The sequence below is a fragment of the Leuresthes tenuis genome, unplaced genomic scaffold, assembly GCF_036924035.1.
Source record: "Leuresthes tenuis unplaced genomic scaffold, fLeuTen1.0.hap1 SCAF_14, whole genome shotgun sequence".
NCBI lineage: Eukaryota > Metazoa > Chordata > Actinopteri > Atheriniformes > Atherinopsidae > Leuresthes > Leuresthes tenuis.
Genome location: NW_027325368.1, coordinates 31,624,675 through 31,913,032, shown reverse-complemented (window position 1 = coordinate 31,913,032; position 288,358 = coordinate 31,624,675). Strand labels below are relative to the sequence as shown.

Here is a 288,358-nt window from a genome sequence, read left to right as displayed (position 1 = left end):
CTGGTTGCATGGTTTGGGCTTTTCTTTTAAAAGGGAGCAGAAGGTTTTTAAGTAAATCAACCAAATGTGATCCTCTCACAACCTGCCCCTGATAAACAAATTCTCCTCTGGTGGTCCAGCCATTTCTCTCAGATAATTTCCTCAAGATGTATTCACCATTTCTGCGATCGCGCTTTGGAAGGATTTTTAATACCTCACTCGCCGTTGCATCCAATTCTAGCTGATCGGGCTCGTGAACATGATCCGTCTCACGGGAATCTGATTCAGGTATTGGATCATTAAGACTGTTTCGCTGGAGAGTCACAGTCATCCGCGGCTCCTCCATCTGACCTTGCTTGATTAGGGTGAGGTATCTTTGCAGCAGGGCGTCGTATTTCTTAATTTTTTCATAAGAGGTCATTCCTGACTCGTCGAGTATCGCTCTCATTTTATTATCCAAATCATCCTCCGCCGTCTGTCTGATAGAAGTCTCTGGCTGACTCAAGTGTTTGAACTGATGAGGTGAGATGAGAAACATCTTTTGTGCCGTCCTGAGCGACATCTTATCTTCTAACGATTCCGGCCACTAGATCCCCAATTACGGGTGCAAGAGCCGTTAGGATGGGGAGAATAAACCCTCCTCCTTGACTTTTGAGAGCCAGCTGCTTACGTTTTAAACCGGTTCTCTTATCAGCCAGCAGTCTGATAACTTTCTTTTGCTTTTTCAAACTCCGATACTGGGGAGGGGATAGCTTAATGTTACCCTTTAAAATATTCAGAGCAATCTCACACAAAGCTTTAAGAAAGTCAGGTGAACAAGGGCCGAGAATGTCCTTACGTTTCTGAGGTGTGGCGTGGTACAGAGCTCGGAGTAACGGAGCATTCCTTTTTATACGGGCTGACATGATAAATTACTATGCTTTCGGAACATAGACAACTGGCCACTGACTAGGAAGTAAACCCGTTCTCAGTCTGTATTGTTCTGGGCATGAGTGGGTCAGGTCGACGATTAAATACCCGTGCGGCTCTCTGGTGGCGTCCTCAAAGCTCTCCAGAAAAATAGCTTTCTCTGAGGGGAAGATTTGACGGGCTAGTATATTCACCTGCAATCTATCTCTGGGATTCTTAAACAGCACCAGGTAGTTACTGTTCAGGCTGATGGTGCGACTGTATTTCCCTTGATGAAATACATTTTGAGTCAACATCATGACACTCATATTTCTGTGATGTCTGTACTGTGTGAAAATTTTTACCACTTCAGGATGGTCTGAAGCCTGAAAAATGACATCGTCCAGAATAACCAAGTGCTTACAATCAGGAGGGAACAGATTTTCATCTTCAAAAGAATGAGGCAATCCTTCCACAAATTTGATGTTTTTATTCAACCGCTGCAGTTCAGCATACAATGGTTGGAAAGAGGTATAAATCCAAACAATATTATCCGGTACAACATCCATCACATGGTTACACTTTTTTAAAACACTTTTAACAAAAAATGATTTTCCACATCCGCTGGGCCCCACAATCAGACATGAAAAAGGAGTCTTTAGTCTGGGGTCAAAATCAATCTCCTTCATATCAGAAAATTGCGGCATTTTTATTTATTTATTTATTTTTTTCCCCCTCTTAACCACCTTAATACCTTAATAACCGAAAGGCAGAGTTGTACCGTCAGGAAAAAGGCGTCTCTTGTCATACACCACCCGGAACTTTTTCTGGAATGTCACATTTTTTAACAGAAACCCCTTTTTATCTCTTCTGATGGTACGCTGAGGGGTCTCGATCACCGTTTCTCTGGGGTCAGCCAAGTATCCCTCCACTAACTCTTTGACGCTGTCAAAGTTGACCTTCTCGCTGCATTCATGCGTCTGAGTGATGCCTTTAACGCGCATCGATACTTTTTTCTGATTTCTGGTCTGGTAGGCGTAACTCTTGGGTCCTGCTGCAACAAATTCCTGAATTGTGTCACCCCCCAGCTCATCGGTCAAATGCCCCAGATAGTTTCCCAGTTTCAGAGGAGTCTCACCTTTTTTCACCACATAGATCAGACTGTCTGTGTCTATGTAGAGAATTTTGTCCTGCATTACTTCCAGACAGCTGTACAGTTTTAAACGTGCATATGCGGTGGTAAATGCTGCAATGAATACATTGTTTACCTTGTTGGGTGGAGCGATGCACCGTTTGTTGTAAGTCCACTGCAACATGCACATGTCAGGGTTTAGAAAGTGGAAGTAGGCTATCTTGTATTTACCCGAGAACATGAAATTAAAAAATTCATTCGGGTCTGTGACGATGGTGGTCTGATGGAGGTCGCTCCTCTGCGCAAATTTCCCCCAGAAACTGTTCAGACACAGTTTAGCCACCTGTCTCTTAGCAGGGTTCACCTCTATTTTGCTGGTATCCAACTGAATACCTTGATGGAGTTTGTAATCTCTGACGTACCTCTGCTTACTCTCCTCATCAATTGCGTCTGCGGGATATCCTGAAGCCTCTTGTTTACCCTTAAGAAATGTGTGTATGTAGTCTACAAAGATTGAGCTACTGGTCCTGTCAAAGTGCCACACCTCAGTGATTTTAGCAAGACGATAACCAAGCTTTAACGCCTTGCTAAACTCCACACTCACCCACACACCTGTTAGTGCTCTCTCCTCATCGCTGTGGCTGCATGCACCTGCCTGGTTATTCATTTCAGCACAGGTGCGACAGAGAGTGAATACAAGTTTTCCGTGAGATGACTTGTAAGGTAAAACTGGGAAAAACAGCCCACGCGGAGGATAAACAACAGCTCTTATGAAACCAAAGTAGCTGTCAGGGTCATCAAAATCTTTGCAGATGATTCTGGGATGGCCGAGAGGGTAAGGAAAGCTGCAATTTACATAGGGGTAAAGAGATGTAAAGTCAGCGTAGTGCACAGTTTCATCTACCCCCGCACTGTACCTCAACCTGAGTGCGCAGGTCCGACCACCGTACAGTGCCTGTCTTGGAGAGAGAGGTTCAGGGGCGTTAAAGCTCTTGAGAAATTCAATCACCTCCGGATGGGACTTTTTCATCTCAGTCCACTCGTGCTCCCACATGATATGCAGACGAAGACCGTACACTGACTGAAGCTCTCTCTCTCTCTCATGGGTCTCTGCATAGAACTTTTCAAACGGCTCCTTCCTCAGCGGACATGTGTCCTGAGGCTGATAGCAGATGGGGCAGCCGTGAAAGAAACAGCCGTAAAACTCAAAAGCTACCCTCACACCGTCAATTTCCGCATACCCATCTACGTGATAAGGACCGATTCCTTTTTCCCCTGTGTTTAACGCATGGCTAATCTCAATCCCTCTGCTAAACGCTAACCACTCCAGCCACTGGATGGATGCGTTTGAGAAGGTCTTACTCTGCTGACTGTAATCAACGGGTGAAGGTATGGCCAGGGTTTTAGGCTGCAGAAAGTTGGCGGTAAAAACCTTCATACAGGCCGACGCGATCGTGATGCATTTCAGGGGGTCCACGCGCGTCTCGTTAAAGAATTGCTCGCGGAATTTGACACACCCCTTGAACAGTATATCTACATCATTTTTGCAGTAAAGCATGCTCTGTTCACGAAAGTTAAAGGTGCCTTTACAAACTCCATCGTACCATCTGTAGAACTCTCCCTGCTCACTGGGGCTCATGAGTTCTACAGAGTAGTAACTCGGTGAAGGAAAAGGCCCCACATATTTCAAATTCTGCTCTGAAGAGAATCTGTGGGGAAAGAAACCTTTGGTATGATCACTGAAACCTAACGCTTTCGGCATCATACTCAGTTTCATAGCCAGGAAGGACAGACTATCGATGAATCTCAAACCATAATCACAGTCTGTAAAACAGAGAATTTTACTCCCCTGTGTGATGAGAGAGGGCTTCATACCTAGTTGCACCATGACGTTAAGGATTAGATAACTATCATAACCTCGTCCGTTGTGAGCAATAAACGTGTATCCACGGTAGCGTGGTCTCCTGAAACGGAGGAGGAATTTCTTGACACAATCCAACCCGTAGGCAGACCACTCGACACCTTTCAGCGTTTTTGCACAGACCAGAAAGGGGACATGCACATTGTTCTGACCGACTAAGGATTCAAAATCATAAAAGATCAGTTTTTCGTCAAGCCGTTCGTCGGTGCTGCTAGGCTGAATGTAACACTGATGTCCACCGAGAGTTGGTGTAGAACCGAGGGTCAGTTTCTCACCACAGATTGTACATTTTAAACCTTCACACGTGGGGGGTTTTTACCTTAGTCATCGCAACGCGATAAAATCTCTTACACGTCGGACACCTTTTAATCAGATCACAATGACTCACTTGCATTCTGGCTTGGGGTCTCTCACGAGGTTCTTTGTGTCTGTTGAAGCACGACGAGTTACGACAGCTTCTGTTGCAATCGCCACAAAATACAGGACTGAGCTCTTGATTTGTACATGACGAGTCGCAACACACAGGACAGTAACCAGGACAGTAGTGTGAGTGTGACTCATTGTAACCGGTGTAGCAGTGCTCGCAAATGTACCTCGACCCTATAAATCCTTTGAGGTTTTTTATTCCATAGTAATGGTTTTGGAGTAATAACAGAAAGAGAGGGCTTGATCGATCTCTGAAATCAGTCTCAAATTTACACAGAGCTCGATCACCCTTGGTTCTGTGAAACACCACAATTTTTCTGTTTAGGATTTTTTCGAATTTTCCAACATCACCGAAAGACACAGGCGTCTGATCAGTCAGCCCTGCCTGACGCTGCCACTCTCTCGCCTGGGCCGAAGCCTGACTATCGGTAAATTTAGAACCGGAGACGTGCGCGAGACTGATGGCGAAACAGAGCTGATTGTCACAGTTATCTGTAATGTACAAGTGACGTTTTTTCTTATGGATTAATTCGCATTCTAAGGTTTTTGAAGCCTTCCGTTTGGCGCCCCCTGTAGGGTTTCTTACTACCTGGAGGACTAACTCCATGTTAGTATCAGAGGCAATCTCTGCGTTCGATTGAGTTAACTCGTCTAAAAAGTCCAGAAAGGCTTTCAGGATTACATCAGACTCATTTGTGACAGAAACGGTAATGTGTTGAGAAATACTCTCACCTACTAATTCTAGCTGGACGACATCATTACATCTGGCGTGTGATCGCGCTGTTTCTGCCACTTCAATAAGATTGCTCATAACAACTGAAGTGAACTCAGCGATGTTGGGCATTCTATCAGGGCACGGACGCGGTATTGTGACGGGACGTCTTATTTCAAGACAATTGTAACGTTCACGCTCAATCGGTGGAGGTGTAGATCTCCGACTCGTTTCAGGGACGGCTACGTTCTCCTGATTCAACCCCCTGACACAAGGAGCTGGATTTGATGACTCATTTTGCAAACTCAGGGCGGGTGGCGGAGGCCCGTTTAAATTCACTATTGATGATTCTAATTCAGGGACGGCTACGTTCTCCTGATTCAACCCCCTACCATGCTGCAGAGTTTGCTCTGCTGCAGCTGGAGAAGGTAAAGAATTCAGATTTGATGAGGCTGTGTCTGATGCTGAAGATTGAGAAGCACTAATCGCTGAGGCTGTCTCTAGTGATGTGACACAAGGAGCTGGTTTTGATGGGACGATATTCGATGACTCATTTTGTAAACTCGGGCCGGGTGGCGGAGGCCCGTTTAAATTCAGGACTGATGATTCTAATTCATGTAACACATCAATTTGATCATTTTCATCTTCTTCAATATTCATAGGAGATGATTGATAATCGACATTAAGGAGCGCATACTCCAGTGGTGTAAAGTAATCCCACACATGAACCGGTATGGGTATGTTTTCCAAACTTCCCACAGCCTCGGATATTACAGCCGGCACAGCTCTGCCTGCTTGATTATCCATCTTTACACAGAATTGAGAATGGCTAAGAGGGGTTAAGATATCTACTTATATATATATATACACACATTTACTTCACTTCGAAATCACGGCCAAGTCACGGTTAATTCTCTGTATAAGAATCTCGCTACTTCTCATGAATGCCCGAGCTCTTGATCTTTCACGTCGGATGGTAGCGTTTCTTTTCCTCCACAGACGAGGGTCGGGTCGGCTTGGAGGATTTATCCGTTCTATTGACAGATCGGCCTCTGTGGATGAAGGAGAAATAACCATAAAAGTATTTTGAATATACCTGGTTCAGTGATTGTGAATTAAAAAAAAAAAAAATTAAAATTAAAAATGAAGAATTAAAAAATTAAAAATTAAAATTAAAATTAAAATTAAAATTAAAATTAAAATTAAAATTAAAATTAAAAAAAAATTAAAGAAATTACAAAATTTTTTTTTTTAAAAATTAATAGTAATTTAAAATAATAGTAATAATAATAATAATAATAATAAGAATAATAACAATAATAATAATAATAGGTTGTACCTTTCATTAGCCCTTCGACAAGCGACAGTCTGTTGCGCACTCTATTGCACCGCCGATTCTTCACCACGGACCTCACGGGAACTATAACATCAGATTCTGTCAAATTGAAACACAGTTTAATAGCGTAAAATAGATAAATAAAAAAAAAAACCTTGCTTAAGTATACACTATGTGAAATTTGCATAGATGTTACCATGTAATGCTCCCGTTGAATGCAGCACGGATAAGTGGACAGAGCAGTAATAATATATCAACCGGCTTGTTTTACAGGCACCAGACATGAGTTCTACTGAAAAAAGTCTGCGCTCTTTTAACCCCTCTCACCCTCACTCTCTCCCTATGCGTCACATCCGTGTTGATGACGTATGACGCTTACGCGCTCACGTGAGAAAACAAAAACAATGAGTGATGAGTTTTTTTTAAAAACTTACCCCGCTGATCAGGCTGTTTAGCGAGGGGTCCTTCCTCCCCGCGAGCAACGCTTGGCGCCTCTAATAGCTGCGCCGTTATGCAGCCTAGTAAACCGACAGCCCGTGCCCCTTCACCCGCAGCCGTGTCGGTATGGTAGCCGCTCACAGGCGACTCGGGTCGTTGGGTTTCTCGTGGGCTGTAAGGTACACTCGGTGGTGTGTGTAGAACAGATGTTTCCTGCCGTCCGTCCTCTGTACTAACACTCGGACACTCAGTTGAAAACTGATTGTGCTGTACAGGGAGCAGTCTTCGTCGTAGCCGGGATTTATTCAGGGAAAGTCCGTTTCCCCCTCCCGGTGCGTTTAAAGTCAATTCACCTTCGAACACGGCTGGGTTCTTCTTTTTTCGGCCTTGCTCCACACTGTTTAGTAAATCTGTAAACAATTACATCTGTTGTTATTTCATTGAAACATTTCACTTGTTAAAGGTTATTAAAGTTAAAGTAACATTACCATAATCGGCTTGCGTCAATATGAAATCATCCAAATCCTCTGCGTCCAACTCTGGAAATTAACACTCTGTCATGGTGTGGTAATATAATTATACACGCATTCATATGTTTATCATCAGATCTTTTTTACTCACCGTTGAATACTCCTAAGAGTGCCAAAGAACCGCCGGTTGGCTGTGTATGGATGTCAGCTCTTGTTTCCTAAAAAAGTTGTTTGTTGTTGTTTTGTTTTTTTTTTTTAAAGTTTTTTTTTTTTTTTTTTAAGTTTTAAGGAGACTTTTTGCGTACCTGTGTCCATGGTTCCTATCCTGTCGGTTGAGCCCCTGACGTAAATGCCTGAACCATTTTATATAGTCTTACACCCCCCTCCATAGAAATAAGGGAGTGTTTTAAAAATTTCTTGAAGTGCTAATTTCAACCCATTTGCTCTTCACACTTAGTTTACATCCACCCTACGGTTAGTAACAGATTGATTCTGTTTACTTGTGAAGTAAGACGTTGTCTCTTTCCCACACAGCATGGTGCATTCTAGTGAACATCATATATGTTCATTTGTTTACTTGCGAACTAAGACAACGACACAGACTGTTTACCACACTGTACTTTGCATTCTTATTGAACCCATTTGTTCCTACTGTTCAGTGCCACTGTATGATGCATTCTTGCGACCCCCTGCAGTTGACTCTCATAGTATGAGCTGATCAGTCAGAGCGAGAACTAGATGTAAACTTTATGGGCAACCTGTTCTATTAGTGAATTCTCTGTAGATTAGCCCATGATACCATATACAACATGTATGCAAACTAAGAGGGAAACCTTTTTTATGTAATTTAAACCTACCTCTATTTGCTATAAACAACCCATCCTCCGTTCAGTGTCACAGTATGGTGCAGCCAGAGACAACCAGATGTCTGTTAACACCCCCCCCACCCCCCCCCACCCAAATCCATGTAGTGCTAGCAACACCTGGTAAAAGGAGGACTTTCCGGCACCCTGAACCTTGCTCGTACGAGACTTAAAATGTTATCTCATTCCCACACAGCATGGTGCATCCTAGTGAACATCATATATGTTCATTTGTTTACTTGCGAACTAAGACAACGACACATACTGTTTACCACACTGTACTTTGCATTCTTATTGACCCCAGGCCATTTGCCCCTACAGCCCAGTATCACAGCATGATGCATTCTTGCGACCCCCTGCAGTTGACTCTCATAGTATGAGCTGATCAGTCAGAGCGAGAACTAGATGTAAACTTTATGGGCAACCTGTTCTATTAGTGAATTCTCTGTAGATTAGCCCATGATACCATATACAACATGTATGCAAACTAAGAGGGAAACCTTTTTTTTTTTTTTATGTAATTTAAACCTACCCCTATTTGCTATAAACAACCCATCCTCCCTGGGGTCGAACAATACCCCACCCCACACATCTAATTATTTTCCCATCTTTACCTTACAGGGACCGGTCTTTGAAGCTGTTAAAATGCTGACCGCTTCTACAACTTAACCTTTTCTATTAACCCTAACCCTTTCTCTTATTTAAACATTCAACTAATATATTTCTCACAACCTCCTGACTTTAGCTGTAATCATTCTTAACCCTAGCCATAAACACCCCCTTCCTTCCTTAGATCGCTTCAACAGATGGCTAATCTATGTCAAACGAAGGTCACACGTCAAAATAGCTTGATCGATCGATAAGAGGTCAAAAGTCATATCCCCAGATGTCAGCAAACGGATGTCAAACAAAGGTCACCTGTCATATTAATTTGATTGATCGATAAGAGGTCAGAGGTCACCTGTCAAAATGAGTTTGAGCAAAGGTGTCCTTTTATTTCTCTCACACAACCTGTCGGGAAGATCGCTCAGAGTTGTCTCCTCCAAAATGGTGCTCCAGCTATTTATGTTGTTTATGCTTGCTGATCACACAATGTTATGAGAAAGGGCACTTTTCTCACCATTCATTATTATGGGAAGGAACATTCATTGTTATGGGAAAAGGTGCTTTTCTCCCCATTCCTTGTTATGGGAAGGAACATTCAATGTTATGGGAAAAGGTGCTTCTCACCAGTTAATATTATGGGAAAGACTGCCAGAGTCAAAACACTTTTGCTTGAATCATAGAAGAGGAAAAGATGGAGGGACTCTTCTGTCATAGTATAACTATATAATTTTTCCAACACCTGAGTATGCAGCTGGCCACGTCCCGCCACATCAGATCTTCAGGTCCAGTCAGATATCTCTGAATGAACTGGAGCCTGAAGGTGGCTGTCCTACTAGCCAGGTGGACCAGGCCCTGACACAACACACACACTGCGGTACCCAATGAAACTTATCCCAAAAGAAATTAACCCTCTTTTCCTGGATCTCCGCAACGAGGCCTGATGGAGGGTCCAGGCAGGTTAACCTGTGCCATAATAAAGAGGCCACCAGGTTATTCAGGACCAGCACCCTGCCTCTAAAGGACATTTTTGAGTGGAGCCATCTCCACTTAGCCAGTTTGCTTTCTACTATTGCACTGATATTGTGCCAGTTTTTCTTCATGAAGTCATTGTTTCCTAGGTAAATGCCAAGGTACTTTAATCCTTCTTTCTTCCATGTTAGGCTTTGAGGGAGAACGGGGAGACCTTCACGCCACTCACCAACAGCCAGGGCCTCGCTCTTCCTCCAGTTCACCCTCGCAGCCGACACAACAGAAAATTTTTCAACGACAGAGTTTAAAATACTCACATCCTGTTGGTCCTTGATAAAAACAACAACATCATCAGCATAAGCAGATAAAACAACACTGCTGTTAAAACCAGGTAAAAACAGGCGTTGAACAGATGATCTTATCTTCTGCAGGAGGGGTTCCAGGGAGAGTGCGTAGAGCATCCCAGATGCGCCTTGCCGGGCGCCTCTATGCACCCTAAAAGGAGCACACAAGCCACCATTAAACTTCAGCACACTCTCATTGTCACTGTACAACACTTTGATCTTGGCTATAAGATCTGCGCTGAACCCAAACCCCTCCATGACCTTCCAGAGGAAGCTGTGTTAAACGCGGTTAAAAGCCTTTTCTTGATCTAATGAGATCAATCCAGTGTTTATGCCTAATGAACTGGAGACCTCCAAAACATCCCGAATGAGGTAGATATTATCTACCATAGACCTGCCGGGTACACAGTAAGTCTGGTCCCGGTGGAGAGTCTGCTCCATGGCTCTTCTCAGCCTGTTGGCTAAGACCTTGGACAATATTTTATAGTCCGTACAAAGGAGAGAGACAGGACGCCAGTTTTTTATGTCATGCAAGCAGCCGGTTTTTGGCAAGAGGGTGACGACAGCTCTCCGGCATGACAGTGGCAGTGACCCAGACACCAGGCTTTCCTCAAAGACATCTAGGATGTCGTTGGCCAAGATGTTCCAGAAAGCCTTGTAGAACTCTACAGTGAGGCCGTCGATGTCTGGAGCCCTTCGCCCCTGCATGCTCTGCAGCGCAGCGTGTAGCTCCTGTGGGGTCAGTGGCTTGTCGAGCTGTGAGTTGACCTCCTCAGACAGCTGAGGAAGTCCACCACAGACCTCCTCCATCAGCTCTTCGTCCTCCTTGTGCTCACTTCTGAACAGTGAGGTAAAGAACTCGACAGCTCTTTTCCTAATGAGACCCGGCTCTGTCAGCTCCTGTCCTGTCTCGGAGAGCAGAGAGTGGATTTGTCTCTTCTGCCCTCGTCTCTTCTCCAATGCAAAGAAGTAGCTCGATGGAGCATCCATCTCCCTGATGTCTTGGACCCGGGACTGGACCAGTGCACCCTGTAATTTAGTGTCCAGCAGGTCGGCCAAAGCCGTCTTTTTTGACTTGAGGATTTCAATATATCCTCGATCTCCTGTGGACTCGCTCTCACACTCGAGATCCACAATATCAGTTTCCAGATCTTTGATAGATCTGTGAATGTCACATGTGACATTGAGCGTGTGCTGTTGACATAGAAGTTTAATCTGAACCTTTCCATGGTTCCACCACTGCCTCAGACTGACAAATTCGCTTTTTCTCTGTCTAAAATCATTCCAGAAAAATCTTTAAACCTCCCTGAAAGATTTATCAACAGTTAAAACAGAGTTAAAATGCTAATATGCGCTTTTGGGTAAAATATTCCTAATAAAAGCGCTACATAAAACCAGAGAGTGATCAGTAAAACCAACCGGTAAAATCTTACACATCCTGACGACACTGACTCTGTGTTTAAAAGCATAGAAGCGATCAAGTCTGGCCGAGGAGATTCGGTTTTCGCTAACGTGGGACCATGTGTACTGTCTGCAGCCTGTGTGCATCCTTCTCCACACGTCCACCAGGCTATGGGAGGAGACCAGCTGCCTCAAGGCATGCTGGGATGCTGGATGAGGCTCTGCGTGGTTGCGATCTAAAATGTCATTATCAGTACAGTTAAAATCCCCGCCCATGAATAAAAAATCCTCCGAGCTGCAGCTGTTTAAAACATCTTTCAAGTCCTTTAGAGGCAGGGTGCTGGTCCTGAATAACCTGGTAGCCTCTTCATATCAGGAAGCGTTTCCTCTCTGTACCGTTGTTAGGAGCATAAATATTGATAAAAACCACGTTAAAACGCTCAAAATGGGCTTTGACTAAAAGGCACCTCCCCTCTAATCCTCGGGAGAACAGGAAGCCCACTCCTCCACCGAGGTTGGTATGATGGCTTAAAATCAGCTCTCCTTCCCGTTCTCTGCTCCACTCTGCCTCATTTCCAACATCACTGTGTGTTTCTTGTAAAAATAGAACATCAATGTGCTTCATCCTCGCTGTGTCAAACACCAGTGCCCTCTTCCTCTCTTCCCTGGCACCATTGATGTTCAGACTTCCTATTTTAAAAGCATCCATGATGACGAAGACAGAAATGTTAGAATACACAATGAACATAAACAGTGAAATAAATAGAAATAAAATCTGTGGTTTGTTTATCATTAAAGACCGAGTTGTTTCCTGCACCCGGTGTGCCTGCCATCCGTCCAGCCTTACCGCTGGCCATCACAATCACCACATTTTTTCTTTTGGTGCGCTTTTTTAGAGGAGCAGAACTCTCTCCAGCCTCACAGGCCTCCATATCCTCAGCCACTGCACCCCCCTCGCACAACTCATTTGCTTTTATTTCTATTTTATGTGTCTCCATTGCTTTACCTGTGTCACACTGGTCGCCTGCGACCTCGGACTCCTCACACAGTTCTCCTGTTACATTACCTGCCTCACCCAACTCACCTACATCCTCACCTGCCTCTTCCAACACACTTACTGCTTTATGTTCCCCACCCACTTCACAACCAACATTACCCATCTCACTTCCCTCAACCGTTTCACCCACCTCTGTGACTAATTCACCCGCTACTTCACCTACATTATCACCTGTCACCTCACCCGTTTCACACTCCCCATCTTTCCTCTCACCACTCACCTCAGGGCTCACTCCAGCTTGGTTCTGGATCTCCTCAATCTGCCGCTTCCCTGCGGTTCCTGCAGTTTCCCCCGCAGCACTGACCCCCCGTATCAGCATCGGCCGCGCCCGCGCACCGCACCGCCGCCCACCACCTCCCGGGAGCGGCCGGCCCAGTGGCCAGCCCAGCGGCCAGCCCAGCGGCCGGCTCAGCGGCGACAGCCGCCCGCTCGGCCGGAGCACCGCGGCTGGGACAGGCCCTGATCAGGTGTCCCTCCTCACCCAAAGCACTTGACAAAGGATGATGTCGCAAACAATATGTATTCAAAATCGTCCACACGGAAACGGTAGTCGAACACTTCTTCCTTACTATTGAGGATCATGTAGAGCTGCCTGCGGTGAGACACCACGTGTCTCAGCAGGGGAGACTTGCAGCCTGACAGGGTTACATGCTGCCATTCCGACATCTCGCCATTCCGACATGGGTCTCCAATTTTCGGAATGGCGACACTTAATTTTTTATCAAACGTCCCGTCATTCCAACACTTTTTTCCTCCTATGGTCGGAATGGCAGTATGTTTTTTTTTTTTTTAACATACCGCCATTCCGACAGTTCCTTTTAATAGCCTATGTTTTACCCAAAACATTTTGCACTAATGATATGCTGGCGCAAATACGCCCTAAAGTTTGGCGCACAAACTCTGCACATACAGAGGCCACAGCTTCGCAAACAAATTTTAATAATCTATTATCAAAATCCCCTGTAATTTCAAATATAAAAATACAGATATTAATGTAACTCTGGCGAGACTGAAACTGCTTAAGCAGAAATACAGTATCAGTGAGCTGTAACAGCAGCCAGCTGGAGCGGAGCTCTCCACAGAGCCCATGCGTCTTTTGCACGCTGTCATCATATGCAAAAGTAATAATTGCAATTACAGATATCACGGCTACTGCACAGGACACAGTTGCGAGCACTCTGCCTTGCCTTGCCAATAGGAGATGAGAGAAATGATAGCATAGAAGGTATAAAACACAACAAAATGCAGTAAAAACGTTTATTCATGTTATTCATGTGATTTATGAGTACTCGCTCCAATTATGGGAAGCGCGGATGGGCTTTGCGCATTTGGCACAAACACACAGCCGTTGCGCAAGGCTTTATACAGCCTGTTGATATCTTAAGGAGCTAACTGGTCACACCTGGGAGTAAATGTCATGTAGAGATTGTTTTTACATGACATTACAGCTGAACATATAGCTTTCATCCTCAAACCAACGTGGGAGAGCCCGAAGACGCATGTGCCAGACGTACATAGGCATGCGTAAAACCGATTTTGACCACTTCATGCTGTTTATTTGCTTTCTTTTAGTTAACTTTCGTTTCTTTTGGATTCTTGTGCGTGTTATGGAGCCGTTTCGGTCCATGTTTGTAAGCCTTTGAAGTTGAAACAAGTGGCATCGGAGTGTGTAATTGAAAACCACCACGGTCTGCTTCTCCTACTCCAGTTGCCGAGACTTTGTGTCTTTAATAACGCTTATTATCTGTAAACATGTTTTAAACATATAAATTTCATGAACAGAAAGAAGGGACTCACCTGTTGAGTAACGCACATTTCCTTATACGGAAAGCCTTGTCAGAATGGTGGGACGTTTGAATGTCGGAAAAGCGGGATGTCGGAATGGTGGGATGTGGGAATAGCGGGATGTCGGAATGGCGGGATTTCGGAATGGGTGTTGCCACCCACCTGACAGAACCTTCCTGATTGGTGACACTACCTTCCCGTGTCTTGATAGTTCTCTTATTAAAAACTCATCACTGATGAAAGGAGGGACATTCGACAGAGTCACCCTAGTTGCCGGCTGTGTTAGCGGCAGCACCGGCTCAAACATCCCATTTACAGTGATACCCGTCTCCACCAACCCGTTCACCTGCTCCACCTTCTCCACAAATAACACGACCGCCTTGTTCATGCAGACTTCACTGAGCTGTGCCCGATCACGTGCCCCATGGCCAGCGCCACCTCCTCCACGCTGCATGGAGAGCCGGCACCAACCCTGATGCCATGCTTCCGGGACAGCATGGAGAAGCCACTGGACGCCATTGTGGCCTCCCAGCAAGGCTGGGAAACACACCAAACAAAACAACAAAAAAAGCTAAATTAAACTTTCAACACACTGCAAAGTACTCAAAACCAACACAACTAATGAAACATTAAACAAATTAAGACAAAGATAGAGAAAAAAGGTAAGAAAATCACTTTTACTCCAAGTCTTTCTCTCAGCTCCACTTCCACACCTCTCACATGAAGAAGAAGAAGAAGAAGAATCAATGACTAAATAAATGTGAGAAGAACATGTAAGCAGTAACTGTTAAAAAGCCTTATAGCTGTGGGGACAAAGGACCTCCTGAACCTCTCAGTCCTGCAGCCTCTCACTGCAGCTGCTCCTCTGACCTGCCAGGATGCTGTGGAGAGGATGTTTATTGTTCACCAAAAAAGAAAAAAAAATGCAGCCGCTTTTATGAGAATTTCATTAACAGATTCAGCAGAAATAAATGTCACCTCATCAATGTACATGGATTCTTGAAAATAACATATTCTTGGACTGTTTATACCTTTTTATAATATTTGTGAATATGTGGCAAACATTTTCTGTCATTTAGCTGACCAGAGAACACCCTTGCCTAAATCTCTCAGTCATGATGCAGAGACCGAAACGCATATGGTGTGAGCAATAGTAAACATTCTGTAGCTTTGCTCAATATAATTCCATCTGACATCACTAATTAGTGATTTGAAAAGCTAAGTTAATTGATAAAAGGATACCTCCCTAAAAAAAAAAAGAAAATTGATAAATTACCATCACAGTCATCCATGGTTCACAGCATATAGGAGTGATAAGACCTGTCTGGCTGCAACTATAGTGACTATATTCTCCCATGTTCTCACGCCCAATAAGGTAACTGACCTTTCAGCTCCCTGAGGTCATGCTACAAACGGTTGATTTGCGCTGGCAATGGAAAAAAATTTAAAGAAATTAAAATTAAAAGAAATTTAATTTAAAAAATGCTTTTATTTTCCAAAAAGGGAAATTATATTGTTGCAGTAATTATTGATTTTTTAAATTTCTTTAAACAATCATAAGCTTTAATCATGCAGTGTTATTGCTACTGATAGTAAAGGTCTGCATTACAGCAGAGGTGAAAAAGTCTCACACTGATCACTGTTGTTTTAACACAATGTTATGAAAAGGATGGGCAGTGCTCTTTATATTGACTAACTTATGCAGCATTCTTTTTTTAACAACTAGCTCCAAGGGGCCCAGAGCAGTCCCCAGCACAGAGCCAGCCTTCTTTATCAGTTTGTTCAGCTTCTTTCAGTCTCTGGCTATGATGCTGCTGACCCAACAAGTGCTGAAAAGCAGATTGTTCTCTCCAACACAGACTTGTAGAAGATATTAACCATTTTGGGGCAGACATTGAAACACCTTAGCTTTCTCAAGAAGTACAGTCTGGTACATCCTTTGCTGATTAAGGCCTCAGTATTGCATTTCCAGTCCAGTCTGCTGTCCAGGTGAACCCCCAGGTATCTATGTTCTTCAACCACCTCCACCTCTTCACCTTGGATGGAGGCAGAATTTGGCTTACTCCTGGTTGATTTCTCAGCCTGTTCTCAGCCTCTCTTTCATCACTGATGCACCCAACAACTGCAGAGTCATCAGAGTATTTCTGGAGATGACAGGACTCTGAGTTGTACTGGAAGTCTGAGGTGTAACGAGTGAGAAGAAACAATGGGCCTCATGCAAGAACATTTTCGTATTCATATTCTAAATTTCTCTCACTTTTTTCGTAAGGTCTTGTACAAACACGCCACGTCAGATTCAACAAATGCTCTTAACTTCGGAAAAAGTGACCTGCGTAAATTATATGAAAATGGCTTAAAAAAACAAACAAAAAACGTCTCGCCATGGCCAGGCGCTCGATGACTGCAACTAAAGCTGTGCAATCAGTTGTTCAGTTGTTGCCTCATCATGATGGCACTTTGATGGTAGTCTCTCTTTGTCTTGTGCCTGAGTGTTTTGCTCTTTCATTCATCCAGGCCTGCCACCACAGCCACAGTAATCCTTGCCTTGCCTTTCTTGTTCATAGATCCATCCATCCATTTTCTATACCGTCAATCCGTCGGTCGGGTAGCGGGTGGGATGGAGCCTATCCCAGCAGTCTGTTCATAGATCATTTAGCCAATTGCCAATTTGCCTCCTTACGAGTGTTTTTTGTTTGTAAGTTGTCATAGATTAAGTCTACAGTTTTCATAGCCATTTTGATAGCCTCCTTTGAGAGTGATTTTCAGTGTGAGCTAGTCCTTTGAGCATGAATGATAAAGACTAGTATCAAAAGATACCAAAGAGATAAGATGGATAAGATTGAAGGAGAGAGCAGAGAGAACCAGAGAGAGCTTTAAGAATAATTAAATACCAATGCCTTTCACGTCTATTAGACAGAGATGTCCATTCAACTTTAGAGTACAGGTCACAGTGATGGGTGTTGTAGCTGTTGCCTGTAATAAATTGGTGGTCCTTTAAAGGTTTCCCCTTAACTGTGGTGCAGGTAAAAGATTGCACGCATTAGCTCATTAGTGCAGGAGGCCAAGCATAAAACAGTTAAATATAGGAAAGGCACAGATTATTTTAAACTAGGCTTTCCAGGTTCCATTGAGTCACTTAACCATCCCTTGACTTTGGTGAAAATAAACCACTTAATCTGTATGAACGCAAACACACTGCGAGTCCTCAACCAGTGGAACACTGAAGACTCTAAGTAAACCAGAAAAAAATGCAGAATAAATGCAAAACACAGATTCTATAAAACTTTCTAGTGGCACCTCGATAAGGAGGGCATGAGGGTCCAGAACCTTTGTAGGCTGGTTTTGTGCTACAACATTTATTATTTGAAAATCAAGCATTAAGCTATAATTGGATCTGTCTGATTATAGAATTGGAAATATTGTATATTTGTATAATATATATTATTGTATATTTGTATAATATATATTATTGTATAATAAAAGTATGTATAATATTGTTTCTCTCACTACGTTATTTAACCAATAACCTTTCATGTATTAATCCCTCAACAATTTTGCTCACTCTGTCTTTGGCTTCTGGTGTCCGTCTTTCTGCAAATGTCATAATTCGCTTCAAATATTTTCTCACTGGGTTTGCAGACTTTATCAAACCAACAATGGTGTCATTTTTGGACCAAAAAGGATTTGGAATGTGTGTTAGCATGTTCTCCAACTGGCATATTTCACCTGATTTTTTTTTAATGGCTTGCTCTGATTGCTTTGTCATATCAGTCACTACCTGTGGTTTTACTACCAGTGATGGACCACACCAACATTGTTGTGTCTTGTGGTTGATTAAAAAAAATATAAGGATTATCAGTCTGTTCCCACTTTACATTGGTCACTTCATCAGTGATGTCTTTAAAGCATTAAACTTTTATTAATTCAGTTTGAACTAACCTTCCTTTATACACCCTGGAGAGAGCACCAGGTCTTAATTTGTTTTAGTTTACAAACGGTATCTCTCCCCAAAGAATTGCAAAAGGTGCAATTAAACACCAAGGTTGGTATTTCGATAATAGTTCAGCCATACCCAAGTATTCACCAGGCCTCTTGCTCCACATTTTATGACCATCTTACTGATTTAGCTCACTTTATATATTTCTGTAAAGCATTTTGTAACTTTGTTAAGAGAAGTGCTATAGGAAAAATGCTTTACTACTATTTACTTTTTTATTACTATTATTATTATGAGCTCATAGTGTTTAAAATATGAACTAATGATTAATCATTACAAATCTGAAAATGAAGATTAATGTGTTAAACTATATTGTTGACTGCCCTCTGTGGATGGGTTGGGATTTGATGCTAAGCTACGTTAACTTAAAAGGCCTACATTCAGAGCTCAGCCTAAGCTAATGCTAAGAAACAACACTCCTCTCAGTACAATCGGTGTATCTTTATTAGATTTTGGTGGTTATTCAGCCCACACAGTCTGGTCAGACCAAGACACTCATCACATTTGAAAGCCTCTTCTACGTACATGTTTGCATATAGACACACAGGATACCCCCAGACATTAACATGTAAACTGAGCAATGACACCTACACTCGCTTGAAGACAAACCCCTGCAGCTTGCTGGCAACATTTAGCTTTGAGAGCTATCCCTCATCCATATCTACAACTTCCTCCTAGACACATCCTGTGGTTCACAATTGCGCCCAAGCTACCTGGGAATACGCATCCTTTGTTCAACCAAATTTGCCCTCAGGCACCAAGCCATTGTGCAGCAGCACCCAAACATGACATAGCAGTTTGAAAGTACAAAAACAAATTCCTCTTTGGCTGAACATTCTTCCTCCTCACACATTATTGGCTCATTCATACCCAACACATACCCACAACTCTCAAATAGACTAGAACAGTGGTTTTCAAAGTGTGGGGCGCACCTCCCCTGGGGGGCGCCAGAGCACTTCAGGGGAGGCGTGAAAGAACAAAACTTCAGAGAGGGCAAAAGAAACGAAAACATCTTAGCTAGCTAATTTATCTGAGGGGCATGGATCGATTTGTGGTACGCAAGGTGAGAGAAAAGAGTGAATCTGGAACAAGAAAACGGGGGAAGTGTTATAATTGGCTTTATTCTTAGACATTATAAATTCATATTCTGTATTTTACTAAATAGCCTATGTTCCTAGCTGGTACTTTTCCACTCTGCTCATACTGCACAATCGATGACCTTTAATGGTCCAAGACCTTAGAATGACATAAACAACTGGGTCAGACAAAACATCTCTATTAGGGCAGATAGGTCTGGTACATTAGATCCACGCCTAAAAACAGCACACACACACACATTGTTTATCACATCCAAAGAATACAACAAGGACAGCAGCTGGCCTGATCATGCCACTCAAAACTGGCCAATTATACTCTGACAAGTGTGAATACAACTTCTGTGAGATAAAGCTGAATATAAATATAACATGGTTCCGGATATCGGGGCTCGGCCTGACGGATTTCCTGCGGGAGCTCTGGCACTCCGAGTCCAGCGCTGCAATATACTTTACTTGTGACCACTAATAAATACTTATTTAATAAACGATTTCTCCAGCTTATTCTTGGGCTTCCAATGAAAAAATCGGGCTAACAATTGGTGCCGTGACCCGGATTGGCTGACTCTGAGACCGTGTCCGATCGAGGACTGGTTGGAGGGGACTCTTCTTCAGACAATTCAAGGCGCCTAAAACACAAGGTGAGCAGAAAACCTCTTGTATCAGGATATGTGAAATTTCTGCACATTGGTCATTCTAAACTAAATTGTCTGAATTAGGATGTCCTCCGATCACTAATCAAAAGCACAAAATTTGTGTCTACAGGTTTACTAGGTGGTCACATGTAAAGTATAAACACATAGTCTCACATAGGGAGAGTCATATGTGTCCTAGTTTAGTACAATTTGGCCAAATAAAAGACATAAATTAATATACCATAAATTCATCCTGTCTTCTAAACTGAATAGGAATTAGATGCCAATGGGCGGGGGTCTATTAGTCCGCTATCGCGGTGTGAGTAATCTCGGTATTACTGCACGACCGGCGATGTGAGTAATTTCTGTGCACAAGGGCGCTTGGACCTTTATCTGCAATCGGCGGTGGGTCTGTATTACGTCACAATAGACTGAGTGAGTAATTTCTGTGCACGAGGGCGCTTGGACCTTTATCTGCAATCGGTGGTGGGTCTGTATTACTTAACGTTTGGTGGTTGGACTGTAAAATCCGCGATCGGTGGTGTGTCTGTTTTTTTGTTGTTTTTTTTCTCTCTCCCTCTCCATAATTGGAGGTGTGTCTGTTTTGTTTTTTTCCGCAATCAGCGGTGGTTCTGCAGTTGTTGTGCATAGATGATATACTAAGGGTTTATCTCTGCATAAGGACACAGGGCTAAGTTTTATTATTTTTCATGAAAATGTGGGGTGGTTTCCTACTTGGTTGGTATTTTACTGTGTTAGTGGAAGTGTATCAAGCAGTCGAGACTGATCGAGAATTCCTACACTGACACAGATCTCAAGTGGTTCTGTAAAAGGGGGGCACTGGACTACAAATTAAAGGGGAATTTAGTTAGGGTGTTACAGAGATTGGTGAATTTAAACGAGTGAAGAGACTGGGAGAACCCCCAGCGATCAAGCGCACAGAGTAAAAGATTCTGTGTAGAAGCTTCTTGGTCGGGTCCAACACTCGGGCATTGCGCCATTCACCCATTCTGATTAACACGTGTGAAATACCTGAATATGTCACAAACCTTGGTTGATAAGTGGAAAACATGTAAACCCGGCTCATTGGGGTCGGTATTATTTGAAACGTTGATGAGATGGCAGAAAAAAAAAAAGTTCCAAGAGAAGACGAAAAAAGAGGGACAGATAGATTTATAAACTGGACGAGAGAAATGCAAGGGAAAGGAATGTTTGGAGGGCGTGAAAGTGCTCCACCGCAACTGAGTGATTTCTCTATGTTTTCAAAACAAGCAGCAGGCAGTAGGAATCAAGCAACAGCAAAGCTAAAGGAGGCAGGTTTATTCCAGAAAGCAATGGCAGATAAAGACGGAAAAAAAAGAACATTTCTTGCAGACTGTCAGCATTATTTTAGGAGAAGTTAAATTCTTTATTCAGACGCAGTCCACAACTAACACAGCATGTGCCAGACACAACGTCATCTTTTCCAGGGACACATCCTACTACACTAGAAGATAAGACACATCTTCCCAACATCACACATCCTCAATAACAGAAGCATGCCATTTAGCAAAAGAAAAAACTGACCATTTATACAGATTCAGCATAAACAGCTTAGGCTGTACATGTGGACATGTGTAATTGAAAAAAAAAAAGGTTAGATATCCTTAGCTTTGTTATAAATGCTCTCACCCTAAGATTATCTCATCCCAACCCTGCTTCCTTCTTCCCCCATTCAGCCCTGAGAGTGAGGACAGATTCTGATTGATCATGGGCCTGTACTTAAAGAGTACCAGAGTTACATATAGTTATTTAGTCGAAAAATTTACAATGATAATGGAAGTTTTTACTAGAGCATTTATCATCAATTCAATAATTAATTTATTTTTAAATAAATTTGAATGGGAGAAATACCAAATTGAATGGATAATCTGAAAACCGCTTTTCAATGCAAGTATCACAGTGAAGAGATAAGAAGCAATACAATGTCCAAAATAAATCCAAATGTGTAAAAAAAATCCAAAATAAATCCAGGAAGAACAGACTGTTTAAAACTAAACATTAGAACCAGTTTGTTGTTGAATTAAGATTTAACAGCTCTCTTAAAAAGTTAAAGTCAGACAAACAAACACAGCATTTAAATCTCTGATCCTTTAATTAAAAAAACTGCCTGAACAAAAGATGTTCTACAAATTGAGACTTTATGATTTCCACCTGAAGCAGGTCTGAGACCGGACAGTCAGACCATATGACATATTAGAAAATATCAGGATTTAACAGCAAGGTCAGATAGATAGGTGTCAGACAGTTTCTTACCATCTTAAAGCATTAAAGGTTAGCCTTTATTGTGTTAGAGATCACAGTAACAGGACTTAAAATTTAGCTGATCTAAATACTTCTCCTCTGCTTATTTTCACCAATTCTGAGTTAATATTCATCATCAGTATTTATATTTGATCTCATTAAACCATTTAACTATTTAACTGCAGCAGATCTATGAATCAATTGATCTGTTATCTTAACAGAGCAGCAAAGTGCTTTACAGAAAGGTTTAAAGTGAGTTAGATTATTAGAAAATTAACAAAAACCCAGCAATAAAAGGCACAACAAGAGTCAGATATCACCAATGAGTTTCTTGAAGAAGAAAACTCTAAAAGAAATTTAAAGACAACTGCGCTGCAGTAAGTCTGACTCATAACAAGTCAAGTCAAGGTTTGTTTTCATGGCACATTTAAAAACAGCCACAGCAACTAGAGAGCTATACAGCTGAACAATATATTAATACTATTAGCAAATTCTAACCCTGCAGATAAATATTAATCAATCTAACAATAAACATTGAATAAATTAGTGAAATAAAAACAAAAACAGTGTTTACAGTTAAAGACATGCCTCTATACCAGACATGTGTCACTGGAAAAGGAAAGGCTTTGTGACCTCAGCACCCCGGTTAAACACTTGAATCAATTACTCGAACTACATTATGCCATACTTGAACCAAAACAAGTTGCTATAGTCAAGTACAGAGGACATCAAAAGGGAGATGGGAGAGTAGCGAGAGGCAACAGTGCGGCAGATAAGGCAGCAAAAACAAAAGCAAAGTATACTGCATTTAACCAGATGTCTCAGAAAACATTGGAGGTAAAATCACAACGAGAATTATGTTTAGAAAACATTAAAGAACTTCACGAAGCAGCGGCACCATCTGAAAAGCAAGCATGGAACGGAAAAAAAAAAAGATTCCACAGGACGCTGCTGGAATCATGAAGGCAAAATAGTAGCTCCAACTGCACTACTAAATTTGCTATGTCAAGAAGCACACAGTAGAGCTCACTGTGCTAGCTCAAAAGTAAAAAAAGTGCTCATTTCACAACACTGGTGGCACCCCCACCTAAAAGACACAATAAAATATCTTGTGCAATCTTGTGAAATTTGCAAGCTGTTCAATCTCAAAGCAGGACTAGGTAGTTTCCCAGTACCTGATGCCCCTTGGAAACAGATAGTAATTGAGTTTACTGACATGGGAGCAGCGAACAGGACTGAAGGTAAACTACTTCTTCTAGTGTGTGTAGCTCCCTTTTCTAGATGGGTAGAAGCCACACCTACTAAAACCGAAAAAGGAAAAGAAGTCATTAAATGGCTTACAAGAGAAATTATTCCAAGATGTGGGGTACCAGAAGTGATAAGATCAGATAATGGTACTCACGTCTCCAATGAAGAACTAGGAGAAGTGGAAAAATTGTTTGGAATTACACATAAGCTCGGTGCAGTCTCTCACCCAGCTTTACAAGGACTAGTGAAAAGAGCAAATAGAACTATCAAAAAGGCCGAACAGAAGTCTGTGCAGACGCACAGTTAACCTGGGCTGAAGCTCTACGTATTGCGTTAGCCTAAGATTTACTCCAAATGCCACCATGAATGTTGTCATGTTGTCCCACATGAGGTCATGACAGGGAGGAAACACCCTGTCCATTTACAACTGCACCAACAGGCTCACCCCTTGTTGTACTACAGTATGGAAACTTGTGTGAATGTGAAACAACTGAATAACACGGTGATGAGGATATCTCAACAGGTTACAGAAATACTCGCCAAGGAACAGGACCAGGAAAGTGAACAAACTTAACTGGTCCTCTCCTCTATGGACAGGACGCAGAAGCTACAACACATTGTGTAAAGGTATGGTTGACCGAGAATAGACTGAGTAACTGGATCCACAAGGATCACTGTACTCAGGCTCAAGATCCTGCCGAAAGAACATTAACTGAGGTCCGGACTGACTTAGGAACCTCACCTACTGACAAAGACTAGACCACGGGGACTAAAACTCTATCAGAGACTGAACGGACCACTGACTATGAAACCAAAGGAAAACACTACTGTGGAGACTAGACTGTAGAACCGCAGTAGCAGAAACAATAATGGTTAGAATAACTAATTTTCACACCTCTCCGGTGTGCAAGTCAGACATTAAAAGCTCAAGTGACAAAGAACTACAACAATAATATGGACACACCCTCTCTTCCCACCACTTCACACCAGGTGACTAAAAGATCTCTGAAAAATGGCAACAATCCACTTCAATTACAATTTATTGAGAAACAAGATACAAGGTACAATCCGATCTGTCCTCAGTCATGACATGTTGGTCGAACGAAAAAGATATGAATGGGATGAATAAAATGTACTGTGAGAACAGTTTCATTCATGTGTTCTGGTTCATTCGAGAAATTACACAGGAGATGACCCAAGTTGTTTAATCTGGTGCAAGCAATCAATCAATCAATCAAACTTTTTTATAACACTTTACATACAAGAAAATGTAGCAATAAAACAAAGCAGTGAAACCCAAGGCCACATACAGACACACATACACACACACACACACGCACATCTATACGTACACATACACCCACATACATCCACACATACTGGAAGGAAGAAGTAAAGATTAAGTAAAACATAATAAACTGAGGCAGAGCTGCTCGAAGTAAGGTAAAGCACAGAGCTTTGAACTGCACGATTAAAGGCCTAATTCATGTCAAGAAAAAACAAGAAGGATCCTGAACAATTTAGCTAACATTCCAAAACTGCTACGAGGAAAAAAAAAATAAAAAAAAAATATTACAAAATAATATCCAGAATCTGGGCCCTTAGGTCAAAGCATGCATGCAAGATAACAGTGATCAATAACCAACCAAAGATCTGACGTCTGACAACACAAGCACGATGCTGTGGCACTGCTAAGGAAAAAGTTAGCAGCACAAGGCACATCTAAAAAATAAATAAATGAGGAATTAAGACAAATAGAAAAATAGAATAAACCTTTGTCTTTGATTCTAATTTGTATGGAAATATGTTATTGTATCATGTGATGTTATAAGAAACTCTGATGTCACACTGTTGGTACCACATGAAGTGTTTCTAATTCAAATGGAAAAAAAAACAAAAAACGAAAAATTAATGCTGATCCTGAACTGTCTGTGGATGGCTCAGCATCACGAAACACAGCCACTGGTAAGAATTAAATAGAATTTAGTATAAAGTAACAAGTGAGAATTAAGCAGATCATGCTGAAATTTTATCAAAAGCACTCTGAGTTGAATTAAGACGACAGACAATATTTATCCCAAAAAGGTTAATCAGTTACTCATTGAGAAGAAATGGCTGCTTTCTTGATGCTGTGCTGCTCCCAAAATGAAATCTAACCACAAACATTTCTGTCCTGCAGCAGCAACACAGGAGCAGAAACTGCAGAGGAAGAGTTCAGCAGAACTAACATACAGATGAGACTAAGTCTCATCGGGGGGTGGAGATACAACAATTAATCATAGTTTACTAACACTTCTCAAGTTTTTCCCAAAATTCTGTGTCTTTGTCTTTCTTTTGTCTTTTGTTCTATGTTGTCTTGTGTTTTGTCTTTGTCTTGCTGTTTTCTCTAAATGGTTTGAAGTTTTTTCCACAGAAAAAGTTGATGGTATTGGATTTCTCATTAATGCTGTACAGCAGGTTGGTGAGTATTTTGGTACTGTCCTAAAACATGGTTTCTATCAACTGGCCAGTTGTTTTGTTTTTCATTTGATTTATTTTATTTTATTTATTTTTTCGGTTTATTTATTTATTTGTTTTTGTTTGGGGTTCATATGAAAACTTAATTGGTCGACCAGTGAATACTGGGATTGAACCTGTTAAAAGGGAATTCCTGAATATAGAACATTGTGAAAATGACATGTTGCATTGTTGTGCTGCTCGGTTCTCTCTCCTGCTAACATTCATCCACAGCTTAAATTAACTGCATCGGCAGCAGAACCTCTATAGGACTCACAGCCAAGTGACTGACAAGACGTCAGTCAGAAATTCTGGGAGGCATGATCATCATGCCAAGATAATGGTTGAACAACCAGACAACCTTCAACCACTGTCAACAAAATAATCTGAATTATCTCCTGAACTGTCCCAAAGAAAAAGATTAGTTAGGGAAAACGGGTGGTAAAGACCCCTTTGTGGAAGTGAAGTGCTGGTAACCTCTCCTTCCTAGTTAGCTCAGACTGCTGAACTGAGGTTCAGCCAGAAGGACAACCAAACACCAAGCAGTGACTGGATTGGACCACAAGAGACTGAGCTGCACTACACCACTCTGCACAATGTTATCATAAAATTTTCACTCCAAAGAAATTGTCAGTTTTTACACTATCATTACTCATCTGTTCTCAACAGGGTCATATCTTCATATTCACATCATGTTTAAATGTCTGTACTGTATTGTTTTGTGTTTTGTGATGTTCCTCTTTAGTTTAATGATTTTAAGTAGACCAATTACTAATCATAGGAATTCATACATACGTCCATTGCCATTGGTGTGAATCGGCTGTTCGGAGCGGGACCTTAGGCACTGAAAGGTAATTAAGTGGTCGGTCGCCAAGGGGGAATGGGGCCATAGGAGAATTTTCCCGGATATCAGCCATCGGGTTTTTCGCTCCTATTCGCTGCAAACAGTGGACGATCCTGATGGTGATGTTAATTGCCTTAAGCACTTTTTGAGTTTCAATATTTTATGAATTGTTGCAGCTTAGTTAATTATTGTTGTGTTGTAATGGTACTTATGGGTGAGCAGGGTCTTGCCACTGCTTAAACCACATATAGTTTTGGGCCAAAATGAACTAAGATTCTACACAGAGATTGGGTTAGGGGCCACATACACACACTAATTTTAAGACATATGGAAACATTTATTAATTTATTCCTTGCATACACGTACAGGCGTGATACTTATAGCTTTTAAGAAATGTGCTCATTGCAGAGTTATGATCAGTTGAGTAATGAAGGTTGAAATATTCTGGGAAAGAGGTTCTGTTCCCAGCATCATGATAAACACTCCTGATACAGAAAGGTTTAGCTAACGCATTACAATTATTTTACACATGCATATGCAATGAAAACTTGCTTGCTGCTGATAATCGCAAAGAAGAACAGCTTACACATAACAGCTCACATAATGAAATTTTATCAAAAGGGGATAACAAGAATCTCCTGTCTGGTTGTGCTGCACCTCAAGGTAGTTGGCCACTTGCAGTTTGGGGACCTGCTAAGTTGGCTGCCGCTAACAGGTGTTACACAATACAGAATATAACATTCCTACCTCATTTGTTGACATGATTAAATCATGTCAAAAGGGGGAGTTGTTATAATTGGCTTTATTCTTAGACATTATAAATTCATATTCTGTATTTTACTAAATAACCTATGTTCCCAGCTGGTACTTTTCCACTCTGCTCATACTGCACAATCGATGACCTTAAATGGTCCAAGACCTTAGAATGACATAAACAACTGGGTCAGACAAAACATCTCTATTAGGGCAGATAGGTCTGGTACATTAGATCCGAGCCTAAAACAGCACTCACACATACACACACATTGTTTATCACATCCAAAGAACACAACAAGGACAGCAGCTGGCCTGATCATGCCACTCAAAACTGGCCAATTATACTGTGTGAATACAACCTCTGTGAGATAAAGCTGAATATAAATATGACATGTTTCCGGATAACGGGGCTCGGACTGACGGATTTCCTGCGGGAGCTCTGGCACTCCGAGTCCAGCGCTGCAATATACTTTACTTGTGACCACTAATAAATACTTTTTTAATAAACGATTTCTCCAGCTTGTTCTTGGGCTTCCAATGAAAAAATCGGGCTAACAGAAGTATGACAGTGATTATCTACAGTTTGGATTTTCATGGATTGGTACTGAAGATGTTCTACAGCCACAGTGTGTTATTTGCAAAGAGGTACTCACTAATGACAGCATGAGACCATGCAAACTCCGGCGCCACATTGAAACAAAGCACCCAACTTTGGCGACCAAACCACGGGAGTTTTTTGACAGGAAGCTAAGTGAATTGGAGTCACAAAAGAAAGCAATTGCGACATTAAGCACTGTCAATATCAGGGCAACCGAAGCATCATATCGGGTGGCGTTATGTATAGCAAAGGCAGGTAAACCCCACAACATTGGAGAGACCTTACTCCTCCAGATACTCCTAAAGATATGTGTGCGGCAATGATAGGAGAATCTGAGGCTGCCAAGCTAGATGCCATTCCTATGTCTGACAATATCATCCAGCGCCGCATCTCAGACATTATGCTGCAATGTTTGGTCTAACTCAGCATATGACTGAGACCCCCCACAGAAGAGGACTCTTGATGTTCTCATTTCAAAGGGTGTTGTTATCTCAAATGTGGATGTCGTTGATGTTGTTCTATCTGATCATTTTTGTGTTTTCTTCAACCTGTCTGTTACACCCAAACCAGCAGTTGGGTCTGCAGTTGTTCGGGGAAGACGTCTCATAAATGACAGAACAGGGACACAGTTTATGGAAATGATTAGGTTTGAAAGCACCCAATGTTCTAATGTTGATGATCTGTTGAACTCTTTCACATCAAGTCTCTTAAATGTTTTGGATACCATTGCTCCTGCAAGGATATAATGGCTAAAAGTAGGCAAAGGGCGCCATGGAGAAAAGAAGAGTTGGTCAGGGCACAGAAAAGGGAGTGCCGGAGAGCCGAACGGAAATGGCACAAGTCAAAACTCCAGATTCATTATGAGGTTTACAAAGAAAAGCTATATGTGTTCAACCAGACTTTGCCTAGAACGAGGGAGAGTTATTTTTCTGAAATCAAACTGTAGTAACAACTCTCGTGTCCTGTTTGCTACAGTAAACAGATTAACAAACCCTCCACTTTCACTGCCTTTAGAACTCATTTCTACATCTAAGTGTAATGAGTTTGCAATATTCTTTAATGACAAAGTTCAAGGCATTAAAAATGCAATAATTTCCACAACATAAATAACTACTCTGCAGCCAGCTAGACACCTAAAGCTGACACATTTCTCATCTGTTACTGACAAAACAGTCAAAGAGATCATCTGCAGTATGAGTTCATCGACATGCTGCCTTGATGAACTGTCCACTAGATTTCTAAAGTCTGTGCTGAGCAGTTTGTTACCACAACTTACTCATCTAGTTAACATCTCACTCTAGACTGGAACATTTCCAAAGGCCTTAAAAACTGCTGTCATTAAGCCTCTTCTAAAGAAGAGCAATCTTGATGCCACAGTACTGAACAACTACCAGTCTATATCAAACCTGCCATTCTTAGGCAAAGTCCAAGAAAAAGTTGTATACCAACAGCTTTCTGACTTTCTCCTGTCTAACAATGCTTTTGATACTTTCCAATCAGGCTTTAGCCCCCACCACAGCACTGAGACACCTCTGATCAAGGTGACAAACGATATCCGCCTGAACACAGATGCAGGCAAAGTCTGTGGTTAGAAGACTGGGTGGGAATCTCTGGTAGTGCTTTAAACTGGTTCAAGTCCTATCTCGAGGACAATAAATATTTTGTTGAAATTGGTAACTGTGTGTCAGACCAAATAGCTCTGACCTGTGGGGTTCCCCAGGGGTCCATCCTGGGACCCCTATTGTTCAATCTGTACATGATCCCGCTAGGCCAGCTATTACGCAGCTATAATGTGTCCTACCACAACTATGCAGATGACGCTCAGATCTACGTGTCACTGATGACAGGAGAACACGGGCCTGTAGATACATTGTGTCACTGCATCGAACAGATCAGTGTGTGGATCCAAAACAATTTTCTCCAGCTAAACTCAGACAAAACTGAAATCATTGTCTGTGGCCCATAGAAACAAAGAGAAAGGGTTATCAGTCAGACTCTAGGGGTAATATTGGACCTGAATTTTAACAGCGACATTAAATCAATATCATCAGCAGCTTTTTACCATCTAAAAAATATTGCCAGAATCAAAGGAATAGTGTCTAAACCAGACTTAGAAAGACTAATCCATGCGTTTGTCTCCAGCAGGTTAGACTACTGTAACGGCCTGCTCACTGGGCTCTAAACAGGCTATAAGACAGCTGCAGTACATCCAGAACGCTACTGCTCGAGGCCTGACTAGATCCAGGAAATATGACAATATTAGTCCAGGGCTCAGGTCTCTGCACTGGCTTCCTATAGCTCAGAGAATAGACTTTAAAACAGCTCTGCTCGTGTACAAGTCTCTTCATGGTCCAGTGCCTAAGTCTTTGACATGTTAGAGCCATATGAACCAACTGGGACTCTGAGAATCTCAGGGAGGGGTCTCCTGTTGATGCCCAGAGTCAGGACTAAACAAGGTGAGGCTGCGTTTCAGTTTTATGCTCCTAAAATCTGGAACAGTCTACCAGAAGATGTGAGACAAGCCTCAACTCTGACAATGTTTAAATCCAGGCTGAAAACAGTTCTATTTAGCTGTGAATATGACAACTGAAAGTATTTTATCTGTACTCTTTACTTTTAATTAATTAATTAATTATGGGTGCCAATGCCAAAGGCAGGGGACACATATTACTATTGCTCATACTTATTATTCTCCCGCTTCCGTCACGTTTTTCGGCGCGCTACTCGTCCCGCAGCGAAGGTCCGACTAAAATAAAAAACACATGGCTGCGTGCGCGCTGATGGGGAGAAGTGTGCTATTACTTTTCCCTCTCATTACTCGAGCGGAATAGCGGATAAATGGGAAAAAGCGGGCAAATTGTCAATGGGAAAATGAATGGAGAAGGCCTTAACTCCCCTTGGACGACTTGGAGGCCTCTGAACTCAGCCATACAAGGTCACACACACATCATTCAAAGTTTGTGTGTGACAGTAAAGACTCAGCTTTAACTGTGGTAAAGGGCTTGTTAATAGCTTATACGGCTTTGACACAACGACAGTTTACGTTTTAGGTGTCAAGAGGAGCTAATTTCCTGGCTTCACACTCTAACTCTCACTCTAAAAATCTTTAAAAAATGATTTTTCGAACAAATGCCTCTCACGTCCAAAATATCTGCCTGATCTGGATAAATTATACATCAAAACGTAGGTATTTTAGTTCTCTTTCACCCAATGTGACTGTCATTGAGCTGGCCCCCACAGATTTCTCAAAAATCACCTCTGAGCACAGAGAGGGAACATTAAATCCCATTATAAAACGGGCGAGCCCTGAAATCAGTCGGAAAAATCATTTTAAAACTGCCATAATAAAGGAGCCACGGGGGTTAGAAGAATAAAAATTACACCGCTGGCTTCCCCCGTCCCTTCTGGCGCTCACGGTGAAAGAATTATTCGGATACGACTTCTACTTTTCGAACAGCGACCGTTTGTTCCAGATTTTTGCCTCAAAATGAAAACCCCATGATTTTAAGGGGACAAGGTGAGGCGCAGATTTGTCAGTGGGCACGTGCAGCTGTTGCCCATAGCAACTAATTAGGAGGCCAGACTCAACGAGCCCCAAACTGTCCTATTTTAGAGGGCAGTAACTCAGCCATAAGGTATCACAGAGACATCATTCAAACTTTAAAATGTTCACAAGACATTCAGCTATTATCTGATTATACAGCTTTTTCAAATATTAAGCCAATTGTGAAATATGACAGTTTAAAAAAACATGAACATTTTTGCTCCTTCTTGATTTTTATGAATGAGAAGATTAGAGTGGCAGACTGATCATTTGAACTTTTTCTGATATTCAAACAAATTCCTCTAACTTTCATGCTGTTTAACTCAGACAAACAAATTATACGTTAAAATGTAGGTACACTTGTCCTCTTTCAGCTGATGTAACTACTAAATAGCTCACATTTACAGAACGCCAGAGACAGGTTCAACTGTGTTCAACTCGCTGCCGTTTAAATTTTTTTCACTCCATTGAAATAAAAACTACATTGCCGCGTTCCTCCAAGCCTTCTGCTTCTTACGGTCTTCAAATTATTTTCCTCGCTCTTCCAGTTTTCTCACAGGAGGTTATAGTATCCAAAAATGCAATTTCTGCAGGTTATACAGGGAGAGAGCTCGTTAAGCTGCAGCTGTTGACAAACATTGCTATCACTGATGACATCACTCTTCCACTCATTGCTGTATATTACACTGAAGCCATTTTAACTATTAATCACTTGATTTCTGATAAATTTCCACTAGATTCAGCTTTTTGAGCATGTTCAAAAAGCTGAACATGCTTTTCCATTAATCTGAACAGATTAACAGGTTCATGCCAGCTGCTGACGAGACAAATGCGCGCGATAGCGCGGACTAACTCATATGTTTCCATTACTCTCAACACATCAGTTGTGATAACAGCTTCATAGCTACTTTTCTGCCTTCTTAAAGCTCCAGCTCCTTTCAAAAAGACATTTCAGGCCTTTTGAAACTGCAGCAAATTACTTTTTACTAATATTTCAACTGCCCTTTTTTACTCAAAAATTTTTAACCTTTCAACTTCTTCAACTAAGACTTCTGCAGTTTTTTCCAAAATGTTTAAATGATTCCACTATTTTATTTTCATCTTCACTGCTTCAATCAGGATTTCAGCAACTTGCTTTCTGCTAAACTTTCACTATTTTTAGTTTTAGAAATGTCACACTTTAGAAATGTCAAGACTTCACTTATTACCTGCTTGAAATCCTTTTGTTGTTTTTAACCCTTCAGCTTTTCTTTGCTGACAGTTACTCCAGCCAACATGGCGGCCCTATTGTAAAAGCTTTATGCCAGCCTGTGTTCACTCATGTTTTCCATTATTCAGAACAGATTAACACGTTCATGCCAGGCCCTGATGAGACAAATGCGCGCAATAGCGCGCACTAACTCATATGTTTCCATTACTCTCAACACATCAGTTGTGATAACAGCTTCATGGCAGCCCCTGACAACACAAATGCGTGCAATAGCGCGCACTAACTCATAAATTTCTATTATTCAGAACAGATTAACAGGTTCATGCCAGCCCCTGATGAGACAAATGCGCGCAATAGCGCGCACTAACTAATAAATTTCTATTATTCAGAACAAATTGACAGGTTCATGCCAGCCCCTGATGAGACAAATGCGCGCAATAGCACGCACTAACTCAAAAATTTCCATTATTCAGAACAGATTAACAGGTTCATGCCAGCCCCTGATGAGACAAATGCGCGCAATAGCGCACTAACTCATAAATTTCCATTATTCAGAACAGATTAACAGGTTCATGCCAGCCCCTGATGAGACAAATGCGCGCGATAGCGCGCACTAACTCATGTTTTCCATTAATCTGAACAGATTAATAGGTTCATGCCAGCCCCTGAACTAACTCGTGTTTTTCATTAATCTGAATAGATTAATAGGTTCATGCCAGCCCCTGATGAGACAAATGCACGCGATAGCGCGCACTAACTCATGTTTTTCATTAATCTGAACAGATTAATAGGTTCATGCCAGCCCCTGATGAGACAAATGCACGCGATAGCGCGCACTAACTCATGTTTTTCATTAATCTGAACAGATTAATAGGTTCATGCCAGCCCCTGATGAGACAAATGCGCGCGACAGCGCGCACTAACTCATAAATTTCCATTATTCAGAACAGATTAACAGGTTCATGCCCGCCCCTGATTAGACAAATGCGCGCGATAGCGTGCACTAACTCATAAATTTCCATTACTCTCAACACATCAGTTGTGATAACAGCTTCATAGCTACTTTTCTGCCTTCTTAAAGCTCCAGCTCCTTTCAAAAATACATTTCAGGCCTTTTGAAACTGCAGCAAATTACTTTTTACTAATATTTCAACTGCCCTTTTTTACTCAAAAATTTTTAACCTTTCAACTTCTTCAACTAAGACTTCTGCAGTTTTTTCCAAAATGTTTAAATGATTCCACTATTTTATTTTCATCTTCACTGCTTCAATCAGGATTTCAGCAACTTGCTTTCTGCTAAACTTTCACTATTTTTAGTTTTAGAAATGTCACACTTTAGAAATGTCAAGACTTCACTTATTACCTGCTTGAAATCCTTTTGTTGTTTTTAACCCTTCAGCTTTTCTTTGCTGACAGTTACTCCAGCCAACATGGCGGCCCTATTGTAAAAGCTTTATGCCAGCCTGTGTTCACTCATGTTTTCCATTATTCAGAACAGATTAACACGTTCATGCCAGGCCCTGATGAGACAAATGCGTGCAATAGCGCGCACTAACTCATATGTTTCCATTACTCTCAACACATCAGTTGTGATAACAGCTTCATGGCAGCCCCTGACAACACAAATGCGTGCAATAGCGCGCACTAACTCATAAATTTCTATTATTCAGAACAGATTAACAGGTTCATGCCAGCCCCTGATGAGACAAATGCGCGCAATAGCGCGCACTAACTAATAAATTTCTATTATTCAGAACAAATTGACAGGTTCATGCCAGCCCCTGATGAGACAAATGCGCGCAATAGCACGCACTAACTCAAAAATTTCCATTATTCAGAACAGATTAACAGGTTCATGCCAGCCCCTGATGAGACAAATGCGCGCAATAGCGCACTAACTCATAAATTTCCATTATTCAGAACAGATTAACAGGTTCATGCCAGCCCCTGATGAGACAAATGCGCGCGATAGCGCGCACTAACTCATGTTTTCCATTAATCTGAACAGATTAATAGGTTCATGCCAGCCCCTGAACTAACTCGTGTTTTTCATTAATCTGAATAGATTAATAGGTTCATGCCAGCCCCTGATGAGACAAATGCACGCGATAGCGCGCACTAACTCATGTTTTTCATTAATCTGAACAGATTAATAGGTTCATGCCAGCCCCTGATGAGACAAATGCACGCGATAGCGCGCACTAACTCATGTTTTTCATTAATCTGAACAGATTAATAGGTTCATGCCAGCCCCTGATGAGACAAATGCGCGCGACAGCGCGCACTAACTCATAAATTTCCATTATTCAGAACAGATTAACAGGTTCATGCCCGCCCCTGATTAGACAAATGCGCGCGATAGCGTGCACTAACTCATAAATTTCCATTATTCAGAACAGATTAACAGGTTCATGCCAGCCCCTGATGAGACAAATGCGTGCAATAGCGCGCACTAACTCATATGTTTTCCATTAATCTGAACAGATTAACAGGTTCATGCCAGCTGCTGACGAGACAAATGCGCGAGATGGCGCGCACTAACTCATATGTTTCCATTACTCTCAACACATCAGTTGTGATAACAGCTTCATGGCAGCCCCTGACGACACAAATGCGTGCGATGGCGCGCATTCACTCATATGTTTTCCATTATTCTGAACAGATCAATCGGGCCTTATGTGTCTAAAGCAGATTTCACCAGAACAAGCCAGAATCTCATATTTCAGACTAGATTACGATCATATAATGGTTGACCTTTAATTTGACCTTCAACTCTCAGCACATTAACTCATATGTCTCTGTGTGGACGGGCAGCAGCTTGGCACCCATCAAAATTTCTTCAGAAATTTTCTAGTTATTATTTATTATCACATTATGTTTTATGGAATTATTTTATTTGCCTTCTGATCTTATGTAGCTGTCAAGCACTTTGAATGGCCTTGTGTACTAATTGTGCTCTACAAATAAACTTGCCTTGCCTTACAAAGATGCTCTCACATCTTCCAAATCCTCTTAATTTGCCAACCAAATCAGGTCTGGCGAAGCAAACTCAAGGACTCTGTTTTTCACTATTAACACCATTCTACAGCCTCCGGACTTTTTCACACCCCACATGTACTCTACTGAACATCGTAACACCCTCATGTCCTTCTTCAATGCTAAAATCGAAAATAGTCATTCCCAGCTGACCTCCACAAAACACTCAGTACCCAGCGTACTCTATCCAGCCTTCTGTCCTCCCCTCTTCTCTCCGTTCTCCATTTTTCAACTCCTGTTGCTGATATGTCAAGCATCATTCAAAAATCTAAATCATCAACCTGTCAGCTTGATCATTTACGTACCAACCTAGTTAAAGCCTCTCTTTCTTCCCTGTCCTCCGTAATAACCAAGATCATCCAATATCAACCATCCTCTTTCTTCTGGTGTTGTTCCTTCATCCTTCAAAACAGCAGCAATAACACCAATTCTCAAAAAACATGGTGCTGATTCCAGTGTCCTCAAAAACCTCAAAAACATCCCATTTTCAACCTTCCATTTCTCTCCAAAAGAGTAGTTGCAGCCCATGTCCATTCTCACCTCTCTGACAAAATCTGTTTGAAGAGTTCCGGCCTGGTTTCCGTCCCCTTCATAGCACTGAAACAGCTCTGGTAAAAATCAGAAATGACCTTCTTATTGCAGCTAATTTTTCACTATTATTATTATTATCCTCTTCATAATCTACCTCCTACCGCTTGGTCACATCTGCCGGAAATTTTGTATTCACTTTCATTGCTATGCAGATGACACCCAGCTCTATCTCTCCTCCAAGCCTCACTCCACTCTTCCACCCTCATCCCTCTATGGCTGCCTTACTGAAGTCAATTCCTGGTTGAGTCAATTCCTGAAGTCAATTCCTTAGAAAGCTGTGAGAGACAGCTTTCTAAGACTCAACAGCAATAAAACCGAGGTTCCATTTGTTGGCTCCAAGCACACTCTGGCAAGGTCCCCCAGCTTCTCCATAACAATCAACAACTCCACAGTCCCTCCCTCCCACAAAGTGAAGAGCCTGTGGTGTCATTCTTGACAGTACTCTATAATTTGAAGCTCACCAACAACCTCACTCGGTCAGCATATTTTCAACTGCGTAATATCCACCATCTCTGCTTGTCTCTCACACCCCATAGTACCGCCATCTTAGTCAATTCCCTTGTCACCTCCCGTCTTGACTTCTGCAATTCCCTCCTTTCTGGTCTACCATTCAAGCTTCTCCATAATCTCCAACTGGTACAGAATTCAGCTGCCCGGATCATCACCACAACCCCCTCCATAAATCACATCTTAATCCAAATGACAGCCTAAATATTAACTTTAATTCTATATTAGACTCTATTGGATTTTCTCAAAGTGTTCACAGACCTACTCACTGCCTTAATCATATCCTTGATCTTGTGCTGACTTGTGGCATTGAGAGTGAACAGTTAACAGTGTTCCCTCATAACCCTGTCTTGTCTGACCAACTTTTGAATTTACATTACTTGACTATACGGTTTCTGAGAAGAATTTTACATATAGAAGGTGTCTGTCAGAGAATGCTGTAACCAGATTTAAAGAGTTAATTTCATCATCCTTTTTTTTCACTGCCATGTGCAGATATGACAGAGGATGGCTACCTAAATTTTACTCCAGTAGAACTTGACTCTCTTGTTGACAGCACTATAGCTTCAATGCGTACAACACTGGACAATGATGCCCCTCTGAAAAGGAAGGTAATCAGTCAGAAGAGGTTGGTTCCTTGGTATAATCCACAGCTGCGTGCGTTAAAGCAGACTGCAAGAAAGCTGGAGAGACAGTGGCGTTCCTCTAATTTAGAAGAGTCTCAATTAGTCTGGAAAGATAGTTTAATAACGTATAAGAAAGACCTACGTAAAGCTAGAATTGCTTATTATTCATCATTGATAGAAGAGAATAAGAACAATCCCAGGTTTCTTTTCAGCACTGTTGCCAGGCTGACAAAGAGTCCGAGCTCTGTTGAGCCATGTATTCCTTTAACTCTCAGCAGTGATGATTTCATGAGATTCTTTATCAATAAAATTGTTTCGATCAGAGAGAAGATTGATGGACTTCCCACTACTATCACTGATGTATCATCAAGTAGAGCAGCTTTAGAAGTATATTTATAACCTGATTTGTATTTAGATGGCTTCTGCCCAGTTGATCTCTCTGAGCTAACAACAGCAATAGTCTCTTCCAAACCATCAACTTGTATGTTAGACCCAATCCCAACCAGACTGTTCAAGGAGGTTTTCCCCTTAATCAATACTTCCATATTGGATTTGATCAATCAGTCTTTGTTGACAGGATATGTACCTCAGACTTTTAAGGTTGCTGTAATTAAACCTTTACTTAAAAACCTACTCTTGGTTCAGAAGTGTTGGCTAATTATCGACCTATATCCAATCTCCCTTTTTTGTCTAAAGTTCTTGTAAAAATAGTTGCAGCTCAACTTTGTGATAATTTATATAGAAATAATCTGTTTGAAGAGTTTCAGTCAGGATTCAGAGTGCATCATAGCACAGAAACAGCACTAGTGAAAGTTACCAATGATCTCCTTTTAGCCTCTGATAGCGGACTTGTGTCTGTGCTTGTCCTGTTGGATCTCAGTGCTGCATTTGATACGATCGATCACAGCATTCTGTTACAGAGACTTGAACATGTTATTGGGATTAAAGGACCTGCATTAGGCTGGTTTAAGTTATATTTATCTGATATATTCCAGTTTGTTCTTGTAAATGAAGACTCTTCTTCACACACCAAAGTAAGTCATGGAGTTCCTCAGGGTTCTGTACTTGGACCCTTTTTCGATTCTTTTTACTTTGTACATGCTTCCATTAGGCAACATTATTAGACAGCATGGCATAAATTTCCATTGTTATGCTGATGATACTCAGCTGTACTTATCTATGAAACCAGGTGAAACCAATGGGTTGGTCAGACTACAAGCCTGTCTTAAAGACATAAAGACCTGGATGACTCATAACTGTCTGCTTTTAAATTCAGACAAAACTGAAGTTGTTCTCTTTGGAACTGAGCGCTTCAGGGAGAAATTGTCTAGTTATATAGTTACTCTAGATGGTATTTCCTTGGCTTCTAGTTCTACAGTGAGGAACCTTGGAGTTATTTTTGACAAGAATTTATCATTTGACTGCCTTCTTTCACCTTCGTAATATTGCTAAAATCAGGAACATCCTGTCTCAGGGTGATGCAAAAAAACTGCTCCATGCATCTGTTACTTCAAGATTGGACTACTGTAATTCCTTATTATTGGGCTGTCCCACATATTCTCTGAAAAGCCTCCAGCTGATCCAAAATGCTGCAGCCAGAGTTCTGATGAGAACTAACAGGAGAGATCATGTTTCTCCAGTTTTAGCTTCTCTTCATTGGCTCCCTGTTAAATTCAGAATTCTTAATTAAATTCTTTTCTGTCTTCTCAAACCCCAGCTGGTCGAGGCAGATGGCCACCCTTCCTGAGTCTGGTTCTGGCAGAAGTTTCTTCCTGTTCAAAGGCAGTCATTCCTTTCAAACTCTTTATCTAAATTATTTTCGGAGGCACACATTCACTGTAGATCGAATTTAAGCGGTTAGCTATTTCACTGCTACTTTTCCCTTTCAGTGGCTTAAGCCAGATATATCTACTGAAGATCTACTGTATCTGTTTGTGGCTTTGCCATACCATACTTTCCATTTATTCATATCCACAAGATCAATCTGTTGTCTGGTCTGTACTTCTTTGGCCTTGATTGGCTTCAGGAAGGGCTTGTTCAAAAATCTGGCCTGAAGGTGTTGGCAGCTGTGGCGTTTCCTGATGCCACTGCGGGTTCTTTCAGCAAGGATGCTCGAGATTGAGGACAGTTTGATATTTATTTATTTGTGTACAGACAATGTGGCCAAGTTTGTAGGCCTTCCCTCTCTCGGTTAGTGCTGCTGACTCCACTTCTCTTTGTCTCTGCTTCCCCTCTTCAGGTCCAGCATGCTACTGTGTTTTAAAAGAGAAGAGTGATTAGACAAATGGATGCCGGTTTATTAATCACTCACCTGGTCCTGCTCCCATAAGCTCTCTCCTGCAGCTGACCCTCCACAGTAGCATTTGGATGTATCTAGAACACCCTGAATCCTTTCCTCACTAATGCCTGTGTAGTGTTCATCAAGCCGCACCCTGAGTTTTCTTGCCCCAGAGCCTTTTGTTTCTTCTAAGCCTTTCATCACCAGTGTTGGGAGAGAGCCTTTCTGAACGACAGTCTTCCCATTGAAAAGGACAGTCAGGCCATCATCAATCCAAGGAAAACTTGCCTTTGTTCCTCCAAAACCTGATGATAGCATTGCGTTGTACTCTTGTTCAACTTGAAACTGGGACATTGAACTCTCCTTTCAACAGTTTCAGAATGACATCATTGCTCTCATCATCAATAGATTGTTGACCATAGCCCATGCACCTGGGCAAGAGGACCAGGAGCAAAATCAGCCTAAACCTCATTGCAATAATTCTGTGTAATGAATGTTTAATGTCAATGGATTTCATCTCTTCCTTGTGTCTTAATGCAAGTGTAACCCACATCAGGTTACAGAACTTGCTTTTGTGACACCCGACAACGGGTGGCGGGTGTGCTATGAAGAAAATCTTCAGCCTGTATTCGCGCTCTTTGGCTCGAGACATTGCCCGAGGGCACACAGTCATCCAATTGAGACCTACTGGATGAAAGCTGGAGAAAGCTGGAGAAAGCTGGAGAAAGCTGGAGAAAGCTGGAGAAAGAGAGTTAAGCCGCATGAATCGTCGAGCTTCTCAAGATATCCCTGATTGTTTTGTTTCTTTTGATAAGAGAGAGATCATCTGAACCTGACCCTGATGGTCAATGGCGAGCAAACTGCAGAAGCCAACAGTGAATGGGTCAAGAGCCTGGTGTGGCCAACCGTGGCATCTTTGGAACCATCATTATCACTCTCCTTCATTTGAGATACACATAAGATCACACTTTGTTTCCTTTAACTTTGGGCCCTTTAATGTGCACCTGTGTACTCAGGAAGCCGGCTTAGGTAGGTAAGGAATGTGAACGGTATATTATTTTGTATAATACATTTTTCAAATTTACCTGCTCTGCATTGTCTGTTCTCTGCTGACCTCTTATTATTTTAGGCTCCGTAGTTGTACCTAGAGTTTTCTGATGTTAGCACACCTTTAATTCTTAGCTGATTAAATCAGTTATCAGTGCACTTACCTGGAGAAACGGGTTACACAAACTTTTCAAAAACATTTTAGAAGCTGGCTTTGAATACAGACAAACAGTTGTATACAATTAATGGTAAGATTTATGCTGAACTTAAAGGTTGAATATGGAGAATTACCAGAATAACCGTAATCTCTTGTTTATTATGACAGATTAGACTACACAAATACACTCATCGTACAGGGAAATGATAATCCATGTCGGTCACATGAGGCATGAGGCAAGATGGCTGCACGGCACTAAGCGCTGTTAATATACCCCCTTTTATTTGCGTTTACTGGGACCCATACACCTAAATACTTTAAATTAAGGTATATAAAGGTTTAGTTTTAAGTTATGACCTCAAAGAAAGAGTCAGCGCCGACCAAGAAGCAGGAGTTGTCGAGCAAAAGACAAGCTAACGTTAGCAAGTCTCCAGAAGACATGGCCATGCTAATTAAGTGAACAATTGCGTCGGAGATGGAGTCCCTGCAGGAAACGGTAGCCTCCATGTTAAAAGTCTCACTTGAGCAAGCTTTAAGTCCAATTGAGAAACACCTGGCGGAGAACGGCACTATCTTCAGGTCTTTGAATGAGAAATTGGAGGAGCATGCTGAAAAGTTCAATAGAGTGTTTAATCGGTTGGGGTGGCAACACCCATTTCGAAATCCCGCCATTCCGACATCCCGCTATTCCGACATCCCACCATTCCGACATCCCACCATTCCGACATTCAAACGTCCCACCATTCCGACAAGGCTTTCCTTGAAATGTGCATTACTCAACAGGTGAGTCCTTTCTTTCTGTTCATGCAATTTATATGTTTAACACATGTTTACAGATGTTTACAGCAGACCGCGGTGGTTTTCAATCACACACTCCAATGCCACTTGTTTCAACTTCCGAAAATTTAATCCAGGAAAAAAAGGCTTACAAACATGGACCGAAACGGCTCCATAGCACGCACAAGAATCCAAAAGAAACGAAAGTTAACTAAAAGAAAGCAAATAAACAGCATGAAGTGGTCAAAATTGGTTTTACGCATGCCTATGTGCGTCTGGCACATGCGTCTTCGGGCTCTCCCACGTTGGTTTGTGGATGAAAGCTATATGTTCAGCTGTAATGTCATGTAAAAACAATCTCTACGTGACATTTACTCCCAGGTGTGACCAGTTAGGTCCTTAAGATATCAACAGGCTGTATAAAGCCTTGCGCAACGTCTGTGTGTTTGTGCCAAATGCGCAAAGCCCATCCGCGCTTCCCAAAATTGGAGCGAGTACTCATAAATCACGTGAGTAACATGAATAAATGTTTTTACTGCATTTTGTTGTGTTTTATACGTTCTATGCTGTCATTTCTGGTCATTTCAAGGCAGAGTGCTCGCAACTGTGTCCTGTGCAGTAGCCGTGATATCTGTAATTGCAATTATTACTTTTGCATATGAAGACAGCGTGCAAAAGACGCATGGGCTCTGTGGAGAGCTCTGCTCCAGCTGGCTGCTGTGACAGCTCACTGACACTGTATTTCTGCTTAAGCAGTTTCAGTCTCGCCAGAGTTACATTAATATCTGTATTTTTATATTTGAAATTTCAGGGGATTTTGATAATAGATTATTAAAGTTTGTTTGCGAGGCCTCTGTGGCCTCTGTATGTGCAGAGTTTGTGCGCCAAACTTTAGGCCGTATTTGACCCGGCATATCATTAATGCAAAATGTTTTGACTAAAAAATAGGCTATTAAAAGGAACTGTCGGAATGGCGGTATGTTTTTTTTTTTTTAACATACCGCCATTCCGACCATAGGAGGAAAAAAGTGTCGGAATGACGGGACGTTTGATAAAAAATGTGTCACCATTCTGACAATTGGAGGCCAATGTCGGAATGGCGAGATGTCGGAATGGCAGCATGTAACCAATCGGTTAGAAAGCATTCAAGCTAACGTGTGTCAAAGCGAAAAAGACAGTAGCGCCTGTCTCGCGGAGCTGACCAAGCTTCAAAAGAAAATTAATGAGTTGGAGGACAGATCCAGGAGCAACAATGTGAGACTGGTCAACTTACCTGCAGGCACCGAAGGTGAAAATCCACGGGGCTATCTTCAAAAGATGTTGCCAAAATGGATACCATCGATTAAAACCTGCCACAGTACCTTGGAGGTTGAAAAAGCCCACCGCATCTTCTCCAACAATACGTCGGGACCCCAAACCATGATCTTCAGACTTCTACATCATGCTGACCAGCAAGGGAGGCGATCCTGGAGGGAGCTAGGAAGGCTAACCCATCTCTCCTCAATGGTACCAAGCTGCGGTTCTTCGCTGACTTCAGTCTGGGGACGGTGCGGGAGTGTCAGGCATACAGGGAGACCCACGCCAAGCTACGACAAAAAGGAATAGACTCCCACCTCGTCTATCCAGCGACTCTGATGGTTGTCAAGAGGATGTGGTTTAACTCGGTGGAAGACGCGAGAGAGGCCCTGAATCTGTCGGTGCGGGACAGCGAGGAAGAAAACTAGGGATAACGTAAAGTTAGATGCTGGGGGGAAATGGGTGAGCAGTAACACTTAACGTAATAAAAACCGTGACTGAAAATATTACAACATTGATAAGTGTATGTACCATGGCTGTAACAAGTTCTTTCGTCATGAAAACCAAGGCACATTTGTAAGTTTATTTCCCGTCCATGTTGTTATTTTTTTAACTGCACCAAGGGCTAAACAGTAGAAGGACAATACTATGTATTGGTTTGATTTACATAACACTGTAAGGAAGATATAACGGAGAAGAAATGCCATCAGTGTTTAATTATTTAATTATTTATGGAATATCTTGTTTTGAAGACAAAGGACGTATTTAGTTTAGGTTCCAGGTTCCACCATCATTAAATTCAATTCAATTCAATTTTATTTATATAGCGCCAGATTACAACAATTGTCATCTCAAGGCACTTAAGTAATATAGTCCAATTCAAGCCAATTGGAATTCAATTCATTGTAATCATAATCCAATTTATTCATATAGAGCCAATTCAAAAAATTTATATCCTAGCTAAGGAAACCAACAGATTGCACCGAAAGTTGTCTTCAGTCCAATCTCCCGTCCTGAGCGTGCCTGAGGCAACTGTGGAAAGGAACGACTCCCCTTTAACAGGAAGAAACCTCTGGCAGAACCAGACTCAGGAAGGGTGGCCATTCACCTCGACCACCTGGGGTTTGAGAAGACAGAAAAGAGGGAAAAGAAGGGGGAAAAACACCATAACGCCATTCAAAGGATATCTGTTGGAACAGGGAAACATACGTTAATAACCACAATAATGTCACATGTACATAAAATCAATTGTGAAATTAAACAGGGGGAAAAAAGAGAGCAAAGTGAGGAAAGGTGTGACAGATGAGGTCCCCCAGCAGTCTAAGCCTATAGCAGCTTAACTATGGGATGTTTCAGGATTATCTGAGCCATCCCTAACTATAAGCTTTATCGAAAAGGAAAGTTTTAAGCCTAATCTTAAAAGTGGAAAGGGTGTCTGCTTCCCGGACATTTACTGGCAGCTTATTCCACAAGAGAGGGGCCTGATAACTGAAGGCTCTACCTCCCATTCTACTTTTAGAAACTCTGGGAACAACAAGTAAACCTGCAGTTTGGGAGCGAAGTGCTCTGTTAGGAAAATACCTTACAATTAAATCTTTAAGATATGATGGAGCTCGGTCATTAAGAACTTTATATGTAAGAAGAAGAATCTTAAATTCTATTCTGAATTTAACAGGGAGCCAATGAAGAGAAGCTAAAACTGGAGAAACATGATCTCTCCTGTTAGTTCTCATCAGAACTCTGGCTGCAGCATTTTGGATCAGCTGGAGGCTTTTCAGAGAATATGTGGGACAGCCCAATAATAAGGAATTACAGTAGTCCAATCTTGAAGTAACAAATGCATGAACTACTTTCTCTGCATCACCCTGAGACAGGATGTTCCTGATTTTAGCAATATTACGAAGGTGAAAGAAGGCAGTCCTAGAAACCAGTTTTATATGTGCGTCAAATGATAAATTCTGGTCAAAAATAACTCCAAGGTTCCTCACTGTAGAACTAGAAGCCAGGGAAATACCATCTAGAGTAACTATATAACTAGACAATTTCTCCCTGAAGCGCTCAGGTCCAAAGAGAACAACTTCAGTTTTGTCTGAATTTAAAAGCAGACAGTTCTGAGTCATCCAGGTCTTTATGTCTTTAAGACAGGCTTGTAGTCTGACCAACCTGTTGGTTTCATCTGGTTTCATAGATAAGTACAGCTGAGTATCATCAGCATAACAATGGAAATTTATGCCATGCTGTCTGATAATGTTACCTAATGGAAGCATGTATAAAGTAAAAAGAATCGGTCCAAGCACAGAACCCTGAGGAACTCCATGACATACGCCAACATGTGAGGAAGATTCTTCATTTACAAGAACAAACTGGAATCTATCAGATAAATATGACTTAAACCAGCCTAATGCAGTTCCTTTAATCCAAATAACATGTTCAAGTCTCTGTAACAGAATGCTGTGATCGATCGTATCAAATGCAGCACTGAGATCCAACAGGACAAGCACAGAAACAAGTCCGCTATCAGAGGCTAAGAGGAGATCATTGGTAACTTTCACCAGTGCTGTTTCTGTGCTATGATGCACTCTGAATCCTGACTGAAACTCTTCAAACAGATTATTTCTATGTAAATGATCACAAAGTTGAACTGCAACTATTTTTTCAAGAACTTTAGACAAAAAAGGGAGATTGGATATAGGTCGATAATTAGCCAACACTTCTGAATCAAGAGTAGGTTTTTTAAGTAAAGGTTTAATTACAACAACCTTAAAAGTCTGAGGTACATATCCTATCAACAAAGACCGATTGATCAAATCCAATATGGAAGTGTCAATTAAGGGGAAAACCTCCTTGAACAGTCTGGTTGGGATTGGGTCTAACATACAAGTTGATGGTTTAGAAGAGACTATTGCTGTTGTTAGCTCAGAAAGATCAACGGGACAGAAGCTGTCTAAATACAATTCAGGTTCGAAAGATACTTCTAAAGCTGCTCTACTTGATGATACATCAGTGATAATAATGGGAAGGATTCCATTAATCTTCTCTCTGATAGAAACAATTTTATTGATGAAGAATCTCATGAAATCATCACTGCTGAGAGTTAAAGGAATACATGGCTCAACAGAGCTCAGACTCTTTGTCAGCCTGGCAACAGTGCTGAAAAGAAACCTGGGATTATTCTTATTCTCTTCTATCAATAATGAATAATAAGCAGTTCTAGCTTTACGAAGTGCTTTCTTATACGTTATTAAACTATCTTTCCAGACTAATTGAGACTCTTCTAAATTAGATGAACGCCACTGTCTCTCCAGCTTTCTTGCAGTCTGCTTTAACGCACGCAGCTATGAATTATACCAAGGAGCCAACCTCTTCTGACTGATTACCTTCCTTTTCAGAGGGGCAACATTGTCCAGTGTTGTACGCATTGAAGCTATAGTGCTGTCAACAAGAGAGTCAAGTTCTACTGGAGTAAAATTTAGGTAGCCGTCCTCTGTCATATCAGCACATGGCAGTGAAGAAAAGGATGATGAAATCAACTCTTTAAATCTGGTTACAGCATTCTCTGACAGACACCTTCTATATGTAGAATTCTTCTCAGAAACCGTGTAGTCAAGTAATGTAAATTCAAAAGTTATTAAAAAATGGTCAGACAAGACAGGGTTATGAGGGAACACTGTTAACTGTTCACTCTCAATGCCATAAGTCAGCACAAGGTCAAGAGTATGATTAAAGCAGTGAGTAGGTCTGTGAACACTTTGAGAAAATCCAATAGAGTCTAATATAGAATTAAAGTTAATATTTAGGCTGTCATTTTCAACATCTACATGAATATCAAAGTCACCCACTACAATGACTTTATCTGTACTCAGCACTAACTGGGATAAAAACTCTGAGAATTCAGAGAGAAACTCAGAATAAGGGCCAGGTGGACGATACACAACAACAAACACAAGAGGTTTTTGTGATTTCCACTTTGGGTGGGAAAAACTGAGAATCAGAGATTCAAAAAGCTAAAACTAATCTTGGGTCTAGGACTGATTAGTAACCCTGATCTGAAGATAGCTGCCACTCCTCCTCCTCTACCTGTGGTTCGAGGAATGTGAACATTCAAATAGTCAGAGGGAGTTGATTCATTAATGCTAACATGATCCTCCTGCTGCAGCCAGGTTTCTGTAAGACTAAATATATCAATATGATGATCACAGATCAAATCATTCACTAACAGAGACTTCGAAGGGAGAGATCTAATATTCAGCAAACCACATTTAATAGTTTGATGTTTTTGTTCAGTTAAAGTTTTTGTTTTAAATTTTTTTTTTGCACAAGAGGATTTGCTCCTTTTGTGTTTTTTGATTGAGGGGGGGGCAGCATCAGGTGGGAAGCCGCAGAGAAGTGTGTAAGACTACAACTCTGCATCCTGGTCTCAACCCTGGGTTGTCATGTTTTTGGATGACTAATAAATTCGTCCATATTTCTAGAAATGAGAAGAGCTCCTTCCAAAGTGGGATGGATGCCGTCTCTCCTCATCAGACCAGGTTTTCTCCAGAAAGATCACCAGTGTAAAGAAAACATGATTGATAACAAGGATTCACAAGAGAGTTTTAACATAATGCCATTTAATGTCAGAGGCCTGAATTCTCCAAATAAGTGTACAAAGGTTTTAGATTATCTATGTAGACAGAAGGTGGATGTCGCACTTTTACAGGAAACGCACATTAGACTTGAGAACACTTCCAGGGTTCAAAACCACCTTTATAAATCTGTAGTGGCTTCCACTGACGGCACCCGTACTAAAGAAGTGATGATATTGATGAAACGCAACCTTAATCTAGCAGTCGAAAAGGTGGGCTCTGACAAGAACGGACGCTTAGCTTTTTGCTGTACATCTATTCAAGGCAAAGAAGTTGCGTTTGCCAGTGTGTATGCACCAACAATCTTTGAAGCTGAGTTTTCCCCCTCAATTACGTCACAACTATCAAAGCTGAACGATTATCAATTGTACATAAGCTCAGATATGAATGCTTTCATTGACGTGAATTTGGATAGGTCCAACTCAATTATGGTGGGCCCCCAAGACTCTGCATCCAAAGCCTTCATTTGTTTTGTAAAAGATTTAAACCTGGTGGATGTATGGAGGGCTCAGAACCCTTTTGTCAAAGACTACACATTTTTCTCCTTTTTCCCGCATCAACTATATGCTGATTTCATCTGGATTGCTGCCCTTTCTACACTCAGTACAATTTTTGCCCAGACTCCTGTCTGATCATAACCCCATTATTTCATCGTTTAAGTATGGGAACATTAAAAATAAAGCCTATGATGCCTATGATCAATTTGACCTTGAAAGTGATATAATAACCATTTATGATTAGATATGTGGGTCTATGTTTATGTCAGGTGTCATGTAATGTGTATGCAGGTGTTATGAATGCTTATGTATACTCTCTTTAAATGAAGTGTTACTGAAAGTTGTTTTGTTGGTTTGTGGTTGTTTTCAAGAGGTAGTGATTTGTTGGAAATCTGTGGAGTGAAGAGGTTAGTTTAGGGAAGAGTTACGTGGAATCTCCAGTGCTGCTCAGAAGCTTATCTGAGCTGGAATTCTGGTCTAGTCTATCACCCACTCAGTAGGACCAGGATGTTGCATGTCCCTGAGTGTTTGCACATATATGCATATGGCTGCATGTTACTCAAGGTCTGCAATTTAACCCAATAGTCATTCTGTTGTTTCAAATCCAGTTGTATATAACATTCTTAGAGTCTCAAGACAATATCCAGGCTAATAACACTGCAACAATATCATTTTCTTTTGGGGTCTGATAAATTATCATTCAGTTAAATTCAGGGTCTATGATATGGGTAACTTGCAAATGTGTAAAGGAAAGTGAAAGAAAAAAAAACTTGAAGCCAAAGGAATGACGACAGTGTACTTTATTAAATAAATTTTGGTAGTTTGTCTCATTAGATTCAAATAAAAATTTACAAAAATCTCATATATATATGTGTGTATATATATATATATACACACATATATATACATACATATACATATATATAAATATGTATGTATATAGAAAGTGTTATTTTATTATTTTTCAGTCTTAATATCTTTACATTAAAATGTACTTATTCCCCATTGAATGCATTTTAGTACTTCAGACTTTCATCACACAATGCAACTTACTGAAAGGACCAGTTTTTCATCTTAAACATTTTCATTTTTTAATCACCACATACACCACATGTATATTGTTTTAACTTTAGTATAATGTCATAGTTACAGCCATCATGTGGCATCAAACCTCTAGAGACACTCTTCACAGTCAGAACTCAAAGAGCGGAATGTTCTTTTTAAACATTTACACTTTGCATACATTTATTTACAAAAAAGCATTTTCGTAGATCAGATTACTATATGTGGTACTCCATGTTCAACCAACTTTTGACACAGACATCTGTACAGAATGATTCTACATGTGTAATTGGAATCCTCTCATTATTCACCTGCTGGTTGCTGTGCTGGCTCTAACACTTTTTTTTGTCCCATCTGAAACTGTTGTTGAACTGTCTTGACCACCCTAACTAAATACAGCTATTTTGTATGAGATGGCAGCTACAAATAATCTTCAAAGTTGTGTTAAACTCATATGTTTAAAGCCCTGATACATTTGTCATAGCTTTAAAGCATTAATGCTGGTAAACAGACACAGTTTGGGGCTAAGACACTCACAAGAAGCCTCTTCACAAATTACAGTGGTATAGAGAACACAAAAAGACAATACATTACTGCAGTGTACTAGCTCTCTCAGCAGGTTGATATGATTTTAAAATTTTTGTCAGTGCTCGCTCGCATGGTTGTCCTGTGGAAGGTATAGACTGTCAGTTCAAATTATTTCTCTTAGCTCAATGACAAAGTAGGTAGTTCAAAGACTTTCAAAATTATCAGTTTTCTGATCTCTTAAGCAGTCAAAACCTTTTAGCCCAAGTGAAAGATTGTGTTCATGACATCAAAAAAGAATCAATGCTAACTATTGTTGTTTCACTTTTCACTCATGCCAAGAACTTTTGGACTGGTTCTGAGGGCAGAGGCCTGCTCAATCTTCTTGCTTGAAAATGGAACAATCCCAGTGCAAGCGCAGTAACAACTGTTACTACAGAATAATATAAAAACAAAACCACACCAATTCACACATCCAAACACAGAACAAACCAGGGATAACCAGAGAAGCACATTTTGTTTTTCAGTACAGCCTCAAGCAATGTCTTGGGTGTGGGGTTGGAATAAATGACAAAAATATATTTGTTCTAAAGGCAAAAAAAGAAGTTTCTAAAAGTTATGACCAGAATAAAGAGGTCAGTTCATGTTTCATGTTCTAGTTCTGATACACATGCTGCTGTGAGAAAGATACCCACCCACAAGATGCCAGAGAACGAGAGCACAAGTTGGACTTCAAAGGAAGATCCTCTTCATGACTGCACCTCAACTAGCTTTTTTGTTCAACTAGAAATAAAATAAACTATTCCATTCAAACTGCTGCAGTGGCTTTTTTTTTTTAAATAAACAAAATAAAGCTGAGTTAATAGGATATGATCTAAGGGCTGCTTGGTCGCCATTTGTAACATACTGTAAGATTAATCAACCAAATATTTCCCTAAAGCTTCCACTGTTACTGAAATAAAAATGAATGAATCATATAGGCTCATGAAAACATGAAAATAACATTTGAAATAAACTTTCGAACATTGAAAAGTCTACATGTTGCAAATTCAAATAAAGAATCTCTGCAGTTTCAGTGTGTTGTATTTTCCGCAACTCAGAAAATCAGCATTCAGTTTGACATTCACTTCTAGTTTTGCTTTTGAGGACTGAATATTTTTAGTTTATTGAATTTTTGATTTCGGAAAACTTGTTTTTGTCAGTTTCAGCAAATCCTTCCAGAAACATTGTGCTGGGTCCAAAGTATTGCCTGTGTGACAAGCGAAGGTTAATCGCCAGTGAGAGTGGAGGGTGTTTTCTTCAACAGACAAACTGAGGTAGCTGTATGTGCAATACATATCAGTTCGTATCACGTTATTTCATGAGTAAGAAAAAGCTAAAATGTGTTTTAACAATGAAAATAAACTTACAAAAATTCCTTCATATGAGGCTGCATTTACACAGAGAACAGAGGAAATCTGCTCTCAGACTTTCAGGCTGTCGCTGATTCATTTTATAACTGAGGCGCAAACTAACAAGTCTACTGAGGTATTTCATAAATAGAGTCAACGCTCTTACCTATTTGATGAACTCTCTTCCAGATTTAAATTGACTTCTTTATTTTATAGATTCAGTGTTGGCAGATACATTTCTGATAGGGTAAGAACCTATGTTTTCGAACAGAGTAATAATTAGGAAAGATTCTTCTGAAGCGAGACCTTTTCCTGCTTGTAGTGCCTCATTTACAACATAAGCATAAGCATGAGTGTGGATTTGGAAAGCAGGATTTCTGAACAGGCAGATGACCCCTGCAGTGCTGTGTGAAGGCAGCCATGTAAAATCGGTGCCATTTTCCAACTTTTAACAGTTATGTGCCATCCGCAACATGGTCAACTATGAAACTAAACCACCAACAGTTCAGCATGTAACTTGTAAGGCTATGGAGTAAGGAGGAACAATTGTCTACAGATGTGCAGAAAAATAGGTTATTTTAAACCTCCAATCCTAGATTCGTCTTCAGCTCTGTCTTCTGTTAATTAAAGTGACGTCACTTCAGAAGATTTATCCACAGGAGCCTTTTTCAGAGAAACATCCCATGACCAAAAAACCCCACTGTATACTGTGTGCAGTCAGTGTGGTTTCCATTGAGTACCAGAGTCTCTAGTAAACGGCAAAAAAATTAGACAAAAGAGTAGTAGTAAAAACCTCTGAATCAGCTGTTCGACTACCAACAGCGCAGTATGGTAACACACAATGTGATGAGAACACACATTTAGATGCGTATTTACCGTCAGATGGTAGGAATAAAACTGACTTAGATACCGGGCATGAAAACTGTACACTGTTCTGAGACTTATGACTCCACACTTCCATGAACCACATTCAACTAAAAGAATAAGACATTGAATATTACTATGAGAGAAATGGCTCCCATATTTGCTGCGTTTCTTCTCTCTTGATGAATGCTCAGCACTGGAATTACTAAAATATTGTCCTCATGGTGTGTTATATTGTGCTATGTGTGTACTAATTTGTGTTCTGTTTGTATGTAAGTGGTCTGTGCTTTAAGTGCTACATATGTGAGTTAGCTTGATGCTATAAATTGGTATGGTACATCAAATGGAAACATCAGTGTTTAAACTGCAAGCTGTGTCTTTTATTTTAAATTTTTTTAAGATGAAAACAAATTGCTGAGACCAGCAACTGTGATTCTTTTAATAGGTTCAGTAACATCAGTTTCATTGACTTTTTTCACTGACGATTTGTCTGCATTGATCTTATTCTGATGTGGAGGTAAGGATAAGCACACTGTATTTTAGAAGTGTCAGCTTGGCCTCACAGTCATGTTACTGAATTGAATTCGACAAAGTTTATCAGGTAGATATTCAAAAAAGATAGACTAAAGCTTATGGGGTGAAGCATAAAAGCAGCCAATGTGAATCTGTTAAAAATCAAGGAATTAGGAAGGAAACATAATAGACTGTCTTTACGTTTTAGCTCCAGATGTGCATTAATGGGTGTATACTTTACATTTATGCAAACACTTTTGGTTCAGACAGTAGATTGTTAGATTTATTTGACATATATTTTGTCTTCACTGGTTATGTTTCTATGTGTTATGAATGTGTGTTATGTTTGCATTACTTTACACAATTGAAGTCACGATAGCAATTAAAACAAATTAAAGCAAAAATTATTTTCAAGTTTGTATGTTCAAGAAAATGATGGCCTCTTGGTAAAGGAAAAAAGGAATTCCAAAATATATCATAGTTTATGTAAAAGAATGTGGATCAGGAAAAACACAGTCAATTTGTTCGTAAGCACAAAAAAATGTATAATCCCAGATCACTTTTTTAAAAGAAAACACTTTTGAATAATCTGATAAAGTTTAGCTTTAAAGCGGATTAAAATACCTGTCGAGTACAAATCCCAAAAATATATTGTTAGGACAGCTGATCCTCTCTGTGTTCTGTGTATACTGGGCAACACATAAACTTTTTGAATTATTCAATTTTTCTACATGTCTTCAACCAAATCAGTAAGCAGTTCTAACAGCCTGCAACAGAATTTAGGGCTCTGGAATATCTTATGTAGCAGTGACTTCACCTGTTAAACCTAAGATCTCAGAAAATCCTTTTAAATCTTTTACATTACATGATTAATCTGTATGATACTGTGCTCCTTCTAAATTCTTTGAGTACAAAGTCACTCTCACCCCTTTGTTTAAGTCACGGTTCAGTTGAGGACCCATTCTTTCATTCCACCAGGCAGCATATTGTCACGTGATCTGTGATATTTCATCCAAATCTGTGAAATCATTTGGTCAAATTCCTCTTGGATCAAGTACAGCAGCCCTCTCTGTACGTTGCCTGTCTCACTCACACTGCGGCGTTCGGCGTCAGGCTGCTATGACAACAGCTGAGCACGAGCACTGGTCATGGCTGCTCCCACACCGTTGCAACCATATATGTTTGAGCCAAAGTCAGACCCTGAGAATGTGCTCTAATATAACACAACCTGCTGTGTAAATAATTTATTTCAGCATTGTTTGTACCTGCATGAACTAGCAGTTAGCATTAAGAAATCATCTGTCCTTTTCCCACGGATAGTCGGTATCGATCCCTTTTTTAGGAAAAGTTTTGCTGCCAGTCCTGCGTTGTACTGACCCAAATTGTGGAAGCAGTCCATGTCAAAATGTTTGGCACACAGATAGGTTTATACCGACCGTGGCCGGAACTTCGCTGTCAAATATAAACTGTACGCACCCCGAATTTATATATATTAATGTAGAAGAGCTGGAAAAGCGATTTTTGCATAATATGTCCCCTTTAAGTTAGAATCATAAGATCACTACCGGGTCCACCTTTTAATTAAATATTCTGGGGATTCATACTTGGAGAAATATAAATGTTATGAGAACCATTTTGTCTTAATGTGCCGATGTGTGATTAACGCAGGTAATTATTTAAGATAATTCAAGATGAGCAAATATGATGACATTTTCCTTTTCACTCTCTTTTCTGCTTGCCTATTTATTGCTTTTCACAATTATGTTGATGTTACAGAAATGTACAACATCAACACAAAAAGAGTATCCACCCCAGAATATTTCCAGTAAGAATTTTCTGTTGGTGCAGGAACTAGGAACTACCTGCTGCCTGTGCCCCTGGTCTGTTTGATGGCCACATCAGGCCCATGTGTTTGAAAGACAAGACAAATTCTTGTACATGTGAGTGGAGAATTGTGGATATCATTCTGGCCGGATACTACAGAAATTCTCCACAATTCTGTGGAAAAATTCTTACCAACGTAAAAAATAAAAACATTAAAAAGGGAGAGATCATCTGGCCACCAGTTACAGTACTGCTTCTTAGACTTGGCTTGTGTTAAAGATATATTTTGGATTAGATTCCATTCAGCTGCATTAGTTAGTATTTCAGAAGTTATCCGTCCAAGACTATGACGTGGTATGACAGTCGTGGATCAACCTTTAGTAGTTGCTCTTGTTTCTTCAACAAATCCAGTCGACAATATCAGCACCACATAAACTTGTGTTGTGAAGCTTTTTTGTTAAATATGGCATTGAGTTAAAAAAAGGTAAAAGTTGTTGCTGGGTTACTTAGATCACAAAAATTTTTTCCTTTTTCCAAGTAGGTGACTGGCATCAGTGTGTAGCATCAACAATTACTGACAACAAAGAACCAATTCAGGCCTTTTCACCACATCCTACTTAACTGCTTCACATGTTCTGAGGACAAGTACGCACACACATACATAAGGTTGTCAAAACAAACAAAGCACAAATTTACACTGACTTCAGTATCCTCTACATCATCTGTAAAAGAAAAAAAAAATGCTGTGCATCCTGATGCTTGGTTTAGGTAGGCTGAGATGGCTGCTGGCCTGTGCTTTTTCATCTTCTCCATCCTGATCCCCATCGTCAGTGACTTCTCTATCCACTGCTATCCATGGCCCCCTGTCCACTTTTCTAATTTCTTTTGCTCCATGTTCTCCTCCACAGGTAAGCAAAAATCAGTATCACTGTACAGCCAGGTTCACAAGGCTTCTCTGCAAACAGCTGAGATGAGCTGTGGCAGGGGATTTCTTTTCTTGGCATTCTTTGTATTTTACTTATTTAATTGAGGGAAAAAGACCACCCTCTCTGTCTTGCTCCCCTCTTTTCCATCCAGCCAGGTTTGGTTTAATCCAAACAGAACAACTGTACATAGATGCAACTTTGACCTCTGTATTCATGTAGTTCACTTTCTTCTCTTCTTGTTTTAGGGCAGATCAGGGCTATCCAAATACAATAAAAGGCTAGGGCCAGCGAAGAACTATCTGGACTACCCAGCCATCACTCAAGTGCTCCTCAGAGGCTGTAAAAGATGTTTCCCAGAAACCTTTTTTGGCACTAAGAAAATAGGAGTAATGAATGCTGTCCTGTAAATACTAATGAAAATATACACCTGGCTGTGGCTGCCACATTGTCATTGCTTCGCATTTGCATCACATTGGAGCAATCGTGTGTAGCTCAGTTATCATTTATTTCCATATTACTTAAAACTCATCTGGATGTTGTGACATGTTCTTATTTAACACAGAACCTATCAAAGTCTTAACCAAAAGCTTGCATCAGCGTTTTGATCCTACAGAGTGTTCAAACACTCATATTTCCCTGATGAGTGAAAGTAAGAATAACTGTAACAACCTCATAAGCAAGTCAAACGCATCCGATGACACCAACTGAACTCAAATGGCTCCTCTAACTCCTACAAAAAAGTCCTCCTGGGTGCAAACTGATGCCAGAGAATAGAACAATTAAGAGGGAAATTAAATGAAAATGTAAGTGTACGATCGCATAATTTCTAATCGTCACAATCCATGTTGCTTTTTGTGTCATAGCAGGATATTCCCCTGACGCTGAACCCTTGTTCTGATATCAAAGTGGAACTATAGTGTGGTCTCATATTCCAATCGCTCCTGCACCAAGGCATCATCTTTATACTGGAGACGAGGAGTCACAGAGCCGTCTATGGCCAAGATTGCTTTGCGTATACTGCGGTCAAGAACATGACGCTCCCAAGCTGGGTATCGGTTCCTACACAGGTCAATTTTGATAACAGTCTCTTCTAGGCGTGGAGCACGTGACGATGGTGTGGAGGGCACTGTGGGTCGGACCTGAAACACTGGCATGCAGCCATCCCGCTCAGAATATTTTCCCATGTCACGCTCTAGAGTTGTGGTGTTTCCTCGGTTGGAACGCAGTGAGTTGGTTGCGCCCTCAGAAGGTAGTGCGGAGAACTGAGCAGTCGGGTCCAGATCAAGTCCCTGGCCACTTGGCGAGCGTCCAAAACGAGGCCCATTGGGATGGAAAAAAGCATAGTACATGAGCATGAAAACCACACCAGTTAGAAAACTGCTGAAAATAACACACAGTGCCGGTACTGCAAAGGCGTCAGTGGTGTGAGGTGTTCGGTAAAGATACCACAGCGCACTGAGAGCAGAATTCTCCACCAAAATGACCAGGTAGTAGATGAAGAGGCGACACCTGCACAAACAGATGAGACATGTTGACAAGAAATTATCAGATGGCGTTTTCTACAAGAGTAGTCAATTCAGTAAATTTGTGTTTTTGTGGGGTTTTGTTGCATTCTGAATTTCGAATAAATTGCTCAAGTGTCAAATACTACCATTTAATTTTAGACACTTAAGGAGCTTTCCTTTAGTGCTAACACTAGATGAATTTCCATACAAAATGTAAAAAATACTGTAAAGACACTACAGCAAAATTTAAGTAATGTCATTCTTCAATAAAGTATTCCAGAGGGTCTTCACATTGTGAATAGATGTAAACCTGACAGATGAAACAATACATTTTTCTGTGGATTTAAAAATGTGGGCTGCAACTTTAGCCAAATTTTTTCGGCCTCTCCTTGTTTGCATTTTGAAAAAAAGTGTACAAAAATGTGCTATTAATGGTTTCTTTCTGCTGGAATAGATGTATTATTATGGCTGGTCACTCACAGCTCCAGGTTATCCCCAAAAACTTCCACCACTTTCATGTCTGAGTTCTCTGAGCTCCTCACTTCAATCTGCTCCACATCTTATCCACATTGCTGCTCTGTGATTTTAGTATCACACTTGACCTTGTGTGCTCTGTTGGCACCACCCCCACCCAACTCCAGTGTCTGGACCTGGCGGTTGGTGACCATCTGGCTGTCCAATTCTCTGTCCCTATCCCTCTCTCCTCATGGCGCAACAAACAGACCATCACATTCAGGAATACCAGGACAGTATGTGCACCTGCCCTTACCAACATCATTGCGTCCAACTTCACCCCTTATCCCCCCTACACTCCGGTGGACAGCTTGGTTGCACAGTACAACAGTGCTCTAGAATCTAACAGTCCTCAGCCTTAATGTCTTCGCCCCTCCCAAAACCCGGACTGTCTCCTTCTCCCGCCCCGCACCGTGGTTCACTGCTAAACTGCGCACCATGTAGGCTACTGGTCGTCGGCTGGAGAAACTTCAAGAGAATGTGCTTCACTGTCCACTGGCTTATAAGGCCCATGTAAGACTTTACAGAGTGGCTGTTTCCCAGACCAGGTCTCAGGACTATTCCATCCTAATCAACAACCAACAGCACCAACCAAAGAAACTGTTGTCCACCATCAACCAGCTTCTTCGCCCCCTCGACTCCCCTCATCCTCCAGGAGCCATGAATCTCAGCTCCAGTTCCGTTGAATTCTTTCAGGTCAAAGTGGATTCTATTCTACAACCTCGTTCCCCTGCATTACACAAAGCCCAGGCCCCTGTGTCACTGCTCCCCCTCCCTCAATGTTTAATCAGGTGTGTGCAGGTCTATTTACATTATTATAACAAGTGTAAGTAAGTGGTTCCAAACTCTGTGACAAGGCACACTATTTTGGCCTGGCCAATCCCAGGTGTGACATGAGATGTTGTGACAACCACATATAAAAATACAGCTACATAACTGATAGAAAAATACTAGTACAGTACATGATTGATTTCATAAGTGTCTGCCAAACATACAGTTTCACGAATAGGTTTTAACTCCCTCAAATGGAATTCAGTACTGTTAGTGCAGTTGTTGAATAGAGGGAATTTCAAACCATAGCACATCAAAGGCTCTGACTGACAAAGAGGAAGGAGTCCATGAGGGAAAAAATGATCACTTTCTTGAATGGAATAAGACACAACTAAACATCAGTGCAGATACCTAAAGAACCACCTAGAGAAAACGGGAGAAAAACATTCTGTGGACAGTAAATGAAAGCCACCTGTCTTATGGCTTGATTTGGACAGGTTAGGTCAACAGCCCTCAGCATGACAGTGTCATCGGTATAAAATCATCAGACATGTGACTGTACTTAGATTACACCTTGTTACAATCACATGTCAGCCGTCTCGATGATTGCAGACAGTTTGACAGGCTCGAAAACACAGACAACAAATCTAAAATGGCAAAGAGCTGTTGTACAATCGAGTAGCCTGTAAAATTGTATAAGATGTGCTATAGGAGTGTGTGAGTGAATGGGTGAATGACAAGTAGTGTAAAAGGACAGAGTGACTAGAACAGCTATATATAGGTACAGTCCATTTACCAAATGGCATTGAAACAGTGCTCCACTGGCATCAACTGTGCCAAAGACATCTAATTCTAACATCAAAACAGAGATGTATGTACCAGTTGTCCTGAGTGGACTACATTGAGGACTATTGATGGATTTAAGAACCATTTAATCAGGATCCCTTTACATTAAACCTCAACTTTTGAGGAAGGTGTGTGCGAAGATCTGTATGGACTGCAAGCACCCAACTGTCTCATGCCAGACTGTTGAACTGCTTCTAATCCAGGCTTAGTATGGCCCTTAGTATGCCTTGAGCACAGAGTTTGAAAACCACTGTAAATCATGTTTAAATATAAAAGTATATGATACAGTTTTTGTCTTTACAGCTCCTTGGTGGACCTGATGCAATATAACACTGTCCATGACAATATAATACTCTCTATATTTCTCCAATATAGTGTAATCCCTCACTTTGTGGATTTAAGTTTTCTTTGGTTAATGTAATATGGCTTGAGTTTGTGATTACTGGTAGAAGAATATTTCTTTTTTATTTGTATTTTTTTGCTTTGGATAAATTACTAAAAATTAACAAAACTTATACTAAATTCATCTGCATGATGTGAAAATGTAAAGTATTGGATTTTTCATAATACTTTTCACTGTACCAAATGTAATTCCCAAATCCCCTCCTTGTACATTTCAGATGCCATACAGATAAGTTTTCAAATCTGAAATATTCATCCATCCATTTTCTATACCCAGTTAATTCCAATTCAAGGTTGTGGGGGGTCTGGAGCCTATCCCAGCTGTCATTGGGCGAAAAGCGGGGTAAACCCTGGACAGGTTGCCAGTCCATCACAGGGCCACACAGTAACCATGCACACTCACACTCACTCCTAGGGTCAGTCAAACAAACATGCATGTTTTTGAATGGTGGGAGGAAGCCGGAGTACCCGGAGAGAACCCACGCATACACAGGGAGAACATGCAAAAGGCTTCAGCCAGGATTGAAACTTGCTGTAAGGCAATGGTGCTAACCACCACCATGCTGCCCAAATTTGAAGCATGAGAGTGATTTTAAGTGACAAATGTTACGTGCTGAGGTTAATCTTACACTAAGGAAAGTTGAGTGTTTTCACCTTGTCCGACCCTCCTTGACGTTAAACCAGGAAAATATGTAGATTATGCCCACCACCATGTCAAACACAATCTCCTCCCATTTGCTGATGCAGAAGTCTGTCTCACAGTGGACAATCCAGAAGGTCATGATGCACCAGTGTAAGACGATGAAGATGCCAAAGTACAGTTGGAACACAGAGGCAAACAGGGCAAAGGTGATGACTCTGGCTGCTATAGTGAAGAAGTGCCAGCAGAACTGAATGATGACTGCAAGATAGCTGATGGGCTTCTTGTCATCCCGGGACTCTCGCAAAGCCTTCTGGTAGGAAGCCAAAGCCCATGCCAGAGATACGAGAGAGGCTGCTGCTGTCATACCTGTAACAGACAGAGACACAGTGGGTTTAGGATTAGAGCCATATAATCAGCAGCAGAGACAAAAATGTATTTACGGGTGGTCAGGATGTCACTATCGCTTTCACTGGGGTACACAAAATAGCACATAGCTACAGGGTATGCTGTTGGGGAGATTTTTCTCATTCCATTTATACGTTCAGGCATGACTGCCTTGTGGACACCATGTTCACATAAACCTTAATTGATCGAATGAGATCAGAAGCATTTTCTGAAGTTAACTTTTCTGAATATCATGAGTAATACGCGTACTACAACAGATGCTGGCTAGAAAGATACGACAACAGCCAGAATCAGATTCGAAGATCAAAGTGAGCATCATGATGAATCACCACAGCGAAGATTACCACAGAACATCTGTTTGGTAAACATGCTCAGTACTTGCCATTGTGAAAATGTTTGTATGACTAACTGTGATTCTGAGTAGTTGTAGAAGCAACAAATGGATATGTTAAGTTGTCTTAGGTATAAATGTATTAACATGAAGTAGCTGCCTTTTCACTCAGTGTAACTATGATAATTGTATTAGAATCTATTTGTATGTACAGAGCCTACTCAGCGCAGACTTACGCTTTGGTTTGCTTCTTTGGTTTTCTTCTCTTCACTGGCTCCCTGTTAAATTCAGAATAGAATTTAAGATGCTTCTCCTCACATATAAAGCTCTTAATGACCGAGCTCCATCATATCTTAAAGATCTCATTGTAAGATATTTCCCTAACAGAGCACTTTGCTCCCAAACTGCAGGTTTACTTGTTGTTCCCAGAGTTTCTAAAAGTAGAATGGGAGGCAGAGCCTTCAGTTATCAGGCCCCTCTCTTGTGGAATAAGCTGCCAGTAAATGTCCGGGAAGCAGACACCCTTTCCACTTTTAAGATTAGGCTTAAAACTTTCCTTTTTGATAAAGCTTATAGTTAGGGATGGCTCAGGTAATCCTGAAACATCCCATAGTTAAGCTGCTATAGGCTTAGACTGCTGGGGGACCTCATCTTTCACACCTTTCCTCACTTTTCTCTCTTTTTCCCCCTGTTTAATTTCTCAATTGATTTTATGTACATGTGATATTATTGTGGTTATTAACTTGGGTTTCCCTGTTCCAACATCCTTTGAATCCTTTGAATGGCGTTATGGTGTTTTTCCCCCCTCTTTTCCCTCTTTTGTGTCTTCTCAAACCCCAGCTGGTCGAGGCGGATGGCCACCCTTCCTGAGTCTGGTTCTGCCAGAGTTTTCTTCCTGTTAAAAGGGAGTCGTTCCTTTCCACAGTCGCCTCAGGCACGCTCAGGACGGGAGATTGGACTGAAGACAAGTTTTGGTGCAATCTGTTGGTTTCCTTAGCTAGGAAATTGAATTGAATTAGATCAACTTATTTATTTATTCATTATTATTATTATTATTGGAGGATTTTTTACCAGCTGTTCTGCTTTTACAGCATCAGTTGTTTTGGTTACAGACCAGTCTGTTCAATTCAATTCAATTCAATTCAACTTTATTTATATAGCGCCAGATTACAACAATTGTCATCTCAAGGCACTTAAGTAATATAGTCCAATTCAAGCCAATTGGAATTCAATTCATTGTAATCATAATCCAATTAATTCATATAGAGCCAATTCAAAAATTAATATCCTAGCTAAGGAAACCAACAGATTGCACTGAAACTGGTCTTCAGTCCAATCTCCAGTCCTGAGCGTGCCTGTTGCGACTGTGGAAAGGAACGACTGTTGACCTACTGACTTGATAACCAGCACTGAGAATAATCAGCTCTACATAGCAGCCAGCAAAATGTCACTCAAAGGCTTTGTTTTACGCACTCCTATGATTGGTTAAACATGTTTGATTTTAGAATTCTTTTCCAAATAAAATAAGTTATTCAATAACAGACTCTCAAGAATTTGAGGAATGGAATCAATAGTTCTCACAAAAGATTAAGACAGAAGTTAAATGCTTTGATGTTTAAGTGAGAAAAATGATCAAGCCCAAGTTATGATTTGTAGGGATCATGACTTGATCTCTGATCAACTTGATCTTTGTGATCTCTGACCACAAAGTTGTCACAGCAGTGTTTGTGCATTTGTGTTACCTTGAACAGCTTGGAGCTTATGTGTTTGTATGATGATGCACAGCTGCAGCACCAGTTGAGGAGCGCTTTCCAGAAAGGTGGCCAGTAGATGCAACATGCTCACATCTGCAAACTCATACACCATCCTCCAGTAGTAACGCCAACGCTCTGTTTCAGCACTCTGACGACTTCGTACTCCCAGGTAGATGGTGAGAAAATACCTGGTAGAAACATGGGAAAAATATTATACTAGGGATCTCTCATTGAACTGAGTAGGGTAACACATCACAGCACAGTATATCAAATAGAACTGTGCACAGCACACTCTCCTTATACTCCTTTTTAAAATTTTGCAATCACCCAGGATGAGTCATCCAAATATTCACTGGCATAGATGATTACTGTTTCTAATGCTTTTCAAGGTAGATAATTTCAAACAACACAAGTGTCAATATAGTATAATCTGAAATTGTAATAATAAACCATAAACCATGACTTCATGTCATGACCTAGAATTACTTTCAAAGATCAGCTGGCCATAAGCCACTCTGTACACATATTCAATGACAACATAGATTGAAAAACTGCATTTAAAGGCAGTAAACAGCAAAATATTCTGTGGTCTGTTTAGAGAAGAACTGAACTATCTGGGGAGGAAAAACGAAAGGTCAGAGATCCTGGCAACAGCCTGAATTTAGGAAAACAGGAATACTGAAAATCCCAAGTGATCATTGTGGCTCAAGGAAGTCAGAGACACAGAAGAGCCGGGCAATCAGCCTTACTTTAGGAGAGCAGAAAACAAAGTAGCGCACTATGCAGACAGCCCAGATCAAAGATAACAGAAACACAGGAAACCTTTGACTGGTATCCAGGCAGCAGTATGACTGGAGCATAGGTGATCTCAGACAGACAGGCCAACAGCAGGGTGAGTGGAAGTCTGGCCTTCTCAGCAGATGACCTGGAGCAAGATAAGTGGAATTCAAGTAGATGACCTGATGACTGTTGTACTAAAGACATCGAGTCGATAGTTAGTGGGAAACTTCCCTCAGTGCCAGGGCAAAAGCAGCCTTATTACTGAATGTGCTAGTGCCGCTCTACCAGTTTGTATTAAAGATTTGTACAGCTCTTCCTCAAAGAGCATACCTGGTGGTTTCATGTTGCCCTGAACTATGAAGACACAGAGTAAAGACCAGAAACAGACCAGATGCAGATAAAAAAAAAGGCAAATCTATTAAACAAACCTTGGGGAAAGGGCAGGTTCAGGAAGAAGCTGGACGAACCGCTTCCAGAGATCAGTGAAGACTGGAAAAGCTTGAAAAATATCTCAGGCCCAGGTGCCCCATCAGTACCTCCGGATACTCAGCTCCCCTGCTCCAGCAGGTCCCTCATATCTCTTCAGGTGAGAAACCAGCTCAAAAGGATTAAGGCCAAGTGACGGCCTCAGTTCCTGGCTCCTTGAGACCTCCTCAAACCAGCTGAGTGGAATTGTTGGACATCTGTTTAGTCTGAGCATAAGGCTGGAAAACATTGTGGAATACATCCTGCTTGGTTCCCGTGCTTAAGACTCTGCACCCCAACAACCTGTGCAAAGCCACGGGAACATATTCTCAGCAGCGTGTGCTGAGAAAAAAAAGCTCTGCACTGCTCTTAACTCGCAACTAGGGCTGCAGGTATAATTTTTTGGGGGGGGATTTTTATCAACAATGCTGTAACAGACCATGTATACACTGCAGGTAGGTTGTACTGCAGTGTATGGGGCTGCAGGATGGCTGGAGGGTGGCGTTGTTGGAGGCTGTTGCCATGGTAACAATGGGGTCAAAGTAGCCAGCTGGGAGTAGCGGAGGACCTGTGGGGGTGTGTCCAGTGTGTGTTTGTGTATGTGTAGGGAGAGAGACATGACAGAGCTAATGTTGATAATGCTATATTCTGGTTTGATTCCGTGTTTTATTGTTTTGGCTACAACTTGTCGTGTCAAGTGTCACGTACACTACATGACCGTATGTGACACTTGACCTTACTTGTGGTCATGTGACTAGCATGGCACTAATTGTATAATTAACATTAAGCCAGTTTATAGTTATTCGTGTTTCCAGTTAACTTTTAGCATTTTTTTTTACTATTTTTTTTTCTTTATGTCATGTATTAATTTTTGGGTAAACACATTGTTGGGGTACTGCAGCACCCCCAGCACCTCTACTTCCCGCAGTACTGGGCCCGTGGCACTAACACTGCACCTCTGGAGCAGCTGATCCTTGCTCAACTGCACCCCCTGGAGAGCTTGTCCATGGATCTGCTGCAGCTTGCATACCAGCCTGCCATTAGAGTGGTTGATACATTCATTTTTCTCCCTTCAATGAGCTCTATCTCACCTGGAGATTCCTGGGAGCACTGTGAGGATCATGTTTTTTTTCTCCAGTGCTCCATCAGTGTTTCAATACCAACAGGCCAGCACTGCTGTGGGACTACCTGGAGCACATAGGAGTGGACCATCACCAAACATGCTGGATATGGACTACCACACACATCACCCACAGTAAGTGAGGACACAGGACTGTCAGCACTGCTGGTGGAGCAACATCACAGTAGCTGACAGGAACGGGTTGGACAATCTGAGAAAGCCCAGCCTTGGATGCCATGATTGTCGTTGATTGACAGCAACCCCCACCCCTGGCTGGAGAACAAAAAACAAAAGGAACATCAGCATTCCAAGGAAGCTCTTCAAACCTATGGATACCCAAACTGGGCCAAATCAGAAAAGACAAATGGACCAAGCTACACTGGTAGAGAAACTAAGAAGAACAGACACAAACATACTGTAATACTGTAAGCCATCTACGTTAAACTGGAAAAAACATCTTTTTTGGTGGCCTCAGGTATCACATCACCTTCACAGCACCTACAATGCAGCATTATCTCTCCTCTCCAGGCAGTTTCACAATCATTCACACCTTGGATCCTGTGTCCAAAACTCGCCCTTTCAGGCAGGTAGACAATTCAGAGGTGATAATGACTCTAACAACATGCACACAGGTCAGGGGGTTCAGTGACACATGAGACTGTAACGACCCTCTCTGCTTATAAACTGACACTCCCCACCATCTAGTTCAGAACGTCTTCAAGATCCAAGAAGAAGTCCAGTTGCCCTTATTCAAGCTGTTATGATTAACATGACCTGGATGACTGAGAATCTTCATCAACACAGTAATTAAACAGATGATGTAACTGTTGTCTGTCTTATTACTGGTGGAAATTAATCTGTATGCAGCAATGAGGCCCTGGTGCTGTTGGAGTGACATGAGTAGAACAACCTCAACAAAACAAAGGAATTGGTCATTTATTTTGTGGAGGCTGTAGTTCAGGGGGAAAAGCAGTCATGTGTCAGTTTGAAGGTTGGTGGTTCAATTCCTGGCTTCCTGAATCTAAATGTCAAAGTGTCTCTGGGGAAGATACTGAACCCCACTTTTCTCATACACACCTAGACATCTGTGAGAATGTGTGAATGTGGCTTGTAATGGAAGCCCAATGTGAGAAGTCAGCAAGACCAGGAAAAACTATATATACTATGACAACATATAAATTAAGATGATTTATCAATTTCAGAAGACAGATAATAGAAACTAGGCCACCCTTAATTAATGGATGCTGTGTTGAGATGGTCCCTACGTTTAAGTTTCTGATCCAAAACACACAGCAGTGCCTGCATTTCTAAACTGTTAGGGTTGAATTTTTACTGCTAAACTATTGAGAATTCATTTAATACAGAGTGGTGTGCTAGCTGCTCAACAGCACATCATTACCTGCTGCTTGCATTCTCTAGTTCTCTCCTTCTCTCAGTGCCTATGCAAACCCAGAAAAATAATACAGAATCCCTTTGATCTTGGTCACCAACTGTTAACCCTAGTGCCATCTTGATGACAGCGAAAGAGAGGACGCTAGCGTTGTTTTATCTGCCGCTTTTCCATCTGCTACAGCCACAATAGGTGATATAGTTTAACTTTAAGTACACTGTGCTGTTATTAATACAACCCTTCTACAAGACCTATAATTCTGTGGGTTCTATGTGCATCTTTGGATAACGATTGTCCATCAAGTTGCAGGCTGCAAAGGACGACAGCTACCAACTCGGCTAATCTGATCTCTGAACCCTGTCTTGATACCAGGCACAGCTCCCGGTGGGCTCCCTTCTTCGCGCATTGCCTTGGTGGCTAACAGCAAGCTTACTGCCTGTGGATCCGGTGTCGTGCCAAAAAGTGATCGCCTGCGGGAGCGCGCACAGCAGCCCGTTGAGTGGTAGCATAAAACCGTTTGCTTTTCTCTGGATTAAACGGTCATAATATGCAGATACATGCAACTGTATTATAATGTAGGCCGAAGTTGACTTGTAGTAAATTGTGGAGTTGTTGGAAGTAAAGGCCAGTGTGAGGTGTAATGTGAGGTGATAATCTGTCAATTTATTGAAATTTAGGTGATATATGTGTTCAAATACAATACAAATACAAGTCTAAACAGAGCTGAATTTGGCTGACTTCTAAAAGGTGTTAGTGGTAAAATGAAAAGCCGTTTGGGAGCCGAACAAGCAGGCTCTTCTTGGTGAGCTGAACCAAATTATTCGGCTCACTCAAAAGCGTTGAAATTCTCATCACTAATGTATATGGTTCTATCCATAGACATATAAAGAATAGACGCTGCATCAACCGCTGCTGCCTATTGGCGTTGACGAGCCGTGGGGCTGCCATCTTGGACCGGTCACCCGCTCCACTCAGCGTAATCTGTCTGGCAGGCGCAATGAAGTCTTAGCGCATTTAATCAATCATAACTCGCTGAATACAAAACTGATTTTCTGTTTTTTTTCTGCAAACATCATACATGTAGGCACGATACCGGACACATGATTCGGAGTAATATTCAATATTCATAGTAGGCTAAACAGTAATAGAATATTCTGGTATGTGATTTATTTATGATAGACACACGAAATATAATATAACACGCATACACATGTATATAAAAACACTACAATATGATAGAGAAGCAGAAGCAGATTGTGTACTCCTCAGCTATTTTAATAAGTTAAAAAAATGAAGAAATAATAAATTATACATCCATATATAAGATAAAACACAATCGAGAGAAGTTATATCAGAAAAATATAAATATATATATATATATACATATATCGGAAAAAATGAAAATCTATATCTATATCAAGATTGATTCAAATTGGCTTTATTGGCATGAATGGCATCAACCATTGTTGCCAAAAGCAAAACATACTGAAATACAATTCAATCATAATACAATTACATTGAATTATTTAATTGGATCCCGTGACCAATTAAACGGGGTTATCAACATTTGCACACAGTGACGATCAGGGGCTTGTCAGAAAGTTCTTAAGCTGTTGTTTAACCAGCAAAAAACAGCAAGTTACTAACTTTAGCCACCAACTATGATTCTGTGAAGACGGGATAGAAATTGGGGGCGCACATGCTCAATGTACGTCACGGGGAATAATATTAGGAGAATTACACGAATAAAGTTACTCACCAAGAAGCCACCCATTGCGCAAAGAACCAGTTTGTAGTCTGTTCCCAAAAATTCTGTTACTGAATTTATGAATCGTGCATTGAACCAGGCACCAGGCCACCCCCACAAAGCATCATATACGATCTGTACATTGATGGAATAAAAATATTTCCTGTTGATATACAAATTCATCATGTGATGGCGCTTTTATAGTACTGTGTGTGCAGTTGATAGCTCCGATGCCATGGCTCGGCTCAGGGTCGACTGGCACAGTCCCAATCGGTTGGCCAGCTCCCTCTGGAATGCGCCGGTTGCTTAAACCCCAGTGTGCACGTCACCTGTAGCACAAGCAGCGCATGGCTCCTCGCTGGGTTGCGCTCCAGCGCCAGCCGCAGCTCTGCACACAGTTCCAGGAGGATTGCCCTCAAAACGGCTGATGAGCCAGTTGTCATCATGTGCCAGCAAATTCTCTCAGTCTCTTAACACACGCTCTCTTCCAACTGCACCATTTACAATGTCTTCCAATACCGCTAAAGCAGCCATTGTTTTCAATGGAATGCACTGCAACACTTTGCACATGCTTTTATATCCACTCGTGTAATTGTAGACACATGGGTGTAATAATTGTTAATCAGTGATAATTGCTCATGTGTCTCAGATGTGCACATCACTCATTCTGAGGACAAATTGTGTTCACATTTATATATTGCAACAGTTTCCCAACATTACCTCAAAGTGTCGCCAAAGAATCAACAGCTGCGTACACCAGAAAAGTGTGTACGACAGCCCTGAAGTTGGCGTGAGGCACTGCACATTTTCACAGTCATTTCACTCTTGATACATCTGATCGTTGACGTGAAAAAGTGCGTACAACACTTTTTTGTGCGTACGCACCCTTTGTACGTGAGGCCCGAGATCTCTCTCTCTCTCTCTCTGAAAGAAATTAAAATCTATTTACAGTATATCAGAAAAATTTAAGACAGACAGATAGACGATAAGGAAACCCTACGAAAATGTAAATTTTCAAGTTAAACACAAGAACATGATGCCACCAAACCATATGTACACAAAGTTGCTCATGAAAGCTTAAAAGCGCTAAAAGACCTGAAAGAGGACTGTTTGCAGAGCTTCTTTCTCGTGCTTCCTTTCTGCAGGTCAACAGAGGTGAGTTTGGCAAAGTGGTGCAGCCTTACGACTCGCTTACAGTAAATCCCTCCCTCAGAGCAACTTCCTACTTCTTCCTCATGTCTTTGTCTTTGGGAAACCTTCAAAATAAAAACGGGGCATTCGAGAAAGTCAACACAAAAAGATTTTAAAAAGGAGGTAAATCTTATTTTCTTCCTTCTTCCTATTTTCTTCCTTCAAATTTCTTGAGGGTTAGGGTCAACAAAACTCCCATTTTGACGCATATCTGTTGATAATAAACCAAAGCTGTTGAAATTGCAAGTTAGCTTGTTTGCAAACTATGTTCTGTTGTCTGTATTTTTAAGTAAGTGGGGTGGGTACGAGAGTTATCTTACTTTTGTTAGGATGAAAGAATTACATATGAATAACATAGCCTGTGTCACTTGTGTAAAATTTGCTGATCAATGTTATATCAGCAATATTTGCACTATTTCTATAATAGCATTCTTGTGTCAGTTGTAATCTAAGCCTGCGTTATGGAATATATGATTCATCAAGTCTCAGTTGGCCTAATAGCTGGGTGATCACTGGCTACAAACATAGCCTAGCTTAACGTTTGTTGACTACGATTTTGGTGGTGAACATAAATGGAGTACAATAATATTCTATTTACAAAATACAACCAATAATAATGTTGAATCTAACTTGTGAAAAGTAATCCACCGACCCGTTTGTAATCGTCCGCCGATTTGCACAGGAATACAGTGCTCTGCCATCTTGAATACTCTGCTGTCTATGGGTAGGATGACCGGTCCAAGATGGCGGCCGTATTTCTCGCGCCCAAGCGGTCGATGCGGCGCTTTATAACGTCTATGGTTCTATCCCTCTGGTCAGCTGTGTGTCCAGTCCCATCATCTCATCGTCGTCATCAGAGCGCCGGCACTCTAGGGATTTGTAGTCCTTGACACACTGCAGCTGCTACAGTGCCACACAAGCAGCTAGAGAACAGATGCAGAGTGGATATCAGTCGGCTCTGGCAAAATTAAAAAACTCTGCAAACTCCCATTTTCCATGACAATATTTCTAATCTACCGACCACCTAAATCAAATTCAGCCTTCATTCCAGAGATGTGCAACCTCCTCTCAACATTCTGCACAACATCCTATAATATCTTAATTCTTGGAGATATGACCATACATGTGGATAAACCTTCTGGTGACCTTACTGCCGAATTTCTGCATGTCTTGTCTCTTCTAACCTCAGACAACACATTGATGTCCCCACACAAACCAAAGGCCACACCCTCGATCTAGTCATTACTGACTTTGCTACTGTAAACAACCTATGTGTGTATGATCTGGGGGTGTTTAGACCATAAAGTTATTTCCATGGAGTTTCCTTTTCCAACTCTCGTCATCAAACCCAAATGCTAAATACATGCCTGGCAGCGGACCTCCAGCATCTCCTCTCCATAAACACTTCTTCAGTTAACGAAACAGTAGATTTTTACAATAAAACCCTGGGCAGCATCCTGGATATCCATAAGCTTGTCAGAGTTAGGACAGTCACTTTTTGCGCCGCCGTTAAAGTTGTGTTTTAGGTTTATGGTTAAGATTTATAGTACCTCTGTTTTCCAAGAGAGCTTCTTTGTTTATGTCCACCTCAACAGGAGAGCGAGAGTTTATTTTGTTATATTTAATAGCCCTTTGCTTTCCTCCTAGAGTGGAGAGGTTTTGATTTGGATAATTTCACATAGCTGCACTCCTCTCCACCATAGTTATTGAGGAAAGTGATTCAGGTGTTTCACAGCCCTTTTGTTTGCTCTGTGTGGAGATCCTAAACCTTCCTGTTGTTAATAAACACTCTGCAACTGACCTTGCATCTGTGTCCTGAGGCCATGTCCTGTCCTGAGGCCTTAACAAAAAATTGACAACATCCGATCAGCCCTCTCTGGACCAGCTACACTGAGCCCACCTGCCGAGCCACAGTTCGGGATCTTCAGGCTGCTGTGCTCCTTTCCAGATCTCATCAGAAGATCGAGGACATTAAGGGGATGAAGCCCTCCACTTGTGCCCTCAACCCTTTTCCTACAGCTCTAGTAAAGGAGCACATCTCTACCATTTCTCCCCTCATCACGACAGTTATCAACCAGTCACTCCTGAATGGTCACATTCCACCTGCTCTAAAAACTGCCATAATGAGATTACTCCTCAAAAAAACCCACCCTGAGCCCCGAAGTCCTTGCAAATGTCAAGCCTGTATCCAACCTGCCATTCCTCTCCAAGGTCCTTGAGAAAGTTGTTGCTATCCACCTTCAGGACCACCTCAGACACAACAGCCTGTTTGAAACATTTCAGTCCAGTTTCCGTTCCACACACAGTACAGTAACGGCCCTCGTTAGAGTCACAAATGACCTGCTGATGTCAGTTGATTCGGGTTCACCTTCTCTCCTTGTCCTTCTTGACCTGTCTGCTGCATTCGACACCATTGATCACCACATTCTTCTCAATAGATTACAATCCACCGTTGGACTCTGTCATACTGCCCTAAATTGGTTTTCTTCCTACCTGTCCGGGAGAATTGAGTTTTGTTTCTGTGGGTGGCTCTAGGTTCAGGACTCACAACGTCACCTGTGGGGTCCCCCAGGGATCAGTGCTCGGCCGCATACTCTTCACCCTGTATCTGTGTGGCGCACTGGAACAGTGATTTCGTGTGTGTTATGGTTGGAGTGTGGAGATTGTTTGCTTTGTATGTGTTGCAGTTAATTCATATGGTGGTTATTGTTTCAGGGTTGAATGTTGTTTGCCTGAATTTCTGCGTATGTTGCTTATCCTTTTGAGGGGGGTACTGTCTCTTTAAGAGGACGAATAAAGTGGGTTGGTGTAAACACATGCTAAAAAAAATGCTTGTGTTGAACTGTGGACCGTTTTGATTGATTCAAAAGTTGCAAAAACGAAGATGGACGTGGTTTTTGGCTGTTCATTTTGAGGGTGCAACATAAATTTTGGTGTTTCTGCCCGGTTCAAGCAAGCGAAAAAAAAAGTATTTTTTTCTTACCAAAGGGAGGACAACGTGCTGTGCACGAGAGGCTAGCTTGTGAAGCTGACTGCAGCAACCAGCAACTTAATGAGAAGGTCTGCACGCAAGAAAAGTAAACAAACTTCTTCGAGCTGTGAGTACGTAAGAGATAAGTGAAAATGGACAGAGACTGGGAAGCATTACTGGCTGACATTGAAAAGAACTTTCTCACTCGCTGATCTCAGTTTATTAAGTGAAGAGTTAGGACTTCAGCCAAGTGAGGAGGTGAAATCATCATGCTGTTTACTGAGAAGACTAATCCTGTGTCACTTGGAGAGTGAAGAGGTGACAGGTTTAGAGGATTCAGGACTATCAGTGGTAAATGGTAAATGGACTTGTACTTGTATAGCGCTTTTCTAGTCTAGCTGACCACTCAAAGCGCTTCACTACATGCCGCATTCACCCCACTCACACACATTCATACAGCACGTCTTAGGATATAACTACGTGCTTTCTAAGCATTCACACACATTCATACCCCCAATGATACACTGGGGGAGCAACGTGGGGTTCAGTGTCTTGCCCAAGGACGCTTCGACATGTATCCTGGGGAAGCCAGAGTCCAACCACCGACCTTCCGATTGGTGGGTGACTGCTCTTCCTCCTGAGCTACAGCCGCCCAACAGTGTTGCTGGCAGCAAATGATTTTATCGACACCTTGAGGAAAGAGAATGATGATCCTGATAAATCGGTATGTCAAGAGGAGACAAGTGTGCAGCCAAAGACTGGGTTACCCCCTGCTGGTAAAAGATGGTACTACGCCTCCACTGGATTCATCACCTCAGAGACCAAGCAGCTTACTGGGCTCAGAAAGAGAGTCAGCGCAAGCCAGAAGCCAGATGAATCTGCATCCCATGTACAGAAAGGATTTCAGGATCGTTGGTCAAATTGGTGAAGTGGGACAAAAGGACAAACTGAACTTCACCAGCCTTGAAAGACAAATTGAACGAGGACTAAAAAAAAGACTACGATGAAGGTGAGATTGTGGAAGCAGTAATACAGTCGCTTACACCTGAAGTGAAATTAAAAAGTTACCTGGAGAGCAGACAAGAACTATCACTAAGCTCTTTAAGGCAAGTGCTAAAGACTCACTTCATAAAGAAAGACTCTTCCATCCGACTCTGTGTAGATTATCGACAGCTAAATGAAAAGACACACCCTGATCGTCATCCCATCCCAAGAATTCAGGAAATTTTAGAGAATCTTGGAGGAAATTCATGGTTCACTGAGCTTGATCAAGGTAAAGCATACCATCAGGGCTTTGTCAGCGAAGAGAGCCGAGCATGCACTGCCTTCATCACGCCTTGGGGATTGTATGAGTGGCTCAGGATTCCTTTTGGACTGACAAATGCCCCAGCTGCTATCCAGCGGTATATGGAAGGATGCCTTGGAGACCTGAGAGACGAGGTTTGTGTACCCTACTTTGATGACATATTGGTGTTCAGTAAGGATTTTGACCATCATGTGTATAATGTGAAGAATGTGCTACAGAGACAAAAAGCCTGTGGATTCAAACTCAGACCAAAGAAGTGTGATCTCTTTAAAAGAGAAGTGTGTTATGTTGGCCGTGTAATCTCAGAGGAAGGATATAGGATGAACCCAAAAGAGGCAGAGACTGTTCAGTCACTGAAGAAAACAAAACCAAAAACAGTCAAAGAAGTAAGATCCCTGGTTAGCTTCCTAGGCTACTACAGATCATTTATTGCTGACTTTTCAAGGATTGCTAAACCTCTTTATGAGTTATTGTCCCACCCAAAGACTGAGAAGAAATTGATGAAGAAGGGACGTTCCCCTCAATTGCCTCCATCTCAACCAGTTGAGTGGACAGCCCTACACCAGCAAGTATTGGAAAGACTAGTTGACACTCTGCCCGATCCCCCAATAATGGCATATCCTGATCTTGAGAAGCAATTTGTGCTACATGTTGATGCATCTGAGGAAGGTCTTGGGGCGGTATTGTATCAGCGTCAAGGTGGAGCACTGAGAGTGGTAGGATATGGATCAAGGACACTCACTCCAGCAGAGAAGAACTACAGGCTTCATTCAGAGAAGCTGGAATTCTTAGCTCTCAAGTGGGCTGTAACTGAGCGATTCCGAGACCCGAGACCGAGATCTTTTCCATGCCCCTCACTTCACAGTGTACAGCGATAATAACCCTCTGACATACGTTACGAAGACTGCAAAACTAAACGCTGTGGGACATCGTTGGGTGTCAGAGTTAGCTGATTTCCACTTCACTCTGAAATACAGGCCAGAATCCGTTAACCGCGATGCAGACTTCTTATCCCGCTACCCAGCAGAAATGGTCAAGCTGATGAAAGAATGCACAGAGGAGTGTAAACCAGATAATGTTGCAGCAGTTGGAGAAGGACTGCATGTTCTGAATACAGGTAACTCTGACTGGATTTCAGCCGTTACATGTAATGTGAAGGTGCTATCTGAACTCAACACTGTATGTGAAACTACAGTTCAAGCTATACCAGTAGAAAGTATTCAGGCATGTCAAAAAGAGGATGACGTAATCGTCAGAGTTATCACTCTAAAACATATGTGTCAAACTCACGGCCCGCGGGCCACACCCGGCCCGCCTTGTAATCATATCTGGCCCGCAAGATCATTTTACATTATCGTTATTCATGGCCCATCGATATGAAGCGCTGATAACACAATACTGCACAGAACTACAGATCCCATAATGCAACGTTTCAGCTGCCTTGCCGCGTACTTCTCGCGTCAATTAAGTCTAGCTATTACAAGATATCACGAAGATAGCCGTTAGCCGAAGATACCCCTCACGATGCCGAAGAGAAAAGTTGATTCTGAAAACAGAGCCTTTAATAACCGATGGGAAGCTGAGTATATGTTTAGTGACATTGCCGGTAAACCCGTGTGTCTCATTTGTGGAGCTAATGTGGCTGTAATTAAAGAATTCAATATAAGACGGCACTTTGAGACAAGACACAAGGATAACCTGAAAGACCTGGATTCAGAGCAGAAGAAACAGAAAACAGAAGAGTTAAAGAAGAATCTGGCATTCCAGCAGACGTTTTTTACCCGTGCAAAATCACAAAGTGAAGCTGCTGTGAAAGGAAGTTTTATCGTGGCAGAGGAGATAGCCAAATCAGCGCGCCCATTTACGGAGGGAGAATTTTTGAAGAGCTGCATGATCAAGGTGTTTGATGTGTTATGTCCAGACAAAAAGCAGATGCTGGCAAATATAAGTCTGAGTAGAAATACGGTTACTGATCGAATTTGTGAGATGGCCACTGATCTAAGAGCACAGTTGAGTGAAAGAAGCAAAGACTTTATTGCCTACTCTCTTGCTGTGGATGAAAGTACTGATATGACTGATACTGCACAACTGGCTATCTTCATCCGTGGAGTGGACTCCAATTTGCGCGTAACGGAGGAAGTAATGGACATTAAATCGATGCACGGGACAACGACTGGAAAAGACATTTTTGAAAATGTATGTCAAAGTGTAACCGACATGAAACTGCCCTGGGACAAACTTATTGGACTTACAACTGATGGAGCGCCGGCTATGTGCAGTGCAAAAAGTGGACTAGTGGGAAGGATGCGAGTGAAGATGCAGGAGGAGAACTGTACTGGTGAGTTAACAGCATATCACTGCATCATACACCAGGAAGCACTATGTGGCAAAGTCCTGAAGATGGACCATGTGATGAGCACTGTAACGCAAACCGTAAACTTTATCCGAGCTAAAGGGTTAAATCACCGGCAGTTTCGGTCCTTTATGCGGGAGATAGATTCAGAGTTTGCCGACATTCCTTATCATACAGAGGTGCGTTGGCTAAGTCGGGGGAAAGTTCTCAACAGGGTTTTTGAGCTCAGCAACGAAATCTGTCAGTTCATGGACAGTAAAGGAAAAGACTCCACCGTTTTGAGGGATGAAAAATGGAAGTGTGAGTTGGCGTTTCTGGCTGACATAACAGCTCATCTTAACGCCTTAAATCTGCAGCTCCAGGGACGTGGCCGCATGATTATTGACATGTATGACGCAGTGAAGGCATTTCAAGTGAAGCTGCTTTTATGGGAGACACAAATGCAACAGTGCAACTTGCCTCACTTTCCCTGTTGCCAAGTAATGTTGAACTTTGCCGACAAACTGAGCACACTACGCGCTGAGTTCGCACGGCGTTTTAGTGACTTTGAAGCACAAAAAAAGAGTTTTGAGTTGCTTCGCAACCCATTTGCCGTCAATGTTGAAACTGCACCTGCAGAGATTCAGATGGAACTGATTGAGCTGCAGTGTAATGGGACACTGAAGGCAAAGTACGACACTGCAGGACCCGCACAGTTCATTCACTCCATCCCTACATCAATGCCTCAGCTCCGTCTTCATGCGGCTCGAACCTTGTGCATGTTTGGGAGCACATATCTGTGTGAGAAGCTCTTCTCAGTGATGAAGATTAACAAAACAGCACACAGAAGTCGTCTCACTGATGAGCACCTGCTGTCCATCCTGAGAATCTCTACAACACAGGACTTTACACCAAACTTAAACGAACTTGTTGCCAAAAAAAGATGCCAGGTCAGATCAGAGCATATAATCAGATCAGAGTCATAAGAGCAAAGAAAACTGAATGATTTAAATTGTTATTGCTGAAAAGCACACATTTTATGTATATTTCCAGGTTTTGTAGCATGTTCATATTTCTAACTTGTATAATTTCGACAGGAGATATTTTTAAGGAGAGCAAAATCTTTTGGGATATTTAAGTTTATTTTTTTTTATATACATTGACATAGGAGCAAAGGAATTTGAATGTTATATTTAACAAGATATTTTTATGCAGAGAAAAAAATTAAATAGAAGTAATTTAAGGTTTAAGTTTGTTTCAGAATAATATTCCTGTCTGTTTTTATTCATATTTATGTTCCAAAAACATTTAGTTTTGGTGTGTTAAATAAATGTTTATCCTGTTCGGCCCGCGACCTAAAGTGTGTTTTGAATTTTGGCCCCTTGTACAATTGAGTTTGACATCCCTGCTCTAAAACAACAAAACGAACGCCTGAGATACAAAGACAAAATCAAAGAATCAGCAGCTGTGAAAGGCCTTTTGAGGGAGTGGCCACGTCTTCAGTTGGACAAGGATGGAATCCTGCGGCGAAAGACAACCTCACAAACCCAGCTGGTGGTTCCTGAAAAATTAAAGTCACTGATTTATCATCAGTTACATGAAGAAATGGGTCATTTAGGAGCTGATAGAATGATATATCTAGCCAGAGAGAGGTTCTTTTGGCCAAAAATGAGGGAGGAAATCGAACACTATGTGACAAAAGTGTGCCGTTGCTTGAAACAAAAGAAACCGAACAGAAAAACAAGGACACCTCTGCAAAGTATAACAACATCAGCACCTTTTGAAATGATAACCATTGATTATCTGCATTTGGAGAAAAGCAAGGGTCGAGTGGAATAGATTCTGGTAATAGTAGACCACTTTACAAAGTTTGCTCAAGCTTATGCTACACCAAACAAGTCTGGTAAGACATCCACACGTAAAATCTTTGATGACTTCATTCTGAGATTCGGTTTCCCTGCCAAAATTCACCACGACCAGGGAAGGGAGTTCGAGAATGAGTTGTTCAAGTTACAAAGCTACTGTCCTTCAGTAACGACTCTTAGTTGATCAATTTTGATACGTTCCTTCCAACGTCAATGGTAGGTGGTGCCCTAAAACAAGATTTTAAGAATTAATTTTATATCTAGAACGCTACGTTTTTAAAAAGCATTCACAAATAACTATTTAAAAAATCTTTCACTCAAGTAGTATTTTTTTCTTTACATTTATTTGGATATTTCACTTCGATTTGAACTTTTGTTTTGATTTTTAAAAACAAAAATACAGCACAAATAATGAAACATGAGGTATTAAATGATTTAAGAAATTAAATCATTTCCCATTTTAGAATTAATAAAACACTAGTAAATTCATCCATCCATATTCTATACCCGCTTAATCCGTCGGTCGGGTCGCAGGGGGCTGGAGCCTATCCCAGCGATCATCGGTCAAGAGGCGGGGTACACCCTCGACAGGTTAATTATTTAAATATCATATAGAATAAGGATACTAACTAAAATAAAACACAGTTTAATACAGACTTTAAATAGCACCATTTGTTAAATTTCAAAGCTCTTTTAAATCAGTAGGTGGCACTGCTGAACATCAATTTAATTTTTCTATACCAACAGTGGGTAGCGGGTGGGCTGGAGCCTATCCCAGCAGTCATCGGGCGAAAGGCGGGGTACACCCTGGACAGGTCGCCAGTCCATCGCAGGGCCACCTAGAGACAAACGAGACAAACAACCATGCACACTCATACGGACAATTTGGAGTCACCAATTAACCTGACATGCATGTTTTTGGATGGTGGGAGGAAGCTGGAGAACCTGGAGAGAACCCACGCATACACGGGGAGAACTCCACACAGAAAGGCCCCAGGCAGGGATTGAACCTGGAACCCTCTTGCTGTGAGGTGACAGTGCTAACCACCACACCACCGTGCAGCAAATTCTTAGTATTTAAGAAGCTTTACCCACTAGAAAAAAAAGAAAGAAACGGCTGGAAAGTTATGGTTATATGTAAACAAACTGCTGCAGGGTGACTGAATACTGTGTGTTGAGTGAGTAATGACTAATCATTAATAAACAAGTGGAGCAATTGGATATTCAACCCAATACAAGTTTCTGGTATAGAATACAAAGCGTAAATTAAACTGACTGAAGTGTGTGTGACAATTTCAAAATACTACAAAATAGAAAATCTCCAACAGTCTGAATACTTTAAAAAAATAGTCCAAATATTGTTTCATCACAAAAGAATTGATCGCAACTGGAACATTCTCTCATGGGTATACCCAATTTCAAGCAACCCAACTCTACCTGAGGCAAGAGTTATTTTAATGTGAGTTCATTATTACTTTCAGTCTGTCTGTAGGCTAAATTTCTATCTCTCTGTGTATTGTTCTTTTTTTGCTGCTGTGAAATATCATCAACATGTGGCACCCATTTTGCAGCAGGCTAATGGGCTGTGAAATTAAATTCCATTGTTGGTAAAGAATTTGAAAATTAAATCTGGACATGACGGCTGTTGCCTGTTCCAGGACAGATATCCCTGACAAAGCTCACACAGTGTGTGGTGACAGCCTTTCTGAGTCTACAGATACAGTTTGGATGGGTTAATCTTCCACTAAGAGGTTGTCGTCAAACAGTTCCTGAATGTGTCCCAGTTCTTATTGGGTGACTTGTATCCACTGAAAAGTCAAGTCAATAAACCCCTAACCATCAAAACTGACACTAGTACCACAACAATGCTCCATGGCATTTGCAGCACATGATCTCTGCCAACACTTCGGTTTTATCCCGCAACACAGAAATCTGGTTATTCTGGTTATAAAATGGATATTTCATTAAGCAGTTTGTTGTAATTCCATCACAAATCCTAGTGATATTTATAGGACTGGATCATTTGTCCAGACATTAGGCATGAAACCTCTGTTGCAAAAGGTAGGTTTGAGGGTAACTTCTAGCGATCTGTTGATGGCTTTTCTTTGGCATACTGTAGGCTTCTATAAGTGTTGCGTTGTGCTTCTCAAGGTAAGACAAAGAAAATCTATTCATACACTATAATTCAGCTGGTTCTTGTTTCTCAGTTTTACCCAACGTGTTACTTCCCTCCGTAATTCTACAACTCTGAATCCAAAAATCAGTCACAGGGTGATATGTTGAAGATTGTCTTAGTTTTCAAAACGTGCCCTCAAGAAAGAGGAAGTTAGCCAGCCTTTTTAGCACCTGTGACTTATAAAAGTTGCACAGGTAATTATATCAAATTATTGCATGACATTCATTTAGCTGACACTTTTGTCCAAAGTGACTTACACTTGGACTATGTAGTCATCAATATATTTTTGGGAATACCTTTGGGATAAGCTGCATGAAATGAAATGCCAAAAATGAAATGATCGTAAATATGAACTTAATTAAAGTGCAAGAGAGTAAAAGGTAAATTTGCACCAAAATATTAGTTATGTTGACCCTGAAAAACTGAAAAACTGACAACATGTTTCTGTTGACCACAAGCAGAGTAGTGGTAGATTTGTGAGCAACTTAGTACAACACAGAAAGTGCTTGTGAATAGTCCACTTTTTGTATAAAATGATTTTTAATATTTTCTAACAAACTGCTTGTCATTGCATAAAGCGCTCATTAACCCTTTCACATAAACACATAAAGCACTTTATAAGTGTAGTTCTTTTTATTCTCTCCAATCACACACTGTTGAGCACATATGGGGCAATGTAGGGTTAACACCAATATTACACATGTACACCTGTACAGGTGCACTCCTTCATCCTTCCATTTAAGTGTACAGATCAACTATCCTGAGTAAATGCCAGAACAGGATTCTTATCATATACACTTGGCTGTGGTTATGGAAATTCCTCCCCCTACCAAATATCTACTTCCTTAAATCTTGCTTTCAAAAGTCCAGACCAACTGACAAGAAATATAAACTAGCTCTACTTGACATTACATCACATCAGCCTTTGGTTTGAGGTTACACTATTAAAACTGGGACTCTCTGTTGAGAATCTCTGTTGACAATGTTTAAATCCAGGCTGAAAACAGTTTATTTAGCTGTGTATATGACAATATACAGTATATTTGAATCAGTACTCTTCCCTTGATTAATTAATGAACATTTGTATGTTTTGATGATTTTATTTGCCTTCTTGTGATTGTATGTAGCTGTAAAGCACTTTGAATTGCCTTGTGTACGAATAGTGCTCTACAAATAAACTTGCCTTGCCTAAAAGAAAGTTATAGGTCCCCAAACCTAAAACTAAATAGCTTATCATTCATATGCAGATACTGTTACTAGACGGTCCAGTTTATTTCATCTGTCATGGCGAGCTTTATTTGCTACTTACAGAAGGTAACAGCAATGATGTGTACATCTTTTAAGCAACTCATCTCCCTAAAAACTGTCTAATTCAACATTTTGTAGCCGTGACCTGGAAAAGGCGTGTATGGCTTTTTGAACCATGTGCCACAGAGACTGTTTTTCCAAAGGAAACACAATCACAGCCAGTTTGTGGCTGGGCTGTTCGTAGAGTGTGAAAGAGAGTGGGACAGAGGGAGAACACATAAAAAATATGCACTCTTATTTACAGTTTACTTATCTATGTATTTATTAATTTATCTATTTTTATATTCCTATATGTGTGTGTGAGTATTAATGTAGTTATTTGTTCGTTGGTCAAATTCAGGAGTGAGGGAGAAAAGAGTCTACTGTCCTGCATCAAAAGTTGTCTCTCTTAGGGTCAAACCTAACCACTAACCTTCTGAAGCTCGTCTACTCTTCTGACACCCACCTCATTCCCTGTTGGACAACACCTCTGGAAATCATTGCTTCAGGAGTCACATCTAAAGACCCAGGAAACCAGCTTGCAAATTATCCCTTGCTGGAAATAAAATTGAAACTAAGACTTTTCATTTAGTGTGTGGTGTTATTAGAGTCCAAGGTCACTGGTCATTACACAACATGCCTAAATATGATACCTAGCTACAACGCAAACCTCTTTGTTCACAATTCACAAAACATACTTTCTCTGTTACCATGGACATATTGTTTTATGTATTTGCTTCATATGTTGGTTTGATGGTGAGAAGAGCAGTTGTATACCGTATAAACTGAGAGAAACCAAGCAAAATGGCTTCATCAGACTCCCGCTGCAGGGAGATCTATTTTTGGCATATCATCAGTTTTTGCACAACACTGGTGGCTACAGCTAGGCTATCTGGCCGGCAGAAGGTCCTGACGTCTTGACAGGAAACGAAATGGACTCAATAGACATGCCTGCCCCTACTCGAAGCGATTCTTAGATCAATGGCTGGAATAGCCAATGTCTTCATAATAAAGCAAGTTGTTTATGGGTCACATTTGAAAAATTAGGACTCCTGAACCGTGTCCTCTGGTATTTTTAGTGGTACTCCGCAATGTCTCCAAACTGAATCCACTTCTGTTGTAGTTTAAGATATTTCAGTAGAATGTAGATGGCTAATGATTCTGATTTCATGCAATCACAGTCAGAAACAGAACATGTCACGTTTGCCATTTTAACAACAAGAGGAAAACACACAGACTCCCTTTTACTGTTTGCTTGTGTTAGCAACTCCTATATAAGTTGCAAGAGTTCTACCCAGCAAGTAGCTGCTATTAGTTGGCGCTGGTTCCGCCAAATAGTTTACCGAAAATATTCTCCACTGTCTGATCTTACTGTTATGAGGCTGAGGTTGGAACTGTACAGATCATCTGTCCAGTGAGAAGCATATACTGTCCTTATTTCTGAACCCTAGGGCCATTCAGGTTGGGGCCTGGTTAAACGTTTAGCTGACCACCTTAAAAAAAAAACATACCAACAAAAAAAGCCCCAAAGAAAGAGTTTTCATTGGAATAGTGTGTATCAAGGGAGAAATACTAATCCACAGAAAAAAGTTGTTTAGCAGCACTGTTTCCCTGAGGTACTAAGGTCTTACAGGATAATTAGACTATGACTTAGCCTGTGGTTTTTTTTTTTTTGTCTTTTTTTGCTGATGAAGGTTCCTGAGTGAATTAATTGACTTGGAAGTATCTGAATAGCAGCCATAATAAGAGCTCTTTAAATTCTTCAAATACAAAGGAAAGTTGACCAGGTGAGCAGCCTGTGACAGCAAGATCTTTCACTTTTGTGCCTTTTTGTTTCATTGTTAAATTACAAACTTTGATAATAAAGTAATATTTTATCAGAGTAAGTCATGGAGTTCCTCAGGGTTCTGTGCTTGAAACGATTCTTTTTACTTTGTACATGCTTCCATTAGGTAACATTATTAGACAGCATGGCATACATTTCCATTGTTATGCTGATGATACTCAGCTGTACTTATCTATGAAACCAGATGAAACCAATAGGTTGGTCAGACTACAAGCCTGTCTTAAAGACATAAAGACCTGGATGACTCAGAACTGTCTGCTTTTAAATTCAGACAAAACTGAAGTTGTTCTCTTTGGACCTGAGCGCTTCAGGGAGAAATTGTCTAGTTATATAGTTACTCTAGATGGTATTTCCTTGGCTTCTAGTTCTACAGTGAGGAACCTTGGAGTTATTTTTACCAGAATTTATCATTTGACGCACATATAAAACTGGTTTCCCTGACTGCCTTCTTTCACCTTTGTAATATTGCTAAATTCAGGAGCATCCTGTCTCAGGGTGATGCAGAAAAACTAGTTCATGCATTTGTTACTTCAAGATTGGACTACTGTAATTCCTTATTATTGGGCTGTCCCACATATTCTCTGAAAAGCCTCCAGCTGATCCAAAATGCTGCAGCCAGAGTTCTGATGAGAACTAACAGGAGAGATCATGTTTCTCCAGTTTTAGCTTCTCTTCATTGGCTCCCTGTTAAATTCAGAATAGAATTTAAGATTCTTCTCCTCACATATAAAGCTCTTAATGACCGAGCTCCATCATATCTTAAAGATGTCATTGTAAGATGATTTCCTAACAGAGCACTTCGCTCCCAAACTGCAGGTTTACTTGTTGTTCCCAGAGTTTCTAAAAGTAGAATGGGAGGTAGAGCCTTCAGTTATCAGGCCCCTCTCTTGTGGAATAAGCTGCCAGTAAATGTCCGGGAAGCAGACACCCTTTCCACTTTTAAGATTAGGCTTAAAACTTTCCTTTTTGATAAAGCTTACAGTTAGGGATGGCTCAGGTATTCAACTGAATTGAGTTAAATCTTCCATCGATCCATTTTCTATACCCACTTAATCTGTCAGGTTGCATGGGGGCTGGAGCCTATCCTAACAGTCATTGGGCAGGATGCAGGGTACACCCTGGACAGGTCACCAGTCCATGACAGGGCCACACAGAGACAAACAACCACACACACATACACTCCTAAGGACAATTTTGGAGACACCAATTAACCTAACATGCATGTTTTTGGACAGTGGGAGGAAGCCAGAGTACCTGGAGAGAACCCACACATACACAGGGAGAACATGCAAATTCCACACAGAAAGGCCCCAGCTGGGAGTTGAACCAGGAACCCTCTTGCTGGAACCCACCACACCACCATGCAGCCCATGTTAAATCTTATTTTGCCAATATGATATAGCACATGGTGTAACAATGTGATATGACTGCATTAGGCAAAGTATCTAAAGCACATTTTGGTGAATATTTATTGAACAGCTGGAGTTACAGTGCAGCAGACCAACATCATAGCTGAATGCATTATGGTCAGTCACGCCTGTCTCCTTTTTTCCCTTTTTCCCCTGTGTTTCCTGTCTTTCTGTCTTTGTTAGTTACTGTTTTTCCAAGGTGGTGATTCTTCATTCAACTGTGGCTCATTATCTCTCTGCTGCTTAAATACCCAGTCTCCTCCTGAGTCATCGCCAGTTTGTCACTTTGCCTTTGTTGTACTCAGTAGGTCTAACCTTAAGCCTGTTGCTCAGTTAAGTAATGTTTAGAAATGGTGTCCTCCACTCTTCACAGGATTGTAACCACTGAAGTCTGGTTTACTCACCTGAATGACTAGCAGCCAATCTATCTTCCTATGAATCCTGGACATGGAAATTAAACAACTCAACACTTCAGAAATCACTCTCAGAGGTGAAAAATGTCACTGCTGTTAGGAGAATTCTGTTCATTCACATCCTTTTTCACACCTCCCACCCCCAGGACTTTTTGAACAAAACCTATTTCTTCCCTCACGGGAAACAAAAATTTATAAGCATAGATTCATAAAGTAAAATTACACAGACATGTATTGCTTGTTTAAAAAATAAATAAATAAATGTGTGTTTATAAACAATTTATGCAACTTAGATATAAAATTAGAAATGTATTTACTACTTTGCTCCCAGTTTCCCATACTGTCTCTGTCTAATTTAAGTATCCCCAGCTATTCAATAAGAATTTAGGGATGAAGCTTTATTGGTTAGTTTTAAAAAATAATTAAAAATGGAAAAATGGAATGAATGGCTTTCCTGGAGAGATTTACAGATGATCTGGCACCAATGCTGACGTTTTCCCTATTCTATAGAAATGAGCCAATAACACGGCCACAGGTCATTATATCGGTGATCCATAAAGAAGAAAAAGACTTGTCATGTTGTGAGAGATACAGGCCTATAATTTTGCTGTGTAAGCAACATTAATCAGACAGTAGCATTAATAAAACCTAATAATTCTGTTAAGATCATAAAAGGGAACAGCTTTTTCTTTTTACATTGACATGGCAGTGACACACAGCCTCTTGTGTTACCACATTCATACTAATAAATTAATACTTAAAGTCCCACTACATGAAACACACTTTTGTGTGATTTTGTCATGAAATCACTGCATGTGCTCAGGAACACTTTCAGAAAGCATTGTCTGTAAACAGAGTATACTGTAAAATCCACAAATGCAGGTTAAAGCTCTATCATGCAGGGAAGAAGCCACATGTGAACATAATCCAGAAACGCTGCCGTCTCCTCTGGACAAAAGCTCTGTTCTGTGGTCAGACAAATTGTAATTTCAAATTCTTCTCGGATTTCTTGGATGCTGTTTCCTTCAGACTAAAGAGGAGAGGGACCATCAGCTTGTTATCAGCTCTCAGTTCAAAGCCTGCAACTCTGATGCAATGGAACTGGAAATCTGCACATCTGGAAAGGCTTCATCAATACTAAAAGGTATATACAGGTTTTAGAGCAACACATGATTGCATCCAGATAAAGACTTTTCAAGGAAGGCCTTGCATATTTCAGCAAGAACATGTCAAACCACATAGTACAACTATTACAGTAGCATGGGTTCAAAGTCCAGATGCTGGACTGGCCTGCCTGCGTAAAATACGTAAAAGGAGATCCGGGGTCTGGTCATATATTCAATTTTGTTGAGGAACCTTCCTGAGTGAAATGACCCGGAAGTATCTAAGCTGCAGCCAAGACAACAACTGCTTGAATTCTCAAAATGCAAGGGAAAGAGTTCCAATACCTTTATTTATTTTAATTTATTCAATTATCTTCTTTAGCATAGAATACACCATATCGTCCTTGAGAAGAGAGAAGATATTTCAGTCCAACATTTCTGTCCAGCCTCAACTGTTCTAGTAACGCTTGATCATTTTCATCCAGTCATATGAACTGTGACTCGTGTTTATTAATATGAGGACAGGCGGATGTTTGAGTAGCCCGTGTTTTTCTTTCCTTTTTCAGTGATGATCTTTGATAATAAAGTACTACTCTATATTATCTCTATTATGACATATGTGTCATGATCCTGCTTGGCTGTGGTGTTTGTTTGGTTTCTGGGTCTTAGGCTGGTTGAGCAGGTTATTCAGGAAGCCCGGGGTGGAGTCTGGTTCAGCTGCAGGACTAGCACCTGCTTTCCATCTGCGCTCATTAAGATGCATTCATAAGGATCTGCAGGAGCAACCAGTCTTCACTTCACTGTTCTCACTGATACAGTGGTAATTTGGCTGACTTCTGCACTCATTTCGTGGTGTGTATTTATCTTGTTCTCTTATGCTCCCAGTGTCTGATCCTCCTTGCTTGTTGCACTCTGGATTTCCACGCTAAATGATTTAGCTCTCCACTGTGAGACACCCGCCTGCTCGCCCCAGCATTGACTTAGTACCTTCTTCGCCACAGCCAGCACCCTCCCCTCCACTCTTGAAATGTTCTTGGACTCGGTTAGGAAAAACACTCATCTTCTTGGACAAATTACCTTCTCTTGGACTCATGCTAATCATTTCCCTCTTCTCCCAGTTACCTGTTCACCTGGATCCGCTCATTGCTGCACCAACCTCTGAATAAACTTGGTCTTTACTCAAAGTCGTGTCTGCTCTCGAGTTCGATTTGTGAGTCAGGCCGTCTTTTGCCGTGACAATATGACAAAGTTTTCATGTAACAATGTAATATTTTATTGGCTGAAGTATCTAAAGCATTTCTTGCAGGATATTCATTGCACATTTATAGCTTCAGAGCTGCAGACCCACATCATAGCTGAGTGTCATTGTGGACTGAAAATAACACAAAGGTGGCTGAAATGAAACTAAAACTTTAAAACTACAGACTAGCAACAAACACCATCCATAAATGTTATCACATCCAACTCACACCTCTATATCGTTACTATGGTTACCGTTAATCAGCGGTCTTCTTTGTTCTTAAGCCGAGCCATAGATACATCAGTGAACAACAGCGCCATCTACTGGATGGTGATTTGTGAATCACAAGCTATTTGTTTGTGAATTTGTGTGAATTTGCGGAAAGAATGTCTCAAAAAATACAAATGTGTGATTGGTGATCCACAAATGCAAAAAATGTATTTTCAGTTTCACACATGGCTTTTTGTTTTACAAACAGAATTTGAATTTTTTTGTTTTACAAAAAGAAAATGATATATTCACAAATACACATATTTGTAAAAACCAAGTTATAAAGATGAAATTTAAATTTGTGGACAGCAAAACACGTGTGCAACTCAAGGCATATTTGTAGATCACTCTCTGTGCATTTGCACTTATTTTTTAAACAAATTTAAGCCCATACAAGAGAGACACTGGTTCTGGAGAATGCTGCTTAGAGCAGTCTGCATTGTAAAGACTATCCATGAAGTTGGAGTTAAATAAAGATAAAGTATGTTCAACCGTCCATTCTGTACAGTTAGAAACAGAACAGAATGAAACATGGTGGCAGCTGTTGGCTACCACAGAACGTGAACAGTTAAGAAGATAACTGGCTCACAAAACAACAACGTACAACCCGTCGGCGAGATGGAAGGACTGAAACCTCCACCAGAACTGAGCCTGGACTTCAACAACCTAGTGAAGACAAGGAAGAGTGGGAAGAAGAAGTTTACGCCCTACATGAAGCTCGCCATGACAGAAGCAGAGGAGAAAACGAAAGACAAGCTGTTCTATCTTCTCGTGAGAGTGGGAGAGAGCTGTTTGAGACTTTGAAGTCCACTGATTCAACACCTAAGATAACAGTGAGTTCAATAATAGATCTTTTTTATTAACCCTGTACTCCAAAATTGAACGAGACTGAAGAGAGGTAAAGATTTTTTTTGTGTGGAACCAAGGAACAGAAGAGAATATCGACAAATATGTGACAGACTTGAGAGTCTTAGTCAGCACTTATAATTTTGGTGACTTTAAAGACATTAATTTGAGACCGTAAAGTGTGTGGCACAAATAGTGAGGCACTGATAGAGAGGTTGCTCAGGGAATAGAGCCTGACACTGGACAAATGCCTGAAGATATGCAGAGCCATGGAACTTTCAAAAGAGTACACAGTAAAATGCTGCAAGGACAAATGGTAGAAGATGCACATGCAGTGACACACACAACAAAGAAACATAAAGACAATGACATCTGCAGTGAGTTATGTGGCAAAAAACATAAGAAATGCAAACAAAAATGTCCAAAAATGTCTTTTCGCAAGAAAAGTAAGAAGTGTGGGAAACAAAACCACTTTGCCTCACAATGCAGCTCAAAAACCATGATTGGTCGGAAATATGAGTCTGTGCATTCAGTCTAGGAACAGAACAGTAAGATATATGAGGACATCTTTACCATCACAAAAGGAAATGGGGATGGTAGGACACTGAAGCAAGTGAAAGAAAGTCACAGCCAAACCCAACTGCTCTTGACGGGTATGTTATAAGACAAAAAACTGGTGAACGTCCAGATAGACTGTGGAGCGAATTGTAATATCCTCCCTGTGTATCACCTAAACCCTAACACAAAGCTGGAGCACACAGAAAAAGGGCTTCTCATGGACAACAAGTCTAGGATGTGTCCAACTGACACATAGGCATAGACTCGAAACATAAAATTGAATGCAGAAAAGTTCCAACTGCGACAGACAGTGGTATCCTACTTTGGAAGATTAGGAAAATACTAATACTTTTTGAGGGTCTGTTTGAGGAGGGCTGTTTTTTTATGTAATTGATATGTAGAAACAGAGAATATCTTTTTAATATGAATCTAAAAATGGGGCTTTAATTCTGAAATACACTAGATTGGGGTAACATTGTCTGAGTCTCTTTGAGGTCTGCTTTTAATCTGCAGTGAAATTGGTCTGTGGAAGCAGGGAATTTTCTCTCAACATGGAAAATGTAGGTCATATTAGACAGTTTATTGGTGCTTTAATTTTGACACTCGGGTCCTTGTTTTTTTAAGGAGCTTTACTCCTAATCTGAAATTCAGTTGGTCTGTGGAATCACAGAGATTTCTTTTAATATGAATGTAATATGACTGTATTACACTATATTCAGAATATAAGAAATATTAGACATTTACAGGATCTTATCATTTGAAGTACAAAACCAGATTTTATGAGGGATTCTAAGAGTTGGTATTCTCTGGTAGGAAAACCTCCACATGGCATTTCAGTTGCATTTAATTTTTGAATATATCACCAGATTGAGATGATATAGTTTGATTGACTCTGAGAATATTTACTCTGAAGTGAAATTGCTATGTGGAAACAACACTTCACATCTGATATTGGGAATTTGAACTGGTATATAAAATGTAAAAGGGAATTCATTTTGAAAATCAAACAAGGGCTGACTTGACCGCAGTGTATTAGTCGTGTGTTTCGTTAGCAAGTGATATTTAGGACTAGAGAATGACCGATTATTGGCCGGGCCAATTATCATCGCCGATTTTCAGCTTTTGATGCATATCGGCATTGGCCTTTTTTTAAAATCCGAGGCCGATAAGAGATCAATTTCAAACTTCGTTATTTGAATAACCATGTAGTCTCTACTCTGTCTCCAGCATTGTCCCACCCATAGCACCATCTGATTGGTTAGACACACAGCTAGGTAACAGCCAATCAGCAGTGAGAGCTGTGCACACTGCTCGCACACACGGCAGAGAGGAGAAACATTTTTGACGAGAGGAGAAACTACAGGGGCAAGGCAAGGCAAGGCAAGTTTATTTGTATAGCACAATTCAACAACAAGGTGATTCAAAGTGCTTTACAGAGACATTAAAACAGAAGAAATAAAAAGCATGATTTAAAATTTAAACAAAAGAAGGAAATAAGAACAATAGATAAAATCAGAAAAAATTATAAATATGAAAGATAAAATCAATAGTTAAAACATGATTCCGTTTTGAAACTCAAGCTTATTCAAATGCAGCTGAAAATAGGTGTGTCTTCAACCTGGACTTAAATACACTGAGTGTTTCAGCTGATCTGAGGCTTTCTGGGAGTTTGTTCCAGACATGTGGAGCATAGAAGCTGAATGCAGCTTCTCCAGGTCTGGTTCTGACTCTGGGAACTGATAAAAAACCGGATCCAGATGACCTGAGGGGCCTGGAAGGTTCATAGTGGGTCAGGAGGTCACTGATGTATTTTGGTCCCAGACCATTCAGAGCTTTATAGACCAGCATCAGAACTTTAAAGTCTATCCTCTGATGGACAGGCAGCCAGTGTAAAGACTTCAGAGCTGGACTGATGTGCTCCACTTTTTTGGTCTTAGTGAGGACTCGAGCAGCTGAGTTCTGGATGAGTTGCAGTTGTCTAACTGACTTTTAGGTAGACTTGTAAAGATGCTGTTACAATAATAGAGCCTACTAAAGATGAATGCATGGACTAGTTTTTCCAGGTCCTGCTGAGACATCAGATCTTTTAGCCTTGATATATTCTTAAGGTGATAGTAGGCTGACTTTGTTATTGCCTTAATGTGTTTGTCCAAATTTAGGTCTGAGTCCATCACTACACCCAGATTTCTGGCCTGGTTGGTAGTTTTTAGATTTATAGATTGAAGCTCTGTGGTGACTTTCAATCGTTTCTCTTTGGCTCCAAAGACAATTACCTCAGTTTTGTTTTTGTTTAGCTGGAGGAAGTTGTGGCACATCCAGTCATTAATCTCCTCAATGCATTTTCCAAGGGCCTGTATAGAGAATAAATATGTTTCCAAGGTAAGTTAAGGCAGTAAATTCTCCCGAAATTGTAATAAACATCCCAGCCCTCTACAACTCACAACTACTAGTAACGTTACTGTGAGCCCCATTATAATATATAAAGATAAGCGGCAGCTCTGCTCGCTCGCAGTCCCTCCAGACGGGCCGCTGAACGTGTCGATATGGAAATAGTTGGTGATAGTAGATGTATGTGAGTGTGTGTGTGTGTGTGTGTGAGAGAGAGAGAGAGAGAGAGACTAAACACCTAATGAACTCCATTCAGTCCAGTTTTATTGCAGGGAAGCACGTTGAGGGGATGGCTAGAGAATAGTGTGAGTCTCTATTGCTATTGTACTATTTTTTCAGCTATTGTGACATTAATCGTTAGAAATGTAGCAGCCTACTTTTGAATGACAGCGTCCCTGCTATCACATGTTAAAATATAACATTTACATAATAAAATCAACTACAGGCTTCCCAAATGCTGTAATAAATTAAGCATGATCAGTTGAGCATATGTCATCTTTGTTTTAAAATTCTAAGAAAAAAAACCTTTAACATGTTCTGTTATCTGAAAATCTGTTTAATACACATATGCTTAAAGGCATTTAAACTAATTTAAGTGTTGGAGTTTGTATTATGCAAAATCTTGATGCCAGTATATTACTTTTACTGTAAATGAATATCGCTCCAAATATCGGTTATCGGCCTCCTTAACTACTAATAATCGGTATCGGTCCTATCGGTCTATCTCTATTTAGGACTCAAAGTACTCTGGTGATAATCCAGTACACATTAGTGGTGGTAAACTCATTTTAGGGACTCAGGTTACTCTGAGTCACTTCACTTGAGTCACTGTTATTGACCACTACTATCAATAATGATAATAATCATCATCATCATAGCATGTGCATAAAATATGTCAACCACATAACGAACACCAGTATGTTTAACCACTTGTTTATTGCAGTGTTTAACTTATTACTTAGATTCACATACTGGAGTGAAGTCAGTTAACCAAATTATCTGAGTCCGCAGTGTTTCTGATGAGACCACAAACACGAGTCAGTGAACCGATTACTTGACTGAATACTCTGAGTCCATGATATTTCCAGTGAGTCCGCTGTCTTTCTGTAAGTCCGCTAACTCACCGTGCGCCAGCTTACCAGAGAACTCCATCCGGGTTAATGGAGACCTCGGACTCATGATTCCAGAGTCAGTACGAAGATTAGAATCATTAACATAGGTGATTCAGGAGCCGACCATCTCTAGTTCACATAGACAGTAACAGCAGATAACTTTGGTTTTGTCGAGAGAACCATCTGGCAGGGTTTTGAAAATGAACTTGCTATTCAAAAGATAATTTTCTTTATCCATTTTAGCTTGTCATCCACAAGATTAGGCTACATGAAAGTTTTCCCTCTTCAGTTTTTCCTCATAAACTAGGGATGATGTTATGCTTACTTGTATCTTTATCCTTCTTTTATCTGCACAGTCTTATGTGGGTGTTAGTATGCAGGCTGCATTGTCTTGGCGACTGGATATGCTGGCTTAGTACCGTATAGTTAGCTATGGTAGGCCAAACTTGTCAAAAGCTAAATAAAGACTCATCCAAATAATTATATTCAGGTGTTCCAGTCACTTCCATGGCCACAGGTGTATAAGCACCTAGGCATGCAGCCTACTTCTAAAAACATCTGTGAAATAATGGCTCGCTCTCAGAAGCTCAGTGAATTCCAGCGCGGTACTGTGATAGGCTGCTACCTGTGCAACAAGTCCAGTCGTGAAATTTCCTCACGACTAAATATTCCACAGTCAGCTGTCAGTGGTATTATAACAAAGTGGAAGCGATTGGGAATGACAGCAACTCAGCCAGGAAGTGGTAGGCCATGTAAAATGAAAGAGTGGGGTCAGAGGATGCTGAGACGTATAGTGCACAGAGGTCTCCAAGTTTCTGCGAAGTCAGTCGCTACAGACCTCCAAACTTGATTTATTCTTCAGATTAGCTCAAGAACAGTGCATAGAGAGCTTCATGGAATGGGTTTCCTTGGTAACTGTATCCAAGCCCTACATCACCAAGTGCAACGCAAAGCGTCGGATGCAGTGGTGTAAAGCACGCCGCCACTGGATTCTAGAGCAGTGGAGACGCGTTCTCTGGAGTGATGAATCGCGCTTCTCCATCTGGCAGTCTGATGAATGAGTCTAGGTTTGGCGGTTGTCAGGAGAACGGTACTTGTCTGACAGCATTGTGCCAAGTGTAAAGTTTTGTGGAGGGGGGATTATGGTGTGGGGTTGTTCTTCAGGAGCTGGGCTTGGCCCCTTAGTTCCGGTGAAAGGAACTCTGAATGCTTCAGCAAACCAAGAGATTTTGGACCATTTCATGCTTCCAACTTTGTGGAAACAATTTGGGGATGGCGCCTTCCTGTTCCAACATGACTCCGCACCAGTGCACAAAGCAAGGTCCATAAAGACATGGATGAGAAAGTTTGATGTGGAAAAACTTGACTGTCCTGCATAGAGTCCTGACCTCAACCCGATAGAACACCTTTGGAATGAATTAGAGCAGAGACTGTGAGCCAGGCCTTCTGTCCAACATCAGTGTCTGACCTCAAAAATGCACTGCTGGAAGAAAAAAAAAATTCCTAAAAACACACTGCTAAACCTTGTGGAAAACTTTCCCAGAAGAGTTGAAGCTGTTATAGCTGCAAAGGGTGGGCCGACGTCATATTAATTCCTATGGATTAAGAATGTAATGTCACTTATGTTCACATGCGTGTAAAAGCAGATGAGCGAATACTTTTGGCAATATAGTGTATCTATACTTTGACAAAATATCAATTTTGCAGCAATTAATCTGAGGCTTTAACAACCAAGTTAACCTAAATATCTACTTCTGTAAACTTTAGTGCGAGTCTAAAAAAACATCCTATGACGAAGCTTTTTGTCATGCTGGTTCGTGCGGCTGGCATAATTTCTGCTGGTAATGTGTAATCATGCTGGCAGGAAAGTTGTTTTCATGTGAGAATAGCTAACTGAGATTTCAAAAGTCCAAAAAAAGACCCCAAAATCCAGACAAGTTCAAGAGGAGATGTTATAGGTGTTGGAACAGAAGCAAAATTCCTCAGATTAGCCGAAAGTGATGAGCAACAATCCATCTTTGCTTGAAAAGACTAAGCCTTTGGAGGATGCTTTCGTAAAAACAGAAAGTATTTGTGTCTGCTGAAGAAAGGTAAAAGCAAATTAGGATATTATAGATTTAAGTTTTTGTTAGCATTTATAGCATGTTAGCAATTATAAAACCTACTACCTTTGCTGAAAATCCGTTTTGTATATGTTAATTATAATACCCAGGACTCTGATAATATGAAAAACTGGATAAGGTGTTTACATACAATATTCCAGGTGCACCAGGATTCAAAACCAAGATAAGATCTTATACAAACAAAATAAGATCTTTACACGTTCAATACATGAGCAAAAGACAACCAGGACCCATGCAAATATTAACAAACTCACTACTACAAATCTGAACAGTAACCTTTTCAATATATATATTTAAGGAAACATTCAGATTCAGTATGTGATATCAATTTGTAGTAGCTTGATTATCATGGCTTTGCTAACTTACTGATAGAAATCTTTGTGAGTTAACACATTGTAGACATGTTTCTGAATTATTTTTTATTTATTTATCTTTAATTTTTTTGTAGTAACAGGAACTTATTATGAAAAAGTTGACTAGGAAAGATCTAATATTACGGACTGCTGGATCGTTTCTACTTGAAAATTTTGAATGTAATGGAAGCTGTTGCACCGATAAGAATCAAGAGCACCTGAAGCAAACAGAAAACACCATGGAGAAACACCACAACGATCAAAAACCTGAAAAGAGAATGCAGGAAAGCTGAATGTAAGTGGAGGAAAACAAAGCTTCAGATTCACTATGAGCTGTACAAACAAAGTCTGTGTAGTTCTAACAATGAGCTGTGCAAGGCCAGAGAACTGCATTTATCTGAACTGATTAATAAGAATGCCAACAATTCTCCAACTCGGTTTGCTATGGTTGAAAAACTCACAAATCCTCCTAAACAGTTAAACCCAGACCTCCTCTCCACTGAGAAATGCAACAAATTTGCCAAGTTTTTTAGCCAAAAAATCAAAACAATTAGACAAAACATTCACGCCACACCAACAAGGAAACTAATCTGTGTCTAAAACCTAGAACTAACTCAGACGTTATGTCACAATTTAATATTGTTGATTTAAAAATCCTGTAGGAAACAGTTCGGCATCTAAAATCAACAACTTGCACTCTGGACATAATACCATCTTTTTAAAAACTGTTTTTACCTTAGTAGAAAGTGATCTCCTACAAATAGTTAACAGCTCACTGGCATCAGGCATTTTTCCCAAGTCACTAAAGACAGCTGCCATTAAGCCACTTCTAAAGGAGAGAACTCTAGATGCTTCTATGATTAACAACTACAGACCTGTCTCTAACCTCTCTTTTATATGCAAGATTATTGAAAAAGTTGTATTTAACCAGCTCAATGACTTTCTGAATGAAAGTGGAAGTCTCGAAAACTTTCAATCAGGCTTCCGACATCATCACAGCACTGAAACAGCTCTGGTCAAAGTGTTAAACGACATTAGGTTGAATACTGATTCTGGTTATGTTTCAATCCTGGTTCTGTTGGATCTCAGCGCTGCGTTTGATACTGTAGATCACAGAATCCCGTTGCACAGGCTGGAAAACTGGGTTGGACTTCAAAGCGGTCCTTAACTGGTTCAGGTCCTATTTAGAAGGTCGGAGTTATTTTGTTATAATTGGCAGCTATGAATCTGAGCGAGTGGCCATGACTTGTGGAGTCCCCCAGGGGTCACTTGTTGGACCTCTTCTGTTTAACTTGTATATGCTCCCTTTGGGTCAGATATTGCAGAACTTAACATTAATTATCACAGTTATGCAGACGATACACAACTTTATGTGTCTTTGTCACCAGACGACTGCAAACCAGCAGATGTACTGTGTCAGTGTCTGAAGGAAATAAACACCTGGATAAAAGAGAATTTTCTACAATTAAATGAAGACAAAACTGAGATTGTTCTGTTTGGTAGCAAAGAGAAGAGGGTCAGCATTGGTAAATATCTTGAGACTCGGGCCCTTACAATCACTGACCAGGTTTGTAACCTTGGAGTGTTGATAGACTCAGATCTGACTTTCAGCAGCCACATCAAAGCTGTCACCAAGGCAACTTTTTACCAACTCAGAAACATCAACAGAATTAAAGGTTTTCTCTCCCAAAAAGACCAGGAGAAACTCATCCATGCATTCATCTCCAGTAGACTCCATTACTGTAATGGTATTTTAGCTGGACTTCCCAAAAAGAGCATTAAACATCTGCAGCTCATCCAGAACGCTGCTGCTAGAGTTTTAACCAGGACTAAGAGATCTGAACACATCGCACCAGTTTTAAAATCTTTACACTGGCTTCCAGTCAGTCATAGAATAGATTTTAAAAGCCTACTGATGGTTTACAAATCCCAGAATGGTTTAGGCCCAAAATACATCCGTGATATGTTCAGAGAATATAAACCCAGCAGAGCTCTTAGATTCAAGGACTCAGGTCAGCTGGTCCAGTCCAGAGTCCAGACTAAACATGGAGAAGCAGCATTTAGCTGTTATGCTGCAAACAAGTGGAACAAACTGCCAGATGAGATTAAACTGTCACCAAATGTAGACATTTTTAAATCCAGGTTAAAAACATTTATTTTCTCGTGTGTCTATGCATGAAATCTGCACGGTATCTTTTTAATTTATCTAGACTGTTGCTTGTTTTTATTAATTTTAATTAATTTTTATTATTTTATTTATTTCTATTTATATTCTTTTACATATTTTTAATGCTTTTTCTGCTCCCTGCTGCAATGCTTTTATTTTATGGAAAGCACTTTGAATTGTTTTGTTCATGAAATGTTCTATACAAATAAATTTGACTTTGACTTTAATATGAATCTGCTTTCACAAGATTATCTTATTTTGTTTTCATGTGATATACTACTTACTACCTCTCTGCTGTATGGTGTCTCCATGAAGTTTAGGAGCACATTACTCTGAAGATGGCTGGGAGAGATGTAAGGTTTTGTTGAATAGTCTTTTTTCCTCATCAGAGGATAAATGTCAGCCTCTCCATTAAATATTGTGTGAAGAGTGCAGTTTGTGATGTCTCCACAACATGTTGCCAATGTGCAATGAAACAAGGCTACCAAATCCATATAATGGTGTGACCACTCAGATAAAAGTTGAATGAGGATGATGCAAAGATAAGATACATTTCCCTTACATCTTTCCAAAGAGCTCCTGCTCTGACAATAATATTGCACCAAACTTTCAATTATGTAGGGGTTACAATTTGTGGAGAATGATGTATGAGGACCCAAACGCAGACACAGAAGAAGACTGGAGGTTGAAAGAGCTCAAACTGATTCATTACTAACTACACAAGAGAGCACGGCTGAGCCAGAAATACATAAAAACTAAACTGGAGAAAACAAAAGCCAAAATGCTGACAAAACTTGAAAAGATAAAACTGACCAGAACTAGAATGAAACATGAAATGGAACTTTTTGTTCAGATTCAGTTCAAGTTCTTTAAGCCTGAGTGCACTTTGCTAAAGACGAAGCTGAGGACACGAGGCGTGGTGATCTATTAAGAAAAAGAATTTAAAGAGGGAAAAAGTAAAAGAGAAAAAATACATTCAATGATTTTAGTATTCCACAGAATGTAGCGATCAAGGTTTATGCAAATTGTGTGAAAAAACGTTGACAATGCTGGACAGTAATGAGTGACTTTTTTTACACGGTACACTTGTGCAAAGAAGAAATTACTAATTAAAAAAGATAAGAATAAAAAAACTTGAAAAGTAATTTGTGTATTCATCCCTATTGCTTTGAAGCTCTGATTTATTTCCTGGTATTACCATATACCTTCAGTGGTCACATTGTTAGATGAATTAAGTCTATCTGTATAGAATCTAAATATCAAATGATCTCAGCATATATACACCTGTTGTAAAAGACCCCAGGGTCTGCAGCACCACTGAGAATTCAGCACAATGAAGAGGTCTCCAAACAGGTCAGGAACAAAGTTGTGGTGAAGTAAAGATTCAAACTAGGTTATGAGAAAATAACCAAAACTCTAAATATCTCTCTGAACGCAACTAAACCATTATTAGAAAAAGAAAAAGATTAATGAATAATAATTATGCCATGACAACCTCAACCAAGGCCAGACTACCAAAATTCCCGAATCACACAAGAAGAGCATTTCCGAGTGCTTACTGGATGAAGAAGCTCTCCTGAAAATATTGTAATGTCTGTTTATAGGACCACTCCACTGTCATGGGAAAGTGGCCAAAGCATGCTACTACTACCACCACTACTACTACTCATACTACTCATACTACTACTACTACTACTACTACTACTACTAATAATAATAATAATAATAATAATAATAATAATAATAATAATAATAATAATTATAATGATAATAATAATAAATGTATATAAAACTGTTTCAGTCTTCCAGATAATTGAAACTGTGAAGGACGCTCACCCTTCATGATGACAATGACCTTTAGCATACTACTCAAACAGCAGGGATTCAAGAAGAAACATTCAAACGTTTGTTCGGAATGGCCTATCAAAGTCAAGACCCCTGACCTGATTTAGGGACTGCAGGATGCTGCACATTTCCCTTTTTTTTATCTTTTGTGAATCCCAATATGTAACTAGTGGCTAATATGGCTGTTGTCAAAGTAACCCTGTGAATCTTGAAAAAACGTTAATTGAAATACTTGTTTTTGGAAGTTGCTGCAAACAGCACGAGAGGGAAAACAATCCACAGCATCAGCAGCAATGACTGACACCCGGTGCCAGTTGTTTAAATAATATACTCGCACAAAATACACACTTTTTCCACTCAAAGGGCAATTTATAAAGAAAAAATATACAATGGGAAAATGCATAAGGAAATAATCTGAAATACACTTTAATGTTAAAATGTTCCCCTCAACCATTTTCTCTTTTCAGTATCGTCATTTTATTGCCTATATACTGATTATTAAGTAGCAGCAGCCAGCTTTTATTCTCAACTGTGACTACTGAATAAAACACATTTTGTGTCTCTCTGCCTCATGACTGGCTCAACCTCCACTTAATGCCGTTGCTTTCATTATAATACTTGACAGTAAAAGTTGTTGATTTAATATTGAGTCACAGTATGTTTGATCTCTGGTAAAGGTTCAACATTCTGTACTCTAACTTTTAGAACTTACTGGAAGTTAGTGAAATACAGCATCAATCCAACATCAACCCTAACAAACATCCCGTTTGTGATCAACATAGATTCAAAGACATTTGAGGGATGTTTTAATCTGATTTTGTTGTTTGGTATGTGTCATGTGTTATGGAGCAACACTGTTTGCAAATAGATGGGAGTGTCTGAAGCAATTCATGACCAAAGATGGGAGTAGAAATCGTGTTTGTGCAGGGCTTACGATTTACAAAGATTAGGATGAAAGATGAGATTGTTGTCGCATTGTTTAAGGCCTAGATCCGAGAAAAATCAGGCCTTTATGCATGTTGGTTGTGAAACTACATGCATTTCACGCATCTGGCAGTTCCTCTATGCATCTGTCCAGGCTGACATATCCGGTTTACATGGAAAGTAGGTTATTTATGTCAGTCTGGATAAACCATGTACACTGCTGGCTATGTGTGTTGACCCTGTGAAGGGGAGGCAAAATGGCAACTGTGGGAGCTGGCATCATCCTGAGACCACCATGGTGTGAGGAGCACCAACTGCTGTAAGAGCTGCCCTGAGCTGATTCGTTCATTAATCCCACACATAGAAATGCATTAGAACATATCTACACACAACTTCCTTTCCATCCTACCTCCATATCTGACCCAGCTGGAGTATGTGGATGACGGACTGGCCGAACCAGACAAAGAAGGTGTAGTAAGGCGATCGTTTCCTGCTCCGGCTGCACAGCACGGCACTGACAGTGCTGTTGGTTGTGGTGTTCTTGCTGGCGGTCGACGCCTGTCTTTGTGGCGTGGTCGATTGATGCTGAGCAGTAACATCACCGTGTGAGGCCGAGCCGCTCAACAGTTTATTCCCATCCATGTGAGAACAATCGACGCTAGATTCGGCTCCGTCCTCAACAGTGAAGTCGTGAACAAACCATCTGAAGCTAAAAAGCTGGACCGAAAACGAACCCAGCACCACGAAGAAGAGCGTCAGGCCGAACCACCAGTAGTCACGGCGGAGGTAGTAATCGACAGACAGCCACACGTCGGTGCCCACATCAGCCAAATACACAGCCACTGCGGCAACGATCCACAAACAGTCCCACACTGTGTACCTCTGCTGTTCCCTTCCCAGGCGAAGGCACGCCGAGTTGGAGCCTCCCCCGCCGCAGCACCGCGATTCTTCGTTGACGAAGTCCCCGTCCCCGGGGCAGGCAGAGTCGGTCGCTCCGCCCGGGTGGAGCCCCTGCACCGAGCCGGAGTGTTCGGAGTTCTGCAGGGGGGTGAAGGCCACGTCGCTCTTCTTTATCTTAAGGACCCCATCCGATTTAGCTGCCATTGTTATGATACAGAAAAAATTATGACACTATTTTCCTTCGATCATTCGTTCCAATTCTCTTTTACCCTTGTCACTGCCCGTCAACACCCTTCTGCGTGTCTCTTCTACTTCTCCTTTCTGGACAGGACTAGCTCCTCCACTCTGTCGTCTGGTCATTATACACGATGGAAACAAAAATTAGGACTGAAAGGAGACCCGTGCTTGCTCCGGCATAAAGGTCCATATCACCTTTTAATTGGAACAAATTTTGAGTTAAATGCAGCCTTCGGGAGGGTGTTTCCGATTTGCTTTCTTCATCCTACTTGCCTTGCCCTCACAGAGTCCAGATTCTGGGGCTGATGTTTGGAATGGTGAAGGGAACAGGAATGGTAGGAAAGGAGGAAGGTTGCAACCATCTGCTACTTCTATGGCTCACACTACAAACCATGACATCATACCACCCCCTACCCCCTCCTTTCCCCCTCTATCTTTTAACGGCTTGCAGGCCGTTTGACTCCTCAACAGTACCAATTAAAGACTGTCGTTAACATTACCTATCGAGGGTAAATAACCATCCCTGCCAACCATCCAGTAAGTAGCTCGTCATGTGAATCGGGACATTTAAGATCGCAAGTAGCCAGATTCTATAGGGCCATACTGGTTTTCAGCACCACAGACAGCTCCTGCTCATATTCTGCTTAAAGCCAAGACGGTTTCTTTTAATCACGTCACATAATTTTTGAGCATATTGTATATATTGCATAGCATAATGTCACTGCAGTGACGATTGTCCTAAAAAGATCATCGATGAGGGTTTTATTTAGATATATATATATTTATTAATGTTTTTTCTTTCTTTTTTTTTTTTTTACCAATAATAATTAAGGTCAGAAAATTCTATTTTAACCTGCATTGTGTGTCCAAATATAATTTAATTTCTGTCTAATTGAAAAAAAGGGGGATTTTTGTATTGGGTCAATCATTCAATCACACCAATAGAGATTGTCATGAAGACAGGGGTAGAAGAGATGTTCTGTAGTCCCCGGCCGCCACAAAGTACAGTTATTATGATCTAAATTAAATCTATGTCTAAGTAGTTCTCTTGAAAAGTAGAGACTATTAAATACTAAAATTAAGCTCTTTAACTTTCAGAGGTATGGGAAAGCCTAAAACCCTGATGCCTAGTGTTTTCAGAACAGGTTGGCTGAGAGTATAGGAAACTGAGTTTCTACTAAACTGTCGAGTATAGTACATAGAGTATATGTAAAGAGGCAGCCGATCATTTTGTTTGGTAAAGTTGCTTGAGAAATCATCACCATCCATCAGTAGAGGAAGGACATGAAGAGTAGTAACTACAGTAGGCAGCATGTTTTTAGCCATCAGACTGAAAGAATATGAAAAAGTCTTAATTATCTGGTTATATTGACGAAAATGAACAGAGCAATCTAGTGTATGAAAGATAGCTCAAATTATTGTATTCATTATATTCACTGAAATAGAAAAACATATTTCTGAAAAGAGCGCGCCAACAGTTCCAAAGAGGAACATCATATGGTGTTAAATTGTGTTTCATGTCAATATGACAGAACTTTATAAGAACTTTTAGATGGAGAAATCACACTGTTGGAAAAAATTATATTCCAACTTCACTGGGGACACAGTATGAGAAGCTTTAGTTATTTACCAGAAAATATCTTAACCATTGGATTTTTAAAGTTTTGTTAATTCAACCAAAGTCAATAGCCTATATACTGCCATCTTCATAATCTTTAATCAAGATAGCTTTTTATGATTATGTGTCATAATGACAAATAATCTTCTTTACAAATATAGTCAAAGTTTAGGTTTTGCTCTGTTAGAAATGGAAATAAGCTAAATAAGCATCTGGGAAGGCTTTCTAGTTTGGTTATATATATGGTTATATATATACATACATATATACATATACCTATACTGTAAGCAATTACTGTAAATTTACAGCCAATTTTCAACACTAAAATATTGTTTTCATGTTTAACATTTTAGTACTGTAGTTAGCAATGCATTGTTAGCTTCTTAACTTGGAGCAACAGCAGAGGCCATAAACAATATGCTACTGTTTAAATTATGGGACACTACAGTATTTTTGGGAAATTTTCCAGAAGAGACAGATAGGACGCACAATCTGTCTTTATCACCAACATTTTGGTCTTGCATCTAAACGGTACATTAATTAAAATCTTATTTTCTTTCTTTCTTTTATTTTAATTTTGTTTTTACCAACTTTTAATGATGTGTGTTTTACAATGAGTTAACAGAATTAAGATAGTTCGGTAAAAAAGACACTTGAATCCTCAAGGCTTATAGTTTTTTTTCCGTTTAAAACGGAAAATTGCTGTGACAATATTGACTTTCTGGAGTCTTTATAAATGCATTTAGTTTATTTCTCTGTCACGGTCATATATACTAACATTAGTTTTCCCAACTCTGTATATGATTTGTTAAACCGTTTTGCATAAGCTGTGGTTTTTCTTTCATAATCTTAAAATTGCTACTCAGTTAAGGTTAAACATTTCAGCGTTAAGACAGATACAATGGCACTAAAAAGCAGCCAGAAATGATCTTCCTGCTTGACATATTTTACTGTAATCAAGACTAATACTTTTTTGTGGATGTAAAGGAACTTACCATCAGGCAGTAACAATGTTCCCCGGTCAGATCTGTTGTCATAACTGTGCCGCAATAGTGGCATACGTAAAGCACATGAGGATTCATGAAAATACATCTAATTTAATTTTTAAGGGTGTTTTGCCAGATTGCAGTCAGACTGTCCAAAACTTTTCAACGTTTAAGTCTCACACTTACAGACATATCAAATGTGTAGTTAGGCCTACTTTGTCTGGTGTGGTTGATCTAACATGTCATGTTGATTTTTGCAGTGCAAGTGTCAGACCTTGACATAAAATGACGAAAACATAAAAATGTTACTGAGGAAAATCTGGTTGAGGGTTATCCTGGTGTTTCCTGCAAGAGTGAACAAGATCAGTCTGATATGCAGATTGATCCTCCGGGTGATGCAGGTGATGAACAAGAGATTTACCCAGAAATTGCTGATGAATCACAGTTTCTTAAAAATTTAGCCCTATTTTATTTGAAATTGCAAGCAAAGAGTTTGCTTTCATCCTTCATCACAATTACTGAAGATTTTCAGCAAATACATGATATAAGTATGTCACATTTGCTTTTCAAACTAAAAGAGAGGTTGATTGTAATTGGGATTTCAGAAGCTGACACAAACAATGTGATTAAAGTTATGAAAAATGAGGATCTCTTTTAGGACCGGCAACACTCAGCCACTGAAAACTAATCGGAAAAGAAAAACTGTTTTCAAGAACAGCTTCAACTGTTCAAGATCTGTCTGGGTCAGAATGAGGCAGGCAAAGAGTGTTTTGCCTAGTATGTTCCCATTAAACAAACAATTTATTGTCTGTTTCATTGTCAGTCAGTGCAGGAACAATATACTCCCGTATTGGTCCTAAGGATATTCTTAAGGAAATGTGGGATGGCAGAAATATGGGTGAGAATGTGCTTTTTCAGACTGAAAGCTCATCACTGAGCTTGATCCTGTATAAGGATTTTAGCATTTAAGGTGGTAAACTCACTGGGATTTGGAAAGTAAAAACACTGCACTGATCAAATGCAACTTGTTCTTCTCTGTAAATAACACGATTTTAAGTATTTTGGTCAAGACTTGGTAATGGGCACCCTCATCAATGATCAATGATTAAAGATCTTGAGCTCAATGGTGTTACCCTGCCTGATAGAAAGGTCTACAAGGGAACTTTGTGTGCCATTGCAGGTGACTACCTGGGCTCACATAGCATGGAAAACTTCAGCAGAATTTCACACATCTGCAGATACTGTGATATCATCAGAGAAGCATTCCATGCAAATCCTCTTATCCCAGGCACAGAAAGCACAATGCAGACACACAGAGCTCATGTTCAGAACAGTGAAGGACAGTCTACATTTAGTGGAGGTGTTAAATTGGACTCCGTGTTTAATACACTCAAATACTTCCATGCATGTCAGCCAGGGTTGCCTCCATGTCTTGGCCACAAAAAAGGTATTGTATCCTTTGATCTGGCACTGTCCATTAACCATCTTGTTAAGGTGGATAAAATGTTCAGCTATCTTGACTTGAATCGACAAATAAATCAGTTCCAGTGTCTTGGTAGGGATGCTAATGACAAACCGTGTGAGGTTAATTCAGAGGGTGGAAAACTCGCTGTGCAGAATTTTATGTTTATGCATTTGGCAGATGCTTTTATCCAAAGCGACTTACACTGGTAGGCGTATAGGGTAAGGGGCTCTTGCCTTAGGACCCCTACTGGAGGTAGTACCTTTCATGCAGGGGATTTGAACCCACATGAAAGATGGGAATCTTACCATTACACTAACCAAACAACGTCTTTTCTAGGTAATTCCAATTTTGGTCCCCTGAAGGTGCAGACCGTGACGCTAGATGACGTCTTTTTTCAGTCTTCCATACGTCTAGTATTGACGTTCCCAGAACCTTCAGATAAGGGCTAATTTTAGTCCAAATGAGGTTGCCGTGGACGTCTTTTCGAAGTAATGTTCAAACTAATTTTAGACATAGTTTTTAGAGGCCTACTGCTTCTAGGCTCTGTGCATTGCTAGGACCCCTGGATAAGGGGTTTGAATGTGGCGCTGAGCCAAACGAAGCTACAGGAAAATGAGCTGGTACAGTAAACAGGTCCTCCACCTTCTGGAACTACAGTTATACACAATAAGCTGTACAAATAAATCACCCCACAAATGTCTTTCCATCTTGAATTTTATTCACTGGCAAAAATATTTCAACAGCCAGTAAAACAAATGAAATTGAGGTAAAAAGAAAAAAATAGAAAAACTATCCTATCAGAGGTTAAATGCTCACACAGAGGCTGCCATGTTTTACTCATGCTGTATTGGGAGCAGAAATAACAGTTTCTGTTATAACATGTCGGCCATTTTGACTGTCGGCCATCTTGTGCCCTTTTAATGACAATCGGCTCAATGTATGTGTTTCCTTAATGTGTCTGTATGTAGGCTCCATGCGTGAGTGTGTTCAGAGAAGCAGAGGTCGTAGTATGCTTTTACTATCCTATCAGAGGTTAAATGCTCACACAGAGGCTGCCATGTTTTACTCAAGCTGTATTAGGAGCAGAAATAACAGTGGCTGTTATAACATGTCGGCCATTTTGACTGTCGGCCATCTTGACTGTCAGCCATCTTGTGTCCTTATGAGAATCAGCTGGGTCATTAGTTGATATGAAGACGGCTGCATATGTAAGAGGAATAAGGACACCACACATGGCTCGAAAAGACAGAAAGGCTCCAGAAAGCTTTGTGGAACAAACAGTATTTGTTTGAAAACTATAAGTCTAATCTGAAAGGACGGCAGAAGCCACTGGTGTAATTTTTATGCTGCTTCTATGTAGTAGTAGTAACCTTTATTTAACCAGGCAAAAATTGCTAAGAAAGTATCGGTATTTTTGTTATGGCAGTTTAAAAACACCCCTCACTTTGAGACAGAAGTTCATGAAGAAGCATGTGTTACAGCTGATGTGTCATTGTTCTGATGTTACAGATCTCTGATTACCAAAGCTTTGGATAGTCTCTTTTTAGATGAGGCTGTCTTATCTGAAAGGGACGGCAGAAGCCACTGGTGTCATTTTTATGCTGCTCCTATGTACAGTATATTTTTTGTATGGCAGTTTAAAAACACCTGTCATTTGAAACGGAAGAAGCGGAATAAGTGTGCACAACAGTAATTTGTGCGCCATGATGCCTTCGGCATTGACACCATATATGCTGCTGTCGTCTTAATTTTTTCAGCCCCTGTTGGGTTTGCTAATGGAATAATGAATGATGTTAGAGCTAATGTCTGTTTCTGAGTCTTTATATTGTGCCTTTTAGTGTCGGTCAAAGCTGAACCTGTCAGTTCTCTTGGTGGAGGTCTCTGTCATTGAAAGTTGATGTGACATAATAATCACACAGACCCAGTAAAACTGATGAAGCAGCTGTGTTTCATAGTGAGTTTGGCTCAGACACTTGAACTGGACTTTATGATACTGGTTCTATTAAATAACACAAACCACATCATGTTAATGTCTCTGAGACATTATAGTAAATCTATTTAAATTCATGACTGTAAATGATCAGAGAGACGGCTGATAATGAGCAGTACCCCCCCTCTGTGTTCTGTGGTTCGGCTAGATTCACTCTTTACACTGTGTCTTTTTTCAGACTGAGATACGAAACCTGATCGCTGCTTTGGCTGGTAAGTACAGAGTTACTGTAAAGTTAAACAGGCTGTAGATCACATAAGCCGACTGAGTTGATATGTTCTGTATTTAAAGATCATTGGACTCTGATCAGATGAACTTTGTTTGGGTTACATCATAGTTTGTGAGTGAATTTCCTCCTGAACAGACATTTAATGAACACAGAAATATTCTGTCCACACTTACTGAAGCTTTTAGGAAACATCTTCACTTTGTTGGTAGATTTTCTGTTGGATTCAGAAACTGTCACCTGGAAATACTGAATGGATGTGTGGACTGGTGATGATTAAACTGTGCATTGATGCATGTTTCACAGACAGTTTTAGTCCAAACTTTCCATTCGCACTGAAATATTTCAACTGTCTCAACGAGTCTCCCATGTCAGCAACAAGTATTTCCTCACATCTGGATACCCCCATTTTACTGTCCTGTTCCTGTGGGCGGTGTCAGTGATTGACAGATAAAGCAGCCAATCGCAGCAGCTCAGCACATGACGTTCACTGCAGGGCACCTGACAGAAGATGGGAATTTGTGCTGCTTCTAACTTTGTCTCATCAGTCATTTTCTCTGGAAATAAAGCTGAAATGACAGCACAGCTGTGCTCTTTACATGTTCTGGATGCTGATGGAACTGCTGAGTTAGAAAAGCCCACAACAACAGCAGCTCCATGTCCCAGTGACACACAATTTAAGCTGCAGTGTCATTACATGGTGTTTTATTGCCCCCCTGTTGGTGAACCTGCTGTGTCCTCAACTGGAAGAATTTAACTGACAACTCTCTTTTCCTCCTTTCTTTAGACTACCTGAACTCTGACCCCTGCTCCTGCTCCTGACTGGTGAGGACAAACAGTTAGTTCTTTGATGGATGTGTTCCTGATAGCTGCTCTGCTTCCTGTCAGTGTGCAGCTGTGTAACATCTGGCAGGCCTGTCCTTCTCAAACTGCATGAATGAAGTGAAACATTGATCATTAGCCAGAGAACAGATTTCACAGCTGATGTGTTACTGCTCTGATTTCCACCTGATCTCTGATCCCCAAAGCTTTGGATGGTCTCTGAGAGCACAACTGGGAAAGTTTCCATGTTTCTGATCATGAACACATTCAGCCTCTCTGAAGGGATCATCAACCGACAACATTTAACTACAACTCCACAAAAGTCTGGACCAAAGCTCATCCTGTACAGACAAGAGCAGAACCAATCAGCTGTGAAATCAGATGATGTGTGTGTTCAGAGTCTTCTGCTCAGATACTAACAAACTGTTTCTCCTCTCAGACCCAGAGAGAACAGGACCAGAACTCCTGCTTTGCTGGTGAGTAGATTTCTAGTCAGTGAGGTTCAGTCCATCACGTCACTGAGTGTAGGAGTGTTTCACATTTTAATCAGTGTATTTGTGGTTTATCACAACTGCTGAGTTGAATATAAATGTAGTAAAAACAGAGCTGTAAACACTGACTGAAGTCATGTTAGAGCCATGTGAGCTGAGCTGTTCTGCCTGTAAAGTGGATCAGAACAGGTCCCAGCAGCAGAGTCTGACAGTTTTAATGGAACATCACTAAAGGCAGACTCTAAAGGTTTTTCTGACAACAAGCTGTGATCAATCTGCTGAAGCTTCATCCTGGTTTATTAATCTATTCAATGAGTTCTTCATCACATCAATAAGCAGCTGTTTGACCCGCCCCTCTCAAACTATCTTTAGGGACTGAAAACATGACTCAGCAGAATAACAACCCAGGACTGGAGCTCTGATATGTTCTGTGGAGTCATTTTGATGTGATGATACTGTCAATCCCTTTAAGCTCTGTGATCGACCAAAAACATTTTTAAGGTCCAAAGTCCTCATTAAACATTCCTCTGAGCCAATCTGGTGTTTACTGTGGAGAGCATCTGGATTGTTCTGATGCAAAGACTGCAGCTGCTCTCTGTGGTGGTCTGTCAGGGTCCAGTTAGACTGTAATTTGTGCAGAACATGTTGTGCAGTGATCACAGTTCTGTACTGTTCTGCTTCATGTTGAACAAGTCAGATTGGGTCTGACATTCTTTTAATGAAGTCCACATTTCATGGTGTCAGCTGTTTTCACACATCTCAAAACTTCTATCAATGTTTTGGACTAAAAAGTAAAAAAGAAAAATGTACAAAGACTTGTGTGGATTGTGGATTTCCTACTGAAAGATGGCGTACGCTCAAACCAAAATGCCCTCCAACATACAAAAATATCAGGATGTGTGTGCACGCATCAATCTAAGCACATTTCTTTTGTACGTCCCAATCAACGTGGAATTGAGCGCACAAGTCGGAGTACCCGGCTCCTCCCTGTCCACGCCCCTATTTCAATATGCAAATAATATTTAATTGAGCCCTGCACCTGCGATTCCCGTCTCTGCACAATCAGAAAATAAAGAGAAAAGAATGAGTAAGATGGGGGAAAAAGAATAACTTCACGGAAAGGTGCTACTTTCTGAAGTGGAGGCGCAGAAATGTGCTCTTTGGCAGGCTGTCCTACGATATAAGCAGCAAAAGTAAGAGGAGTGGGTGGGAGAGTGTGAGCGAGGCCTTTAATGCTGTGGGGTCTGAGAAGTGCACACAAGCAGAGGTGAAAAAGAAGTGGTCCGATATTAAGGTGGATGTGAAGCGGAGACTGGCTGCCCACCACCGAAATGTGGCACATGCTCAATACACCTCACGGAGAATAATATTAGGACAATTACAAGCAGCGCATGGCTCCTCGCTGTGTTGCACTCCAACGGCTGATGAGCCAGTTGTCATCATGTCCCAGCAAATCCTCTCAGTCCCTGAAAACACGCTTTCTTCCAATTGTACCATTTACAATGTCTTCCAACACCGCTAAAGCAGCCATTGTTTTTAATGGTATGCACTGCAACACTTTGCGCATGCTTTTATATCCACTTGTGTAATTACAGACACATGGGTTCATGTAATTCTGTCCATGTGTCTCAAATGTGCACATCACTCAGTCTGAGGACAAATTGTGTTCACATTTATTTATCATAACACTTTCCCAACATCACCTCTAAGTGTTGCCTAAGAATCAACAGCTGTAGAAAAGTGCTTACGGCAGCCCTGAAGTTGGCATGAGACACCGCACATTTTCATAGTTATTTTGCTCTTGATGCATCTGATCGTTGACCTGAAAAAGAGCGTGCACCACTTTTTTGTGCATACGCTCCCTTAATACATGAGGCTCCTGGTCATTTGAAGACATGAATTGCAGCACAGTTTAGTGTGTTTTGATCTTTGCTTCATCAAAATGTGTCTAACTGTTATCTCTTTGTGTCTTCCAGGTGTCCTGCTGTCCACCACCTCTCCTCCTTCTCCTCTATCATTATTGGCTGCTCTATCTCTCCTGTCCCATCTCCAAACTCTACCTAATTTATTGGAATTCTGTCTCGTATCCATCTATCCCCCCTCTATCTGTTTTGAGACCTTTGAGAACTTGAGAACCGATTTTGAGAACTTGAGAACCTGATTTTGAGAACCTGATTTTAAGAACCTGATTTTTCAGAACCTGAGGTTGATTGGAACCTTGTCTTGCTGTTTTTGGAATCTGAGACTCTACTCTCACTGCTCTCTCTGTCCTGTCTACCTCTCTCATACATACTCTGATAAACTTTGAAATTGGAAAAAAAATTGGCACATTTTCATTCAAATTTGGCTAAAGTTTAAAATATTATTATACAAACTTGATTCTTAAAGATAAATCTTGATCTTGACAGATTTCTAGATAAAACCAAACAGTAACTTGTTTTGGAAAAACTATTTTGACACTAACTGACAAGTATTTGGCTAATTTTAGGTAGATCAATCAAAAGATTCTTGATCTTTGAATCTATAAATTCCTATCTGAAAACAGTGCTTCCAGAAATTTAAGTTAATTCTTGTTATAGACCCAAAGAAACACATTTAGTGAAGTGAAATAAAAGCACTGCATCTGTTCCTGTGCTGCTGGACTCACTTCAGGTTTGTTCATACAAGTGTTGAAATAAAACACATCTGTAAGGAGGATTGGAGTCTGTCTGCTGTCTGCTCTGAACTGACCAGACGTGGAATCCGGCTACCAGAAGCATCTGTCATCCTGCTGCTGCTGAGATCCTGATCTGCATCACAACGCTTCATATTTATAAGAGCTTTCAGAGATTTGAATTCAGCTTGTTGTCATTAAATCTGTCTGAAATAATAAATCCATCTGTGATTCAGAAGCTAATAATAGTGAGAGTAAGTCAACAGATTGTAGCTGATTGAACTACTGATCATTTATCTTTGGTTTGTTCATTCTGTAACACATTACTTTTGAGATACTGCTAACATTTTCATAACTTTCATACTTTTTGCAAAATAATAGTTCTAATTTGGAAGAAAATAAAGAACCACTGAACGTAATTCTAACCTGACATTTTAAAAATTGGAAAGAAGTGAAACAAGTTCAAACTTTTAATTGGATACTTTCTTATTCCATAATACAATTAGCTGAAGTTTTTGGTCTGTTGGAATCTTCAGATTAAAGTTTAACTTCTTCTCTGTGTCATAATAAACGTCTGTTATCGATAGACGTGTAAATCTGTTAACTGAAAAGAGCATTGATACTGATAAACTACACAAAGTTACATTTGAAATATCACAACTGTGAATAAAACCTGTGTGTTGGTGACGTCACTACAAATAAAGTTTTGAGGTTTTGAAGCAGCAATAATGCCAAAGAAGGGTCGGCGTTCTCAGGCTTGTAAGCTCAGGTGGCAGAAGGAGAAAGAATCTCAGAGTGAACAACCAGAACGTGTCCCAGTGTCACAGAAGTTATCTTATGCTGAGGTTGTAAAGAGAGATCGTCACAGTGATGGTGTGTTTGTTGGAGAGTCTTCTGATGGACAGCAGGTAAACAGCAGAGCTCAGAGTGCAGTTTCTGATGGGAACACTGTCATGAATGCTATCCAGCATGATAAAAAGCAACAGGTAAAGCAGAGTGTGCCTCAGGTGTCTTATGCTGACATGGTAAAGAGAGGACGTGATGCAGCTGGAGCGTCTCATCAACACAGTGTGAATGTGGAACCTCAGCCATCAGTGACACATGTCTGTGCCTCACGCAGTCAGGCTTCATTAAAATATGGAAAATACAGGAACAGTCAGTGTGTGACCAACAGTTTGGTGTTTCTGTCGTTTCTTCATGAGAATGAAAAGATTAGCAGAGCAGATCTTGACCTAGTTCTGGATAAAGGTGATGCTGTGTACAGACAGGCCAGAGAAAGGTTTCCTAACAGTGTCCATTTGGCATCTGATGAACTTCCAGATGAAGTTAGTGCACGCAGGTCAAAGTATCAGGTGGACTTCGCTCAGCTGTCGGTGTATGGAACATTTGGAGGTGGAGAGAGTCTTCTCAGCCTTGAACATGGACTGAGCTTTTTGTCATCAGATGTACAGTATGGGCTGCTGATCATGGCAGGGTTATGTGTCGCAGTTTTCAGATGCAGATCTGGTCAGTACGGATACTTTGACCCACACTCCAGGAACAAAGATGGACTGCCACTGTCACCCAGGCTGTTGAACTTTGGTACTGCTGTGATGCTGAAATTCACACATCTGAGAGACATGATTGACAGGATCAAGTTGTGCAATACAATTTTTGACATCCAGTCATCTTGTATGTATGAACTCAAGCCTCTGTCATTTCACAGTGTGAAAACATCCAACCAGAGAAATGCTGTTTCAGACACAGACTGCAGACACACAGCTGTTGATGCACCTCCTCTGTTACAGGAAGCTGTCAATGAATCACACAGACACACTGCCAGTGATCAGTCTGAGAACATTTCACCAGAAATGTCAGCTGACACAAATGTTGAACAAGTTGAAATGACAACGTTCCCATCACAGAATTTTCCTCAGAATGAGCCAAACTTATCTGCCTCAGTGATGCCCACTGTTCTTAATGATCTCTGTTGCAATGTTTTGGAGGAATTATCCACTGATATGACTTCTCCAGCATCTGTGAGACAAGAACAGAACACAGTTCCTTGTGCCCAAGTTGAACATGAAGCATGTGTTGAAATCATTTGCCCTCCAAATGATGCTTCTCACAGTGGATCAAATATCTGTCACAGTGATCTTCCAGATAATGGTTTGAAGGGAATCACATGTAATCTGTCCAAACTTAGTAAACAGCAGAGGAGAAAAATGAAAAGGAGAATGATGGCAAGAAAAAAACCTAGCCAGAGAAAAGAGAATCAAAAAAGGAGAGAAAGGGAAATGTATTCATCTAACGAAATGCAGAGAGAAAAGAAAAGATCACGCATCAGAATGTCATATCAACAGAATGCAGAATTCAGAGAGAAACAAAAGTCATACATCAAGAGATCTTACAGAGAAAAAGAAGGATTTTCACAAAGACAAAAGATGTACATAATAAACCGTTACAGACAGAGTGAAAGCTTTCGACAGAGGCAGAGAACTTATATTACTCAACGTTATGCGAATGACAGACTATACAGAATCAGACACAGACAGCTGATGAAAAAACTCATGAGAAACAGATACAGGAACAGTCAGTCATTCAGGATGATGCATAATGTGAGATGTGCTATGAGCATTAAAAGAAAATACAGACAAATGAAAAGAAACACTCAAACAGAGACCAGAGAAGCACAGAGTCTGCAACACGAGACAGTTGAGAGCAGATCAATGAAGCCATATCTGTGTTCAGAGCTAATATTAAGGCTGGTCCCACTTATGTCTGCACTGTGTGTCATAAGGCCTCGTTTCCCAACCAGGTACGAACCTGCACAAGGTCAAATTATGACAAAAATCCAAATGTGGTTTCACAGTGTCTGACAGGAAAGTATGTTCATGTTTGTGATGAAGCCTGCAGAAATGAACCATGCACAGTTCCTGATGAGAGAAGGAAAGAGTGGATTTGTCACACGTGCCACGCTCATCTAAAAAAAGGATGCATGCCAAACCTCGCAGTAGCTAATAAACTCCAGTTGTCTGAAATTCCCAGCGAACTGTCAGATCTGAATATTCTGGAAAGACATTTGATTGCTAAGTGCATACCGTTTGCTAAGATCATTCCTCTTCCAAGAGGCAGACAAAGACTGATCAGGGGAAATGTTGTGTGTGTGCCATCTGAGGTCCAAGAAACAGTCAATGCATTACCCAGACTGAGGAGTGAGTCTCAGGTGATGAGAGTGAAACTGAAAAGACGTTTGTCTTACAGAGGGCATCAGCTTTTTCAGACAGTAACCTGGTCTAAACTAGTCTCTGCATTACTGAAACTGAAGCAGGTTCATCCAGAGTATCAGGACGTTACTATCAGAGATGAAGCAGAACTCTGTGACCCAACACTTCCTGATGAGGATGATGATGAGGATAGTGATGTCAGCATGGGGCAGGATGACTATGATGATGCAGATTTGATGGAAATTGACATGTGTGAGAGAAATGCACTGTGTGAGGCAGAAAATGAACCTGAAAATGATCAGAACTGTGAATGTGAACAACCACAGCAGCAGAGAGATGATGGAGATGAAGGTGATCTGCCAAATGGAGGGTTTGCTTTAGAATCATGCCTTTAGCCTCTTGACATATCAGAAGAGATCCTCTGTTACAGTGATAACACTTATTGTGTGGCACCTGCCCAGAGAAATAGTCCAGTTAGCTTCTTCAGGACTCCAAATTTGGAATCCATGTCATTCCCTGTACAATTTCCTACGGGTGAGAACACTTTGGACCAAATGAGACACATTAAAGTCAGTCCAAGTGGGTATTTCAAGTCAAGGCTTTTTAATGTGGATGATCGTTTTGCCAGAGACCCAAACTACTTGTTCTTTGCAGAGTTTGTGATAGAGATACACTTGGCTAATAACAGTATGACGATACAGCTGAGAAAAGGTAAAACAATGACCAGAGATGGACGCATGATAACCTCGGGCATGTTACAAGACAAACGAGAGGTTGAGAGACTGGTGAGAAATAAAGATGCAGTCAGATTCATGCAGCCACTGAGAGGGACTCCAGTATACTGGGAGAAAACCACTAAAGATCTGTTTGCCATGATCAGACAGTTGGGAACTCCGACGTTCTTCTGCACATTTTCAGCTGCTGAGTTCAGATGGCCTGAAGTTATTGAAGCAATAAAGAGACAGCAAGGAGAACAGGTTGATTTTGAATCACTTGACTGGACTGTAAAGTGTGAGATTCTGCGATCCAACCCTGTCACCTGCATGCGTTTGTTTGATAAGCGTGTTGAGGCACTATTCAGAGATCTGCTGCTCTCAGATGCTCAGCCACTGGGGAAAGTGATTGACTTTTTCTACAGAGTTGAGTTTCAGCACAGAGGAAGTCCACATATTCATGCAATGCTTTGGGTTGATGGAGCACCTGAACTGGATGTTTGTGATGATCAGACTGTGTGTGATTTTGTAGACAGATACATCTCAGCACAACTGCCTGACCCAGAAACACAACCTGAACTGTTCCAGAAAGTCTCTGAAGTTCAGAAGCACAGTAAGAACCACACTAGGAGCTGCTTCAAGAGTGTGAACTCTGGTTGTCGGTTTGGTTTTCCAAAGCCACCCTGCACAAACACAATGATCACCAGACCCGGTGAGGATGATAACACTGGAACTGCAAAGAGCAAACTCAGACCTCTGCTGCAGCTGCTGAATCAACCTGAAATTGCTTCCTTGAGTCTAGAGCAGGTCCTCTCTCGATGCAACTTGACGCTGGCAGAGTATGAACGGTGCCTTCAGAGTATGAACAGAAAGACTGCAATCTACCTGAAGCGTGATCCCAAAGACTGCTGGATAAACGGGTACAACCCACATCTGCTTAAAGCCTGGGACAGTAACATCGATGTGTCCTTCATTCTGAATGCGTACTCGTGTATACAGTATCTGACCAAATACATCACAAAGAAGGAAAGTGGTCTGTCAGAGTACCTGAAAACTGTCATGGAGAATTCCAACATGGACAGAGTTAATGAGTGTGATGAGATGAGAGCTGTCATGCAGGCTTACTCAAAAAAGAGAGAGATCAGTGCTCAGGAGTGTGTGACTCGTGCATGTGGAATAAAGATGAAAAAGTGTTCACGCAGTGTTGTGTTCGTTCCTACTGATGACAATCCAGTGAAAATGAGCCGCCCCATGTCATTCTTGGAGGACACCCCGTCAGAGTCTTGTAATGTGTGGATGACGAGTTTCAGTGACAAATACAAAGCCAGACCTGAGACACCAGAGTATGAGGAGATGTGCTCGGCTGATTTTGCTGCTACCTGCAGGTTTGTCAGTGCAGACCACTCAAAGCGTGATGGTGTTTTACCACTTCTGAATGAGCTGGGATTTGTCCAAAGGAGGAAAAATGATAAGCCCTCTGTCATCAGATATTACCACTGTTCAAAGGAGAAACACCCTGAGCAATTTTATGCCAGATTACTGAGACTGTACCTTCCTCACCGATCTGAGTATGAAATACGAAGTGCCGATCTTCCGACCTACGAGTCTTTTTACAGCTCTGGCTGTGTCCAGCTACCAGGCTCAAACCGTCCTGAGAGTGTGAAAAGTATTGTCAAAGCAAACAGAGACAAATATGAGAAAAACACTGAGGAGATTGAGAATGCACTTGTAGAGTTTGAGGAGAGCAGAGACCATGTGATTGATGAATGGTGTAATCTTGCTCCTGAATCTGAAGTTGTGAGGTTGCAGTGTGATGATGAACTGCAGGAAAGAGAGCCAGACGATGAACAGGAAAATGTGCCCGACTATTGTCCTCAGTCTGATGCTGTAACAGAAATGAGAGCCACCAGAGAACCCCCCGCTATGGATCCAGCTGTGCTACGACAGATGTATCAGAACCTGAACCAGAAGCAGGCCTGTGTGTTCTATGCGATCAGAGACTGGTGCAATAAACTTGTGTGTGGCCTAAATCCAGAGCAGTTTTTCTTCTATGTTAACGGTGGTGCAGGAACAGGAAAGTCACACCTGATCAAATGCATTTACTCAGAGGCATCTAAGATACTGAGCAAACTGCAGCTCTACTCAGAGGAGTTTGACATATCAAACCCAACTGTTTTACTGTCTTCTTTCACTGGAACTGCAGCTTTCAACATCTGTGGCACAACACTTCACTCCCTCCTGAAGCTTCCACGCAGTCTGAAACCACCAATCCAAGGACTTGGTAACCAACTGGATGAACTCAGATCTGAACTGTTTCTAATCGACGAGATCTCGATGGTTTCAAAGCCTCTTTTTGCGTATGTAGACGCACGACTGAAACAGATCAAAGGCAATCAGAGAGCTTTTGGTGGAATGTCAGTTTTAGCTGTTGGAGATTTTTATCAGCTGCCACCTGTGCGACAGTCTAAACCGCTCTGTGTGCACGATCCAGCAGATATTGACCTGTGGCAGGAACATTTCCAGATGATCACTCTGACTGAGATCATGAGACAGAAAGATGATGTTGCCTTTGCAGACGTGCTGAACAGGATTCGGGTGAAACAAAAGGCAGATGAGCTGTCTCAGGCTGACAGAGATTTGTTGTCACAGGCCATCACTGAACCAGCTCGTTGTCCCACTGAGGTTCTGCACATTTTCCCCACAAATAAGTTGGTTGATGAACACAACTCAGCAACACTGACTTTGTTCCATTCCAATATTATAACGATAGATGCAGATGACTTCCAGAAAGATCCCCGAACAGGCAGAATGGCACGAAAAGACACGCCATGTAAGGGAGGTCGAAATGATTTAGCAGACACTCTGAAAGTTGCTGAAGGTGCTCGTGTCATGCTCACCAGAAACTTTGATGTTCAGAATGGTCTGGTTAACGGTGCTTTTGCCACACTGATGAGCGTAGTGACATCTGAGGATGATCAACACATCACTAAGCTGGGCCTGAGGATGGATAATCAGACCGGTGTAACAAGAGACCAGAGTGGAGCTCCAGAATCTGCCAGTCTGGTTTACATCGAGAGAGCAGAGGAGAAGCTGAAACAGAACGGAGTGGTACGTAGACAGTTTCCTGTCAGGCTGGCGTTCGCGTGCACTGTCCATAAAACCCAGGGCCTCACAACACGTGCAGCTGTGGTGTCACTGCAGAAAATCTTTGAAGCAGGTATGGCTTATGTAGCTCTCAGCAGAGTGACGTCTCTCAGTGGTCTTTATTTACTAGATTTGGATGAAAAGAAAATATACGCCAATCCTGAAGTGACTGCAGCGCTCGAGACCATGAGACAAGCCCATGTGGATCACATGATGCCTCTTCTTCAGGTGAGAGAAACAGTAAACAGACCCGACACTCTGACCCTTGTTCATCACAACACAGAGGGACTGCCATCTCACATCGGTGACATCAAGAGACATCATGAGCTGTGTCTAGCAGATGTTCTGTGTCTGACAGAGACTCACCTGCAAGTCTTCAGCTGGACGGCTACAACATGTTCAAACGCAACAGACACACGTCCTACACTAACTATCCTCAGATGGCCAGCAAAGGAGGTGGTGGAGTTGCTGTTTATGTGAGAAACCACATCCAGGTGCGTGAAAGACAGTATTTACATAATGTGACTGATCTTGAGTTTGTGGCTTTGAAGGTTGAGGCTCCATTCTGTGCAGTGATTGCAGCTGTGTACAGACCTCCTGACTACAGTCTGAGACCGTTCCTGGAAAACCTGGTAAGCCTTTTGGATGCACTTGAGGTGTTGGACTGTCACCCTGTTATTGTGTGTGGAGACTTCAATGAGAATGAGCTGCACGGGTCAACAAAGCCAATTCTAGAACTGTTTCAGTCTAAGGGATATGTACAGCTGATCACCTCTGCCACCACTGACAAGAACACACTGCTTGATCTCATTTTCATTTCCCAGCCACAGCGATGTCTCCAGTCAGGTGTCATGAGAACGTATTACAGCTATCACAACCCAGTGTTCTGTGTCCTGTCCACCAGTGAACCGTGAAGAGGTCGGTGAGTCTTAGAAATCATGGAAAATATAAGAAATTATCGTCTGAAGTTTGAATTTTTGGTGAAGAGGTAATAATGTTTTCTTTACAATGCTTTGATAAAGTCAAAATGTGTTTAAGATGATGCCTGCTGATGATTGCTGAGAATACTGAGTATTAACTTTGAACGACTCTCTGTATGTTATCTGAGTTTTAGGCTGACGGCTGAGGTATGTCTGTTCCTATTTAATGTATTTTGTATTTGTCTGAAGATAATCTGATTTTGGTGTCACACTAGTATCAGTTTGGTGTTTTCATTTTTTAACTGTTGGATGAAATTATGGGATTTAATTACTTTAATCAGAAAGACACATTTTACCCGATATTGAACATTTTTCAGACACTGATAGTTTTCCAGAAATAGATGTTTTTCCAGAATTGTATTTAGATAATTTACAGATATTAAATTAATAATAATAAAACTACATCTTATAATAATGTATAATATAGACTATAGTAATATAAATATAATATTATATAGACAGATGATATCAATAATATAATAACAAATAATACAGTATATAATCATATATACTCATATGCTATATCAATACTTATAATATAAATAGTATAAATTATACAAATAATAATAAAATAACACTGATAATATAATGTATAATATAGAATATCGTAATAATAAAATAATAGTATCTATTATACTATATACTATATAGTATATATATAGTATACTATAAGTAATATAATATATAACACAGTATATCATAATATTTATACATATAGAATAATATAAATACATTTATAGGAACTTCAACATGTTGTGGCCTGTGCATTTATCTGGGTGGGTTGGGTCAGGGTTGATAAATGCACAGGCCACAACTGTCTGAGCAGCTCTATAAAAGCTGCTACATTTACCAGAATATAGAAGAAACATCAGAAAGCATGAGCTCTACGTGCAGCACATGCTTTCTGATGTACCAACAACACCAGCTGATACCCCACTGGGGTGGAGGGCAAAGTGGGTTGGGGGTGGGGTGGGCGATCAAAGAACTATAACTATGTTTTATAACTAAAACTGTTTAGATGTTTAGCTTTATTTCTTCCACACAGGAGACATGTTCTCCTGTATCCTCCTTGACAACATCCTCCATGACAACATCCTCCAGCACCAACTCCAGCACAACAACACACACTTCAACATCATCTTCATGAACTGTCAGTCCAAACCAGAGCCATCACAGAGAAACTTCCACATCTTGCCATCCCAGTCTTTCTTCAAAGCAGAGGACAAAATGGCCCCTGTTAACCCTCACCCGACCACCTGGCTGACCCTGAGAAAAACCACACATCATGCTGCCTCAGACCACCAGCAACAGTGAACTCAGCACTGCTGCATCACACAGAGACATGTCCTCCTCCTGCCAGAGACCAGGGTTCTTCTCAGCTGACAGAAGGTAGAGTGGAGATCTTCCCTTTGGAAAGACAAAATATTAACTGAAATACTCTGAGTATGCTGTTTATTCGTTTGTTAATATCATGATTATGAATCTCTTCATTCATATTACAGACCACAGTATCTAATTCACAGTTCCCTTGTCTTTCTTCAGGCCTTCCTGTCCTGTGAATCCTTCATAGCTGAGACCCTCACAGATGAACAGAAAGTTATCATCAACACTTCTGAAACATCCACATGTTAAACCTCACTGACAGGAGATGGTTTGTGCTCTGCAGCAGTGTTCGAGGTATATACTTATCATGCATCATGTGACCTTTCACTTTGGTTTTTTAAAGACTAAAGTTCATGACAATATTTGTCTTGTGTTGTTTCCTCAGGATCAGTTCCACCTTCGTGGCTGCATGTCATCATCTTCCTCTCCAGCAGAGACAAACTGCTGTTGACTCTTTGGTTGGTGGTCTTTCCCCCGTCTTCACACACATCCATAAAGGAGGTGAAGGGGACCAAGGGCCTCCTCACGATGAAGGGCAAAATTATGCAAGTATGTTGATTCTGTTCATCACAGTAACACACTGATGCACTAACTTTGATCAACATTCCCAGTAATTACAACGTGTGCACTGATCTTCTGTAGTTTTATTGTTGAATCAAAGCAGAATTATAAATGTTTTACTAAATAAAAGCTGTCACTATGACATGTTTCATTCTAACCACATTAATAAGTGCTTTACTGTGTTATTTAGCTGCCATCTGTGAGGAGGATTTGCATCAGGAGAGAGGATTTCCCACTGCGTCAGCTAAAGCTGCAGCAGGTCCTCTGTGCAGCATCAGGCCTTCATAATGAGGCTCAAAGGTAAAAACACTCCTGGTTTCCTCTTGAAGGACTGTACCCATCTTTCCAGTGCTGCAGCGAACACTGAGCAGGTACATGGAGGCAGCAGTTCAGCAGCCAGTGAAAATGAAAAAGGTCACATGGTGAGAACACTTTACATCTTCACACTGACTCTGTTTATTTCATGTTTCAGAACAATGCATGAGTGTGTTTCTTCATATCTGGTCACTGTTCAGTAGAAGGTTTTACTCCTTCAGATGTCGTGTGCAAATGTACTCGTGAGCACACCAGAGAGAACTGATTCAGTCGTACTTGTAGCAGGAATAAGACAGGACTCACACACAGGTTGTGTTGAGTCATTATGGAGAGCAATGTGTAATATTTGGTCACCTGATTAGATTGTTGATGATGTTGCTATTTAAAAGTTGATCTTTTCTCAACTCTCCACCATATTCTAAACAAATAAAAAAATCTTCTCAATGTTAAACAACTGTAAAAATGAAAATGGATGAAAACATAAACTGTTGAAGTCTGACACATGATTGTGGGAATCCTGTCTTAGTGTGGGGTATCAGCTGGTATGATGCTATCAGAAAGGCTTCCCACATTGTGCAGTTAGACCAGGCGAATATAAACTCTTAATATATATATAGCTAATATAAATGTAAAGACATTGGTCATACATACAGACTTGAAAACTGAACCTCTTGGTGTTCACAGATGTTTTCAGAATGACCCCCAGATCACACAGGCCACATGTAAAGATGTGAGTGTTCCTGTGTTTGTCATTTTAGTAAAAAGGTGACTCAGATCTTTGTGCAACACTATAACATGATTAATGCACAGATTGAATCTGACTTTTAGTCAATCTGAGCTGGAGTTGGACACATGAACCAGTGTGAACATCAACCCTGGACTGAGCACCATGTGAAAAGCTTTTAGAGATACAGCTGAACAAAACTGTGAGTCATTGAGATTGTTGTATCTTTGTTTATCAGTGTTCAATGAAACACTGATAAAAACATTGTTTATCAGTGTATTTGGACAATAAGTAATAATGTAAATGATACAGGATATTGGTGACTTACACTGTTCAGCCCTGCCTTTCAATATGATCACAGAAACTAATAATGGGAATTTAGTTTTTTTACTAATTTATTTGTCTTCTTTGTGTTATTTGTTTTTTCTTATCTAATATATCCAACAGTTTTAGGGTGAGACGTAAAGAAATATTCTTGGAACATGTTCACATAGAACTACTTACAATCCAAATAATAACTTTTTATTTGATATATTTAAGTTTGTCCTTTTATATTTTCCACACGAAGAAGATCATTCCATTACTTTCACTGTTGGATACCAAACTTTACCAAATGACAGAGCTTATCCCCTCAACCCACAAACTTCTGTTGTTGTTGAAACTCACATGTTGTGTCATTCACCAAAGCTGCCGGTTTCACCATGTGTGTCTGTACATGTGAAGTTATCACTGACAGTAAGATACTGTGATCCATTCAGCAGTTTTCTAAATCCTGAATGAGTCATCTTACCTGTTTGAGTTTATACTTATGTATGTGACTGTTTTATTTTCATGGATATTTTCTATTTTTAATATCTGTTAAAGCAGAGCATGTTTAGTTCATGTTTCAGAACAGTGTATTAGTCTTCTTTTGTTCTCCCTCATGTTTTCCTGTATTTTGGTTATCACTGAGAGAATGACGTAGTTAAAGTAAATAAACTGACTTCTTCAGTGATCGCATATAAATGTACACATGAAGTAAGTGGATAGGATGGATTTAGTAATAATTATAGCAGGAATAAGACAGGACTCACACTCACGTTGTGTTGACTCATTATGGAGAGCATTCCTCACATTTGGGAATGCTCTCCATCATGGCTACCTGCATTGATGATCAGGTTATTATTTAATAAGTAAAATATTTTTCAATTGTCCATCGTATGGAAACAAATAATAGCAGAACAGATTATAGAACATTTTATTTGGCCATTCTAAAGACCCCCAAAAATTGCAAATGGATGAAGAAACACACTTTTGAAATGGAACACACAATTGAGTGAATCCTGTCTTAGTGTGGGGTATCAGCTGGTATTTTGCTTTGGGAATAATTTTTTATTATAATAAATGTTCATATTAGTAGTTTTGCAAGTTTTCTTTTTTGTAAAAAAGATTAACATAAGAATATACATTTGATTAATAATATCATTGTTGAAATATTATCACATGATAATGGACATTTAAAATCCATAACAGAACATGACAGAACCTTGTGTTTGTGAGGTTTTGTAATAACCCAAAAATATACCTTCTGATTAAAAAAATGGGCTGTATTGTTAATATTTTATTAAATTTTTTCTTATGCTTTAAAAAACAATTATTGTGTCGTCTTCATAAAAACTGAACAATTATTAATCTTACTGGATTTGTCCAGTTTAAGCATTTATTCCTTTCCTTCTAATATCAGAGTACATACCAATAGTCATATTGGCTTCTTTAAATATATATTTGTTTAACAGTTGAACTTCTTTACACTGTATTGTTCAATTCAATTCAATTCAGTTTTATTTATATAGCACCAGATTACAACAATCGTCATCTCAAGGCACTTAAATAATATAGTCCAATTCAAGCCAATTGGAATTCAATTCATTGTAATCATAATCCAATGAAATCCAATTAATTAATTGGATTAAAAAGGATTGTTCAGCACTGTTCTTTTTTACATGTTTTACAGTAGTTTGTTTTTCAATGCTAATTCAGCTCCACGTCCTTCCACATATTTTCCAGCTCTGAAAAGAGTTACAGCAACTACATTTCTGCAAATTTTTTGCTTTTCTCAACTTATTTAGAATCTTTTGGTTACTACATTTTATAAGGGTTGAAGATTAATTCAAAATATGAACAGAATTCCTCTCTCCCATCTCCTTCTTTAAACCTTCAACTTTTTCTGCAAGGACTTGCAACTTTTTTTCCGACATTCAATCAATTCTGCCTTTTTTCAAGTAAGTTCGTCATTCCAATGTTGTCCTTTCACCTTCAAATTCTTTCAACCCTGACTTCAGCAACTGGCTTTCTGCTAAATTTTCACTATTTTCAGCTTTTTTAGCATGGTCAGCTATCCCCATTCAGCTAATAAGCATTCTCACAGCTGTTTCGCAGGAACAGCTATTTTTCTAGTTGTGAGAATGCATGGCATTCTCACTATTGTTTTCCTGTTTCTCTTTATTGTGAGAATGCTTTAAGGCATTCTCACTATTGTTTTCCTGTTTCCCTTTATTATTATTATTCCGTACGTTTTTTAGCACTCAACTAGTTCTACAATCTTTGACCGATTTCAACAAATTTGGTATCAAAACGTTCAGCTCCTTCAGGAGATGATGGCTACTATTTTTCATGTTTATAACTTTTATACTTTTTAAACTATTTAACTTTTATTCAAATTTCCCCCTCATTCAAATGAATGGCAATTTCTTTCAACTCTTCAAAAACTTCCTCTTTCCAACCTAACTAGTTGAGCATACGTTCAGCTAGAGACACCATTCAAACTTTAAAATGTTCACAAGACATTCAGCTATTATCTGATTATACAGATTTTTCAAATATTCAGCCAATTTTGAAATATGACAGTTTAAAAAACATGAAAATTTTTGCTCCTTCCTGATTTTTATGAATGAGAAGATTAGAGTGGCAGACTGATCATTTTAACTTTTTCTCATATTCAAACAAATTACTCTAACTTTCATGCTGTTTAACTCAGACAAACACATTATACCTTAAAATGTAGGTACACTTGTCCTCTTTCAGCTGATGTAACTACTAAATAGCTCACATTTACAGAATTTCAGCTATGAGCCTTGAAGCGAGAGAAACCTTTCAATTTCTCTCACTAACTCCAATGTAAATTTGGTGGAACGCCAGAGACAGGTTCAACTGTGTTCAACCTGCTGCCGTTTAATTTTTTTTCACTCCATTGAAATAAAAACTACATTGCCGCGTTCCTCCAAGCCTTCTGCTTCTTACGGTCTTCAAATTATTTTCCTCGCTCTTCCAGTTTTCTCACAGGAGGTCATAGTATCCAAAATGCAATTTCTGCAGGTTATACAGGGAGAGAGCTGCAGCTGTTGACAAACATTGCTGTCACTGATGACATCACTCTTCCACTCCCTGCTGTATATTACACTGAAGCCATTTTAACTATTAATCACTTGATTTCTGATAAATTTCCACTAGATTCAGCTATTTGAGCATGTTCAACTAATCCCTTTCAGCTACTTTTCTGCCTTCTTAAAGCTCCAGCTCCTTTCAGAAAGACATTTCAGGCCTTTTGAAACTGCAGCAAATTACTTTTACTAATATTTCAACTGCACACTTTTGCAACTAACCTTTCAGCTTCTTCAACTAAGACTTCTGCAGTTTTTTCCAAAAGGTTTAAATCATTCCACTATTTTATTTTCATCTTCACTGCTTCAACCAGGATTTCAGCAACTTGCTTTCTGCTAAACTTTCACTATTTTTAGTTTTAGAAATGTCACACTTAAGAAATGTCAAGACTTTTCACTTATTACCTGCTTGAAATCCTTTTGTTGTTTTTAACCCTTCAGCTTTTCTTTGCTGACAGTTACTCCAGCCAACATGGCGGCCCTATTGTAAAAGCTTTATGCCAGCCTGTGTTCACTCATATTTTCCATTATTCAGAACAGATTAACAGGTTCATACCAGCCCCTGATGAGACAAATGCGCGCGATAGCTCGCACTAACTCAAAAATTTCCATTATTCAGAACAGATTAACAGGTTCATGCCAGCCCCTGATGAGACAAATGCGCGCGATAGCGCGCACTAACTCATGTTTTCCATTATTCTGAACAGATTAACAGGTTCATGCCAGCCCCTGATGAGACAAATGCGCGCGATAGCGTGCACTAACTCATATGTTTCCATTACTCTCAACACATCAGTTGTGATAACAGCTTCATGGCAGCCCCTGACGACACAAAAGCGCGATAGCGCGCATTCACTCATAAATTTCCATTATTCAGAACAGATTAACAGGTTCATGCCAGCCCCTGATGAGACAAATGCGCGCGATAGCGCGCACTAACTCATGTTTTCCATTAATCTGAACAGATTAACAGGTTCATGCCAGCCCCTGATGAGACAAATGCGCGCGATAGCGCGCACTAACTCATATGTTTCCATTACTCTCAACACATCAGTTGTGATAACAGCTTCATGGCAGCCCCTGACGACACAAATGCGCGATAGCGCGCATTCACTCATAAATTTCCATTATTCAGAACAGATTAACAGGTTCATGCCAGCCCCTGATGAGACAAATGCGCGCGATAGCGCGCACTAACTCATATGTTTCCATTACTCTCAACACATCAGTTGTGATAACAGCTTCATGGCAGCCCCTGACGACACAAATGCGCGATAGCGCGCATTCACTCATAAATTTCCATTATTCAGAACTTATTAACAGGTTCATGCCAGCCCCTGATGAGACAAATGCGCGCGATAGCTATCGCGCGCACTAACTCATGTTTTCCATTAATCTGAACAGATTAACAGGTTCGCCAGCCCCTGATGAGACAAATGCGCGCGATAGCGCGCACTAACTCATGTTTTCTATTAATCTGAACAGATTAACAGGTTCATGCCAGCTGCTGACGAGACAAATGAGTGTGATAGCGCGCATTCACTCATATGTTTTCCATTATTCTGAACAGATCAATCGGGCCTTATGTGTCTAAAGCAGGCAGATTTCACCAGAACAAGCCAGAATCTCATATTTCAGACTGGATTACGATCATATAATGGTTGACCTTCAATTTGACCTTCAACTCTCAGCACATTAACTCATATGTCTCTGTGTGGACGGGCAGCAGCTTGGCACCCATCAAAATTTCTTCAGAAATTTTCTAGTTTATTTTTTTGCCTTAATAATCACACTATTTATCGCCAACAATAGTAACACAAAGGGTTCCTTACCATAAATCCACTGGTAAGTTCAACAACAAAGAATCCAGTGAATCTGTCCACTGATTAAAAAATAACGATCCTGTCACCTTTCCTCCAGCCAGTGGCAGCCGGCCTCTATCAGAAACTCTGCTGAGAGGACTTCAGTTAGGAGTCCTGGAATCCCCCTTGCACGGTTTCAGCTCCAATCCTGGGTGGTAGAAAGGATTTTAGGATCTGGATCAAAGGACCATTATGTCAGAAAAATTCTCTCAAAATTAGGCTCAGAGTCGCTGGATACGATTAACACTAAACATTTATTTCTTGCAAGAAAGAGACAAGTCCGCACAACCTGTCAGGAAGCTGGCTCAGAGTTGTCTGCTAACAAAATGGTACTATTGCTATTTATATTGTTTATGCTTGCTGGCCACACAATATTATGGGAAACTAACATTACTAGCCATTCAATTTTATAGGAAAACGAGTTCAGACAGTCAAAAACAATTTTGCTTGCTACACAGTGTTATGAGAACCAAAAGATAGGAGGAAGCCTCCGCCATCACATGAACTATTATTCTTGCAGCTTTTATCATAATATAATTGTATGATTTTTTTAACAATGGCTATGATGAGATAGTTCAAACTTTTGAATCCACGTTCGCCAGTTTTCTGCCAGATTTCCCTCAAAGCTCAGACTATTTGGTGGCTTTAACTGCTCCATTTTTGTCTTCTGACACGATGTAATAATGTCTGGACTTATCGAAGCACACGGAGACCCCCTCTATGTAGATTGATTTGTCTTGTACCTTTTTATTAGCTCTTCTTTTTATGTTGTCTTTGTGACGCCCAGCAGGTTAACGACGTCACAGGACTCCACCTAGTGGTCGGAGTCTTAGACGCAACATACACGGCAACTTTGACGAATCATGTCTGAAATGCATCAGCAGCCATCTATCCCTGCCTACTATAGAGTCCACCACATGTTGAACACTATAGAATGAGTGAGTGAGTCATTCAGACAGCATGACAGTCACTTCTTGGTCTCAGTCCTAATGTACAAGGACATATTCAACATGCAGTTAATAAACATAGACTTTAAGTGTAGACTCTCAGATTTTATGTGACATTATTTACATGTAAAATGAATAAAATATTTGAGATTTTCAGCTTTTTATTGTGTAAAACCCTAATTTTTTCAGAGTTAGATTAAATCACTGATTAACTGAGTAATATAACTATAAACAATGTGCCAATTTCCAAATAAGAACATGGAAATGACAGTCAGAACTCTTGACCCCCGTGAATATGTGCCACCACGTCTGAACATGGCAGATCAACAACAGAGTTTACAAAGACCACAATAAACCATAAGATGGTGAGGTGGGTTAGAAATGACCCTCAGGGTTGAATGACCCCGAGAGAGCTTACATGCCTTACACACCTCCTCACCAGTCAGAGGTGATAAGAGCTGGAATGTTATCAAGAATATTACCACATTGTTACATTATGATTGATTTTCAAATCTCAAGATCTTTAGACTGGTTTTAGCTGACTTGCTTTCTCAGTTTCAAACACCAAATTCCAAAATACTTTTGTTTCGTGTGGTGGAAAAAAGATGATAGCAAAGCCTTGTGTATTAAATGAATGAATTTTCCTTTATTGTTTGACACATCAAACTTTTTGTCAACATCACATGCTCAAGTCTGCAGATATTTCATTTCGACAGTGACTCTCTAATCAAGTGAAACCACTCAGGCAGGAGCCCCCTCTCTACTTATAACATCACCAGAGGACGAGCTCACATGTGGTGATGCAAAAACCAAACATTACTTCTGTCACTCTCTATCTTTTTGATGAAGCCTTTTTCAAGCATGAGATATGTTACCTTAATAGCTTCATTAATCTGTCAAAGCGATGTCGTTCAGATACTGGTTACATTAAAATAACCTTTTTTCACAGTTTCATTCAGACATGCCTGTGAAAGTAGCCTAATTGAGAGAGTCACAATGCATGCATTGTTTATCATTTGCGCAACACTGAACTGTAGATCATATGAATTTTCTAACTATGGTCCTCACAGTCATAATTCTACCAAAACATGTCATATTGCCATTGAAGTCCATATCAGTGGAAGCATGCAGTGATTGTGGAAACATACTAGAAGTGACTGGAGGCTGCTGAAAATAAATAACCTTTTTAAGCTCAACTGAAGTCAGTGTATTGGAGGGTTTAATAATACTACTGTAACAGTGCAGTTGTTATCAACTTGACTAAAACAGGATCTTTTACTTCATCTGACGACACCACCATCTCTGTTGTTTGTCAGATGACAAGCTGCAGCACCATCTTTCTTTTCTCATAGTCTTTCTATAGTTACAGTTTTCCCAGAACAACATGCAGTGGATGGGACCAGTTGCAAATACTGGTGTAAAATAATAGTAAGTAAAAACTAAGTGAGTGCTGGAGCTTTAAATCATAGGGAAAACCATGCAGTGGTAAAGTTCAGTTAGCACTATTAGTTTATTCAACAACATGGCCTGTTGACCAAATGTCAAACTATCACCACCTCTGTCGTGCATGTCTGTTTGTTAACGTGACTGCTGCAGTATTGAAAATGACACATATGTTACTAGGTTCAACGTTGTCTGATTGCATTCAGAATGTGTCATCCTGGGATTTGAGGTCATCTATATCCACAGATGTGTTGTATGTGATTGCTGCTACTTGTGCTTGTTTTTCTTTGTTTATGTGTTTGTTTTTTCTCTGCTTGTCTGCTTTCAGGTGCTCCTGGAGGCGCTAAGGCTGGATTCCCAACAGAGGCCGTGGATTGTCGTCGGTTTTGTTTTTACAGGTATAGCAGTTTTGCTTCTTTGCTCTTCCTCTTTCCCTGTCCCCCGGTCCGGTTCGGCACTATTACATGTTAAATATTGTAACAAAAATAAATAAATAAGCAGTTGATGGGCATCAAGGGGAGCTTTACATTCATAAAACTTCCCTTGGCAAAGCAAATCTGTTTGGCATAAAAGGTATTCAGATTACAATTCTGCTGCCATAATGCTGGACAGGACAAGGGAAAAAAAAAAGAAAAAAAGATTGCATTCAGAAAATGTTCACCCCAAAATCCTTAGCTCCCAGGATGCTCATATTATGCTCATCAGACATATTAAACATGCATGTCTGAAAGGGGCTTAAGTTGTAAGTTGAAAGGTCAACATGACTGCAACTGCAGGAAACAGCAAGTAGAGCATTATTTATTTTTTACGTGGCACTTTGTCACCAAGTGGTACTTCATCCATCAGTTTCTGCAGAGAAAAAAAAGAATATGTTACAGTATTAAAATTAAATATTATGAATGAAATTAGAAGATTAGAAAATGTAGTGCGACTTTGGTTGGATGAATGCAAAACATATTTGCTGTGTGAAGACAGAAAGTTAAGATAAGGTATTAAAATCGTATTGGAACTTAATATAATTAAGTTAATGTAATTCAGAAACTTATATGATCATTCAGTAACACAGTCAACAACTGGGACCACAGCAGGAACTGTAACACACAACTAATGGAGGTAATTAGTAAAATGTAAATGATACTGGAAATTAGGTTTAAAATCATCATCATCATCATCATCTGCCGCTTATCCGGGGGTCGGGTCGCGGGGTCAGCAGCTTGAGCAGAGAAACCCAGACGTCTCTGTCCCCGGCCACTTCCTCCAGCTCTTCCGGGGGGACCCCAAGGCGTTCCCAGGCCAGCCGAGAGACATAGTCTCTCCAACGTGTCCTGGGTCTCCCCCGGGGTCTCCTCCCAGTGGGACGTGCCCGGAACACCTCCCCAGGGAGGCGCCCAGGGGGCATCCTAACCAGATGCCCGAGCCACCTCATCTGACTCCTCTCAATGCGGAGGAGCAGCGGTTCTACTCCGAGCCCCTCCCGGATGACTGAGCTTCTCACCCTATCTCTAAGGGAGAGCCCAGACACCCTGCGGAGGAAACCCATTTCGGCCGCTTGTATTCGCGATCCCGTTCTTTCGGTCTCTACCCACAACTCGTGACCATAGGTGAGGATGGGAATGTAGATTGACCAGTAAGTAGAGAGCTTCGCCTTCTGGCTCAGCTCCCTCTTCACAACGACGGGTCGGTGCAGAGCCCGCAACACTGCAGACGCCGCACCGATCCGCCCGTCAATCTCCCGCTCCATTCGTCCCTCACTCGTGAACAAGACCCCGAGATACTTGAACTCCTCCACTTGGGGAAGGATCTCATTCCCGACCCGGAGAGAGCATTCCACCCTTTTCCAGCTGAGAACCATAGTCTCGGATTTGGAGGTGCTGATTCTCATCCCAGCCGCTTCACACTCAGCTGCGAATCGCTCCAGTGAGAGCTGAAGGTCACGGCCTGACGACGCTAACAGAACCACATCATCTGCAAAAAGCAGAGACCCGATTCTGAGGTCGCCAAATCGGACACCCTCAACGCCCTGGCTCCGCCTAGAAATTCTGTCCATAAAAATTAGGAACAGAATCGGTGGCAAAGGGCACCCCTGACGAAGTCCAACTCTCACCGGAAACGTATCCGACTTACTGCCGGCAATGCGGACCAAACTCTGGCACCGGTCATACAGAGGTTTAAAATCATTTTTAGAAAAACACAATGCTATGGACTTACAAATAAAAAAAACAGTACTTTGTTTTAGAAGAGTCAAATTATCAGTCTGTAACAAACAAAACAATCAAGAAGCTACTAAAATTGGATTGAGATTGTGGTGGACAATCATCAAGGTTTTGAAGAAAATATTGAAGGATCTCGATCAGAGCTAACTTAAATGTTCAGTTAAATTAATTTGAATAAAATCAATAGTGAATTCATGTGAATGTTTCATAGGAAAGGTTGCTAAAGGTAAAGAAACCTCCACAACTTCCAGAGTGGTAGGTGCATCAGTAAGATTCCATTTAATTCAATTCAGTTTTATTTATAAAATGTCATCTCAAGGTACTTCAAAGATACAGTCTAATTCAAGCCAATTAGCGTCCAATTCATTGTAATCATAATCCAATCGAATCCAATTAATCATATTCAAAATGAGTCAAATAATAACAATAATGCCAAATGTACATAATGTCATATGAGAAATTAAACGCAGAAAAAAGGGAGCAAAGTCAGGTAAGGTGTGACATAAGTGATGGATGAAGTGCAACCTCCATCATGCCTAGTTTAATGTGTATAACCCTGCGAGGTCAGCATTATGCTCATGGGCAGCTTCCGTTGGCCAGGTCTAGGTTAAGCAAGTACCTAAAAAAAATAGTTTGAGTGCTGAATGACCAGGGGCCTCATGTACAAAGGGTGCGTACACACAAAAAAGTTGCATACACTCTTTTTCACGTCAGCGATCAGATGTATCAAGAGTGGGATGACCGTGGAAATGTGCGGTGCCTCAAGCCAACTTCAGGGCTGTCGTACACACTTTTCTACAGCTGTTGATTCTTTGGTGACGCTTAGAGGTGATGTTGGGAAACTGTTATAATAAATAAATGTGAACACAATTTCTCCTCAGACTAAGCGATGTGCACATCTGAGACACATAAACAATTAATACTGAAGAGCAATTAATACACCCATGTGTCTGCAATTACACGAATGGATATAAAAGCATGTGCAAAGTGTTGCAGTGCATACCATTAAAAACAATGGCTGCTTTAGCGGTATTGGAAGATTTTGCAAATGGTGCAATTCGAAGAGAGCGTGTGTTCAGATACAGAGAGGATTTGCTGGCACATTATGGCAACTGGCTCATCAGCCGTTTTGAGGGCAATCCTCCTGGAACTGTGTGCAGAGCTGCGGCCGGCGCTGGAGCGCAACACAGCGAGGGGCCATGCACTGCTTGTGCCACAGGTGATGACCACGTTGGGGTTCCTAGCAACCGGGGCATTCCAGAGGGACCTGGCCAACCGATTGGGAGTGTGCCAGTCGACCCTGAGCCGAGCCATGGCAGCCGAGGGGGACGTAATTATCTGCATCTCAGCAGGTATATCAAATCCCACAATGCAGTTAATAAAGCAAAATTTTCAGCGAGAGCCGGTTTTCCTAATGTAATCGGAGCTATCCACTGCACACACATTGCTATAAAAACGCCATCACATGATGAATTTGTATGTCAACAGGAAAAATTTTCATTCCATCAATGTACAGATCGTATGTGATGCACAAATGCTTTGTGGGGGTGGCCTGGTTCAACGCATGATTCACACATTCAGTAACAGAATTGTTGGGAACAGACTACAAGCTGGCACTGTGCGTGATGGGTGGCATCTTTGTGAGTAACTTTATTTGTGTAATTGTCCTAATATTATTCCCTGTGATGAAGTGGTCCCAGTAGAGTGCCTATGTAGAAATCCCTCCGTTAGCTCTCCTAAGTAGCCACATAACAGCAGCTATGAGCTAACAGAGCTATAGTACATGTTCGTTCATTAATTCGTCTTAAAGTATTGGTGAAATAAAGACAGATAATGCCTTATTTAGAGCCTGTATCGTCCCTGCCCTGTTCACTCCATTATATGGATATATACGCCGATCGCGACTTATCTAAATAGCTTCTGATGGACGCAGACTTTCGCCAAACTGTTCTCGGTGAGTAGATAAACGTATTTCATGCCAGAAATAAGGTCTAGGTTTAAAAATACCGGAGTTCCCCATTAATATCAGACCATTTCTTCTTCACATCTGCTTGTGCGCACTTCTCAGATTCCACAGCATTGACAGTCTCACACACGCTCTCCCACCCACTCCTCTTACGTTTGCTGCTTATGCCGGAGGACAGTGCCAAAAAGCACATTTTTGCAGGCCTCCACTTCAAAAAGTAGCACCTCCACCTCCCTTGCTGTGAAGTTCTTTTTTCCCATCTTACTCGTTTTTTCTTTATTTACTGATGCAGAGAGGGTAATCTCAGGTGCAGGGCTCATTTAAATAGAATTTGCACCAAGGACGAAATGAACATATATATTACTCAGACATGCTCAAAATCCATGCAAGTCTTTGTCCATGAGGCCCCAGGTTTGTCCATAAATAGATTGCTATCTTGCTTACCTGATATTATAGGCACATTCCAAAATGACAATATTAAGATTCTACATGCTGAAATTGTGAAAGACATGAGGCATTATTTTCTTATTATTATTTACTGGTCACCACAGAGTCCAGAAATTAACACCACTGAGCAGCATTGGGGTGTGCTGGAGAAGACTCTACACATTGGTTAACTCTTCCATCATCACTACAAGATTTTTCTAACAAATTTATGCCACTCTGGATGGAAATTAATGTTGTGACATCGCATGACAATATTTACAATATCACAGTGAATGTGTTCTCTTGGGGACCTTCCACTGAAATATTACTGGATAGTGTAGTGGTATCATTGCCACCTTCCGTGTGGGAGACCTGGGTTCAAATCCCCTGCATGAAAGGGGTCTTTAGGCAAGACGCTTTGGATAAAAGTGTCTGCTAAATGCATAAACATTACTGCCTCTTCATTTCTCAACTTGCTGGTAGAAGTATTTCTACACAACAAGATTTCTCTTGGGATAGACTCCTGCTCACCTCGACCCTGAGTTGTATTAAGACGTATAGATATCTGATGCACATTCATTTGTTTTGTGTTCCATCTGAACATTCTTGAGACATTTAATGAGATTCATTCTTCATCCTCTAGTAAACAGAATATCTGCAAACACCCAACAAAACTTTAGTTGATGAGAAACAGATGCAAACACACCTTGAGCAGCCTCTTGTAGTAGGTGACAGTTTCCTCTCCGTCCCTGTGGGCGTCATCCACCTTGTACCTCCTGCAGGCCAACAGCAGCTCATTAGAGCTGTAAAGAGGGGCAGGATCTATGGAGTGGCTGTTAATAAGGCTGACCAGGTACTCCCGGTAATGTTTCCTGGATGTCAGAAGATTACAACATAGGCTTGATTACAAGGCAGTGCATTGCAAGTAAGTTTTCAATTAAATTCTTATTCTGACTGTATAAGATTAGTTCATAATTTTACTTGTTTAGGAATATTCCACGCTGTATATACTTTATATGTCAATACAATCAGCATTATATAAATTTCTAAAACAACAATTCTAGTCAGAACCTTCCCTTCACTTTCACTTGCAGCTGCAGTGAGGTGACCCTCATGTTCACCGGGAGGACTCCAACACGGAGGTGTTCAGCTAGGGGCTTTAGAGTAACCCCACACCCGCCTGATGCCTCTCTCCATGAGCAACTCCAGAGTATAACAGAATCCATTCCCTCTCCAGGAATTAGGTTCGAGAGCCAATGCTGTGTGTGGAGGAGAGCCCAACTATATCTAGTTGGCACCGCTCCACCTCACAAATCAGCTCAGGGTCTTTCCCTGGCATTGAAATGACATTTCACATTCCTACAGCCAATTTGCAATACCGGGGATTGGCATTCCCAGGTCCCCACCTTCACCTGCCGCCCTGTTCACATTGCACCTGACCTCGAATTTCCTCCTCTGGAGTGATGGGCCTATGTGGAGGTGGCTTCCTGATTCTTCTTAAGGCTAAGCCCGACCGAGCTCCAGGAGCGAAGGCTCGGCCACCAGACTCCAGGGAGGTGCCCCAGTTTCTCTACTCTGGGCGAGATAACTAAATTCCTCTGGTACTGCTCTATCGAGGTCTTTGAATCCCTCATAGTCTGACACCAACCCAGAGACCCATTTGCCATGGGAAACCCTACCAGGGGCTAATGCCCCCAACATCACAGCTCTCAAGATCACGGGGATACTCAAACCCCTCCAACACATTAAGGTGAAGTCACAGCACTTGATAGAAGTGTGTGAAGATCTGGATAGTTGTCAGGTGCCCCTCCGCATTACTCATCGCTCTCCCTTCGCGCCGCCGCATTCACTTTTGCCACGCCTCTTCGCTCTCGTACATTGGAAAAGAATGGCAACTGGCCACTCCCGTCGCTGGCTTCGCATTCGGTCAGGTGGATCCCAGCCATTCACTTTCAATGGGGCGAAGATTGTACCGAGCTCGTACTTAGCGATTGAATCGTGTCATCTTTAATGCTTTTGCCCATGTCCCAGTGAGTGCCTGTTCTTCAGTCTGAGATGGGTGATGCAGACCGATGTGCAGTTTATAAGTTTATAAGTGTAAAAATGACTGACAATGTTGTCCTTAACCGTCGGACCATTTCCCGCTGACACAGGGATGTAATATATACACGACGTGTGCTGGCAGCAATAAACCAATCAGAGAACATTAGGTAATACGTACGCCTTATAATCAGGCGCGCCTTATGTATGGGTTAAGTACAGAAATGGACCCCATAATTGAGGGTGCGCTTTATAATCAGGTGAGCCTTATAGTGCGTAAAATACAGTAAATTAAAAAATACTTTATTCATCCCAAAGGAAAATTATATAAAGGCTGCCTCTCACACACAGTCGGCGCAGGTCTGAATTGGCATACAAGTCAGAGCTGATTTTGGAGTTTTGTGATGGCATGGTCAGCAAATGTAAAAGAAGCCCATCTTAGCTCAGACACAGTGGGAGAACACAAACTTGGACGACCTTACATTTCTGAGTAAATGTCAGGAATATCTTACTGGCGGAAAACTTTAGCTCAGTAAATGTATTTCGAGAGAGCAATGCTTAAGTTTGTCACATTTCTGCCCTTGATTTCAGCTTAAATACTTTCTCAGGTGTTTCAGTTCAAGTCAAAAAGCATAAACATACAACCTCCTTTCATCAATTACCAGAAATTGAAGCCTGCAACCCATCTAAACACTAAAAGTAGCCTATATGTGGCCTCATCTTTTTGTGATTGTCAGAGAAAATAGTGAACTGGTTTTTACGACCTTGCTTCAATATACAAAAAAGCTAGCTTACTCGCAGAGTGCAGCATGTCCAGGTTGGGTTTGCGCACCACAGGCTGAATCTGACTGCTGCCCTCCCTCATCCTTCTGCTCTATCACTCCACATAGACCTGAAAAAGTAGAGCAGAGAATAATCTAATGCGTGAGAGAAAAAGAGCTGTGAAAGAAAAGAAAAAAAAAACAAGGCACAAAAGTAAAATACTGCATGGTGAAAGGTAGGACCCAGATGCAGTTCTTTCAAATTCAAAAAGGGTTTATTCAAAAAAGGCTAAAGGCAAAAACAGAAAGCGCGTCTGAGCCGGATAATCAAAAATACTTAACTATGGAAAAACAATGAACAAAACAAGGCTATGAAAACAAGACTATGAATAAATACTTTGAACAAGACTATGAATAAATACTATGACTATGAGGCAAAACCAAAACTTTCCGTGGCATGACATGAAGGGTAGGTGAGGATTCTGCAATGAACATAAACCAACTGGGAGATATCTATATGGGTGATTAGTGAGTGAGTGCAGCTGAGGACAATGAAACAGGTGACATGAGTGAGACTAAGTGACAGGGGGAAAAACATGACCAGAAACCTGAAAACATGACAAAAGACCTGAAACAAGATTATCAAAACATAAACTGTGACAGTTACTTTGGAAATCTCAATCAGTTACTTCCCTTTGCAAACAACTCTCCGTTGGCATGGTAACTCATCAAATCAGATGTTAAGAGGTGTCAGAAAAATAGTATAACCCACTCAAGTAGCACAGCTTCCAAATCAGCATAGAAAAATCTATAAAAAAATCTGTTTAGCAAAAAAAAATAATCTCAAAAAATACAAAACACTGACAACATAATCAAAGCTGCTGCAACTTGCTGCCACTGTGGTGTGGGCATTCTAGAAATTTATGGGTCTAACTCAGGGATGTCTGAAGTCGGTCCTCGAGGGCCGCTGTCCTGCAGGTTTTAAATGTTTCCCTGCTTCAACACCTGATTCATCTGAATCAACACACATCTGAATCAACATCTGAATCAACACACCTGATTCAGATGAATCCTCGAGGACCGACTTTGGACATCCCTGGTCTAACTGGATGTTGCTGTGTAGGATACTGGATGGTAAAATCAGTGCTCCGTGGTAATAAGTTGAACAACAGCAATCTTTAGTGCACTTTATGGGGAAGATGTGCAGTATTAGTCAAAAACGGCATAGAGACATCTTAAATATCACAGCATATTTGATTGCCTGGTTTTTGTAAAAAGTCAAACAAAATTATGGTGGGAAATTTTGGTTAAAAGCTTCAGAAATATTTGAACTACAGCAAAATGAATGGTCAACAGAAGAAGTTTCACATTAAAATAGGAATATATACCACTGTAAAAAGCCATGCGTCGCATATCACCTGTATTTGAAATTCGCAAGAAGGAATAATATAAAAAAGACAAGTGTTTTTTTTAAATAATTTATGTAGGAGCGCTTCCTGGATTCATAGTGATGGTGTAACATAGACTTGAATGTTAAAAAATATCTTCAAGGCGCTCTTTTTCTAAGTTATTTAAAATGTCTTTGTTTTCATGGCATAGTCATAGTGACGCTAAAAGAAAAAGACAGTAACGGCATTGATTTTCACAGCTATGCTGACGATACACGGCTTTACATCGCCGTGTCTCCTGATGACCTAGAACCGGTTAACGTCCTTTTAAAATGTAATTTAGATATTAAGTCATGGATGGCAGTGAACTTCCTGCAGCTCAACCAGGGCAAGACTGACGTTTTAATTATTGGTCCTGAAGACAAAAGAGAGAATGTTTTACCAAAGTTACAAACTTTTAATGATTTTTTTAAAGATTTGTAAGAAATCTGGGTGTCATTTTTTACTTTAAGCTGGATCTTATTCCTCATATTTGAAATGTCAAAAATACCATCATTTTAAAAATATTGCCAGAGTCCGCTCAATTCTCTCTCTTGCCAGCACAGAGGTGCTGATGCATGCTTTTATTTCTGGTAGAATAGATTATTGTAATGCACTGCTCTCTGGTCTTCCCAAAAAGAGTACAATCAGTTTACAGTTACTCCAGAACTCAGTGGCATGTGTTTTGACAAGGACAAGAGGGCAGGAACACATAACACCAGCTTTAAGATCGCGGCATTGGCTCCCTGTGTGTTTCAGGATTGATTTTAAGGTTCTTTTAGTTGTTTATAAATGTCTTAATGGTCTTGGCCTTCTTATTTATCTGACCTGCTGTTACATTATGAGCCCTTGTGGACCCTGAGGTGGTACCAGCCTTTGTTGTTCCTACAGCCAGATTGAAAACTTATGGTGGGACCTCGTTCTCCTCGAGGTTCCGTCGTCTGTGGAACAGCCTGTGGAAAGCCTAGCCTTTTTATTTATTTATTTTATTTTTATTTATCTATTATCTATTATCTATTATCATTATTTTATTCATTTGAATTTTTGATTATTTTTAATCTTATTTTTTTTATTGATATTTTATACTTGATGCTTATATTTGGTCTTATTGTCCAACACTTTTAAACTCCAGAGTTTTCCTAATGGGGATCCTCCATCCCGGGGGTTCTTCCTGCTCCAAGGTCGTTGCCACAGTATTATTGTCTTTGTGACAAGGGGTCTTACACAGAAACCCTACAGCTATGGTGTGGACCCTGAACTGTCCTGATCTGGGGTTTACAGTGGCGGTGGCCTCTGTGGTCATGGGAGGGGGGGCTCCTGGCGAGGACGGATCCCCAAGCCAGATGTACACTTTCATACTTTTATTCAGTTGGAGGAACAGAAACTATAGATGAGCGAGTGTCACAGTTTAGTCATCCAATCATTAGTTAACTCCACTCACCTGTGCACACAGCTGCCTCTCATCACATGCAATCAGCCCAGCATATAGTCACCAGCTCCACACTCTATCCTTTGCCAGATTGTCTTTGCCATGCATGTCTTTCCAGCGTTCTCCTGACAGTTTTACCGGTACCGACCTCGCCTGTCCCTGATTCCCTGCTTCGTCTGCCTCCTGGTAATTCGACCCAGCCTTCTGTCCCTGACTAAGAACTTTGCCTCTCCTTTCCTGATTCCTGTTTGCCGGTTTCTAAACCGTTTGTCTGTCTGCCAGAGTTTCAGTAAAGCCTTGAACTTTTTACCACTGTCTTCTGACTCCTTTGTACTGCAATTGGGTCCATACACCACCCGTTACAGCGAGAGATTAGGACAGGGATGTCCAAAGTCAATCCTCGAGGGCCGCTGTCCTGCAGGTTTTAGATGTTTCCCTGCTTCAACACACGTGGACACATTTGGACATCCCTGGAGTAGGATGATCGGGAGTGCTTTTTAACATTTGTTAGGTCAGTTATTTGAGTGTGCAAAGACCTGGGTTAGGGTTCTTTTGAGATTTTGTGTCAACCCCCCGTTTGTTTTTTTTTCAGCTTCAGCTTGGACAATATATCAATGATATCCGTTTGGTGTGGTCAGGATCAGAAAATGAGTTACAGGCTTTTCATGCTTTTTTCTTAATGATGTGAATTTAAAAAAATCAAGCTGACTCTTTATTAAAGAATGAGCAACATTAATTTTTTTTAGATCTTACCAATTATACGGGTAGTCAGGGGAACTTCCATACATCTTTATATAGAAATCCAACAGACAGAAATACCACCCTTGGTGCGAGTAGCTTCCACCACAAGTGGTGAAAAAAAAAGTGGAAACGTACTCCACACAGGGAGAAGACATCTGAGACCAAGAGATGGGGTACGAGGCTGATATCGGACCAAGGACCAATCACGGAAAGCCAAGTCTAAACCACGGCTTCTCCTCAACTTTTGGACTGATAAAATTCACATCATGTTTGTATGGCAATATAAAAGTTTATTTTGCAAAAGAGTGGTACTCTTTTTCTTCTGATCAGACTGCCTGGCAGATGTCACGGTTTATGTTCTGTTTCATGTCTTGTCTCGTCGTTTCCTGTTTTATTTTGAAAGCACTAACTGTCTCCTCTCGTTTCAGGTATCTTGCCCTTCCTCCCGTGTTAAGTGTCTGATTGTCTTCCCTGATTCCCAAGTGTTTTCACCTGTTCCCCTTGGTCGCTCGTGTGTTCAAATAGTCTGCGTTTCCCTTGTCTTGTGCCAGTATGTTGTCTCTCCCCATGAGCATCATTACCAGCCATTTGTCTAGAACCTCGATCCACAGTTCCACGAGCCTGCAGTGAGTGATCCTCCTGCAGTGCTTTCTTGATTTGTAATTTATTCTTACCCATAGCTTTAGTTTATTTATTCTAAACGGTAAATTTCATAGCTTTGTTTCTTCCTCCGTTTGCAAGGAGTGATTTTTCGTTGTTACCATTCCTATTCGCTTCCGTTAAAGGAGAGCCTTTCGTTATCGTTAAAGTTCATAGAGTCTCTGTTCTGTAAAGAGTGCGTCTTTTGTTTTATTCCGCCTCATTTTGAGAGCGTGTCTTTGTTTTGTTAAGCGTTCATAGCTTTTTGTTTTCCTCCCAGTTTGGAGAGTTTTATGTTTGTAACTTTCATAGCTGTGCTCTTCCTCTACTGAGTAGAGCGCTTAGGTTTTTTCATAACCTTTTCTTTTGCGCTGCCAGGAGATCGCCCTGCATTGCTGTGCTCTCTGTGCTGCCTTTAAATAATAAAAACCCTCTTGGAACCCATACGACCCTGCATCTGTGTCCTGAGTCCCCTGGTAACTGACAGCAGAAAGAGGTCCACAGCGCTGTGTAACTTCAACCTTCAACCATTGAATAAATTCTGAGCTAGACTTGGAGTTTTTATTTCTTCTCTCAGAGAAACGAACACGACACTACCAAAAATAAATGGTCCTCAGTGGCCAAAAGACAGATTTGTATTTGTGCCAACATAAAGTACAGAGGCAGAAATTCTGAAAAAGATAATTAACAAAAACTGGGATATTCTACAGACTGACATAACACCGCGACAGTTTTTTTTTTCTGAATGACCGTTTATTAGCTTTAGAAGATTCCCTACTCTACAGGATAAATGAGTCCACAGTCACCGCCAAACAACCTACATACAACGGCTTGGTCCGAAACCCAAAAATATCCTACAGATGTAATCACTGTGCATATGTACTACAAACCAAAACATTTACAGATTTCAAAACTTTTGTCAAGTATAGACTAGAATGTCCAAGATGCCTACAAAAAAAAAAAGTGACTAAAATACGTCTACAGGATGGATTAGGCAATAATGTTAACTATCCTATTGCCAGACACTTCTTGGATCACCATAATAGTGATCCATCTAGATTGCAAGCCTTTGGGATTGATCATATCCCCACTCTATCAGAAAAGGTGACAGTCAAGGTCAATAAAAGGGAGGCTTTATGGGTTTTTAAGTTACAGGCCAGAACATATCCAGGCCTGAATGAGGAGTTAGATCTGACTTTTTAAAATCTTTTTGTAAAAAGTGATCACATTGGTTTGGTATCATATTGTTTTTTGTTATAAATTTATCGTAATTAGATGTTCCTTTTACTTTTTGACTAATGTTGGGTGTTGTGTTCACTCTTTCCACTCCTTCAGGGAGGTTCTATATATTTTGTTTATATGATGTCACTTTGGGTTTTGACGAAAACCGGAAGTGATTTTGTTAGGAAAATAAAACGACAAGAAACGGGAAAAAAAGGGGAACTTGTTCGCCGTCAGTAAAAGAAGCATACCAGCTACATAAAACTAAGGAATACGTTCACTTCCCTTCTGAGATATTGCCCAACGTGGTAAGTTCCTTTTGAACATTGTAAATATTCGGGTAAGCATACATAGGTTGTTTGGCAGATAAGCATTAAGCTACTGAAACATACCAGCAGTTTCTATGAGTTCTGTACATTAGCGGCTAGTTAGCGGTATGCTAGCACTTGTTTATTGCACCAAACAGATTGCACTGTGATGTGTTCAGAGTAAATTATGTGTGACTTATAATGTTGTAAAATGTGGGTTGAAGCAAACTCAATTTCTGCTGTGATATGCTCATGTTTACTGTGAAATTTTAAGTTGTATAGTTTAAAGGATGTGTTTATTGGAATGTTATAAAATACTATGTTAAATATTGTAAATTTATTTGTTTACAGTTTAACCGACTTGACCGTGTGTTTCACAAGGAAGTAAACAACAACAAAGACTGGTTTATGTTATTCGTAACAATGGGGGCTAAATGACCCCATCTTTTGCTGAATCAGTACATTTATTTCTTAAGTTTTCTTTGGGAGGAGTACTACTGATGGAAAATTCCATTACAGATGGAGAATTCCTATTGGTGGAATTCCAATCAGTTTGTTTGACTCCCTGAAGAAGGTTAGCAAGCCAAAACGCTTTGGTGTTTTAGAGCTCACTGTGACTATACCATAATAATAAAAAAGACATTTTAAATAATTTTTAGAAAGATAATTTTTCTGATATAAAAATCTGACTTAATTTAACACTCCCTAAATCCAATTTGTTGTTCAGTCTTTATGTTTTAATTCAGCGACTTTGTAATTTTAGTGCCCTCCATTCTTGTAGTGGATGGGTTCTAGATTTTATTATCAAATTATTTAGAGACAAAGTGCCCTTCGTGCAACCTTAAGAGGTAACATGTAAAGTCCTGTTTGCCAGTTTGATTTGATTTACAGAGACAAAGGGCTGCTTAAGCATTTGACTGGGTCTGCATCCTCTCTGGATTTGTGCATTAAAGCACATATAAATGTAAAATTAATAAAATGTTTCAAAAGTTCAAAGGGAAAAAAACTGTTATATTATATTTCAAACACAGGATCCTTATTTACGCAGGACAAGAATCTGTCTGCTATGATTTGACCTGACTGCAGAAGTCACCGACTCAACCTGACCTTACAAACCTGACAAAGTTTACTAATCTTAACCTTTTGTTTCTTAACAGGGTCTTACTTTGAAAGTTTGGTAATCCACTCACATGCTTCTTTGGTTTAAATCGAGGAGCGCATTACATGCTTTTGTAGCAGCATCACAAGATAAAGCATGTCTGCTGTGTCATCCGTGCCTAATTTAATCCTAACCCCAATGCCATCTCTGTCATAAAATGTATATGCACACATGTATTCTGATCACCAGTTCCCCATAAAAGGAAAGGGCTGATATTGAGATGAGTGTGGTCGAAAGAAACGTGTGCAGTCAGTCCTGGCTTACCTGTCTGCGTTCCGGGAGGTGGTTCAGTGTTGAAGTCTACTCCATTATTCTTTGAGTAACACAGAAAAGAAAAGTGCATGATTGATTGACTCACCCACGAATAATGATTTATTTTATTCATACATTTAAAAATTACAAAAACAGCAGGAAGTGTAAATGCTCTCATATTCTTTAGCCAAACATGACCAAACTAGTATATACAGAGCAGCAAGACATGCTGATGACTGTGACATTATCTTTGTCATTCAGTTTGTCATCAGTGCCTCAGACGACTCCACTGTTATGCTAATGCCAGCATCCAGACCACTGGTTAAAGTCACCAAACCAGTAAAGAAGCAGGTGTGGCCAGACAGGTCTTCTGAGGCATTCCAGGACTGTTTCTCCACCACTGAATATGTTCATACAGGCAGCCACCCACACCAACAACACAGACCTCCAGAATACCCATAGACCATCACTGCTTACATGAGGAAGTATTTGGACGATGTCACGGTCACCAGAACCATCACTGGTCAGGTCAATCAGAAACCATGGCTGGCAGGGGAGGTCCGCAGGCTCCTGAGGGCTCGGAACATTTCCTTCAGAGCTGGGAACAAGCCCAGCCCACCTCGCTGTCCTCAGGCCCTCAGGCCAACCTGACGAGGCATCCAAGAGGCCGAGATGCAGTACTCCAGGAGGATAGCAAACCATTTCAGAGACAGCAGAGACACCAGCAACCTGTGGCGGGGGATTCAGACTATAAGCCCACACTGCAGACTCGTGACAACTCCACCTCCCAGCTGAATGGGCAAACACACAAAAAACCTTCTGTTTCCAGTTTCTCCCCACATGCCTCAAAGCCACCATCATTATTGCGGTCCGGAAGAAGTCATCTCCCTCCTGCTTCAATGACTACCGCCCCGTAGCACTCATTCCCATCCTCATGAAGTCCTTCCAGCAGCTAGTCTTGCAGCACATCACGTCTGTCCTCCCCTCCTCCCTGGACCCATTCCAGTTTGCTTATCTGTCCAACCGCTCCACTGATGATGCCAGATCCACTGCCCTCCACTCAGCCCTCACAGACCTGGACATTAAGGACTCTTATGGTAGAATGTTGTTCAGCATTCAACATAATCACCCTCCTGCAGCACATTCACATACTGGACCAGCTGGGGCTCAACACTGTGCAACTGGATGCTGGGCTTCTTGACAGGGACACCACAGGTGTGTCCAACACTGCATCACTGGCCAGGAAAACCTAACAGCGCCTGTACTTTCTGCGGAAACTAAGAAGAACAAGAGCCCTGTCCCCCATCACATGCACCTTCTACAGAGGCACCGTCAAGAGCATCCTGTCCAGCTGCATCACTGTGTGGTACGTTGCCTGCACCATGTCCTGCCCGCAAGACCCTGAAGCGCACAGTGAGAGCAGCTGAGAAGATGAGAAGATCATTGGTGCCTCCAGAGGGTCCACTCTCTGTCACACACTGCACTGCACCAGCCACTTTTTAGCTTCAACTTCAAATGATGCAACATTCACTGTACCTCGGAGGTGGGAAGTTGAAACTCCTCTGCATTGCTTTGATATAAACATCAAATTTCATAGCTCACGTAACATGAGAAAGATTTGAGCTAATAGTGCTCTGCCAGTACTTTGTTTACTGTTTTACATCAAGGAAGTTTGAATTCTAACTGGTGTTCTCTAAATTTTCACCTGTCTAAAGATGAAAATTACATTTGTCACTGAATGTACCACTCGTACAGCATATTATTTATTTAGGCAACAGTTCTTAATGTAAGTCACTAAAAACTTAAACAGAACAAAGAGTTTTGCTAAAATTGGGGTCAGTAGCCCACCAGCATGGTCCAACTGCAGAAAAGGGAAATGTAAGTATTTGAGAATTAAATTGCAAGTCAAGCATTTGGTCAATTTGTGAGGTCTGAGCTCTCAGGCTATTGTAAGTTGTTTCATATTGTGATAACCTCGTCCAAGGGTCATCAAATACCACTGATCTCAAAGAGACAGACCCTGAAGATAAGAGGGGTGGGGTGGAATTAAGCGGGTCACTCCACGGCCATTCAGCAGTTTTTGTTCTGTTCATGATTCCAGGACTGAGTCCTCCAAATGAAACATTTTTCCTTTTTACTCCACTGGTGAGTATTTAAATTTTTGGCAAAATGCAGCTTCTTGTTTTCTGTTAGATTTCATATGATGCCTTTCTAGTTAAAGTGTAAACAATGTTATTTTTTCCTTTTGAATATGTACAGTGTCTGCTTCCATTCAGGGTTTAAAATGGAAGTGGAAGTCAAGTTTCTGCACCTGGGTATAGTTTCACAAGGACTAAAATTTATAAGACAAGCGCGTGCATGGCTTTATAAATCTGGTTCAGAAAATGCACAGGGATATTTTTGCCTACACAGATTCACGCATCTGGTCTAAGGTAGGTCAAATCAGGGTTTAATGTCCTGTTACAATGAAAAACTAAGTTCAGAAGAACAACATTAGAAATAATCTAAAGGCTGCTAAGGGTTAGAATGAGTTCCTCACTGCAGCTATTGAGTGCTGTACAGCACATGGGCAGACTATTAATGTCACAGAATACTGGACAAAGTCTGGAACTCTAGACTGATGCTCTGCTTGTTTTTCTGCATGTACTGGTGTCCTGAATACAGTAAGGGCTTAGGTAGAACAGTAAGCTGTTTCTAGATACCAGGGTCTTACAGGGAGTCCTTTCAGCACCGTCTATTTCACGCACAGAAACCAGGGGCAAAAGACAGTTCAGGGACTATTGTACACCCTCTAAAACAGTACTGGTAGGGAGGCAGTACCTCTGAGATTAACTTCAGCTAAACATTTCTGACTTGTCTAGTATTCCCAACATATTATCTCTACCTGTCTGTCTCACTTGCATTCTCAGGTCTAATTTCCATACTAGCAAATAAAGTTTAAGTTGTGCTCCAGGAATAGTTGTTACTGTTAGAAAAAGTAATGTGGACAGCATCAGCTGGCCAAGCAAACTTCAGAATGAATAATAAGAGAGATCCGAATGTGACAAGAGAGCAGTGATTTTAAATAAATACAATTCTAATCTCTTCTTGTTTCACAGTGGTTTAAAATTTTGGAAAATGTGTACCATTAACCTATTTTGTATTAATAGAGCTGAAACTCACTTTCTGGGGTGACTGCTTTGTAGACTAGAAGATTGTCAGGGAGGAGTGACACACTTCTGCAGACTTACTTTTTCCTTCTCTATGCTTTACTCCAGGCATCACAACCAAAACTGTCATCTCATACCTTACAACAAGGTGCTGTTGTCCGAAAAAGCACCCAAACTGTCATGTGAAAAGGAGATTAAACCCTCTTTCAATTCTAAGGCTTTATAAATCAGGACGTTATAAAGTGGTCCTTACCATGTCTTCAAATGATTAATAAGAACCATTGCAACACCTTGATTCTTTTCTTTTTCACACATTCTGCTGTAGATCTGCTGCTGTGTTTGGGATCTTTGTCCTGTTGATGAGCCAGTTTCAGCCCAGCTTTAGCTGTGGGACAGATGGCCTCACATTTGACTCTAGAATACTTTGGTATCCAGAGGAGTTCATGGTGGACTCAATGGCTGCAAGGTGCCCAGGTCCTGTGGCTGCAGAACCAGCCCAGATCATCAGCCCTCCACCACCGTGCTTGACAGCTGGTATGAGGTGTTTGTGCTGATATGCTGTGTTTGGTTTCCTCCAAACGTGCTGCTGTGCATTAGGACCAAACATCTCCACTTTGCTCTGGTCTGTCCAAAGGACATTGTTCCAGAAGTCTTCTGCTTTGTTCAGATGCAGCTTTGCAAACCTAAGCTGTGCTGCCATGTTCTTTTTAGAGAGAAGAGGCTTTCTCCTGCAGCCATCCTTGTTCAGTCTTTTTCTAACTGTGCTGTCATGACCTTTAACCTTTAAAATGCTAACTGAGGCCTGTAGAGTCTGAGATGTAGCTCTTGTTTTTTTTTTAATTTATCTTCTTATTTACAGGTTTCTGTAATTTTTAATCTTAATAGCTTGAATAAGGGCCATTTTTATTTTAAGTTGAGTTTATCATAAATAAATAATGACACTGTGTAATATGTCATGTGATGTTGTTCATCTAATGTTGTAATTATCGACTTTTAAGACTTAGTAAGGACCACATTATTTATGTTACCCTGACGCACAAAACATTAAAAGAGGTTGTAATGTATACAATCCCTACCTGTCATCTGGGGTAAACCTGAAAATGACAGCTTCACAGTACTTGCTGTGTTTAGCCGTATGGTCTCAACTTCCACTCCGTTTGCAGTCAGTGGGAACACACCCTATTGTGTCTTCCTAGTTGAAAGTAAGGAGCCTGCTCAGAAAAGTCTTTCAAAAGTTGGCAAAATGGCTAAATGATGTGAGGCTATGCAACAATGGTATCTTTACATCACTTGCAGAGCTGTTGCAATACCATTTGCAAAATGTGTGTGTGTGTTTTACAAATGGCAAATTCTTGATTTGCCTTTATTGAAGAAATGGAGGAAATCTGGACATTTTCTGTATACAACTGAACAATTGTTTTTTTCATGCAACAACCAGTAAATGCTTCACTCACTTGAACCATGATAATAAAAACTCCTATCTTAGAAATCTAACCAATGTTCATTTAACACTTTAAATTTTTTTCTTTAAAAAGATATACAGTACATGTAAATAGCGAGAAGCTCTTAAATCCTTCTATGTTCTTGTAATCCACTAAAAGGATCAGAAGTTGCATTCAAATTACACTTCCTAATCTTCAGAGAAGGGGACTTATTTTTGACTATGAGGCAATTCATGTTTGTAGAAAACATCAGGCACCTTGGATCCCACCTGCGCTGTCCATCTGATACCATAGACATTGTGTGGTATTTGTTATGGAAGCTCAATACATATCGACCTGCCTATTCTTAACTTTTTTTTTAGAAAAATGTACATGGCAATTTAGCTTTTTTGCATTGTTACTTTGCTAAATTGTTATTTTATAAAATAACTGCAGAACATATTCCTGTTTGGACTGATAGTGGAGTTAAAATCAGAAGTTGAAACTGGATGTTTGAATTTCAGTGTTTGTGAGAGTGCATTTCTGTGTACCTGCAGTAAAGCCTGCAGTCTGGACGGTTCCCAATCTCTCAGATAGAAGAGACAGTCTCTAGGGTGATGAGCATGAAGGCCAGACACACTACACTCGTCCACGGCACAGGTCTGTAGTGAAGTCAAGAAAAGGTGTAATATGTTGCGGTCCATCAAATGTAAATCAGCTCTGCAGAAACCTTTAGTCAGCCTTGAGAAATTTGTCAGAAGGAGTCTCCTCATTCTTGTCTGGCAACATTGTTAATCCAATAATTATTAAAAGTAATAATTAGACAAAAGGTATCTTTAATCATTTATGTTCATTTAAATTGGCAGACTGTGCACCAGCTTGTAGACTGTAACATGAACATCTTAGTTTTCCTAAAAGTCTTGAACAGTTTTTTAATGAATTGTGATTCATTATGAACAGCATTTCATTTGTCACTGATATTTTATGTTGCGAAACACAAAACACAGCATTTATCTCTAGTTTCTACAGTGAGATCATTGAGAACCAAGCAGTTATGGATGAAGGTAAGATTTAAGAATTTATGTAGTCAGTCTTGAAAAGAAAAAGCTTTGACAAGTGTCTGGTGGTGTCACATTTCAGGTTTACTCTTCACAAAATTAATCAATAACACAATACAAAATGAATTAATTAATACATATCTATATATATGTGTATGCACACACACATATATATAGATATGTGAGTATAACTTAAACAAGAAAAGTATATGAATCAGCTAACGAGGCAATTCAATTCACCATTTACTATTACTGAATGAAGATGCTAATTGAAGATAACCTGCGATTATAAATATATTTTGATTGTTAGACTGTCATGTAAACCATCATTTCATCTAATATAATACTATCTTCCATGAATAATCTGATAATGATACCATGAACAGGAAAATATCTGTGATACTTACAGTGTGAAAAGGGTTGTTACAGCCACTGCAGAACTGGTAGCGACACTGTGAGCAGCAAAAATGCATACATCCTCCTTTAGAAAGCGCATACTGGAAACGACAGTTAGGACAGGCTGGAGAGTTGGAGGGGAGAGGTGACATGTAAGATGGGAATGTGAGAAGAGAGAAAAAGTCAGTGTCAGCACTATAAGAATATGATTTTAAGAATATGTGTATGATCTTGATATGAAGTGTGTTAAAGATGATTTATTCCCTAAACTGCTGTACAAACCCCATTCCCAGAAGTTTACTTGTATAGTGGTTTTCCAGTCGAGCTGACCACATAAAGCGCTATAAAACCACATGCCACATTCACCCATTTACTCACCCACTCATACAGCACGTCTTAGTCAATACAGGCTACACAGTGTTTCTTCTATGCATTCACACACATTCTTACACCGATGGATGCATCGGTCGGCAACGTGGGGTTCAGTGTCTTCAGGACGCTTCGACATGTGGCCCGAGGAAGCCGGAGTCAAACCACCAACCTTCCGGTTGGCAGGCATCTATTCCTCTTGAGCTACAGCCGCCCATTGCAAAAAACAGTTTTCTTGTGACAAAAACTTAACACTGTAATTTGTTTTAATCTTTATTTAGCATAAGTCCAAATAAAAATTTTTTGCTAACTAACTTAATTGTATTTAAAAAAGATCTAATGAAACCAGGATTTGATACCAGCCATACACAAAGAGAGGTAAAGAGAAAAGTTTAAACACGAGTGAGACTAGTTTAGAAATTAGCTTGGAGTAGTTTATCTACTAATGAGAGTGTTCCGGAAGATTCTACAATCAGTGTAGTTGTTGGTGACAGAATAGGGTGTCAGGATTGGGTATAGAAGAAGCACCTGACAGATTTAATCTTTCCAATGAAGTCTGGATCGTGGCTCACTGTTTTGGGGCAAAGTCTGCCAGGTAATCTCCAAAAAAGTTTTTAAAAAAAAGTTAAAAAAAAAAAAAAAAGATTTCTTGATGAAAGGTTGCAAAAAAACCTTGATCTTTCAACACATACAGAGCGATGTTGTGAAAAGACAAAGGGAGTCTTGGGTAATCTCAGTGTGTAAGGGCAAAGGACAGGAACTTGACAGGGTGGCCTTGACCTTTGAGCTCTTAGGCAGCACTGTCCAAGACACCAGAGCGAACAGTTCTGTGTGGTGCCCCTGTTATAAATCTATAAAAGAGAATATGATGAAAGACACAGAGTTGATGAAAGTTTGGCATCTAGGGTGCGTATCTGCAAGCCCATTGAGGTTGGATGAAAAGGGTTCGCTAGCCAATCGTTGTGCAAGGCTTACACAGTCCTGGCCATCACAGCGGCTTCTAAGAAGAGAGCCATGAAAACCACCATGGAAGCTGCAGAAAAGGCCTCCAAATGGCTTTGGCTCAGGAGGAGTGAACTGTGGGCCAGTGCCACTGGGACACAAGCTGGGGTCTGACCAACTCTGGCTGGGACACCTGAGTAGGGGTGTATGATGCTGAAAGACCCCAACACCTGATGACCTCAGGTACATCGCTGAGGATGTTTCTCAGAATATCATAGGATGTATGAAAGACGCATTACTACGAGGAATAAGTAAAAAAAATAAAGTATTTAGGATGCATGACCAAGTAACGCATTTAGACTGTTTCTTATTAACATCTTTGAGTAGACTATTTTGCTAATATCCACAACAGCCTACGTATTGGCACATTCTTCAAAACAAGTGAAGGCTGGCTGAAGTATGTCCAACCAGGAGCCTCATGTATAAAACTTGCTCACGCATAGGTTATGTATGCCAGTTTCCAAGCACAGAGATGTATAAAAATGAATGTGGTGTGGGCAGGGAAGCAAAGTCTCAAGCAGTCATAAAAATGTGCAGATCATCCATAAACTTTTGTCTGGATTCTGTCAGTTGCTAGCACTGAATTACAAAGCACTGTTTCATTGTAGTTTCAATACAAGTCTTTTCAAGTCATTTTCAAGTCTCTAAAATAACAATCCAACTACTGTGCTGTCTTTGGGGAGGCTATTGCTATGTTACCAACAATGGCTATGTTCAGACCGCAGTTGCAAGTGACCTGAATCCGATTTTTTTTTCTCTCATATGTGCCCCATATCTGATTTTCTTTTGACAGTGTGAACTGCGCAAGTCGCATTGAATCTGACATTTTTGAATCAGAATCAGGCCATTTTTAAATGTGGTACTGAATCGGATACGCATCTAATTTTTTTTAATGCGACTGCAGTCTGAACAGCCAGCACTGTCAGCACCTGCACTGCTCCCGTCGATCGCCCCCCAGCACACTGGGGGAAACCCCACCACTGCCTGAAGCCTCGCAGCCCCTCCTGGAGACCATCTCCCTGGGGTAGTTTAATATAGTCAGGCATGAGGACCTGGTGCACAGCTGTTGCAGCGATAAGAATCAAGAGCACCTTGAGCAAACAGAAAACACCATGGAGAAACACCACAACGACACAAAAACCTGAAAACAGAATGCAGGAAAGCTGAATGTAAGTGGAGGGAAACAAAGCTTCAGATTCTCTATGAGCTGTATAAACTAAGTCTGCGTAGTTCTAACAATGAGCTGTGCAAGGCCAGAGAGCTGCATTTATCTGAACTGATTAATATGAATGCCAACAATTCTCCAACTCTGTTTGCTATGGTTGAAAAACTTTTCCAAAACAGTTAAACCCAGACCTCCTCTCCACTGAGAAATGCAACGAATTTGCCAACTTTTTTAGCCAAAAAAAAAAGAAATAATTAGACAAAACATTCACACCATACAGACAAACCAGAAAACTAATCTGTGTCTAAAACCTAGAAATAACTCTGACGTTATGTCACAATTTAATATTGTTGATTTAAAAATCCTGGAGGAAACAGTTCAGCATCTGAAATCAACAACTTGCACTCTGGACATAATACCATCTGCCTTTTTAAAAAGTGTTTTTACCTCAGTAGAAAATGATCTCCTACAAATAGTTAACAGCTCACTGGCATCAGGCATTTTTCCCAAGTCACTAAAGACAGCTGCCATTAAGCCACTCCTAAAGAAGAGAACTCTAGACGCCTCTGTGATGAACAACTACAGACCTGTCTCTAACCTCTCTTTTATATCCAAGATTATTGAGAAAGTTGTATTTAACCAACTCAATGACTTTCTGAATGAAAGTGGAAGTCTCGAAAACTTTCAATCAGGCTTCCGACGTCATCACAACACTGAAACAGCTCTGGTCAAAGTGTTAAACAACATTAGGTTGAATACTGATTCTGGTTATGTTTCAATCCTGGTTCTGTTGAATGTCAGCGCTGCGTTTGATACTGTAGATCACAGAATCCTGTTGCACAGGCTGGAAAACTGGGTTGGACTTTCTGGAACGGTCCTTAACTGGTTCAGGTCCTATTTAGAAGACCAGAGTTATTTTGTTACAATTGGCAGCTATGAATCTGAGCGAGTGGCCATGACTTGTGGAGTCCCCCAGGGGTCTATTCTTGGACCTCTTCTGTTTAACTTGTATATACTACCTTTGGATCAGATATTACAGAAAACATCAATCATCACAGTTATGCAGACGATACACAACTTTATGTCTCTGTCACCAGACGACTGCAGCCCAGCAGATGTACTGTGTCAGTGTCTGGAGGAAATAAACACCTGGATGATGGAGAATTTTCTACAATTAAATGAAGACAAAACTGAGATCATTCTGTTTGGTAGCAAAGACACGAGGGTCAGCAGTAAATATCTTGAGACTCAGGCCCTTACAATCACTGACCAGGTTCGTAACCTTGGAGTGTTGATAGACTCAGATCTGACTTTCAGCAGCCACATCAAAGCCGTCACCAAGGCAGCTTTTTACCGCCTCAGAAACATTAACAGAATTAAAGGTTTTCTCTTCCAAAAAGACCAGGTGAAACTCATCCATGCATTCATCTCCAGTAGACTCGATTACTGTTCGGCGAGCTCTCGCGCACCCTCCAGGACCCTGCTGAGGGTGTAGAGCTAGACCACTGTTCCACAGCCAGGACGAAAACCACACTGCACCTCCCAGCAGGACGAGGTAGTCTCCTGCAGGAGTACTCTCCAGTGCCTCCTCCAGGGATTCCAAAAAGGGTGGGTACTCTGACCTGCTGTTTGGTGCGTAAGTACAAACAACAGTCAGGACCCATCACCCCACCTGAAGGCGGAGGGAGGCTAACCTCTTGTCCACCAGGGTAAACCCCAACGTACAGGCACACAGCCGGGGGGCAATAAGTATGCCCACACCTGCTCTGCGCCTCTCAACACAGGCAACTCCAGAGTGAAAGAGAGTCCAACCCCTCTCGAGGGAACTGGTTCCAGAGCCCAAGCCGTATGTCTTCCTTAAATTATACAAAAAATGCAATAAAATACATACTACTCCAAGTAGGGTAGTTTAATAATTACTATGGAACAATAAAGCCATCAACTGGATAAACAAAAACATTTCACAATGCGGATTGGTGAGAAAAACTGCTATTCCAAAACTATGGGGCAGCTGTGGCTTAGGAGGAAGAGCAGTTGTCTGCCAATGAGAAGGTCTGCCTTTTGATTCCCGGTGTCGCTGGACAACATGTGGAAGTGTCCTTGGGCAAGACACTGATCCACACATTGCCTTTACTGCACTGATCTACTACATTGCCTCTATGTGATAGAGAAAAAAGCACCTTGTAGCCTGCAACACTGTATGGACTAAGACGCGCTGCATGATTGTGTGTGTGAATGGGTGAATGTGACCTTTGAGCTAGACTAGAAAAGTGCTGTACAGTCCACTTACAATAAAAGGCTACCATTAGGCATGCCAATTTTGTCTCTTCAGTTCTCAAATGTACTTAACTGACTGCTCCAACTATACAAAGGTCTTTTACTACTTACAATCTTCATTTCATTATATAGGGGCAATATTATTTAACATGGTTCCAAAATAGGATCTTATTATGTGCGGAAGCCTGCATTATGAGTCATTAGAAGCACATTTACAGCATAATACAGCACATAAATAAATAAAGACAGTTTTCAGACACATAAAGCCTTCCCAACACACATGGAAAAGAGAATAAAATATAGACACCACTTGAATTGGCTCTATATGAATTAATTGGATTATGATTACAATGAATTGAATTCCAATTGGCTTGAATTGGACTATAATACTTAAGTGCCTTGAGATGACAATTGTTATAATCTGGCGCTATATAAATAAAATTGAATTGAATTGAATTGAACTTCAATCCATTCACCTTAGTAGTACATTATTATTAAATGTCTTGCTGGTAAATTCTATAACTGTGACGATTTACGTTCTGTTCCATGTCTTGTCTCGTCATTTCCTGTTTTATTTTGAAAGCACTGACCTCCTCTCGTTTCAGGTATCTTGCCCTTCCTCCCGTGCCATGCGTCTCATTGTCTTCCCTGATTCTCAAGTGTTTCCACCTGTTCCCCTTGGTCCCTCATGTGTTCAAATAGTCTGAGTTTCCCTTGTCTCGTCGCCAGTATGTTGTCTCACTCCATGAGCCTCAGAACAAGCCATTCCATGTGCCATAGTGTCCAAGAGCCTGCAGTGAGCGTTTCTCCTGCAGTGCTATTTTGTTTGTAAGTTGTTCCATAGCCATAGTTTATTTATTGTCTAACGGTAAGTTTCACAGCCTTGTTTTTCCTCCATTTTCAAGGAGCGAATTTTGTTGTAACCTTCATAGCCACCTCCGATTAGCGGAGTGTTTTTGTGTTTTGATTTATTGAAAATATCTCGTGCCACCGTTAAAGGTGAGTCTTTAAGTTAAAGTTTTCATAGAGCCTCTGTTTTGGACGAGTGCGTCTTTTGTTTTACTCCGCCTCATTAGGAGAGCGTGTTTTTGTTTTGGTAACTATTCATAGCTTCACTTCTTCTCCACCATAGCTACGGAGGAGAGTGCTTAGGTTTCCATAGCCTTTTGTTTTGCGCTGCCGGGAGATCGCCCTGCAGTGCCCGGTGTGTGGTTATAAAATAAAACCCTTTTGGAATCCAAAGACCCTGCATCTGTGTCCTAAGTCCTCGACGTTCCTGACAATAACTAAGTATTCTTAGCTTGACAGCAAAACATGGCTGGACACAGCATTAATTTGATAACTAAAGGAAGAGCATTGTCCAAGTAAGCAGGTTTTATTTTTCAGCCTGCTAGCTTACAAGTCGATTGCTGGTGCCCTTAGCGCAAGCGCAATATACAGGTACTCAACAGCAGTAGAACAGACTGAGCTGTTCTGAGCTAGCTTCTATAATACCTGCACAACTTACCACTGTTTTGGTGTCTTTTTTGCTCTTCATATTTTTTCTTCTCTCTTTTGTCACTGCCAAACCGATCATTTTTCTTCATTTTGACAGATTTGTTTGTTTACAGATGCACCGGAGCTACTTGCTGCGAGATGTGAGGCCCCTTTAGAGAGTTCTGTGCTGGCTGAGCACTGTAATTGCTAACTCTTCACATTGTCACTGCTCTGTGGTGACTCAGAGTTGGTCAGCCCCCAGGGGCCTCCCTCTGGCCTGGGGCCCCAAGCATTTGCCTGTCTTACCTGTTGGCAAGTGGTGTCTCTGTGTGTCCTTATCCAACATACAAACACAGGTACAAACACATACATAAACTAAGCCGATATCACCGATGTCCTGTTCAAGCCTTGATGGTTGAAACTCACCGGAAGCTCCTTCCTGTGCAGGGTCTGGCTCCAGTTCAAACTGATAAACACTTTCTGTTAGAAAACCTTTTTCTACCCCCATGGCTAGCTCAGCTTTTACTATGCTAAGGAGAAGCAATACCAGGAAGGGGTGATGGGTTGAGTATCTGCTCACTTGCCCCTTGGTTTCAGAGATGGTTTAATCAATGAATGTGTGTGCATGCATGTGCATGTCAGGCTCACTAATGCCATTGTCTCTTAGGTATCCAGCCAGGCCCTGTCTTTGGTACTCTGGATCATTCTCCCTCTTCCATGACTGGTATTGTTCACAGGACAGGCCCGCGTGCTGCGGCTCCCACTGCACAAACAAACACACACTGTATGTACGACTGGCAACCACCTGATTGAAAATTTTTTTTTCGTCCAATAAATCAGGCAACCACCTGATTGAAAAAATGTTTTTCGTCCAATAAATTTCATTCGAGCATTATCAAAGCTCATCTTTTAGCTAATTCATGAGAAAAAAAAACACTTAAATCCAGAAAGTTAATTAGTTTGGGATTAACTGAACGTGCATTGCACAAAGACAGGATAGGGTGAATCTCAGTGTCCAAGCTGTGTGTTTACAAGATGTAGAAACCCTTATGTTTGTACATACAGTAAGTATCTTTTTGAGATTTTTTTTAAAACCATCTTTTCAGGTGCTACAGTACTCAAATATTAAACTTTGGAGGCATTTACATATAAACAACATTTTCATAGCCATAAACTTCTCATGCAGTAGAAAGCAATCCCCTGCAACAGTGATTACCTGAATCTGAATCAGGGAAAATACAGACCAACTAACATTCAGCTCAGTCAATTGATATCTTTCAAATATTAATCTACTTCATTCCAACACCAGAAAAAAATATGTGTAAAATGTTTATATAGCCATCAATGTAACTCTATTAACAGAAACTATATTAATGACTTGTGACATGTTGAACTGTTCTCAGCAGTATTGATTCTTGTGTGTAATCATTTTGGAGGATTTGTTTGTGATGCTCTTTAAGTGTATTATATAAACCTGAAATGATTTTGTGGCTTACACTTCCTAGCAACACAGAGAAACACTTCATACTCACAGGCTTTTTACACTGAGCACAGAAACTGTTTCGACACTGAAAACAGGTGACTTTCAGCTGGTCTCCGTCATAGATGAACCCATATGAGCACTGAGAGGAAGAGAGCAAAGAGAGGAGAAGGCAGACATCAAATAAAAACAGTAGACTTAAATATAAAATTAAAGCTGCAAGCAGCGATGATCGGGCCAGAGCACGTGCGCACTTCGGGGTAGGCGTTGGACGCCAGGCAACACGCATTACACAGCACAGCTGTCCTTCAAGTGTAGAGAAGGCTGTGAGAATCCCATGTATATGAAGACATCTTCATCAGGGTATACACGATATTCTTTACATAAGTACGAGGTCGTCAGCGTGGACGCGTGGATGACCTTGCAATGATGATATGGTTTTCAACCCACAAACGCCATGACACAATCTTTGCCGCCTGGCCACGGCCACACCCTTCAGACTTTGAGAAACGATTCTTACAGTTTACAGCTCAGGTCCTATAATAATATAAATAATAATAACGCGGTCAGATACAATAGCAACAATAACTGTTCATAATGAAAGCTTGTTATGATTGCTTAAAAAAAGAAGCAATTACTGCAAAAATGTAATTTGTCTTTGGAATGAATAAAGTTACAAAACAATAGTAATATCAGTAATGTGCATTTCCAGTTTTGCATTGATGAGCCTCAGCTGCACATGCTAATAAAACCCACAGATGTCAGCAGTAAATATCTTGTCCTTCTGACATTAAATCCTGAATGGCCCAAAATTTCATGAAATAATTTAAATGACAACAAGTTGTTGTCATTATGAGTTAATTCAAAATGTTGCAGCTAGATTTATTACCATGACAAAAAAGGCACAAACACAACGTCCTGTGCTTGCCTCCCTTCAGTGGCTAACTTTGACGAAACAAATTTGTCAACTGCTATGTGAGAGTTAGCACCTGATAAATGCAAAACTTTTTTTTTTCATTAGTGAAGTCAATATGTCGTTTTTAGCCTCATGCAAAAATAGCTTTTCCAGCTCTTCTACACTAATATTGTAGAAGATATTATAGAAATATTATATTTGAATTCAGGATGCGTACAACCCCCTCCATTGTTAAAAACAACAACCGCGTCTAGTCTGATGCAATGCATTCGATTCCGCTCCTCTTCCTACGTAGGAAGGAATCTGAACTCCAGCAGTGGCCAAAACCTAGTCTCCACCCACCACACCCTACAGGTTATAAAACTCAGGTGAGGCGCCTATATTTCATTCATCGCAGCGAAGAAAAACAGTTAACAGTATTGTGAATTTGAGAGCTAAGCATGTAAGTTGCTCTGTTGTTGGCTGCAGTGACCAGCACAAGACCCTGCATAAGACCCGAGCGTCAGAGGACCTACGACGGGAGTGGATAAAGTTCCACAATTTGGGTCAGTGCAGGACTGGCAGCAAAACTTTTCCTAAAAGAGGGATCGATACCGACCATCCGTGGGGAAAGGACAGACGATGTAAGTGTGCTTTGTTTCTTTTGTCCGATTACCACGAGCTAATGCTAACTGCTAGTTCATGCAGGTATAAACGAAGCTGAAATAAATGATTTACACAACAGGTTGTGTTATATTAGAGCACATTCTCAGGATCTGACTTTGACTCAAACATATATGGTTGCAACGGTGTGGGAGCAGCCATCGCCAGTGCTCGTGCTCAGCTGTTGTCATAGCAGCCTGACGCCGAACCCAAGGGCAGAGTGAGCATTAGCAGCTGCGGCATGAAAATCCAACCGCCTCAGAGCAGAGTGCTACAGAGTGTGTACAGATAAGGCTGCCGTTTTTGATCCCTGAGGAATTTGACAAAATAATTTCATAGACATGTCTTTAAGGTGCCTGGGACCTGTGTGAACTGGTGGAAAAGGGGTATAATTGTTCTCCTTTAAGTCCCAAAATTGATGTAGTTTTCTCCGAAAAGGATTCAAGGGTTCAAGGATTCTTTATTGTAATTTTGACACATAAAAACATGGGGTGAAACGAAATTGGTTACTCTGGTCCCGGCGTAAGCCTAAGGATATATATAATAAGCAAAATAAAATAAAATATCCAATACTAAAATCCCTAATTACTAACTGTAAATGAACTTATTTGTTTTCTTGATTTTTTAAAAATTTTATTTAAATTTGACTTATTTGTAGTCAAAATCCCTCATTGTGTACTCACATGACAGCACCAGAGGAACTTTGGGTCCTTGATTAGAGCCTGCTCAGTCAGCTTCTTGTGGAACAGCTCATAGACTTCTGGCTCAAGACACTCTCGCAGCTGCAGCATTAAACACAAAAACACATCTTAGAAATGAAATGGACCCAGGGCATACAAAAACATAGGTATGATATTTTGGTGAGGCGCTTCATTAAATATATACGTTCAAACTTGTTGACTTGTCATAGTTTTGCTGAGCAGAGTAGGACAAACTGGATGGTTGAACAATGCAAGTATTCACCCGGCAGCAAGGATCTACTACAAGATGCTAACAAGATACATTATGAAAAAGAGTTTCTAAAACTAGAATGGGAGGCAGAGCCTTCAGTTATCAGGCCCCTCTCTGTGGAACCAGCTGCCAGTTTGGCTTCAGGAAGCAGACACCCTCTCTACCTTTAAGATTAGTCTTAAAACTTTTCTTTTTGATAAAGCCTATTTATGTCACACCTCTCTTCCCTCTGCTCTCTTTACTCTCCATGTACATATGACATCATCGTTGTCATTAACTTGTGTTTCTCTCCCTCAGCAGGTATCTCTGGCCTGGTGTTACGGTGCTTGTTGTCCCCTCAACCCCCAGCTGGTTGAGGCAGATGGCCGCCCTTCCTGGTTCTGATGCAGGTTTCTTCCTGTTAAAAGTTTTTTCTCTCCACAGTCGCTTTGTGCACACTCAGGACGGGAGATTGGATCAAAAGCATATTTCAATGTGATCTGTTGGTTTCCTTAGCTAGGCTACTTTTTGATTAGGCTCTGTATGAATTGGACAGTTTAATTCAATTTATTAATTAAACTGAATTTACTTGAATGTTGGATGCAAATAGCAATGCTCGAAGTGAAAAAACAATAGTCCCATAAATGGTAAATAGACTATATATATAGCACTTTTCTAGTCTAGCTGACCACTCAAAGCGCTTTGACACAACACAGCACATCTTAGTCTGTACAGTTTTACAGGCTACACAGCGCTTTTTCTCTGTCACACACTTTTACACCGATGGACACATCGGTAGGCAACGTGGCGTTTGGTGTCAGTCTTGCCCGAGAGACTGGGGAAACTGGGAGTGGAATCACCAACCTCTCTACTAGCAGTCGATTGCTCTTCCTCCTGAGTTCCAGCCGCCTCATAATGTAGATGTATGGAAGTCATCAAATTTTTTGAGAAAATAATATTTGATGCCTGAGGAAGAGAGCATTTTGCCCCTCATCACTACTCCAAGTCTAATGCGTTTACTTACCTGGATATCCAGAGTGGAGAAGTAGCTGTTAAGGTGTTCGGGATCATTAATGTCAGGTTCCCAGCACACTGGACAAACCATGTCTCTGATGTGTTTGTCCCTTACAACAATGGTGAAGTGCTGCTGGAAACAACCACAACACACGGAACACTGGCAAGATGTCAGAGACTGCATCTGTCAAAGCATAGAGGGTGAGAGCGAGTCAGAAAGTATTTAAATATGCCCTTATGATGCAAAACTCACAAGTATATACCTTGTTGTGCGGGAAAACAGAGAGGCAGATAGGGCACTCCTTTGCCAACACTCTTTTGATAAACTCCCTGTCGTGAGACTCTCGTACAGCCTGCACTACATCCTCCAGTGAGTATGGTGCACTTTCCTCCATAAGCAACGACAGTGCCAGCTCACAGCGTCCCCAGCTCGGAAGATCATACACCGCTAGTAGCCTACGACATATCCGCTGTAAGAAAGACAGAGGAATTGCAAATAAAGTTCACATATCCTACCAGCAGTGCATGTCTTAAACATTCTATATCATCATGAAAAAAATACTTTATTAATCCTAAAGGGAATTTATAGATACTTCATCACTGTGTTGTGTGTGCACAGCCTACAATGTTGATTAACTTATAATCAGCCCCAGACTCTCCAGAGCTTCTTTAGTGGAGAGAACCATCTGTTTTGCAGCATCTCTTGGGGCAGCAGCATCAGAGCCAGAGACTAAAAGAAACTGAACAAACTGATATAGAAGGCTGGTTCTGTCCTAGGGGCTGCTCTGGAGCTCCTGGAGCATCCTCTACATAACACAGTGATCAAACAACAGAATGTGTTCAGACAGAGGCTTCCACAGCTTAACTAAAACAACGAATGATAAAGGAAGTAATTGCTGCCAGCAACAGCCATATGCAATGACTGCTCAATCACAAAAGACAAAGTATATGCACTGCAACACCATAATTTCCCTTTGGGATTAAAACAAATATTTTTTAATTCCATCCATCCATCCATCCATTATCTGGGGGTTGGGTTGCGGGGGCAGCAGCTTGAGCAGAGAAACCCAGACGTCCCTGTTTTTTAATTAATTTAATTATTTCATGATGATGATGACAGGTCAATGAGGAGACAGCTGGAGAGACTCCATCACCCTTTTTAGTTTTGGGTGTAAATGATGCTGTTATCTACCTCCACACACTCTCATCTTGAAGGTAATGGTGGCACCTAAAATGCCATTCAATCTCTTCTGCTGAGTGAGAGGCTACTCAAGAGACCAAGATCTCAAGGGTGTTAGCGGGTCTGCTATCTCCTGGGTTGCTGATTATATGTCAGATTAATGTCAGTTTGTGCACCCTGTCCAGTGTGGTGGTCAGTAACACAGGAGCACATCCTGTCTCCATTCTTGTTCACTCTACACCTCAGATTTTCAGTGCAACTATGAGTCATTCCCCCTGAAGATCTTTTCTGATGACCCTATGGTATTGGGTTTGTCAGAAATGGATACGAGTTGGAGAACAGAGAAGTGGTAGACAGCTGTACTGAGTGGTGTTGCAGAAATAATCTGCTCCTTAACGTCACCAAGACCAAGGAGATGATGGTCAACTTTAAGAGGACAAAATCTCTGACCAAGCTCATCAACATCATGGATGAAGAGGTTTAAGTTGAACAGCATCACAGGTACTTAGATGTAAACCTCAATGACAGACTAGATGGAAGGACCAGCACCAATGCTGTGTACAAGTGGCAGATTAGCAGACTATATTATGTTCGGAAGCTCAGATCCATCAGTATGTTCAATAGGATACTAGAGATCTACTGGTCTGTGGTGTTGAGTATCATGTACTCCAGTGTGACCTGCTGGGGAAGCAGCATCAGTAACAGCAGGCTCAATTAGCTAATTTCGCAAAGCAGGCTAACTAACTGGAAAGAACTTGGGACACATGGGTTTGAGGAAGAGAAGTTCACTGAACAAACTACTTTCCATCACAAACATTCCATCCATTTCGATGACATACCACAGGGACAGCAAAGTTCATTCTCCAACAGACTCATTCAGTTCTGCAGGCAGAAAGAACGCTTGAGGAAATCATTCCTGCTATTCAGCATAACATTATACAGAACCTCACTCCTGTGTAAAAGATGAACACACCACTGCTCTTCACATTTGTAAATACTGCTAATACAAATAGGTCGATTCTTTCTGCCATTTACTGCACAACCTCTTTTTGTACTACCGTCTGTTTTTACTTTACTTTACGTTATTTACGATTTTACCACAGATTTCTTTCAAAGTACAGCCATCTTTGTATAAGTTTTACCTTAGAGACAGCTATAGATAGTCCTTTTTTATTGTCTACATTATTTACTCTAATTTTGTACTTACTTTTGTTGTCTTTTGTTCTGATATTTAACTTTTTTGTTATATGCTGCTGTAACTAAACAATTTTACTGCAATGTTGCTATTAAATATCGATTGATCAATCCATCCATCTTATTGTTGCTGTAAATAAAAAACATTTAAAAAGAAAAACAATAAATATGTAATAAGCAAATACCAGATTTATATAACTATGATTGATGACGACTGAACTCTTCTTATGACCAAAGCTTGAGGCCAAAGCTCTTGTGGAAATTTCTAAATATATAATGCAACAGTCAGAAATGTACATTTAACACTCATCCAAGAAACATCACCTATTCTCAACTGTCCCCATGCAAGATAATGACTTTCATTAAACCATGTGTGGAACAGTGATGGTCATGTAAAGCTTTGCTTGAGTAAATCCAGTGTATTAGGGCACATGCGTAGGAAATGAAACGCAACTCCTAAAACATGGAAAATATGGTGAAAAGCAAAAAGAAGAACTTTAAACTAACCCAAAAGGCAAACCCAATGGGAGATATCACAAATTAATGCAGAATTTATGGTGTGACCTGTTTGTCTGGGTGATGAATATCTACAGGAGCCTCGGGCTTGTCACTCCAAATTCGCTTGTGAAAAGGCTCAAGGACAGGTCGCTGAAGTAGAGCCAGGGCCCCTCTTACCTCACCACCACTTTGCCTCAAAAGCTCATGACAATGAGTTTCGTCACTGAAGCCCAGTGCACACAGCTCCTTCACCTGAGAGAAGATGAAAAAAAATGGTGGTATCTCTCAACAAAAGCAAGACTTGTGGAATAATACTGATCATCTCAATACATTTGAACAACATGTCACCTTTGCCAGTCTGTCTCTCAAAGCTTGTCTGCCAGCTCTTTCAGTGTCACCCCCTGCAGTCAGCCAAGCCCGCTTGGCTTCTGCTCTGGATAGCTGGACTACAATTTGAGTTTCTGAAAAGTCTGCCTCTTTTCCAGGAGAAGATTCACATAATGTGTTCTGTGACAGATTACAATTGATCAACAACAGAAAAAAATGACTGACTGTGACAGTCAGAGAAACAGAGAGGTGATTTGTAAGGTTTAAACAGAATTTTATCTACACAAAGAGAGGGATACTAACAGCATGCTCTGTTAAGGTCTTGTTAGAAACAGACTGAAGGGAGGATGTTGCCACTGACATCCTGATTTGATCTAATAAAAGAGGGAGCTCTGTCTTTAACCACTTGCAGGACAGGACGCTGCTCTCTCCAGCCACTCTCATGCTTGTGTACACCTCTTCTGGACTCACTCCTTTCTTCTCCCCATCCTAACAAAGATATGAAGGATAAATCCACTCAAACTCAAAATCAAGTTTAAATACAGAAATCAAGTTATATCATGAAGGTAACTTGCTCTTATTAGCTGAATCAGCTTGAGCCCTTCTTCCTTAATCTGCTTCTGCCTGCAGGAGTCCAGGTCTTCAGGGGCTAGTTCCTTGGGTTTGATTGGCAGAGCAGGGACCCGTCTGACAGGTGAGGGAGGGTGAAGCTTTACAGGCAGGGGTGCAGGCTCTGGATGAGCCAGGTCACACATCTCACACATTGTAGCAGGAGAATAGTTCAGATATGTGCAAAACTGGCACACCCACTGGAATATAGACACACAAAGACAGAGAGTAAGAGAGAAAACACACTATACTTAAGTAAAAATTGTATCTTTGACACCTGGTCGCACATCATTAACAGAGTGTGTTCACCTGCATGGAAACCTTCATCCCCACAAGGACAGTAAGGTACTTCCCTAATAATAACACCAACCTGAAACAAAAATAATCTAAAAAGATTCCCAAAACATCAAGAAGGAAGCTTTCAGGGAAGAAGACAGGGAGTTATTGAGAAGTGTGCATAAACTGCTGAAAAAAAAGAGCTAGGTGGTGTACAGAAAAACACTGAAAAACAAAATTCAGAGAAAAACGCGAGAGATGAGTGGTCAGCGATGAAAAAGATTCCAGACTTTAAGTGAAATAGGATTAGACCAATAGAAGCCTGGAAAGAGCCAATGAGCTGAACATGTATTTCAATACATGTCTGTCTGAGGAGCCTCAGATAGGAAACAGACCTCTCACACCTCTACCAACCATTTTCTTCAGATTCACAGTTGGATTTTGTGTTAAATGTATTTTATTTATTTCTACAGGTTCTTTAAGGTTTTCAGTGATATCCCAAGCTGCAGTTTGATACCTCTTTCACGATCGTACTTGGTATAATAAGGAAGAAATCATTATTTAGGAAAATTACTAACTTTTCTATGGAGCCACATTGCTACTTAGTGGTCTGTAGTAGGGATGTACCAATCCAATATTTGGATCGGATATCGATAACGATCTCGAAGAAAATTCTAGATCGGGTATCTGTGACAATGCGCCGATCAATATCAGCCGATTTTTTTTTTTTTTTTCCCCTTGTCCTGTTCAGCATTGGCATTCATCCAAGGGCCTTCTGCCCCCTCTGGTGGTGAAAAAACTTGTGAAGCTGAGACTACATCTGATTTTTCCTTTTTTTGTTTTTGTTTTTACCATGCTAGAGAAGCTATTGTTTTGTTCAGATGCTTTTGTAATGGATGTTTAATTCCCATTTTCACTAAACTGTATAAAGAGCTGATTGCTATTTAGTTTGAAAGTCTACCAACCAAGCTAGTGAAGCTGTTGTTTTTTTCAGCTCCTTTATTATTTAATATTTTGTTTTACATTGGATTTTGAATCCCTAATTGCACTGACTGAACCAGTTACACTTGTTATATTTTTATGGTTAAGATTGTTTTACTGGTGCACAATTATAAAATAAATAAGCAATTCAGTACATTTATATCTGTTTATTTATGTTTATGTTTATGTATTTGGCAGATGTTTTTATCCAAAGCAACTTACAGGTAGGCAGATAGGGTAAGGGGGTCTTGCCTAAGGACCCCTACTGGAGGTAGTGCCTTTCATGCAGAGGATTATTTGTTTTTTAAAAAATAGGAAATAAATGTTTAAGACAAATCTGATGTTGCCTTGCACAAAAGAATGATTCCAGTCTTTCCCACACAATGAAACTTACCGTTTGTTACCATAATTTGTTACCATAGTTTTTCTGTATCGTATCGGATAGGTATTGGCCGATACTAAACCTCAGATATCGGTATCGGAGGTGAAAAAAGTGGATCGTGCATCCCTAGTGTCACGGCCGTGTGACTAGTGTCCCTAGTATCCTGGTCCTCAAACTTCCACCACGCCACAGCACACCACACAGCACCAGTTGTGATAGAAGGATTTTGCCAGAAAGGACCCGGCAGATTTAAAGGAGTTTCTGCAGTTGGTCGGAGCCCTTTGGACCTTCAAGCCGGACTTCAAGGAGAGAAAAACCAACCAAATATGACTAAAGGTATCAAGTGAACTCCTTGACTTTTTTATGAGAAGCCTAGTCACAGATACCTCACACATCTGGGAGGAGGCTGAGAGAGTCAACACGTGACTGAAGGCACGGGTTGCACAGGGCTGCACAGGTGGCTGACGGGGCCGCCTCTTCCCTCGTGCCTCCAGCCACGCCAATCCCTGCTCCAGAGGGGGCCCAGGGGCCCCACCCCTTCATTGCTGGAAGTCTGACCGTTCGTCAGACCGACTCCAGCTTCCACGTCGCTGGAGGTCTGGCTGCCCGCCAGACTCTCGGCGGCTCCAGGTCCCACGTCGTCTAGCCATCGCAGCTTCCAAGTCCCTTGTCGCAGGAGTTCTGGCCTTCCGCCAGACCGTCTCTGACACCTGCACCCTCATGGTCTGGCCAGTCACCAGAATACCGCCGGCAGTCTCCAGGTTCACCATCTCCAACCAGATCGTCGGCAGTTCCAGGCCCCTTCTCACGAGTTGCCACAGCCTCCACAGTCTCCAGTGCCACAGTCGCCACAGCCTCCACAGTCTCCAGGGCCACAGTTATAACAGTCTCCAGTGCCACAGTTGCCACAGTGTCCAGTGCCACAGTCGTCACAGTCTCCTGGTGCGCCAGTCCCTTCTCCGCAGGGGGCCCAGGGGGGCTGCCAGACCGTCTCCAATTCTGGGCCCCATGTTGTCGGATGACTGGTCGTCTACCAGATCGTCTCCGGTTCCAGGCCCCACGTCTCCGGATGTCTGGTCATCCGCCAGACCGTCTCCGGTTACGGGCCCCATGTCGTCGGATGACTGGTCGTCTGCCAGATCGTCTGCCAGATCGTCTCCGGTTCCAGGCCCCACGTCTCTGGATGTCTGGTCATCCGCCAGACCGTCACTGGTCATCTGGCCACCCGCCGGACCGTCTCCAGGTCCCTTGCTGCTGGTCGTCTGGCCATCCACCGGACCATCTTCGGCTCCGGGTCCCTCCTTCGAGCCCCCCCTTCCCACCAAGGCTTTGGGATGTCTGGGATCCATCCTTGGGGGGAAACATAGCAAAAAACAACATTGGTTGTTTTTTGCTATGTTTTCAGTTCTTACTTTTGTCATGTTTTACTTTGGTTTCCCTTGCCCTGTCACTCTTGATCATTAGTTCATTCAATTCTCCTGTGCTTTCCCCCTCAGCTGCACTCCATCACCAATTACCTCCCTTCAGTATTTAGTTTCCAGGTTCCCCCATGCACACTGTGAAATCCTCACCATCATTAATGTCACCGTCATTTACGTCAGGTTTTGCCTCATGGTTTTTTCACAGTCATAGTCACAGTCTGATTTTGTTTATGTTTTTGCTAAAAGTTTTCTCCACAGTTAAGTTTTTTGTATTCTGGCTCAGGCACGTCTTGTGTTCTTTATTTTAAATAAATCAAGTTTTTAGTTTAAAATATCTGCATCCGGGTCCTCAAACTTCCACCACGCCACACACCAACCTCACCAGTTGTGACAGTAACTTTACAGATATCCATCTGAATTAGAGAGGTATTCAAGATCCCGTAATCCATTTTATCTTAATTCAGAGTGTGTTGTTTATTTAATGCCTTCCTGTTTTATATATTTATTCCATGTCTTTACCGTTATAACTTAACAAGGTGTGGTGTTTTCAGAATCCTCTGAACAAATGTGTGTTAAGACAAAATAATTTTTTATCAAACTTTTAACGTGAGAATTGAAACTTCTACTTTACACGCTCAGGCAAATGCCATTACGATTTCAGGCATGTTATTGGCTGACAGTTGAGTTGAGAGAATTCACTGTTAAAAAGGATTCATGACTCCAAAGTAGTTAGCCTTTAACTGTAAATAGTGACTAAAATTAAGACCCAGCTTTAGCAATTCCGGTACATTTCTCCATTCTCTTGCTCCTTTCCCAAACCATAAGGTGTTCCCTATCCTGCCATACACAGTCCACAAATTTCTTCAGGGCGAGCAGGAAGGTATGTGAAAAAAGGATGGCGGGACGAGGGTAACAATGTACCATGACGATAAGAGATGAAAAAGTTGAACTGGCCAAGAAATAAGGACCAACTGGTTTGGCGGGGATTAGGCCTCTTGCGCATTGGATGTTGGAGAGGTTTTCATGAACAGTCCAAACTATGAAGGGTTGTTTTGCATCATCCAACCAATGCCTCCATTCTTCTAAGGCTAGTTTGATGGCTAGGAGCTCTCGATTTACCCACGTCATAATTCTGCTCAGCAGCTGACAACCATCGGGAGAAAAAGACGGGTGAAGCTTCCCGTCAGAGTCAGACCTTGGTGACAGAACGAAACACACCCCTGAGTCATAAGCATCCACCCCCAGAATGAATTGCAGCTCGGAGTTAGTCTGAGTCTGATGGGTGCTGAGGTGAATCTGTGCTTGAGCTGTTGGAAAGTCAGATCAGCCTTTAGGGTCCAGAGAAAGGAGGTTTTTGACAGAGGTTAGTTTGGTTAGGGGTGAAGCAATGATACTATAATTACGAATGAAACAGCGATAGAAGTTTGCAAAACCCTGAAATGTTTGGAGTTGCTTACAGTTGGTGGGAAAGGGCCACTCTGCTACAGCCTTGATCTTCTCTGGATCCGTCCTCACTTGCCCACCCTAGAAGATGTAGCCGAGAAAGGAGACAGATGGTACATGGAACTCGCATTTATCGGCCTTGACAGAGAGGCAGTTTTTCAAAAGGCTTTGAAGAACCCGAGCCCTCCAGTAATCCCGCCTCTACTAGTGGACTCTGTCTTTTGGTCGTACAGGGCAATCAACAACGAAATGACTACTAGCACCACAATAGATATACTCATTAATCCCAAAGCGATGAAGACATTCCTCGGGAGTGAGTTTTGCCCGACGCACCTGCATGGGCTTAGAGTATTCCCCTGTAGGTGGAGACTCAGGTACAGTGAATCCAGCGGAAGGAAGAGAGGTGCGAAAGATGAGAGATGGCTGGCAAGGAGGTGGTGGTTGTTGGGGGAGAGAGGTCCTCTCTATCCTACGCTCAGCTCGCCGGCTGTCGATTTGAATAGCTAGAGTGACTAAGTCCTCGAATGAGGATGACTCCTCTCTCTCGAAGGCTAACTGGTCCTTCATCTGTTTGTTGAGTGCATTCAGAAGAACTCCCTGGAGAGTGGTAGCCACAACGTTTCGGCTGCCAAGATGCGTAATTCTATAATGAATTCAGCCACTGATGGGCTGCCTTTTTTTAATTTCAGAAGCCTCTTACCAGCATTTACCTCATGAAGGGGATGTTCAAAAGTTCCTTCAAACTCCTCCTGAAAGGCTGAAAGGGATAATAGTCAATAGAATGTTAAAGGAAAAAAGCTAGTGCCCAGTCTAATAAGGCAATGACGTAAGTTCTTTTAGAAGAGTCAGGGTGAAAGAGTACGGGGAATGAGCGAAAGCTAGGGAGCACTGGAGCAGGAAACCTCTGCATTTACTGATATCTCAAGAGAAATGGTCCAGGGTGGGAAAGGAGGCATTGCGGAAAACTGGCTCGATCAAAACGCCATGGCTGGTTGGAGACAGAACAGGGAAACTCGCTGGTGACATGCCTGGAGAGGAAGCAGACAAATTTTTGTGAATACTCTGTAGTAGTTCAAAGACTTGGTTGAGACGTAGGTTATTTGAATCTTGTTGCTCATTCAGAAAACGTAAAGCCTTCTCATGCTTTCCGATCATGATTCCCTGTTTGGTCAAAGCTGACCGTAAAGCGTAGCTGAGTTCATCTCTCTGGCCAGATTGTGCTGTCACGACTAGGTGTCCAGTTGCCTCACAAAAACGGACCCAAGAGCAGACACAAGACTCAGGGAGAATCAGACTTAGAACAGAGTTTATTTACAAGTGGTGGGTGTTGAAAGGTGAAGGGAGGATCCATGTAAATGTGGAACTCTGAGAGAGGAGGGAGATGATTACTGAGGTTCCGAATAAGGAATTTGTCCAGACAATGAGTGGCTGTGGTGCAGAGGTTCTGAGTCAGCAGCGGGGCGAACAGGCAGGTATGTGGAACAGGCTGGCGGGAGGAGGGTAACAATAGATGCCAGTCCGGACATAGAAATCCAAGGCTTGGAGAGTGGACGAAGGAAACAGTGCTCAAGGAAACAAGGTAAGGTCAGAGCAAGGAGTTCAACTTGCAATACAACACAGTAGTCAGCTTAATTACCACTAGAGTGGTGAGACAATCTGGTGAAGACTGGTTGCTCCTGTAGCTCCTAAAAGAGTGTCCTGATGAGGAACAGGTGTGGAAGCAGGAGCAATCCAGAGTCCGCCCTGGGCTCCCAGGAAACCTGCACAGCCCCGCCTAAGACTCAGAAACCACAGCTAAACAACACAGCCAAGCATGATCGTGACAAGTATATCTAAAAAGTCTGGGTGGGAAAGGAACATAATTCGAAGAGAAAAAGTCTGTTGATGTATAGACATTCATTTAGCATAGACAGTAGAGGTTGGTGGCATCTCAGTATAAATTGACTTTAAACACACAAACAGAATAATTGTTAGGGTATTTGCTGCCAATAGGTAGTTATTGTGATAATGAAATTTCTTCTTCAATCTGACCTGTGTCTCCAGTGGTTCCAGGGTAAACTCAAAATTTCTATCATCGGAATGAAAATTTAATGTACAGTAAATAAAACTAAATTACCAAAAAGGACAGACACAACATAATTTTCACACTAGATTTCAAAATAAAAATGGTTCCAACTGACTGGTCATTAAAGGGGAAGTTTTTTTTTGTTTTTTTTTTAAAGTGTTGAGTACAGATAAAGTCATTGTAGTGGGTGACTTTAATATTCATGTAGATGTTGAAAATGACAGCCTAAATATTAACTTTAATTCTATATTAGACTCTATTGGATTTTCTCAGTGTTCACAGACCTACTCACTGCCCTAATCACACCCTTGACCTTGTGCTGACTTATGGCATTGAGAGTGAACAGTTAACAGTGTTCCCTCATAACCCTGTCTTGTCTGACCATTTTTAATAACTTTTGAATTTACATTACTTGACGATACAGCTTCTGAGAAGAATTTTACATATAGAAGGTGTCTATCAGAGAATGCTGTAACCAGATTTAAAGAGTTGATTTCATCATCCTTTTCTTCACTGCCATGTGCTGATATGACAGAGGACGGCTACCTAAATTTTACTCCAGTAAAACTTGACTCTCTTGTTGACAGCACTATAGCTTCAATGCGTACAACACTGGACAATGTTGCCCCTCTGAAAAGGAAGGTAATCAGTCAGAAGAGGTTGGCTCCTTGGTATAATTCACAGCTGCTTTAAAGCAGACTGCAAGAAAGCTGGAGAGACAGTGGCGTTCCTCTAATTTAGAAGAGTCTCAATTAGTCTGGAAAGATAGTTTAATAACGTATAAGAAAGCCCTTCGTAAAGCTAGAACTGCTTATTATTCATCATTGATAGAATAGAATAAGAACAATCCCAGGTTTCTTTTCAGCACTGTAGCCAGGCTGAAAAAGAGTCCGAGCTCTGTTGAGCCATGTATTCCTTTAACTCTCAGCAGTGATGATTTCATGAGATTCTTTACCAATAAAATTGTTTCTATGAGAGAGAAGATTAATGGAATCCTTCCCACTATCATCACTGATGTATCATCAAGTAGAGCAGCTTTAGAAGTATCTTTAGAACCTGATTTGTATTTAGACGGCTTCTGCCCAGTTGATCTCTCTGAGCTAACAACAGCAATAGTCTCTTCTAAACCATCAACTTGTATTTCAGACCCAATCCCAACAAGACTGTTCAAGGAGGTTTTCCCCTTAATTGACACTTCCATATTGGATTTGATAAATGTCTTTGTTGACAGGATATGTACCTCAGAGTTTTAAGGTTGCTGTAATTAAACCTTTACTTTAAAAATGTGCCACTGCAGAACAATTTATTTACTCTGTGATGGTCGGCTCTCTTCACATGGAGTTTGCTACTGCTAGTTTTGCGCAATATGGCAGAATATTTATCAGATTTTGACGACATGGATGACGACATGGACGACGACTTTGACGACGATGGACGTCCTTACCGTTTTGAGCCAGATTATACGGATGAGGAGCTCCTGGAAAGGAGAATGCAGAAGCAGAGAGAGGAGCAGCTGGCCAGAGCTTTAGTAAAGGAAGCCTGTGAAAGCTGACCTTCGTTCAAGTAGTCATTTTCTTTGAACAATTTGGAAATACGCAAACACAAACCATGTTACCAGCAGTGGCAAACTCTGTGTGAAGATAGCCGACTGTCACAGAGCGCGTCACAGGGGCGCGCGTCGATTACTTTATCCCAAGTGAACCGGGTGTAGAAAGCCCTCAATAACAACAACACGGGAGCTATGAGCTGACAGTGCAATAGTACGCATTCATTCACTCATTTGTCTTAAAGTATTGGTGAAATAAAGACAGATAATGGCTTATTTAGAGGCTGTATTGTCTATGCCCCGTTCACTCCTGGTATATGGATATACGCGGCTCTCGAGTGATCTAAATTACGACCGAAGGACGCTGACTTTCACCAAAATGTTACTGATGAGTAGATGAACGTACTTGAACGCCAGAAATAAGGTCCAGGTTTAAAAAAAAAAATAAATTTCCCTTTAAGGCTCACAGAAATCCTAGCAGTGCTTAGACTCTGGATTTAAGCACAGAAGAGCATTTACCAAATATGAATATGAAATTATGCATATGCTCTACTAACATAAGACCACGATGTCCACCTTTTACTTTACTTATTTTACTTATTCTTCATGTTAGCATTGTAATATGTCTTAATTTGTTCATTAAACTGACAATAACAGTTCATTACATGTTACAATATGCCACTCAAACTCAACTGACCTGGCTATCAGGGTCACCGGGCATGCCTAGGACAGGTGCTGGTGGTCTGGGTGGTGTGACTGGTGGATTGGATGGGGTCACAGGAGGGCGTGTGGCCAAACGAGGTCTTTCACACACCTCACACAGAACACTGCTGGCTGCATTCACCATGGTACAACTCTTACAGTGCCACTCTGAAAAGAACCCATTAACAAACACACACAACTATATCATTTTACTGACATTACTGAAATGATACCTCCTTCAGAATCATAATGTCACATTTTATTCAAAATAAATGATAAAGATGAACTCAATAAAAGTGTCCAACTTGGTCCAAGGGACCAATCTCTAAAACCTGTTGAATGGCTGAGGCTGTACTTCAGGGTAGAACAAAATAGAAAATGATGCATTGTATAATAGTAAAATTGTTAATTTACTGTAACTTACAATGAGTTTGTGCCATGGAAATGAAGAGCAGTAAAATACAGCAGGGGTAGTAAACAAAGGATAGATGCAATAGTTTACATTCATAAAAAGAAAGATAAGATTACCAAAGGACAACACAGACCAGTGGAAGGCTGACGTTCGTCCACTTTAGAGCTGTTAGATTCCAAGCGAGGGTGCTCACACTCCTCACACAGCACAGTGTGGTTAGAGTTCACCTTAGTGCAATAAAGGCAACTCCACATGGAGGAACTGAAACAGGGGATGAGGGAATGTTTTATTATTTGTATAGACAGCATATACATCGTCACACTGATTATATTCTTCTCATAAGAGCACTGAGAAGTAAACCAACATTTTGAATTCATGAGGCTAAACTGTGAACTGTTGAGTCTAATGACCCTAGCTGACAGAACAATTGTGCATTTGATTAGCAGTGTCTGGTTGCATATCAACATCTTAATTTCTGATCAATCTGTCTTTGTTGACAGGATATGGCCCTCAGACTTTTAAGGTTGCTGTAATTAAACCTTTACTTAAAAAACCTACTCTTGATTCAGAAGTATTGGCTAATTATCGACCTATATCCAATCTCCCTTTTTTTGTCTAAAAATCTTGAAAAAATAGTTGCAGTTCAACTTTGTGATCATTTACACAGAAATAATCTGTTTGAAGAGTTTCAGTCAGGATTCAGAGTGCATCATAGCACAGAAACGGCACTGGTGAAAGTTACCAATGATCTCCTTTTAGCCTCTGATAGTGGACTTGTGTCTGTGCTTGTCCTGTTGGATCTCAGTGCTGCATTTGATACGATCGATCACAGCATTCTGTTACAGAGACTTGAACATGTTATTGGGATTAAATGAACTGCATTAGGCTGGTTTAAGTCATATTTATCTGATAGATTTCAGTTTGTTCTTGTAAATGAAGAATCTTTCTCACCCACCAGAGTAAGTCATGCAGTTCCTCAGGGTTCTGTGCTTGGACAGATTCTTTTTACTTTATACATGCTTCCATTAGGTAACATTATTAGACAGCATGGCATAAATTTCCATTGCTATGCTGATGATACTCAGCTGTACTTATCTATGAAACCAGATGAAACCAATAGGTTGGTCAGACTACAAGCCTGTCTTAAAGACATAAAGACCTGGATGACTCAGAACTGTCTGCTTTTAAATTCAGACAAAACTGAAGTTGTTCTCTTTGGAACTGAGCGCTTCAGGGAGAAATTGTCTAGTTATATAGTTACTCTAGATGGTATTTCCTTGGCTTCTAGTTCTACAGTGAGGAACCTTGGAGTTATTTTTGACCAGAATTTATCATTTTACGCACATATAAAACTGGTTTCTAGTACTGCCTTCTTTCACCTTCATAATATTGCTAAAATCAGGAACATCCCGTCTCAGTGTGATGCAGAGAAACTAGTTCATGCATTTGTTACTTCAAGATTGGACTACTGTAATTCCTTATAATTGGGCTGTCCCACATATTCTCTGAAAAGCCTCCAGCTGATCCAAAATGCTGCAGCCAGAGTTCTGATGAGAACTAACAGGAGAGATCATGTTTCTCCAGTTTTAGCTTCTCTTCATTGGCTCCCTGTTAAATTCAGAATAGAATTTAAGATTCTTCTCCTCACATATAAAGCTCTTAATGACCAAGCTCCATCATATCTTAAAGATCTCATAGTTGAGAGACTGCTATAGGCCTAGCCTGCCGGGGGGCCTCTTATGTCACACCTGTCTTTACTTTGCTCTCTTTTTCCAACGTTTAATTTCTCAAATGATTTTATGTACATGTGACATTATTGTGGTAATTAACTTGTGTTTCCCTGTTCCAACAGGTATCCTTTGAATAGTGTTATGGTGTTTTTCCCCCCTCTTTTCCCCCTTTTCTGTATTCTCAAACCTCAGCTTGTCGAGGTGGATGGCCACCCTTTCTGAGTCTGGTTCTGCCAGAGGTTTCTTCCTGTTAAAAGGGAGTCGTTCCTTTCCACAGTCGCCACAGGCGCGCTCAGGACTGGAGATTGGACTGAAGACAAGTTTTGGTGCAATCTGTTGGTTTCCTTAGCTAGGATATTGTTTTTTGAATTGGCTCTATATGTATGAATTTGACTAATTTTGAAATGAATTATTATTATGATTATAATGAATTGAACTCTAATTGGCTTGAATTGGACTATATTATCTAAGTTTCTTGAGATGACACGTCTTGTAATTTGGTGCCATATAAATAAAACTGAACTGAATTTAATTGAATTTCTATGAATGTGAAGTGTGCTCAGAGACGCCCAGAAAGCGGGGAGACCCAAGAAACCTTTTTTTTCTTTGATCTGCTGGTAGTGGTTTCAAAACACAACAAAACCACCTAATTAAAATAATGAGAAAGGGTGTGGAAAAACATTCCAACCAAGGACCTTCCACCTTTGGAAGATTGTGGAGGCAGATTAACATCTGCTTGCCCGGCCAGAGCTGGGTTTGAATAAACAAAGACTCACCTTTTGGTACCAAAATCGGGAAGTAGAATGCGTACCAAGAAAGGATATTACCATTCTATCTAAAGAGTTGTAAATTAAAACGTGACACTTACCAAACAGACTTTCTGGGAAATAAGAAAAGTCTTCAGAAACAACTCCAGACGGATTAATGAAACTGTGACAAATATGCATCATAACTGCCTACAAGCTCTGAAACATGAAACGGACAGCCCAAGCTTCATTTTAAGACTTTTCACGACATCATACGTAAAACACCAGTAAAGTAATTATTCCGTCATGAGTCACAGCTGTCGTGTCATGGAACCACAGTGCCATCTACAGATCGGTGGTATTGAACCTTTGAATTAGAACCAGTCTGCATTTAAATACTCCTGTGAATAATCGTGTGACTGCAGCATTGATACAAATTAAATTTGTGTGTATTACAATAAACCAGAGATCCAACCGACGGAATAAAATTAAGTAAATTAAATGTGTGTATAATACAGCTCCACTTTAAACTGATACAACTTAAACTCACCGTAATCAATTGTCTTTTCTTATATGGATGCTATCAACTGTTTCCTGTTTACCTTGCTTATGTTTCATGCCTGTGTTATAAGTATTGTATTAATGTACTCTTTGAATGTGCGTTGGGATGCAGGGATAAGAGAAATTAATTTTTCTTTTATAAAAATTTAGGAATGAAGCCATTCCGTTATGCCCAAATCAAGTCATACATCTTACTGGTTGAAAGCTAAAAACGAAACTCCGCCCTCGCCAGTGAAAACCAAGTGCGTAGAGATTCAAAGTGGCTCTGGTCTTGTAATCTCTTGTAACCTCTCTTCTCTTTTGTGAATTTCTTTAGGATTAGACTTGTCTTTTTTTTTAACTCCGCCCTGACTTCGCTTATTTTCTTTTCTTCACTGTCTTTACACTTACTCACAAAGAAACTTAACATGAATTTGATTCAGAAAGAACGGATCGGAGCTTTGTGTTTTCGTTCATACTCAATTAAGTTTTCCCTTTTTTATATAAAGCTTAGTTCAAACGCAACTGTAGTTTGATTTTTGGTTATTTTGAGTCGACACTGGTCTGATACCACTCAGCTTCAAACTCCTGCAGCCAAAAGAGAAGCATTAAAGCGCCTATAACGCCAGCGGAACCGGCCAGGACCCAGAAATATCAGATTGAGGCTGCGCCGCTCTGACCACAGGATAGAACTCTCAAGGCTGACGACCTGGCAGACCTCGCTGTTGAATCTACTCAGAGTAAGGCTACAGGCCCCTTGTAAGTTACGTGCTGTGGTTGGTGCTAAGATAGGTGTCGATTTGATTTAACCAATATTTTACCCACCGTTTTAATAAGCTCTCTCAGTATTTAGTACGACACCCGTGTTAGAAGTGTTCAGACAAAAGTCCCATATCTCTCTAATCCCTGTCCTTTGCTAATAACCGAAACTGTGGTGTTAAGTCATTATCACTTTATGTCCTGAGCGAATATTAAGATTTCTGTTTTCTGTTAATGTTAAATAAATAACCATATATAATCACTAGCCGTGTTTCATGTTTCTTAAGTAATTCCGGTCAATTCAGATGAGAACACTCTCCTTCAGTAACGACTCCTAGTTGAGAAATTCTGATACATTCCTCCCAACGTGAATGAGGGGGGAGCTTTTAAAATCATTAATTCATTTTATATCTAGAACGCTACAAATGCTTTACTCTCATACTTAGTTTTTCCCACCCCGTTTCTGCATTTAGGCTTAGTTTTTTCTCTGTAAACAATGATACTGTATAATATGTATATGTATAATATGTCATATTTTATATATATATGATAGATAAAACCTTGGAACTGACAGAAGGTGTATTTTCTTTTTCACATACCTACATGTTAACATCAAACTACAGTTGCCACAGTTCAAGTCATTGAAACTAAATGGTTAATCAGAACACAAACAAACTTTTGAATCAGTTATTTGTGATGCTCAAACGGGCTTTGGAGACTGCAGTTGTAAAACAAGAGCTACTTTCTTGACAACATTCACAATTATGTTCACTAATCACCATGTAGTCCTGTGTGCTACCTGGCACTTAAAACCATAATTAACAGTGGTCTATTGATTGTTCTTGCTACCCGGTTGTTGTGCATATTGGGGGAGCAGGGGAACCTGACCCCAAGTTTTCAGCCCGAAAATCAGACCTTTTGTGCTGGAAATCCAGGGCATACTCAACTGGAGGCAGTCTGTCCTGACCTGTGAACAGTAGTGTTCATTTTAGCACAGACTCTAATGATGGAGGCATTCACTGTGGCATCAGCCCTTGTGCTCAGCCTTCATCAAGTGAAGACCAAAACTGCATAAGTGCACCAAGTAAGGTCACCAACAAGGTAAGAACTCTTCCACTGCCTGAGTTCCATGTACACTGTTTGCCCTCACTACTCTTTTAACTTATGTGCACTCACACTTCCTGTTATGTCCGCTACATGCAGAAAGGCCAGAAGGCAAATAAATCTAATCAACCTCCAGTCATTATAGCAAAGTTCACCAACAGACATCTAATTTTCTGGGGGGTTATGGAACTCCCAGTCTGCAATTAACAACGCTGACTTTGTTGCAGCTTATGCTAATCAATTATCTCATGAGCTTCTGACTCTCACTGAAATCTGAAAACGCTACAAAATCCAACCTGGTCATTCAACTAAACAAGCTGCATGGCAGGAACCTTTCCCAGAAATCTTGGTACCATAGGGAGCCCTTACCCCCAGCTCCCTCTGTTTCCAATGTAGATACCAGGGGCTAGAAGGAGTTCCAGGAGGAGAAATTTTAGACCCTGGTAGGGTGGTACCACTTTGGACACAACCAGCCTTTGGAGTGGGGCTGAGCATTTCTGATTGGTTGAGGACTCCATAGTTCATGTGTAGCAAAGTCAATACCTTGTTAATACTTCTATAAACACTTGTGCACTAGATTATTGAGAACAAATTACCTAATCACATAAGGAAATGTTGGACACAACCAGTTCAAATTATTGTAAAATACATAATTAAAACTATTCTTCCATAAAACCAGAAACCATGCTCCATAAGTCACCCGCAAAGAATGTAGTTGTAAATTGTAAAAGAGATGGATATCGGAATGTGTAGAAGGTTTTGACCGGAATGTGAATCTAACAATATTGTTAATCAAGTAGCCAAAGAGAATGATATCCTTCCCCAAGTGGAGGAGTTCAAGTATCTCGGGGTCTTGTTCATGAGTTAGGGACGAATGGAACGGGGGATTGACGGGCGGATCAGTGTGGCGTCCGCAGTGTTGTGGGCTCTGCACTGACCCGTCATTGTGAAGAAGGAGCTGAGTCAGAAGGCGAAGCTCTCTATTTACTGGTCAATCTATGTTCCTACCCTTACCTATGGTCACAAGCTGTGGGTAGTGACCGAAAGAACGAGATCACGAATACAAGCGGCAAATGGGTTTCCTCCGCAGGGTGTCTGGGCTCTCCCTTAGAGATAGGGTGAGAAGCTCAGTCATCCGGGAGGGGCTCGGAGTAGAGCCGCTGCTCCTCCGCATTAAGAGGAGCCAAATTAGGTGGCTCGGGCATCTGCTTAGGACGCCTCCCTGGTGAGGTGTTCCGGGCACGTCCCACTGGGAGGAGACCCTGGGGAAGACCCAGGTCACGTTGAAGAGACTATGTTTCTTGGCTGGCCTGGGAACGCCTCGGAAGAGCTGTAGGAAGTGGCCGGGGACAGGGAGGTCTGGGTTTCTCTGCTCAAGCTGCTGCCCCCGCGACCCGATCCCCGGAGAAGAGGCAGATAATGTATGGATGGATGGAAGTAGCCAAAGAGTGGAAAATAAAAATTTTGTGGACATATGATCTAAACGAAAGATTAACACAGTCCACTTGTCCAAGATAAAGTTAATTAACACCTAATACCTTGGGACACCGACTAATGACCTACACAAACTTGAGAAGAAAAGGTTTGTCCTCATTGAAGAATCTTTCTTTGAGGTGAAGCCTCTGTCACATGCCCAGGCTGGTGCAGCTGGAGTTCACTGGTAATCGAGCCAAGGAGTTATCGTCCCAATTTGCAGGCTACCTGCTAGTCACCTCCCTCTGGGCTTGATCTTGGTTTCATGTGTAAACATAGGCTGTCATCTCTCCTCTTTCCCATCTTATGCACCAGTTATATATATATGCATCCAATTATAAATGGAATCTAACTGAAGTCTAACTCTGCTTTCAGCCAATAGGAGACTCAGATTGACAGAAAAAACCCATCTAGCTTCCTATTCTCTCAGCTTGAAACACACAGTTTTGGATCATGCCATGATGAGTTCAGGGTCCATGCTATAGTAGTCCTACTACTGACAGCTGTTCTTATAACAAGCTGGGACCCAGTAGAAATCCTGTATTAGTCAGTAAAAGAAGGAATCGAAAACAGCCAACTTGCTGGGTGAATCTATCTTGACAGTACCACGTACAACTCAACAGAGACCAGTGTAAACTCCACAAAGCTAGCTTTACTTAATATTAGATCTCTGTCCAATAAGTCACTGTTAGTGAATGACTTCATAATTTCACACAATTTAGATTTTCTTTTTCTCACAGAAACATGGTTAACAGGAAACACAAGTGTGACCGTTCTTAATGAAACAGCACCCTCAAATGTTAGTTTTATGGATAAATGCTGAAATGGAAGAAAAGGGGTGGGGGGTGGGGGGTCTGCCTTATCTAAAGATACATTCCAGTGTAAAGAGATCTCATTTGGTGATTTCACTTCTTTTGAATATCTTGGTTTTATTTTAAAGGGTGTTCCTAAAATTCTGTTCTTAATCTTTTACAGATCTCCAGGATACTGTGCAAGATGAATTTTCTGAATTATTGTCTGTTATCTCAACTGATTTTAACCATTTTATCTTGACCAGGGATTTTAACATTCACATAGATAATATGATGGATGGTAAAGCCTAAGAATTTTCTTCTGTGCTGGACATGTTTGGTTTGTGGCAACATAGAACCGACCCACCTTCAAGGTCACACTCCAGACCAGGTAATTTCTAAAGGTGTTGATATTTCTTCTGTTGTGGTTATTGATTTGGCCTTATCTCAGAATCAGAATCAGAAGCATTTATTGTCAATCAAGCATTACGACATTACAGTGCACGCAAATTGAAATGGTGTTTATCCAACTCCAGTGTGTGAAGAAACATACAGGAGTTAGAACGGTCGCAGCCATCGAGGGCGCCACCGGTTGCCACCGGTTGGGGGACAAGAGGAGAGGAGAGGGGGAAAAAAACATAGCCACAGACTATACTCCATAGGGAGTACAATGTGGGGCCGGGAATAAAACATCAGCACATCAAGAACAGTAACATAGGTCACCATCCAATATAAAAACTCAACACATAAACAAACATTTGCTCGTTTCACACATAAAAAAAACACTGGACATACGAAGGCGTGGGATGGGGGTAGTTGCTATGTCTGGCTCTCAATCAATGTTACAGTTCACAAGATGTCATCGTGATACCACAGCAGGTTGCCATGGAGAAGTCCTTGATTGGGTCCCAGTCGGAGTCAACAATCACCAGGTGTCCAAGAAGAAGGGAGGGGGAGAAGTAGTTCAGAGCGTCTCACAGCAGTGATTTCAGGAGAGTTGTTTCAGCAGTGGCCTTGGCCGAGGCCGTTACCAGGAGAGCAGGAATGCAGATTAGATTATGATAATTGGTTAGGGCAAGTAGTCGTTTTCAATGGACACGACTCACTCTGTTTGTCCATTCTGGTCACAAAAACGATCCATACGACTTTGCAAAGCCATCAGCTTCTCCAAGATGTTTCCATATTGCGGTTAATGACCACAGTCTGAGAGCCAATAGCTCTGCCCACCGATTCAAACATGCCGAACAGCTTGGGGCCTGTGACTGCTGTCTCCGACTTCCGAATTTTGCGATTCATCAGGGCAATGCCTAATCCAATCAGCAGAAAGCCCGTTGTCATGGTTCCGAATATGTATAGATCCTCAACGTCTTCAACGGAAAGAATCGACAGGCACACAACTCTCCACTTCTCCCAGAAGTCCCTCGGGTACCCAGCGGCAAACATTCCGTTGGGACAGGCGGGTTGCCCTGGACCCAAGCTTCTTGTAGCAAAGATTTTGTCAATTGCGTTTAGAGACCAGCCGATCAATTCCATGATTTAGTTTGAAAGCAATGCAGAGAGAGGCACTGAAGTTGAGACAGGACCGGACAAGACAAGAGAAGCAGGAGAGATATGGGAGAGGGAAGAATCAGGAGAGAGTAGAAATGCGACCGCCTTCGTTGAGAGCCGGAAGAAGAAAAAAGAAAAATCTGACCATTTCTGTATTTTATTTGATTTATTGATCACTCAGAATGTTCAAACAACCAGCTTCTCAGTTAAGAAGAGATACAGTCATGAGAAAACAAGTGCTCAGTTTAGGGAGGCCATAGTTATGTTACCAACAATGAGCACACAGTCGGCCGACGGACTGCTGGATAATTTCAACGTAAAAATTTTGAATGTAATGGAAGCTGTTGCCTGTGATGGACTGGCGACCTGTCCAGGGTGTACCCCGCCTGATTAATAAGAATGCCAACAATTCTCCAACTTTGTTTGCTGTGGTTGAAAAACTCTCAAATCCTCCAAAACAGTTAAACCCGGACCTCCTATAGCTATCTATACAACACTGTTGGGACACGGAAAAGCAAAGGGCATGTAAAAGACATGAGCCCATCTTCCAGGGCTCCTCTCTCTGCGGGGAGAGGAATTTCCCTCAAGGAGTGCTTAAACACCAGAAGCACCCGAAAGGCTCGATCCGCTCGATCCGATCAAGTTATTTCTACATTTGTACAAAGTTTTGTTCACTAAGTTCATGAATGTTTTCGATGATGTTTAAGATCTTAAAAAACACAGCACAACACAGGGAGAAAGACGACACAAATAACGTGCAAATTAAATGACAGACAACCAAAATATTAAGATTATTTCATATAATATAAATGGAATCCTGAATCCAGTGAAAAGAAGTAAGATTCTGAGTTAACTGAATAAAGAAAAGGCACACATTGCATTGTTACAGGAAACGCACCTGAACTGAGAAACTGGGGAGGCTGGGTTTTTCAAAAGTGTTCTACTCATCATACAAATCTGGTCATAGAAGAGGTGTAGCCACCCTAATATCTCAAAGACTCCCCTTTGAGAAGACACTAGAGATTAAAGATAAAGAACGGAGAAAAATAGAGGGCACTGAAGTTTCGATACTGAACGTTTATATCCCCCCCGGCAGTAATATAGCGATCTATAGAAAAATGTTTGCCTTAATGTCAGAAGCATTAGGCATTCTTATTTGTGGAGGGGATTGGAACATTCGAATTAACTCAAGGCTCGACTCTTCTAAAATGTTTACACAAACCTCAACCCATAAAAGAATTAAGATTCTCATGTCAGAACTTGGGCTGATTGACCTATGGCGAGATGTTCACCCATCAGAACGAGACTACACTCATTATTCTAACCCACATGACGTGTACTCAAGAATTGATTACTTTTTCATTTATAAGAGGGACCGCCATAGAGTACAGCAGTGTGAGCATGGAAATATATTGACTTATCTGATCATGCCCCTATTCTGTTAACAATTCAAATAAACAACAGCCCAAGAAATACACTATGGAAACTAAACTCCAGTATCCTTAATGATCAGCAATTCAAAACACAAATAAAAAGAGAAATAGAACAGTTTTTACAAGAAAACAACAATAACGAAGTTACTTCAGAAATAGTATGGAATACACTTAAAGTTGTTTTCAGGGGGAAAATAATCTCATATTGTGCAAAAAAAAGAGAGAAAGACAAGAAAGTTTAGCAAAATCAACTAGAGAATTGGAGGAGCATGAAACAAAACACAAAAAGGACCCAAATCAGAATATTATGTTACAACTAAAAGAAACTAGGAAGGCGATAAATGCCTGGTACACCCAAGAAACGCAAAAAAAGATGTTCTTGACAAAACAAAAATACTATGAGATGGGCTCAAAGTTCGCAAAGCTGTTAGCAAGAAAACTACAAAAACAGAAAGCACTATTCACAAAATCAGGGATACAATTACAAAGGACATGGTATATAAAAGAGAGGAAATACAATCAGCCTTTCAAAAATATTATAAAGAACTATACTCCCAATCACAATTAGACAAAGAAAAAAATATTAGAACATTCTTGAACTCTCTTAACCTACCTATCTTAAACGAGGAGCAAAATAATGAATTAACGGCAGAAATAACAGAAGAAGAACTAGACAAAGCCATATTAAGGCTAAAAACCAACAAGTCACCCGGACCAGACGGATTCTCATCTGAATGGTACAAAGCCTTCAGGACCAATCTAAAACCACATCTCACCAACATGGAAGGAGGCCACTGTAACAGTCATACCCAAAGAGGGAAGAGATAAATTAGAATGCAGCTCGTTCAAACCAATCTCAATTCTCAATATCGATTAAAAACTATACATATCGATTCTCGCAAGACGAGTTGAAAAAGTTCTCCCCCAGCTCATCCATACAGATCAGACCGGATTTGTTCCACAGAGACAAACACACGACAATATAAGACGATCACTACATGTATTAAGGAACAAAGATTACAGACTCTGCTGGTCAGTTTGGATGCAGAGAAAGCTTTCGACTCAGTGAGCTGGGGGTTCTTATACCTGGTCCTCGAGAAACACCAATAGAGCTCCAAAAGAGATTTCAAATGGGACCAAAAAGCAATAAAATACCTGGGAATATTATGATAACCACAATTAAAAAAATAAACTATGACCCATTTATAAACTAATTAAAAGCAGATATTGCAAGATGGAACTCAAACCCATTCATGAGTTTAACACAAAGAATAGAATCAATTAAAATTAACATCCTTCCTAGGATTTTGTTTCTGTTTCAGGCTCTCCCCGTCAAAATTAAATCCCAACAATTTAATGAGTGGGACAAAATTTTATCAAGATTCATCTGGCAAGGGAAAAAACCGAGGGTAAGATTTAAAACGTTGCATCTCCCCAAAAAATAAGGAGGAACGGCAGTCACACATCTAAGACACTACTTTTACTCAACCCAGATCAAGCCATTATTAAATTCATGTAATCAGGAATATAATGCAGGATGGAAGGATATAGAAAAAACCTTAATTAAGGATTCCCCAATTCAAGCAGTGATAGGTAATAAGGAAATAAAACAAACAATAAGCAAACTAAAATACCTATGGCTGAAGTTCCAATTTAAAATCTGGAACACAATCAAAACAGATTATAAATTACTGGATAAATTATGGTTAATCAGATGGATTGCATATGACCCTGACTTCAAACCAAACCAATTAGACCTCAGATTTAAAACCTGGAAAAGCAAAGGGATCTCAACATTCTACTCACTTACAAATAAAGGAATACTAAAAGACTTCCAAATGCTAAGACGAGACTTTTCCTTAGAATAGCAGGACTTTGACAGATTCTTGCAACTCTGTAATTATTTTGATAAATGCAACAAAACACTTCCCGTAGACCTGGAAGATGCAATATTAAAAGAATTCTTGAGGTATGAATCGACTAAAGGCGCCATCTCAAGATTGTACAAAGGTGTCCTAACAAAAAAAACATACACCACAGAATATATAAAAAATAAATGGGAAAAAGAAGGACAACTTGAAATAACCAAAGAACAATGGCGATAACTATTGCGAAATTCTGTGGAGATGCACAAGTGCACACACGGAGGGAATTTGCGTGGAAGTGTTTGATAAGATTTTTCACGACTCCAAAGATGAAAATCCATTACACAGGGGAAGACCCCATATGCTGGAGAGGATGTGGAGGTTGAGATGCAAATCATTGGCATATATTTTGGAAATGCCCAGGATTGCAGAATTTCTGGTTAGAGGTTCACAAAACAATGGAGGAGATATTTCACATAAAAATACCCAACCAATTTGGAATCTTTATCTTAGGCAAATCAGATTTTATTACCGGAAACACTAATAGATATATTTTTATAATTATGGTAACTGTGGCTAAGAAAAATATAATTTACCTCATATGCCTTTTACCTCATTGTAGCTGTTATAAAGTACGGTTGCATCCCGAACCTCCTACAATGAGCGAATGGATGGATACGATTGACAACATATATCGAATGGAAAAAAATCACACACTCACTTAATCTACAGATGGACAGATTTAATATAATATGATCAAAATGGATCTCCTTGGTTGAAAAAAGATGACCTAACCCAAGGGACACAACAGACTGACCCTTATTAAACAATAAAACATTGGGGTTTGCCCACATCTGAGCACACAAAAAGAATTTAGGCCCACCACTGCAAGTTCAACCTCCCATATGTGCTGATATTCTCTAATCAACCTGTGTTTTTCTAATATACATCCCAGTTCTTATGTTTCTTTTGTTCTCTTGAAGTTAACTGTTACCCATCCGTTTTTATTACTATTATTATGTTTCCATTGCTGGTATTGTGGCATATCTTAACTAAATACTATATTGTTTAGGGAGTTAATAAATATGAGGAATAAAAGTATAGAAGAAAAAAGAGGGAAAAGGAAATAAGGCACTACAGAGTTAATAATAAAGTACTGGACATGTGGCTACCAGAAGTCAACTATTTTTGTTTTTGTCTTTCCGGTCTTAAAAGTAAGAAAAAGAAGGGGGTAGCAGAAACAAAAAAACTTTCCTCTCTTCAGTAAAGCTGAGTTTTATGTGGAGCAGTAAAATGGTTCTGTACTTTTGAAAGTGATAAATTGTTCTCTGAGATTCTGACAATACTCAGTACTCCACTATTAGACCTTGTTCTTTTGACAAACAGTTACTTTCTTTAACAAGTGTATTGGATGCTTCCAACGTGTACTGTACCTTGCAATGAATAAAAATTGTAAATAAAAAAATAAAAAAATAAATAAAATGAAATATCGACTGGGAGTCTTGCCACTCCAAATACTCTGACATTATGCAAGTGTTTCAGGTGCACCATCCACAGACCCCAAAGGAGCAGGATTTCCCACATGATGCCAAGAGCATCACAAAGCCACAGGTTACCACTAGTAAAAAAGAATCAAAACAAACATATGAACAAAATACAGGCAGGCGGTGGACACCGGGCACCATAGTGGCCAAGGCCGTGTCGTTCTGCTGTACTTTGAGCTGTGTGAGGAGATATGGGGTGGGTTGCCTGCTACACACGTCATCAACGCCGGCATTGAGACTGCTGACATGGAAGAAGAGTCGTCGTTGCAGTCGTCAACACAAATTTCTTCTTTGGCAATGGAGCTGCCTGTCGATTCAACCCAGTCGTCCAGCTCACCCGAAAGTATGCCTTCTGCGGTTATAAAGCAGCGCAGGGATTTGCTCCAGGTATGTTCATGATTTCAAGCTTAACAAGCAAACTATATGTTATTAATCAGTTTGTGGTTACTTTTTTTAAGGGTCAAGGTACTTGGTGAGCACTCTCCTCACTCTCTTTCCTTCTCCCTTTCAGAGTTGTGACACTCTGTAGGAGGCTGTGTGTCACCCTGTATTGTTCCAAACACGAACTGTTCATCCAAAGTCTCTTTACTGACCTCACAGAACAAAGCAGGCATAAATGACATGGGGCAGGTCATCCATGTTAATGTCCATGGGCCTTCTCAGTGCAGCAAATCTGGCCTTTAGGCAACCAAAAGCACACTCAATGACCATGCGCGCCCTACACAAACACAGTCCAAAGTACTGCTCTTGAGGTGTGGAGCCACCATTTGAGTACTTCTTCATCAAGTAAGGCAGCAGGGGGTAGGTAGGGTCACCAAGAAGAAAAACTGGTATTGCCAGTTTTTCGTCGTCTACAATCTGTTTTTTCAGAGCAGGAATCTTGCCTATCTTCAGGTACATGTTCATCTTGGAGTTAGCAAACCCCCATGCGTCGTGCACACTTCCAGGCCACTTTATGACAACGTCCATTAATCTGTATTTGTTATCACAGATGGCTTGCACATTAAGGGAATGCTTTCTTTTTTGGTTAATGTAAGCTGTGGAATTGGTGGGTGGCTGCTTAATGTCAATGTGGGTGCTGTCAACTGCTCCTAAACACTGTGGGATGCCAGGAGCACGGTGGAATCGACTCCCATTGCAATAGGAGGCACCCTGTTTCAACTAAAAGAAACCTTTGTTTATTGATGACAGAGACCACTTAAATAGTTACAGTTCTACTGTCTGCGAAAACAGAATATGAGAGTTAATTGTTTTCATCAACAACCTTGTTTCATCTGTGAGGGGTGCACCTTTTCCCACTCTTGGCCAGGTGGCCCAACGTTCAGAAGGTTCAGAGTCACCTCTCCGTAACCCTTGAGGTCCTTTTCAGGTTACCAGTTGCCTGCGTTTCCTCCGTCTTCTGTCTGTGCTCGACAGGGTTGTAACCATTCTATGACCAAACATTACTTTCATCGTGGTGGAGGGATTATCACCCCTTGCAGCAACATATGACCATCATTATTGTGATGGCTCAGACAATGAGTCAGACAGGCCAGGTTCGATCCCTTTTGGAACATCTGTAGCAGTTTTATCAATTTTATCCATTAGGAGGGCGTCGCAGTAGTCAAGGAGTTGGTTGCGTCCTTAAGCAGGGATTACAGAGAGTAGGATAATGCAGCAGGACTTCTGCATGTGGACACTCGGAGGGGCATGTAGGACTACTATATATTGGAGGTTCGGTAAGGATCTTGACCAGAGGAAATGGGTTGTGCCTGAGCGATTCCGCGAATTCACTGCTGTTGGCTGCCACTTTATAGGTAAAGAATGAGTCAAATTTGTCAGCTGGGAGATTGGTAGCTGGAGGAGGAGGTAAAGGCATGAGTAGACTTTTAAAGGTAGAGAATATTTTCTGGGAGTCAGTGGCACCGTGGATCTTGTCATTGTAAAAATCCTTTTTTGTAGCAGTGATGCTGCTTGAGAAGGAACACAGTAGCGACAGAAGGTTAATTTGGTCAGAAGGAGTTTTACTTCTGCGCCATCTCCTTTCAGCGGCTCCTAGGTCAGTGCGCATCGTCCATAGGGTATCGTTGAGTCATGGATGAGCTTGGGAGGATTGAGCGTGTTTGGTGGATACAAGACACAGGCTATCCTTCGTTATAGAGCAGAGAGACTCTAAGGGGGCTTGTAGGTGGAGTTAGCTAGAGCCGAGAAGTGGTTGCAGAGGTTGCAGTAGAAAGTGACCATAGAAGGAGGAACATTCAGTTGTGTTAAGTGTTATAGATGGCTTTATTATACACGTCTGTTCTCACATTTCATTGATTGTACCCAGCTGACACCGCCCACTGAGACACAGACAAAGGTATCACCTTGCATGTTTATGTTGTTTAAGTTTATGCATTTGGCAGACGCTTTTATCCAAAGCGACATACAGGTAGGCAGATAAGGTAAGGGGGTCTTGCCTAAGGACTCAAGTTAGTACCTGTCATGTAGGGGATTTGAACCCAGGTCTCCCACACGAAAGGTGGCATACCACTACATTATAGTAAATGGAGTAAAGTTCACTTTGGTATACATCAAGGATATATTGTTTGTGTTTATTTAGCATACATTTCTGTTTTTTGCTAGTTACAAAGATCAGTGCTCGGATTCATAGCCTTCTGGTCTGTGCTACTCAAGGTTAATATGACCCAGATTGACATGTGTATACCAAAAGCCTTTTGACACTGGTGCTAGAGTCTCGTTATTAGCTTCTGGCTAATCACAGTGGTACTCCATAGCTGATGATTTGCACTGGTAATTTTCTGTGGAAATGATTAATTGTCCTCAGACATTTATTAATAATCACTTATAACCACACTAGCTACAAGTTGTTCCCCAACAAACAGCTGTGTCCTTTGCATGTTTTCTTACAGAAACCTGGCTGCAGTAGGAGGATAATGTTAGCATTAATGAATCAACTCCCTCTAGCTATTTCGAATTTCACATTCCTCGAACCACAGGCAGCAGGAGGAGGAGAAGTAGCAATCTTCAAATCAGTCCGAGACCCAAGATATGTTTTTGCTCTTTTAAATCTCTGACTAAGTTTTTCTCACCTGACTGGTGGTAACTGGGATAGGCTCAGCTTCCCTGTAGCCCAAAATTGGATAAAAGCGGGTATTCTGTTATGGATTGATTTGAATTTGCCTTGGATATGCTGTATTCAAAGAAGCTCAGGTAACTCTTTGACTCAAAAAGTATACTTTGAGCACTGGTCAAGTTGAGAAAGTTTTCTTACTTCCATTCCTAGCTAAGATTATTAAAAGAGCAGTTTTCAAACAGGTATCAGACTTACTCTCAATAACCTCCTTGATCAATCAGCCCAGCAGGAAGACTAGCCACTCTACTAAGATGACTCTATTGTCTGTGACAGAGACCCGAGAGGCAGCTAGAGCTGCAGCACAATCCTCTGTTCTAAAAAATAGCTGGACCTCTTTGGAGCTTCTGACTCTTCTAAATCATGTCTTTCTATATTCTACAGTCTGTGGTCTCTGAGATGGGGGTCTCAAACATGGCACATTCTTGTTTGAATCACCCTTTCCTGACACACCAGACAGTCCCACGGCCTCAGCATGAATTTCAGCTTGCCTCTCTGGTATCCACATGGACGAAGGAACACCACCTTCAACTATACCTGTCAAAGACTGAGCTACTGGTCATCCCAGCCAAACATTTCATCCAATACAATTTCAACATGCTATCTCATCTTTAACTATCTTTCGAACATAGAAACCTGAAGAAACCTTGATGTTAGAATTTGACACAATCTATCCACAGGGTTCTTGTGCCACCTGAGGCTGCTGGTAGATATAAGATGCATGCTCCACACTACAGCTGACAACATGTGGGGATGAGCAAGGCCTTGACACTGCTTGAACCACACATTGTTTAGGGTCAGAATCTCTCTTTAGGCGATGGCGAAGATGTAGCAGTAATCTCAGGCACAGTGGTGCCGGACAGAGATTGGGTTTAGGCCACACACACACAGAATGATATCAGGAATTATAAAAGATCTCACAAACTAAGGTTATTGGCAACTTCCGTGCATGCTGCCATGCACATGTTTCTGTGTTGTTCTTGTTAATAAATTCACCATAAGAGGCTGCAAAGGTGAGTCCGACTACTCTTTTCTCCAACAAACAGAACATTTCTACAAGAAAATTGCTTAATTGGTCTGGCAGGGCTCAGAGAACTAGGCTTAGTAGAGGAGGTGGAGTTAATTTGACAGCTGGCGTTATTTTGAAATCAAAATCAGGATGGCTCATTACATTACCTTTCAAACAAAGGGGCATTAAACAAATACCAGGGTTGTGTTTTGGGGGAGGGTTTCACATAAAAGCAGGTTTCTTACTAGGTTTCTTACTGTAACTGAACATTGAATGTTGAGTCCTCACTTGCAAATTGCTTTAGATGAAAAATGTTTAATTACTATATGTAATTGTACACGTATTATAGTCTGACAACTGCAGCAGACTGACTATGTAAATTTGACATTAACCAATTTATGAGGGATGGTCTTGAGTCCTTGCTGATGGCAGCCTACTAGGTCCTAGATCCCTGCTGTTCTAATCATGTGTAGCAACTGTGCAATGAACTCATACTTGATATGGTCTGACAAGTAGTTAAAAATAAACATTAGCAAAAGAGAACTGGGATAAGTATCATCAGTTTAATATTGACAGAAGTAATGATCCTGACCTGTCACAGCTCCTCTTTCTGGATGATGATGACGATGTGACAGCTGTTCGATGATGGCTGGCCCTCTCAGGATAAGAGTGATAGAGTCTGTCACATTCTAAGCAAAGCCCCTGGAGACAGGTCAGGCAGTGGGCAGAGATACGGAATATTCCACAAATACTACAGTTCTCTAAAGGAGACAAAACAATATCACATTGTTTTCTACCAAAAATAGTCAAAATAATTGCAAAATAAACTGTTTTACAATACATGGCATGCAGTATACAAACCTAGTCAGAAAAAGTGGGGACATTATTAAGAATGCTTGGATTTACATTGACTTTCTATCTTTTGCAGATAGTATGGACCAAAGAGTTCAACATGCGAACAAGTTGTTGGCATGTTGAAATTAAAAATTCATCTCTTAGCTGGTGACAACCTTCTTAGGACATCCTCTGGGTACAGACACAGGAAACTCGCAGAAGGGATGACCATAAATTCACATTTCACATTTCAGGGACTTTTTCTCGTTGTAAACAATCTTGATGCAAACTTTAATTTCTTGTGATAACGGCTCATAATTACATCTAAAAAAAATACTGATCTGCTTTTGGTCTGAAACATGTTAAAGATTTCCAAAGAGCAATACTGCCATACACAGTGTAGGGGAGAAACAGTGTTCTGACTGGGATGGGTGCTGGCTCAGGGTTGAATCACTAAGTTCACACGTCTTAAGGCCATTAAGAGTATGAATGAGGATGAAGAAGAGACTGAGAGGTTGATATATTTCCTCTTCACTTTACTGGGTTACAGGTTTCAACTATACATAGGTATGTGGGTAGTTGTGTGTGTGTGTGGTTTCTTGTCATTGATACACACATTATTCAGAGAGGCTTGGGTCCCACACATCTGCAAATCACTTTATACCAATGCATATAACTTTTTCACTGTGTGATGTCACTCACAGTATAACCAACCTGGATTACGCTGCAAGATAAACACTCTAATGAACTAGCGACTTTGGGGCCTTTTCTACAGCCGCCCTCAAATGTATGCAATACTCATCAATAAAGGCAACAAAGTCTATGCTTTGGAAGAGGTTGTAGGAATGGAACTGTCCTCATCTTCTCCAGATGGAAGAGCAGGGAGAACAACCAGCCTGGCAACTGGTTGGGTGTAAACTCTTCCCCTCATCTTCACATCTGCGGATCGGATGTGTGTCCATCAGAGTCTTGACCACCCTCCCAATAGGCCATGAAGCTCTGGTGAGTTGAGGATCAGCGATCATCACCACTCAGTCTTGGACAATGTCGACTGGTGAAGCCTGTCACTTCTGACAAGCTTGGAGACTTGGCACATAGAGCCAGATGAAACGTGCCCAGAAGTGGTCAGCCAGAACCTGGGAATGCTTCCGTCAGCGACGACTGATGAGCTCATCCTCCAGATAGACGACCTGAGGGAGTGACCCATCAGGCCACCCCATCAGGAGAACATTCAGAGTCACTGGATCTGGGTCACTTGCATCTGAGGACACATAACCCAAGGGCTTGCTGTTTAGAATTCCTTCCACCTGGATGAGCACGGTGTACATTACTTCCTGTGTGACAGGTTAAGCTCCCACCATGACGTAAAGTGCACTCTTCACCGAACGAACTTCCCTCTCCCAAACCACTCCGAAGTGCGGGGCTGCTGGGGGATTAAAGTGGAAGGCGATTCTGTGGTGCAAGGATCTCCCGTAATACAGGAGAGAGCTGAGCGAAGGCATCCCGGAGTTCTCTCTCTCTTCCCTTGAAGTTCGTTCCCTGATCGGAGAGAACCGCTCTGCAGGTTTTCCTCTGCGGGCGATGAGCCGACGAAGAGGACTTCTGGAGGTCCAGGTGCACTGCCCTAGTGGTAAGGCATTTGAAGATGATTCCCCATCCCTTCTCTCATCGCCGGCCTACTTTAACATCAAGGGGTCCGAAGCACTCCATCCCCATGGAGTAGAAGGCAGGATTATATAGGCGCAAACAGGCCGCTGGAAAGTCTGCCATCTTTGGTATAACTGGTTTGGCTCTCCATCGCCGGCAGTCAACGCAACTGTATTGGTGTCGCCGAACAGCCTCACGCCCTCACAGGGCCCAGAAAGAATGACGAAGTTCAGCAAACACCCGCTCTGGGCTTAGGTGGTGAAGTTGACTGTCAAACTCTTGAATCAGGAGCTTAGTCGCTGGATGGTATGGGTCTAGGATGACTGGATGAAGAGTGGTTGGCTCCAGGTCTTCAGATCGACGGAGTCGTCCCCCTACACGAATAAGCTCTCCCCTCTCATTCAACTCAGGTGACAGAGTGAGAAGTCGGCTGCTCCTAAGGACTGGTTTCCCTGCTTACTGTAGGCTGTACTCCTGTGGGAAGCTATCCCTTTGAACTCTCTGACGGATCAACTGATCAGCTTGGCGATAATCTTCTGCTCTAAGATGTCCATCTGAGTTGGCCGACCCATGCAACTCTCGCGCTGTCACTTTCAGCAGCTCCTTCCAGGAACTGTGCTGGTTCAGATCTGTAGCAGCCTGACTTGGGAGAACGGCAGTGACCCCACAGAAGACTGATTTACGCAGTTCTGATGCATCTTGTGCTTCATCAACCGAAGGGTACTCTGGCCATTTGTTTGGACTTTGCAGGAGAAAAGAGGGCCCCTGACTCCATCTGTTTGGCTCCAGCAGCTCCCTCAGCTTTTTCCCACAGGACACGTCTTCAGCTGGGTTGTTCGCTGAATCAACATATTTCCAGACATGCCCATCGTTGAGCTCCTGAATCTCTGCCACACGAGTCCCGACAACGACTTTGAATCGGCAGGATTCAGACTTCAGCCAGGTTAGCACCATTGTCGAGTCGGACCATAGAACCAGCTGGTCGATGTTGATCTTTTCAAAACCTGTGTGAGTTGTGCCCCAGTAAGGGCAGCACAAAGTTCTAATCTGGGCATGGAGTGGGACCGCCTGGGGCAACTCTGGAGTGAGCCATCAAGAAGGAGAGGTGCACTCCACCATGTTTATCAGTGGACCTGAGGTAAGCCACTGATCCATAGGCTTCTTCAGACGCATCACAGAATATGTGTATCTCCCTCTGGAGACCACAGAGGTTCACCTCTTTAGGTAAATAGGATCTGGGCAGCACAACTTGGGGTAGGACTTGTAGCTCTTCCTCCCACGCTTTCCACTGCTGCAAGAGCTCCTGGGGAAGAAGTGGGTTGTCCCAGCTGCGATGCTTGTCCCAAAGGTGCCGGACCAATATCTTAGCCCGCGTTGGATAGGGGAAAATGAACCCTAAAGGGTCATACTGACTTGCCAGAACCTTGTAAATGTTGCGCTTCGTGGGAACACCATAATCCACTGGACGATGCTTGTAGCCAAGGACATCAGTGTGGAAAAGCCATCTTAACCCTAGAGTGGACTCTATCTTGTGCTGTGCTAGCCATAGCTTCACACTAGCTGATCAGCTCTCTTCCGGAAGGTGACTTATGACCTCTGGTTCATTGCTAGTCCATTGACGTAGTTCGAACCCAGCAGATGCTAAGAGGGTTCGCAACTTGTCAACAAGGTGCCTTTCCTCAGTGATGGTTGGGACACTCTGGAGGCAATTGTCTACGTAGAAACACCTCTCCACCGACCTCTTGGCTGCCTCATCTTCATCTGGCTGGCTGTTGTCGTTGGCATGATGCTGTAAGGCAAACGTGGCACAGCAGGGGCTACACATTGTTCCAAACGGTAGCACCTGCCACTCGTAGACTGTCGGAGGTTCACCTGCAGGAATCTGAGAATGGCACGGTCTGGGAGGAGGCGAACCTGGTGGAACATGCCTTTGATGTCTCCGCTGATGGCTACTGCATGTTCTCTGAAACGTAGCAGGACTCCCGAAAGGGATGCTCCCAACGTTGGCCCAGGCAGCAGGTAGTCATTAAGGCTCTGTCCTCGGTACTGATAGGAACAATTGAAGAGGAGTCGGTTCTTGCCAGGCCTCACAGCCTTCCCGAGGAGGTACTTCAGGGCCACACTTGATGACAGAGCCTGCCTTGATCAGTTTCTCCATCTCCACTTTGTAGGCTTTGTAGCCAGTTGCCGCTCCACACTACGTAAATTGGGCATGACCGCTTCTTTGGTTGCTTGCAGAGGTGGCATGTCCCTCTGGCGGAGCAGTGGGGTGGCGTAACGAAGTACGACGTCAACCCCTACTCTGGTGGTCTTGGTCTCCGGGTTGATTGCCTCATAATCTTGCTTTGAACGGGTGACTAGTTTCTCACTCCTGAATGGGATTGTATCGATTTGCCAGTCTCTCAGCGTGCTTCATCAGCTCGCTCACCTGGGTTGCTACTGTTGTCAATAGGCACTGCTGTGGTTGAGCAAGGTGACGGACTACACTAGCTGGTCCCTTCAGTGTCCAGCTTAGCCTTGTGCGGATGGCAGCAGGTACTCCTGGAGGTCCTAACCTGACAGGTTTGATGGGAGTGATAAGGTGGGGATGATCACTTCCAATGAGAGGCAAGGGCTTTACATTTATGAGCGTCTGGATAGGAAGACCAATGAGGTGCTCGTAATTCTTCCTGAGCTGTTTCATGGGGTAAGTATGGTTAGCCAGTCAAATGAGTGCTGTGGTGAATGTACCTGTAATCCTGTGTCTGGTCTTTGGCTTCGTAGGAGACCAAATGGAGAATGACACTGATGCCCCACGGAGAGTATGTATCCTCTGTCGAATCGTGCGTAGTGGTAAGTGTTGTAGGTGTTGAGTGTCCAATCGCCATAGTAAATACGGACCTTGACAACCTTCAGAAGGACACGGCTATTTTCCGTGGGTCGGTCTAGACAGACCATCTCTGTTGTGACTCTCATCCCACCTTCTGGAGTCGTTGTTGGTGCTCTCGGTGGCCTCATGTTGACTTCATGTAGCACCTGGAGGTGTTTACCTTGGCAGAGGCTACATGGTTTCTTCAAATTGCATTGTGCAGCTTGATGTGACCGCACATAACGCCAAAAACTCTTGTTGCTCTTTATCCACTCAGTTAACTGATCCTTGGTAAGCCTGGCTACAGCTGCACACTGACTGAGGTAGTGCTCCTCGTTATTGCAGAATGGACAGTAAGGCTTACTCTTGTTCCCCTTAGAGGTGTTGCCTGGGGCTTGAATCCCTGACCTCTTATCAGCGTCTTTCCCACCATGGAGAAGGGTAGTGGGGCGATTACCTTGTCGACCATCGGGTCTGGGGGTGGGCGTCTCCCTCGCCCCTCTCACTGCCAATTGTCCTTCAGAGTCCTGGCAGAGTCCAGGAGTCCAGGACTCATACTTCAACCACTGTGACAGATCAGGCAAGGTGTGAGTTTGTGTGCCCCGATGGAACATACAGCGGCAAAACTCTGCTCTCGATTCAGGTGGTAGCTTGCTCAGAAGGCGGGCCACGTGTGAACCACCCTGAAACTCTGCTTCTCCTTCAGAGCCTAATGTCCTCAACACTCCCACCAGCGACTGTACCTGGAGTGCGAACTTCTTAGATGTGGAAACATCTCCAAAAGAGAGCAAAGTGAGGAAAGGTGTGACAGATGAGGTCCCCCAGCAGTCTAAGCCTATAGCAGCTTAACTATGGGAAGTTTCAGGATCACGTGAGCCATCCCTAACTATAAGCTTCATCAAAAAGGAAAGTTTTAAGCCTAATCTTAAAAGTGGAAAGGGTGTCTGCTTCCCGGACATTTACTGGCAGCTTGTTCCACAAGAGAGGGGCCTGATAACTGAACGCTCTGCCTCCCATTCTACTTTTAGAGACTCTGGGAACAACAAGTAAACCTGCAGTTTGGGAGCGAAGTGCTCTGTTAGGAAAATACCTTACAATGAGATCTTTAAGATGATGGAGTCATTAAGAGCTTTATATGTAAGGAGTAGAATCTTAAATTCTATTCTGAATTTAACAGGGAGAATATGTGGGACAGCCCAATAATAAAGAATTACAGTAGTCCAGTCTTGAAGTAACAAATGCATGGACTAGTTTCTCTGTATCACTGTGTCTGAGAAGGGCATTGGAGAGTTGAGTTAAGCATCTGCTATTAACCGGGCTTCTTCTAGTTGCAGGTGATCAACCAACACTTGATACTTAAACAGTTTGGAAGCATCCGGTGGTAAAAGGTTCTCCAATGACAGCTTAAGACGAGCAAACTCACTCGGATCACACCTAGAGAAGTTGTGGATGGTGGGGCGTGGCCCGTACTAGCTGGTCTCTGGAACATGGGAGGAACATGGGAGACAATGGTTGTGGTTGCATCCTTGAACCACTAGGAGGCTGACCCCACCTGAACCAGGGGTGTGGATAGGTAACAGCATCATATGCTGACGACTGAGCTTGTGGCAGACTCCCACATGGCTGAATAATAGGAATAGTGACAGCCTCCACCTTAACATATGGCAGCTCTTCTGTTCTCCGACTACTGTGATGTGGCGGTGGTAGTAGGGGTGGGTCAGCAGGTAGCGTTCCTGTCATCACTGGATCTGGCCATGGTGGTGGTGGTGCAAGCCAGTTGTCCTCTTCCGCACCAGCAGGTTCAGCCAGTGGACATGGCTTGCTTGTATGGGGAGAGGATGGATATTGCAGGTTCTGAACGGCATCCGCTAACTGTCTCATGTCTGCTCGTAGTGCTCTGAGTTCAACTAAGTCTGATGACATGCGTCGCTGGGCCTGTTGAAGGAGATGTCTCTCCTGACAGATGTCCTCTAAATCTGTTCTGATATCCTCAGGTGGGTATCTGGGCTGTAGTACTGGATGCAGAAGAATAGAGCGTTCATGTAACTGTTCCCTAAGACTATTCTCCGGTGACAGCAGGGGGGGCTAGCTGGTTCTCCTGGTTGTGCTGTAGGCCTTCAGCGCCGTAAAACAAGCTCATGTCTTGAGGAGTAGCATCCCGCCTCTGCAAGCGGCTCGGTGTGAAGGAGTCGTAAGTAGGGGTGAAGGGGGTCAACCTGGCCCTGCCCTCCTGGTGAAGAGTCTCTACGTCCGCTCTATATCTCTGACTGATGTAGCCCAGCTGATCAACATCATAATCTGCATAGCGGGCAGGGGGCTGAATATGTCGTCTGGGGCGTGCACCACAAGCCTCATACTCTGACTGTTGATCCATGTAAACCCAGTGATCCGGCTCGAAGGACCATAAATGTAGGGGAGAAACGGTGTTCTGACTGGGATGGGTGCTGGCTTAGGGTTGAATCACTAAGTTCACACGGGGGTGCCAGCCAGAGCGCATCTTAAGGCCATTCAGAGTATGAAGAAGAGAGAGGTTGATATATTTCCTCTTCACTTTACTGGGTTACAGGTTTCAACTATACATGGGTATGTGGGTAGTTGTGTGTGTGTGTGTGTGTGTGTGGTTTCTTGTCATTCACGCACACATTATTCAGAAAGGTTTGGGTCCTACACATCTGCAACTCAACTTTTTCACTGTGTGATGTCACTCACGGTATAACCAACCTGGCTCACTCACAAGATCAACACTCTAATGAACTGGCGACTTTGGGGCCTTTTCTACACACAGGGATACCATAAAAGTATTTGCATTCATTCCTTGACACTGAAAGTATTGAATTTTATAACTTTTCTTCATTAAGTTTCCTTTGATCAGCAAATGCAGCATTAGATACAGCGGCACCTCTAAAACGAAGGATCATCCCATTCATAAGAGACACCTGAACACTACAAAGTCAAAGGTAAATCAAAGCATGTATCAGACATGTTACTTTAATGGACTCAGTACAATAAAAGGCCTTTTGTTAACTCTACTACACCATGTTGGACACGGCAGCTCAGTTGTCCATGGAGACAGAGGTTCTATCCAAAGCTAAATTCATCCTAACTGACAGATTTTTCACCCAATATTCAAGTGGTTTGTTTGCTACAAATACCAGATATTAATTTATGACACAGGATACTTGGTTAAAGTAATAAATACTACAACTTCACTTTTTCATACCCATCAAAGAAAGTGTGACTGTTTGTGAGAGTTTAAATAGAATTTTGTGCAGTAAATCTATGGTTTTGGTTTCTTTCCTCACCTGGATGCATTTTTGAGTGGGTGTGAAAGATCTCAATGGACTTGGTGGAGAGGGAGTGGTCATGGCTGCTCTCCCTGGAGGAGCAATGATGGAGAGGAAACACTAGCGACTTGGTCTGAGTGTCAAGATGACATGAAGTGAAGGAAGAATGGTAGACCCCAGCATCAGTGTTGAGACCCACATCCTAAAAAGAGACAAGAGTGGCTAAAAAGAATTAGTGGCACTACATGTTATTATAAACTTGAAAATAAAAGATGGTCCACTCTGGATAACAGAATATCAAAACAGTTAAATAGAAAAGATGACTTTGTCATCGAAAAAATTAAACATACTGTACATCTATTGTTGTAGACAGCTTGTTATAACTGGTGACCCCAGTAAAGTGTCAGGCAACTGAAGAAAAAAAATAAATCACGTATGGCTTGTTGCAAGTAGCGCAATGTTCCATGCCTGCTTGTGTAAAACTGTAAAACTTCTCCAGAGAATTTCACCACAACATAATCAGACAACGCTTGCCTCATGGCAGTGTGACAAAAACAACAGGAGTAGTACAGGGATTTAAAGTAAGCCTGGTCTTACATTTGATTTAATAATTGAAAGCTATCAGAACATTTAGACAACTGTAGTACCAAAATGAAGAAACAGACCAGGATGTGAAAAATAATTGCTACCATTCCATCAAATAGTAATTTATTCAGCATGGGTTTGCAAGGGCAAGAGTTTGAGCAGAAATCCCCCGCTCTATTTATCCTTGGTCACCTCTTCCCGTTCTTCTGGGGAACATTATCTCCTTTGGGTGGCACATGGAAGATATCCTGATCTTGGACCTTGCATCTGAAGAATGTGCAGCTTTCATACTGAAAGATGGTTTATTCATCACTCCTACATGTATGTATATCAAGAAATATCCGGACATATAAAACTGTGTGCACCCACAACCCTGCACACTTCTCTTTATAAATCTCAATGAACATGGATGGACAAACCAGCAACTTTACCTTTTTTGCATAGTCATTTTACACAAATGACTATGCAAAGGACTATACTTATATACTTATGTACACACTCACCGACCAGATACTGTAGGCTGAGAAGATAAACCTGGACTTGATAGCCATTGTCCTGAGTGGCTTGAAAAAAAGGTAACCTCAGCCACAAACTTCCCAAACATAGACATTATTATTAAATATCCGACCGGGGAGGGGAGCGGTTTGGATCACTGTTCTACAACAATCAACAGGGCTTATCATGCTGTACCCTAGGCTGCACTGGGTCATTCTGACCACGTCATGATTCACCTGATTCCTATATACAGGCAGAAACTAAAACTGTGTAAACCTGTAGTGAGGGCATTGAAGCCGTGGAACAGTGAAGTCACAGAGGACCTACAGGCATGTGTGGACTGCACTGACTAGGATGTGTTTGTCTAGAATAGAATAGAATAGAATAGAAGTACTTTATTCATCCCACACATGGAAATTGCTTTACAGTTGCAGCATTTATGCCCGATTGAAATAGACATGAAAGCACAAAGCACCTACAAAATGTACAATTCAACCTTTAAGATTATAATTACAAATTAGATTCAAGTAAAAATATCATCTATATACAACAAAATGTGCACTTGTGCAGTATTAAAGTGTACCATTAGCAGTTATTGAACATATGTATAAATGAGCAGTATGTTTAACAGAAAATATATCTAAAGTGCATATAGAGAACAATGACCAGTGCATTCAGCTGTTATTAAACATTGTGAGGTATGTGGCATGAATGATTTCCTCTGTCTGTCCCTTCAACAGTGGAGCTAAAGCAGCCTATGTGAGAAGGTGCTCCACTGTCTGAGCACGGTGTGATGGAGATGGTGCTGATTATTATTCATAATGGACAACAGCTTATTCAGTGTCCTCCTCTTCACCATGGTCTCAAAAGACTCCAGCCTGAGACCAAGTGCAGAGCCAGGTTTCTTAATGATTTTGTCCAGTCTGTTAGTGTCGCTGGCTCTGATGCTGCTGCCCCAACACACAGCAGCAAAGAAAATGGCACCGGCAACAACACTCTGATAGAATATCTCCAACATCTTGCTGCACACGTTGAAGGATCTCATCTTCCTCAGGAAATAGAGTCAGGTCATCCCCTTCTTGCACACAGCCTCAGTATTAGATACCCAGTCGAGTGACCACCACATCAGACAAGACACTGCCTACACGGACAAACTGTGGCCTGCCTGTCAATAGTTAAAATGGCTGCAGCGTAATATGTAGCAGAGTGGAAGAGTGATGTCATCACAGTGATAGGAATGTTTGTTAACAGCTGCGGCTTAACGAGCTCCCTCCCAGTCGAACCAGCAGAAATGGCTGAATGGCTGCTATGACCTCATGTGAGAAAACTGTAAGAGTGAGGAAAATGATTTTAAGACCGTAAGAACCAGAAGGGTTAGAGGAATGCAGTGATGTCATTTTTATTTCAATAGGGTGAAAGATTTTGCAGAGTTGAACCTGTCTCTGGTGTTATACCAAACGTTCCATTGGAGTTAGTGAGAGAATTAGAAAGTTTTCTCTCGATTCAAGGCTCATAGCTAAAATTCTGTAAATGTGAGCGCTATAGCAGTTATATTGGCTGAATGTGGACAACTTTTCCTACATGTTAAGGTGTAATTTATTTCTCTAAGTTAAACTGTATGAACGTTAGAGGAATTTGTTGGAATATCAGAAAAATCTGGAAATAATCAGTCTGTCACTCTGCTGGCTCCTCATTCATAAAAATCAAGAAGGAGCAAAAATGTTCATGTTTTTGAAACTCATATTTCAAAATTGGCTTAATATTTGAAGAAGCTGAACCAATTGGTAATAGTTGAATATCTTGTGACCCGTTTAAAGTTTGAATTGTGTCTCTAGCTGAAAGCATGCAGGAGTAGTTGATGGAGGAAGAGTTGGAAGCATTTCCAATTCATTTGAATGACGTTGAAAATTTGAATAAAAGTTAAATATTTTAAATATTTAAAAGTTTATATATCTAAAAGTTATAAACACCAAAATCTCCAAAAAGAGCTGAACGTTTTGAGACCAAAATTGTTTAAATCGGTGAAAGCATGCAGGAGTAGTTAAACGACAGAAAAACATACGGAAGAACTAAGATGTTGGAATAATAGAGATAAAGAGAAACAGGAAAACAATAGTGAGAATGCTTAATCAGCATTCTCAGAAAAAGATGTTCCTGCAAAACAGCAGTGAGAATTCTGAAAAACTGAATGGGGATAGCTGACCATGCTAAAAAAGCTGAAAGTAGTGAAAATTTAGCAGAAAATGATTAGCTGATGCTTCAAAGCACCTGAAATGTATTTTTGAAAGGAGCTGGATGAAGGCAGAAAACTACAGAAAAGAGAAGAAAAATGCAAGACAAAAGGGAAAAAAACAGAAAGAAGAGAAACACTGCAGAAACATGTGAAAATTTAGCAGAAACTCATTTACTGTGGAAAATAATTTTCTGCTAAATTTTCTCATCTTTCTGATTTTTTTCCCCTTTTGTTTTACATTTTTATTCTCTTTTCTGTAGTTTTCTGCCTTCAGCCAAGGTCTAGCTCCTTTCAAAAACACCTTTCACAGCAGTACCTTCCAACTGCTAATTCTTTTGGCATTTTTATTCTCTTTTCTGTAGTTTATTACCTTTATCCAGCTCCAGCTCCTTTCAAAAATATCTTTTACAGCAGTATCTTCCAACTGCCAGTCCATTTTGCATTTTTCTTCTCTTTTCTGTAGTTTTCTGCCTTCATCTATCTCCAGCTCCTTTCAAAAATATATTTTACAGCAGCATCTTCCAACTGCCAGTCTTGAGTCTGAAACCTTGCATAGTAGGTGCAGCGCTTCACTTTATTTTAATTGTATACGAGTTATCTTGTGTTCGTTTATGGTTTGTAAGGTGGAGTTGCCTGGACCAATTCTGAATAAACGGCGCAGTCTGAGTCACGATCCTAACCACTGTGTGTGTGACTCATGCCTCACTTTACACCCAAACAACAACCTTTCACACAACACAGAGTCCTTGGGTGTAGAGAGGCGCAATCTCACATGGGCTGGGTTACACAAACATAGATGTACATTTCTGTATGTATTCTTCTATCAATATATACAAATATGTATATATATTTGTAGCCCTGTGGGTATTATTTCCATTCATTCATATACAGATATTAAAATGTTTGTGTTGCTAATAAATACTAGTTCATGAAGTGTAAATATGTAATGTAAGTAATGTAAGTAATTTGTAAGTAATGTAATGTAAGTAATTTCATATACAGTTAAAAGTCAGAGATAAAAGGGTGGTGTTAGTTTTAAAATCCATATGATTGTCGGCACAAAAGATAGGAGACCACATTTGTTTATGGGGTAGTGAAGCATCTCTTTGATCTCTCATCTTTTTTTTTTTTTTTTCTCCCCCTTGTCCTGTTCAGCATTATGGCAGCAGAATTGTAGTCTGAATACCTTTGATGCCAAACAGATTTGCTTTGCCAAGGGAAGTTTTATAAATGTAAAGCTCCCCTTGATGCCCATTTATTTATTTTTGTTTACAATATATAACATGTAATAGAACTGAACCGGACCGGGGGACAAGGAAAGAAGAAGAGGAAAGAAGAGGAAACAGAACAGAAATAGAAACAAAAACCAGACAACCAGCTGCTACACCTGTAAAAAACAAAACAGACAACAATCCATGGCCTCTGAGGGGAATCCAGCCTTAGCGCCACCAGGAGCACCTGAAAGCAGACAAGCAGAGAAAAAACAAACACACAAACAAACAAAAACAAGCACAAGAAGCGGCAATCGCATACAACACAGCTGTGGATATAGATGACCTGAGACGACATGATAATACATCAACTGCTTAGCGACCATGCTACTGGGCTAATAAATGTGTGTGTGTGTGTGTGTGAGAACATGCAACACCCATGGCACAGGACCTACATGATAACCGTGCTTAGTTATGAGTGTATAAGTGTACAGGGCCACAATCCACAGCCCCCCCCCCCCCCCCCCCCCCAGCAATCAGAAGCAGGCAGAGAGGGCCACAAGACCCAGGCCACCAGCAGCCCCCACGGAGCACAGAACCCAGGAAGCCCACCGCAGGGACAACCACGCATCCACCCAGAAGACTGCAGAGGAAGCCCCCGGACAGAGCCCCCATAAGCATAGGGCAGAGGCCCTCAGAGAGCCAGGGGCAACAGCCCACCGACCCCGCCAGGTCCCAGCCGCCCAGACATGGGCCGTGCACTGGACCCGGGCCCCGGGAGCCCGAGCGCCCCCAAACCCCCCGGCAGAGGCCCCACCCAATACCCAGGAGGGCCAAGTGCCCCAGACAGCCACGCAGTGGGTCAGCGCCTGCCCCAGCGCCCCTGGCCAAGTGCCCTGGGAGCCAAGACGTGCCCACAGGTGGGTGAAGTCGCGAGCAGCGGGGAGAGGCAATGCCGCCCCCCCCATCGGGAGAAGCACAGGCAGGCCAGGCCAGGCGACAGCAAGTCCCAGATCCAGGCCCAATCATTACCACACACACTTTCACGTCCCATACATCCACACGTCCTCCCTCCCTCAACTCTGCTGGGGTGTAGTGCAGCGGGCACACCAGGGGGCCAGCAGCCCCCCAGCCACCACAGACCCCGAACCAGCAGAACAATTAATTAATCCTCTTGGCCCCTCCCGCCCCGAGCAGCAACCAGGAAGCAGGGGTGTGGGAAGAAGATCCCTCCCCTCACCCTTCTGGCTCTTCAATATTTTTTAATAGTGAGCGATTAAAATTGAGGGGCAGCCAAACTTGTAGGACTGGGAGCGCGGCCCTCTGGGCAGCCTACATACCCAAAGAGCCCCGCCCACCAGATGCCACTCAGTGTAACCACCCCCCAAGACCTAATGTGTGTGTGTGAGTGTGTGTTTGATAAGTAGTAATGTCTAAGGTGTAATTAAAACAGGGGCGGGGAACTGCAGAGTGCAACCAAAGGGGACCACCTACGTGGCCCCATCCACTACACCCCACCGAACACACACGCCCCCAAAACCCTTCATGTGTGAGTGTGTGCTGTGTACAGGAGCCAGAAGGGAGAGGGGTATGGGGATATACACCGGGGGGAGCTACTCTCCCCCGGAGAAGGCAGCCAGGGACTGGCTGCAATAGGCATCCCCGCTACCTGGGAGCCAACACAGGGCAGGAGGGGCTGATGTCCACCAGGCTCGGGGCCTGCAGCGACCATATTGCGGGAGCTACTGTACCCCCAGAAGGTACCCATCCCGCCCCACCCCACCCCACCCCGGAGGACCTCTACAAACAACAAACAAACAACAACAAAAAACAAACAAACAAACCACCCGGTCACACCAGTCGCAGCAGCCCGGGCCTGAGACCCACCATCACCCAGACCATCACCCACCCCCCCAACAGGGGAAAAGCACCGCCCCCCCCCCCCACCGCACGCCCCAACACCCTGAAAAAAAAACAACCATCTGCGGACACCTTGGAGGTCCCAGAGCAACAAGCCCGGCACCAGGACCTGCACCAACCCACCCATACTGTGGCGCGTCCAGGACAACCCAGCCCCCCCAGGCACAGGCAGGGCCCCCCCCCCCGGGCGCAAGGCAGCGCCCAGCCACCAGGGCCCAGGCCCAGCACCACCACCCACGCCGGAGCGGCCCAGCCACCCGGCATAGAGCCAGCAGCCACCACCCCAAGGCCTCTAAGGGACCCCGCCCCACACCGCAAGACAGTCCCACCCGCAAGCCCCCAAAACTGCCCTCCAAGCCCGACACACAGTCCCCCCCAGCAATGACCAACCCGGTCCCCACGACCCGAGAGACCACCAGACGCCCGAAGCCACACAGCCCCCCCCAGCACACACCCAACCGCCCAGAGCGACGGGACAGCAACCCACCACCACCACTATGTGATAAAGCTAATCAGCGGGAACCAGAGAGAATTAAATTCAGCCAATTGATGTTTTGAGGAGGCAGACATTGTTTCCATGCTAATATAATCTAAAAGAAAATTTCTAAACTGGTTAATACACAGATTGTTCTTCGCTTTCCAGTTCATGAGAATAGTTTTCTTTGCGATACATAACACTGTGAGAACCATGTGTGCTGAGTTAATTTCCATGTTGATGTTGTCTAAGTCACCCAGTATGCACAGTGTGGGGCATGCAGGGATGCTACACTTTAGCCATGTTGATACGTCCGCACAGACTTCAAGCCAGAACTTCTGGACAGGCGCACAGAACCACAAAGCGTGTGCATAATCATCAGATGCAGATGTTTGAGTGTGTCAGACCCATCCTGAACATCCTTTGTCCTGTATAGTGTGTTCTATGAAGGATTTTGTATTGTATGAGCTGTAAATTAGAATTCTGAGTCATTCTGAAGGTGTTCAAACATATTTGTGGCCAGAAGCTATGACTAGAACTGATGGATAAATCTGCCTCCCATTTTGAGGATGGAAGAGACATTGTGTCATCTATTTTAGACAATAATTTATATATTTTTGATAGTAGTTTTGGGGTGCAGATGCTTAGAAATTCTGCTACCCTAATCGGGAGTTGTAAGTCTGGTTGGTGGAGGATATATTTCTTTGTTATTATAGACTTAAGTTGTTGATATTCTAGGAATTTATTGCTGCCTATCTCATGTTGTGATATGAGCTCATCAAATGAAATAAAATTTCCATTTTGGATTATATGTTCCAGATGTTTGATTCCTTTGATCTTCCACAGAGTAAAATTTAGCATTTTTTTGTTTTGTAGTATGTCAGGATTGTTCCAGATGGGTGTAAGCTTACATGGGACAATTGAAGACTTTGTTATTTTAAGAAATTCCCACCAGGCTGTCAGAGAGGTGCTGATGTTAATGCTTTTGAAACATTTGTGATGTTTTACGTTTTGACTAATAAGTGGCAGGTCAGAGATTTCCAGATTATCACACAATGCTTGTTCTACATTTATCCATGGTTCATCTATTGGGCTAGGTTTAAACCATTTTGATATATACTGTAACCTATTGGCTAAGGAATAGTGCTGAAAATTAGGTAAATCTAATCCACCACAGTCCTTGGTCTTCTGTAGGGTTTTTAAACTAATACGTGGTGGTTTGTTTTTCCACAGAAATTTGGAGATGCAAGAATCTAGTGACTTAAACCAAGTAGCAGATGGTTTTATGGGGATCATTGAGAACAAATAATTAACTTTTGGTAGTATCATCATTTTAATGGTTGTAACTCTCCCCATAAGTGATATAGGTAAGGACTTCCAACGAGAGAGATCGTCCTCTACTGTCTTTAATAATTGCACATAATTTAGCTTTGTTAGCTCTGAGAGCCTGGAGGAAATGTTTATGCCTAAATATCTGATATTTCCTGACTGTAAAGTGATTGCAGGTATATTCTGGACTCTGCAGTTAATGGGCAGAACTGTGGTCTTAGACCAATTGATAGAGTAGTCAGAAAGTGCTGAGAATTTATTTATGAGTGTGATCGTGTGAGTGAGAGACGTTTGAGAGTTCTGAAGGAAAAGTAAAACATCATCAGCATAAAGACTTATTTTATGCTCAATATTTTGGGGTTGGATGCCTTTAATATTTCTTTCTTGTCTGATAGCAGCTGCTAAAGGTTCGATGAAAATAGCAAAAAGTGAGGGAGAAAGTGGGCAACCCTGTCTTGTACCTCTCTGCAGACTGAAGTTTGGAGAGGTTTGATCATTTGTCCTGACACACGCATTTGGGGAGCTATATAATATCCTTATCCAGTTGATGAAGTGTGACCCAAACCCAAATTTGTTTAATGCTGCGAATAAAAATTTCCAGTTCACTCGATCAAATGCTTTTTCTGCATCTAGAGAGACTATTGTGGTTTCCAGGTTGTTGATGGTAGAATAGTCTATGAGATTAATTAGCCTGCGAGTGTTAGTGGATGAGTGTCTACCCTTTATGAAACCTGTCTGGTCAGGATGTATTATAAGTGGAGTTATTTTTTCTATTCTTTTGGCGAGGGTTTTACAAATTATTTTGAGGTCTGCATTTATTAGAGATATTGGGCGGTAGCTGGATGGAAGTATGGGGTCTTTTCCTGGTTTCTGTAGCAAGATAATGTTAGCAGAGTTCATGTGTGGGGATAATCTGCCATTCTGCTTAACTTGTAATACCATTTTGTGAAATGCAGGTGCCAAAACAGTCCAAAATTCTTTGTAGAACTCTGCTGGAAAACCATCTGGTCCCGGGGCTTTGTTACTAGGCATATGTTGAAGGGCTTCATGGAGTTCTCCTATTGAAAGAGGTGAATCCAGAGCCATTGCCTGTTCGGTTTGTAATTTTGGAAGGTTGATATTACTAAGAAACTGATCTATGTTACTATCTGATGGATCATTTTGTGATGAATATAAGGTTTTATAGAAGTCCCTAAAAGCATTGTTGATTACATCGGGGTCATGGGTGACATTTCCTTTTGAGTCTTTAACAGAAGTGATTGTTGTTTTCTCTTTGTTTCTCTTTAGTTGGTTAGCTAGGAACCTTCCAGATTTATTGCCGTGCTCAAAGTTCTCCAAGCGAAGTCTTTGTATGAGAAACTGTGTTTGTTTATCAATAATTTTGTTTAATTCAAGTTTAGCTTTTCTTAATTCATTCAGTGTGTGTTCCTCTTTGGAGGTACTGTAGACAATTTCTAATGATTTAATCCTGAGTTCTAAATCTGATATCCTTGAACTTTCCCTCTTTTTCTTATTTGATGAAAAAGAGATTATTTTGCCTCTCATAACTGCTTTTCCGGCTTCCCAAAGAGTACAAGCTGACATTCCTGGCAGGTCATTATTTTCTAAATATACAGACCATTCCCTTTTGAAATAATTAATAAAATCAGGGTCTTTTAGTAATGATGTATTAAATCTCCAATTCCTAGCTGGTGGTGTAACTCTGTTATTCTTCAGTGTGATAGAAACTGGAGCGTGATCACTGATAGTGATGGGGTGGATTTTGGTGTCTGAAATATCCCTCAACAAGGAACTGCTAACTAACAAATAATCTATTCTTGAGTATGAGTGGTGTACCGGTGAGAAGGTGTATTCTCTAAGAGTGGGGTGGTGGGAGCGCCAAGCATCACAAAGACCAAAATCTTTCATATACTGTTTAACAATATTCGTGGACTGCCAGTTCCGCTGACTTCCTGAAGTACTGAGTCTGTCTAGTCCTGAGTCTAATACCATGTTAAAGTCCCCTCCTATGATGAGTGTGTTATCTGAGTGATCAGAGAGTGAAGTGAAAAAGGAGTGAAAAAATGAGGGGTCATCCACATTTGGACCATATATATTTGCAATGCATAAATTCATATTTTGAACAGATAAATTAATTATTAGAAATCTACCTTCTGGATCTATAACTGTGTTGTTTACGGTGAAATTTACTCTTCTATTTATCAGAATGGCTACACCTCTTTGTCTGGAGTTGTAACAGGCTGAGTACACATGAGGAAACTGTGCTGTGGTGAGAACATCAGCTACAGTCTTTGATAAATGAATCTCCTGTAATAAAACAATGTCCGCCTGCAAATCCTTCAATTTATTGGAGATTTTTAATCTCTTCTCCCTGGACCCAGCTCCATGCACATTCCATGAGATAAACCTCAGTGTGGACATGCTCAGACTAACGCAGTGAGTGCTGGATGCTTGCTAAAAGCATCCCGTGCGTGTGTGTGCATATATGCTTCCATGAACATGCCATTGTTGGTGTTTCAGTTGTCAGTATGAGCTTGCTACAATATGTACTTGCGCTGTCGATGCTGTGTGGAACTTGATTATGTGCTCTGCTCAAAACTCTATGTGCGCCGTGCTTGTTAACATTACTTATTAAGGTGGAAACGCAGCGGGTTGGGGAAGAAAGACAGAATAGAAAAACAGTGCAAAAGAGTGGAAGTGTGAGATAGAAAAAGGAAAAACAAAAACAAAAAAACATACCCAAATAAACAAATATGAGCTGCATATATCCTATGCTGGTGAGACTGGCAGTGAGCTATATATTTTGCCTTGATAGATAACTGTGAATTGGATAGATTATTTCAGAGTTACTTATGTACCATCTATGGTGATATGATTTATACAAGTTAACGAATACAGATCACCTGGGGTTTAGAAGAGCCAAGGAGTGGTTTCCTGGTCGTGGTACAGCTGCCCGTTGATGAATAACTTATCCACCGCGATGACAGCTCGGGAGCCTCCTTCCATGAACTTTCTCCGGATGGGGAACAGAACCCTGCGTCTTTCCAGGATTTCTTTGGGAAACTGGTCGTTGACGCTGAAGTCCGTTCCTCTCAGCTCCCTGCCGCGGCCCCGAGCCTGGACCTTCTGTTGGAAATGCTCGAACTTGGCCACAATTGGTCTCGGTCGGCGGGCATCAGGTCTCTTCCCTCCCAGGCGGTGGACTCGGTGAAAAGTAATGTTTTTCACTACATCTCCTGGAAGTTTCAGCTGATTTTGAATGAAGTTTTTTACTGCGAGTTCAGGCTCCTCGTCTGCCTGCTCCGGGATTCCAGAAAACACCAGATTGTCCCTCATACTACGAGCCTGGAGATCAATAATTGATTCTTTCATCCTCTTGTTCTCATCAGAGATCCGGCTCATTCCTTCGGTGAGTGTTTTCACCGATCCTCTGAGGGCTGCGTTTTCTGCAGCCAGCGTCTGCACCTGTTGCTGGCTGAACTCCAACGACTCCCGTAATGCCTGGAACTCTCTGTGCAGAATTTCTAACAGAGACATACGGGCGTCGAAGCTGGATAATTTGTTATCGATCGATGTTAAAATGTCCGTCGAATCATTACCAGCTGGAGACGTCGCTCCGGGTGACTCTTCATTGCGACTTCTCTTTGAAGTTGAAGCCTTGCTGCTAGCAGATGGGGTTTGGTTGGTTTTCCCCATGACGATCCTGTCAAAACACTCGTCGATGAAATCCGTGAGGCTCTCCAGGCTTTCTTCACTGTACTCCAGTGTTTTGTTTTTGTTTCACCCGATAATATATTTATTTAAACAGTAGTTATTGGCGTAATTATAATCTTATTATATTGTTTGCTCTATTTGAGGCGCGCCTTGTTTGAATCTGCCGATAGTCTCACACAATCTCGCGACACTACAGCATCACACACACAGTGGTTCTAATTGATCTCTCATCTTTGAATGTATGTAGCCTTAGCCAATCCTGTCCTCACCTTGTTCAGGGAGGAGGTGAATCTCCAACGTGCCACCGCACATTAGCGAGAGTAGAGGCTGCGTTATCTGCATCCGAGCAGGATAGCTGTAAACTGTAAAGTAAATAAAATACTCCTAACTCCCAAGACAGACGGAGAGTCGTCCCATGGTTTATGTGTGAGAACTCTGAGAAGCTGCCAGAGGTAAATTCGTGTGTTTTAATGTACTTTGTGCTGTTGTGTAATTGTAATGTGTTAAAGACGAGCAATTGCTAATCGCTGCTAGCCTTTAGTTTAGCCTGCTCATAGACTTGCCCATGGTTAATTTCACATTGCAGTTAGCAATTGCTAATTTGTTTAAGAAGTACTGTTGGTTTTTCGCCATGAGTAAGCCTGTAACTTAGTTACTAAGAAGAATTATATGATTCAGGACCGGACATTTGCCATAAGAGGGAGAGAGTGAGGACCGGGAGAGCCCTGGACCTTTGGAGGGAGACTGTAGCTGCTGTACTTGAACGTGGCTCACCGCACTGTGTTGCTGCACGCTCCATTTTCTTGCCGCTGAAACTGCACCTTGCCTTTTGGCCCTTTTCCATCATAATCTCTGACTGTTGCTGGACTCGTGAGTACATCATTAACACTGTGCACGTGTTTTTTGTTTATGCTGGTTAAAACCCAGTGAAACGGCCATTCGTTTTCGGCCTCCACGCTCACAAGCTTCGACCAGGCCTGCAACGTTTTACATTTAATAGCCCTGTGTGAATGTGTGTGTGAGTCTGGGCTGTGGACATTTGAGTTCATTTGTTTATCTTTATTTCACATTCTCTCATGGGGTTCATCATTTATTTGTGTCAAATCTTCCAGAGCATATGATAGTTTTGAATACTGTTATCGATGCACATTTAAAGGTCAACAGTGAACTATTTGACTATCTACAAATCCAATTCGTAACTTTGTAATAAATAATTATTGTTGTTTCAACTACATCTTGTGTTGTACTTACAAGGGTGGTACTTTTTGGATAAATATTAAATAGGTTAAAGTGAACTTTTATTTTAAATGGGAAGTATCAAATTTTGTGTTACTTCTTAAACGTTATTGGAGGCACCGCCAAGTTATTTTATATCACATTTATCACAGGTAGCGCCATCTTTAGACGAACTCAGGCCCCGTCCCACTGTACTACAACACCCCAATTATTTGTCAGTCAATATTTCCTAGCTACATGGGACTGGGGACATATTTTTTCTAATATGGGTTTAAATTTCCAAACTTTATGTCAATATGAAATCCCTGAAGTTGGAGTATTTTGTCGCCTCGTTCACGCTCAGAGCGGGGGATTGGATTGAAGAGAAGTTTCGATGCAATCTGTTGGTTTCTTTGAATTGGCTTTGTATGTATGAATAGGACGAATTTGGAATATAATTAATTGGATTACAATTAATTGGATTCTAATTGGCTTGAATCCTTGAAGTGCCTTGAGATTACGTTTGTTGTAACTTGGTTCTTATATAAATAAAACTGAATTGAATTGAAAGTCCATCTTAGTTTTGGTTAATAAAAAGTAATGCATCCAACATTTTTTGCAGATCTATTCCACCAGTCTTTTCCTACTTCTTTACATTTAACATTTAAGAAAAGAAAGGGAAGTTACAATGATGGTATGTGGTTTCTACCTTGTGCCTCAATGTAGGAATGATTCTCTCGTAGAACTCAGGATGAGGATGAGCCTCCTGGAATCAAATAACAAATTATTGAAAATCATTTTCATTTCAAAGCAATACTTTCATGCATTGTACATACAGGTATTGTTCATTAGAGCAGTAAATCAAAATAAAGCAGCTTATGACTACAAAATCCTCACGAACACCTCTAAAACATTTTTTCTACACCCTTCAACACAACATTTACAGTTTTACAATCACACTTAAATTAATTTGCAAATCTTAATTTGTGTCTATTTAGTTTTAAGACGTTAACCTGCTGGAGCTTTACTTTTTTTTTTTTATATAATCTTTGATGGTATGTGTGGGTTCTCTCCGGGTACTCCGGCTTCCTCCCACCATCCAAAAAACATGCATGTTAGGCTATCCAGGCTGAGCTAGCCACACTGGCGGCCGGCCTTGGCACCATTACATCCGACGTAAATACACCGAAAACCATCGTCGTAAGCAACTCCAGTAAATTGAACAGACACGACCAGGCTCTTCAGACTAAGGAACTCAAGCTAGCTGACATGGAGTACAGGAACAGAAGATGTAATATCTGCATCACTGGCCTTGACGAGGGGCTTAAGGGGTCCAATTTCTCTCAGTTTCTCTCACACTCTCTGCCTAAATGGTTCCCTACTCTCGGTGACATCCAGATTGAGATTATGAGAGCGCATCGAATTTACAATTACAACACCCGCAACCGAGGAGCTGTACGCTAATTTTCAACGTGCTTCGCTACTCGACCCGCCAAGCCATTCTGCGTGCTGCCAGGAAAGACCCTCTCTCCATCGGAGGCCAGAAGATTCACTTTTCTCCAGATTTCAGCAACTTCACCGTCAAACAACACCAAGGTTTTCACCAGGCTATGGATGCAGCGCAAGCTAAAGGTCTGGACTTCTTCTTACTTTATCCGGCCACTTTGAAAGTTAAAGACGGTGCCCAGTACAAAGCCTTCACCTCACTCAAAGAAGCGGAGGATTTTCTGGCGTTGGTGCTGGCTCCATGCCCAGAGGCCTCAGCGCGGGATGGCTGCGCTTCCTTGCCCTGACCACAGACTCACATCGGCCATTTCTGCGGCAGAACTCCGTCCTAGTTTGACGCCTAGCGGACCGACTCCCTGTTGAATTTAAGAGTTGGTACGTATGGGCTGTTGCTTTGTTTTTCTCACACTACGTCACAGGACCGACATCCTGCTGTCACCAGACGCTGAGGACTGACTCCCAGCTTTACTAGCCACCTGATTCTCTTCAGCTGGTAAGCTGCCAATGAGCCTAATATAACTGTGTTTAATATGGGTTATTATTTTGTTTTAGTATGGCAGTAGGCCTATCGGAGTTCATAAATAACCCAATTTTTGCACTATGTTCAGTCAAATTTGTATTTTTTCTGCACGGTGGTACCAAATGTTATTCTACAGGTTATATGGAAGGTTTGAAAATGAAAATACAAGACCTTCATACTTTAACATGTTATATGATACCTCAGCTTAACCAAGTTACTTTACCCAAGCTACAATGAATGTTAGAATAAAATAGAAAAGAAAAATACTTTATTCAACCCCAGTGGGGGAAATTAAAAAAAATATTATTATTGTTTATTGAAATATTAAAATCTGCTTCCCCCAATATGATCACAGACCTACTTTACAGTTTACATTATGTTTATATGTTGTGTCCACGTCTTGTATGGGTTGTGTATTGAGGGCCTTTACTTCGGGTGCACTTGTGTCAGAGTTATTCCAGAAAGAGGGCTATAGCAACATCTTCTCTTTGGCCACATTCAGAACAATTCCTTTAGATTATGGGTGAACTTAACAGTGTGGAACTGTGGCGGACTAAATGCTCCTCACAAATGTGCTAGCACTCTTGGTTTGTTGAAGTGAAAGAATATTGACATAGCATTGTTGTAGGAGACGCATTTGTTAAAAGCTGACGCTGGTCGTCTTGCTAATAGAGTCTTTCATACTGTAGTATTCTCCTCTGCTGACACGAAAAAAAGGTGTGGCCATTGTTGCTAGACGCAGTCTTCCAATGAGAATTATAACATCATTGGCAGATGACATGGGTAGACTTGTGATTGCTAGAATAGAATTTAATTCAAGGAAAATAGCTCTTATATCAGCGTATGCGCCTAATGATTTTGACAATTTCTACAATCTAATTACATCAAAAATATTAGAATATAAGAATATTCCTTCATTGTAGGTGCAAACTTCAATGCAGTGTGGGATCCAGTTCTTGACAAGTTGAGCGCAACCTCCTCAGGGGGGCAGGTTATGGCCATGAACGCTCTAAAATCTTGGGCCAGTAATTTGGGGCTTGTGGATATGTGGCGATTAATAAACCCCTCCACCAAAGACTACACCTTTTTCTCTGGCCAACATAAATCTTTTTCCAGAATAGACTTCTTTTTGCTTCCCCCCAGCTCTTCCACCATATTAATACTGCTGTTCTACTCCTGATAGCTCTGTCAGACCACAAGGGCGTTTTCTGTTCAGCAACTTTGGGCCGTCTATCTAAACGTGCAGTCAGATGGCAGTCTAATACCTCATCATTTAAAAACAAAGCACATATTAATCAGTTTATTACAGGATTCAGAGAATTTGTTGATTTTAATGCTGGTTCTGTAGAGGACACCAGAATCCTTTGGGATGCTATAAAATGCTTCATTATGAGTAACACAATATTATTTAGCTCCAATGCTCCCAAATCCAGATCTCTTCAGTTACAAAGCCTTGAGACATAATTTTCCAGGTTGGATTCCATTTTGCAAACTAATCTTTTTTTTACAGGGAAAATTGCTCTACAGCGTACACTAGTTAAGAAGGAAATCAACAACATTTTGAAGCAACAGTCAGAATTTCAAATTCACAGGACCAGACAAAAGTATTACTTTCATGGTGCCAGACCGAGCCATCTCTTGGCCATGAGAATTAGGACCAGTGACCACTTTGCAGTCAGGTGGCAATATTAGCACTGACCCTAAACAGATAAATGGTTTATTTCAAACATTTTACTTTTAGACAAAAATCAATGTGATAATTTTTTAAGTCGACTACATTTGCCCCAGCTATCAAGAACAGATTCTACTGACTTAGCTAAGCCAATCTTATTAGAAGAGGTGTGGGAAGCAACAAAGGCTATGCAGAAAGGTAAATCACCAAGCACTGATGGGATCCCTCCTGAATTCTATATTACTTTCTGGGAGCAGTTGGGCCCATTTCTTCTGGATATGATTGTTTTTTCAGTTAAAAAAGGCAGATTCTCAAGGGACGTTAACACGGCCCTCATATCTTTGCTGTTGAAAACAGATAAGGATCCTACTTAGTGCTCTAGCTACTGTCCTCTCAGTCTCCTAAATTCTGACTTAAAAAGTTTTGCAAATCTCCTTGCTCGCCGCCTTGAGCACTACATGCCATCATTAGTCAATCCTGTACAGACAGGCTTCGGTTTGCTGCAGTTAATGTTAGATGCCTTCTCCTCATCATTGACGCTGCAACAGATAATAAAATACCCATGTCTGTACTTTCACTTGACACTATGAAAGCCTTTGACCGATTAGAATGGTCGTATTTATGGTCTGTTTTAGAAGCATTGGGTTTCGGTAACACTTTTATCGGTTTCAGACACTATACTCTAACCCCTCAGCACAGCTACTTAGTGGTCAAACGTACTCCTCCCTCTTCTCAGTCTCCAGGTCCTTACGCCAGGGCTGTCCGCTAAGCCCTGAACTATTTGTGCTCTGCTTGGAGCCACCAGCACAAGCAATTTGTCAATCCGATTTGATCTCCCCCATCTCTGTTTATAACACCCAACACCAGCTGTCGCTATATGCGGACGATGTTTTAGTTTTCTTGGAAAATCCTGCTCAGTCGGCACCACACCTTTTGACCATCTGTGAGGAGTTTGGTAATATGTCAGATTTTAAAATTAACTGGTCCAAATCTGCTCTCTTAAATCTTTTTTATTATTGTTTTTTTAACAATTTATTTATTTACATTTTTCCATTTACAGTTCACAGCATCAATAACAGCATTAGAACTTCAAATTCCACCCAGACCCACTCCCCTCCTGAGCCACACCCCATAGGCCAACTCTTGCTTACGTCCCAAAAGAAAATAGATATTAATAATTATAATATAAAAATTATAATAAACAAAAAGTAATAGCAACAATAATAATCAATTAAATCATAAATAAATACATTAGTGAAATCATTATAAAAGAAGATACATTAAAATCATAAAAAGATAAAGAAAATACAAAGCACAGCAAATTACATACAGCACCGGTCATGACATTGGCTATGGAGAAGCACAGCTATTCCCACAGGTGTGCCACAACCAGCGACCACCGCCACATCATTGTCTCAACTCAATTGGTTTATTGTGAAAAGTTATCCAAATACCTTTTAAAGTCATTCCCGAATTTTTCAAAAAATGGGGTTTCTTTTTCACATTAAACATAATTTTTTCAGAGGCTAACTTCCTTAAGCCACATTAAGACAGTAGGTGGGATTTCGCTTTTCCACAACATAGCAATACATTTGTTTCCAGCAATTAGGGATAGCCTAATCTTGTCAGTAGGTAACACAGATAAGTCCCCTAGCAAAATCAGTCTCGGTGAGGAAGGAATCTCTACCCCTGTGATGCCCTTGAGTGTCTCCAGAATGTGATCCCAAAATCGTCTCAAATTTGCACAATCCCAAAACATATAGACAAGACTTCCTGTTGCTTCCTGTTCCTGTTGGTTGATATTATCTGTGCCATCCTTCAAGGTATGATAGGCTTTAATACGACTAATTGCGACTTTGCTTTGCGGTAAGACGTATTGCATCACTTCCTGTTGCCTTGTGCGTGTACTGTGATATGTCTTGCTCCTCTTGAACTACTAATAATCGCCCCTTTTCTCCCTATAATTTACACATCTTGCATAGTTAACTCTATCGCATACTTGTTATATTCTAACGCTCACTCTTACAGATCTTTAGTCTTTATTTTTCACTTTTTAACGGTGTGTCTGGTTCTCTAGCTTAGCACGGCTACCAGTTCTCTTCCTCCATCTCCTGCTTTCACCTGCTCCGTGTATCAGATGTTTAGTTACTCCTCTGCCTCCTTTAGTGGTAATGGTACATGTAACAAATGTACTCTTTTTGTAGTTTTGGAGGCAATGTTATCTGAATTAGAAGCTCGGCTCTGCACTATTGAAAACCACCCGATAGCGAGCCAGGCCCCTTTAGCCAGTGCGGAGCCACCGAGCGTAGCTAGCTCTGTTAGTCGTCCTCTAGCAGATCCCGAGCAGCCGGGACTTAAGAGTGGCTGGGTGACTGTCAGGAAGAGGAGTCATAGTCCTAAAGTCAAGCCCGTGGTTCACCATCAACCTGTCCACGTTTCAAATAGATTTTCCCCACTCAGCGACACACCCACTGAGGACAAAACCCTGGTAATTGGCAGCTCTATAGTCAGAAACGTGGCATTAGCGACACCAGCGACCATAGTCGAATGCATTCCAGGGGGCAGAGCGGACGACATAGAATCCTATTTAAAACTGCTGGCTAAGGATAAGCGTAAATATGGTAAAATAGTTATTCACGTTGGCGGTAATGACACCCGGTTACGCCAATCGGAGGTCACTAAAATTAATGTTGCATCGGTGTGTAATTTTGCCAAAACAATGTCGGACTCCGTAGTTTTCTCTGGACCCCTGCCAAATCTGACCAGTGATGACATGTTTGGCCGTATGTCCTCATTCAATCGCTGGTTGTCTTGGTATAATTCACAGCTGCTTTAAAGCAGACTACAAGAAAGCTGGAGAGACAGTGGCGTTCCTCTAATTTAGAAGAGTCTCAATTAGTCTGGAAAGATAGTTTAATAACGTATAAGAAAGCCCTTCGTAAAGCTAGAACTGCTTATTATTCATCATTGATAGAAGAGAATAAGAACAATCCCAGGTTTCTTTCAGCACTGTTGCCAGGCTGACAAAGAGTTCGAGCTCTGTTGAGCCATTTATTGCTTTAACTCTCAGCAGTGATTATTTCATGAGATTCTTTATCAATAAAATTGTTTCTATCAGAGAGAAGATTAATGGAATCCTTCCCACTATTATCACTGGTGTATCATCAAGTAGAGCAGCTTTAGAAGTATCTTTAGAACCTGATTTGTATTTAGATGGCTTCTGCCCAGTTGATCTCTCTGAGCTAACAACAGCAATAGTCTCTTCTAAACTATCAACTTGTATGTTAGACCCAATCCCAACCAGACTGTTCAAGGAGGTTTTCCCCTTAATTGACACTTCCATATTGGATTTGATCAATCGGTCTTTGTTGACAGGATATGTACCTCGGACTTTTAAGGTTGCTGTAATTAAACCTTTACTTAAAAAACCTACTCTTGATTCAGAATTGTTGGCTAATTATTGACCTATATCCAATCTCCCTTTTTTGTCTAAAGTTCTTGAAAAAAATACTTGCAGCTCAACTTTGTGATCATTTGTATAGGAATAATCTGTTTGAAGAGTTTCAGTCAGGATTCAGAGTGCATCATAGCACAGAAACAGTACTGGTGAAAGTCACCAATGATCTCCTCTTAGCCTCTGATAGCGGACTTGTTTCTGTGCTTGTCCTGTTGGATCTCAGTGCTGCATTTGATACGATCGATCACAGCATTCTGTTACAGAGACTTGAACATGTTATTGGGATTAAATGAACTGCATTAGGCTGGTTTAAGTCATATTTATCTGATAGATTCCAGTTTGTTCTTTTAAATGAAGAATCTTCCTCACACTTTGGAGTAAATCATGGAGTTCCTCAGGGTTCTGTGCTTGGACCGATTCTTTTTACTTTATGCATGCTTCCATTAGGTAACATTATTAGACAGCATGGCATAAATTTTCCATTGTTATGCTGATGATACTCAGCTGTACTTATCTATGAAACCAGATGAAACCAATAGGTTGGTCAGACTACAAGCCTGTCTTAAAGACATAAAGACCTGGATGACTCAGAACTGTCTGCTTTTAAATTCAGACAAAACTGAAGTTGTTCTCTTTGGAACTGAGCGCTTCAGGGAGAAATTGTCTAGTTATATAGTTACTTTAGATGGTATTTCATTGGCTTCTAGTTCTACAGTGAGGAACCTTGGAGTTATTTTTTACAAAGATTTATCATCTGACGCACATATAAAACTGGTTTCTTGGACTGCCTTCTTTCACCTTCGTAATATTGTTAAAATCAGGAACATCCTGTCTCAGGGTGATGCAGAGAAACTAGTTAATGCATTTGTTACTTCAAGATTGGACTACTGTAATTCCTTATAATTGGGCTGTCCCACATATTCTCTGAAAAGCCTCCAGCTGATCCAAAATGCTGCAGCCAGAGTTCTGATGAGAACTAACAGGAGAGATCATGTTTCTCCAGTTTTAGCTTCTATTCATTGGCTCCCTGTTAAATTCAGAATAGAATTTAAGATTCTTCTCCTCACATATAAAGCTCTTAATGACCGAGCTCCATCATATCTTAAAAATCTCATTGTAAGGTATTTTCCTAACAGAGCACTTCGCTTCCAAACTGCAGGTTTACTTGTTGTTCCCAGAGTTTCTAAAAGTAGAATGGGAGGCAGAGCCTTCAGTTATCAGGCCCCTCTCTTGTGGAATAAGCTGCCAGTAAATGTCCGGGAAGCAGACACCCTTTCCACTTTTAAGATTAGGCTTAAAACTTTCCTTTTTGATAAAACTTATAGTTGGGGATGGCTCAGGTGATCCTGAAACGTCCCATAATTAAGCTGCTATAGGCTTAGACTGCTGGGGGACCTCATCTGTCACACCTTTGCTCACTTTGCTCTCTTTTTCCCCCTGTTTAATTTCTCAAATGATTTTATGTACATGTGACATTATTGTGGTTATTAACTTGTGTTTCCCTGTTCCAACAGGTATCCTTTGGTGGTGTTATGGTGTTTTTCCCCCCTCTTTTCCCTCTTTTCTATCTTCTCAAATCCCAGCTGGTCGAGGCGGATGGCCACCCTTCCTGAGTCTGGTTCTGCCAGAGGTTTCTTCCTGGTTCTGGTTCTGCCAGAGGTTTCTTCCTGTTAAAAGGGAGTCGTTCCTTTCCACAGTCCCTCAGGCTCAGGACGGGAGATTGGACTGAAGACAAGTTTCAGTGCAATCTGTTGGTTTCCTTAGCTAGGATATTGTTTTTTAATTGGCTCTATGTGAATTAATTGGATTATTTTGAAATTAATCAATTGGATTTAATTGGATTATGATTACAATGAATTGAATTCCAATTGGCTTGAATTGGACTACATTATTTAAGTGCCTTGAGATGGCAATTGTTGTAATTTGGTGCTATATAAATAAACTGAATTGAATAGAATTGTATTAATAAAGGGGATACCAGCCATTGGCACATCTGCTCTCTTAAATCTAAATGATACTGCAAAAACATCTGTCCTTCCGGTCAATATTCCCATAGTACAACACTTTAAGTACTTAGAAATTGAAATATTTTCTTCTTTAAATCAGATTATTAAGCATAGTATCTCGCAATCCAGATCATAATCAAATTCACTTTCATTTCTTACACAGAACATACCTCACCCCTGTTAAACTCCATCATACGAACATTTTTAATGAGCCATGTTGTAATCTGTGCTCATTGAAAGCCCAGGGCACGTTTGTTCACATCTTCTGGGACTGTCCTCCTTTCAGGCAATTTTGCGGCAATGTTACATCCAAGTTGTCTGACTTGATCGATGATACAATGCCTGTAACTAGATATGTGCTGATTCTAAATAAGCTGTCAGTCCTCAATATTTCTAAACTCAAAAAGCGAGTCATATTTCCTGGACTGACAGCAGCCAAGAAAATGATTGCAACTCGCTGGAAGCCACCTCATTCTCTGACCACTCAGTCTTGGATTCTCTCTCTTTTGGACTTCATATACATGGAGCTTTCAACAGCTCGGATTAATGGTGCTAATGAAAGCACCCTTCACACCTGGCTTAGCACCGCTGACTCTTTGAAAAAAAATGCTTTAAGTTGATTTTCCCACTGGCTCTCTCACCTCTCATCAAGTGCTCCTTGATGTCAGGTCCCTTTTATCGTGTCAATATGTCTGTGTTTGTTTTTTTGTGGGTTATGTATGTAATTTTATTTTTATTATTATATTTATTATCGTTTATGTATTTTATTCAATTTTCTATTATTATTGATTTATTTTAAATTTTATTTTATTATTATTATCATTATCAATACTTAATTGCTAATTCTTTTCTTTCCCATGGCACGTTCTTATGTCTTGGACCAACTATCTTTCTTTGAGAATCCTTTCATAATAATTTTGTATCCCCTGAAATATTTCTGTTGGAAAATTTGATCGCTACAAAAAGGAGTGAGTGTGAACGTGTGTGTGGTAGTTTTTTTGTTTGTGTTTTTGTGGCCCTGTGTGGGACTGGCAACCTGTCCAGGGTGTACCCCGCCTCTCGCCCAATGACTGCTGGGATAGGCTCCAGCCCCCCAAGACCCGACCGACGGATTGAGCGGGTACAGAAAATGGATGGATGGGATGGATCTTTGATGGATAGAAATGGATCTTTCTGATGACATCAGTATCTTTTTAAAATATTTTTCTCCAACAATCATACAACAGTACAGCAATCTCCAGTTACTTACAATGAAGAGGGAAAAAATGACCTAATTATTGAAAAAATAAAAAATTAGAGAAGTGCTGGATGATGATGTGTTACTGTGATGGCAGCTAAAAAGCCTGTAATGATTACACACCTTGATGAGCATATCTAGTTCCATCCGTAGACTCATTACTTCAAGTGTTACTGCGGCAACTCTACCCACATCAGGATCTGTGACATCATCAGGGAAGCTGAGCCCGTCTGCCTGCTGATTGGAGTAACCATAGAGACACAGCACTGCTCGTCCTCCCTAGAGGTGGAAACAACAAATGGGGGGGGGGAAATACGAAAGTAGACCATCATGTGTTCTGTGTGTTAAAATTCTGTCAGTCAGCAAGTGGAATCATTTGGAATGTGGTAAAGATAGATAGAATTTATAGATATTGATAGAATCAGAACAGCACATGGGCAGGGATGGGGCAGGAACAGGACACACCGAGTGAGGTTCCCAGCAGGGAAAGGCCACCTAGTCCAACAGTAACTCATCGCTAGGTTTTGGTATAAAATACATTTTAGTAACCTTTCTAAGGTTTTAAGGGTGTCTATAAAATGTAAAAGATTAACAGAGGAAATTATTGTAAAATAAGGTTTCCTTACCATTCATCCGTCGCAGAGCATCTTAAAAGGGATATTCCTTTTTTGAGGTGGTTTTGTGAAATGCTTATGAAAACTACTACTCATGAGTATTATTGGCAGTAAAAAGTGGTCATAGTACTTAGTTTAGAGAATCCAAGGATTTTCTGACTGGTCAGCTAAGCAAACACCAGCTTAGATCAGGCTGTGTTTAAGAGAAACGTTTTTTCACATCTAAAGCAACCCAAACACCAATAATTCCACAGCAGTTTGAGTGAAATCTATATTGTGGATGTTTATCCATCATTTCTGCATCAGAGTTACATGGACTGGATCCATCTAACATGATCCATGTTGTCACATGTTTTTGCAACAGTCCACTGGCCGTGTTGCAACACAGGTGCTCTGCGGCTGAGAAAATGTAGAGAAAACTATGCAACCCTCTGGTGCAGAAGTGATGCAGTGTACTAATCTGCTATGCTATAACAAAATGTGGATATTTTCTTGATGCACTACCTGTTTGGCTGGCTATGTGGTGACTCTTTGCAATGACTTGCCTCACACAGTGCAACCTCCCCACATTCAGTTGGGCAACCTGCAGAGGTGAACCTTTTACTTGTGGACAGTTTGTCTGCTTGATATGCAACCTATGGTCCTGGGAATGTGGGAGGTTGTATCTCGATGTTGCATTCATCAGCAGTGGCAACCTGAATGTTACCCAGCAGTAAAAGGACAGTTTTTCCTCTTATTGCTGTGGTGATCAGGTAATATCCAACCCAATCCAGGCCCAGAACTTCAAAGACCTCTTGACTATAAAACTAAGAGCAATTTTGGATATTCTGCCTCATATTTGTGGAGTTTGACAACAAAATTAATTTAACAAGCAAATCCTACTATACTGATTGTAAAAAAAGGTCACTAATAATGTTATCAAGATCAAGGTATATCATGTTTTTAGAACAGACCTAGACAAAAGAAAAAGTAGTTAAAATAGATATAGTTAAAATAATGGTTATGGTTAAATACAGTTTAATCCAGCCAGATGGGAGGGTGTCAAACTAGTTGTCTGCCAGGTGGGTGGGGTATATACAGGTCCTCTGCTCCTGAACGGAGGCTGCCTTTGCGTCCTGAGGAAATAAAGGCGTTGGTAGACCTATTTTAAAATCTATCTCTTTTGTCTTCCCTATATTGATGCTGAGATTGTTCAATATGCACCAGTCCACCAAATCTACCACATCCTACCGGTACGATGACTGTCCTTCAGGGATTTCACCGTCACCACAGCTGTCATCTACAAACTTCACAACACAATTGCCTGGATGCCTAACAAAGGAGTCCTGTGTGAATAGCATGTACAGCAGGGGAGCTTGGGACACACCCATGGCAGAAGGTAATGTTGAGGATGATGGGGAAGAATGAGACGCCATGGATTCTGAAACTTTATGGCCACTGTGTCAAAAAGTCCAGTACCCAGTCACAGAGGGACAGTTATAGCTCAAGCTCAAGCAGAAGCAATTTATTGATTAAAGTATGTGGAATAATGGTATTGAAAGCAGAACCTAAGCCAGGAAGAGCAGCCTAAAGTAAGAATCTTTGCTCTTCGAGTGGGAGGGAGTGGATAACTAACAACATGCCTCAGACACAGACCAGTTCCTCTTGGCATAGAGGGCATACTGGTGATAGTCCATGCTGATGTCAATACAGTTTTAATGTGGGCCTTAACCAGCCATTTGAAACATTTCATGATTATCAGAGTAAGGGCCATGAGACAATAATCACTTGTGCATTACACTACTGCACTTTAATGCACAAAAACTATGGTAGAGACAGTGAGGTGTTGAAGATGTCTATCTACACCTTGGTGAGTTCATAGGCACAGTCTCTTCTCTGTCCTGGAATGTTATCTGAACCCGTTGCCTTACAGTGTTGTTGAGAGATCATGTTTTCCTAATATCTTCAGGAGACACACTGAAAGGCAGCTCACATGATGGAACAGAGATCCTGAAGATGGGGGAGAAATTGAAAACTCAAAGCAGGCATAAAATGTGTTCAGTGCCTCTGTGAGAGATATGTTTAAGGGCCACTGCTCTCAGTACACATGCATCTCCTGACCTATAGGGTCCATCTTGTGATAAAGCCATGGACAATATGCATATTCCTCCAGGTTTAACCCTGCCTTGCTGGTTGCTGCTTCCCTAAATATTAGCTAGTTGGCTCAATCGAATAGTCTTGGAGCATGGAAATTGCTTCAATTGGGCCACACAGTGATGGTCCTCTGTGTTTGATGCAACAAAATCTCTGCACAGTAATGAAATAACAAGAAACAATCTACACCTTCCCATGAAAGTGAATGAAGTTGTGTACCATGAAACCTAAGAAAATTGACTCAGTTTATTTAATTTAGCATAACCACAGAAAATGTATATTAAAGTGAGCATTAAACAGTAAACTAAGGATGCCATATAAGACTTGCAGGACAGCTAAATATCTCATCAGTACGTCATATCTTATGAGCTTCTACCTCATGTAATCATCCAGCCTTCAATAAGTTCTTTGTTACTTTTTTATCTTTTTTCAAATCTTTTCTAGTTTGAGAATACAAAGGCATTTGAAATACTCAAATTTACTCAATTATGTGTTTTCTTTTTTTTTTTTTACCTGAATTGCATCAACAGTAGCCTTGAACACAGGGTTGTTGTGTTTCACCGTCCTCCAGTACTTTGGCCTGTTGGGATTTGTCAAATTACAGCCGTACTTTTCCAGGATATTCAGTGCTGTAGAAAAGCGCTGTAAGGATACAAGGGTCTGTAGAGAAAGCAGGGAGGTTAATTTGTTTTATGTGTAAAGCTCCATATTTTTCTTTTTTCAACTCAAAGTAAAACTAGATAATAAAGTAATTTTTTTTGCTCTTTGGCTCCCCCTTCATTTGCAGGATGCAACATCACTGTCATAAAAACAAAAATCTTTGTGAACCCTGCAAATGTGCAGCCATACTCATAAGTTGTTATGTTGAAGAGGTCCCAAAGGTGTCAGAAAAACCCCCACAAAAATAGGAAGCAACAGTCAAATAAAGCTCTGGAACCCAAAGCTGCTGCTGTACCTTAGCCCCAAGGTGCTTTCTGTCAGTTTCAGGCCCACAAATGTGCATGACAAAAGTCAATGTACCTCAAAATGAGCCAGAAACACATAGTTTTAAAGTTCACAAACTTTTCTAGTGTTGCTTTAAGTCCTATTGAATCAGGACTTAAATGTTACATAGGTCTGTTTCATGGAAAACATTCATGCTCCCTTTATCTTTTGTCTAACTTTTGACAACAGAATACATTTCTAATAATTTTTAATAATATTTCAGCAGTCACATGTGTCAACAAGCATATGTATCTAAAGAGGTATCTGAGCTATTTGAAAGGCTGCACTTTTGCCTTTACTTTTGTGGTTTTGCTGTTTGTTTTTCTTGTCCGGATTACTGCTCATCACAGTAGTTTCCTATATTCGCTTATCACCCCTTTAGTTCTTGTTTATTATGAGTTTCTGCAATATTTGAAATAAAGTTTTGTTCTTTACTTGGCCTGTGCTGTTAATGTTTAAAGAATGAATAGGAAACACCTTAAAATATCTCTATGATGTCAAATCAGTTCAATACTTAAATGTAAATTCATGGCTGTTCTGAACCCATAAATTCAAATAATTTAACATTATGTGCAGTGCAGTGTTAACAATAACAAATGTAAAAAAAAAATCTGTGTTGGTTATTTGCTCAAGTTCAAATTCATTTGTTCATGTCAGAAAGAGAATACCGTTTTAAATTAATTAACAAATTGATTACTTTTCCCATCGTTGCAACACCGTTGCCGTTACTGAGAATGTGAAGTGGCGCATTACTACAGTTTGGCCACACATCAGCTGCCTGCAGAGAGCAGGGGTGGGGATGATGTCGCCGTTGCTAATGCGTGGGCTGGGTCACTGCACGCTCTGACTGCCAAACACAAGAAGACAAGCCAGGGAAAATCAGACGCAGCGTCCTCAAACTGGAAGTACCAGCACTACTTCTCACTCATTTTAATTAAAGGCAAATGTTTCTGTAACATGCAGCTATGCTCAGGAAAAAAAGACTTTATCCACATCTGCCTCAAGCAACTCGAATCTTTTGACGCAGCTCACATCAACACATGCTAACATGACACTTGTTGCTGCTGCTGCTAACCCAACCCCAAGCCCACATATAGAAATATAGTGTTCTGTTTATTGTGCTGTAGGCCTACAGTTACAGAGATTTGCTCTACTTAATGGCCAGATTTTCCTTTGTTTCGTTTTACCCAAGTTTACACGTGTTTCTTAATTTTGCACTTGAATTTTATTTTAAAAATGTATTTTTAGGGCCTGAGCTGTGAATCAGCGGAGGCCCTATTGTATCTGAAGGAGTTATTCTTATTCTCTGTGCATTGGACGCCAGTTACTGTGCTTTTGCGCGTGCAAAAACTCACGAATTTTGGCATGCGTGTCAAGCTTCGTGTACACTACGGTCATAATGAAGTTGCTTCAAAGTGACTCTGTAGCGCCCCCTACTGATTTACTAAATACATGTGTCATCTGGGTTAGTTTTATGTAGCCGGACAAAATTCGCTGCACGCCTTCGTAATACCCAGACGCACAAAACAGCCTTATGGCGCCGGGTCCATTGGAAGTCGACCATTTTGAATTGAACGTGAAAATTAGTGCCGTTTTGCCTTTTTCCAAACTTGGCATCTGATCGAACTCCTCCTACAGATTTAATGCTACCGGCCTCAAACTTGGTCAGGTTTTATTCCCCATGACAAGTCATGGGGAATAAAAAAGTTAGGAGAATATCTTCCAAGGTCTGAAGGGTGTGGTTGTGACAGACCCTCAAAGTTAGACGACTCGCTGCTGTTCTCCACAAATTCACTTTTGCATACATTTTCAGATCTTCACCAAACTTCATAGGCTTGCCCAGGACACTGCCCTAACTGGGTACATATGCGCATACTGACACTCACCTATAGCGCCACCTGCTGGTGGTTGGAAACGTCACTTTGTTTCCACACCTCACATATGATCAAACTTCTGCTACTGATGTAATGGTAACAGCTTCAAACTTGGTCAGATTACTCTTCATCCATGGGGGATTAAAAGTTAGGAGACTCTTTTCCAAAGTCTAAACGGTGTGGCCGTGGACAGCGAAGGTCATGTGATGGCGATTGATGGTTGAAAGCCATATCACCATCGTAAGGTCATGAAACTTGCCACACACATCTACACTGACGACCTCGTACGTATCTAAAGAATACGTGTATGACAGATATAATGTTAATGGCTTCAAACTTGGTGTGGTTACTCTTCAGCCATGGGGAATTAAAAGTTGTGATCAACTTTTCCAAAGTCTGAAGGCTGTGTCCATGGCAGACCCTCAAAATTTGACGAGTTGCTGCTGCTCGCCACAAAACACAAAGTCACTCATAACATTTGCATACATTGTAGCTGTCTCAGAAAATGTTTTTATTTGTGAATATTATCTGTATTTAAGTTAAAGAAATGTAAAGTCGTTATTCTGTGTTCCGCCACTGACCTATTGTGGTGTAGAATGGGAATGCATGTGCATGCGCTGTTCACATGCTTGTTAAGTGGAGTGCAGGGTTTTTTGAGGTGATCAGTGTAGAAAGTGATGTTGTTATACAGGCATTAGCTTCTAGGTGACACCAGTTGGCATCTGGTGTTTGAATCCAATATACAATTTTTTGTAGGTTCGCTGCCCAATAGTAGTACATCAGATTGGGCAAAGCAAAACCAACTTCTGCTTTATGCCTCTGAAGTAGTACCTTACGAATCCTGGGATGTTTGTTTCCCCATAAAAATGAATACATCAATTTATCAACAAAACTAAGAAAGGATTTTGGGAGGAAAACTGAAATACTTTGAAAAAAATGTTAAAATCGAGGCAATGTATTCATCTTAATACAAGATATTTTGCCTGCTAGAAATAGGTTAAGAACACTCCATTTCTGGAGGTCACATTTACGATTATTAATCAGGGAAATACATTTTTTATCATACAGACCAGAAAAGAAGCGTGTAATTTTAATTCCTAAATATTTAAAACCTGATTTAGAGAGACAAAAGGGTAAAAGTTTTTCTTCAATTTGAAGGGGTAAATTTTTAATTCGAAAACGTTTTACTTTTCAAATAATTTAATTTGTACCCTGAAAAACTGCCAAATCAGTGTAAAATGTCAGGAGTAGATGTCACAGGGTCTGAAAAGTAGAGCAGCAGGTCATCCACATATAGGGACACTCTGTGCTCTATATGTTTTCTGAAGACTCCTTTAAAGCGGTGTGAAGTTTTCAGCATGATGGAAAGTTGTTCAATTGCTAAAGCAAAGAGAAATTGGCTGATAGGACAACCTTGCTGCGTACCCCTGGAAAGAGAAGCGCAATTTGTTCGTAATAACCCTTTCTTTAGGTAATGTATATAGCAGCCAAATCCATGACAGCAGTCCAGGTCCCAATCCAAATTTTTCCACTACAGAAAATAAATATGGCCACTCAACTCGGTCGAATGCCCTCTCTGCATCCAGGGAAACCACCACCTCAGGGGTCACAGAGGACGAAGGAGAGTGCACAACACCGAGGGGCCTGCGTATATTAGAAAAAGAATGATGACCCCCAATAAAGCCTGTCTGATCTGTGGGAACTATATCCATCATAACAGTATCGAGACTAATAGCAAGACGTTATAACGCGGCGTGCTGGCAACTTGCTATAATAATAATAATAAAAAGTCTGCTGCTTTGCAATAAAAACTCTACAAACAAACTGAAAAAAAATGTCTTGACACGTTCTTTTATTCTTTTACTTTTTACGCATTTTCTCGTGTGAAATGTGCTACAGCTTTCTTAAAATCAAATGTGTGCAGTGTCTCCGCGCAGCTTGAAATGCGCATCAGTCGTGTGACTTTTCTCTCCCCCAGTCAACATTGCTGTGCAGTTTTGATGCGATTCTCCAGAGAGAAGCCTCTCTCTGCAGAATGCAGGCACGCCGGATCACGGAGGCTATCTTGGCCAGTTTAGCGCACTCGGGGTAGATGTCGCTGAAATCTCTGAGAACTTCGCAGGCTATTGAGAGGTTTGAGCCTCCATAACCGCGGCGCGCTGTCGTTACAGCAATGGCATCTTGCTGCACATTTGTGGCATCAGTGAGCGGGGTTGTAGCTGCAGCCGACTCGTCCTCACTTGTATATTGTATATTCATAAAAGATTCAGTTTTGTGTGTGTAGGTTTTTTTTTAAATGTATTTTATTTAATTTTTTTATAAAATTCAAATTGTGCTCAGACTTGGAGGGAATATTTTCACAGGACATTTTGACCAGAGGGGTTAGAAAATACCGGACTTTGGCAGATTTTACCAGTCAAAGTCCGGTAATTACCGGAATATGGAAACCCAGGGTGGGGACTTTAACAATGTTAGGTTATGATCCTATGATCCTAAGTTTGATCCTAAAGTTGATAAAACATACACGAGGTATTACACAATCCTCACAGGCAATTGAATCATTGGAAGAAGAGCTAGATATAAATGGTAAAAGGGCCGTACTTGTCTAGCGCTTTTCTCGTCAATCTGACCACTCAAAGTGCTTTCATACTACATGTCACATTCACTCACACATTCACATATGCTTTTAGTTCTAATCATTCACACATTCATACACTGATGGAGGCATCGGTATTATGCATATAGGGCGGCTGTAGCGCAGGAAGCCCATCAATCGGAAGGTCGGTGGTTCGACTCCGGCTTCTCGGTATGAATGTGTGTATGAATGGTTAGAAAGCATGTAGTTATGTATAGATTTAAGACGTGCTGTATGAGTGTGTGTGAATGGATGAATGTGGTGTAGTGGTAGAAGCGCTTTGAGTGGTCAGTTAGACTAGAAAAGCACTATACAAGTACAGTCCATTTACCATAGGCAACATGGGGTTCAGTGTCTTGTCTAAGGACACTTAGACACGTGGCCAGGAGAAGCCTGGAGTCAAACCATCAAACCTTCTGAACGCCAAAGACCAAAACTTCAGTCTACTAGGTGGAGATTTAATTCATCTCTGCTCAGGGATGAACATTCAGTGGAATTTATTAAAGAGAGACATTGGATTATTGGCTGAAAAATGAAGGTCCAATATCAGATCCAGCCATGGAGGGGGATTCGTTTAAGGCTGTTATTAGAGGTCAACTTATTCATGGTATAAGTCAAATTATTCAATTGAAAATATGCACTGCATCCAATCTGACCACTCCATTCTTCTTGAACTAAACAAATTAAGAACGGAATAAAACTCTATATTATTACAGAAGAACCACTGGGACAACTGGACTTCTTTTTGGAAGCTATTACAATTACAAAGACCTGGATGACTGAGAATCAGAGAATAAATGGGCACCCTTCGATCAAAGTATTTTGATGGGGGGGTAATGGGTAGGGTTAATGGGGGTTTACAGCTAAGGTCAGGAGGTTGTGAGGAATATATTGGTTGAATGTTTAAATAACAGAAAGGGTTTGGGTTAATAGGAAAGGTTAAGTTTTAGAAAGTCCTCCTTTTTGACAGCTTCAAAGGTAATGTAAGGTAAAGATGTGAAAATAATTAGATGTCTTAGGAATTGTTCGATTCAGGAGTTGCCAGCAGTGCAAGGATTTGGGAGGGATTCAGGGTAACAGATAGTTCATAATGACCACTAGTGTCTCGATAATCGTACATTGTTACTGTTTCAGTAAGAGACAGGGCATTCTGTTAGGGTTTAAATCTGGCAACATCTGACTGATTATCTCATGGTGTGAGGATGAGAAGACAGGTTGAAACAGATTGTTAATATTGGGTAATAGTGTCTCACCAGATCCTGCTGTGTCAACATATTTCATCTGGCTATATCAGATGTATCAGCTAATACCATGAGGCTGAAATGCCTGGGGGTCACAAGAATGCACCATACTGTGAGGGTGAACAGAGGATAGCTATGTGTAGCAAATAGGGATAAGCACAAATTACATAAAAAGGTCTCCCTCTCAGTTTTCACTCATGTAACATTTGGTGTTATAACAATCATGCTTTGTTACTGGTTCAGGTGTTGAAAAAAAAAGCCTTAATAATGAACAAGTGTATGTAGACTTAGATTCCATCATGACACATTTCTAACTGTTATTCTTCTGAACCCATTGCACAGGAGTTGGAGGTTTTGTGTTACCACAATTGGACTTTGACAAAAGAAATGATTCAATAAAAGAACAACAATTATAGCTACTAGTGATGTGAAGGTAAGCTGTCCCTGCTGTGAAACACTGCAGGCATCCCACGTCTAAGAGACAAGACAACCACAAGAGGGAAAGGCCTTGTGCAAATATACCAAACAATAGAGAAACATTCAGTTGAATAAAACACTGAGAGTGCGTCTACTTTTCTTTTTCACTTTCATTTTTTAACATCAAGCTAATTATGAGATATTAGTTCATATGAGATAAGGAACATAGTAAAATAAACTAATTGTTTATTTTAAGTGATTTTGATAAAAATAAAAGTAATTATGCAAAAATGTCAAGAAAGATTATTCAAGAAAACCCCTGAATCAGGTTCATATGCACAGGGGGCTGTTAATGTAATCTCACAGCAGCTGTATATCTGCATCTGCACTGGGAAAGAATAACTCAATAAGCTGGCTTTTGTTGCTCCTCATACTTTGTTACTCTGCTGCTAAAAGATTTATCTACCTTCAGTTGACCAGTGTAAAGAACGTTTCAGGAACCTTGTTACTGATCCTTATAACTGACTCAACATTTAATTAGCTTTATTCAATGTGATCTTCATTGCAATTTATTATTAATCAAGGTGATCACACACAGCCAACGACAAACAGCTCAGTTTTCAGGACTGCAGACTGTACAGAAAATGTAAAAACCTCCAAACAACATGCAAAGGAATAACCTAAGGTCAAAATAAAGTTTTCTAACAGTGCAACATGTTCCTCAAGCAACAAAACTTATGCAGCAGCTGAACACCGACTTACCCACGAAGTGATCAGAAGTGTCAAGAGACAGATGTTTCTCTGTGATAAGATGATTCAATTAAAGTCAGCATTTAATAAACTTTTCCACAGCTGGAAAATGATCACCATCACCTGCATGAATCAGCAGTTTAGTCAGAGAGGCACCATGTACGTTCCCATGAGAACAGGGTGCACCCAAGTGATTTGGCAACTAAAGACTTAGAAAAACTTATCTGGAGATAATGGTAGGTCACTCTTTCAGCAGGGTCAGGTTCTCAGCTGTCACCCTACGAATATTTGATTCTATCTTTCATTCTGAGATCTCATTCATTTCCAGTTAAACATTTACATTAGCTGTGTGTAACAGATAGTTAGAAGTACAAGTCACATCCTGCATTTTCTGTTACTGGCGAGCTGTTAGCTCAAATGTGGAATAAATTTTCTCAGCAGCAAAAGACTGCAGCGAGCACACTGAAATGTAGTCCAGAGTTATCTCTTCACAAAGCCTTTTAGGGGTGCAATGCAATGGTCCAACCAGGAACTGTAGAAAATAAGCCAACTTTCTGATGAATTACTCTGAAGTGGTGCCAGTGTGAAGTATTTTACATAGTGCTGTCAAGAGAGTAAAAAAAAATAGAGATTAATTAATTATGATCTGTAATTAATTGAAAAGAAATGCTGAAAAAAGCCTTCAACTTGAGGTATTTCCATTTAAATTCATTACATTATTGCAGCAAATCAAAAGATTGATAAATAACAAAAAAGCAGCTTTATGAAGTCATTTATTGTTTTTAACAGATTTGAACAGATGCTGTACGAGCCATTTACATTCCACTGTATTTGAGACTAGTCCCAAGCACTGCCTGCAACCTTTAGTTTCAACCTTTTTTCAATCTCCAAATAATTACAAAATAAAAATAAAATAAAACATCAGATCCATATAAAGTGCTGTACGTTAACACATAAAAAAACAGTAACAACACTTTTCAGATCAGTAGAAGTACTGGACACTGAACTTGTTGCTTTTCCTCTGCTTCAGATAATATAAAATAAATAAAACAGAACCAGCAATCACAGTGCTGTTTGCACATAAAAAATTAAAAACATTGTTCATCATCACAAAATAAAGTGCTGAAATAACATCAAGCAATCACTTCTAATGGGGTACAGATGACATGGCAGCTATGCTGACCTCATGCTTCTTATTTCTTCTTCTTCAGCCAGTCGCTGAGACAGACCAGCTTGGTCACATTTTCTTTTTGTACTATGTGGCCTGCGAGACTAAACAGTCTCTCACAAGGTACGGAGGTTGCCGGGGAGGCCAGGTACTTGCGTGCCACGACTGACAGCTTTTCATAGGCTCCTGAGTGAGCATACCACCACTGCAGGGGACAGTCATCAATACTGATGCTGGACCCTGCTCTGTAGCGCTGCAGCTCTCCGGACTCCATTCCATCTTCTTCTGAGTCAGAGTCGGACCCCAGCAGAAGAGCGCTCCTCCTCTTCTTCTGAGCTGGTTGATCATCCTCTGTGGAGGGCTGGAGAGTAGCTGCTCTTCTAGGCTCTGCTGCTTGGAGCATGTTTTCCAGACTGGTCCACACCTGAATGAATGAATGAATACATAGATGGACAGGTAGATTTATTTTATTTTGTGCAGCACTTTGTGTTGCATTTCTTATGTGTAAAAAGTGCTATATAAATAAAGCTTGATTTGATAAAATTGGACTCAATAGTCCAGCTTATCCTTATAGTCTTTACTTGTTCCCTCTTTTCTCTTGGAAGACATTTCAAATCCTTGAAACGTGGATCCAGTGCTGTGGCCACCTTGAACCACGTCTCGTTGGCTACAGCTTGCCGTGCTTCTAGGTCCCTCTGGAAGGCATTCTTGAACTTCACCACATAGGCTGGATCATCATCAGTGATGTCCATGACATCATTTTCCAAGTGCAACTTGTTGCTGGTTAAGTTCTGTGGTACTTGCAGGGCTTTGTTTGAAATGGCCAACAATCTTGCGGCACTTTGCTAGTACACCAGCAAACCCACTGCCATCGAGGCAGACTGTGATGGTCCTCTGGAGAATGTGAGCATTGCAGGCGATGTGCTCATATGGAAGGGCTCTCATAGCAGCCAGCATGTTTGCTGCGCTATCTGTACCGATGGTGGATATCTTATTTTCAATTCCCCAGTCATTTGCCACATTGAGGAACTGTTCGGCGCATTTATCAGCAAAGTGCTTGGTTTCTGTTTTCATGACGGTCAGCGCAAACGAGTTGAGGTTCCACTCACCATCAATAAAGTGTCCGGTCACCCCCAAATAGCTGTGGTTGCCAGCTGAGGTCCAGTGATCTCCGGTTATAGCAACAAAGTTGGGCGAATCCTCCACCAAAATCTCAAGTTTGTTTTTCTTTTCGCTGTCGTACATCTTGCTGATTTTGGTCGTCACTGTAGTCCTGCACGGTGGCTTGTATGATGGGTCATTGGACGCAGTTTGCAACACCTCTGTTAACCCCTCGTCTTCCACTATGTTTATCGGCCTGCAGTTCATCGCTATCCACTTGGCAAGAACCTTCGTCAGCCTGTCGGTCGCAGACTTGCTCATACGCGGGATGTTCTCCTTGAGTTTAGTTTGGCGAAGAGCTTTGCTATAGATCGCTAAATTGCTAACGTTAGCTGTGGCTGCACTGTCTCTTGACAGTGTCTCTTGACTGTGTGCTTTGCGTTGATGTGGTAGGCTAAACTTGAGCTACTTCGGTGGTAAGCAAACTCCTTCTTACAAAGAACGCAGATCACTCTACCTTTATCAATGGTGCCGTCGAGGCGTTTGTGAAATGTAAATTTTCCATTCATTGGACCGACAATTCTTACATGCTCCTCCATTTTCAAGTCTCCTCACCTTGCCCAACTACAGTGGGAGCCTATCAGCTTATCCCAAACCATCCCAAACACAATGACAGCCAATCAATGTCCACTTCAGGGTGTGACAGACCATTGATTTCCAACCCAAGTACAAGAAGCCCAACGTATAAAAACGGATTTTAAAAAAAGGCAACTGGCATTCAAAAACAGCAAAGTTAGAGATTAAAAATTAGATTAACGCAATTAAAAAAATATAACGCACTAAAAATCACTGTAATTAATTAATCTCCATTAACGCGATAATTTGACAACCCTGATTTTACAAGCATAATATGTCACGATTTAGGTTTTCTTCATGTCTTGTCTCGTCATTTCCTGTTTTATTTTGAAAGCACTAACTGTCTCCTCTCGTTTCAGGTATCTTGCCCTTCCTCCCGTGTCAGGCGTCTGATTGTCTTCCCTGATTCCCAAGTGTTTCCACCTGTTCCCCTTGGTCCCTTGTGTGTTCAAATAGTCTGCGTTTCCCTTGTCCTGTGCCAGTATGTTGTCTCTTGTCACAAGCTTCATGACTCGCCTCTTGAACCATAGATTCCACAGCCATAGTTTCCTCGAGCCTGCAGTCGAGCTCCTGCAGAGCATATTGTTTGTAAGTTATTCATAGCCATAGTTAATTGATATAACCACGGTAAGTTTAACAGCCTTGTTTTGTTCCTCCATTTTTGGAGTGTTTTTGTTGTAACCTTTCATAGTCATCTCCGTTAGCGGAGCTTTGCGTTCGTTAAAGTTAATGTTTCATAGTTCCTCCCCGAGTGGAGCGATTTTGTGTTTTGTTCTTGAAAGATCTTCATGCCGCCGTTAGAGGTGTGCCTTCAAGTTAATTGTTTAAGTTTCATAGCGCCTCTGTTTTTAAGACCGTCTTTTGTTTAAATCCGCCTCAATAGGAGAGCGTGAGAGTTTATTTGGTTATCGTTCATAGCTTTTCTGTTTTACTCCTTAGCTGGAGAGATTTGTTTTATAACTTTCATAGCTGCACTTGTCCTCAGCCATATTTACTGAGGAGAGTGCTTAGGTGTTTCACAGCCTTTTCTTTTGTTCTGTGAGGAGATCCTCAACCGGCCTTATCTGCTGTGTTTGATTTAATAAACATCTTTGCTTTTGAACTGAGTCTGAGGTTGTGACATAATGCTGCACTGTACAAACATGTTTAGTGTGATAAGTCAAAGGTGGAAGTGGATAACATTAGACTCTGCTCTTCAACGCTTCAATAAGCCAGTTCACACATATTCCTGATCAAATAATGCAACATTCCAAAATATTGGACCTGAATCCGACTCCATGTCTGATTGTAGTTAAGCTGTTAACCAGCACACAAGGCCTGAGTTTAAGAAGTGGGTTTCCTAAAGAAGTTTATTCAGCCTTAAAGACTTCAGACTCTACTTAATCCATCCTTCATTTGAAATCAAAACACAATAACCTCAACTGAAGGGACTTTGTGGTAAGATTCAAACATGAACAATTGTTCGATTGTATGAGTAGATAATGTGGAACGAACAGGTGAGCATGCAAAGCAAACGTACTGCTCTCCTGAGGACTCAGGATTAAATATAATAAAGATGATCAAAGTCTAATCTCTCCCGAATTGTTTATGGCATCTTGGTTACTGCCTCAGCCCCGTTTTGTGCTGTTTTCTGATCGTTTATGCTCCACCAAAGATTTGATTAAACTGAAATTAAAGCTCCATGCTTTTGTTCTGCATAAAGACCTTATAAACTGTACACTTCATGCCCACCAAACTCCTTTCTGCTCTTAGATTTTACCTGAATTTAACCTTAAGACCACTGCTGACATTATTCTTAAGCTTGATTTGTAAAAGATGTTGAACATGAAAATCTTCCTGACCTTAAATGCTAGTGACTTGTAGTTCTTAAATCAACTTAATCTGAAGGCGCTGGTCAGATTCTTTAACCTCATCTCCCTCCTTGGATTATTAAAGACAACTATGTGTTTATCTTAAACAGAATACCGGCACACATTCGGTTCTAGTGAGGAATAGCTACGGATAAAAGAAGAAAAATAAATAAATTTGGCAGAAAACAATCTCAGGTGAGGACAATGACAACAGGCAACACATGCCACTCTGTAGAATCAGCAGTCTGCAGACAGTGAAAACCAGACATATATACGTAGCTCAGGTGTCTCATGCAGCTGCAGTAAAGGTGACATTAAAAAGAGAAACTTTCTATCATTTAACTAAAAGGGGGAAAAAGGTCTAAATTAGCCACAAAATATTAAATATTCTGCATCTAATGATTCTTTTTTACATCTTTGATTTGCTACTGATGCAGAGTTCAGCACATGCACGATGGATAATGTGACGGTAATAACGATTCTATTGATACAGAACATACGCAGAAAATGGATCCTAAACTGTATATCTAACCAGCAAGAAAATTACATCCAGTCTATATGAAGGCAGCAATGTCCTGTGTTTCAATCTTATTTTACTTTTATTATTATTATTATTTTCTAACCAAAGAAAAACTGCATTTCATCAATTTAAAAAAAAATAGATTGGATACAAATGAGCTGGTTCACCAAATGCAGCCTAAAACAACATCCATAGGGATGATAGATTAATTTCAGAAGTCGGTCATAGGGAGACTTTCCAATAAAGAATATCAATGTGCTATCTGGAGGGACCAACAACAGAGGTCACAGAGCCATTTTTTATTTGCATAACTACCCAGTAAAACAGCCAGGAGGCCATTTTCTGTAACAAACAGGGTGAAATGATCACATTGTTCTGTCTTTGTTCTGTCAGATCAGTTTTACTATGTTCCTTATCTCATATGAACTAATATCTCATAATTAGCTGGATGTTAAAAAATGAAAGTGAAAAAGAAAAGTAGACGCACTCTCAGTGTTTTATTCAACTGAATGTTTCTCTATTGTTTGGTATATTTGCACGAGGCCTTTCCCTCTTGTGGTTGTCTTGTCTCTTAGACGTGGGATGCCTGCGGTGTTTCACAGCAGGGCAGCTGGACGTGTGCACGCCACCAACACACACAGTCATGCACACACTGCTCTGTGATGTCGAGGCTGATAAACACACACCATGCAGAGAAAGGAAAGTTGAAGTGTAAAACGGAACACTGTGACACTAACTGACAGCTTACCTTCACATCACTAGTAGCTATAATTGTTGTTCTTTTATTGAATCATTTCTTTTGTTAAAGTCCAATTGTGGTAACACAAAACCTCCAACTCCTGTGCAATGGGTTCAGAAGAATAACAGTTAGAAATGTGTCATGATGGAATCTAAGTCTACATACACTTGTTCATTATTAAGGCTTTTTTTTTCAACACCTGAACCAGTAACAAAGCATGATTGTTATAACACCAAATGTTACATGAGTGAAAACTGAGAGGGAGACCTTTTTATGTAATTTGTGCTTATCCCTATTTGCTACACATAGCTATCCTCTGTTCACCCTCACAGTATGGTGCATTCTTGTGACCCCCAGGCATTTCAGCCTCATGGTATTAGCTGATACATCTGATATAGCCAGATGAAATATGTTGACACAGCAGGATCTGGTGAGACACTATTACCCAATATTAACAATCTGTTTCAACCCCCCTGTCTTTTCATCCTCACACCATGAGATAATCAGTCAGATGTTGCCAGATTTAAACCCTAACAGAATGCCCTGTCTCTTACTGAAACAGTAACAATGCACGATTATCGAGACACTAGTGGTCATTATTAACTATCTGTTACCCTGAACCCCTCACAAATCCTTGCACTGCTGGCAACTTCTGAGTCGAACAATTCCTAACACATCTAATTATTTTCACATCTTTACCTTACAGGGACCGGTCTTTGAAGCTGTCAAAAAGGAGGACTTTCTAAAACTTAACCTTTCCTATTAACCCAAACCCTTTCTGTTATTTAAACATTCAACAAATATATTCCTCACAACCTCCTGACCTTAGCTGTAAACCCCCATTAACCCTACCCATACCCCCCCCCCCCCCTAGATGTCAAAGGCCACCTTACCACATGTGAGCAACTGGAAGTAGGTCAAAGGTCACCTGTCAAATTCGTTTGATTGAAGGGTGCCCATTTATTCTCTAGAATCTACTTCAACAATCAAAGTCTTTATAAATCAGACGACCCTAATACTCAAGATATTAGTTGTTTTTTATCTAGCATAAAACCATTTCACACGAGGAACAGGCCCAAATTGGCCCTCCATCCTGTGAAAACATTGCAGCCTTTCCCAACTAACTAAATCAGCAGTTTGAAAGGTTTGAGGCACCTCTGCAAGGGAAGTCACTCCCCTCCCTGATGAACAGGTGCTCCATCTGGACACAACTGAGATCAAGAGAACCCTCAGGAAAGTGAACCTACAGAAACAAGCCGGCCCTGAAAACATACCAGACCAGGTGCTAAGGGACTGTGCGGACCAACTGACAGGGGTTCTTACTGACACTTTCAGCATCTCACTGGACCCCCCAACGGCTACGGCCGTTTTTAAAAACTTTGTGTTTTTCTCATCTTTTTTCCAAAGCTTGCATTTGTCTTGTTTTTGTTTGTTTCTCTCTCCTGTCCCCCCCCCCCCCCCCCCCCCTAAATGACCAAAACAGAGGGGAGCCATCCCTTGTTCTGGCTCTGCAAGATGTTTCATCCTGCCTTTGCAGCTCAGGACAGGGAAGATCCAATATGTTGGTTTCCTTAGCTATGCAACTTTTTACAAACTGCCATTTAAAAAATTACTAAACTGAACTGTATTGAACTATGAATTGGAATGTAGTGGGCACGAAGTGGAATTAATTTGATCTAATTGGACTTGAATTGAATTATAACTGCTTTGAATTAAATTGAACTGGACTCTGTAGAATGTTTGAAATTATTCTATTATTCTTTTTTTTAATCAATTGAGTTTTAAATTGACACTATATAGAAAACTAAAACAAAATTAACTGAACTGACATTAACTGAAAATGCACAATGTATTTACTTGTAATACAAATTAATGATTAACAAATTTGATAAAGATTTACTCAACAACGGTCAAAGCCTATCCATGTAGGAATTGTCAGGTAACTTCAGGGATATTACAAAGTTTTTTGCACTCACCTCCTTCCTGTTGCTGCCACAGCTGTTTTCTATGACCATGGTCTCTGCAGCGATGTAGTGATATTTGGAGCAGGGTGGTAAGGATAGATTGGCCATAGCCATTACCCCGGCCCGCACCTCCACCACTCTGCCCCCCGAGTACAGACACACCTCAGCTCGTTTCCGCACATCCTGCAACTGCTCTGACAGGGAGGACATTCTGCAGACGCACACACACAGTGTGAACATCAATTCAAAGAAAACTCTTTATTTACTAAATCACTTATTTCATGTTAATTGTTTAGCCAATGCGGTAAAGCAGCCTCGTGCCTGAATATCATGTTTAAAACGCAAACCTCTTCACGTGCACCTGTATCTAATCCATTGCAGCATTAACGCACCTTCTCGGATACCCTGGACATAAAGTCACGTATATGTGCGTGATGTGTCTTTTTGATGGTGGGAGGAACAGTCACAGACCTCAGAAACCGAGCGAAAACGAGTGAGACTGCGCGCGCTCGCGTGGCCGTACAATCAATTTGTGGAAGACAGTCAGTGGTCAGTGTTTGGCACATCAACGGCCGCTGTTATCTCTCACCGTGCATACATGCATGGGCTTGCTAGCTGCTCGCGTTGACTCTGCGACGAAAGCAGATGAAACAGTTGCCGGTGTTATCTCCTACCTGCTTTTCGTACGAACACAATTAAATCCTCCCTCGGTGCCGCAGTTCTATTGACACCAACATGGACAGCTGCGGTTGTGAAAACACCGCCCTGTGCGCGGCTCAGTCTGACCATATGTTCTTTCAGGGGACCCCTACGTGCCGCTGCACACAAACACAAACACACCGGGGTCTCTCTGGTGCAAAACATGGACGTAGCGTTGCTGACGTCACTCACCAGATTCCTGGATCCTTCGGATGTGTGTTGTCAGTTATCCATTGTACCTTGAACAGTTAACACCGAGACAGAATATTTAACTTCATAGGTGATCGGACACACGTTTTCTTTTTTCTTTTTAAAAACAGCTGTTGACAAACATCCATCCATCCATTTTCTATCCCGTCAATCCGTCGATCGGGCAGCGGGTGGGCTGGAGCCTATCCCAACAGTCATCGGGCGAAAGGCGGGGTACACCCTGGACAGGTCGCCAGTCCATCACAGTGTTTGTCAATTTATAAAGCAATAAAAATAAAAAAATATATTCTTAAAAAACTGTCTTTATATGGCCCCATATTAAAATAATAAAATTAGTAAGTTGTTCGTTGCTTTGCATGTCTTGCACTGAGCTTCCCATAAATCACAACCAAGACGAAAACATAGGGATAGTCCTGATGTGGATTCGTCCGTGAATTTACATTTATGTTTCCATATTTTCTAGTTGTGGCACCATGTCCTGTCATGTTTAAAACGCAAACTTCTTATGTGCTGTTGTAAATAGAAAAACTGGTGCTGAGGGCTGTCGTTGGTGCTCATCCTAGTGCTGATAAAATTAAATGTTGGCAATCGACCAAAAATGATAACTCTCTATAGTCAGAGATCAAAATCAAACCACATCCAGGGTTGAAAATGTTAATATTGCAACATTAACCTCAGAATATAATCTATAGTCTAATGCTTTCTGCTTGTTAAAGCTCAGAAAGTACAGTGCAATTAACATAAAGGATGAGTTGATTATTTATTAATAAAGAGTACCCTTCAATATTAACCAGATGTTTATAACTCTTTTATCATCTTTCAATGATGGGATGACATCAGATTCAACCCTGCCCCTTGCCAGACGAACCAGGAGACTCCCTGGTTTATTAGCAGACTCAACTAATCGTACCCAGCATAGAAAATGGACTTTAAACCACATTATTAATTCCCTTTACATTCCATGTAATACATTTAGTGACACTCATTTTAAGAGTGCATTTCCCATGCACATGAATATTGGTGTCCATAAAAACCTGTGGCTCTGAGACACATAAAATAAAATAAAACTGTCATGTGAAAAAAAGAGGTCGTCCCCAAACATCGACTGCAGGAACCAGAACCCACCCAAAACAGAAAAAACAAACTCAAATGTGACCAGTAGGTCTCAAATACCCATGAGGCCTTACAAGGGGACGTAATGCTTAAGGGGGCCATCACTATAGAGAGGGCACGAGAGAGAAATTAACACAAAATCCTCCCCAATAAAAAAAGACCCCCGCTCCAGAACGGAGGACTAAAAGTGCAAAAATTAAATAAATAAATAAACCATGAAACAATTACTTAAATATGTCATTAAATAATTCAAATATCACTTATTTCACTATCTACATTCACATTTCAGGATTTACATTTACATTTCAAGGACCTGCAGTGCTTCATGAATTGTCAAACGCCAACCCATTTCTGATGTGTTCATGAACCCTTTACTATCAAGGAATACCTTTTCAGTTTTTTTAAAAGTCATAAGTAATCACTGTATATGATTCAGTCATATGTAAGACTTTTATTTTGTAACAATTATCTAGTTGTGGTAGATATCAACACCAAATCAATTCTGATGTGTTCATGAACTCATTGTGTATTTCCCACACCCCTTATTTTTCAAAGGAAACCCCTTTCAAGAGTTTTTAATTGGCATAAGTAATCAGTGCATCAGATTCAGCCACATGTAAGGCTTTTATTTTGTGATGAATCTCTTTTTTTTACAGATATCAACACCAAACCCACTTCTGATGTGTTCATGAACTCATTGTGTAGTTCCCACATCATTTAATATCAAGGAAATCCCTTTCAATAGTTTTTAAAGGACATAAATAATCACTGTGTGTGATTCCGTCATATATAAGACCTTTATTTTCAAACAGCTCTCTTATTTGAATAAGTATTGACATCAAACCACTTCTGATGTGTTCATGAACTCATTGTGTTGTTCCCACCCTTTATTTTCAAGGGAAAACCTTTTTAATTTTTTGAAAAGGCATAAGTAATCAGTGCATCAGGTTCAGCCATATGTAAGGCTTCTATTTTGTAATAACTCTCTTACTTTTATAGATATTGACACAAAACCACTTCTGATGTGTTCATGAACTCATTGTTAAGTTCCCACAGCCTTTATTATCAAGGAATACCTTTTCAGTTTTTTAAAAAGTCATAAGTAATCAATGTATGTGATTCAGTCATATGTAAGACTTTTATTTTGTAGATATAAACACCAAAAAACTTCTGATATGTTCATGAACTCATTGTGTAGTTCCCACACTCTTTATTTTCACTTTATCTTCAGTTTTTTTGAAGGCACAATTAATCAGAGCACCAGGTTCAGCCATATGTAAGGCTTTTATTTTGTTATAACTCTTATTTTTATAGATATCAACACCAAACCACTTCTGATGTGTTCCAGAACTCATTGTGTAGTTTCCACATCCTTTATTATTATGGAAACCCCTTTCAAGAGTTTTTTTAAAGGGCATAAGTAATCACTGTATGTGATTCAGTCATATGTAAGGCCTCTATTCTGTAATAGGTCCCTTGGTTTTATATATATCGATGCCAACCCACTTCTGATGTGTTCATGAACTCATCGAGTAGTTAGTAGTAAGGAATACCTTTACAGTTTTTTTAAAAGTCATAAGTAATCAATACATCAGGTTCAGCTATATGTAAGGCTTTTATTTTGTAATAATTATCTTGTTGTGATAGATATCAACACCAAACCACTTCTGATGAAAATTGTGTAAAATGCACATAGGATAATAAAAATAATAACACCTTAAAGAACAATAGGGCTTTGCTGCCTTGCAGCTCGGGCCCTAATAACGCCTTCAGACACAATAGGGCCTTCGCTGTGCTTACAGCTCTGGCCCTAATTACTTTACATCACATTTTCAAATTAGAAAACAATTTTAGAAAAATTATGGAATATGGATTGTATATATGTACTGTATATATGTGGACAGATAAATGTTTTTGCAATGAGGTTCATTGTAATTAATATATCAATTACTAAAATTAGAAAACGAGTCTGCTGACCCTTTGGACTTCTTGAAGCAGTAGTGCTTTCTGTTACCATCTGCAGACATGGCAAGCATGTCTGGTGTGCATGCAGGGCACTTGAAGGGCTCGTCCAGGCACAGATGCTCTTGCCTGTGGAGAGTGGCTGTGTAGAAATCCCTGCGTTAGCTCTCCAAGCCGCAAGTAGCCACATAACAGCACCTGTGACCTAACAGAGCTATAGTACACGTTTCATTCATTCTTCTTAAAGTATTGGTGAAATAAAGACAGATAATGCCTTATTTAGAGGCTGCATCGTCCCTGCCCTGTTCACTCCGTTATATGGATATACGCCTATCGCGAGTTATCCAAATAGCTTCTGATGGACGCCGACTTTCTCGGTGAGTAGATAAACGTATTTTATGCCAGAAATAAGGTTGAGGTTTAAAAATACCAGCGTTCCCCTTTAAATTAATTAAACCATTTTTGCACAAAACGTCCAGCTCTTTCTGGAGATGCTGGCTATGACTTTTGGTGATTCTAACTTTTATAGTTTTTAAAAAATTATGGAATATTATGGTTTTTGTGCAAATTTTTCTCCCTTTAAAAGTAATGTTAAATCCTTTCAAATCATGCAAAGAGCTTCCTCCTCTTTCAAACTTAACTACTTCAGCATACTTTCAGCTAGAGACACCATTCAAACTTTAAAATGTTCACAAGTCGTTCAACTATTACTGAATGGTGCAGCTTTTTAAAATATTCAGCCAAGATTGAACTATCACAGTTTAAAAATTGAGTAAAATTCTTTCTGAGTTTACAATGCATTCCAATGACATGGAATGTTCATGTGTTGAGTGGAGGTTCCAACGTACAGAGTGGAAGAATACAGAAAGATTCTTCAGAAAAAAAGTTTTTAACCGGTCACTGTTTCCAAAGTATTTAAGCCAATTTTAGCATTAACACGTAGGTAATTATGTTCTCTTTCAGCCAATGTGACTTTCATAGCCTTCAGGACTTTACTTTTTAAATAAGAGGTCTCTGAATCACAGCAGTACCTTCCAACTGCCAGTCCTTTTTGCATGTTTCTTCTCTTTTCTGTACTTTTCTGCCCTCATCCAGCTCCAGCTGCTTTTGAAAATACATTTCAGGCCTTTTGAAACTCCATTTTTCTACTCTTTACTGTACTTTTCTGCCTTCATCTAGCCCCAGGACCTTTCAAAAATTCAAGGAAAAGATCAAGGTTTCTTTATTTGTCTCCATTGAAGAAATTTGTCTTGGATAAAAGAGCACTGTTGCAGTGCAATACAGAAAAGAAAACACAAAACATATGTATAGACACACACTCAAAAACTTAATAATAAATATAACAAATACACTCAAAACAATCTGACGCGATGTGCAAAATACATTCAGAAAAATACACCCTACCCTACACCTACTTCGGCCTCAGCTTCCTTTCCCTTTCTTCCTCTCCTAGCTGCTCATTAATGAGCTTAATGGATAGGGGGGTAAGTGAGTATTTTAGGCAATTATGTTTACAGAGTGGAGCCCTGTACCTTCTTCCTGACTTTAATAATGTGTATTCTGGACTGAGCACATATGATGTGTCAGTGAGGGTGTTTTTGGACTGCTTGATAGAAGACTGCTCAAAAAGGTCTTGTGGAGAGAAAAGGGCAGGTGGGCCCATGATCTTAGAAGCTGTCTTCACCAGAGAATTGATCTGAGATCTGCATTTAACTGTGAGGTTACCAAACCAGCAGGTGATGCCGTACCTGATTATTGTGAGAATGCATTAAGGCATTCTCACTATTGTTTTCCTGTTTCCCTTTATTATTTCAACAATTTTGGTATCAAAACGTTCAGCTTGTTCAGGAGATTTCTACTTTAACTTTTGGTGTTGATATCTTTTACACTTTTTAAACTATTCAACTTCTATTCAACTTTTTTCCTCATTCAAATGAATTGAAATTTCTTTCAACTCTTCAAAAACGTCCTCCTCTTTCCAACCTAACTAGTTGAGCATACGTTCAGCTAGAGACACCATTCAAACTTTAAAATGTTCACAAGACATTCAGCTATTACCAAATGATTCAGCTTTTTCAAATATTAAGCCAATTTTGAAACATGACAGTTTAAAAAACGTGAACATTTTTGCTCCTTGTTGATTTTTATGCATGAAAAAATCATGCTCGTTGAGCCCCAAACTGTCCTATTTTAGAGGGCCGTAACTCAGCCATACGGTATCACAGAGACATCATTCAAAGTTTATATGTGACAGGAAAGACTCAACTTTAACTGTGGTAAAGGGCTTGTCAATAGCTTATACAGCTTCTCAAATGCCTCTCACGTCCAAAATGTCTGCCTGATCTAAACAAATTATACATCAAAACGTAGGTATTTTAGTCCTCTTTCACACAAAGTCACTCTCACTGAGCTTGGCCTCACAGATTTCTCACAAATCACCTCTAAGCGCAGAGAGGCGCACTCCAGCTCCCATACTTTTCCATTACAAACAGGCCGAGCAATGAAATCAGTGTGGAAGACTCATTTTAAAACTGCCATAAAAAACAAACCTTACACAAGATCAGAATAAAAATTACACCTCTGGCTTCCCCCATCCCTTCTGGCGCTCACGGTGCAAGAATTATTCGGATACGACTTCTACTTTTCGAACAGCGACCGTTTGTTCCAGACTTGTGCTTCATTATTAAACCCCCAGATTTTAAGGGGACAAAGTGAGGTGCAGATTTGTCAGTGGCACATGCAGCTGTTGCCCATAGCAACTAATGAGGAGGCCAGACTCAACATGGCTGCCCTATTGTAAAAGCTTTACGCAAGCCTGTGTTTTTATGTGCTCCTAATGCAATGTAACATGATGTTATCTGTCTCTCAGCCATCACAGCACAATATTCACACTAAATATTCACATTTTCCTGCATTTTTTGTCATCTTTCTGATTTTTTTCCCTTTTAGCTTTGCATTGTTCTTCTCTTGTTGCTGTACTTCTCTGCCTTCATCTAGCTCCAGGCCCTTTCAAAAATACATTTCAGGCCTTTTGAAACTGCAGCAAATGACTTTCTACTAATATTTCACATTTTTAGCAATATTTAACATAACTAACTGCACATTTTTCCAAAAAAATTCTAAATCCTTTAAATCTTTCTGTTGTTTTTAACCTTTCAACTTCTTCAACTAAGACTTCTGCAGTTTTTGCCAACAGGTTTAAATTATTCCACTATTTTATTTTCACCTTCAAACTGCTTCAACCAGGATTTCAGCAACTTGCTTTCAGCTAAACTTTCACTCTTTCTAGTTTTAGAAATGTCACACTTTAGAAATGTCAAGACTTTTCACTTATTATCTGCTTGAAACCCTTTTGTTGTTTTTAACCCTTCAGCTTTTCTTTGCTGACAGTTACTCCAGCCAACATGGCGGCCCTATTGTAAAAGCTTTATGCCAGCCTGTGTTATGTGTGCTCCTAATAACAATGTAACATGGCGTTATCTGTCTCTCAGCCACCACAGCACAAACTTCCATTTTTAAAAAGCTGCACTTCTCTCCTTTAAACTGACAGTGAGGGCTGTGCTAAAACTGCCATAAAAACTGTATTCTACACAGGACCTTGATAGAAATGACATAACTGTCTGCAGCATACCTTTCTGCTATTAACAGGTTAAAATTGTCTTTTACTATGACTTATAAATCTATTGAAGCAGCTGATTGTTCTGAACAGGCACAACCTGTCCTCCTCTGTGTCTCTGGCTTAGGACGTCCTTCTGTGTGCTTTCCCTCATACTGTCCTGGTAAAACCTTACTGCTTTTGGCATAATGACTGTCATATTTCAGACTGGATTTGCCATATTTAATGCTTGACTGGTAACTAGCTGGCCTCTCAGCACAGCATCTTCCAACAACCAGTCCTTTTTGCATGATTCTTCTCTTTTCTGTACTTTTCTGACATCATAAAGCTTCAGCTCCTTTCAAAAACACATTTCCGGCCTTTTGGAACTCCAGCAAATCATTTTCTGCTAAATATTCACATTTTCTGCAGTGTTTCTTGTCTTTTTTAATTTATTCACTTTTTGTTTTGCATTTTTCTTCTCTTTCCTGTACTTTTCTGCCTTCCTCTAGCTCCAGGTGGCTTAAATATTCAAATTTTTCTGCAGTGTTTCTCTTTTTTAAAGTTTATTCACCTTTTTTTTAGCATTTTTCATATCTTTCCTGTACTTTTCTGCTTTCATACAACTCCATGTCCTTTCAAAAATGCATTTCAGGCCTTTTGAAACTCCAGCAAATAATTTTCAGCTAAATATTCACATTTTTCTTTTTTGTTTGTCATCTTTATGATTTTTTTCCTTGCATATTTCTTATATTTTCTGTGATTTTCTGCCTTCATACAGCTCCAGGTATCAAACCGTTCAGCTACTTCAGGAGATTTATGCTGTGACTTTTGGTGTTTCTAACTTTTAAACTTTTTAAACTATTCAACTTTTTTCCCTCATTCAGTTGAAACAGGTCACGAGACATTTGGCTATTACCAAATAGGTCAGCTATTTCAAACATTAAGCCAATTTTAAAATATGACTGCAGCCATTTTAACTATTAACTAACTATTGCTGTGCATTAAACCATTTCTTTATTTCTTCTCTGTGTGTTTCTCTGTTTCCCATTTAAGATCAGTGTTCTGGTGATCCATTTAACCTTCCTTTTCACACTGATGGACGATTTTGAACCGCTTCCCACCACTGAAGCCATGTCACACTGAGGGACATAGTGTCCATCAGTTTCAAGTCCTTCAGTTGTTTTTAACTCTTCAGCTTTTTTTTGCTCACATTTCTGCCATTTTCTTATGCAATTTCATCAATTCTGTAGTTTTATATACATTGCTCAAAGAAATAAAGGGAACACTGAAATAACAATTCCTAGATCTCAATGAATGAAATATTCCAGTTGAAAATCATTATTCGTTACATTGTAGAATGCATTTAGAACAAAATAACATAAAAATGATTAATGTCAATCACAATGATTATCCCATGGTGGTCTGGATTTGGAGTCATACTGAAAATAAAAGTGGAAAATCACATTACAGGCTGATGCAACTTCAGTGGAAATTCCTCAAGACAAGTCAAAATGAGGCTCAGTAGTGTGTGTGGCCTCCACCTGCCTGTATGACCTCCCTACAATGCCTGGCCATGCTCCTGATGTGGTGGCGGATGTTCACCTGAGGGATCTCCTCCAAGACCTGGATTAAAGCATCAGTCAACTTCTGTCTGTGCTGCAACGTGGCGTTGGTGGATGGAACGAGACATGATGTCCCAGATGTGCTCGATTGGATTCAGTTCTGGGGAACGGGCAGGGCAGTCCAGTCCATGACATCAATGTCTTCATCATGCAGGAAGTGCAGAAACATGCATATTAGTGGCCTGCTGGAGGTAATTTTGCAGGGTTCTGGAAAATAGACAAAGGTGGAAGTAGCGGCCCTGTCGCTGGGTTGTTGCCCTGCTACGATACCCTTTACATCTCGTGGTAAATGGTAAATGGACTTGGACTTGTATAGCGCTTTTCTAGTCTAACTGACCACTCAAAGCACTTCACTACATGCTACATTCACCCCACTCACACACACTCATACAGCACGTCTTAAGATACATAACTACGTGCTTTTTTCTAATCATTCACACACATTCATACCCCAATGATACACTGGGAGGCAATGTGGGGTTCAGTGTCTTGCCCAAGGACGCTTCGACATGTAGCCCGGGGAAGCCAGAGTCGACCTTCCCATTAGTGGGCGACTGCTCTTCCTCCTGAGCTACAGCCGCCCCCCAGTGGTATCTCCTTCATGCTCTGGATACTGTGCTGAGAGACACAGCAAACCCTCTTAGCACAGTTCACATTTGTGTGCCATCCTGGATGAGCTGCACTACCTGAGCAACTTCTGTGGGTTGTAGACACCACCTCATGCTACCTCTAGTGGTGAGAGCACTCACAAAATACAAAAGTGACCAAAACATCAGCCAGAAAGGATGAGAACAGAGAAATGGTCTGTGGTCACCACCTGCAGAAACACTCCTTTGTAGGGCTTGACTTGCTAATTGCCTCTCATTTCCAGCTGTTTGTCTGTACAAATGTCTCAACATTTGGAAAGTGTTAAGACTCTTATGAAGTACGTTCCTAACTGCATTCACCATGTTTTGTCCTTTTTTGTTCTTTTAAACATAACAAGAATCCCAAAAATTCCTGTTATCTCAGTAGTCAAAGAGCAAAGCAATGCCCACACATGTAGATCATTAGACGGGTACATACTCTGTGGTAAGTTCAGGTTTTAGCTTTAGATGACGACATTTAGGACGAATCCCTCAAGAAAAATTTATTGGTGTTTTAGTTTGTTTTTTAGACATAGACATAAATTTCATTCAAAGTGTGCAAAGAATGGGGAACTGATGAAAATGAATATCATTCTTACTCATGTATGTTAGCAGCAGATTTGAACAAACGCAACAGATGAAACTGTCACCCCTTCTCGCACCAGTGATCCCACTGAGCACGGATGACCACAACTACCCTCAATTCACTCAAAGCCGTGGCATCACAGGAGCATGCTCAAATGTTGACTGCCAGGCTACAGTTAGAGCTTTGACGGATGAGTGCACACGACTCAGAAGTGAGGTTCATCATCTGAGGAACAGAGATGATGAGCCGTCTTTGAATGAGGGGGCCTTTAAAGGAAATGACGACATGGTACAGGAACTCACAGGCCTTCCAAGCTATGCAAAGTTAATGGTCGTCTTTACTTTCCTGTCAGGATTTCTGAAAACTGGTCCATAGCTTTCTGTTAAAATTGATGAGAATGAGACTTAATTTACCATTGTATTTTTTGTCTATTTTTTTGGTATATCATACACAAGTATTGTCAGAGTATTCAACAAAACATTAGATGTCATATATATCAGATTGTCGCCACTTATACACTGGCCATCAAAAGAACAAATTCAGATCAATCTGCCCATGTACTTCAGGGATAACTTTAACACCCGCATTTCTATCATTGATTGTTTTGAAATACTTATAGAGAAGGCAAAGAACTTGAAAGCTTGTGCACAGACATACTCTTAGTACAAGCATCACAATACTGTGAAATATTTGATCCCAATAATACGCACATATAAAACTGGTTTCTAGGACGGCCTTCTTTCACCTTCGTAATATTGCTAAAATCAGGAACATCCTGTCTCAGGGTGATGCAGAGAAACTAGTTCATGCATATGTTACTTCAAGATTGGACTACTGTAATTCCTTATTATTGGGCTGTCCCACATATTCTCTGAAAAGCCTCCAGCTGATCCAAAATGCTGCAGCCAGAGTTCTGATGAGAACTAACAGGAGAGATCATGTTTCTCCAGTTCTTCTCTGTCTTCTCAAACCCCAGCTGGTCGAGGCGGATGGCCACCCTTCCTGAGTCTGGTTCTGCCAGAGGTTTCTTCCTGTTAAAAGGGAGTCGTTCCTTTCCACAGTCGCCACAGGCATGCTCAGGACGGGAGATTGGACTGAAGACAAGTTTCGGTGCAATCTGTTGGTGTCCTTAGCTAGGATATTATTTTTTAATTGGCTCTACATGAATGAATTGGATTATTTTGAAATTAATGCATTGAATTTCAATTGGCTTGAATTAGACTATATTATTTAAGTGCCTTGAGATGACAATTGTTGTAATTTGGCGCTATATAAATAAACTGAATTGAATTTAATTGAACACCACAATGTATTATTTCATTTGTGTCAAAAGGCGGGGGGGGGGGGGCACGAGTGACAAGCACATCACAGAAAACTGTGGCTATCTGTTATTACCAGGAGATGTCATTCTTCTGTGTCAAAAATACAGTATGCCTCTATTGTGCACAGCTAAAAATACCAGCATTCACCAAAGGCAAGCAGCAACTACATCCACTGGAACAACAAGGGGACTTGCAGCCGTCAGGATCCTTGTGGAAAGGGTCATTGGCCTCGTCAGGAACAAATACACTATCCTTCAAACCACCATCCCACTGTCTCTGCCAGGCAGCTGCATGAGGACAGCCTACCTCGCTTGACAAGATGGTTACAGTCTGATCCGCGACACATTACTCACACAATAGATTGCGGACAGACAAATGCATCGTGCCCAAAGCTGACATTGTGTCACGGAACATCAAATACCTTAATTACTAAACTAAATATTCAGCTTACATTGCTGTTTTGGGGCACTATTGAGAGATTGAATGCATGCTGAGGTTGCCCTGATAAACATCTGCCTGTTTCATTCAACATATTCAAATTTCATTCTATATATTCAGGATTCATTCCATATATTAAAGGTTAATTCTATCTCTCTCTCTATATATATATATATATATATATATATATTCTCTCTCTCTCTCTCTCTCTCTCTATTCAAATTTCATTCAATATATTCAGGATTCATTCCATATATTAAAAGGTTAATTCTATCTATCTATGTATATATATATATATATTCTCTCTCTCTCTCTCTCTCTATTCAAATTTCATTCAATATATTCAGGATTCATTCCATATATTAAAAGGTTAATTCTATCTATCTATGTATATATATATATTCTCTCTCTCTCCCTCTCTCTCTCTATTCAAATTTCATTCAATATATTCAGGATTCATTCCATATATTAAAAGGTTAATTCTATCTATCTATGTATATATATATATTCTCTCTCTCTCTCTCTCTATTCAAATTTCATTCAATATATTCAGGATTCATTCCATATATTAAAGGTTAATTCTATCTATCTATGTATATATATATATATATATATATATATATTCTCTCTCTCTCTCTCTATTCAAATTTCATTCAATATATTCAGGATTCATTCCATATATTAAAAGTTTAATTCTATCTATCTATGTATATATATATATTCTCTCTCTCTCTCTATTCAAATTTCATTCAATATATTCAGGATCCATTCCATATATTAAAAGGTTAATTCTATCTATCTATCTATCTATGCATATATATATATATATATATTCTCTCTCTCTCTCTCTCTATCTATCTTTGTCCACACTCTGTACCTTTCCCGCCGGTAAAGATCAAAAGGTTGCCGACCAGCACTGGACAGTGTACAGTAAGTACAGCACAGTACAGTTTCATTCATTCACCATTGGAGCTGGACGACTTACAAAGGTAAGTTCTTAAATTCGGGTTTTAAAACATGTTTAGTACCATATATGTGGGTTTCTTTAATTAAGAAAGTATTATGTCCATTTAATATAAATAAAATTCATTACCAACTTTTGTCGGGGGACAAATGTCTTTGTCTTGACACAAGACAAAGACATTTTCCTGGGCTAGCTTAAGCAGGTTTCCAATTATGCTGAAAAGAATTGTCCATTCAGACAAACATAACTTTATTTGGGTAATGTATTTCATAAACTACAGGGGAAGAAATAATTATATTTCACAAGTTAAAGTTTTTTTTTGACACCAGAGGGCGTCACGGTCAGGGCAGCCGACCAATTAAATGTTCTTCGACAGTTACCCGCTTTGAAGAAAATGGTAGCCCACAATATTTGCAAAAGTTTTTGTTTAACCTAAAGGTGTAGTATAAATTATTAGAGGTATTTGGGCGCTGTACAGTGGTGTGGTGGTTAGCACCACCAGTGTGCGAACTGTACCGCGGCTTTCCGGGGGGCTCACTTACGTGCGCGTGCCTCAGAGCGAGGACTTACTCAAAACACATCAATTATTACAAACCTCCTTGTAGCCTACGCCTATTTATGAGCACATATCTCATCCAACCTCAACACACGCATAAAATCTGAAATAAATCAAAACCAAAACGTCCCAGTGTGGCTACAAGGAATCAAGTATGCATCAACATGTACAAAACAACCTCTGAAATATCATAACCGGGAGAGAGAGGCAGGTGGAGTCACCGCCATCAGCGGCCTCTGAGCTGCCGTTGACCCCACCTCCAGCCTCTGTATGCCGGTCACCCCGGGCCCGGGTGTTGGTGGGCTTTCACAGGCAGCAGGTTTCCCCGCAGGTGCAGCGGTGGTGTCGGTTGCCCTCAAGAAAGCTTCATCAGCTGAAGAACTTACCTCTTGCTGCTCCTCAGAGTCATTCGTCTTCGATTTCTTAGTAAATCCAAAATGTGAAAGTAGATTTGCCTGTCTTCTCTTAGACATGATGAATTTATTATTTAGCACCGATATTGAGCGTTTTCTTCTTCTTTTTTAAAGACTAAGTAACGTTCGGTTTAAGACACAGCGCCACACGCTTCAATGGTGAGGACAAGAACTGCATACAGGTCGGCATATTAAAGACCCTCATGCACAAATCATACATTAAAAATAGCCTAATTTTACACATGATCCATGATTATGACAGTACAAAAAGAACAAAAAGGAAATGCTTGGGAAAAAACAGCATTTTGCCAATATTTTAGAGACCCCCCCCAAAAAATTTCACAAATCATGTTTTCAGGGGAGCTCATGTCTCATTAAGGGGGGCTGAGACCCCCCTGGCTCCCCCGTAGTTCACACTCTGAGCATCACAGCGAGTGGGTTCCAGGTTCAACTCCCGGCTGGGGCCTTTCTGTGTGGAGTTTGCATGTTTCACCCTGTCCTCGGATACTCCGGCTTCCTCCCATCGTCCAAAATCATGCATGTTAGATTGGTGTCTCTAAAATTGTCCTTAACAGTGAGTGTGAGCGTGTGTGTGTGTGGTTGTTTGTCTCGTTTGTCTCTGTGTGTCGCCCGATGACCGCTGGGATATGCTCCAGCCCCTCCGCGACCCAACCGACGAATTAAGTGGGTATAGAAAATGGATGAATGGATGGATTTTAAATAAAATGCAAAACCAGTTTGGTTTAATTTATGCCCAGTTAATTTCAAGCACTATGAAAATGAACTGCTCAGTCAAGCAATGTATGATGGAAAAAAATAAATAAATAAAAAAAAATATATATATATATATATATATATATATATATATATATATATAGATATATATTGCTTGGGACTTCACTAATGTCTCAGCAAGCCCCCGCTGTACTAAGCTGAATAAGACTGTGGTCATCTCTGATGACCCTTATGGAGGAATTCAGCTGCAAAGTGGAAGACGGGAAGGGCTACTTGATGCGAGGCTATTGTTTGAAAGGTGTGTCCCCTCCACGAAGCATCTGGGTGACCAGAGAAACACAGTTTTTCCGTAGCTCCCCAATTGCGATTTCAGCGGAGCTTCAAAATAAGGCTCAGGCTCTGATCAACCCAGAGTCCAACATGACATCCATTGGACAGATCAGGGAGGCAAAGGGTCTCATTACAGTTGTGGGGCAGGTCATAGAGGTAAGTTAGTTCTATGTAAAGATGTTTCTGTTTCTGTATTTATCAGACACTTTTATCCAAAGCGACTTACAAATGAAGATATAACAGCTATATAAAAAGCTAACAATAAACTACATAGAAGGAACCCACGAGTCCGACTCTGTCAGAGGCGACAGAGTAGAGATAGAGTGCAGGCATAGAGGAAAATACAGAAAGATAAAGTGCAAAGATAGAGGGGGTAGGTAAGTACAAGGTAAAGATAAACCATCATATCATAATACACAGACATAAATCAACATTACCAGTTATCAGCACCTGCTGTCAGCAAACTTTGATAATCCTCTTGCAGTTTAAGGAAAAAGAGTATTTGATAAGATTAAACAGTAAAAATATGTCATTTCATCATAACAAATAACTAGAACACTATAATTATTCATCAGGCCTGGATAAAATTATGTAATTGACTGACTATTGTAAGTATGAATAGTGTTATTAATACTTTCATCCATTTTGTTTTTTAGTTGTCTGCCATTAAAAAAATAACAATCGGGAGAGAGCAGGTCCCTATGAGGAACATGCAGCTTCAGGAGGTAAGACGAGACATTGTGAAGAAGAGAAGGATTGGGTGGGAGAAAGATGTTCTCTGACTTCTAAACAATTGTTTCAGAAATTCTTTCAATACTAATTACAGTGGTAGCAAAACACTGAACTTAATAAACATATCAGTCAACTAATGTTGTCAGATCTGCTTTTTAAAGCACACAAGTTTAATATTTTACAACAGTTGGCATGGAATTGTGGCATGTGCTAAAGTCATTTTAATAAGAATATAAAAATAAAACACTAACCCTTTACTTAAGCCACATGTATTATAATTACAGAGCAGTACTCTATGAAGACTATTACCATATCAATTTATTTTATGTACAGGGTGCTGCAAAGGTTGATGTAGCCCTTTGGAGGGAGGTGGCCATCTCCAAGGTGGAAGTTGGAGAAAGTGTCAGAGTGACACATTTAAAAATGGGCATCTCAGCCTACAAGGACCAGCTCCAGAGCACTACTTTTTCAATGTTGGAGGTGAATTTTAAATTATAATAACATAAATCATTTATAACAATAAAGTCACCACAGTAAATTGTACTTCTTTTCAAATATTGTCAATACCAAATACACATTACTTATTCTTTGGTGCATATGCAATCTTTAAATGCTTTACAGCCACCAAAATACTCCATAATTCATTCAAAACTGACTTGTGCTGGCATGATTATGATAAAAAAATAACATAGTCCAGCAAAACTATCCATTCATCCATTTTCTACACCCGCTTAATCCAACTCAAGCTCATTGGGAGAGTGTCACCTGTCCCAGATGTCATTGGGTGAGAGATAGAGTGCACCCTGGACAGGTGGCCAGTCCATCACAGGGCCACACAGAGACAAACGAGACACACACAGTCACTCCCAAGGACAATTTTAGAGTCACCAATTAACCTGACATGCATGTTTTTGGATGGTGGGAGGAAGCCAGAGTACATGGAGAGAACCCACGCATGCTGACATACAAACTTACAGAAAAAAAATTGAACATGTAACCCTCTTGTTGTGAGGTGACAGTGCTAAACACCACACCAACATGCAACCCCAGCAAAACTAGTCGAGAACTAAATGTTTACCAAGCTAAAGCAAACTAACATGTATAAGCACTATACATTACAAATGTAAACAGGGCTTGTATCTCCCATTTTGTTGATATGAGATGACATATATTATTATGTTGATAAGACTAATTTGTTGTCTCCTTCACAGATGATGAGTGTCCTTCAAAAGTCTGCCTTGGCCATAGAGGTGCTCGGGGTTCTGGAGGGCGAAGAGGAGGGAATCCTCAAACTCATCCTGGGAAACGACTCCCAGGTGAAGATAAAAGCATCGCTCTGGGAGCCTATGGAAGACATGCTTGCGAAAGGGAGGGTTTTTGCAAATCTTGAAATGGTTGGGAAGAATGTTGTGTCAATTAAAGTTGTGGAGGCCCCTCTTGTTTAGTTTTCATTAAGTTCTTTTTTTGTGTGTGCTCCCATTTTGCAAATCGAAATAGAAGATTTGTTGTTTATAAATGTATTAATAAATGTTTATTCAGTATTAGGTTCAGCTGTTTTTTTCACTCATCTAATAACACACCTCTCAGAAAAGGTTCAAATTAACCAGTAATGCATCATAAAAAGAGCAGTTCCACAGTGACAGAGTGCATAGGGACGTAGTAATACACATCGGTCACATGATTTAATTCAATGAAATATCAAAATTATGTATTTACAAAAAACAATTGTGTTTCATACTTAAAGCAATGGAAAAACATTTTCAATTTAACGATTTCAAAAATATTTGCGCCACATAGTCATCACTTCTTGGAACTTTCGAATGCCCTGTGAACTATTTTATTTGTGTTCTTCTCCCTCTGCTTCAGGTTAAATATGTAACAATGTTTAAACTGAGGACTTGTCAGACTATAATTTTTTCTAAATTATTTTTGAAGGTGAACACTAAAATATAAATAATTGTAACATGATTTCATTAAAAGCAATATCGAAATTTTGTATTTGGAATACAAATCATTTCAAAAAAATTCTGAGTGCCCCTGAACGTCTCTGAACATCAAACGAGTCATTGATGGATTAGCTCATTAGCTCACTCTTCTTCCTTTGTTCAGGTAAGACGCTGTCGAATTCTGTCTGTCCCAAATGAGAAATTTATGAACTCTTAAACACTGTTCCTGTTTAAATCAATGACATAAATGGTTTTTGACAGCAACTGAATAAAAGTAAAGCAAGTAACAGCTAAATATCTTGTTCTGTGAGCCACTGTAACATCTAACGTTTTGACTCGCTATTGTTAGCATCGTTGCTAACGTGAAAGGGTCGCTTTGTAAAGCGGCTCGGATCAATGGAGAGGTATTAACAAGTAATATGATCTAAAACTAATGGTTTCTTCTTAGTTTTAATCAACAATTCTAGGCAATGTTCGGTTTAATAAAGGAATAATGAATAATGTTAGAGCTAATGTCTGTTTCTGAGCGTTTATCGTGTGTCAGTTCAAGCTGAGCCTGTCAGCCAGAGGTCATGGAGACTCTGTGTCATGAAAGTTCATGTGACATAAAATAATAAACACAGACTCAGTAAAGCTCACGAAGTAAACAACTGCTCATATTAAATAACATGCACCAGCTTATGTTAATGTCCCAGTAACTGAGACGCTATAGTAAATCTATTTAAATTCATGATCAGAGAGACAGGCAGCTGATAATGAGCAGTACTCTCCCTCTGTGTTCTGTGGTTCAGGTATATTCAGTCTTTATACTTGGATAACTAACTGACTATGTGTCTTTTCTCAGACTGAGAGAGAAAATTGATTCAGATCCCTGGTTTGGCTGGTAAGTACAGAGTTATTGTAAAGTTAAACAGACTGTAGATCACATAAGCTGACTGAGTTAAAGGGGAACTGAAGTATTTTTAAACCTAGACCTTATTTCTGGCATGAAATACGTTTTTCTACTCACCAAGAACAGTTTGGTGAAAGTTGGCGTCCTTCGGAAGATATTTAGATAATATTGTGTTTCCAGTTAAAGTGAGTCTCCCATGTCAGCAGAAAGTATTTATTTCCGCATATCTCCATTTTAGCTGTAATGTTATATCTTCATTTTACATTTTACTGTGCTGTTCCTGTGGGCGGTGTCAGTGATTGACAGATAAAGCAGCCAATCACAGCAGCTCAGCACATGATGTTCACTGCAGGGCAGCTGACAGAAGATGGGAATTTGTGCTGCTTCTAACTTTGTCTCATCAGTCATTTTCTCTGGAAATAAAGCTGAAATGACAACACAGCTGTGCTCTTTACATGATCTGGATGCTGATGGAACAGCTGAGTTAGAAAAGCCCACAACAACAGCTGCTCCATGTCCCAGTGACACACAGTTTAAGCTGCAGTGTCATTACATGGTGTTTTATTGCCCCCCTGTTGGTGAACCTGCTGTGTCCTCAACTGGAAGAATTTAACTGACAACTCTTTTTTCCTCCTTTCTTTAGACTACCTGAACTCTGACCCCTGCTCCTGCTCCTGACTGGTGAGGACAAACAGTTAGTTATTTGATGGATGTGTTCCTGATAGCTGCTCTGCTTCCTGTCTGTGTGCAGCTGTGTAACATCTGGCAGGCCTGTCCTTCTCAAACTGCACGAATGAAGTGAAACATTGATCATTAGTCAGAGAACAGCTTTCACAGCTGATGTGTTACTGCTCTGATTTCCACCTGATATCTGATCCCCAAAGCTTTGGATGGTCTCTGAGAGCAGAACTGGGAAAGTTTCCATGTTTCTGATCATGAACACATTCAGACTCTCTGAAGTGATCATCAACCAACAACATTTAACTACTTCAACTCACAAAAGTCTGGACCAAAGCTCATCCTGTACAGACAGGAGCAGAACCAATCAGCTGTGAGATCAGATGATGTGTGTCTTCTGATCAGATACTAACAAACTGTTTCTCCTCTCAGACCCAGAGAGAAGAGGACCAGAACTCCTGCTTTGCTGGTGAGTAGATTTCTAGTCAGTGAGGTTCAGTCCATCACATCAATGAGTGTAGGAGTGTTTCACATTTTAATGACAATGTCTTTGTGGTTTATCACAACTGCTGAGTTGAATAAAAGTAAAAACAGAGCTGTAAACACTGACTGCCAGTAAAATGGACCAGAACAGGTCCCAGCAGCAGAGTCTGACAGTTTTAATGGAACATCACTAAAGGCAGACTCTAAAGGTGTTTCTGACAACAAGCTGTGATCAATCTGCTGAAGCTTCATCCTGGTTTATTAATCTATTCAATGAGTTCTTCATCACATCAATAAGCAGCTGTTTGACCCGCCCCTCTCAAACTATCTTTAGGGACTGAAAACATGAATCAGCAGAATAACAACCCAGGACTGGAGCTCTGATATGTTCTGTGGAGTCATTTTGATGTGATGATACTGTCAATCCCTTTAAGCTCTGTGATCGACCAAAAACATTTTTAAGGTCCAAAGTCCTCATTAAACATTCCTCTGAGCCAATCTGGTGTTTACTGTGGAGAGCATCTGGATTGTTCTGATGCAAAGACTGCAGCTGCTCTCTGTGGTGGTCTGTCAGGGTCCAGTTAGACTGTAATTTGTGCAGAACATGTTGTGCAGTGATCACAGTTCTGTACTGTTCTGCTTCATGTTGAACAAGTCAGATTGGGTCTGACATTCTTTTAATGAAGTCCACATTTCATGGTGTCAGCTGTTTTCACACATCTCAAAACTTCTATCAATGTTTTGGACTAAAAAGAAAAAAGTCCAGGGGCCTCAGGTACAAAGACTTTTGTGGATTGTGGATGTCCTACTGAAAGATGGCGTACGCTCAAACCAAAATGCCCTCCAACATACAAAAATATCAGGATGTGTGTGCACGCATCACATTTATCTTATCACATCTAAGCACATTTCGTTTGTACATCCCAAACAAAGTGGAATTGAGCGCACATGTCGGAGTACCCGACTCCTCCCTGTCCACGCCCCTATTTCAATATGCAAATAATATTTGAGCCCTGCACCTGCGATTCCCGTCTCTGCACAATCAGAAAATAAAGAGAAAAGAATGAGTAAGATGGGGGAAAAAGAATAACTTCACGGAAAGGTGCTACTTTCTGAAGTGGAGGCGCAGAAATGTGCTCTTTGGCAGGCTGTCCTACGATATAAGCAGCAAAAGTAAGAGGAGTGGGTGGGAGAGTGTGAGCGAGGCCTTTAATGCTGTGGGGTCTGAGAAGTGCACGCAAGCAGAGGTGAAAAAGAAGTGGTCCGATATTAAGGTGGATGTGAAGCGGAGACTGGCGGCCCACCACCGAAATGTGGCCAAAACAGGCGGGGGAGGGGGGGGCTGTTTGAACAGAGAGTCGGCAAAACTATGGGTGACACTGCTCTGTCAGGGGTGGTGGGTGTGGGAGTGATTACCCCCAAGGTAAATACCTATAGGTACACAAATAGTGTAACTAACAATAAACATATTCATACAGTAACTAGAGCAGAAGTGCGCCAGGGAAAAGGTGAGGCTGATTAAGACATTTCACACTTTACGTACAGGGTTACTAACATTTGCACACAGAGACGATCAGGGGCTTGTTAGAAAGATCTTAAGCTGTTGTTTAACCAGCAAAAAAACAGCAAGTTACTAACTTTAACCACCAACTATGATACTGTGAAGACGGGATAGAAATTGGGGGCGCACATGCTCAATGCACGTCACGGGGAATAATATTAGGACAATTACAAGCAGCGCATGGCTCCTCGCTGTGTTGCACTCCAACGGTGGCCGCAGCTCTGCGCACAGTTCCAGGAGGATTGCCCTCAAAACGGCTGATGAGCCAGTTGTCATCATGTCCCAGCAAATCCTCTCAGTCCCTGAAAACACGCTTTCTTCCAATTGTACCATTTACAATGTCTTCCAACACCGCTAAAGCAGCCATTGTTTTTAATGGTATGCACTGCAACACTTTGCGCATGCTTTTATATCCACTTGTGTAATTACAGACACATGGGTTCATGTAATTCTGTCCATGTGTCTCAAATGTGCACATCACTCAGTCTGAGGACAAATTGTGTTCACATTTATTTATCATAACACTTTCCCAACATCACCTCTAAGTGTTGCCTAAGAATCAACAGCTGTAGAAAAGTGCTTACGGCAGCCCTGAAGTTGGCATGAGACACCGCACATTTTCATAGTTATTTTGCTCTTGATGCATCTGATCGTTGACCTGAAAAAGAGCGTGCACCACTTTTTTGTGAGTACGCTCCCTTAATACATGAGGCTCCTGGTCATTTGAAGACATGAATTGCAGCACAGTTTAATGTGTTTTGATCTTTGCTTCATCAAAATGTGTCTAACTGTTATCTCTTTGTGTCTTCCAGGTGTCCTGCTGTCCACCACCTCTCCTCCTTCTCCTCTATCATTATTGGCTGCTCTATCTCTCCTGTCCCATCTCCAAACTCTACCTAATTTATTGGAATTCTATCTCGTATCCATCTATCCCCCCTCTACCTAATTTATTGGAATTCTGTCTCGTATCCATCTATCCCCCCTCTGTCTGTTTTGAGACCTTTGAGAACTTGAGACCTTTGAGAACTTGAAAACTTTGAGAACTTAAGAACCGATTTTCAGAACCTAAGAACCGATTTTCAGAACCTAATAACCATTTTTCAGAACCTGATTTTCAGAACCTGAGGTTGATTGGAACCTTGTCTTGCTGTTTTTGGAATCTGAGACTCTACTCTCACTGCTCTCTCTGTCCTGTCTACCTCTCTCATACATACTCAGATAAACTTTGAAATTGGAAAAAAAAATTGACACATTTTCATACAAATTTGGCTAAAGTTTAAAATATTATTATACAAACTTGATTCTTAAAGAGAAATCTTGATCTTGACAGATTTCTAGATAAAATCAAACAGTAACTATTTTGACACTAACTGACAAGTATTTGGCTAATTTTAGGTAGATCAATCAAAAGATTCTTGATCTTTGAATCTATAAATTCCTATGTGAAAACAGTGCTTACAGAAATTTAACAGTTCATTCTTGTTATAGACACAAATAAACACATTTATTAAAGTGAAATAAAAGCACTGCATCTGTTCCTGTGCTGCTGACTCACTGCAGGTTTGTTCATACAAGTGTTGAAATAAAACACATCTGTAAGGAGGATTGGAGTCTGTCTGCTGTCTGCTCTGAACTGACCAGACGTGGAGTCCAGCTACCAGAAGCATCTGTCATCCTGCTGCTGCTGAGATCCTGATCTGCATCACAACCCTTCATATATATATATATAAGAGCTTTCGGAGATTTGAATTCAGCTTGTTGTCATTAAATCTGTCTGAAACACAGAATCCATCTGTGATTCATAAGCTAAGAGGCTAATAATAGTGAGAGTACTTCAACAGATTGTAGCTGATTGAACTACTGATCATTTATCTTTGAAGGTTTGTTCATTCTGTAACACATTACTTTTGAGATCCTGCTAACATTTTCATAGCTGATCTTTTCTGCTACATTTCAGTGTTACAACTGCAGTTTTTGCATAATAATAGTTCTAATTTAGAAGAAAATAAAGAACCACTGAACGTAATTCTAACCTGACATTTTAAAAATTGGAAAGAAGTGAAGCAAGTTAAAACTTTTAATTGGATATTTTTTTATTCCATAAGAAAAGTTGCTGAGGTTTTGGTCTGTTGGAATCTTCAGATTAAAGTTTAATTTCTTCTCTGTGTCATAATAAACATCTGTTTTTCTATTTGATAAGAATTTTTCTGCTGTCGATATTTTCCAAGGTAGACATAACGTGTAAATCTGTTAACTGAAAAGAGCATTGATACTGATAAACTACACAGAACTACATTTGAAATATCACAACTGTGAATAAAACCTGTGTTGGTGACATCACTACAAATAAAGCTTTACGGTTCTGAAACTCAGCAATAATGCCAAGGAAGGGTCAACGTTCTCAGGCTCAGAAGCTCAGGTGGCAGAAGGAGAAAGCATCTCAGAGTGAACAAGCAGAAGGTATCAGCTGTCAGAGCAGCAATCTGGTGTCACAGAAGGTATCTTATGCTGAGGTTGTAAAGAGAGATCATCACAGTGATGGTGTGTGTGTTGGAGAGTCTTCTGATGGTCAGCAGGTAAACAACAGAGGTCAGAGTGCAGTTTCTGATGGGAACACTGTCATGAATGCTTTCCAGCATGAAAAAGACCAACAGGTAAAGGAGAGTGTGCCTCAGGTGTCTTACGCTGACATGGTAAAGAGAGGACGTGATGCAGCTGGAGCGTCTCATCAACACAGTGTGAATGTGGAACCTCAGCCATCAATGACACATGTCTGTGCCTCACGCAGTCAGGCTTCATTAAAATATGGAAAATACAGGAACAGTCAGTGTGTGGCCAACAGTTTGGTGTTTCTGTCCTTTTTTCATGAGAATGAAAAGATTAGCAGAGCAGATCTTGACCTAGTTCTGGATAAAGGTGATGCTGTGTACAGACAGGCCAGAGAAAGGTTTCCTAACAGTGTCCATTTGGCATCTGATGAACTAAAGTATCAGGTGGACTTCACTCAGCTGTCGGTGTATGGAACATTTGGAGGTGGAGAGAGGCTTCTCAGCCTTGAACATGGACTGAGCTTTTTGTCATCAGATGTACAGTTTGGGCTGCTGATCATGGCAGGGTTATGTGTCGCAGTTTTCAGATGTAGATCTGGTCAGTACGGATACTTTGACCCACACTCCAGGAACAAAAATGGACTGCCACTGTCACCCAGGCTGTTGAACTTTGGTACTGCTGTGATGCTGAAATTCACACATTTGAGAGACACGATTGACAGGATCAAGTTGTGCTACACAATGTTTGACATCCAGTCATCTTGTATGTACGAACTCAAGCCTCTGTCATTTCACAGTGTGAACACATCTACCAGAGAAATTCTGTTTCAGACACAGACTGCAGACACACAGCTGTTGATGCACCTCCTCTGTTACAGGAAGCTGTCAATGAATCAAACACACACACTGCCACCGATCAGTCTGAGAACATTTCACCAGAAATGTCAGCTGACACAAATGTTGAACAAGTTGAAATGACAACGGTCCCATCACAGAATTTTCCTCAGAATGAGCCAAACTTATCTGCCTCAGTGATGCCCACTGTTCTTAATGATCTCTGTTGCAATGTTTTGGAGGAATTATCCACTGATATCACTTCTCCAGCATCTGTGAGACAAGAACAGAACACAGTTCCTTGTGCCCAAGTTGAACATGAAGCATGTGTTGAAATCATTTGCCCTCCAAATGATGCTTCTCACAGTGGATCAAATATCTGTCACAGTGATCTTCCAGATAATGGTTTGTACTGCTTTTGGCATAATGACTGTCATATTTCAGACTGGATTTGCCATATTTAATGCTTGACTGGTAACTAGCTGGCCTCTCAGCACAGCATCTTCCAACAACCAGTCCTTTTTGCATGTTTCTTCTCTTTTCTGTACTTTTCTGCTTTCATAAAGCTCCATCTCCTTTCCAAAACACATTTCAGGCCTTCTGAAACTACAGCAAATCATTTTCTGTTAAATATTCACATTTTTCTTCAGTGTCTCTCTTCGTTCTGAATTTATTCACTTTTTGGTTTAACATTTTCTTCTCTTTCCTGTACTTTTATGCCTTCATCTAGCTTCAGGTGGCTTAGACATTCACATTTTTCTGCATTATGAACAGAATTCATCTCACATCTCCTTCTTTAAACCTTCAATGTTTTCTGCTAGGTCTTGTAACTTTGTTATAAGACATTTAATCAATTCTTCCTTTTTTCCAGTAAGTTCAAGTCATTCCAATGTTCAAATGTTCAAATTCTTTCAACCCAGACTTAAGCAACTGTTTTCTGCTCAATTTTCACTATTTTCAACTTTTTCAGCATGGTCAGCTATCCCCATTCAGCTAATAAGCATTCTCACAGCTGTTTCGCAGGAACAGCTTTTTTTCTAGTTATTGTGAGAATGCATGGCATTCTCACTATTGTTTTCCTGTTTCCCTTTATTATTATTATTATTGTGAGAATGCTTTAAGGCATTCTCACTATTGTTTTCCTGTTTCTCTTTATTAGTGAGAATGCATGGCATTCTCACTATTGTTCTCCTGTTTCCCTTTATTATTATTATTCCATACGTTTTTTGGTACTCAACTAGTTCTACAATCTTTGACCGATTTCAACAAATTTGGTATCAAAACGTTCAGCTCCTTCAGGAGATGATGGCTACTATTTTTGGTGTTGATAATTTTTATACTTTTTAAACTATTTAACTTTTATTTAAATTTCCCCCTCATTCAAATGAATGGCAATTTCTTTCAACTCTTCAAAAACTTCCTCCTCTTTCCAACCTAACTAGTTGAGCATACATTCAGCTAGAGACACCATTCAAACTTTAAAATGTTCACAAGACATTCAGCTATTATCTGATTATACAGATATTTCAAATATTAAGCCAATTTTGAAATATGACAGTTTAAAAAACATGAAAATTTTTGCTCCTTGCTGATTTTTATGAATGAGAAGATTAGAGTGGCAGACTGATCATTTTAACTTTTTCTGATATTCAAACAAATTACTCTAACTTTCATGCTGTTTAACTCAGACAAACAAATTATACCTTAAAATGTAGGTACACTTGTCCTCTTTCAGCTGATGTAACTACTAAATAGCTCACATTTACAGAATTTCAGCTATGAGCCTTGAAGCGAGAGAAACCTTTCAATTTCTCTCACTAACTCCAATGGAAATTTGGTGGAATGCCAGAGACGGGTTCAACTGTGTTCAACCCGCTGCCGTTTAAATTTTTTTCACTCCATTGAAATAAAAACTACATTGCCGCGTTCCTCCAAGCCTTCTGCTTCTTACGGTCTTCAAATTATTTTCCTCGCTCTTCCAGTTTTCTCACAGGAGGTCATAGTATCCAAAATGCAATTTCTGCAGGTTATACAGGGAGAGAGCTGCAGCTGTTGACAAACATTGCTATCACTGATGACATCACTCTTCCACTCCCTGCTGTATATTACACTGAAGCCATTTTAACCTATAACCTCCTTAACATCCACAATTTCTCTTAAAATTGGATAAATTCTTGCTTAAGATGAAGCTATTTATGTCTTCTTTCCATATTTGTGCTTTAACTTATGCTTTTTCGCTCAAATCACCTCAGATTCAGAGCAAAATCACACATTTCCATTATAAACAGGCCCTCCTTCGCTCCTTTAAGCTGACAGTGAAGGCTGTATTCAAACTGCTATAAAACCTGTATTCTACACAGGACCTTGGTAGAAATGACTTAACTGTCTGCAGCATACCTTTCTGCTATTAACAGGTTAAAATTGTCTTTTACTATGACTTATAAATCTATTGAAGCAGCTGATTGTTCTGAACAGGCACAACCTGTCCTCCTCTGTGTCTCTGGCTTAAGACGTCCTTCTGTGTGATTTTCCTCATACTGGCCTGGTAAAACCTTTCTGCTTTAGGCATCACGACTGTCATATTTCAGACTGGGTTTGCAATATTTAATGGTTGACTGGCAATTAGCAGGTCACTCAGCACAGCATCTTCCAACTGCCAGTCCTTTTTGCATGTTTCTTCTCTTTTCAGTACTTTTCTGACTTCATAAAGCTTCAGCTCCTTTCAAACATACATTTAAGGCCTTTTGAAACTCCAGCAAATCATTTTCTGCTAAATATTCACATTTTCCTGCATTGTTTGTCATCTTTCTGATCTTTTTCCCTTTTAGTTTAGAATTTTCCTTCTCTTTCCTGTACTTTTATGCCTTCATCTAGCTTCAGGTGGCTTAAACATTCACATTTTTCTGCATTATGAACAGAATTCATCTCACATCTCCTTCTTTAAACCTTCAATTTTTTCTGCTAGGTCTTGTAACTTTTTTATAAGACATTTAATCAATTCTTCCTTTTTTCCAGTAAGTTCAAGTCATTCCAATGTTCAAATGTTCAAATTCTTTCAACCCAGACTTAAGCAACTGTTTTCTGCTCAATTTTCACTATTTTCAACTTTTTCAGCATGGTCAGCTATCCCCATTCAGCTAATAAGCATTCTCACAGCTGTTTCGCAGGAACAGCTTTTTTTCTAGTTGTGAGAATGCTTTAAGGCATTCTCACTATTGTTTTCCTGTTTCCCTTTATTATTATTATTATTATTATTATTATTATTCCGCCGTTTTTTGTAGCTTAACTACTCCTGCAATCTTTAACCGATTTCAACAATTTTGGTATCAAAACGTTCAGCTTGTTCAGGAGATTTGTGCTATGACTTTTGGTGTTGATATCTTTTACACTTTTTAAACTATTCAACTTCTATTCAACTTTTTTCCTCATTCAAATGAATGGGAATTTCTTTCAACTCTTCAAAAGCTTCCTCCTCTTTCCAACCTAACTAGTTGAGCATACGTTCAGCTAGAGACACCATTCAAACTTTAAAATGTTCACAAGACATTCAGCTATTACCAAATGTTTCAGCTTTTTCAAATATTCAGCCAATTTTGAAATATGACAGTTTCAAAATCATGAACATTTTTGCTCCTTCATGATTTTCATGCATGAAAATAGGACAGTTTGGGGCTTAACGAGCCCCAAACTGCCCTATTTTAGACGGCTGTAACTCAGCCATACGGTATCACAGATACATCATTCAAAGTTTGTATGTGACAGGAAAGACTCAACTTTAACTGTGGTAAAGGGCTTGTCAATAGCTTATACAGCTTTGACACAACGGCAGTTTACGTTTTATGGAGCCAGAGGACTTCGTCTGATGGAGCGCACACTCTAATTCCCACTCTAAAATGATTTAAAAACAACTTCCTCAAACAAATGCCTCTCACGTCCGAAATGTCTGCCTGATCTAGACAAATTATACATCAAAACGTAGGTATTTTAGTCCTCTTTCACACAAAGTCACTCTCATTGAGCTTGGCCTCACAGATTTCTCACAAATCACCTGTAAGCGCAGAGAGCAGCACTCCAGCTCACATACTTTTCCATTATAAACAGGCTGAGCAATGAAATCAGTGAGAAAGACTCGTTTTAAAACTGCCATAAAAAACAAACCTTACACAAGATCAGAATAAAAATTACACCTCTGGCTTCCCACATCCCTTCTGGCGCTCACGGTGAAAGAATTATTCGGATACGACTTCTACTTTTCGAACAGCGACCGTTTGTTCCAGACTTGTCGTTCATTATTAAACCCCCAAATTTTAAGGGGACAAAGTGAGGTGCAGATTTGGCAGTGGGCACGTGCAGCTGTTGCCCACAGCAACTAATGAGGAGGCCACACTCAACGAGCCCCAAACTGTCCTATTTTAGAGGGCAGTAACTCAGCCATACGGTATCACAGAGACATCATTCAAACTTTAAAATGTTCACAAGACATTCAGCTATTATCTGATTATACAGCTTTTTCAAATATTAAGCCAATTCTCAAATATGACAGTTTAAAATACATGGACATTTTTTCTCCTTCCTGATTTTTATGAATGAGAAGATTAGAGTGGCAGACTGATCATTTTAACTTTTTCTGATATTCAAACAAATTACTCTAACTTCCATGCTGTTTAACTCAGACAAACACATTATACCTTAAAATGTAGGTACACTTGTCCTCTTTCAGCTGATGTAACTACTAAATAGCTCACATTTACAGAATTGCAGCTATGAGCCTTGAAGCGAGAGAAACCTTTCAATTTCTCTCACTAACTCCAATGTAAATTTGGTGGAACGCCAGAGACAGGTTCAACTGTGTTCAACCTGCTGCCGTTTAAATTTTTTTCACTCCATTGAAATAAAAACTACATTGCCGCGTTCCTCCAAGCCTTCTGCTTCTTACGGTCTTCAAATTATTTTCCTCGCTCTTCCAGTTTTCTCACAGGAGGTCATAGTATCCAAAATGCAATTTCTGCAGGTTATACAGGGAGAGAGCTGCAGTTGTTGACAAACATTGCTATCACTGATGACATCACTCTTCCACTCCCTGCTGTATATTACACTGAAGCCATTTTAACCTATAACCTCCTTAACATCCACAATTTCTGTTAAAACTGGATAAATTCTTGCTTAAGATGAAGCTATTTATGTCTTCTTTCCATATTTGTGCTTTAACTTATGCTTTGTCGCTCAAATCACCTGAGATTCAGAGCAAAATCACACATTTCCATTATAAACAGGCCCTCCTTCGCTCCTTTAAGCTGACAGTGAAGGCTGTATTCAAACTGCTATAAAACCTATATTTTACACAGGACCTTGATATAAATCACATCAGTGTCTTCAGCAGAGCATTCTCTTACTGAAAAGTTCAATATTTTTAAATTTTGACTTTTAAATCCATTCAAACAGCTGTTTGTTCTCAGGGGGCACAGCCTGTCCTCTGTCTCTCTGTGGCTCAGGCCTTCATTCCGTGTACTTTCCCTCACTCATGCTGTCTAAAGCACACATATGATACCTCAAAACGTGCGTCTAGGTCTGCAGAAGTGTGCTTGTATTTTTCTCTCTCATTACTAAAATGGTTTTTGAGAAAATGACCTTAGAATCAGCACTGTCCCTCTCCATTAGAAATACAGGGAAATCCACAGAAACCACTCATCCTCCACACTAATCACAGCCTAAAACCTCCTTAACATCCACAATTTCTCTTAAAACTGGATCAATTCTAGCTTAACATGAAGCTATTTATGTCTTCTTTCCATATTTGTGCTTTAACTTGTGCTTTTTCTCTCAAATCACCTCAGATTCAGAGCAAAATCACACATTTCCATTATAAACAGGCCCTCCTTCGCTCCTTTAAGCTGACAGTGAAGGCTGTATTCAAACTGCCATAAAACCTGTATTCTACACAGGACCTTGATATAAATCACATCAGTGTCTTCAGCAGAGCCTTCTCTTACTGAAAATTTAATTTTTTTAAATTTTGACTTTTAAATCCATTCAAACAGCTGTTTGTTGTCAGGGGTTACAGCCTGTCCTCCTCTGTCTCTCTGTGGCTCAGGCCTTCATTTCCATTATAAACAGGTCCTCCTTCGCTCCTTTAAGCTGACAGTGAAGGCTGTATTCAAACTGCCATAAAACCTGTATTCTACACAGGACCTTGGTAGAAATGACTTAACTGTCTGCAGCATACCTTTCTGCTATTAACAGGTTAAAATTGTCTTTTACTATGACTTATAAATCTATTGAAGCAGCTGATTGTTCTGAACAGGCACAACCTGTCCTCATCTGTGTCTCTGGCTTAGGACGTCCTTCTGTGTGATTTTCCTCATACTGGCCTGGTAAAACCTTTCTGCTTTAGGCATCACGACTGTCATATTTCAGACTGGGTTCGCAATATTTAATGGTTGACTGGCAATTAGCAGGTCACTCAGCACAGCATCTTCCAACTGACAGTCCTTTTTGCATGTTTCTTCTCTTTTCAGTACTTTTCTGACTTCATAAAGCTTCAGCTCCTTTCAAACATACATTTAAGGCCTTTTGAAACTCCAGCAAATCATTTTCTGCTAAATATTCACATTTTCCTGCATTGTTTGTCATCTTTCTGATCTTTTTCCCTTTTAGTTTAGAATTTTCCTTCTCTTTCCTGTACTTTTATGCCTTCATCTAGCTTCAGGTGGCTTAAACATTCACATTTTTCTGCATTATGAACAGAATTCATCTCACATCTCCTTCTTTAAACCTTCAATTTTTTCTGCTAGGTCTTGTAACTTTTTTATAAGACATTTAATCAATTCTTCCTTTTTTCCAGTAAGTTCAAGTCATTCCAATGTTCAAATGTTCAAATTCTTTCAACCCAGACTTAAGCAACTGTTTTCTGCTCAATTTTCACTATTTTCAACTTTTTCAGCATGGTCAGCTATCCCCATTCAGCTAATAAGCATTCTCACAGCTGTTTCGCAGGAACAGCTTTTTTTCTAGTTATTATTATTATTATTCCGCCGTTTTTTGTAGCTTAACTACTCCTGCAATCTTTAACCGATTTCAACAATTTTGGTATCAAAACGTTCAGCTTGTTCAGGAGATTTGTGCTATGACTTTTGGTGTTGATATCTTTTACACTTTTTAAACTATTCAACTTCTATTCAACTTTTTTCCTCATTCAAATGAATGGGAATTTCTTTCAACTCTTCAAAAGCTTCCTCCTCTTTCCAACCTAACTAGTTGAGCATACGTTCAGCTAGAGACACCATTCAAACTTTAAAATGTTCACAAGACATTCAGCTATTACCAAATGTTTCAGCTTTTTCAAATATTCAGCCAATTTTGAAATATGACAGTTTCAAAATCATGAACATTTTTGCTCCTTCATGATTTTCATGCATGAAAATAGGACAGTTTGGGGCTTAACGAGCCCCAAACTGCCCTATTTTAGAGGGCTGTAACTCAGCCATACGGTATCACAGAGACATCATTCAAAGTTTGTATGTGACAGGAAAGACTCAACTTTAACTGTGGTAAAGGGCTTGCCAATAGCTTATACAGCTTTGACACAACGGCAGTTTACGTTTTATGGAGCCAGAGGACTTCGTCTGATGGAGTGCACACTCTAATTCCCACTCTAAAATGATTTAAAAACAACTTCCTCAAACAAATGCCTCTCACGTCCAAAATGTCTGCCTGATCTAGACAAATTATACATCAAAACGTAGGTATTTTAGTCCTCTTTCACACAAAGTCACTCTCATTGAGCTTGGCCTCACAGATTTCTCACAAATCACCTGTAAGCGCAGAGAGCAGCACTCCAGCTCACATACTTTTCCATTATAAACAGGCTGAGCAATGAAATCAGTGAGAAAGACTCGTTTTAAAACTGCCATAAAAAACAAACCTTACACAAGATCAGAATAAAAATTACACCTCTGGCTTCCCACATGCCTTCTGGCGCTCACGGTGAAAGAATTATTCGGATACGACTTCTACTTTTCGAACAGCGACCGTTTGTTCCAGACTTGTCGTTCATTATTAAACCCCCAGATTTTAAGGGGACAAAGTGAGGTGCAGATTTGGCAGTGGGCACGTGCAGCTGTTGCCCACAGCAACTAATGAGGAGGCCAGACTCAACGAGCCCCAAACTGTCCTATTTTAGAGGGCAGTAACTCAGCCATACGGTATCACAGAGACATCATTCAAACTTTAAAATGTTCACAAGACATTCAGCTGGCTTTTTCAAATATTAAGCCAATTCCGAAATATGACAGTTTAAAAAACATGAACATTTTTGCTCCTTCTTGATTTTTATGAATGAGAAAGATTAGAGTGGCAGACTGATCATTTTAACTTTTTCTGATATTCAAACAAATTACTCTAACTTTCATGCTGTTTAACTCAGACAAACACATTATACCTTAAAATGTAGGTACACTTGTCCTCTTTCAGCTGATGTAACTACTAAATAGCTCACATTTACAGAATTTCAGCTATGAGCCTTGAAGCCAGAGAAACCTTTCAATTTCTCTCACTAACTCCAATGTAAATTTGGTGGAACGCCAGAGACGGGTTCAACTGTGTTCAACTCGCTGCCGTTTAAATTTTTTTCACTCCATTGAAATAAAAACTACATTGCCGCGTTCCTCCAAGCCTTCTGCTTCTTACGGTCTTCAAATTATTTTCCTCGCTCTTCCAGTTTTCTCACAGGAGGTCATAGTATCCGAAATGCAATTTCTGCCGGTTATACAGGGAGAGAGCTGCAGCTGTTGACAAACATTGCTATCACTGATGACATCACTCTTCCACTCCCTGCTGTATATTACACTGAAGCCATTTTAACTATTACTCACTTGATTTCTGATAAATTTCCACTAGATTCAGCTTTTTGAGCATGTTCAACTAATCCATTCAGCTACTTTTCTGCCTTCTTAAAGCTCCAGCTCCTTTCAAAAATACATTTCAGGCCTTTTGAAACTGCAGCAAATTACTTTTTACTAATATTTCAACTGCACATTTTTCCTCAAAAATTTTTAACCTTTCAACTTCTTCAACTAAGACTTCTGCAGTTTTTTTTCCAAAAGGTTTAAATGATTCCACTATTTTATTTTCATCTTCACTGCTTCAACCAGGATTTCAGCAACTTGCTTTCTGCTAAACTTTCACTATTTTTAGTTTTAGAAATGTCACACTTTAGAAATGTCAAGACTTTTAACTTATTACCTGCTTGAAATCCTTTTGTTGTTTTTAACCCTTCAGCTTTTCTTTGCTGACAGTTACTCCAGCCAACATAGCGGCCCTATTGTAAAAGCTTTATGCCAGCCTGTGTTATGTGTGCTCCTAATACAATGTAACATGGCGTTATCTGTCTCTTAGCCATCACAGCACAAACTTCCATGATAAAGAAGCTGCACTTCTCTCCTTTAAACTGACAGTGAGGGCTGTATTCAAACTGCTATAAAACCTATATTTTACACAGGACCTTGATAGAAATGACATAACTGTCTGCAGCGTACCTTTCTGCTATTAACAGGTTAAAATAGTCTTTTACTATGACTTATAAATCTATTGAAGCAGCTGATTGTTCTGAACAGGCACAACCTGTCCTCCTCTGTCTCTCTGTGGCTTAGGCCATTCTGTGTACTTTCCCTCACTCATGCTGTCTAAAGCACACATATGATACCTCAAAACGTGCGTCTGGGTCTGCAGAAGTGTGCTTGTATTTTTCTCTCTCATTACTAAAATGGTTTTTGAGAAAATGACCTTAGAATCAGCACTGTCCCTCTCCATTAGAAATACAGGGAAATCCACAGAAACCACTCATCCTCCACACTAATCACAGCCTAAAACCTCCTTAACATCCACAATTTCTCTTAAAACTGGATCAATTCTAGCTTAACATGAAGCTATTTATGTCTTCTTTCCATATTTGTGCTTTAACTTGTGCTTTTTCTCTCAAATCACCTCAGATTCAGAGCAAAATCACACATTTCCATGTGAAACAGGCCCTCCTTGGCTTCTTTAAGCTGACAGTGAAGGCTGTATTCAAACTGCTATAAAACCTATATTTTAAACAGGACCTTGATATAAATCACATCAGTGTCTTCAGCAGAGCTTTCTCTTACAGAAAAGTTCAATTTTTAAAAATTTTGACGAAGCCAATTCTCAAATATGACAGTTTAAAAAACATGAACATTTTTGCTCCTTCTTGATTTTTATGAATGAGAAGATTAGAGTGGCAGACTGATCATTTTAACTTTTTCTGATATTCAAACAAATTACTCTAACTTTCATGCTGTTTAACTCAGACAAACAAATTATACCTTAAAATGTAGGTACACTTGTCCTCTTTCAGCTGATGTAACTACTAAATAGCTCACATTTACAGAATTTCAGCTATGAGCCTTGAAGCGAGAGAAACCTTTCAATTTCTCTCACTAACTCCAATGTAAATTTGGTGGAACGCCAGAGACAGGTTCAACTGTGTTCAACCTGCTGCCGTTTAAATTTTTTTCACTCCATTGAAATAAAAACTACATTGCCGCGTTCCTCCAAGCCTTCTGCTTCTTACGGTCTTCAAATTATTTTCCTCGCTCTTCCAGTTTTCTCACAGGAGGTCATAGTATCCAAAATGCAATTTCTGCAGGTTATACAGGGAGAGAGCTGCAGCTGTTGACAAACATTGCTATCACTGATGACATCACTCTTCCACTCCTTGCTGTATATTACACTGAAGCCATTTTAACTATTACTCACTTGATTTCTGATAAATTTCCACTAGATTCAGCTATTTGAGCATGTTCAACTAATCCCATTCAGCTACTTTTCTGCCTTCTTAAAGCTCCAGCTCCTTTCAAAAAGACATTTCAGGCCTTTTGAAACTGCAGCAAATTACTTTTTACTAATATTTCAACTGCACATTTTTCCTCAGAATTTTTTAACCTTTCAACTTCTTCAACTAAGACTTCTGCAGTTTTTTCCAAAAGGTTTAAATGATTCCACTATTTTATTTTCATCTTCACTGCTTCAACCAGGATTTCAGCAACTTGCTTTCTGCTAAGCTTTCACTATTTTTAGTTTTAGAAATGTCACACTTCAGAAATGTCAAGACTTTTCACTTATTACCTGCTTGAAATCCTTTTGTTGTTTTTAACCCTTCAGCTTTTCTTTGCTGACAGTTACTCCAGCCAACATGGCAGCCCTAATGTAAAAGCTTTATGCCAGCCTGTGTTATGTGTGCTCCTAATACAATGTAACATGGCGTTATCTGTCTCTCAGCCATCACAGCACAAACTTCCATGATAAAGAAGCTGCACTTCTCTCCTTTAAACTGACAGTGAGGTCTGTGCTAAAACTGCCATAAAACCTGTATTCTACACAGGACCTTGATAGAAATGACTTAACTGTCTGCAGCATACCTTTCTGCTATTAACAGATTAAAATTGTCTTTTACTATGACTTATAAATCTATTGAAGCAGCTGATTGTTCTGAACAGGCACAACCTGTCCTCCTCTGTGTCTCTGGCTTAGGACGTCTTTCTGTGTTATTTCCCTCATACTGGCCTGGTAAAACCTTACTGCTTTTGGCATCATGACTGTCATATTTCAGACTGGATTTGCCATATTTAATGCTTGACTGGTAACTAGCTGGCCTCTCAGCACAGCATCTTCCAACAACCAGTCCTTTTTGCATGTTTCTTCTCTTTTCTGTACTTTTTTGACTTCATAAAGCTTCAGCTCCTTTCAAACATACATTTAAGGCCTTTTGAAACTCCAGCAAATAATTTTCTGCTAAATATTCACATTTTTCTTTTTTGTTTGTCATCTTTATGATTGTTTTCCTTGCATATTTCTTCTATTTTCTGTGATTTTCTGCCTTCATACAGCTCCAGGTATCAAACCGTTCAGCTACTTCAGGAGATTTATGCTGTGACTTTTGGTGTTTCTAACTTTTAAACTTTTTAAACTATTCTACTTTTTTCCTCATTCAGGAGAAACAGGTCACGAGACATTTGGCTATTACCAAATAGGTCAGCTATTTCAAATATTAAGCCAATTTTAAAATATGACTGCAGCCATTTTAACTATTACTCTAACTAACTATTGCTGTGCATTAAACCATTTCTTTTTTTCTTCTCTGTGTGTTTCTCTGTTTCCCATTTAAGATCAGTGTTCTGGTGATCCATTTAACCTTCCTTTTCACACTGATGGACTGTTTTGAACCGTTTCCCACCACTGAAGCCATGTCACACTGAGGGACATAGTGTCCATCAGTTTCAAGTCCTTCAGTTGTTTTTAACTCTTCAGCTTTTTTTGCTCACATTTCTGCCATTTTCTTATGCAATTTCATCAATTCTGTAGTTTTATATACAATGCTCGAAAAAATAAAGGGAACACTGAAATAACAATTCCTAGATCTCAATGAATGAAATATTCCAGTTGAAAATCATTATTCGTTACATTGTAGAATGCGTTTAGAACAAAATAACATAAAAATGATTAATGTCAATCACAATGATTATCCCATGGTGGTCTGGATTTGGAGTCATACTGAAAATAAAAGTGCAAAATCACATTACAGGCTGATGCAACTTCAGTGGAAATTCTTCAAGACAAGTCAAAATGAGGCTCAGTAGTGTGTGTGGCCTCCACCTGCCTGTATGACCTCCCTACAATGCCTGGCCATGCTCCTGATGTGGTGGCGGATGTTCACCTGAGGGATCTCCTCCAAGACCTGGATTAAAGCATCAGTCAACTTCTGTCTGTGCTGCAACGTGGCTGGTGGATGGAACGAGACATGATGTCCCAGATGTGCTCGATTGGATTCAGTTCTGGGGAACGGGCAGGCCAGTCCATGACATCAATGTCTTCATCATGCAGGAAGTGCAGAAACATGCATATTAGTGGCCTGCTGGAGGTAATTTTGCAGGGTTCTGGAAAATAGACAAAGGTGGAAGTAGCGGCCCTGTCGCTGGGTTGTTGCCCTGCTACGATACCCTTTACATCTTGTGGTAAATGGTAAATGGACTTGTACTTGTATAGCATAGCGCTTTTCTAGTCTAACTGACCACTCAAAGCGCTTCACTACATGCCACATTCACCCCACTCACACACACTCATACAGCACGTCTTAAGATACATAACTACGTGCTTTCTAATCATTCACACACATTCATACCCCAATGAAACACTGGGAGGCAATGTGGGGTTCAGTGTCTTGTCCAAGGACGCTTCGACATGTAGCCCGGGGAAGCCAAAGTCGACCTTCCCATTAGTGGGCGACTGCTCTTCCTGCTGAGCTACAGCCGCCCCCAGTGGTATCTCCTCCATGCTCTGAATACTGTGCTGAGAGACACAGCAAACCCTCTTAGCACAGTTCACATTTGTGTGCCATCCTGGATGAGCTGCACTACCTGAGCAACTTCTGTGGGTTGTAGACACCACCTCATGCTACCTCTAGCGGTGAGAGCACTGACAAAATACAAAAGTGACCAAAACATCAGCCAGAAAGGATGAGAACAGAGAAATGGTCTCTGGTCACCACCTGCAGAAACACTCCTTTGTAGGGCTTGACTTGCTAATTGCCTCTCATTTCCAGCTGTTTGTCTGTACAAATGTCTCAACATTTGGAAAGTGTTAAGACTCTTATGAAGTACGTTCCTAACTGCATTCACCATGTTTTGTCCTTTTTTGTTCTTTTAAAACATAATAAGAATCCCAAAAATTCCTGTTATCTCAGTAGTCAAAGAGCAAAGCAATGCACACACATGCCCACACATGTAGATCATTAGACGGGTACATACTCTGTGGTAAGTTCAGGTTTTAGCTTTAGATGACGACATTTAGGACGAATCCCTCAAGAAAAATATATTGGTGTTTTAGTTTGTTTTTTAGACATAGACAATATTCATTCAAAGTGTGCAAAGAATGGGGAACTGATGAAAATTAATATGATTCTTACTCATCTATGTTAGCAGATTTGAACAAACGCAACAGATGAAACTGTCACCCCTTCTCGCATCTTCGTCTTGATCCCACTGAGCACGGATGACCACAACTACCCTCAATTCACTCAAAGCCGTGGCATCACAGGAGCATGCTCAAATGTTGACTGCCAGGCTACAGTTAGAGCTTTGTCGGATGAGTGCACACAACTCTAACACTCGAACACAACGACTACTGTAATTCCTTATTATTGGGCTGTCCCACATATTCTCTGAAAAGCCTCCAGCTGATCCAAAATGCTGCAGCCAGAGTTCTGATGAGAACTAACAGGAGAGATCATGTTTCTCCAGTTCTTCTCTGTCCTCTCAAACCCCAGCTGGTCGAGGCGGATGGCCACCCTTCCTGAGTCTGGTTCTGCCAGAGGTTTCTTCCTGTTAAAAGGGAGTCGTTCCTTTCCACAGTCGCCACAGGCATGCTCAGGGGGGGTGCACGAGTGACAAGCACATCACAGAAAACTGTGGCTATCTGGACAAATTATTACCAGGAGATGTCATTCTTCTGTGTCAAAAATACAGTATGCCTCTATTGTGCACAGCTAAAAATACCAGCATTCACCAAAGGCAAGCAACAACTACATCCACTGGAACAACAAGGGGACTTGCAGCCGTCAGGATCCTTGTGGAAAGGGTCATTGGCCTCGTCAGGAACAAATACACTATCCTTCAAACCACCATCCCACTGTCTCTGCCAGGCAGCTGCATGAGGACAGCCTACCTCGCTTGACAAGATGGTTACAGTCTGATCCGCGACACATTACTCACACAATAGATTGCGGACAGACAAATGCATCGTGCCCAAAGCTGACATTGTGTCACGGAACATCAAATACATTAATTACTAAACTAAATATTCAGCTTACATTGCTGTTTTGGGGCACTATTGAGAGATTGAATGCATGCTGAGGTTGGCCTGATAAACATCTGCCTGTTTCAGGATTCATTCCATATATTAAAGGTTAATTCTATCTCTCTCTATATATATATATTTATATATTCTCTCTCTCTCTCTCTCTCTCTCTATTCAAATTTCATTCAATATATTCAGGATTCATTCCATATATTAAAGGTTAATTCTATCTCTATATATATATACTCACTCTCTCTCTCTCTCTCTCTCTAGGATTCATTCAATATATTAAAGGTTAATTCTATCTCTCTCTCTATATATATATATATATATATATATATATATATATATATATATTCTCTCTCTCTCTCTCTCTCTCTCTCTCTCTCTCTCTATTCAAATTTCATTCAATATATTCAGGATTCATTCCATATATTAAAGGTTAATTCTATCTCTATATATATACTCACACACTCTCTCTCTCTCTCTCTCTCTCTCTAGGATTCATTCCATATATTAAAGGTTAATTCTATCTCTCTCTCTATATATATATATATATTCTCTCTCTCTCTCTCTCTCTCTATTCAAATTTCATTCAATATATTCAGGATTCATTCCATATATTAAAGGTTAATTCTATCTCTCTCTCTCTATATATATATATATTCTCTCTCTCTCTCTCTCTCTCTATTCAAATTTCATTCAATATATTCAGGATTTATTCCATATATTAAAGGTTAATTCTATCTCTCTCTCTATATATATATATATATTCTCTCTCTCTCTCTCTCTCTCTCTATTCAAATTTCATTCAATATATTCAGGATTTATTCCATATATTAAAGGTTAATTCTATCTCTATATATATATACTCACTCTCTCTCTCTCTCTCTCTAGGATTCATTCAATATATTAAAGGTTAATTCTATCTCTCTCTATATATATATATATATATATTTTCTCTCTCTCTCTCTCTCTCTCTATTCAAATTTCATTCAATATATTCAGGATTCATTCCATATATTAAAGGTTAATTCTATCTCTATATATATACTCACTCTCTCTCTCTCTCTCTCTCTCTCTCTAGGATTCATTCCATATATTAAAGGTTAATTCTATCTCTCTCTCTATATATATATATTCTCTCTCTCTCTCTCTCTCTCTAGGATTCATTCCATATATTAAAGGTTAATTATATGTCTCTCTCTCTCTCTCTCTCTATCTTTGTCCACACTCTGTACCTTTCCCGCCGGTAAAGATCAAAAGGTTGCCGACCAGCACTGGACAGTGTACAGTAAGTACAGCACAGTACAGTTTCATTCATTCACCATTGGAGCTGGACGACTTACAAAGGTAAGTTCTTAAGTTCGGGTTTTAAAACATGTTTAGTACCATATATGAGGGTTTCCTTAATCAAGAAAGTATTATGTCCATTTAATATAAATAAAATTCATTACCAACTTTTGTCGGGGGACAAATGTCTTTGTCTTGACACAAGACAAATACATTTTCCTGGGCTAGCTTAAGCAGGTTTCCAATTATGCTGAAAAGAATTGTCCATTCAGACGAACATAACTTTATTTGGGTAATGTATTTCATAAACTACAGGGGAAGAAAGAATTATATTCCACAAGTTAAAGTTTTTTTTTTTGACACCAGAGGGCGTCACGGTCAGGGCAGCCGACCAATTAAATGTTCTTCGACAGTTAACCGCTTTGAAGAAAATGGTAGCCCACAATATTTGCAAAAGCTTTTGTTTAACCTAATGGTGTACTATAAATTATTAGAGGTATTTGGGCGCTGTACAGTGGTGTGGTGGTTAGCACCACCAGTGTTAACTGTACCGCGGCTTTCCGGGGGGCTCACTTACGTGCGCGTGCCTCAGAGCGAGGACTTACTCAAAACACATCAATTATTACAAACCTCCTTGTAGCCTACGCCTATTTATGAGCACATATCTCATCCAACCTCAACACACGCATAAAATATGAAATAAATCAAAACCAAAACGTCCCAGTGTGGGTGTTGCCCGGGTGTTGGTGGGCTTTCACCGGCAGCAGGTTTCCCCGCAGGTGCAGCGGTGGTGTCGGTGTCCCTCAAGAAAGCTTCATCAGCCGAAGAACTTACCTCTTGCTGCTCCTCAGAGTCATTCGTCTTCGATTTCTTAGTAAATCCAAAATGTGAAAGTAGATTTGCCTGTCTTCTCTTAGACATAATTAATTTATTATTTAGCACCGATAGTGAGCGTTTTCTTCTTCTTCTTTAAAGACTAAGTAACGTTCGGTTCAAGACACAGCGCTACACGCTTCAATGGTGAGGACAAGAACTGCATACAGGCCGGCATATTAAAAACTCTCATGCACAAATCATACATTAAAAATAGCCTAATTTTACACATGATCCATGATTATGACAGTACAAAAAGAACAAAAAGGAAATGCTTGGGAAAAAACAGCATTTTGCCAATATTTTAGAGACCCCCCCAAAAAAATTTCACAAATCATGTTTTCAGGGGAGCTCATGTCTCATTAAGGGGGGCTGAGACCCCCCTGGCTCCCCCATAGTTCACACTCTGAGCATCACAGCGAGTGGGTTCCAGGTTCAACTCCCGGCTGGGGCCTTTCTGTGTGGAGTTTGCATGTTTCACCCCGTCCCCGGATACTCCGGCTTCCTCCCATCGTCCAAAATCATGCATGTTAGATTGGTGTCTCTAAAATTGTCCTTAACAGTGAGTGTGAGCGTGTGTGTGTGTGGTTGTTTGTCTCGTTTGTCTCTGTGTGTCGCCCGATGACCGCTGGGATATGCTCCAGCCCCTCCGCGACCCAACCGACGAATTAAGTGGGTATAGAAAATGGATGAATGGATGGATTTTAAATAAAATGCAAAACCAGTTTGGTTTAATTTATGCCCAGTTAATTTCAAGCACTATGAAAATGAACTGCTCAGTCAAGCAATGTATGATGGGAAATATATATATATATATATATATATATATATATATATATATATACACTTGTAAATATTTCACTCATACCTTTTTCTGTGTTCTTCTTGTCTTTGCAGAATGGCACTAAAAGAGGTCCTACAAAAAAAGACCCTCGAGCCATATTATAAGCCCCCCACCATCCACATACACATAATGTGCAGTAAAGTACAGGCGAGGGTGGTTGCTTGGGACTTCACTGATGTCTCAGCAAGCCCCCGCTGTTCTAAGCTGAATAAGACTGTGGTCATCTCTGATGGCCACAGTCTTGCTAAATTGACCCTTATGGAGGAATTCAGCTGCAAAGTGGAAGACGGGAAGGGCTACATGATGCGAGGCTATTGTTTGAAAGGTGTGTCCCCTCCACGAAGCATCTGGGTGACCAGAGAAACACAGTTTTTCCGTAGCTCCCCAATTGCCATTTCAGCGGAGCTTCAAAATAAGGCTCAGGCTCTGATCAACCCAGAGTCCAACATGACATCCATTGGACAGATCAGGGAGGCAAAGGGTCTCATTACAGTTGTGGGGCAGGTCATAGAGGTAAGTTAGTTCTATGTAAAGATGTTTATGTTTATGTACTTAGCAGATGCTTTTATCCAAAGCGACTTACAAATGAAGATATAACAGCTATATAAAAGCTAACAATAAACTACATAGAAGGAACTCACGAGTCCGACTCTGTCAGAGGTGACAGAGTAGAGATAGAGTGCAGGCATAGAGGAAAATACAGAAAGATAAAGTGCAAAGATAGAGGGGGTAGGTAAGTACAAGGTAAAGATAAACCATCATAATACACAGACATAAATCAACATTACCAGTTATCAGCACCTGCTGTCAGCAAACTTTGATAATCCTCTTGCAGTTTAAGGAAAAAGAGTATTTGATAAGATTAAACAGTAAAAATATGTCATTTCATCATAACAAATAACTAGAACACTATAATTATTCATCAGGCCTGGATAAAATTATGTAATTGACTGACTATTGTAAGTATGAATAGTGTTATTAATACTTTCATCCATTTTGTTTTTTAGTTGTCTGCCATTAAAAAAATAACAATCGGGAGAGAGCAGGTCCCTATGAGGAACATGCAGCTTCAGGAGGTAAGATGAGACATTGTGAAGAAGAGAAGGATTGGGTGGGAGAAAGATGTTCTCTGACTTCTAAACAATTGTTTCAGAAATTCTTTCAATACTAATTACAGTGGTAGCAAAACACTGAACTTAATAAACATATCAGTCAACTAATGTTGTCAGATCTGCTTTTTAAAGCACACAAGTTTAATATTTTACAACAGTTGGCATGGAATTGTGGCATGTGCTAAAGTAATTTTAATAAGAATATAAAAATAAAACACTAACCCTTTACTTAAGCCACATGTATTATAATTACAGAGCAGTACTCTATGAAGACTATTACCATATCAATTTATTTTATGTACAGGGTGCTGCAAAGGTTGATGTAGCCCTTTGGAGGGAGGTGGCCATCTCCAAGGTGGAAGTTGGAGAAAGTGTCAGAGTGACACATTTAAAAATGGGCATCTCAGCCTACAAGGACCAGCTCCAGAGCACTACTTTTTCAATGTTGGAGGTGAATTTTAAATTATAATAACATAAATCATTTATAACAATAAAGTCACCACAGTAAATTGTACTTCTTTTCAAATATTGTCGATACCAAATACACATTACTTATTCTTTGGTGCATATGCAATCTTTAAATGCTTTACAGCCACCAAAATACTCCATAATTCATTCAAAACTGACTTGTGCTGGCATGATTATGATAAAAAAATAACATAGTCCAGCAAAACTATCCATTCATTCATTTTCTACACCCGCTTAATCCAACTCAAGCTCATTGGGAGAGTGTCACCTGTCCCAGGTGTCATTGGGAGAGAGATAGAGTGCACCCTGGACAGGTGGCCAGTCCATCACAGGGCCACACAGAGACAAACGAGACACACACAGTCACTCCCAAGGACAATTTTAGAGTCACCAATTAACCTGACATGCATGTTTTTGGATGGTGGGAGGAAGCCAGAGTACATGGAGAGAACCCACGCATGCTGACATACAAACTTACAGAAAAAAAATTGAAGATGTAACCCTCTTGTTGTGAGGTGACAGTGCTAACCACCTCACCAACATGCAACCCCAGCAAAACTAGTCGAGAACTAAATGTTTACCAAGCTAAAGCAAACTAACATGTATAAGCACTA

At 40.7% G+C, this 288,358-nt stretch overlaps 2 protein-coding genes and 2 long non-coding RNA genes across 8 annotated transcripts; 2 read left to right on the top strand and 2 right to left on the bottom strand.

Annotated features, from left to right (window-relative positions):
* Positions 1–49,459: 49,459 nt before the first annotated feature.
* Positions 49,460–101,129, bottom strand: xkr4 (XK related 4). 2 transcript variants are annotated; one of them, XM_072363762.1, is made up of 5 exons: positions 100,381–101,129; positions 62,733–62,932; positions 60,266–60,620; positions 57,021–57,083; positions 49,460–56,870 (listed from the first exon to the last, which is right to left on the bottom strand). In XM_072363762.1, exons 1-5 carry the CDS (start codon positions 101,073–101,075, stop codon positions 56,486–56,488), a joined length of 1,698 nt encoding a protein of 565 aa, XP_072219863.1. In that variant the 5' UTR covers positions 101,076–101,129; the 3' UTR covers positions 49,460–56,485. The 2 variants fall into 2 exon arrangements, with proteins under 2 accessions (XP_072219863.1, XP_072219862.1); XM_072363761.1 differs by having other exon boundaries at positions 49,460–57,083.
* A 308-nt stretch (positions 101,130–101,437) lies between these two features.
* Positions 101,438–111,987, top strand: LOC140268779 (uncharacterized). 3 transcript variants are annotated; one of them, XR_011907562.1, is made up of 5 exons: positions 101,438–101,645; positions 107,346–107,379; positions 108,181–108,218; positions 108,655–108,691; positions 110,683–111,987. It is a non-coding gene; the product is annotated as an uncharacterized lncRNA (long non-coding RNA). The 3 variants fall into 3 exon arrangements; XR_011907561.1 differs by having other exon boundaries at positions 107,346–108,218; XR_011907560.1 differs by lacking the exon at positions 101,438–101,645 and having other exon boundaries at positions 102,850–108,218.
* An 18,700-nt stretch (positions 111,988–130,687) lies between these two features.
* Positions 130,688–244,281, bottom strand: rnf31 (ring finger protein 31). Of its 2 annotated transcripts, XM_072363574.1 has the most exons (25): positions 244,112–244,281; positions 243,450–243,648; positions 228,072–228,218; positions 224,935–225,090; positions 215,123–215,179; positions 201,255–201,438; positions 193,216–193,384; positions 175,103–175,230; positions 174,553–174,725; positions 171,881–172,018; positions 165,708–165,941; positions 165,436–165,621; positions 165,154–165,312; positions 164,872–165,057; positions 162,197–162,403; positions 161,944–162,117; positions 160,673–160,771; positions 158,484–158,573; positions 157,600–157,714; positions 150,674–150,786; positions 149,760–149,870; positions 144,651–144,699; positions 137,497–137,593; positions 135,368–135,533; positions 130,688–130,905 (listed from the first exon to the last, which is right to left on the bottom strand). In XM_072363574.1, exons 2-25 carry the CDS (start codon positions 243,645–243,647, stop codon positions 130,855–130,857), a joined length of 3,387 nt encoding a protein of 1,128 aa, XP_072219675.1. In that variant the 5' UTR covers position 243,648; positions 244,112–244,281; the 3' UTR covers positions 130,688–130,854. The 2 variants fall into 2 exon arrangements, with proteins under 2 accessions (XP_072219675.1, XP_072219676.1); XM_072363575.1 differs by lacking the exon at positions 171,881–172,018.
* Positions 244,282–262,123: 17,842 nt separating this feature from the next.
* On the top strand, positions 262,124–267,064 carry LOC140269043 (uncharacterized). Its single transcript, XR_011907579.1, has 4 exons — positions 262,124–262,172; positions 262,825–262,862; positions 263,292–263,328; positions 265,716–267,064. It is a non-coding gene; the product is annotated as an uncharacterized lncRNA (long non-coding RNA).
* Positions 267,065–288,358: the final 21,294 nt, after the last annotated feature.

Excerpts from the sequence above, each read along its gene's own strand:
- rnf31 (XM_072363574.1), bottom strand. The coding sequence starts at position 243,647 with ATGTCCTCCCTGTCAGAGCAGTTGCAGGATGTGCGGAAACGAGCTGAG. Across the intron at positions 158,574-160,672 it reads AGTTCCTCTGGTGCTGTCAT|TGCTCATATGGGTTCATCTA; the intron begins GTGAGTACACAA and ends TCTTCCTCTCAG. Across the intron at positions 149,871-150,673 it reads GTAACAACCCTTTTCACACT|ACCTGTGCCGTGGACGAGTG; the intron begins GTAAGTATCACA and ends ACTTCACTACAG.
- xkr4 (XM_072363761.1), bottom strand. The coding sequence starts at position 101,075 with ATGGCAGCTAAATCGGATGGGGTCCTTAAGATAAAGAAGAGCGACGTG. Across the intron at positions 60,621-62,732 it reads TAAGCTCCAAGCTGTTCAAG|GTATGACAGCAGCAGCCTCT; the intron begins GTAACACAAATG and ends TGTCTGTTACAG. Across the intron at positions 57,084-60,265 it reads GTCAAGGAGGGTCGGACAAG|GTGTCGCCTCTTCATCTACT; the intron begins GTGAAAACACTC and ends CTGTTTGTGCAG.